General features: G+C 46.3%; 10 protein-coding genes, 1 long non-coding RNA gene and 1 pseudogene across 16 annotated transcripts in view; 7 read left to right on the forward strand and 5 right to left on the reverse strand.

Moving 5' to 3' along the window:
• Nucleotides 1–11,042: 11,042 nt before the first annotated feature.
• LOC121835758 lies at nucleotides 11,043–11,875 on the forward strand (annotated as a pseudogene).
• A 41,611-nt stretch (nucleotides 11,876–53,486) lies between these two features.
• Nucleotides 53,487–135,191, reverse strand: LOC120840200 (arylsulfatase B-like). Its single transcript, XM_040210607.2, has 9 exons — nucleotides 135,075–135,191; nucleotides 124,558–124,717; nucleotides 102,060–102,172; nucleotides 98,054–98,164; nucleotides 86,812–86,949; nucleotides 82,741–82,867; nucleotides 81,523–81,816; nucleotides 57,448–57,887; nucleotides 53,487–53,919 (listed from the first exon to the last, which is right to left on the reverse strand). Exons 1-9 carry the CDS (start codon nucleotides 135,189–135,191, stop codon nucleotides 53,671–53,673), a joined length of 1,749 nt encoding a protein of 582 aa, XP_040066541.2. The 3' UTR covers nucleotides 53,487–53,670.
• Nucleotides 135,192–148,834: 13,643 nt separating this feature from the next.
• On the forward strand, nucleotides 148,835–151,184 carry LOC115325367. The gene has a single exon (XM_042290536.1). The coding sequence runs from the start codon at nucleotides 148,902–148,904 to the stop codon at nucleotides 151,182–151,184; it is 2,283 nt and encodes a 760-aa protein (XP_042146470.1). The 5' UTR covers nucleotides 148,835–148,901.
• A 12,139-nt stretch (nucleotides 151,185–163,323) lies between these two features.
• On the forward strand, nucleotides 163,324–165,782 carry LOC121836089. The gene is made up of 2 exons (XR_006077776.1): nucleotides 163,324–163,390; nucleotides 163,750–165,782. It is a non-coding gene; the product is annotated as an uncharacterized LOC121836089 (long non-coding RNA).
• Nucleotides 165,783–168,436: 2,654 nt separating this feature from the next.
• On the reverse strand, nucleotides 168,437–179,465 carry LOC115327174. 4 transcript variants are annotated; one of them, XM_040210588.3, is made up of 3 exons: nucleotides 179,208–179,448; nucleotides 171,570–172,257; nucleotides 168,437–169,174 (listed from the first exon to the last, which is right to left on the reverse strand). In XM_040210588.3, the coding sequence occupies exons 1-2, from the start codon at nucleotides 179,393–179,395 to the stop codon at nucleotides 171,582–171,584; spliced, it is 864 nt and encodes a 287-aa protein (XP_040066522.1). In that variant the 5' UTR covers nucleotides 179,396–179,448; the 3' UTR covers nucleotides 168,437–169,174; nucleotides 171,570–171,581. The 4 variants fall into 4 exon arrangements, with proteins under 4 accessions (XP_040066522.1, XP_040356906.1, XP_029843993.2 ...); XM_040500972.2 differs by having other exon boundaries at nucleotides 168,437–169,183; XM_029988133.4 differs by lacking the exon at nucleotides 168,437–169,174 and adding an exon at nucleotides 169,212–171,252 and having other exon boundaries at nucleotides 179,208–179,460.
• Nucleotides 179,466–183,359: 3,894 nt separating this feature from the next.
• Nucleotides 183,360–210,181, reverse strand: LOC8043863 (tubulin alpha chain). Its single transcript, XM_029988130.4, has 5 exons — nucleotides 209,962–210,181; nucleotides 205,371–205,649; nucleotides 198,057–198,333; nucleotides 191,103–191,630; nucleotides 183,360–185,094 (listed from the first exon to the last, which is right to left on the reverse strand). The coding sequence occupies exons 2-5, from the start codon at nucleotides 205,619–205,621 to the stop codon at nucleotides 184,795–184,797; spliced, it is 1,356 nt and encodes a 451-aa protein (XP_029843990.1). The 5' UTR covers nucleotides 205,622–205,649; nucleotides 209,962–210,181; the 3' UTR covers nucleotides 183,360–184,794.
• A 152-nt stretch (nucleotides 210,182–210,333) lies between these two features.
• Nucleotides 210,334–227,163, forward strand: LOC8044134 (mitochondrial fission process protein 1). The gene is made up of 3 exons (XM_002416614.5): nucleotides 210,334–210,513; nucleotides 210,861–210,988; nucleotides 226,394–227,163. Exons 1-3 carry the CDS (start codon nucleotides 210,390–210,392, stop codon nucleotides 226,694–226,696), a joined length of 555 nt encoding a protein of 184 aa, XP_002416659.4. The 5' UTR covers nucleotides 210,334–210,389; the 3' UTR covers nucleotides 226,697–227,163.
• A 6,792-nt stretch (nucleotides 227,164–233,955) lies between these two features.
• Nucleotides 233,956–242,782, reverse strand: LOC8044135 (tubulin alpha chain). Of its 2 annotated transcripts, none has more exons than XM_029988129.4 (5): nucleotides 242,628–242,782; nucleotides 238,731–239,016; nucleotides 236,628–236,904; nucleotides 234,580–235,107; nucleotides 233,956–234,331 (listed from the first exon to the last, which is right to left on the reverse strand). In XM_029988129.4, exons 2-5 carry the CDS (start codon nucleotides 238,979–238,981, stop codon nucleotides 234,032–234,034), a joined length of 1,356 nt encoding a protein of 451 aa, XP_029843989.3. In that variant the 5' UTR covers nucleotides 238,982–239,016; nucleotides 242,628–242,782; the 3' UTR covers nucleotides 233,956–234,031. The 2 variants fall into 2 exon arrangements, with proteins under 2 accessions (XP_029843989.3, XP_040356907.2); XM_040500973.2 differs by having other exon boundaries at nucleotides 238,731–239,019; nucleotides 242,628–242,720.
• Nucleotides 242,783–256,339: 13,557 nt separating this feature from the next.
• LOC120840186 (tubulin alpha chain) lies at nucleotides 256,340–261,778 on the forward strand. The gene is made up of 5 exons (XM_040210589.2): nucleotides 256,340–256,690; nucleotides 258,806–259,089; nucleotides 259,939–260,215; nucleotides 260,646–261,173; nucleotides 261,412–261,778. The coding sequence occupies exons 2-5, from the start codon at nucleotides 258,839–258,841 to the stop codon at nucleotides 261,709–261,711; spliced, it is 1,356 nt and encodes a 451-aa protein (XP_040066523.1). The 5' UTR covers nucleotides 256,340–256,690; nucleotides 258,806–258,838; the 3' UTR covers nucleotides 261,712–261,778.
• A 2,259-nt stretch (nucleotides 261,779–264,037) lies between these two features.
• The window catches only part of LOC8044131, a 93,197-nt gene continuing 68,876 nt past the window's right edge, over nucleotides 264,038–288,358 (reverse strand). Inside the window, exons 2-5 of one of the 2 annotated variants that reach the window (XM_042290794.1) lie at nucleotides 281,641–282,120; nucleotides 281,348–281,552; nucleotides 275,366–275,645; nucleotides 264,038–267,349 (exon numbers count right to left, since the gene is read on the reverse strand). In XM_042290794.1, the coding sequence (XP_042146728.1) occupies nucleotides 267,340–267,349; nucleotides 275,366–275,645; nucleotides 281,348–281,552; nucleotides 281,641–282,000 (855 nt within the window). In that variant the 5' untranslated portion in view covers nucleotides 282,001–282,120 and the 3' untranslated portion in view covers nucleotides 264,038–267,339. Of the gene's footprint in view, nucleotides 267,350–275,365; nucleotides 275,646–281,347; nucleotides 281,553–281,640; nucleotides 282,408–288,358 lie in introns of those variants that run through there. The other variant, XM_029988128.3, reaches the window with a different exon arrangement.
• LOC120840207 (glutathione S-transferase C-terminal domain-containing protein) lies at nucleotides 282,405–284,403 on the forward strand. Its single transcript, XM_040210619.2, has one exon. It carries the CDS (start codon nucleotides 282,571–282,573, stop codon nucleotides 284,344–284,346), a length of 1,776 nt encoding a protein of 591 aa, XP_040066553.1. The 5' UTR covers nucleotides 282,405–282,570; the 3' UTR covers nucleotides 284,347–284,403.
• The window catches only part of LOC120840187 (E3 ubiquitin-protein ligase RNF185-like), a 31,477-nt gene continuing 29,932 nt past the window's right edge, over nucleotides 286,814–288,358 (forward strand). Inside the window, exon 1 of the mRNA XM_042290795.1 lies at nucleotides 286,814–287,057. The gene's annotated coding sequence lies outside the window, so the exon portion shown is untranslated. The remainder of the gene's footprint in view (nucleotides 287,058–288,358) is intronic.

Below are 288,358 nucleotides of genomic sequence, written 5' to 3' on the forward strand. Positions count from 1 at the left end.
GCCCTTTACAGTAGAGTATCAAGTGCTCAGCCGTCTCGTCCTCCTCTCCACAAGCAGTGCACACTGTATCCATTTCCTGGTACTTCACTCTGTATGTTCTGGTTCGCAGAACACCCGTCCTCGCCTCAAACAACAATGAGCTTCCCCTAGAATTGTCATAAATGCTTTCTTTGGCAATAACTGTTTTGTTTAATCTAAAGCTTTCCAGAACCGTCTTTGTCTGCATTCCCTCTAGCCACCGATCTCTTTTCGTGGCCTTAACTTTCTTCTTAACTGAGACTAGCTCTTCCGTATCTTCGCTATAACCCAAAAATTTCCTCTTAATTTCCTAGTGCACTGTCTTCACTCTGTGTCTACACTCCTCATGTATAAATAGCTGAAAACCTTTCGTGTCCATTCCTCCCCATCCATTTGCCTCAACCTATCCTCAAATTCTATCTTGCTCACCGCTTCCCTGCTTTCAAATGACGCCCATCCCATGTCTCCTTGTACTCCCTGGTTTGGCGTTTTGCAATGTGCCCCCAAAGCCAGTCTACCTACTCCGCGCTGTTTTATTTCTAGTCTCGCATGCACTTCGGATTTCATGCATAGCACTGCGTTTCCAAAAGTCAAGCCAGGCACCATGACCCCTTTCCAAATCTCTCTCACCACCTCGTACCTGTTGTAATTCCAAAGTGCTCTATTTTTCATTACAGCTGCATTTCTGTTGCCGTTACCTATTATATACTTTTCATGCTTACTGAGATATTCTGCACCATCACATATCCATACTCCTAGATACTTGTATTTACTAGCTCTCTCAACTCGTAAATCGTCGACGCGCCACCAAGTGGCAACGCTCGTAACCACAACATCCACGCCGTAGCCTTTCCCGTCTGGCACAAGTGACGTCACGAATGCGCCCAATATCCCAAGACGCATTGCGCTCTCCGGTGGCTGATATTTGAGCGCGCGCCCAATCGGGCCCCTCGGGGTGAAAGATATAGCCATCCGTTCGAAATACAAACGCGCGATTATGATTTACGGATATCATTGATCATATTAAACCTATTTCTGACCATAATCGGTGTATTTCAAGTTTCGCTTCAGTATCCTTTTAAGGGCGCGCGAAAATTTCGGTCCTTAAGATTTTCATTGCAGGCGTCTGGAATTCGCGAAATTTAGTGGTCGCGATTATGTCATCTTTGACCGATTTGCGAAAAATAGGGGCCGCGAAAATAAAGGGTTTTACAGTAGTAGCCACTACAACTTCGTGTACACCACGGACGGTAGGGCTTCAACCTCCCCTCCCTTTTACTTTTTTTTTTTTTTTTTTTTTTGCTTGCGTTTTGTGCGGGGAGGAGTCGGAGTCGCTGTGAGTTCCGAATACGTGGCTTTACGGGACAAAAGGCCAGATGCCGCGTCCCGTTCTAAGAACAATTTCCAGAGCTCCAGTGCCTTCTGACATTTTTACGTGACATTTTTCTTATATCTACTTGTTACACGGTAAAGAAAGTATGTCGTTTCCTTCCCGTGATGAAGACTCGAGGTTTCCAGCTTTCTGGTCAAAGACGAACAAACCGACAAAAACGAACGAACACAAACGAAGACAAAGACGCTTGTAGGCTGAGCCCTAGCTCAGCCTACAAGCGAGCCTAGTGTCGTCTTGGAGAACGATACTCACAGTAGTCACCATACACCCCTGATGGGTTTTCCCCGAATTTTTTTCCGTTTCTCTTGCTAAGCTCTGTTTTTTTTTTTTTTTTTTTTTTTTTTTTTTTGCAAGAACCTCATGTTTTTGTCGTCTTAGACGAGAACATGAGGTTCTCAAATCCTGTCTTTCTCTTAACTCTCTTTTTCTCCACGTACTTATGTAGGAATGTTTTATCTATATGAACTGTTTTTTTTTTTTCTCTTTTTTTTTTTTTTTTTGCTGTTAAATGTTTTCTACTGAGGTCCCGCCTCTAGCTCGCTGATCCACGGCTACAAAATACGCGAGGTCCCACGCCAGCAGTGAGCATTCAGCATGACTCTTCCGCTGTCACCATGGCCCTCCTTGGATCCGATGTTCAAACTGAAAGGCACCAAGGGAACTGCGAATTTAGAGTTTCATTGCCTACTCTGCCTTCCCGAAGGAAAGCTTCTTTCATCTGCGAAGCCCACGAATTCGAACCTACGAAAACACGTAAAGGTAAGCGCTTTTAATTTTTTTTTTTTTTTTTTGTAAAAACCAGTGATTCAAAAAGATTTTAAATTTTTGTGGAATTCATAATTTGGCGATTATATCACAATTTTACAGTCGCAACATTGCCTTTGGTTATTTTTTTCAGTCCTAGTGTATCCGCTGACCTACGGCGTAAAGTACGCTTCGGACAGTTGATAAAGATATTGATATTTATTTGAGCTCAGGAGAGCCGCGGCGAGTTGCTGAGGGAGTTTACGCAAATTGTATTTTCGGATATCGGCAGCTCATAATGCTGCTTCCAAGCATACCATTGTGACATGAGCGATATGGGTGTGCGATTCGGTAAAATGTTTGATCTTCTAAATCTAAAACGTACCACACTCCGTTTGCACTGTGTGAGGTCAGGTCAGGTCAGGTCAGACAACGTTTATTAAGAATGAAATTCAACTGGCGGTTTACACTATGGTAGGACCATAGTGTAGCGCTTGTAGCATCGGCTGCACCTGGACTTAACCTGAAACGAAGTATAGTGCTTGTAATTAAAAACGATTGTGGGCTTAGAAATATACTGTGTGTAAATTAATTTATCGAAGAAACTATGAAAGAGATTTTGGTTTCCAATATCACTAACTGAATACTGCTTAGTGGGTAAAAACAACCTAGCACACGGAGAGCTATAAACACAATGAGTAAGAGCAGTATATTTCATTCTAGAACCCAGGGATCCTGGGTTCGAGCCCCACCCCTGCCCGTTTCGATCTGGATGAGCATCGTACCGGCGTGCGGTCGTGTATCACTACTGCGTGGTGCACGTTAAAGACCCCAGGCTAGCGGTTGTACCGCACTGGCTAAATTTCTCATCTACAGCTGGGAGACTCGTCGCCCCTGTGAGGCAGACCAAGTTCTAGGCTGTATAAACCTACACACAACCCAATTTTATATTTCATTCTATACTTCTTGAAGCTTTTCCCTTATAAAGCGAGGATCCACGTTGTTTACGCACTTAAGTCAAAATCAACTCTGGAACTCCAAACAACTATGAGTCGCACAGCCAGCGCTGGGTAGCGATCAATTCATCACTGAATATTTGGGTTCGCGTTCGAAGTCAAATACCGCTGTGAAGGAGATCAATTAAAAAATTTTCGCGGACAGATCAAACTGTCACGCCACTGTAGTGAAAAGAAACATAACTAGTTGAAAGATTCTGACTCGTTCTCCCAGTGAGGCGTCTGTTGAATTAGTACAGCACCGATTTATTTCTAGTTCACTCTAACCTAACATCGCACTCATGTTCAATCAATGAAGCACCAATTTAATACTAGTTCCAACCTAACGTTAGCACAGTATTCGCGTCTAATATGTGACCCGCACTCTATCGAGATAAATGACGGAACAAATACAACGCATGTGGCCTTGTGCTAAACAAACACGGAGTTTTGTAGAAAAACAAACAAAAACAAAAAAAAAACAAGTTAGAGTGTTTCCTGTCGTTCGATATCCCCGCTAATAAGCATTGTCAACCAAAGCGCGTGACTCTGAAAAACGTCGGCAGCACGAGTCTGTGAAAGAATGCTTGTTCTAGCTCATGGCCAGCTTTCTGGAACACGCTGTTTTAGTTCCCGATTCTCACGACACGTGGCGTATCAACCTTGAGCAAGATAAACGGAGAAATCAAAGCGCGTGACCGCATCAAATTCGAAGCGCGCGACCGCTTCGCGTGTATGTGTATTGCTCAATGTATATGTTTCACCTTATGTTGTACTAGTACACTGTAGTTGTACCGCAGCAAAGGCTAGAAGCGCGAGCTCATGGCGTCGGTAGCTGCTCTTAATGCACGAGAGCTTGTGCCGCCGAGATCTGCCCCAGAGTACCCAGAGCAAGGAGCTCGCGCTTGCAGCCGTATATGTAGAGAGTTTGGCCATTCGTTGGGAAGTATAGGAGACAAATGACGAGGCGCCATTGGCCGAAAGCGGGCTGGGCGTGTTCCTGGGCGTCTTCAGAAATTCGAATGTGACCAACCAGAATCCGGAAATAATACCCTGGCGGTGGTCGCGAAAAACAAACCTGATAACTTTTGATAACCATTGGAGTAACTCTCGATGGCTGAAAATATAGTACAGGTGATGTCTCAATCACGCTCATCCAAAATGATGGTGGAAGAGTGCGACTAGCGGAACGATCGACATAATCCGTACGCCAAGCGCCGAGGGCCGGGAATCTGCCGTCCGAGCGGTCACACTCTGTCCGCGCAAAACAGAGCTGAGCGGCGCATTCGTTTCTTACATCTTTCTGCATGATCATGATAAAAACAACACGTGCACCCTATTTTCCGCCGCGAAGAGTTACTACACTTCACTCTTACGCGCTTATTAAAACCATATACGAACATAGACCTTTGATCAGAACTGTTTCTCGCTACCACCGCTAGGGGATTCTTTTCGGCTTCTGGTTGGCCAAGAGAGCATGCCAAGCCCTTTTTCCGAGTCTGCCGCACGCCCTGGCTCTGCCCGCGCCTCCCATTGACCAAACTCTTTACATATACGGCTCTGGGCGTGAGCAAATAGAAATAGTTTTGTAGCATGAATTGGGCGGTACCCAGCGCCACCTAGCCTAGCTTAAACTGATATGCGACATATGAGGCTGATATGAAATAATAAGTTCTGATATAAAAAAGGTGTCCAATAAACACATATGAATCCTACAAGATATATAAGAACATATAAGAACCATATAAGAACTATATAACATATATATGAACGCATAAGAACCTTATAAAAAAACTTGTGAGAAGTTTCTTATAAATTTCTTTTATGGTTGTTATATATCTTATGTTGTTCTTATGTGTTCTCATATATCTTGTATGATTCATAGGTGTTAATTGGACACAAGAAATTCCTCATAAAAATGGCTTTTTCACTAGGGCAAGCGCAGCAATCAAGGAGCTACGGGCATTGTTCGCCGCTTTTCGAGTGCCGAAGAAGGTTTGTTCCGACAACGAAGCTGCTTTCATTTGAGAAGAAATTACGACGTTTTATCGCCTGAAAAATATCATGGTAAAGCCCCTCTATCCTGGGAGAAGCGGCGCCACTCATTGTTGTGGAAATGCTCTAGACACGTGCCGCGCGCCACTTTTCGGAAGAACATGGCGTCTGAAATGTAGCTCAGTACTGCGCTGTGCCGCTATGATATTCCCAAGGGCTACACGTTCCTCGTGCATTGACGCACCTTGCGTTACTTTTAAAACATGAAGGGCTTTATATCATGGCAATCACCAACGCCTCCTACCACCCGGCCACCAATGTGCAGGCTGGGCGGATGGTGCAGGAGCTCAAGCAAGCTCTAACTAGAGTGCCTCAATGTCCTTCTGTTTAGGGTGATGCCATCATTTTGTGGGAGACAACGAGCCACGCTGAACGTGGATGGACGGCCCCGTGAGCGGCGAGGAAGAGGAGAAAGGGACGCTCGTGGGAGGTGCGCGTGGACAGAGTTCGAAGGGCCGTGACGAACGAAAGAGGCGGTGCTGAACGAGCCCAGGCAAGACCCGGACCCCAGGGCAACCGTGGCCTTCCACAGCATCGACGGCACAATTTGAGTATTTATAAAGTGTTTCTATGATAGCGCTCTTTGTGTGACTTCCTCGGAGCGAGTAGAACTAGGCCTGATCGGGAATTGACAGGCGACCCACATAACTGGCGCTTCCAACGTGGGGCCCGATCAGTCTGCCGTTGTTTTTTTTCGCTCCCGGGGAGTCCCACGAATCGCGATTTCTAAGTTTAGGTTTGTTTTGTTTCCCCATTTGAATTTTTTTGTTACTCCGCTGGACATCAGTGTTTAACGTTCTGCCGCCATGTCCAGGTTACGGAATAAGGCCGCCCATCCCGAGGCCTCAACCCAGTCAGTGGCGGATATTGACTCAGACGTGGGAGAAGGCACGAGTGGGGAAGCGAGCGTTGCGGCAGCGCTAGAACCCCCAATTCCGGCGGTGAACACGGGAGACGTCAGCGAACTAATGCACGCCATGACGGCGATGTTCGCGACGTTTTCTAGACAGATGGGTTTGGCCCCAGGGGTGGTGAATCCCGCGCCTACGCCCGTGCCTCGCCCGCGGTTGAGCGTGCCGACGCCGACCTATTCGGGCTACTCCGACGCAGCATCGGTTCACGATTTCTTGCAGGACCTAGACGCGTACATTGCCGCGTTGGGCGCGTCGGATGAAACGGCCCTGATACAGATCGTCCCAATCGCGTTGACGGATGACGCAGCGCGTTGGAGACGAATGCAGAGGCCGTTCCTTTCGATAGCAGATTTCCGGACACGATTCAGAGAGGAATTTCTGCCTCCCGACTATGAGATGCGGATCAGAGATGAGCTAGCCAGCCGTACTCAGCATCCGGACGAGAGCCTCGTAGAATACATCCGCGCTCTCCAGGAGCTCTACTCCAGAGCCGACCCTACAGCGTCAGACGCGGAGAAGGTAGCTAGGGCGATCCGCCAGTGTCACCCTAGATTTAAACCCTACTTGCGCGGACGTGATTTCGCTGATCTGGAAGCACTTGCCAGAGAGGCGCGCATCGTTCAGGCGAGCTTGCTGGCCGAGTTGACGTATCGCCCCCCTCCACGCGCAGAGGAATCTCTGGAGCCGGGTTGCGCCTGGACAGGACGAGGCGCGGGAGCTTGCGACGACTCACGTACGCCGTACGTGGCCGTTACCGGACATAGGAGTGGCGAAACTGCTGTGCCCCGCGCCTTAGATCCCTTCGCTTTTGAACAGAGGCGCAGACCAGCTAACGCCGGCTCTTCCAGGGCGCATCCCCGTAGGGAAGGCGGCGCAGCCGACCACCGCGGAGTCGCGAATCATTACGAGGGTCGCAGGAACTACAATGACCCCCGGCGCGACACTGCATCGCGTGATGGTAGCGGCGGGCGCTCAGCACACAATGGCAGGAGACAGGTCAGGTGCTATAAATGCAATCAGCTTGGGCATATCAAGCGTCAGTGCACATGGACGGCAGCTCCCCCCCATGGGTCTCAGGGAAACGGGAGAGGCCGGCGCCACTAATTGGACTTCCCGACTCGCGGTTGCCGGCCGCTGCCGAGGCCCCTCATCAGTCTGCCAACGGGGCTGGAGTTGCGGTGAGCGACAGGTCGGTGTTTGCCCCGTCGGCATGTCGAACTCAGGGTTTGACATCTGAGAAGGGGCCGTACGTGCGCGTCAAGATCGGTGGTAACATTTACTACGCACTAATTGACACCGGTTCGACTCTTTCCCTAATCGGCGACAGAGTCTACGAAGACTGTCGCCGACGAGCACTTCACGTGCGGGAAGTTTCCACCGCGCTGCGTTTAGCAGCAGGATCGGCTAGGGCACAAAGCGCTATACGCCTTCACCTTAGCCTCGACGGCAGTCGAAGGAGGCAGCGTTTTCTGTATCTGCCAGGCATGCAAATCCCTGTGATCTTAGGACAGGACTTCGTCTGCCGGGAGGGGATTATCATAGACTTGAAGAATAACGGGTACCACTATAATCCGTTGACTCCCCTTATCCCCTTTGCCGTCCCACCGAGTTTCGGTCAGGACACAGAAAGCTCACTCGTCGGATCACGAGAGGAGCAAACATTAGCTGCGCGAGTCGTATCGGGAAACGTTGAAGCGATTGTCGCTTCTTACAACGGGCCGGTAGAACAACGGCGTAGGTTAGCAGACGCCTTGCATCGACACGCAGCTATGTTTACCGAGAGGCCAGGACTTACAAACATTTTACAACACAGAATCGACACAGGAGATGCTAGACCATGGGGTTGTAATCCCAGACCGCTGAGTGCGCACAAGCGAGCTCTCCTAGATAAGGCTCTCGATGAGATGATAGACACAGGGGCCGTGAGGCCGTCACAGAGCCCCTGGGCTTTTCCGGTAGTCTTAGCGCCAAAAAAAGACGGTACCGCTCGTCTCTGCGTTGACTACCGCCGACTTAACGAGATGACACGAAGGGATTCATATCCCTTCCCATCTATTGAGTCCATCATGTACTCGTTGGGTAGCGCGAGGGTTTTCACTACCTTGGATTGTAGCAGAGGTTTTTTGCAGATCCAGGTAGCACCACACGATGTCCAGAAGACGGCGTTCACCTGTCACAGGGGTCTGTTTGAGTTTATCCGCCTTCCGTTTGGATTGTCTAACTCGCCATCGAGTTTCCAACGGCTTATGGACATCGTGCTGGGGGACGCGAAGTTCAACTTTGCCATGGCATACATGGATGATGTCGTCGTATTTTCAAGGTCATTCGAGGAGCACCTAGCACACCTTGAGATTATCTTAAGCAGAATGAGCAAAGCGGGATTAACGATTAATCCAAAGAAGGTCCAGCTCGCAGCCTCAAGGGTCAACCTCTTGGGTTTCGTCGTAGATGACGGTACCTTGAGGCCGAACGAGGATAAGTTGAGGGCCATTCTTGATTACCCACCACCGCGCGACGCGAAGAGCCTTCAAAGGTTCCTTGGAATGGTCGGTTTTTATCGGCAGTTCATTCCAGGGTGCGCTGGACTCACACGGCCACTGAACCTGCTGCTCCACAAAGGTTCAAGATGGGCCTGGGGCGGAGAACAAGAGGTAGCTTTCTCTTCCCTCACGAAGGCGATAGCAGCCACGGCCAGCCTGTGCCTGCCAGACCTTAACCGTCCGTTCGTGGTACAGACCGACGCGAGCGACTACGGGGTCGGTGCGGTGTTATTGCAAGAACATGACGGACAGCTGCGCCCGGTGGCATTCGCCAGCCGAACCCTTACACCGCCAGAACGCAATTACAGCGTGACGGAGAAGGAGGGGCTGGCCGTCATGTTTGCTCTAAAGAAATTCGACCTGTATTTAGACGGGACCACCTTCGTCATTCAGACAGACCACGCCGCTCTCACCTGGATTCAAAGGTTGAAAGAGCCGGCGGGGAGGTTAGCTCGGTGGGCACTCACTTTGCAGCGATACTCCTATACTGTCGAGTACCGAAAGGGCTCCACCAACAAGGTTGCAGACGCACTTTCTCGGGCGCCCCATGATAGTGGTTGGAAGGAGGAGACGCAGCCAGGGGATTGCGAGAGACGAGCTTCCTGCGCGGCCGCTCATAAGCGAGACAGCGGGAAGGGATCGATGCAACAGGAGCTCGTCGCAGTGTTAGGAGGCCGCACGAGGGAACAGAGGATCGTGGCTTGGGGTGAAGTGGTGAGCAAGGAAGAGCTTGTCGAGGCCCAAAAGGCAGATGGTTTTTGTCAGCGGGTGTTGGGGAAAATTGCGGAAATAGCAAGCAACACCGGGAACGCTGGCGGTCAATTTAACGAACATATTGATTCATACTTGCTGGGTCAAGACGGCTTATTGCTCCGCTACATTCCAACAATCGACGACGAGGAGGGGAACGACTCTCCGTTCAGGGTGGTGATTCCTAGGAGGCTACGGAGGCGGTTTATCGGATACTTCCACGACTCGGCTTTGGCTGGTCATGGCAGCGGCAGCAAGACTTTTCAAAAGTTATGTCGCGTCGCGACCTGGCCGGGGATGAGACAGGACACACTCCGATACGCCCGTAGCTGCCCAGCCTGCCAGAAAGCGAAGCCGCGAGGGGGAAAGCCCCCAGGCCTGATGCAGCCTGTAGTGAGTCACTACCCGTGGGAGATGGTTGCTTGCGACATCATCGGCCCACTTCCAAAAAGTCCCCGTGGGAACCAGTATTTATTGGTAATAACCGATCATTTCTCGAAATGGGTGGAGTTACACCCGCTGAGGAAGCTGGTCTCGGAGCGCATCTGGGAGAAGTTGTTGGAAACTTTCATGCGCTTCGGTACACCCACGTGTCTCATCAGCGATAATGCTAGCTATTTTACCAGCAGAGTGTTCACTGACTCCTGCTTGGCGCTAAACATAAAGCACAAAAGGACGACACCATACCATCCTCAGGCTAATATCACTGAGAGAGTGAACCGAAACTTGAAGAGCATGCTGATCACACTAACGGAGAGACACAGGGACTGGGACGAACACATTGTCGAGATGGGTTTTGCAATCCGGACGACCGTGAACAGATCTACTGGGTTAACGCCTGCGCTTCTAAACTTGGGTAAGGAGCTATCGTCTCCGCTGGAGAACGGGTTACGAAATAACCAAGGTTCGACAGAACGCCCACTCTCTAAATACGCGGCGGAGTTGAAAGTTCGCCTTTCGAATGCGTTGCACGACGCCAGAGAGAACCTCGTTGCAGCAAGGATCGAACAGGCGACCCAGTACGATAAGACTCATCGTCACCTGGAGTACAAGGTGGGTGACTTGGTCCTCAGGAGAACCCATCCTTTGAGCAACGCAGCGAGCGGATTCGCAGCCTCACTTGCTCCGAAGTGGGAAGGGCCCTACGTGGTAAAGGCACGACTGTCACGTCTTACCTACAGGCTCGCTCAGGAAAATGCGAGCGAGGAGTCTGGCCCGGTCCACATCACAGACCTAAAAAAGTACCATCTTCGTGATCGGGATGACGATGAACGAGAAGAAAACGAGGAATCCTCCGTTCCGCGTGACTCTCGCGCGCGACTGGCAACGCTGCCTAAGCGCGGTAGCCGAACAATGCGCGAACCCGTCGGTGAGAGATCCGATAGGTGCTCTGCGCGGCGCTATAATCTGCGGCCTAGAACTTGATCTAATCTTTGCAAGATGTTAATAGAACTCGTTCTGTCCAGAAATGCCCCCCGGAGGGACCAGAATGGGCGGCGCCATCCGGGAAGGCGACCTTCCACTTCCCGGGATACCGGCGGAGCCAGCTGGCCCAACTCCCAGGGTGGTCAACCCTTCCGGCAGAAGACCAGCCAGACCAACGCACCGGGTGGCCAACCCGTTCGGCAAGAGAATGGCCAGACAAGCCGACAGGGTGGTCAACCCCGTTGGAAGGGGGAACGGCCAGACCAACCAACAGGGTGGTCAACCCGGTTAGCAAGGAGCAAGACGGACCAACCGTCAGGGTGGTCAACCTGGTTGGCAGAGACGGGGTGAGCAATCCCGACGTCGACCACGTCAACGAAGGCAGGGCGGCGGAGACGCGGAGGACCGGAGAGTCCCAGGGACACGCTGAAGGACGAGGTGCTGAAGATTATGCCGGTGCAGAAGCAGACGCGTGCCGGCCAGCGCACCCGCCTCAAGGCCTTTGCGGCCATGGGGGACTTCAACGGCCAGTGCTCCAAGAGCTCCAAAGAGGTGCCAGTCCTGCCAAGTGCTCCAAAGAGGTGGCCACGGCCATCCTTCAAGCCATCATCCTGGCCTAGCTGTGCGTCATCCCCGTCCGTAACGGCTATTGGGGAAACAAGAGTGGAAAGCGCCACACCGTGCCCTGCAAGTGCCCAAGAAGCTGCTGCACATGGCGGGCATCGAGGTCTGCTACACCTCGGCCCGCGTCTCGACGGCCACGCTGGGCAACTTTGCCGAGACCACCTACCTGGCCATCCAGCAGACGTACAGCTACCTGACCCCGGACCTGTTGCGGGAGCGAGAGCTCATCAAGCTCCCCCACCAGGAGTTCATCTTGGAGTCCAGTGACTCGGTCCAGGGACTCCGGATACTCCGGACCCCCCCGGAGTTTGAGGCTTGAGGGGAGGGGAGTGTGGGAGACAACGAGCCACGCTGAACGTGGATGGACGGCCCCGTGAGCGGCGAGGAAGAGGAGAAAGGGACGCTCGTGGGAGGTGCGCGTGGACAGAGTTCGAAGGGCCGTGACGAACGAAAGAGGCGGTGCTGAACGAGCCCAGGCAAGACCCGGACCCCAGGGCAACCGTGGCCTTCCACAGCATTGACGGCACAATTTGAGTATTTATAAAGTGTTTCTATGATAGCGCTCTTTGTGTGACTTCCTCGGAGCGAGTAGAACTAGGCCTGATCGGGAATTGACAGGCGACCCACAATTTGTAGTACCCGATGCCGACAGCACGCGCTCACAGGGAAAATACAAAGAAATAGCAGGAAACAAAATATCACTGTAGCACAGTCAGCGCCACGAGCGCGTGCAGGGACACGCTCTTACGCGCACTTCAGAACAAAAAATAAAAATAACCGTTCGAAACAAAATGGCCAGATGTCATCACCCCAAGCAAAGCGCACATGAAGGCACCCTAGCTCTAACTAAAAAAGGAAAGGAAGACCTGCCATGCGTATTGTCACGTTTTCTACTCAAACAACACACTACAGTGCACGTGCATGTCAACCGGCAAGACCCCTGCGTGGATGATGAACGGGCGGGAATCGCCTTCGGCCCTAAATCGACTGAAGTCATCACTTTTCAAGCAGTTCCCAAAATAAAATGTATATATCCACTACTACATTCATGGACAGCAGTTTGGATCCGACAGTTCCCAAACGAGCGCAAGTGGATGCCGGGCATCAGAGCACGCCGCGCGGGACCGCCATCTTGGGTTGTCGACACCGAGCGCGGTCAAATCAGGCAGAATTTGAATCATAATCGACATCGCGCTTCGAATACGAGCAGTTTGAAGATTTAACCGCCACAACAAGTTTTGAACAGGTACCAAGATGATCGCCATGGCATGCATTCGGGTGTCATCGGTCCAGACCAAGCACCAACTAGACCGCACTAAACAGACGCCGACATTCACCCTGTGTGCCCTTCACCGACAGTGGGATCCTCCGCGTCACCTGCGACGCGGCTGAGCTCCCGGGCGTGTCGGCCACCAGTCAGATACGGTGACTTCGTCTAAGGAGGATGGGGTGTGATGTATATGCCGGGACACAGCCGGCGGGCGAGCCTGCGAGCGCTGCGAGCGCTGCGAGCGAGCGTGTGCTTTTGGTTTTGAAGCTGGGAGCGCTCTCGTGACCATATAAACCGACCGAGTCACAGGCTACACAGGTTTTCAACTGGCTGTCTCGTTATCTGCCTAGCTAAGGCTGCAAAACTAGCTACGGCTATATAAAACCTTGAATGTCTCTAAAATTTTACTGAAGAAACAGAGGCACGCCTATTTTACATTACAGGGCCCTAAAACATTTTTTGTGAAGTTTACCAACTGGAGAGTGTGCAGTGAAGCCGAGAGGGACTGTAGGGACAATAATGGGGAGCACTAGAAGGGGAGGTGGGGAATCGGTGGCCGAGTGGTCTAGAGCACATCAGCTCGGAGAACGTAGAGCGAAAGCTCGAGCTGCGGAACCCAGGATTTGCATGCAGATAATGGTTTCTGCTCTGAGCTAACGTTGTAGCGTGGGTGTGAAATTTAGTTTAGTACAAGTGAACAATCATAAAAAAGGCATGCTCATTTTGTCTCCTTCAGCAAAGCCATTCGACAAACTTATCTGGGAGACGTCATTCGAGAAATGTGATGCTTTGTGGTGAACAGCTAGTGAACAAATACACTAATGAAGCAACACATCAAAGATTGCCTAAATGTGTGTCAAATGTAAAATGTAGAAGGTGTCTACATAGATCAGGGAGGGTGTTCAACAGCTCGATGACCAAGTCTGTTCTAAACAGTCATTTGACAATGTTAAGATGACTTGAGAGGTTGAAACGCCTGGCAGCACCAATCTGTAGGAAGCATTATTGATTTTCCATATTTATTTTGCATAAACAACCAGACAAGTACACATCGTACACTTTCAACAAAAACGAGTAATTCAGCACAGACAAGACAAAACTGGGAAAAACTGTTGGTATCCAAACAGGAAGCTTACTTTACATATACGGGGTCAAGAGCTTGCATCAGTAAACGTGCGTGTACAGCAGAGATGCTTGCTCAAGGTTTTCAAGTCAGAAGCTCTGGAACAGCTAGGCTTGTTTATTTTCGGTAAACAGGGAAACCTACCTGACAGTTTATGCAGTAAACTGCTTTGACGTTCTGATAAAAGTCTGCATAATCGCCCCCCGGTTCTTGATGCGCACGAGCATGAACCCTGTTACTTGAAGGAGGCGGATGATTTCGGGAGCGCCATGGAAGTCGACGGGTGCAAGCCGTCGAAGCGACAGATGTCTTGCGGTGAGACGCATCACTCTCCCGATTGCACGGCACGCCGTCAGTTGTAAAATGTCGACAGATAGAAATATTCTCCCAGCGAAAATGGCAGCGTGACGAGTAATTGTAGCTTTGGTATCGGCGGGAGCCGCCTGTTGTCGTCGTCCGGATCACACGGTCAAGCCGCGGCCGAACAGACACCGCGCCGTTGTCGTTCCTTATCACACATCCGGGTGGGATGCATTCGATCACATAGGGATTACCGCTTCTCTTGACAAAAACAAATTGCAGTGACTTAGCTCGGCTATGCCAGGATATACGTAGCGCAAGCTTAGGTTCAGCTGGTTATTCTTAGCTTTCCTGGTTGTCTAGGATTAGCTTGATTATCATGCTTACTGCTGCTTCAATGACACACACACGGTATACGCATTATGTGACTACTTCGGGATCCGATGAGTTAAGCTTCTCCGCTCTTTTATTGCGGAGGAGGCGCCGTGTAACCGAGCTATGTTGCATGTCAATAGATCCCCAGGTGGTCCAAATTAATCCTCAGTCCTCCGCTGGGGCGTGCCAGATGCCCGTCGTTGGTTAGGCCAGCTGTGCGCCGTGTTGTTATATATCAAGCAACCGAATTGCCGACCAGAACAACCGGACAGCGCGAGCCATGATCTCGAGCGGGTGCATGAGCGCGGCGCGTGCATCGGGGACTGACCTAGGCAGCATACCAGTCCTGCCCCTCCCGTCACTGCTCCTCGCGCAAGCGCAGCACGGCTCTCCAGGAGCCACGAGAAACTGCTCACCCTCGGCCAGTGTGGCTTACGCTACAAAAATGCCCATCACCGAAGGCAACGCCGCAAATGCAGGAGACAAATATTGAACGCGGCAATACCATGTGCGAAATCACATCGTCAAGCCGCCAAGTTGAAATGAATACGAAGTCGCGTTCAAGGCAGGTCAAACCCAGTCTTGAAATTTTGGCACTTCAAGTTCGCTTCAAGCTCGGTTCAATATCGTCTCAAGTTAAGGTGGATTTATGAAGCGCGCTTGTGTGTCTCAAGACAGACTTGAGCAAGTCGATGTTCGGCTTCAGAGAAAGTCACATCTATGAATTCGAGGGTAAGTTAAGGTTGTATAAACATACACACACCGATATATATAAGAAAAAGAAAAAAAAGGCAGGAGTAAGAAGCGCGGTCCTTTCCCGTAAGGCAGTGTGGTCCCTCTGCGCGTTGACGCCACTAGGAGTAAATTTGGCTCTGTACATAAGGGCGCCGTACGCGGTCAAGTTGCTCCGTGGCAGGGTGTACTAGAACATTGTATTAACAATTTTAAAACACCTTATCCGGGGCTCCTAAACCGGTGGGGCTTGCGGTCGCATCGGTGTTTACTTGGCGTTCTTGTGGTGGTGTGCCATGTCTTCCACGAAGAAGAAAAATTATAGGAGGACGCTTAATTTTCGCCTTTAAGAGAGGAACGCGATGGCGAAATTTAAACCCCTGCTCGTTGTCAAGCCGTGCAAGCGTGTCTTCATGGCCATTTCATTTTCGAACGTCGTCGAAATCGAACGCTGAATCATGGGCGCTGTTGGTGCTAAGCAAGCGGCCATGCTTGGCCGCGGAGATAGGGTTTTGGAACTTCCTGCTGATTATCGGTTTATCTTGCCGACACTATCGGCGAGTGACTCTTCAATATGTACGGCCTTTCTACAGGCTGACATCGGAAGGGGGATCGGTGGCCGAGTGGGCCAGCGCACACCAGCTCGGAGCACGTGGAGCGAAAGCTCGCGCTCCAAAACCCAGGGACCCTGGGCTCAATCCCCACCACTGCCCGTTTCGAGTGATGGCCACATGGTTACATGGCTATGATCCGTGAGAGAACGTGCCCATTGTTAATCGGTGGTCACGTGACCATTTTCCATGGGTTGTCACGCGACCATTGACCTTGTCAAAACCTGGAAATAGCGGAATACCGGTCACATGGTCAATTTGTGCGGTCACGTCCCTTATAACCATTGCTTATATTCGAAATCCAGGGCACAAATTTTGATTGTAAGCATCTAATTATTATATTGTCATATTATTACCGCCACATTCTTTGTCAATATGCTGTCACAAACGCATTGTACAAATCTTTTTTTCGATAAGCCTATGTAAAGGTAGCTTGGCCGCAATCTTCTTGGTGCACGGCGGAGTGCTAACTTTACAGGGATGAAAAGCGAGCTGAATTTGAAGGTCTCGAGGAATAAAAACGTATTAACTAAAATACCGAAATTTTAACTGATGTGTGTGCTATGAGTCGGCAGCAATTATATTCTTCGGGAACTTTACGATTCTTCATTTCAGTGAGAATAAAATCAAAATTATGTCAAAGTGGCCCATAGGACCCAATGCAACAATTTTATATCGGGCCCAGGAATAAAAAGTATACAATCCTGAGGTTCAAGTAGGTATTAAATGAGAGTGTATTAGTGCCCTCTATAGATATATAGATATGCCGGGGAACTTGGGGATTTCTGCAGTAGTTTGGCTGAAATTATCGTTTTTCTGCGTTTTGCTGAGAATAGCCAAGAGAGGGCGCAAGGAGACCGTGTCAAGGAATGCTGGGGATGAGGGTAAAAAGAGCAGAATCCCCAGCGCTTCTGACGAACCAGCTGTCACAAGTGACCATTCATTTTGCTGCTGAGTCCAGAGGAAAATCTGAATTTGGTTTTCGTTATTTGTTTCTTCAAAAGATTAATGCATTCAAACAGAAAGTTGGGGTTCCGTTGACATTTGAGAATTATTAAAGTGACACTTTAGTAAAACCGGAAAAATAACTTCATTGTCCCTATAAATGTAATCATACCTTATATCAGCATATTTTTCTTCTACGTTCGCGTGTCTTAATGTATAACTAGGGCTGAAGAACATAGAATGGTTGAAGTGAGCTGTGCTCAGCCGTTCTTTTGGCAATGTGTTGACTGAGCGAAGATTAGAGTTCAATGCTATAAAGGGTATTTGTTTGAAACTGTATAGGACTTGTTATAATAAGTATGCACGTAACTAAATTCAAAGCTTATTTTATTCAATTTAATTTGCTGTTAAAAATTGTTCAGCTAACTTCGTCCTAAAATTACGTACCGTTGTTCAGAGACACCATTACTATACACGTTTTCACCTCAAGAACCGTAGTAAAAAAAAGACCGCCTCCCTCGCAGAACATTACTAAGTTGCCTCTTTATGCGGGGAATCGAGATATATGTTTGTAAGTCTATTGTATATTTTATATATGTTATGTTCTCAAGACGTACACGTTTCCAGCGCCAAAAGCATCACTTCTTCCTCCAACAACCAAATCTCGTAACAACAATGTGCAAAACTTGCATTTTTTGAAGTGACGAGTGTAGTAAATTCATTCAATGAAGCTACTGACACTGTGCACTAATTTTAGTTATTTAGTTGCCGCCATGCAGTTATCCTCCTACTGCGCGATACAGTGCGAACAAGACATTGGTGCTTTTTCGCGTTCAAGATTTTAACAGAAAAACCAGAAAAACCGGCAATCGCTTGTTCGCGTTACAGTGCCGTGCTATGTACGGTGTAAGGCTGTGAACCTGTATGAAGAAAAGTTTGGACAGGTTTTACACGCGCTTGAGAACTCAAGAATCATTGTAGGGTTTGACCCCCCACCACTGTCTGTTTCGACGGCGATGGGCAACGTGTACTGGTGTGTGGCAGAATACCAATTACACATTTGCATTTCATTGCATTATAATCAATTCTTCATTGACAGTGGAGGCCCCAAACGCTATTGGCAGTATTTTTCTCCGCCTCTTATACTTGAACCAAAGAAAATGCAAAAAAATTTTAAAAAGCGGATTACACGCACATTCTCTTCGAGACAGTGTGTGGATATACGTTTCTAATGCCCTGTCACGGGTTGATGTATACACGGCATTCACAAGCTTGCCTGCGTTTTTGCCTTTTCATATTGTTCGTCTTATTTTGCTCTATGCGCTCATAATTACAGAACATGAAAATATCGGCTCTTTTACAGACGAAGCACCCGAGCAAGCTGCAGTTTTGAAGCACGAATCAAGAATCGACGCACCGTCGCAGGAGTTGATCAGGTTAGAAAGACTCCGCCGTCCAAGCAGCTGCGACTTGATTTTCATGGTGGGACCGTCTCACGAGCTTCACTCGACAAGCTCGTTGTGAACTTCGTCATTGTCGGTATGCAGCGGTTTTCTATAGTTGAAAATCCCTCTTTTGTCGACCTCGTTAAAGCACTTGCCCACGAAAAGACTGTGCTGACGCGTAAAGCGCTGATGTCGCGCATACAAGAGGAGTACATGGAAATGAAGGATCGCTTAAAGCAGAAGCTATCCTATGTCGCCTACGTGTGCATCACTGCCGACTGCCGGACGACTTTCCGCAGGTAAGTCGTCCTTGTTTGTTTAGCTTAAAAAGAAATTTTAAACATGTATATTTTATTTTTATTTTTTTCACCAGGCATAACTGTTCTGTGGCTTTTGCCACGCACACTGGAGCGAAGGTCAGCAGCTCTGCCGTGCCGAAGGCTTGTGGAGCGAGCAACGTATGAGATTCTGGCCGCTACAATTTCTGAAGTGCTTGAGGAATACGACCTCCAAACCAAGATGACAAGGGTCATCACTGACAATGGATCAAATTTTCTCAAACCATTTCGGTGAGAATCGGGTTGTTGTGTGTTACAAATTCCCTGCCAGAGAGGTGTGAAATGGATATGATACGAGTGCAGCTATTATGATCTTGTTTACAGCATTTTCGGGGAGAATTCATCTTTTGGCGAGGTAGACGAGGATATTGGCGTCGAAGGCGTTGACCTAAGCAAGCTCATAGACAGCGCAGACGAGGGAATTTTTCTACCCCAGCATCACCGCTGCGCTGCCCACTGTCTCACCCTTGTGTCTACCGTAGATGCTTCACGCGCAAGTGAAGATGAAGCGTTTTCAAAGGCGTTCACAACCGTGATGAAAAAGTGCAGGTGTCTTTGAGCCAAGCAGGGGCAGTCCTCAGTCGCTGCGGAAACAGTGCACAAGGTGTGCGGTGGGTACCTGCCAACTCCAGTAACAACTCGTTGGAACTCGCTGTATGATTCATTATAATTTCTCCTGACTCTGAGGAGGAACGGAAAAGACCTGCCAGCACTCTGCCGCACACTCCATCTTCCGCCTCTGAATGACCCGATGGACTTGAATTTCATCGAATACTGCGAGGTCCGTTTCTAAAAATGTAACGTGATGGTAACTAAGAAGTAAGTATTATTTCCGAAGCCCTTGCCTTGTCTTATTTTGCATCATTGTTAACGACTGCATTTGTATATACCCAACCACCTGCTTTGCTATTTTTACACTAATTGTATTATGGTCTAATGCAACTCAAGTAGGTAGGGCGAGGGTAAGACGGGCAGGGGAGAAGGAAGCAGACGGAACGCTAAAGAGAGGAAGATTTCCCCTCCCTTCTTCCGCGTTCCGTTTGCTTCCTCCTCCCCGGCCCGTCTTACCCTCGCCCTACCTTCTTGAGTTACAACGGACTATAGTCATCCTGACGTCAATCATAAAAGAAATTAATCGGATGTTCAAAATGCATATGCGACTGCAAGGCCCCTACTTCACGTATCAAATTTATTAAGGTTATGAAACCTATCGCCTGTGCCCTGGACGTGCTGCAACGTGACGACCAAATGTTCATGGAATACCTTCTACCGACACTGTTTGTCCTCCAATGGCGCCTAGAATATGCCATCATGAAGGGCATGCGGATTTGCGCCCCACTCTGTCAGGCAGTCCTCGAGGGCCTGGGAAAAAGGTAATAGGTTACTATTTTATATAGAAATAGATAGCATATTTAGCCTTTACTGCCAACGACTAATCGCGCATTCTATATCAAGGTTCGACCAGCTTATGGAGAGTAGGGAGCTACTACTGGCGTCAGCTGTACTGTCCAAATTCCGGTTGAAATGGATCCAGAATGCCGAGAAGCGCCTCCTGGTACACAAGTTGTTGGAGGATGAAGCGTCTCTGCCATGCTACTCCCACCTGCACAACGGAGATCCAGACATCCCAAGCCCAAAACACGACGATTTTTTTTTTAACTTCGCAGCCCTGGCGAATGCGCACCCGACGAGGAGCACGGAAGTCTCCCGCTTCCTGGACGCCCCCAGCGATATGCCACTGGAGAAGCTAGTGGACTTCCCGAAGATCTATGGGATTTTTTTTAAGTACAACACATCCGTGCCGTCCAGTGCATCCGTGGAGCGGCTCTTGAGCAGCGCCGGTGACGTGTTCTCCCGAAAGCGAGGAAAGATGACCGACCTCAACTTCGAACACCCACTGCTCTTGGTGTGCAATAAAAACTAAGCACAAAACTTAAACGACTTTGTACATTATTTGCGGCTAGTTATATTTGTCTACATATAGCTAATAAGTTACTTTATTACCACATACAGAAATAATAAGTAAAAAATCGCGTTTTGCACGTATTTCTTAAAGTAATTTAAAAGTAATCGAGTAAAGTAACGAAGTAATTAATCGATTATATTTTAAAGCCAGTAATTTGTAACGGTAATCTGATACTTTGATGGCCATGTAATTGTAATTGTAATTAATTACTTCTTACAAGTAACGGGCACAAGTCTGGCTTTGAGTGAAGTTCGGTAAATAGGGAAGCGAGTCATCCGTTTCGGGTAAGATTTCTAGTAAAACCGGGTTGTCTGGTAAACGAAAGTGGCTGGCGGTGACATTCCAGCTAAATCAGGAAACCCGATGCCGGTGAAATTCAAGCGAAATCTGTTTGCCGGCAAATAATCTAGCAAAGACTGGTAAACTGGTTTCGGATGAAAACGGGTGAAACTATCCACCTTTTTGGATCGTCAAAACAGTTCACTGCACGCACTTCTTGAGGATTGCAACGTCGTCCCGAGGTAAAACTCGCACTCACGACAATGCCGCCCGAGTGGTCTCGTACCTGCTTTGGCCCAGACTTTTGCCTGTCGCAAAGAGCAAGTTGCCGGTGATCGCTGCCCACCTTTTTCGATTTTCAAAACAGTTCGCTGCACGCACTTCTTGCAGGATTGCAACGTCGTCTTGAGATAAAACAATCACTCACGAGAATGCCACTGCATCGGTGGCCACCATTACAAACTCAGTCCCCCTGCTCGTCGTGGCTTCCTTGCTTTTAGCCGTTCCCCTTGCGTCGGCTTCCAGTGAAGTTCGGTGTCTGGCAAACGAGAGTGGCTTCCAGTAGGATTCCAGCGACGGGTAATCGAAAGTGGTTCTGGTAAATCTTCCAGCGAAAGTGACTGCCGGTAACATTTCCACCAAAGACGGGTAAATTACGCTGGTTTTTGGTGAAAATGAATGGAAATTAACCCGTTTCCGCCGAATGTCACCAGAAGCTTTTGCCGGATTTTAACCGAAAGTGGCTCCTGTAAAACGTCCACCGAAACCTGGTAACTGAAAGTAGCGGCCGGTAATATTTCCACCAAAACAATTGTACACTACGCTGGTTTCTGGTGAAAATGAGTGGAAATTAACCCGTTTCCACCGAATGTCACTCAAAGTTATTGCCGGATTTTTCAATAGGAGTAGATTCTGACGTTTATTGACCCCCCATCCTTGACATTGTCTCTCTCCGTGGTAATGGCGCTAGAAGTTTCACGTCACCTAAGATGACCGAACCAACAGCTGGTACGGGCGAGTACGAGCCCTAAAAGACGTTTGCAAAACAAAACGAAAAATTTGGGCCAGCTTGATTATGCTGACAAAACCGAAAAGCACAAAATGTGTTGGACTCACTCAAGCCCATGAATACTGTGCGTGGTCAGGGATAATGGATAATGGTCATGTGAACCTATGAATCATGGTCACGTGACCATCTGGCCAACATTGGTTCCCTATTTCCAGTCTGGTCGCGAAGTTGTCGGAACCCTTGAACCATGGTCACGTGACCGCCATAGCCGATGGTGACGTGACCGCACAAATTATGGTCACTTGACCATCTGACTATCATTCGCCCGCCTTTTCCAGCTTTTGACAAGGTCACTGGTCGCGTAACAACCCATGGGTAATGGTCACGTGACCGATTAACAATGGTTGCATGCCCTTAGAGATCATAGTCATGTCACCATGTGGGCATCAATCATTTGTAGGGGTGTGCGAATAGTGAGTTTTGAAACCGAATCGAATACGAATCTTAATAATTGTGAAACCGAATCGAATACGAATACGAATCGAATAATTTTCGAATATTTTCCGAATAGTAAGTAAACGGCTACTAAAGAAGAGCAAAGAGATTATAAATCTATTTTTATTGTTCTAAGACGTTTCTTAAAATATTGTAAAATCGCTACTAGACGATAATAACGAGTTCAACTATATATATTTAAATAGAGACAAAAGCTCATAAAATATTAGAATGCTAAACATAATATCACGGTTCACGCGGATGCTCAACATAAAATCACAATTCACTTGAGCCTAGTACATCCTGAAGTATTGTACTTAGAAGGAACTCTACATTCTCCTTTTATTCCTTGTTGTATCAGATGTCCTTGAATTGAGGATCAAGGAAGGTGGCAAGGGCGTGATGTGCCTGTGTGCTTACGTCTAGGAATTTTATTTTCACTGATCTGAGAAGATTCTGGGAAAACGCATTGTCTTGTTCCACTCGCGCCCTCAAAAGTAACATCGTCATAAACTAAACAAGTGGAACAACCATGGAAAGTTTTGGGATAGACTCGACACAAGCAGCTCTTGTGGCTTGAATTGGTTGCATGGGAGCGGCCAAAAAACTTCCACACTCTACTGTGCTTTCTCTTCAAACAATTTCCTGCTTCTACCACTTCTACTTCGCTCACACAGAGCGGTGGTACAGCTGCAACCAGTTCTTAAACGTCCCCACGACACGCTTTCCGAAAGCGTGCACGAGCTGTCTCGTGCGAAAGCGGTCCCTAAATGCTGAACCGCATACTATGAGCGATTTAGCGAGCTACGAGACGAGCGACAGCGACGAGGGCCAGCAGCGAACGACGATGATTTCTCACTGTCGCTCGTCGCGTCGCTCGGTGTTTGGATTTCTAGAATACGCCCTCATCGCATTGGTCGCTTCCGCACGCGCACTTTCATGTGGCTTGCCTCATCGTGCGACTGACCGAGCTACAGCGAAGCGGGTCGACGTCGCCTGTCTCGTCTCACGGCAAATCGCTTACATGCGGGTTATGCTTAACATAGTGGCCCTTAATAGAGGCAACAACAACGCCTGTATAGAGAGGAACTATACTGCTGCCCATGATGACAATCATTGTTTAGGAGAAGGTACGTATTTCCATCTTGCGGGCACCTATGGCAGGCGTGCCGGCACGTTGTAGGACGCCTGTGAAGAATATCTCGCGGCACGACACCGTAACGACTATTCGGAAAATATTCGAAAAATACTCGAAACTTTTGAAAATTATTGTTCGATTCGATTAACGAATCAAATAGGGTAATTTCAACTCGTTATTCGAAAATGGCGAATATTCGCATACCCCTAATCATTTGCCGTTTCCTGTTTTTCTTACTATTGAATCCACCAGCGCGTGCTTTGGCATCGGGTCCCACAAAGAACGAACTTTGAAGCTTTCAGGCGTGGTCGTCCCACTGCAGTTGGTAGAGCATTGGGCTAAAGATCACAGAGCCTTAGGTTCGATAGCATGCCGACAGCGCGGTAATGTCTATTACATATACAAATAGAACCTTTTCATGTATAGCAAACGTGACAACCAAATTCAACGCTTTTCCCATGAAATTTGGTTGATAAGGCATTCCCTTTCTTTTGCGATAAGTCAATGCTGCCTATGAGTAATAAAATCAGTATCATCAGCACCCACCAGAGCTTCGCCCCAATCAACATCATTCACCACGTGGAGATGCGGTCTTTTTTTTTTTTTTTTTGCGCTGTCACGTAACTTTAGACTAACTCTACTCTTACCCGACATCATTAATCACGAAATTGATAACCGTCCATTCAAACTCATTTTTGTTTTATAACTCCGCGCCTACGACAACTTACTAATCAACCCTGCTCAACTTTGGCGAGTTCACAGACAGAATGAAAGTTAATGCAGCGTAAAGAGTATACTGCTTTTTAAAAGCGTTGGAATAGCTCAGAATTCAGTTTACAACGTTAAATTATCACTGTTTATATTGCTGAGAGTTTTCAGTCTTTGCGATTACCATTGCGACTGTCGTCGTTCAGCTGGCAACATTGGTTTCTTTCTCTTGTGTTCTGTCGCTCTCTTTCGTGATCTCGCACTCGGGACCCAGTATGTCGGCGCACGGGATTTGCCACTCCTCCTCACCCACCTTCACCCCCCTGTCGCAGCAGAGCGTTAGGCTTAGGACAGCGGGAAGCGATTTGCCATCCTGTTAGTCTGCTTCATTTGAGAGGTTGAACCAACTCCTTTCGAGGACTGCTCGCAATGCTAAGCGATCGTGAATACTGTAAACAGCGCATGCTAGTAAATTTTTGCGATCTGCGGGCAGACTAGCTGCCGTGGCGACCGCGAGCAGACGAAATTATTAGGTTGGACGGCACAAAACGTGCTATCGAACCAAATCCTACAAGATAGAGCAAAAAGTATCTGAACGACCATGAAGGTATGTGGTGTGTATCCGTCCAGATGACGGAGACACACAACATACATTTACGGTCGTTCAGATACTTTTTGCTCTATCTAGCTTCGCGGTTATTGAAATTCCCATCGGCAAATGCTACGTCGGTCGTCTTGTTTTCATCAGTCGGACGTCGGAAACACGAGCCGCCATGGATTTCCACTACAGTCACTGTATGGGTTCCCAGAGTAACGCATTCCTTTTCTTTTTGCGTTTTGCCGAAAACATACTCACTCTAGCCGATCATGTTTTGGCTTGGTGAGCATCATAGGATGGTAGCGATCACGTGACACAAACACCGCTAGACGTATACCTCCATCATCACTTCAAGCGTCTGTAATCGCCACCATCTTGGGTCCAGCAAACAGCTGCACACACGCACGCTCTGCTGCGCGCCGTCTTTTCGACGCGGTTGCCGACGTCAAAAGGAAGGAGGTTGTGTACTTAGTGGCACAATGCCTGCTTGTTGCACTTTTCGGATCAGCAGCAGGTCGGTGGATGGAGAGAGCCTCTCGGAGATTCCGTTTGGAAAGAACGCAACTGCAAGACGGAGGAAGAAGGCATGGTTGGCCATAGTAAAACAGAAAGATTTCGAGCCCACTGCAACAAGCAAGCTTTGTGAGAAGAGTGCCGATTACAGCTGGTTCATTCCGCGTATCGCTCGTTACCTCGCAGTCGAAGAAACGTCTACTGTGTTCGGTTCCGCACGAGCGACGCTCTTGCGATTTGGTAAGCGACGTGTTGGGTCAGGTCTCTCGCTGTCGCATATCGCGTCGCTCAATTTTAGATGTGTAGCAAACTTAGCTAATCGATCGAAGGTCGCGTGCATGCGGCTGCCTCTTGGAATGACGTTGCGGGGGTGCCCATTCCGCAACACTGGCCTAGAATAAGCAGAATTTTTGAACCCTCGCAAAGCCTAGCCCTCCGGGTGGATGCTTTACGAAACTGGAAGGCTGCGCCCTGGCAGTCACCCATTTGAGCTTACAAAGTTGTTTGGTTGTAGCCCCTGGCAAAGTAAACGCTTACTGGAAAGCTGCGATGCACATTGAACGTACTTTTCATACTTATTCTTGGTTTCTCCAATAAAAAGTGCAGCACGCATGCGCGCTATGTGGTGGTTTCAATATGTAAGGATGATTTACATGTTTCCAAAACATTCAGCGTCTTCGAAACGCCAGCCTATCACGCTCAAACCTGCCTCAAATGGGGAACGATGGAAAATATAAATGTGTACCAGGCGGGGACATCTTAGCGTATCCCTGTTTTCGAATAGAGTGCTCAAATTATTGTGTGCCTAACTCGCAGGATATGATGGCCAACAAAATGTGGATCGAATTTATATCTATACATCCCAACCACCACATGAGTTGAAAGGGCAGCAAGGGTGGGCGTTGATATTAGAAAGTTTTAGCGGATCGTCTTCAGCTCTCCGATAATGGTCGATTCACACGACGGTATGATCCGCGGACGGATTGATCACGTGACGAGGCTACAGAGCTTGCCACATTCGTGTATGCTGGCGTTTTTTTAGGTTTGTACAAAGTGTAACGCATAAGCGGCAGAAATACGGTCGTGAAGGGTCAAGAAAAAAATGTGTCAGTACTGTGTTAATCCACGGAACAGTGCTAACACAGCGACAGCTGCGGCAAGCCACGGCGAAGCCGTGGCTTGCCGCAGCTGTCGTTGTGTTAGCACTGTTCCGTGGATAAAAAAGTTTTAACGAATTTTACGGCAGGTGTGGAAACACCACTAACACAGCGACAGCTGCGGCAAGCCACGGCGAAGCCGTGGCTTGCCGCAGCTGTCGCTGTGTTAGTGGTGTTTCCACACCTGCCGTAAAATTCGTTAAAACTTTTTTTTTCAAAATGATCGATAATGGATAACCGATGAATAAATTGATCACCGACCGATGATCGATCATCGTCGATCACAGGCATTGCCCAATGCCTGTGACGTCATATCACGCGACATCCGCGAATGTTCATATTCCTCCGAAAGGTCGCTCTTGTCCCTCGGCTGGCGTCGAACCAGCGACCATTCGTTCAGTGGTCCGACGCGGTACCTCTCCGCCACGGATGCAACAATCCACTGTCGCCCGCGCAGAACATTCCCTTACCTGCATACGGTGCACACATGACTTGGATGTTCGACTGAAGTCAACGCAGCGCTCTCGGTGACTTTGTAAGAAGAGATGGAGCTGAACAGAACAATGAAGAACGGTCCTGAGCTGGGACGCCTCCTTCGAACGTTCGAATTCTGCGAAGAAAGACCGTTATGACCGGCGCGGAGCGTCGACGCCGACGGGAACGCGCACGATGCCGGGCGGGCGCTCGCCCACGCAAGCGCGAAGAATGACGTGTCATACGAGGAGGCCAATTAGAGCTCTCGTTTGCGGCTTTCCACAGCCAATCGCAACGCCCAAATAGGTACACCCCCTGGGAGGTAACATACCCCTCCTTGTTACTCCCTCGCGGCGAACTTCGCCTTATAGCAACGCATTAGTGTCTGCTGCGTCTGAGGAGGTAACCAGCGAAGCGCTTCCCTCCTGGCCGGGAGGAGGGCGGTAAAGGCGGTCTGTTACCTCCTTTTGGTACCCTTTTTTCTAAGAGTCTATACTCGGCCCAACCTTGTTTTCGTTGTATATAAATGATCTCACCCATTGCGACGACATATACAAACAGTCCAGTATGCGGACGATACCGCTCTACTTGCTCGAACACTCTATCACGCCAGCTGCTGCACCTTCCAGGCCTATTTCGCCAATGTCCAGCAGTGGTCTCAAATAAACTGTCTCGTCCTGAACGCATCCAAGTTCGCTGTCATGCGGATCAGCCAGTCGCTAACCGGGGTATTCGGCATCCCTCTTGCTTCGGTTACATCTATGCCGATTCTCCGTGTGACGTTCACACTTGACTTGTCATTTTCGGTGCATACGGGAAATGCAGTTGCCAAGGCCAGACGTTTCCCGGGATTGGTGACACGGATCTCGAAGATGTGTGGTTCAGCAACTTTTCGTGTTCTATACTACTGCACTCGTGCTCCCTCAACTCGAGTATTGTTGTGCTGTGTGGTGGCCATACCAGTGCCGTTTGTCCTTACCTGATTAACCTAGCCGACCGGTTGAAGAGCGTGCAGCAGCGCGCGACACGGACCTTCTTTGCCCGCCAAAACGAACCTTCATTGCAATGTGAAGGTCGTCTGAAGCGCCTCAGATGGCACTCCCGGCCTCACCGGAGGCGAGTCGCCAGAGTGAACCTGATCTGCGTACCTCGCCTCCCTTCCAAGGCTGAGCAAGAGGTCAGGGCTAACCAGGGCAGCCTCAACCCATCCGGGCGCGGACCCGCCACTACTGTCCCTCTCCCATCCTGGTGAGGATTGAGGACTTCCTTACGGTCCCATTCAGCGCACGTTCTCCCCTACCCCAAGACCGGATTGAATCCGCGGCGTTCTGCCGCCCCTTTGCTAGGAGTCTGGGACTGCAGCACGTTGGACTGCAGTAACAGCAACGACTAACATGCCGTTGTGGCGTCTGTGTCAGTGTGTGTTTTATTTTTTTATATTATGGGTGGTGGGCTGGCAGGCGCATTTGCGTACGGGTTTTCACCTTTCTGCACAGCCTTGCACGCCATCCAGGACGAAATTATTTGCAAATAAATATTATTGTTAATATTATTATTTAATAATAATATTTATTTGCGAATAATTTCATCCTGAGGGGCGCGCAAGGCTGTGCAGAAAGGTGAAAACCCGTACGCAAATGCACCTGCCAGCCTGCCAGCCTGCCATGTTGAACTTGAAGTACCGTTCTCTGAAAGGAGATACAGATTTACATGCTCGCTGTTTTCATATGACCATGCCAGGCATACAAGGTCAATCAAGCAATTCATTCAACTTTTTTCTAGGCTCCACACCTGTAACTGGACGGCGCAAGGCTTGTACGCCAAGAAGCTCGAAAAGGATCACGAACCTACAGCTAGGTCATGTAAAATTAGCAGTGTTAAGTAAAGTACATCGGAAAGGTACTTCAAGTTAACTACAAAGTAAATGAGACGTGATGTACTTCAAGTAAAGAAATAAGTATACTGGGCTCAATGTACTTGAAGTAAAGTACTATAAATACAATCTACTTTCAAAGTACAAGTATTTTTACATACTCTTTCATATGATGCTTTTTCATTCCCCTGTACAGTGATTTTTTAACTGGTATGCATTGCCCAGTGATAATCAGGGGTGCATGAGCTAGTTTCAAAAACAGAGGGGAATATTTGATAAAGTCAAGTTGCCCCAGAGTAGTAATTTCCAGGAATGAAGCCAAATTCAGAAGTTCCTCTTCTGAATTTGCCGTCGCTTGCACTGGATTGTGGCACCCAGGGGGGGTAAATGTACTAAAAGAGAGCATGACGTCCGCCCCGTACCTCCCGCAAGCAATCCTTTCGTAGAGTTGTGTCCTCTCCTTAATGAAGAAAACAGTGAGTGTGCAAACGAGCTGGTGATAGTTAATCATAATGTGACACCTGAGATTGGGGTGCAAAAAAAAATTAAGGAACTTTCAAGTAGAAGGAAAAGACAAAAGAGGATGTCTCAAAACAGTGTGATGTTTTGCTCTGTTCTTGAGTTTAATTTTTCCGCAACACAGTTTCAGGTGCTACATTATGATTAATTTTTCTCTCCTAATAATTTAAACCTCCTCGCTTGCGCTGACCGACCGGGAAGTAGCGAGAGTTCAAGAAACTACGGGAAAGCCGCCCCTAGAACAAACGGAGCGATCCGTCTTCTGCTTACGTTTCTGGTGAGAGTAGAATCCTTCCCAGTATTTTTTAGGAGTTGACAAAGCATCATTTTGTGATACAAGTTTAACAATACCAAATTTGGGGAATGTACTTTGAAGTCGGGAATCGTACTTCCCTCGGAAAGTACCAGCAAAAAATACTTTAAGTACAAGTACAGTCCTAATCACACTTGTCTATAACGCGCGAGCGAGCGGCTTTCTCCGGGGAGCGCTGGACTGGTGGCATTCGCGGAAACTAAGCTAGTCACGTGGCACAACATAGAACGGCCCGCTCGAGGGGTGTCCTGCCCACTCTATCAGCTTGATAAGCGATAAAAATAAAGTACTTTATGATATATTTTTGTTTTTTGATGACGACATCGTTGATACGCCTTCATGCTTTACTCTGTTCATTGTTCGAGCAATGATGTTTGTAAAAAGCGTGCGAGCAGCCTTATGCGTTCGCCGCCAGCTGATAGAGTGGGCAGGACGACACCCCTCGAGCGGGCCGTTCCATGTTGCGCCACGTGACTAGCTTAGTTACCGCGAATGGCACCAGTCTAGCGCTCCCCGGAGAAAGCCGCACGCTCGCGCGTTATAGACAAGTGTGATTAGCACTGTACATACTCAAAGAATGTACTTCAAGTAAGGTACAAGTTTCCTAAATCTACTTGAAGTAGTACTTTAAGTACAATGTACTTCCCAACACTGAAAATTGGTGGTGTTTCTGCAAGGACACATATGTCCATGCGTGTGAAGAGAGAGACGCAGCACTTCGGCGTGCCAAGAACGCTCTGATCGCGCCGTGAGACCAGCGGAACTTGCTTTCAATACGTTATGCCTTTTTCCTACGGAACTGCGCTTTTGTGAAATGTTTTACCTGCTCGAAACGGCAAGTCTCACGGCTTACACAGAGTTTTAAAATCTTCTCTGGCGAATGACGACAAATGAGAAGAAAATGTGTCTTCAGCACGCTCCCACCAGTCTCCGCAACGCTTCAAAAACGCGATTTTTCAACATGCAATATGGCCGCCCGGTTGCTTCACTCGCGGGAGTGGGAAGCGCGATCCAGCACTTTTCTAGATCCGCCATCTTGGTTAGGTCCGTTAGGTCGAAAGAAGCAGGAAGGCAGCCGGTTGAGTTGGTGCGCGCTAGGGGTGTCGCGAACCAGACGAGGTTCGACTTCGACCAGGTTCGACTTTTTCGAACCTTTAGTGGAAAATTCGACGACCTTGTATTGAGGTTGGACTCGTGTGCGCATGCGCGACAGGCTGGCCAGTTGGCTTTGGAATGGATGGTGATGGCTAAGGGGAGAAGTAAGGGCAGCGCTGATTGGATATTTCAGTTAATGCAGTACAAGAAGATTAAGTTATTAACTTTTTCAGTGATTAGAATTGATTTCTTTTATTTTTAACTGTTCATAAAATAAAATAACCCTTTACATAAAAAAAAATTCTCCAAACCTAGACATGCTTGTATCAAGGTCTGGCACAGTGGCCACAAAGTCGAAACGGTCGAATCTGGGAAAAAGGTCGAAGGTTCGTCGAACCGGTTCGACCCAGTCGAACCCCGAAAGTTCGACCTAAAAATCTGGATTGACAAAAGTTCGCGACACCCCTAGTGCGCGCTGGCGTGTGTTCCGCGATCTTCTTTTCCTACCGGCTATGCGGAGAGCAAGTCGTCTGCTTCTGGCGCGGGAGTTGCGCTGATGTCAGAACGAGGCCGAGCTCTGATTGGCTCTGATTGAAAGGACAGTGGGTAGACCTCAATGCTAGATGCCTTAAGGTCTACCTTAAGGCATCTAACTTAAGTGTTTTTTTTTTTTCTTTTCTTTTTTTTCCGACGGTTAAAAAGAGCTGGGCGTTCTGACATCATTGCAACGCCTGTGCGAGAGGCAGACGTACTTGCGCTCCGCGTTGATTTCACGCTCCTATCTTTACCCATAGCTTATGAAACGCGGGGGGGGGGGGGGGGGGGGGGGGGGGGGTTGGCGCGTTCTGAGCATCTAGTTATCACTGGGCAGCCATTGAGATCACAGCATTAGCCTATAAGAACGCTAAAGAACCAATCACGAAGCAAGAGGAACATTGGCCCCTGCGTGTCTTAAGTTGATGTTGACTATCGATCATGGGCCATCAGAGCACGAAGTTGTGCTGACAACAAGATCAATATCGTACATTGGAAGAAAAAAAAAGAGGGACCCGAGTACGTGCTATTCTTTAGAGCAGTGTTTCCCAAATTGGGGTCCGAGGACTCTTTGGGGTCCGCGAAGGCATACTAAGGGTGCGCGAAGCCCTGCCTCATCTGCCAAGCCCGGCAATACAAGTTGTATTTTTTCATATTGAGAAGAAACGTTCCAATTTTCGGATGAGTTTTCTCGTGTGTCTGTCAATGAGAGACGTCTACTTCACATTAGCCCTAACACATATCCATTTATTAATTCATTATCATAATTATCCTATACCTCCCCTTTTCCCTCACCACGAGCAGGGTCCTCTATCGTCTTCACCGATCCACAAGGGGTCCACGAAACATCGATGTTTAAGAACCATTGCCTTAGAGAAAGGGACGCAAAATCATAGTCGTCACCTAGGTAATATTTTCTTATTATGCCGACAGACAGCTTCAGAAACGCAGAACGTTTCTGAAGTTTCTTGCTTCGTGCTTCGTGATTCCTGCTACGGCATTCTTATCGGCTAAGTACGCTATCTCGTTAGCTGCCGAACTACAGAGTATTCCCAAGAAAATAGACGTATGGTTTTTCAGGTCGGGTAAGCAACGCATTCTATAAAGCTCAAACTCCATGAGTACGTGACTCCAGAGGTTGGGAGAGAACACGAAAGTTTGATAACAGGACATTACTTAACCTACATGACTGTAAGAAAAAAAAAACAGCAACAATATTTACTTTCTTGGTGACAAGTGTTTGCCGCAGATATAAATCCCATATGCGTCCGCAATGTCAGATCTTGTTTTGACGATATTAGGCTTACGTGGACGATGGCTAATAGAACATTTCGGCTTTCTAACTTATTTCCTTATCCAGGTAACGTCATGTTCTCAAACTTTCGCGTTCTATCCCAACCACTAGCCTTAAAGGACCCATGAAACGAATTTTGAGCTGGGATAAATCAATTCAGATTTGGATTCTACTAACAGCACATCGTTCAGTAGGCAAAAAGACAAAAAAAAGGTACAAGGTCAAAAACCGGACTTTTGGTACAAAAATTCGAAAACACAGCGGACTATTTCGTACCTCCTTCCCTTCGTAAGCTCGCTGCCTTTTCACAGTGATACATCCGCGGTCCCCAAAGCGCGTCACCGGGTTCAAACGCACGTCACACGACACCGGGCCTCACTTATTCCCTAAATCCCTAAGCTGACCTTGCGGTGGAAGCTACGCGTTTGCCGGACCAATCAGCCGCCTCCCTTTCATCACCTGACCTCATTCTCTGCGCGTGGGTATGCGCGGGAGAGCGTGATCACGTGGCAAAAGTGTGGCTGGCCCAACAAGCACGTAGCTTCCACAGCACTGTCAGCTTAGGGGTGAACGGGGTGGAAAAAAACACTTTTGTCTGAATTTTGAGCGACGGGCTAATCTTCTATAGCCGGTTACAAGTCAAGAAGGTAGAAGAAGCTTCTCCCCTAAGCGTGATGCGCCCGTTTTAAATCCATCCGCAGTCGACAGATTAGTTCCCTGGAAACGCCCCTTGTTCCGCTTCAATGAGCAGATAATGGCTACAAAGTGATGCCAACTTGTCTCCGACCCCTACTTTTTAAGAAAGCGACCTTTGTATACATCGGAGGGGGAACCGAGCCCCTGAAAGTGGCCTTTGTATCTATCGGAGGGGGAACCTAATCCCCTAAAGTCGTCTTTTGTTTCCATCGGAAGGGGAACATTCTAATATCCCTCTTGTGGCTTTGACAACGCTAAGTCAAAGTCCAAAGATAAAGCAAATATTCACAGGAAGGCAAAACCCTCTCCCACGTTTGCCACGACGTCACGGAAACGATGGAACGGTATTGGATGCGGAGGTGGCGGAGGGATATATGAATCCCTTTGAGGGGCATTTGAACCGCTACCTTCTTGACCTGTAACTTACTATAGACCTTTTCTGCAAGTGGGCCGCCATCTTGAATTGACGTCACTTCCAGTATGGGCGAAAACATTGTTTTGCCTTTGCCACGCCAATAGAAGGCATTTAGGATAAAAGCGTAAACGTCACACTTTGTCGTTTTGCCTCCCCTTTATTTTTTTACTATTTGCAGGTTGAAACGTTGGATTATTTTTTCGTCGCCCATACCGGATACGCCTACTAGGTGGCTGGAGAGGAGAGTACACAGAAAAGGTCTATAGGCAAATAATGGCTGTGTCCGGGTACACAACCAAGAGTCCGAGCAAGAGGGGACTCCGTCCTTTCCGTCTTCTTGGAGTGCTTGGTACAATGCGCGATTTATGAGTTGAGAAGGAAAGCTAAACAGGAAAAAGTTGAAAAATCGTTTCATGACTCCTCTAAACTCTCCCGGTATAGACTCACGGAGTGTGAGTTTACTGCGATGCACCGTACGCGAATAAAAAAAACAAATAAAAAAATTAAAAAAAAAGTTTCTTTTTTTTTTAGAACACCCGTTATTCCAATACGTCAACGTCATGTTGTACCACGTACAAGCCTGAAAGTCATCAAAGGAACGCTTCGGTTTCCCGCCTCTTTTCTTTCGACTCGCTCCCGTCTTCAGCGAGTTTTTCGGCCCCTAGATGGCGGCAGTGGGCGGAGCTCCGGCCGGCGTGGATCGTAGCACCGTTGCACCTCCATCTCCACCAGGTGTGAGGTCCGGGGGTGTTGCAGGTGTACTTAGGTCCTGTGCAAGGGCGCCGCAGAATTATTGATCAGGGTTAAATACGACCCCGTCGTCGGCACCGCCAACAACTCGAGTTCGGTTCGCTTGAGCCCGGAAGAATTAGCCCGTAAAGCGGCTTTGCCGCGTCTCTACGCGGGTAGACGCCATTGGATCAGGTTCCCAATACAATCTACTTTCATATACGCGATATAATGCTTGGAATGCTTCTGATGTAACTGATTGCTTGCATTCGACAAAAGTAAAATGCATAAACATCTATATACTTAAAAAAAGAAACCGAGACAAGGGAAATCGAAGGGACAAACACTACGAAGTCTCAAAACGCAGCTGCAAAATTTATTCACAGGAACAGCCTCTTATATACACGAAACTCTTATATAGAGTTGCGCCTAAAAAACGAGGCTTTTCCTGTAAAAATAATATTGAATATATTCGCAATTTTGGAATTGTGACGGTCGACGCCACGAAGCACCAATATGGAGGCGCTTACTAGCAGATCGGGGAACGGAGTGCCGATACTCTAAGCGTAGCTCATATAGTGGCTCTAAGTGCAACCATAAAGCCGTAGTCGTACTGCTCCCACATATATCATATGAAAGACACGGAGTTCTTTCCAGAAATGATGCGGACATGCAAAAAACTGCGAACGTTCCTCGAGCATCTTCGAATCACGTTTGTTTCATGCACATGCGTGCTTTGAACATGTACAGTGTTTGCATGACCAATGTGACAGAGCCATCGTGGAAGGAAGGAACATGCCTCAGACGGTGTCGTGTCGACTGTCTTTTGCATGATGTATCAGCCGTATACGTGTGACCGCGGCGAAAGTGTACGCCACTGAAACGTCTCGTCGTCAATGCGGGGCGCAAGTTCGTCTGCTTCTTGAACAGGGGTTGCGGTGATGTCAGAACGCCGAGCTCTTATTGGCTGATTAAAAAAAATCGTGGTTAGACCTCGAGGCATCTAGCGTTCAGGTCAACTCACTATCCTTCTTATCAAAGCCAATCAGAATTCATCATCCTTCTGACGTCACCGCAACTGCTCCGCAAGAAGCAGACGACTTGCTCTCCGTATAGCCCATGGCATATTTTTTTTTACTCGCTATGTTTACGTTTTCATGTAATAATGTTTACTGAAACATGGCTCACGGAAAGTGTTCACGCGCCATATTTTGAAGGCTACCAATTATTAATTCTTATGTTGAATGTTTGGTTTTGTGTGTAGGAAAGACAATGATTGTTCTTATATATAGACCAGCAACAGGAGATAAACGTGATTTTTTATATCTTTTGGAAAACATTCTTTTTTTTGCTACCTACTAACTACCGGTTATTTTCATGGGTGAGGTAAATATTGACATGAACTTAAAAAATACTGCCTCCGCAGAACTGTCTGATATTTTAACGTTCTTCGGATGTACAACTACGATAGCACTACCCAGCAGGATTTCTTTAGGTTGTGCATCTTTACTCGACTTATGTAAAAGTTGTATAACAAATGGCACTGACTCCAGTTCTGTTGTTGTTTTTTTTCAGTGATGTTAGTGACCACCTTCCTGTATTCCTTCTAACTTTCTTGTAAAAAAAAAAAGAGTGAACAAACAAAATATTTTTTCTTACCGCAAAATAAATTAATAAACTCTCTCCCACTTTTCTGCCTTGATTGACAGTGCCGACTGCAGCAGCGTTTATGAAGAAGCCAATCCTGATGTGGCATAGAATCGCTTCTCAAAGATCTTTAAAATATTTTATGACAATGCATTCCCTCTTATACAACCCAAAAATCAAAGCAGAAAGTGAGGAGGCCATGGATAACGGAATGTCTTTATAAAACAATAAAGGAAAACAACAACAATATGTACCATGACTTCGTCAAAGCACGTGACCAGCAACTTCTGAGTCGGTTTGAAAAAGAAAGAAATTAACAGCCGATATAAAAAAGCAAAACGTGAGTATAATCAGAATGTGTCCTACAATATAAGAAACGAGCCGAGAAAGATATGGAACGCAGTGAATAATATCACAAATAGGAAATCTTTCGCGTGTATAGATCAAATTATTTTCGATAATAGAAAGTTTAAAGGGAAAGATCTTGCAAATATTATTAGTGCACATTTTGTCAGTGGGAGTGAAAGTGAAGAAAATGACGGGGGCAATTTTGTCGTTGACGAAACAACGCCTCTGGTGAATTCTATCATGTTTAAGCCAACTACGCCAACCGAAATTGAAATTCTGATTAAAATATTAAAAAAATAACGTTGCCGACGGTATTGACGGTTTTAAATCGGTTCCAGTGAAACGTGTCTCACAATCACTCAGTCAGATTCTGTCATACATAACCAATAGGACGCTACAAACAGGAATATTTCCGAACGCGTTAAAAACTGCTAAAATTAGCCCAATATTTAAAGGCGTGAAAAAATAGTTTGTACAACTATCGACCGATTTCCATTCTGCCAATTTTTCCGAAATATTTGAAAATTTACTTTATACTAGATTAAAAGCATTTTTGTTAGTAAGTATAATGTAATAAATAGGGCACAATATGGATTTCAAAAGCAAAAATCTACAGAATTAACAAGCCCTACTTCGCATAAGAGACAAAATTATCAGGAATATTGAAGATGAATTTTATACTTTAGGTTTGTTTTTAGACTTTACAAAGGCTTTCGACAAAATACAGCACAATATCTTACTGATTAAGCTTCAATATTATGGAATACGTGGAGTGGCATTAAAACTAATTGAAAGTTATTTAAAGAATCGGTATCAATATGTTGAGTTGATTGAGTTGATTGGGTTTTAGTGGCGCAAAAGCATCTAAGGTTATGATGCGCCAAGTACATAAACTATTGCTGGGAGAGGGTTAAGGAGAAGAAAGAGCTTTAGCAGCAGATGATAGGATAAAACAATGGACATGACCTATGTATAAGTGTAAAAGGAATGGACGTGAGTTCAAAACAGTAAAATCACAGTCGGTGTAGAAAGCCGATTGCTTTGAGAAAGTTAAAAACACAAGAGTGTGGTATGAGGGGTTCATCGCCAAGTAAAATCTTCAGATGTAGGGGAGTATGCTCTTTGTAAAGCTGTGAAAAGTGGTTACGGCGTTCTAGGCCATACACATTGCACTCAATTAAAATATGAAGTATGGTCAAAGGACAATGGCAATGTTCGCACTGTGGGGCATCTTCACCTCGCAAAAGATGCCCATGTGTGAGCCGTGTATGGCCAATCCTTAGACGGCAGAGTACCACCTCGTAGAATCGTTCACGGTGCCGAGCACTCTCCCATTCCTTCAAGAGTTGTTTCACCATATGCAACTTATTGTTTATCTCAGTATCCCACTCATGTTGCCATCTCTGTAGTATGCAATGTCTAACCACCTTGTGATAATCCTTGTGGGGAATTTCTTTAAGGTGCACAATTTGTGTGGCCGCAGAGTGCGCAGCTTGATCTGCCTCCTCATTACCCGGGATGCCAACATGACTTGGCACCCAGCAGAACACAATATCACATTTGTTTTTGAGCGCACAGATTATTCTACTCTGCAGGTGTGAAACCAACGGGTTTGTGGGGATATTCAGGGAAACAAGGGCTTTCAATGAGCTTAAAGAGTCTGAGTATACTACGGAGCGACGTAGCCTCTTCTCAACGATATGTTCAACAGCAAGAAGTAGACCATGCAACTCTGCCGTTAAAATTGTGGCAAAGGGGTTCAGTCTTTTTACCTTGGAAACAGATGGTCCAATCATTGCACAGCCTACAAACGATTCAGTTTTAGTACCATCTGTATAAAAGCTTGTGTAGTGCTGATAGTGGCTCTGTAGTTCGAAGAACTCTTGCCTCAGCACTTCGTCCGGAGTGTCTTTCTTGCTGTGTTTTGTCAGTGTAAAGTCACAATGGACGAGGGAGTAATCCCAAGGAGCTACAGTGTTTCTGTGCTGTGTCACGCAGGGTTTGGGCTCCAGACCAAAGAGTTCTGCTGCCGTAGTATTTCTCAAGGCAAAAGGAGGAACAAAACTTGGCTTATTTTGGAAAGTCCTTTGAAACCTAATTTTTACGACAGAATCATGATCAGGATGGAGAGGAACAGACCTTACTCGGAGTGAATACATAAATCCTAGAGCAAAGCGTCTTTTCTCAAGAGAGACATCATTGGCCTCCGCATAAAGGCTGGGAACCGGGGAGGTGCGGAATGCTCCGATAGACAGCCGTAGCCCCTGATTATGAATAGGGTCTAACATCTTCAATACTGATGCCTTAGCTGAGCCATACACAAAGCTGCCATAATCTAGACGGGAGCGAACCACTGAACGATAAATGCGTAAAAGGCACAGTCTATCAGAACCCCAAGATTGATGAGACAATACTTTTAGGATATTAAGTGATTTTGTGCATTTCAACTTCAACTGCTTAATGTGAGAAACAAAAGATAATTTTGAATCAAACAGAAGACCTAAAAACTTATGTTCACTCTTCACAGCTATAGGCAGTCCATAAATGGTTAATGAAGGATCTTGAAAAATTCCTCGCCGGCGAGAAAAGCATACACACACAGTTTTTTCTGTAGAAAACCTGAAACCGTTGGTATCAGCCCAGTTCGTCAATTTGTTGATTGCCAGTTGAACTCTCCTTTCACATACGGAGCGGTTACATGATGATACTGAAACTTGGATGTCATCAACATAAATACAGTATTGAACTGAAGGAGGTATTACTCGGGCAATGGAGTTTATTTTTATAATGAAAAGAGTGACACTAAGTACACCACCCTGGGGAACACCATTTTCCTGTACAAAATCCCGAGAGAAAGTTGTTCCAAGTTTCACACGAAATGAGCGGCACTCTAAATAGCTTTTAATGATGCCGAACATGCTCCCGCAAATACCGATGTTGATGAGGTCTTGCAGGATTCCAAATCGCCAGGCAGTATCATAAGCGTTCTCCAGATCAAAGAACATAGAAAGGCAGTGCTGTTTGTTCACAAATGCCTCTCTCACGGCTGTCTCGAAGCGAACCAGGTGGTCCACTGTGGATCGTGCCGACCGAAAGCCGCATTGATACCCGTCTAGAATTTTGTGAGTTTCAAGATAATGCATAAGCCTTCTGTTAATTATTCGTTCCAGAGTTTTTGATAGACAGCTAGTCAATGCAATAGGCCTATAACTAGAAGCACTAGAAGGATCCTTTCCTGGTTTAAGCAAGGGCACTACAAAGGCCACCTTCCAAGAAGTTGGAAAGTGGCCTTCAGACCAAATTCTATTGAAAAGATATAAAATGAGTTGAACAGTTGAAGGATGAAGATGTTGAAGCATAATGTAATGAATTCCATCTGGGCCAGGTGCAGTCTGCTTAGGGGATTGAAGAACCATTTCAAGTTCATGCAACGTAAGTGGAGCATTATATGGGTCTTGATAGCCACTCAAACTATTTACTGACCTTTTTTCTACCTGTACTTTGTGTCGAAGGAAAGTAGGCGTGCAGTTCCTTGAGCTGGAAACGAACTCAAAGTGTTCGCCAAGAATGTCTGCCTGTTCTTCGAGGCTTTCAGGGCATATTCCATTTTTTGTCAAAAGAGGAATGGAAAAAGCACGGTAAGAGCCATTTATTTTGTGGACTCGATCCCATACCTCCTTTGGTGTCGCCTGACTATTTATAGATGAAGAATACTTCATCCAACAATGTCTTTTAGACAGCCTGCGAACAAATCGTGCAGAAGCCTTCATTTTCTTGAAAGTAACAAGGTTGCTCGGTGTAGGGTACCGCCTAAAAATGCCCCATGCTTTGTTTTGTTTCTTTTTAGCCTTTTGGCAATCTTCATTCCACCATGGCTTCGGTCGTTTCGGAAGGTGAGTGGATGCCATGGGTATTGCGATCATAGCAGCTTCCAATATGTGCTTTGTAATATGGTCTACTGCCTCTTCACTAGAAAGTTGATGGAGAGATGTAATAGCTAAAACAGAGGATTGTTTGAAAAGTGTCCAATTGGCTTTGTCAATCTTCCACCTAGGTGTCCGAGTTGGAAGTGTAATAGGGTGATTGTGAAAGTCTAAAATAATGGGAAAATGATCACTGCCATATAGATTACGAATGACTTTCCATGTTAAAAAAGGAAATAATGTGGGATGCACAATTGAAAGATCAATTGATGTAAATGTACGTGTTCCTGATGAAAAATGTGTAGATTCTTTCGAGTTGAGCAAACATAATCCTGATGACAGTAAAAAACGTTCAATAAGTGCTCCTCGTGTATCTTTTCGTCCACTTCCCCAGAGAGGATTATGAGCATTAAAATCACCCACAAGCACAAAAGGAGAAGGAAGCTGATCACAAAGTAATTCAAGTTCCTCATACTTAAGCTGGTAGTTTGGAGGTATATATACTGAACAAATAGTAATCAATCGGTTAGTCAGTATACGGGTAGCAACGGCCTCTGGCTCAGTGTTTAAGGGTACTTCCAAACATGGTACAGAGCGTTGCAAAACGACAGCAGAACCTCCAGATGGATGGCTTGAATGCTGCCGATCTTTCCGAAACACTTGGAAGTGCTTGAGGACATTTGTGTGACTCTCTTTTAGGTGAGTCTCTTGCAAACAGAGGGCAATGGGACTGTGTTCCCCTAGTATATCAGTACTATCATCATAGTTTGCAAGAAGACCTCGACAGTTCCATTGTAGAACAAGGGGAGGAATTATTTTGTAAAAGAGATGCAAGTATAAAAATACAATCAACTACCCTGGTCTTGGGATGACGTTCCCAGAGGAAACTACTTTGGAGGTATTACTGGTTTTTTCGTTTTTTTCTTTGTTTTAGAAATCTCCCATTCCATATCGTCCTGATCGGACGAAAGAGCGGAAGGCTCGGTGGCCTCGTCCCTCGCCTCCACCTCTTGAGACGAGGCTTGTTGTGTAGGTTTGGGCAAAGTCGAGATACGGGGCCGGACTCCCCGGCCACGACCGCCCTCACTCAAAGGGGCAGCAGTGGAGGTGCTGGGCTGAACGTCGCCCAACTCCATCCGTCCCCGCCCCTCAGCTGTTGAAGGAGCGGCGTGATGCCGCTCCTTGGACGAGGCCCTCTCCCGTGAGTTGGGGCGAGACTCTCGCTCCTTCTTCCTGGGGGGACACCTTGGAGCGGAGACAGCTAGGGGGGCTCCCTGCCTGTCCCGTGGTCGAGAGGCAGCTGGTGCGCTTCCTCCAGAAACCAGGGGAAGCTGCTGCCGCTGCTGGGGGGTTGGGGACTGAAGATCCACTGCCAGGACCTCAGGAGAGACCTGAGTGGCCTTCGACTCTGTTTGCGGTGCTGGTCCCCTTTGCACCGCCTGCGCAAACGTTCCTTTTGTGAAAAAGGAATACTGTTGCTTTGCCTCTTGGTAGGTAATATTCTTTTGTGCTTTAAGGGTTAGGATTTCTTTTTCCCGCTTCCATTGTGGGCATGTTCTAGCATAAGCAGCATGGTTGCCTTGGCAGTTAACACAGTTGAGAGTATTCTCACAAATGTCAGCAACATGGTCGTTGCTGCCACACTTTGCACAAGTTTCATGGCCCCGACAGTTTCGCGAGCCATGCCCGAAGCGCTGACACCGGAAACACCTTTGTGGGTTGGGGATAAAAGGCCGGACTTTGCAGTGTAGATAACCAGCTTTAACGGTCGTAGGAAGCGTATGCAGTTCAAAAGTCAGGATCAAATGCTTGGTTGGCTGCTCCTGCCCGTCTTTACGGATGGTGATCCGCTTGACGGCCACCACTGCCTGTTTCTGGAGTCCAGCCAGAATTTCATCCTCAGTGCAATCTATCAGATCAGGCTCAGAGATAGCACCCCGAACACTATTCAGTGTCCGATGTGGGCTTACTTTTATCTGGTGTTCGCCTAGACATGTCTGTTTTAGAAGCGCCCTGCTTTGAACTTCTGTTTCAACCTCGACAAGAAGGTTACCAGAAAGCTTTTTCGCCTTGAAAGCTTTGCCAATAATGGCATCAAGACATTTTGAAACTAGAAAAGGCGAGAGCTTAGCCAGTGGCTTTTCTTCATCTAGGGCTTGAATGACAAAAAATCTTGGAAACTTTGGCGGTTCGGATGCTTTTTCGAAAGTAAGTACGGAGCAACCCCTTTTAGGGGCACGCGCCGTGTTCGGTTTGGAGGAGGGGGGAGCCATAAGAGGCGGAGAGTCTTCAGAACCTGTGGTGTGCCGCCCACCACGGAGCCCAACACGGGAATAGGTAACGCACCATAACAAACAGGGCTTTGCTGGAGACGTTACGCTACTAGCACTGCCCAGGTACTATACCCAAGTGTGGTTCTGGACAAGGAGTCTGTCGCCACCCAAGGTTAGCCCTTGCCGCCAAAGGAGTTGAAAAAAGAAAGAAGAGAAATGAGAAGAGTGAAAAGAAGGAGAAGACAAGGGTGAAAGAGAGGAGGGGATAGTAGAAGTGGCGACTAGGCTGAATCATCCTGGCCGGGCCTTACCAGGACTCCCGTCTATGAGAAGCGGGGGCCGAAGCGGTGTATTGCCTCGCCCGGGGGGCCCCGAAGGGTCCAAACCTACCCCGGGCTCGGCTCAACCACCAGGATGCCCTTTTCCCCAGACACGGGAAAGCCACGCACAGCCATACGTGGGCGGGCGAACCCGCATGGCTCGGGGTCCGGGTATCAATATGTGCATTTAGACAAATCAAACTCTGATAAGTTAGACGTACGACACGGAGTACCGCAGGGATCCATTCTAGGCCCTCTGTTATTTATTATTTATATAAATGATATGGAAAACATGCAGGATTCCCCAGAACTAATAATGTACGCAGATGACACGAACGCATTCTTTAAAGCACGGTCCAAAGATACATTACAAATATTGGCCAACGAATATTTGGAGAAGCTGGATAACTGGCTTAAGCGTAACAAATTACCACTTAATGCTAAAAAAAAACTAAATACACAATATTTCGTCGAATTAACAAGCAAGACAAAACATCTATATTTATGAATTTTGATGGAATACCTTTAGAGGAGGTCAAAGATAAAAAAAATTCCTTGGCATATGGTTCCATGAAGATTTCAACTGGTCGACGCGTATACAAAAGCTTTGTTCTGAACTATCTAAATCAATGGGATGTATATATAAAATTCATAAACTACTACCTCCATGGTTAAAGAAGGAATTATATTATTCTTTATGTTACTCAAAAATATCAAGCGGTGCATTGGTATGGGATACCACAACTATGACGAACTATAATAAAATAATAGTCCTTCAAGAACGAGTACTTCGTATGCTCGACGATTTTAAGGGTAACTGGCAAGACTTGCGTACGGACCCACTGTTTGAAAAATTCACTGTGCTAAAGGCTAATAAAATATATTACTTTAAATTGCTTCAGCTTATCCAAAAAGAGAAACTATACCTAATCCCGAAGAATGTTAGCTCAGAAAATGCACTGAGAAAAAATATATGGAAAAAATCCGAAGTAAGAACCAATTACGGCAAGCACCAATTGGATTATCAAGTTTTCTTCTTGTTAAACAAAATTGAAGAAAAGGTAAACTTGCAGTGTTGTTTTCCGATTTTCAAAAGAAATATTAAAGAACTCCTGGTGGATAGTGATATCGTGAATGAGTGAGGAACGTAATGTGAAAATGTCCTTTTTGATGTAACTACTATTCTTTTTTCAATCGTGCTAAATCTGGTACAAGTGTTTATTATGAATTTGTTTGGTTCTGCATGTGCATTTGCAGATATCCTGTTTTGCGCTCTACTTTAAAGGAAGGTAGAGGCCTCGTCAAGTTGCAATGGCAGCTTTTTCTCTACCTCCCTTCCTTCCCTTGTTTGGAGAGAAATAAACAAGCTGAACAAGCTGAGCTGAAAACACCAACAATGGGCACCGACAACTTGAGAAACGCTTGGCGTGACTGGTCCCGAGCGTTTTACCATGCAGCCAATCAGAATGCTGCGTTATCCGATGAAAACGGCGGTGAACGATTCACGCCTTAACAATGAGCGTGAGCTTAATTGGTCACGCCATGGCCTTTCTTATGCGGTCAGCGACCATGACCCCAGCCACATGCTTTACTATACTCGTCTTCACCTGAAGAGACAAAAAAAAAGTCCGACTTTTTGCGTAGCATTGCTACACTTTCTCCATTTATGTGGAGAATTGAGATGCATGTGCGTGTATCTTAGATTATTTGTACGTTATCTTGTCGAGACGTACACATTTGAAACACTAAAAGCATCTCCTCCTCCTTCGACAACCGAATTTCGTGAGAACTATTTCGTGCGGCGCATGAACAACGCGCGAAACTTTTTTTTTCCCTTGAGGTTAAAACGAGATTGTTTGCTTTGGCGTGGTAGCTTTTGGATTTTTTTTTTCTTTCTTAGTCTTGACTTATAATCACCAACCTGCGCATCAAAAGCTAACAAAGTTGCGTTTCTGCGTTTTATTTCTTGGGTTTGCTTTCTACAGACACGTTGTCCAGCTTTCTTAGAAACCGGATAATTAAATCGACCGTGCTGTTTTCTGTGAAATCAATGTTGGAGTCAGAAACAGATCTGAGCAATCAGGTTTCCTCCGAAGTAAAAAAAAACTTCACTCGCCTCTAGTTTTTTTTTTCTTTTTCTTTCCCAAAGATGAAAGATTGCAAACAGTACGGACGTCCCTTCTACTGTATATATTGGCACTGATACGTGCTTCTCTATATTAGTCTGTCTACTGCTTATTTATATTAAAACAAAACTGCAAGGCCATAAACATCTTGTTAGAGATTTAACGATGAACCTACTCATGAAGGTGTTTTCACACTGGATTCCCGACGTTTATATTAATAGTATTTTTTTTTTCGTACAATACGGCATTTTTTATTCTGGAAAAAAAAAATTCGTCAGCTAGGTTTTAGATTTCTTGCGCGGCTAAGTGCTGTTTTGCACACCGAACCAATAGATAAATTTACGATAATCAAAAACAGAACCTTGTAAACGCATGGCATCAGTAAAATAGCAAGGCAAATATCTATGCGTGAGTTCGTATTCAACCGGCTAAATTCTTGTAAAAACTGCATTAAAAAAACAAAACAAAAACAAGGTGACAAGAGGGAAAAAAGTAAAGATTTGCGCATGTTAGTCTTGCATCAAATGTATAGTTAATGCAAACGCTGATTGCAGAACAGTTGTGCAGCTTTCTCGGTATAATTACGTTAGAAATATCTCTTTAGAGGTAAATAAGGTTGACTGCGTATGACCTATGCAAGGTGTTTCTTTTTTAGCTTAAAAGATTTGTTTTAAAAAACAGCCGCGAAAGCTACACAAACACGGTTTGTTCAGGTGAGTTATACGGCAAGGGGGACATAGTATAGTGGGTTAATTGTAACGAAGAGTCGGCGAATCAATCAGATATATAAAATAAACATTGTTCTATTTAAAAGCTTGTTGAGCGTCATCGAAATCCACTAAATCAGTCAATATTATGATGACTTAGAGCACGTGGGGAGCACGGAGCAGAAGCGCTAAAGCATAGCCTCCTATATACTGACAAAGCCTGGCAGATCGCCATGAGAAGCGGCCGCCGAAATGAAAAAGGTGGAGCGGCAGACAACGGATGAGAGGAGAGCCACGTGACTGGCGCCTCGCTGAGGCGAGAAGCCGTAACACACTTCTCCGGAGCGAACAAGTGTGTTTCGGGTCCTCGCCGCTGCAAAAACTGAGCGCTGACGTCCAGGCTCTGGGTTCCGCGAGAAATCCTCTTTGATACTTTGTGCCACCAGATCCTCTCGCTCCAAATCTGCGACCGGGCACACATCGCTTCGTCGTAGAACTGCCAGGCTTGGTTAGCATGGAGGAGGCTATGGCTAAAGTTACCACTCGTTCTCCAGGAGCAAGGCTATCGGCAACGTTACTAGAAACACTGAGTTGGGAAACTGCCATAGAGCCCGCCCTGAAAAAGTGGCACCGATCCGTCCACGAAAACCGAGCTAATGGCGATTGCAACGCCGCCATTTCTCCTGCAGCGGCCACTTGAGAAACTGCACGTGACTTCTATTTTGGCTTTAATCGGTCATTTTGGAGCCGAAACAAATACGGTGGAGGTGGTTTCAGGGGTGCCACCCCCGACTCCCAAGCGGACGCGCCGCGAGTTACTACCGAAGTTAGGATACGCCTATAGGTCGGGACGCGCTACCTGAAATCACCGCTGAGGCATGGTTGTATAAAAACAATATTAATTGTGCCGCAAAACCTTGCCAACTAAAGATTTTAGAAAACATCACGCGCCCTTCATTTTGCACTAATCTCCGATGAAAGTTACTACAAAAAGAGTATTTTTCCGTTGATTTTTACGCAAAAACATGCTTTCTAAAAGCTCAAGGTGACCACAGTACAGACAAATGATAAAGAGTGCCGCTGTTGTCGTATTTAGCTGGGTCTCGGTGGACGCCAGCGGCCCAGGTTTCACCGGTGAGCTTCCCAACTGAGTGTTCTAGTAACGTTGGCTACCGGTAAGATAAAGAGCTCGCGCTGTTTTTGCGTCTCTGATCATGATCCGCGTTTTTTCACCCTAGCCTTGTGCCTGTTGCACGAGTGGTAACTTTAGCATACTACTGGGTGTGTTCAGATAAGGACGGTCATGGTGGTGTCATGCCTATTTTTTGTTTTCAATCAAATTTTTATTTGAAGTAGCGAAACCATTTCACACAACGGAACAAACCTTGGTTTTGCACTATACTTCATAGTATTCGTGAGAAAAATCAAATTCGAGAGGAGGTTGAAAAAAACAATTTCCCCAACTGCGCGATGACGCAACTTTGAAGGCCGGAGGAATAAAGAATACAGCTTTCTACACCGTAAAAATTTTTACGTTTAATGCAACAATACTTTTCTGCCAGAATTAGTTAAAGTTAACTTATTTGAGCATATATTTCAAGCGTAATAAAATGTCAAACTTGGCTTCTGGAACAAATCTTACATAATGAGGCATTTTTCGGCGAATTTTTAAGTCGCTTTAAATTTATGTTCTAAAGCTGAAACTTTTTGTGTCGAGTGTTTCATGCTTTGTGAACTTTTAACAAATTAATTAGCGTTATACTGTTGAAAGTGTTTTCTGCATTGCGCCCGAAAATTTCGTCAAAACCGAAAAAGTCAAAATTTTGCGATTTTGAGCGCCAATTAAAAAAAATAATCATTCTCGATTTTCTTTAAATTTTACCCGATGGGACCTTGACGACCGGTAATTACAAATCTGCAAAGACATGTTGCATTATTTTGTTTTCAAACAATAAAATAAACGTGTAACCAGGTCGTGGTCGCATCAATTACAGCTGTGGCGTTTCCGTCTTAACGATTAGTGGTTCACGATCGACGCATGCCACAGTATTCGTACTTGGTCATATTAAAGCCCAGGTGCGATGAAGCACTCTAAAAATAACACGTGAACTTATTTTCATCGTTGATGTGGCTGGTATTGCCAATGAATACTGAGCTTTACGGCGAATTCGATCCTTATTAGTGTGTTCTACTTGGCTGGTTAGATGCTCATCTTGCTACATTTTCAAATTAGTCATTTAATATCAGTACTTGGCTGACAAAATAATTTGATTCGTCGTTCTAGGCACCGCTAGGTTTGAGCGATGTTACAGGAGCTTTTGGCCCGGCCGATGGAGGGTGTGGCGTGAACGGAAGGTTAAGCCGTTGGTAGATTGTGGCATTGTCACGTATGGCGTAACTGGACTCCAAGCCGGAGCATAATTAAAGACGGCGAAAGAGGAAAACAAGTGTTTCTTGAGGCAGACTTGCCAAAAAATAAGTAATAGCCCGAACCCTCCCCCCCCCCTTACGGCAGAAAAGGAGGCCGGAGGTTACACCCGCACGCGACGCGCAAAGGCGATCGCACCTCATCGACTCGTGGCGGTGATACGTGACACCGGCGCCGTCCCTGCGCGGTGTAACATAACCGGCCGGGCTTGTGGCTATAGTAAACAAATAACCAAAGTCATTCCTCGTTAGGTGCCACAACAACCCCTCCCCACGGAAGAACAAGCAAAGAGAATGGAAGAGGGGGGAGGGGGGAGGATTCCTGGAGAGTTTTGCCGGTGCTAGCAGACTGTACACGAATGTACGAAACATGTTTGATGCATGGGTCTGTTGTTGTGTCCGCTCCAGAGCACATTGAGGATTTTCCGCCTATGGTCCAACGCAGCATCTTTACGCGCGGAGCTATGCCGCTATTTGCGACAATCTAACTTATGACAAGGCGCATGCATGCTTAGCCTTGTCAAAAATTAAGGCACACCTCGGGGACAACGCATCAATCTACTTTCGCCTCACTTACGTTAACAATTGAGCGGTCGCTCATTTTAAGAACCGGTACCAATTCCACGAGTTGCAGTACAGTGAGCTCCAGACGACGAAGTGGATCTTTTCGGGAGCAGGAAAGGCAAGAATGCATGCAACGGGGAAGGGGGACTTGTAAAACACCAAGCCACCCTGCAAAATTTGCAGACGCCTGCCTGCCACTGACGCCATACAAGGTGCGAGTGGGTTTGTACGGGCACTGGAAGGGACGGGGGGGGGGGGGGGGGGGGGGGGGAATGAAAAACGTCTTTTTGCTCAAAAAGGCGGTAAGTTGGGCTAGTTGGTTTAACATCGTCAAACGTGAAAACAGCGCAAAAAATTTAACAAAGGACAAGTGAAAGAAGTGCACGGACTTTTTGCTCTACGTGGATGGCGAGCTTGAGGCATTTAGAGAGCGAAAAGAACTGGAGTAGAAGGACGCCAAGAGGGTGCCTAGAATCCAGTCGCTTCACATGTGAAAATATGAAAGATCAGGAGAATTTCTTGTACGTGGCACGCAGCGCGGACTTTGAGTAGAAGAAGTCCTGAGTCCCCTGAACGTGTTCTAGTAGGTTACTTATTTCACCAAATCTGGCTGCGCCCGGATATATTAGAGACTCCTCTCGTCAAATTTCCCGGAGACCGACCCAGGCGTACACCACAGTTTTTTCAAATTCCTATGCCCTTCAATATAAACAATACCCCGCGAGACAAACGGTTGGAAGGCTTCCCTGCAGCTGGTTTGATAGATCGCGCTTCCAATCACGCTCTTTTCGTCTCGTGCGAAATGCAACCTGTGTGAACACAAAGTCTGCTCTGGACTTGGAGTCATGAGATTCGATCTACGAAAAGCGGATCGAGCCCGAAAAAAGCGACGGTGGTTGGCCAGGTCTGTGCTGGGGAAGCCTTCGCAAGAAGTGTGTGTGTGTGTGAGAGTGTTTGGTTGGCTTCATCGAGCTGCCCACTAGCCCACCGTAGAATCCACCTGTACCACCCCCTCACACAATGCAAGGGAAGGTACCGATGCCGGTGCAGATTCGTCTGGCGTCATACAAGGCTCGAGGAGGAGGAGGAAAGAAGGAGGAAGAGGAGAAAAGAGGGAAGGAGAGAAGGAATAGAGAGAGAGAGAAGAGGAGGGGGTGAGGAGGAAGCTGGGAAAGAGCCCCCAAAAAGTCAGTTGTGAAAAAAAAGAAAAGGAAAGGGGGTATGCGGTTGGGCATGTTCCCCGCCGATTTTTTGTGGGTACTGTAACAGATAATTGGGCCTATTTTTCGGGTTTTCAAGAACCTACTAAATTAATGCCGACACTCCCGGACAATGACAGATTAGACACTCCCTTCACCCGCTAGCTCCTCAGTATTGCAATCTGGTTGGTAGTAATTCAGGATTTTAGGAGTTCAGCTTTCAATTGTTCAGTAATTGTTTTCCTTCTGTGTATTTGCTAGGTAAATTTGTATTTTTCCGCCCGCGTACCGGCTGGGTAAAGTGCTAATACTATTTATTTCCACGCTTCGATACTTGTGAACCCCATTATATTATTTATCTTTCTAATTAAATGATCGCTTTAATTGAACTCCCGTTGTTTAAAAACTTGTGTTACGTCCTCTTTATTGGCAAGGCCTCACCGCGGTGTAGGCCGGTCATCTCGTCAGCAGATTTTTCTTCCTTTTCTGTCTATAGTGAACCACGAACCTGTGCGCGTGTGACGGCTTACGGCACTTTGTGGCGGCTTACGGCACTTGGTAGCGGCTTACGGCACTTGGTGGCGGCGCTGGCTGATTCTCACAAAGAGTGTTCTAATTGAAAATAAACACCTGCAGGTTTTTGCACTATATGACTCTCTTGAAATTTTATAAAAATATTTCCCCAGATCGATAACCCTCTTGCCCCCCTCAACCCAGTCACAGATCATGACTTTTCTCATCGCGGATGAGGTGTCGCAGGAGATCCTGTTGGAGCGACTTGAATATCACCCGAGCGCACACTTGGCTGTTGCCTCGGACATTCAACCGCTTACGCTACCTAAATCTCCCCTAACTCAACCTTGATTTCCCATTCGCCTGTATTTTTCGAGACATACACTGTTTTCGTTCCGCCCTAACCATGCGCGCCATCGGTCGAGGAAGAAGTGTCCGCAATGTCGCTCGTTTAAGTGATGCCTAGAGAAATTAATTAAACTATTTTGTCAGGAAGCTTTCGAGTGGGGCCTATAAATACGCATCAAATTATTTTGTCGGTCAGGTACTAATCTTAAAGTACTAACTTTAAATGGTAGCACAGCGAACATCTAACCAGCCAAGTATAACACCCTAATAAGAATCGTATACGCGCCGCAACGTTCAGTTTTCATTGGCAATAGCAGCCATATCAGCAATGAAACCAAGTTCGCGTGCTATTTTTACAGTGCTTCATGACGCCTGGGCAGTGTAATATGACCAAGTACGGATACTGTGGCATGCGTCGCTCGTGTACCACTAGTCGTTAAGACGGAAACGCCACAGCTGTATTTGATGCGACCACGACCTGGTTACACGTTTATTTTATTGTTTTAAAACAAAATAATGCAACATGTCTTTGCATATTTGTAATTACCGGTCATCAAGGTCCCATGGGGTAAAATTTAAAGAAAATCGAGAATGATTATTTTTTTTAATTGCCGCTCAAAAATCGCAAAATTTTGACTTTTTCGGTTTTGACGAAATTTTCGGGCGCAATGCAGAAAATACTTTCAACAGTATAACGCTAATTAATTTGTTAAAAGTTCACAAAGCGTGAAACGCTCGACACAAAAAGTTTCAGCTTTAGAACATAAATGTAAAGCGACTTAAAAATTCGCCGAAAAATGCATCATTATGTAAGATTTGTTCTAGAAGCCAAGTTCGGCATTTTGTTTTGCTTGAAATATATGCTCATATAAGTTAACTTTAACTAATTCTGGCAGAAACGTTTGCTTGAATTAAACATGAACATTTTGACGGTGCAGAAAGCTGTATTCTTTATTTCTCCAGCTTTGAAAGTTGCGTCGTCGCGCAGTTAGAAAAATCGTTTTTTCAACCTTCTCTCGAAAGCGATTTTTCTCACGAATACAAGGAAGTATCTTGCAAAAGTAAGGTCTGTACCATTGTGTGGACAGGTTTTGCTACCTCATATAAAAATTTGATTGAAAACAAGAAATAGGCATGACACCACCATGACCGTCCTTATCTGAACACACCCTACTGCGCTTTTCAAGCGCTGAAAGTCTTTTTAAATCTTGTTGACTTGGGGTTTTTTCGATGACGCGCAGCAAGTTTCTAATTGCAATCCTATCTCTATTCTCACAACTTAAAAGAAAGTTACTTGACAAATTTTAGTTAAATATTCGACTTATCGTGACGATTAGCCCCTCCTGCTATGTCCCCCCGGGGGCCAAATAACTCACCTGTACAAACCGCGTTAATGCATCCTTCACTGCGTTTCTTTTTTTTTTTTCTTTTTTTGCAAAACAAATTTATAACGCCTAAAAGAGAACACACTGTATAGGCGCGTATGTATTCCACCGACCGGGATCTCGTAAGTGTCACTTTGATTTTAAGAAAAAAAAAGTGACAAGGAAAAAACACGATTCACACGCGTTAGTCCTGGATCGAATGTGTACTTAATGCAAACGCTGATGAAAAATGAGCTGTGCAGTTAGGTTAGTGTAACCACGTTAGAAATATCTATGTAGAAATCAGTAGAATTGACTGCATATCGCCTATATACTAAATATCCTAAAAAAACAGACTGAGGCGACAATACTAAAACGTTCTGTGCCCAAGAAACTATTTAAAAATAAAATTCATAGATTGTCTACAGTCACTGATGAAATTAAGAAACACAACTCGTAGTTAATTATGTTCACCAGACCGACAGCCAGACGGCACAAGGAGGCCCATACAACGAAAGATTTAAAAAAAACGCGAAAGACGCGTGGTTGTTTAGCAATTGGTCAAAAGTCAAAACGCAAAAAAAAAGAACGGGGAGGGAACGTTTTAATAGGTTCCCACTATCCCACCTGGTTCCCACATAGCTCGTAAAAAGTAGCCTGTCGTGTTAAGCGCACTGCTATCATCATCATCATCAGTGTCATCGTAATTCTTATCAACGTCATCCTCTTGTAACCGTCATGAGAGTGATCATTATTGACGTCGCAATCATTTCATGCTTTACTTGTATCCCGAGAAACGACCAATGCATTTTATTTTATCTTTCTTCTTTATCTCCACATTGTATATAGTAACTGAAAGCTTAAGAACCACATGGCGTGTGGAGTAGCGAGAACAATGCAGGAGGACACTACAGGCTGTGTGACCTTTCCTGCGTTTTGCCAAAACCATCGGTTCGCCGGCGCCTGGGGCATGTCTCAACAAAATAAAACCAAAGTATGGTGGCGACGGAACAGACCACACATCCCGTTGCCTTCGCTTGTTTAGACCCGTCGCCGATGAAAAGTCTCCATAGCAGAAACCCGATTCGCGTGAGATTAGGTATCTACGCATGCGCAGTTTGACAGCAACGTCCCTGCGGTGGCGAGTCCTGACGTTCTCATAAGGACTCCACAGCCAATCAGATTGCGGGATTAGCCGAGTCGAACGCCGAAGAACGAACCGACGAGCAAAGGAGCGCAATAACCCTCATGGGCAACGCCTTGCGTTTATTAAGCTGCAACATAAACTTCATTGGGTCCGGCTGGTTCGATGCAAGGCGGCGACGCGTCTGCGATACGAACAGAAAATAGATAGCTTCTTAAACTTACCAATATATTGAAATAAAAAAAGAAGGCTGAGCCGGAGCCTTGAGCGCGAAGGGACTAACTTAAATTACGTTTAATTAATTTTACCTTTTTATTTGGGCGCTTTAGGTGGATGCTGTTTAGCTCACGACTCGTAGCTACTTATTACCGTAAAGATCGGGACGAAGAAGCACCGGGTTTCGTCATACTTTCAGCCAGCTGGCCACTGCTGTTGGCACTGTTGGGAGCGTGGCAAGTGCACTGTGACGGGCGCGGCACGTGTTGTCGGTCTTGCCAAGACATCCAGATGCAGTCGTTGTTCCTTGGATATCCGGCGGAATCGAAAGTCTCGTCCATCGGTGGCACTGCTTGGTCAATGTACGCCTGCAGTTTCTTCATGAGTCGCCTGAGGACCTGTACCAGAATAGAGAATCTTTAACAAGCATGAAAACGTGTGACCCTTCACTTTTTTATACGTGCTGCTTTCCTCGCCTCCCATACAAGGCTAACCAAGAGGTCGGGGTAACCTCAGCCCGTCCGTGCACGGACCCGCCGCCACTGCTCCTCTCCAATTTTGTACCTACTAGCGGGTACAAACTGCTCTAAAGCAGGTAAAAGACTGGGAAGTCAGGAAGGTGCGGACTCTGTGTTTCGCAAGATGACTGGGGAAGTTCTTTTGCGAGGTATGCGGAATATGCAAACGATTTTGTTATGCCTGTCGTTTGCGTCTCTCCAGCAAAACGAATAAGATGATCTATAAAGGCGTAATCACAAGCCAAGATTTACTATAACAGTACATATTCAATTCAAACAACTTTATGTAAAACGGTTCGTAAGCCGAGAAAAAATGATATGTCGTCTAAAGCACAATTCGGACGTCCGAAGGCTTCGGCGGACAGATGTTACGTAATAACCTGGCTCTGCCAGGTTTTTTACGTAACAGCTGTGTCTCAGTCGCGGACGTTCGGTGCACCCGGTGCGAATCCCGAAGGCCTCCGGAGCGAAATGGCGAGGACAGACCTGGACACGTTGGTCGCTACAGGAACTCCCGATTGCTTGCAGCCAAATAGCATTCAGCTTGTGACCTTTCGGGGCGACATGGCTGCTGGAAGAATCGCTGTCGCGATCACTGATTTCGCAGCAATTAGCAACGGCAACACTTTACAGGAACTGACATCTCCAAAAAACAGGCATTTGCACGCGCAAAAAAAAAAAAAAAAAAATCACGCTAAGAAAGCAAAGAGGAGAACGAAAGTAACAAACCGCGCTATGAAAGCCAAATCCCCGCGTCGCTTCCTATCACTAACACTGGTGACAACTGCTAAACACACACTACTTCACTTCAGGAAGGCTCCCTCAAGCACCTGGGTCAACATGAAACACTGGTCACTTCCGCGAAACGACTAGTCGAGGTAGGCGAGACAGGCGGGAGCAGACACATCGGCGGCCATGAAAGAATGGCAAAGCTTTTGTTTGTTATGGTATAAATCCAAACGGAATTAGGTGTCCGTCTTGTAAACATTTTGTAAAAAATAATAACTCTCATTACATGGGTTATTTTTTAAACGTAAAAATATGCCGCTCAAAAGGAAATACCAACATATAACAAAGGTTTAACAACCAAGATCTAAGTTGTCAATCAAACTCTTAGCCGATGAGAAGTATAGCAGCCAACGGGTGCTAGACGTCACGGAACACCAACTTCGTGGCGCGCGATTTAAAACGGACGAAATAGCCGCAAACTAAAATCAGTCTCGCGCAATAAATATTACTGTAAATTTTTTTTTGCTCGCGGAAAAATTGTTTTTTTGACATCTTTGTCACAATTAAGCTGTTTAAAAAAAACTTTTTTTTTCTTTGCAGTTACTCTTTAACATAGATCCCAATATCCTCACTTGAATAAAATCATTCCTAACGATTCACTTCCAATTTGTTCGTTCTAATGGCACTAATTCTTCGCCCTTACTTGTCAACTCCGGTGTCTCTCAGGGCTCTGTGCTCGGACCACTCTTATTTCTTATTTATATCAATGACATTCCTTGATAAATCAATAAATCAATAAAACCTTGATTTAAAAATCTCAGCTTTTAACCAGATTCATGTTTGTGGTGAACGATTCAGACAAGCCAAATCTACTGTTACCCCACATTGCACGAGCGTTTTACAACAACCTCACACTGTTCAATCTAACAAAGTCCCTTGTTAGAACTTAACAGCAGTTGCTCCTCGATGTTGCTGTCCTCAAGACTAGCAAGTGAAGGAGACGGTATGCTTTTGGAAGGTCAGTCTTGAAAACTACAAGTAGTTCTTTGTGAAGGTTGGATTCGTTGTTCAGTTTGAAGGTAGGGGACAAAGGGAGAAGGAATAAATGTTAATTTCTGTATATCGTATAAGTGACCAATGTTCGGGATACAAAAGTGCGTTCGATGTCTAGTAACCTGTGATTTTGTTGTAACTGTAGGTCTCTTTATGAAAGTTCAGAAATGGCTGTAGTCGGCCTTAGATTTCTGGGTGTATGAGGATTCGTGGAAGAAAATAACGTAGCTTAGTTTGAAACGCCCCTTTTTGTGTCTTCGTGCGACTAAACGTTTTGCTTTTTGTACCGCAGTCTCGGGCACTCAAAAAAAAAAAGACAAAAACATTGATGTCTACTAACTTTCCAGCAACCGATTGCAACTAAGCGAGGACCACACAATATAAATCCTAAGATAAGGAACCAAAACGTGAACGAGTTAAAAACAATATTTTCGTAATGATGTAACTTTTATACTTTTAAATTTTCCCTCGTAAAAATAGAATAAAAATGACCCCACTAAACGAAATAAGGAACACCGTTACTCTTTCCGTTCCAGCAAAAATGTAACAAGTTCCCGTTCCAGTTCCACCGATTTAAAGCGGAACGACGGCGTTCCTTCGCTCCTCCTAAAAAGGAACGCGTTCCTGGAACGCCGTTCCTTGGAACGCCGTTCCGTACAACTCTGCCCTGAGGGAATAATAAATTAATTGAAATGAAATTAAGATTGCCAGATGAAATGGGACCTGCGAAGTATGCACGAAACTTTAGAAATATAAGGTTACTCTAGCTTTCTCAACTCCGAGACCGGTTACTGGAAGTTCCAAGGGACGTAATACGAGCCAGATACATCAGGTGCAAGACGAATGAGCACAAAAGTGGTCTGACTCAAAATTGAATGCTTCCTTTTAATTGCTGCGCCATTTATGAAGCCTTTTCTAGACTAATTAAATCCCCAAATGAAACTACAACGTCATTCTGCCTCTGTGACCTAAAGGCGTTTCTTAGCGGTTTTTGAAGATTAGCGACTGGGTTTTCATATTGTTGAGTTGGCAACACTGGTCTATATGCTCTGCGTCAAATTCGTTGGCTGCTGTCGAAACCGGCGTTGCTTCCGCAGTGTTAGTAGCCCTTCGCGGCTAAGAGATCACGTGGCTTAGTACTGTATCTTGTTCAAACACGCTCTCGTATGCAGGAGCTTCGAGAGCGCTGGAGCACCCCAGAAGCTACACTAGCCTTAACGATATACTAGCACAAAATAGTTGACGCAGAGTAAAATATTGTTTCGTTTTTTTGTTTTTTGTTTCTAGTTATTGTAGTTCTTTGGCTAGATCCAGTTTGCTGCACTGTGATTGCCTGATAGTAAAGCCGTAGTCAAACTGCTCATTCATCATACATAAGCCGCGGTGTTCGATGCAAACACGATGCCTGAATTACCTACAGACACACTTCACGCATATCCGAATCATGTTGGCTTCATGCAATGCTTCGAACATCACAAATGTTTGGTATGGTCAGTGTGACAATGTGTCTGCAGACAGTCTTTTGTTCGTTCTATAAGCAGTGTGACGAGGCTTAAGCGTTATAGCATCCGGAATCCAATGCGGCTTCATTCAACCCATCCGAAATATAAAATCACAACTCCATACCAGCGTTCGACAGCCAGCCAAGTTCTGAAGCTCGCAGGGATCCTTGACCACGTCAAACAGGTGTGGCGTGTCCTCCGTTCTGAATCTGTCTTTGCGGTCTCCGCAGTGAATTTTCGCCTTCCCGCGCCATGCCGTCGGCAGCGACCACCCCGTCCTGTTCGCGTAAAACGTCTTCAGTGCCTTCCCTGCGAGCGACTCGAGCATCAGCCTGTCCAGGTCGACGCGCGGAGGCAGGTTCCCGGGGGTGGGCAGGCGCTGGTCGTAAGTCCCGTTCTTGTAGCTGTTGACGACCAGCTTGAAGTCGCCGCTCAGGAGGGCCGCCGTTCCGTCGACCGAGTCGAAGTTTATCAGCATCTCGCGGCGGGGAGACGGAAGGTCTTGGGACAGTGCCTCCCACATGTCCAATCCGTCGATGACACCGAGGTCCGCAATATTTCCTCCTGCATGTGGATAGTCGGATGTAGATATGAATAATCTCTGGTAACCATCTACGTAAGTTAGTTTTTTTTTTTTTTTTTTTTTTTTTTTTTGTCAACTTCAGTTTACGATGACAACTAGTGCACTTTCAAAAGTTTTTACGTGTCTATGGTGCTCTAGGGCCGTGAGGTACTACCACTGGAGCACGGTATCATCGACCTATTAATTGCGGGGCAGTATCAACACCAGAGCTAAGGAGAGTGTGAGCGCGCGTGATGAACATTCTTGCACGCATGGAGCTCAAGGTAAAATCCCGTCGGGTGAGCAAATATGTCCCCCAGTTTACCCAAGTAATAAGAATGATCGAATTAAGAATGACAGCCAATCTCTCTGAAGGAAATTATTCCTCGCGAATAAAATGTACACGATGTGCACACCACCTCCCCCCCCCCCCCCCCCCCCCCAAAGCAAAAAACTAACAAACAAACAAAGTATATATATTTCGAGTGTTTCAAACCGATCTTCCGCTGTGAAACGAGCCGCGAAAATCGGCGAGTGCATATAAAAAATTTAAGCTTTCACCGAATGTGCACGGAATCTGTCATGCAGTTTTACCATGTGATTATTGAATGCGAAAGTTTTCTTCCTGTAAAATAATGAGAGCACAAAACTTTCCTACGTCAAGGGTGGGCGCGCTCGCAGATGTCTCAGTTAGCTACCCTATTTACTTGTGACGCAATCTTCCAATAGGCGCAGCGAGCAGACAACATATATCGTCTGCTCGCTACGCCGACCCGGAGATGCTGCCACAAGTTAAAAGCGTCGGTAACTCGGTTGTCTGCGAACGCGCTCAATCTTTACTTAGATTTTTGCTCTGATCTTCTGCAAAGAAGAACTGCGCCTACAAATTTTACAGGGGTGAAACTTTCCTCTTCAGTGCACATTCGGTTAAAGTTTGAGCTCTCTAAATGCAGGCTTCGATCTTTTCGGCTCGTGTTACAGCAGACGTTTCGCTTCCAAACATATATTCTGCGGTACAGTTGGCGCAACTACGTGAACACAACTGTCACTTTTTGGTTCGCCCAGGTCATTCAGCTCAGAGCAGTGATTGGAACCTCGGCCGGGCGCGCGACAACGCCGCATGACGATTTGTTCCAGTTGGGTTGCTATCGACAACCAAATCTTCTGCTTTAAAGGGGGACCTGCAGAAATATTCTTCCGCCTGGCGGAAAACCCTCCTCGCCCTCTATTTTGCCCTTTCCCTCTTGTCTAGCTGGACGGCGATGTGGGGGGGGGAGGTTCCCTTTTTGTACCGGCGTCTTCTGAGACGATAAGCCTAGCAAAGTCTATAGTGAGCAGCAAGCTTTTTGGCCCCTCGCAAAGCCTGGCCCTCCGGGCGAATGTTTTACGGAGCTGGAAGGCTGCGCCCTGGCAGTCACCCACCCGAGGTGACAGAGTAAAGGCCTACTGGTTAGCTGCGATGTATCCCCACACCCATTGAACGTACTTTTTATACTTATTCTTGGTTTCTCAAATAAAGAGTGCAGAACGCATGCGCGAGATGTGGTGGTTACAATATGCGAGCATGATTCACATGTTCACAAAACATTCAGCATCCTCAAAAAGACAACCCATCACGCTCAAACCTGCCTCAAATGGGGAACGACGTAAAAGATAAATGTGTACCAGGAGCGGGAATCTAGTAGCGGGTTTCTCTTTTCGTATAGAACGTACAAATTATTGTGTGCCTAACTTGCAGGATATCATGGCCAACAAGATATGAATGAAATTTATATTTACAGGTCCCAGCAACCACATGAGTTGTAAAGGCAGCGAAGGTGAGTGTCAATATCAGGAAGTTTTAGTGGATCGTTTTTAGCTCTCTGTTAGGGTACTTCACAACGCTAGCCTTGCTGTGAACATTCTTTATCAAGCACGGCTATCGGAGTGGAAAACACAATATAATACCAATATTGGGTAGTTTAGCTTGTCGTGTTATCGTTCAACGTCGCTTGTATTGGTGCTACAGCATGGGCTGCTACTTCAAATGATCCTTTGGAGTCTTTAAAAATATAGAGCAAGAACAGCTCATATTTTAATACGACACAGGATTTTAATACAACATTTTAAAAACGCAGATACACTGCGCCACGAATTTAGCACGAACAACCTATCGGCGATTTTTCTCGTTCTTTTTTCTTGTGAGACGTGAATGGTATTTAGACAACTGTTAATGCGAGTATCCAACCTAAGTGGTAGATGTTAGAACTAGCCAATACATAGCTGGGAAAGAAAGTAAAATTTGCTGATATCGAGTTCGTTCTAACAGTGTTGCGTAACGTTCGCATACCGCTGCAAGATCAGTAGAAGCAGCGTAAATCAGAAAAAAAATGAGGCAAAACAAGTTTTTGGTAGGGTTTTTTCTATAGCTGTAAATTTGTAATTTCTGTAAAAGCGGTTTGGCAAAAAGTGCTGCCATGGGAATCAACTTACATGGCTTCAATTTGTTGTTGTATACTAAATTCTGTGCGACCCTTGCATTAAAATGTCAATTTTATGTTTGGGCTAGCTGTGTCACGCAGAGCAAGAGACAATTCTATTTCTCTAACATTTAAACAAAACCTCCACAACGCCAAATAAAATTTCTGAGAGTACGCTCAATTTCTGCTGGTTTAGAATCGTATCTACGTCAGGCGATTTGACGTTTCTTGCCGAATTTCTTGTATGAGAATAAATTGCCCCCTATAAAACTGAAAAAAAAAAAGTTTCTTTGTACAATAGACTCATTGATTTACACTGATCATGTAGAGGTATATAAATCATGTAAATTATGCTCACAAATTCAAACCACCATATCTCGCACGTGCGTTCTGCACTCCTTATTTCAGAAATAAGTATGAAAAGTACGTTCAATCGGGGTGGGGTGCATCGCAGCTCTCAAAGTAAGCGTTTGCAACAGGCTCCAGCCGAAATCTTTGCCACAGGTTACAGCCGAAAACTTTGCCACAGGCTACAGCCAGAAAACTTCCACAGATCAAATGCGTGACTGCCAGGGTGCAGCCTTCCAGCTTCGTAAAACATTCACCCTGAGGGCTAGGCTTAGCGAGGGGACAAAAAGCCTGCTGCAAATTATGGGGTTTTCTAGGCTTATTCTCTAAGAAGAAGCGGATACAAAAGAGGACCTTCCTCCCCTCCTCGCCATGCAGCAAGACAACAGGAAAAGGGTAAAAGAAAAAGAGAGAGAGGAGGACTTTCTGCCAGGCAGAAGAGTATTTCTGCAGGTTCGCCTTTAAGCACGCCTGTAGAGCCACGGAATAAGCTACGCTGCAATACCCGACACTTCAGACATCTTGGTGCTCGAAATTATCGTTGTCAGGTATCTGAAGCATTATCTAAAATCGCGGGAAATCCGTTTTTTTTTTTTCCTCGTCCTCCAGAATTTCTAAAACAGTCCGCGACATAGCAGAGCTATATCGCTGAATCTTCCTGACGCCGTATCTAATGTAGGGTTGTCAATACTGTAGTCCCTATCAGGCTGAAAGGTGTACTGAAACAAACATTTTAGTATCCAAAATAGGTGTCGCCCGATCTTTCCACGAGACGGCAACCGCCGGTGTGCGCGAGCACACGCAACAAAATTGACATCATAGTCCTTCATTCATGCTTAAGATGACAGTGAAATGTTTGGGCTCCGGGCAAATGGAGAATAAAGACAGGATTTTCATCTCGACAGTGGGGTCTGGTGTAAAAGGTAGGCGATTCATTGGTCTAAGAAGCGCGTAGCTTTCACTTGTGGAGATGGGAAGCCTGTCTTTATTCTCCTTTGGCCCCAAGCCCATGCATTTCACTGCCCTCTTAAGCGTGAATGGAGGACTATAAGATCAATTTTATTGAGTTTGTTCGCGCACACCGACGGCTGCTTGCTCGCCGAAAGATCGCGCGCCACTTAATATGGACGCTAAAATGCTTGGTTCAGTACCCCTTTAAAATTAATGCATGGGGTCGGCCTCAGTGTGGGTAACCGAAAGGCCAGTGCCCCCCAGGAAATCGGTAAATGCAGTGCCGATATTCTGAGCGTACGCGCCGAGAAACGGGGGAGACGAAGAGACGAGAGAATGCGAGGATGTCAGAACGCCTAGCTCTGTTTTGAATGAGTTGTGGGTATGGGCACGAGCGCGTGGCTTTGAAAAGTGTTTCCTAAGTGCAATTTCTTGTACACACAAGAGCATTCGACTGAACTAAGTAGGCATGCCTGTGTCTTCAGTGCAAAAATTTGTGAGAGGGAGTAAAGCATTTAAATTCGGACGAATTCGACCGGTGCGGTAGAGAAAGAGTCGAACTGGAACCAAACCGTTATTTTTAGCCAAACTGGAACCGAACCGAACCGAAATCTTCGCCGCCATCTTCAAAATGAACCTGAGCGTAACCGAAAGCACAATATTGGTAACCGGATTATAACGGTTCAGCTCAATGTGTTTTTTGTTAATACCACTGACTGAATAATTGAGAAAAAACAAAACATTGACAGCTGTATTTCTATACATTGGTCATCACCATAAACAGAATTGCAATGTGTCAGAAAGGGTGGTATGTCCATGGCGGGTTTGCATAAGCACTCCGATTCATGACATAATGTCACGTGATGTTATGCGACGTGGTCGCGTGAAGCCATGATGTGTCATATTCTGGCATGAAGTGAAATGAGGTCACGTGACCTGACGTCATGTTGTCAAGACGTCGTATCGCGTGACGCCATGACAACACTTTACACCCAAGGTTACTGAGCCAATAGTATAGTTGACGCCGTGATGTCATGTGACACCACGACTTTGCGCCGTGTCTCAAGAGAAACCTACGTACTTGAACGCCATGCGCCTGATCTATTCAGGCTCATGGCAATCAAAGCATCAACAAAAGTTCGAGTACTGAGTAGTCTTGAATGAAGGGTGAGAATAGCCCAACTGTAAAAATGTCTGGAGCTTCACAGTTGAGTTTTACAGGATGTTCGTTCTCTTCTTCATCGTACCACTGTATTTCCTTTAAAAGTCGCAGTTTTTGGATGTAAACCGATAGTTGACACTCATTGTTTAATAAACATTGAAAGGTCAGACAAGAGGGGGGGAAGTTTAGTTTCAGAAACACAGTATTGCAAAGTTTCTTCGGCTCGGTATCTGCAACACAAACCAGAGAGCCGTACGTGGTCCGTAAAACTATAATATTTCAAAAGACACTCGTGCCAGAAGAAGCGTTTGTGTAGTGCGACACGCTCGCGCCGTTTCTTACGACGCGGCACCAAGAAAGAATAACTGGTTTCTGTCACATGCATGCCTTGCAATGACGTCACATCAGCTGGCAGCGCGGTGGCCTTGCTGATGAGCGCGCACCTTCGGCAGCCCACATTTCCCACCACCAAGTTTTTTCTCGGTAAGAACAAGCGCCAATGGCCACCAGCATGGTGTGATGACGTTACATGCAAGCCCCTTAAACGGTTCAGTTTTCTTGTAAAATTTGCAGCACAAGCCAAACAGATGGCATAAACCGTCCAAGTTCCGAAGTTGTTCAGTATGCATCACTCTAAGAAATGCCCTGCCGTCGACTCACCTGCAAAACCTTCAAATGGCCATTCTCTGCGATGTACGAATTAAACTCAGCGAATGAGAAGGCGGGACACCCATTTAGACCCAAAAATAAAGTCTGCGTTGTGGCATTACGCAATGCAAAGCGTCATGCTTGCATTGCGTATTGCCACAGCGCAGACTTAATTTTGACGTCTAAACAAATGTTCCTCCTCATATAGCTGATTTCGTAGATCGCAGAAATTGGATGTTTGAGTGCTTTGCGGGTAAGTAGAAGCGCAGGCATTTCTTAGAGTGTGGAGCAGTCTCACGATAATACGGCAGACTAATGAATGTTATGGGGCATCCGTGGTGAAGCACAGAGCTGTAAAGGGAGGACCCAGATAGCAGCGCAAGTAAAACCGAATAAAACTTGAGAAGCCTGAGACAGTATTTGGCGAAGTTTCTAGCTCATGCTCAGGCCCAAATGTGATCTATATTAGGAATATAAGTTCATCTCTATGTCTTTATTTTTGTGGTTATAGTCATCGTGTTTTGAACTATTTTGAAGACTTATAGATTTTGTGCATTTGCCTTCTGATTTATGATGTGAGCCCATAGTCCGTTTTTACCGAGCCCGTTACCCTGTGATTAAGAGGGCCAAACAGCGAACAATAAAACATGTTTCCGCAGGCCGGCGCTCAACAGCAGGCATATTCTTAAATAGCCTCCTCCCCTGCCTGTCGCAAGCAATGATGTGAAGTTCGTTCAGACAAATTGTGATAAGGATACACGTTTATTTACTTACGGAGCTGAGATTTGACAACTTAAAAAAAAGAAAGACGACCATCTTATTAGGAAGTGCATTTCTCGTAAGTGAATGCACACTATTGCTGAAAAATTTCTCAAAACTGTTTTCCTACATTTTATTTCGTACAGGCACAATTACCGGAGATTGACAGCGTTAAATAGATTTTTGAGTTGGAAGCCGATTTAAGCAAATATGTTTTCCTGACGTATCAATTACATTTCAAACAAAAAAAATGTTTTCTTATATGTAATGACCAGCAGATTTAAATGTCTGTGAGACGGACGAAAACAAGGACACAGGGGCTAGTGGTGAAATTAAAACAACCTCTTGGTCACACGCTCAGACCGGCAGAAAGCCAGAATCATCATCGATTCGCAAGAATGTTGGTTATTTTCAAAGTGAATTGGACGGTACTTTGTCACGGACAGAGGTCTTCATTAGACACATTGGTCAAATTTAACCCTGTACGAGAATGCTTTCCCTTGGTTCCGTGCTGTTTCATGCCAGCTTCTACCTGAGTATGAGGAACGTGTATACTAGGCTGAGCATTTTTATCACTTTCTTGCCATGATGCATCAAGGTTCTGAATGTAAACAAAGTACGTCAATAAAACAAGATTGTGGTTGTCTCTGAGTGTTTCTATAAAAAAAAAAGACTGGTCCTAAAATTTTCACGGGAATTAAAAAGTACAATAGTATCGCGTAAATATACATATCGTGAAATATATTCCCTGAAATATATTTTACAATATACGTGCCAATAAAATGCGCATTCGATGATTTTAGCTACCGCAATTAATACTTTATGGTAAGAGCATAGCCATGATTTAACTTTTATGACAGTGGCATATTATTCTTATTCATCTCAGGAACCACAATAAAAAAGACAAGCCCCTTGTGGGACCTTATTATTTTTTTCGCTTGAAGCCTTGAATTACGCTGGGACTCAAACTGAAAAACAGAACGTTTCGGTTATGGTTACGGTTATAGTTTCCTCTGAATATCGGTTTCCTTTTGGTTTTTTTTACGCTTTTAGTATTTAGCGTTTTGGTTACTGGTTACACGTTCCTAAAAAACGTGTTATGTTTTTGATTTATCCAGTAATTTGCTTTATTTGAATGCTAGCCAGCCGCTTTATAATAAACGGTCTAAAGTAGTCCCAGACATCCAACACGGGACATTCTCAATAACAAGAACTCAAAAATATCTTAGTACTTCTATTCGTCAAAAGTTTCACACGTTTCTAGCTCCAACACTTGTTCCCTACATCTTTTTGCATTATAGTTTGACACCCAAGCATACATATCACCCCCGCTACTCGGGGGTACCCCATCGCATTCTATATAGTAAAAATAAGAAGAAACATCGCTGCTTCGTTGTACGGCAGCGTTTGTACACAACCCTCAGGAAGTTTCCACTGGGTGCTGGAAGAGCCATTTGCACCTTCTTGTCGCTATAGTTTGTTGCAACCTAAGATATGCAAAAGAGGCTTGTTTCACACTGAAGGAAGAGCAGAACTATAGCCCTCCACAGGTAAAATACTTCTAAGTGGAATAAAGTAATAAAATTGTAAGCTGTGCTAGTTGGTAAAAGTCAAACATAATTTAAATACAATAGAGCAAAACAAGGAAGGCTTAGGAGAGGAACGAACAACACAGAGAGCTGTAAAAATGCGTCCTGTGGTGTTCGCTCCTTTCCCTAGTCTCCGCTGTTCTGCGCCGGTACACCTACATCATGTTTGCTATTTCCAAGCAAATGCATGTGGTTATTCGCGACTCCAATTCACAATAGGTGGCGCCACTCGTATTCCAATATGGCGGTTGCTGAGCCTGTCTAGTGTGCTCGCTTCATTGAGCGACACAAATCACTGCTTATACGAGGAAGCTTGGTGTTATGGGGAGCGCAGTTCACCCCTTTATCCTGAAAACAAAAACGGTGTTTAGGGTAACACGTACGTCAGGAGGCACGTTTTAATTCTGGAACGAAACCGAAACTAACCTTTATTGTTGATTTAATTTCACGGTGTAGGTTTTTTACTTTTTGATATCTCATGATACATCTCACAACATAATTATTGGGCTAACGAAGTTGTTCACGAAAACTTTATCTTGTGACATACGTATCCGATCCAGTCACTTCAAAATATTTTGAAGAGTTCAATGTCCCTTTAAAGAGAGGGTCTTTCATATACCTTAGAAGTAACATAGAACATTATGTTTGTTGAAAAATCAAGTGCTGATATTGGCGTGTTCTTGCGGCCTTTTCTCGCTCAGATAATTGTCATGCAAAAAATGGATAACTCAGGGCCTTTTACTGAGTTTTTATGTGTTCAGATGATTAATTGCTTTAAAGGAATACTGAACCAAAACTTCGCGCTCACAAACCAAGGTTGGACGGATAGGCGGGACGCTGCAAAAGCGAAAAACATCAATCATACAGCGATATTTCTAACGGATCGCCATATTTTTGGAAAAGAAGTGTGCGATTGAAGACGGTCAACGAGGCTGACGAAATCACGATTTTCATTCCCTCTCGTCTTTGCTACGTCCCGTCGAGCTGGTGAACCGAAAGAAGGCGAAGAGAAGCGAGGCCGCTTCCTTTCATTCTCAAATTGTCCAGGAAACAATGACGTCAAAGAACTCGCTGGATCGCGCCCTTCTTTTCCAAAAGTACGGCCATCCGTTTGAAATATCAATGTATGAGTGATGTTTTGGAGTTCGTAGCGCCCCGCTCAACACTTCTGCGGCCTTATTTCGCGAAATCCTCTTTTCGGTACAGTATCCATTTAAAATTATTCCTAGCACAAGAATAACAGAATCAATCTAAATTTACAAAAATATTATCACGGGTGAGGACTTCAGAATATGTTCACAAAACGTATAAAATAAGAAACGCGGTTATCACTACAAGAACCCAGAAACAAAATCCGAGTCATACATCAGAAGTGTGTATGCTTTTTAAAGCAATGCATATCGGACTATAGATTACACGCCGTGTTTGACTGATTGTCTCTCATGATTACGATGTCAGTTTTTTATATGCTAAAAAAAAGAAATTAAGACCTTTCTGGAAAAAGTATTGTGGCTAAATGGCGTCCTTTTGCGATCGTGGCGTTTATTGGGGACATACGTTGCCGAAATTTGTATTAATAATTATAATAATAATAAAATCAAGACATTCTAATACAGAGTTTTTCAGCTCTAATATCATTTGTTGCTTATGATCTAATTAGAAACGCTCGGACAAGTATGGCAATCAAAAGTGTGCAAATTATCATCACCGGTGACGATTGCAGCAATTTTAATTAACGCTTTATAAAAAAATAGTCTAAAATCATTGAAAACATTCTAACCAGTCTCAGAAATCCACGTAAAATTGCATTATTGTGGGTGCACCGTATAGTGCTATAAAATTCGCAACTTTTGACAATCGGCAGAACTTCCAAAGTCGCCGCCAAATCTTCTAAACCAAATGCCATTCCCCCTACCCCTCACAAAAAAAAAAAAATGTATTACAAATTTTTTTTACAACATTTAGCTCCTCTAATTTTTACGCGTCATCATTTTGCCAATTTCAGCCTACCCACTTGCACGTCTGTTCACTGCAGCACGTTTTTCGTTGACGTTAAAAACCGGTGAAACAGTAGGGGTTTTATACGAGCGAAACGCAAGCACTGTGCTCACGTTAGCGTTGCGTGTTCCACAGTGCGCGTGCGCGGAGCCCAAAAATGCAGTCATAGATTGGCGTATGGTGATGACGCGCATGCGCAACGTGAGGCACGCAACTCTAGCGCAAATTCACAGCGCTTGCGTTTGCTTCGATACGCAATACTAAAACTCTCGAGTAAGGTAGCTTCCATAGCAGCTGCAGCGCTACATTGGGGCAGTGAAGAAAGTTGTCTGCATTCGGAAATGACATTTCGGGAGCCATGATCGCGAGCAGTTCCGCCGTGCCGGCTGAACGGGAGAACCGGGGGACCCTCACTAGAGCGCTTCCCGTTTCCGCCGCGGAAGGGCGCTCAACCAGCTGGAGGCGCAAATAGAAGCGCACGTTTCTCGCTTTCCGATTCTGTGACGCTAGAAAGATTGTGCATTTATATATTAGCGCCATTTTTCAACCGGGTTTGGAGGCGGAGCGTCTCCTACAGATATTGTGCAACAAAGAGTGTCACGAACTTTCGTCGAATCAGATTTTTACGTCGAACCTCTAGGTTTGACTGGTTCGACAAACCTTCGACCTTTCAACCAGGTTCTACAAGGATCGACTTCGTGGACAGTGTGGTTAGGTTCTGATACAAGCATGTCTAGGTTTAGGGAAAATGTTTTACGGAATAGCTTGTTTTATTTTATAAATAGTTACAATCAACGGAACATATTTCTAATAATATAAAAATTAACATAATTCATTCTTGCCATATTACCGAAACAACCAATAAAGTTCTGCCATTAACAATGTTTGACTAGGTATATTTGGTCATCACCATCCAATCCAAAGCCAACTAAGACAGCCCTTCGCGCATGCGGATAACAGTCCAACCCTAGTCTAACTTTCTCGAACTTTCCAATAAAAGTTTGAATAAGTCAAATCTGGTCGAACTCAGACCTTGATCGCTTCGCGCACATATGGCATGAAATGGGAACTTTGCCGATTTTTTTATTGATAGTTTTCGATTTGGCTGGAAATTGGCAGACCGCATCACTAACTCTTTCTCAAATGATAGCCAAAATATATTATAAAATTCAATTTTTTCTTAAATTTATTATGGAATTTTTAAGTTACGCCGGCCGCGAGGGTTCAAGGAGGCTACTCTCTACTGGCAGCAATGAAAAATCCCTACTCTTCCCTACCCGCGTTCATCACCGGCGGGCAGGCGGACGAGCGACCCGGGCAGTCGTGAAGTGGCTCTCTAGGCGCCAGTGATCGAGGTTGTTTTTCCCACAGCTTCAGGGTTGAAAGAGTCTTTGCAATGGGTAGCAACCTGTGCTCCGCGGTAGATTGTAGGAACAGTGCCGGGAAAAGCTTTTTCTACACCCTTGTTTTCGTGGAAGAAAATTCGCTCCCCGGCAGCAATCGAGGCCACCTACGTCAAGGCGCTTTTGCGCGAACTCTGTGACGAGAGAACTAGTGCCACTTGAAACATGAACACTTATGCTCAGAATGCTTAAAAGTCGCATGCTGCGATTTGAGTATCCTTCTGCAGATGGAACAGCTTCAAGAGCGGCAAGCGCTGGCTCAAGCAAGCTGTGACCATACCTCGGCATTCTCGCTCATCACTGCGATCACTCACGATCACTCACGCTCACCGCCAGATTTGAGGTGATCGTGAGTGAGGCCGCGAGTCTCGAAAAATTGTGGGCGTGAGTGATCGTGCGTTCTGCAAAATCATGAGTGTGAGTGTGAGTTCTGCGAACTCATGAGCATGAGTTTGATCGTGAGCGTGATTGTGAGTTCTAAAAACTCTTGCGTGTGAGTTTCAGTCCTGAGTACTCATGAGTTTGAGTGTGAGTTCTGAAAACTGATGAGCGTGTGAGCGTGAGTTCAAAGGACTCACAAGTGTGAGTTTGAGCTAGAGCTCTAAGTGAAGTACTCATGAGCGTGAGTTCTGAGGACACATGAGTGAGTTTGAGCTAGAGCTTTAAGTGAAGTACTCATGAGCGTGAGTTCTGAGGACTCATGAGTGAGTTTGAGCTAGAGCTCTAAGTGAAGTACTCGTGAGTGTGAGTTTAAGCTAGAGCTCTAAGTGAAGTACTCATGAGTGTTAGTTCTGAGGACTCATGAGTCATGAGTGAGTTTGAGCTAGAGCTCTAAGTGAAGTACTCATGAGCGTGAGTTCTGAGGACTCATGAGTGTGAGTTTCAGCTAGAGCTCTTAGTGAAGTACTCATGAGCGTGAGTTCTGAGGACTCACGAGTGTGAGTTTGAGCTAGAGCTCTAAGTGAAGTACTCATGAGCGTGAGTACTGAGGACTCAGGAGTGTGAGTTTGAGCTAGAGCTCTAAGTGAAGTACTCATGAGCATGAGTTCTGAGGACTCATGAGTGAGTTTGAGCTAAAGCTCTAGGTGAAGTACTCATGAGCGTGAGTTCTGAGATCTCTTGAGTGTGATCGTGCGTTTTGAGACTCATGAGCATGAGCCTGAATAATGACGTGAGTCTTAGGGTGGATATGAGTCCGGTGATTACATTAGTCTGCGTGGTGACGTGAGTCTGAGGACCTTGGCCATGATGAGTCGCGGTGAGCGCTGGCATTATCTTGACTGGGTTGGTCACGTGAGCTCATGGGCCATCGTAGTGAGCGAGGAGATTCTCGCCTCGCAACTACTGCGCGGGGTTTAGGGTTGGTTTGGGTGTCGCTCGCCTGCTCCTCCATATCGACGCGCTGAGTTCTGTGTAGGGCGGAAGGAAGATGGCGGTTTGTTCTTGCAGACTCCTCCTTGCCAGCACCCTCCGCAATGTGGAGGGCAGAGGGGGTATGGGGGGACGAAAGTTCGCTTTCGTCTCGCCTCGGCGTTCACTCGTCGCTTCACCGCAGACGGCGAGACGCCGACGGACTGATGGCGCTTCGAGGCGGCGCGGTAACGTCGGACTGATGGAAGCGTTCCAAACGGTTAGCGCTTCTCTCCCTGTAGCATAGAAAGGCTCGTGTGGATTTCGGCTCCTGTTGCCAAGTTTGTGCCGGTGGGCATATAGACTTATAATTGCGTCAACTATAACGTTCGCACAGCTGCGATAAAATCAAGTGACTCATGATCCCCACCAGAACCCAGTCGCACAAGCAACTTTATCTTTCCATGTACACCACCGTACCTTTCGCAAATGAGTCATCACTCAGGGCAACAAAGGCGGTGTCAGGGTCAAAGGAAGCTTCTAGTGAGATATTTCATATTGTGCGATATCATGCTTTGAAGTTTCGCTCGCGGCAAGATGGTGCAAAAATGTTCCCCTCCCAAACTTTATGACGGCTTTCTGTAGCGCATCATTCAGCCGCCCAAAATACAATTTTAATTTTGAGCACTAATTACTGCCGTTATTAGTGCTAGTTCGCCGTTATACACTGCTAAAAATGAAAACTGCGCAAACACACGGACAAGAACGAGAAGGTAGACGAACACAGCGCTGTTTTCTCTTCCTCGTTCTTGTCCGTCTTTTCGTGTTTTTTTTTTCTTTATTTTTAACCATGAAATAACAACTAGCCTGAACTTCAACGTTATACACTTCTGCTTAACGTAATAATGCTGAAACGTTAGTGAAGGTGCGCAACACCCTAAAGACGACATATGCGTTACGAATTTGAATACTATGCGAAGAAAGAACTGTGCGAATACCTGGCTAAAGCGATTCCTTCGGTATACAGCAACACAATAATGTTTCACATTGAGAACAAAAAGCAAAAGGAAGCAGGGTACAATGTCCTGCACTGAACTCCCTTGAGTGTTCGCCTCCCGAAAATGTTGGGGTACTAGTTCATCATGTCAATATTTCCGTCCTTTTGGGTTCATTCGCCTGAAAAGTGTTTTACTGCATAAGCGATTATGTCATACTTTTCCGTCAATGCAATGAGCGTGTGCTTGCTTGACACGAGCGTTTTCCTGCTGCGTGAAAGATAACCCGTGACGATTAAAACGTCCGCGCGAAAGGCTTACTGAAATTAATTACTTTTCGTTGTCTTCACCTCCACGTTTTTTACTTTGGAATCCAACAACTGCAACAAGTATTATGACAAATTATATATGACTAATAATCTTTTGAATAAAATCAAAAGTTCAGCACTTTGGAAGATGTTCCGGTCCTTGCTGCAGTACACCCTGCGTCGACTAACCAATATTGCTGAAGCAATCAAAGCGTACGTTTTTTTTTAATAACTTCACCAGAAGTATTGCCTAATAAGACAACAGCCGTGCAATTATTTGACCAAAATGTGTGACATTCTTACATGCTTTTGCGTTATTTGAAACGTGGCTGTCACCAGACGAAGCTTAATATCAAGGTTCGAGATACTGAACTGCAAATGTATTACGTGTTTCAAAGCTGCGAAAGAACGATGCACAACGTAGTTGGGCTCGTCACCAATCTAAAGTATAGCTGAAACCACTGAGGGCAACCGAAGTCCTAAGATGCAGAACAAAAAAAATATAATTCAGAGCGCCGATGGACAAAGCGAAATTCTTGTTTTTGTGTGAGGGTTTTAAGCATCTTTCCGAACCTCCCACAAATTCGGCTAACCGAACACATTTTTGTGCGTATTTGTAACGATTCATTAACAATCATCTTGCATGTTTTCTTTACGACTTACAATGAATTGATCAATATTGTGAGGCAAGGAAAAAACCGGAAGTAACAGACACCATGCGAATATACATTGATAATTTTTTTTTTTTCAATTATATAAAAGACACGACATAGCAACCACAAAAAGTCTGCCCGGCACTGCGTTGTTGCTGCCCTTCATACCCCCGCCCTTTCTATTTTTTTTTTTTTTTTTTTTTTGCACGGCAGGTAAATTAGATTTTTGCTTTCCTTAACATAGTCTGCAACAGGAATTATCTTTTTTACAGTCTTCGGCAAAAGTGATGCTCGACGAGCCCTCATTAACGCCCCCGTCTCTCCACTGAGCCCGACGAAGCCGGCACGCTCAGGCTTATCGAAGCCAAGAGCGCAAACCTTGGGTACGTAGTGTTATTCTTCTTCCAGAAGGTTAGGCTGTTTTCAGTAGCGTAACCGGACCTGAGGTAGGAGTCCAGCTCGGATGCTAGCTTGACTCCACTTGGAGGGCTCATGAAATTCAAAATCTTGTACGGGTGTTTACAAATATTGCGTTTTCCTGTCGATATGTAGTGCCTGAAATATTCATTACTGTACACACGGATGAGCACTGTTGAATACTATATAAAAAGAGTAACGCTTCCAGCGAGAGCTCGTCATGTAGAATCGGTCAGCTGCATAATGGCAAAGAAGACGGCGTAGACGATAGATCTCCGCCAGCTCCGACTCTACAAACTACAACAATGTAAATACCTCGTTCATTGACTATTAAAGACTACCGACACCAACAAGTGAACCTCTACGTCACTACCTTTTTCGGAACACTTGCAAGTAGAGAATGTTAAACGTCAGATTTGGGATGTCTCGTGCATTATCGGGCTTACAATAAGCGTAAAATTACCACGAATGACAAGCGATGAGGCGACGAAAACTGAAGTAAACTAAACGTTTAATGGGGCGAACCCGCAGGTGTCGTTGCAGGCTTCTTATGCCGTTGGCACACGTGAAATGACCGTGTGTACAAATGAACAGTCGTCGGGAATTTCGGCCAGTAGTACTTGTCAAGAATCCGGGCAAGGGTCCTGCTGTAGACGAGATGTCTAGCCGTTGTGTCGTCGCGGCACGCTTGAAATATTGCATGCACGTTGTTACGCAAGCGGCGTAACCGCGCGTTGCATGCAACGGCGTAACTGCGCGTTGCATTATGGGTAGTTTCCCATAATTACGTCACGAGGTTTACCCTTGTGAGGGTTACGAGGGTTACTCTCACGAAGGTTACGAGGTTACTTTCACGAGAATCACGAGGGTTACCCTCACGAGGGTCACGAGCATTACCCTCACGAGGGGTGCGAGGCCACGCACGCGTTCGCTTAGCGACGCGCGTGGGAATATGTAGTAATCGTTTATTTATGTAAAATAAGCGGGGTATGCACACCGAGGCGATGTTCTAATCGCTGCGACGTTGTGTGTGTAACCTGTCTGAAGGCGCATTGGTGTTTTACCGCCACCCTTGTCAGCACGCGAAAGTTCAACACCCCACTTTCGTCAGCTTATATTTACAGTTTCTTCCGTAATTTTTCTCGGTTAACGAAATTTGATTAAATGTGCGGAGCATAAACATAAACATAATAAATTTCTTTGAAATTGGATAAGCGGTTCAGAAGTTCCCCGTTTCGGGGTAGTTTCCCCCAACCCGCCGTACGACTCACGCGAAGACAAACCAACGGCTTGGGGGAAACAAAGGACATTAGGAGCTGTGTGCGTGAGGAGCGTAATGACCTGTGAGTGTGAGGACCGTGAGGACCTGTCAGTGTAATGAGCATGATGACCTATAAGTGTGAGGACCGTGAGGCGCTGTAAGTGTGAGGACCGTGAGGACCTGTGAGTGTGAGGACCGTGATGGCCTGTGAGTGTGAGGACCATGAGTACCTGTGAATGTGATGAGCACGATGACCTGTGACTGTGAGTGTGATGAGCGGGATGACCCGTGAGTGTGAGGACCGTGAGGACCTGTGAGTGCGAGGTCATGTCTGTGAGCGTGAGGACCGTGAGGACCTTTGAGTGAGAGGAGCTGTGAGCGTGATGACCTGTGAGTCTGATGATCCGTGATGTCCTGTGAGGGTGATGACGTGTGAGCGTGATGAGCGTGACGACCTGTGAGTGTGATGAGCGTGATGACCTGTGAGTCTGATGATTCGGGATAACCTGTGAGCGTGATGTGTGAGCGTGACGACCGTGGTAATGTCGGCGAGTGAGTTTTGGTTTTATGATAAACCATGAGGGTGAGTCTGGGCGATGACCCTATTTTAAATAAAGCGTGATAGTGAGTGGGCGTGAGTTTTGATTGAGGAAAAACAGGTGATCGTGAGTTTGAGTGAGGACAGCTTAAAATGCCGACCTATGGCTGTGACTACTACGATATCCGTCCAAAGAGCAGCGCTAATAATATCGAGAAAACTAGTGCACATCCTAGCACTATAGTTGACATTTCTCGCAGTCACATTTGTTGCTCCCAATTGCTTCAGTGTTTTCTTTCTTTTTTGCTTTCTTTTTGTTTTCATAAACATCACATCCGTTTTGGACATAGAATCTATAGCTGGGGATACTCTCGGTGTTCCATTCACGTGGCCGATGTGTTGAAGACCAGAAGTCAAACGTCTAAACGAAGTTCAAATCTGAGTTTAGACATGACTTTCGATATAAGTATTGCTCTTTGTGTCAGGTATTACAAAGGTTTATAAAGGAGGTGTTGAGCTCCATTAATATACGACAGAGCCGTTGCTTGGTTTATCAAATGGTTAGCTTGCACTATTCTCCCGCAGAAGAGGCGGTGGAAACGTCATTATTTTATTCTATTACGGAGAAATGATATATGGAGTTGAAAAGTTTTTGAAACCGAAAATATTAATGTCGTTGAGGGGAGGCATGTAAGTTTAAAGCTGGTAGAAACAGTACAAAGCCAAAAATTAATTTATGAAATTTTATATAAAATTAACTCCTTCCCATGTTCACCCATGAATGAGTGGTTGAATACGTTGCAATTTACTCCGACAGTAAAAAAAAATAGAAGTATGTGTACACATTTTTTAGCTACTTTTGTTAATTTGTTTTGAATTAAAAAATGAAAGCCGCTTACCACTCCCTGTAACGCCGAATTAGAGCGCAGCTCTTGAGGAGGAGGAGGGAAAGGCACTGGAGGGGGGTTCAACTAACCAGGGGGGTCACGTGACCTTGGGGGTCACGTGACCCCCAAATACCGATGATGTCATCACTGACGTCACTGATGACGTCATCAGTGACGATGACGATGCGGATACCGATGACGTCATTAATGACGTCACTGATGACTTCACCAGTGATGATGACGATGCGAATGTCGGCTACGTCATCAGTGACGTCACTGATGACGTAATCAGTGATGATGACGATGACGATGCGGATGCCGGTGACGACATCAGTGACGTCATTGATGACGTCATCAGTGATGATGTCGATGGCGATGCGGATGTCGGTAACGTCATCAGTGATGATTACGATGACGATGCGGATGCCGGTGACGTCATCAGTGATGATGACGATGACGATGTGGATGCCGGTGACGACATCAGTGATGATGACGATGACGATGCGGATGCCAGTGACGTCATCAGTGATGATGACGATGACGATGCGGATGCCGGTGACGTCATCAGTGATGATGACGATGACGATGTGGATGCCGGTGACGTCATCAGTGATGATGACGATGCTGATGCCGGTGACGTCATCAGTGATGATGACGATGACGATGCGGATGCCGGTGACGTCATCAGTGATGATGACGATTACGATGTGGATGCCGGTGACGTCATCAGTGATGATGACGGTGACGATGCGGATGCCGGTGACGTCATCAGTGATGATGACGATGACGATGCGGATGCCCGTGACGACATCAGTGACGTCACTGATGACGTCATCAGTGATGATGACGATGACGATGCGGATGTCGGTAACGTCATCAGTGATGATGACGATGACGATGCGGATGTCGGTAACGTCATCAGTGATGATGACGATGACGATGCGGATGCCGGTGACGTCATCAGTGATGATGACAATGACGATGTGGATGCCGGTGACGTCATCAGTGATGATGACGATGACGATGCGGATGCCGGTGACGTCATCAGTGATGATGACGATGATGATGCGGATGCCGGTGACGACATCAGTGACGTCACTGATGACGTCATCAGTGATGATGACGATGTGGATGTCGGTAACGTCATCAGTGATGATGACGATGCGGATGCCGGTGACGTCATCAGTGATGATGACGATGACGATGTGGATGCCGGTGACGTCCTCAGTGACGATGACGATGACGATGTGGATGCCGGTGACGTCATAAGTGACGATGACGTCATCGGGGGTCACGCGACATCGGCGGGGGTCACGTGACCCCTCCCCGAGGTCACGTGACCTCGAGGAGGGGGTCACGTGACCTCAGGGGAGTCACGTGACCTCGGGGGGGGGGGGTCACGTGTCCCCCCACGAGGTCACGTGACCCCGGTGGGGGCTCGCGCGGTGCATTATGGGAAATTTCCCGTGATGCACCGCGCGGTTACGCCGACGGCGACGGCGACGCCGACGCCGCTCAAGCCGGAAACGGGCCCCTAAGAGCTGCGCTCTAAAAGTGTATGATGCGCTTCTGTACTTTATACACTATTGTATCTTCAAGCAAATATTCTTTTTTTAGAGCGCAGCCCTTAGGGGCCCGTTTCCGGCTCGAGCGGCATCGGTGTACGCCGTCGCCGACGGCGTCGCCGTCGGCGTAATTGCGCGGTGCATTAAGGGTAAATTTCCCCTCTAAATCTAGCGGAAAAATTTCCCCGCTAGATTTAGCGGAAAAATTTCTCCGCTAAATCTAGCGTAAAAAATTTCCCCGCTAGATTTAGCGGAAAAAATTCCCCGCTAAATCTAGCGGAAAACTTTCCCCGCTAAATCTAGCGGGAAAAATTCCCCGCTAAATGTAGCGGAAAAATTTCCCCACTAAATCTAGCGGAAAAATTTCTCCGCTAAATCTAGCGGAAAAATCTAGCGGGAAAAATTCCCCGCTAAATCTAGGGGAAAAATTTCCCTCTAAATCTAGCAGAAAATATTCCCCGCTAAATCTAGCGGAAAAATTTCCCCGCTAAATTTAGCGGAAAAATTTCCCCGCTAAATCTAGCGGAAAAACTTTCCCCGCTACATTTAGCGGAAAAAATTCCCCGCTAAATCTAGCGGAAAAATTTCCCGCTAAATAGCGGAAAATTTTCCCCGCTAAATCTAGCGGAAAAATTTCTCCGCTAAATCTAGCAGAAAAGTCTAGCGGGAAAAATTCCCCGCTAAATCTAGCGGAAAATATTCCCCGCCAAATCTAGCGAGAAAATTTTCCCGCTAAATCTAGCGGAAAAAGTTCTCCGCTAAATCTAGCGTAAAAATTTTCTCCGTTAGATTTAGCGGAAAAAATTCCCCGCTAAATCTAGAGGAAAGATTTCTCCGCTAAATGTTGCGGAAAAATTTCCCCTCTAAATCTAGCGGAAAAATGTCTCCGCTAAATTTAGCGGAAAAATCTAGCGGGAAAAATACCCCGCTAAATCTAACGGAAAAATTTCCCCGCTATATCTAGCGGAAAATATTCCCCACTAAATCTAGCGGAAAAATTAACCCGCTGAATCTAGCGGAAAATTTTTCCCAGCTAGATTTAGCGGAAAAAATTCCCCGCTAAATCTAGCAGAAAAATTTTCCCGCTAAACCTAGCGGAAAAATTTCTCCGCTAAATCTAGCGGAAAATTTCTCCGCTAAATTTAGCGGCAAAATTTCTCCGCTAAATCTAGCGGGAAAAATGCCCCGCTAAATATAGTGGAAAAATTTCCCCGCTAAATCTGGCGGAAAAAATTCCGCGCTAAATCTAGCGGAAAAATTCCCCGCTAGATTTAGCGGAAAAAATTTCCCGCTAAGTCTAGCGGAAAAAGTTTTCCGTTAAACCTAGCGGAAAAATTTCCCCGCTAAATCTAGCGGAAAAAATTCCCCGCTAAATCTAGCGGAAACATTTTTCTGGGGGTCACGTGAACCCCCAAGGTCACATGACCCCTCCCCCCTTGCCCCGAGAACAGGTAACCCTCAGTACCCTTCCCTCCTCCTCCTCAAGAGCTGCGCTCCAATTCGGTGTAACAGGGAGTTGTAAACGGCTTTCATTTTTTTAGATGAATAGTGTATTTTTGTATTTTATACGTCATTCATTGCACCTTTATATTTCGCTTGGTGGATATTTGGCCTACACGAATGCCGATCATTCCATTCTACACATGTCAATGTTTGCGAGAATCACAGTCTGCATGTGTTAGGTCACAGCCCAGAACGTGCATGTTCGCCGCTTTGGAAGGCGAGCAAAGTATACACCCTTTTTGACCGGGGAGCAGCCACCTTGAATGTCGTCACTTCTGGTGTGTGGAAAAACATCGTTATGATCCCTCCACGCCGCTGAAAATGGTTCACGAAAAATGTGCGATTGTCACACGCTCTTGCTTTGCCTCACCTATATTCTCTCCCATATTCCAAGTTGAAATTTCCTCGTACTTCATCGCCCCGCATTCCAGATACGGAACCCACGTGGCCGAGAATGATAGGAAACATAAAACGTCTATACGCGCCACACGCGCGAATGCTGAAAATGGCACCGACCAGAAGCACTTTTTTGGAATGGTCTATAGATATTTTGCTAAATTACTTAAGCACCAAGGAGCCTATAGACGCTACAAAAGTAGACACGCGCACTGGCGTCTGCAACGGTAATGTTTCTAAAGAGAATCTAAAGCAAATGGCATGTTCCTTCAGGTTACACGAGCGTGTGTGGCACCTGCACCCACATTCCGAGAATTCTCCGGGGTGCTTTGGTAATTTGTCAAGAAATGTATTGCGTGACTCTTTGACCTTTCTTCGGCCGCGTTACTGCCAGCTTTTGAAAGAAGGTAAACTGATTTGCTAGCGATTTCACGAAACTAGTGCGCGGCGGCTTGAGTGCACCGATTTGCAAAAATGGTTTTCTCAAAATGCCAATTGCTTTCATTTTTTTCACCCTTTCTCATACTTCAGCACGTAGGCCACGGTCATACTTCGCGCAGCTAGATATTATTATCACCTTCAGATAGCACGAACGCCCCTGTTTTCCCGCTGTTTGGTGCGTTTAAAAGGCGGGCGCGAGCGTACCCGATTGCCGGTTGCATGCCTCGCTGCCCGCCGGTGACGTCACGTTTGGATGTTGGGGAAAACTGGGGAGCAAACTGTTGAGAATTATGTTTTGGTTCTGGCAGCCAACAAAATATAACTTTTTTTTAAAAATTATCTATAGAGTGATTCTAAAGGAACGTGATAACATTTTGGAATCAGGAAGCCATTTACATTCAGATGATGTCTTTGGATTAGCTAGCTCAAAAAAATCGGGGTATTGTAGTACAACACTTCGCGCTCACAGATTTTGCTCAGGACGTCCTCTTTCATACCCTCTTCACCTTTCACTGCCTTGGTCGCATTATTCCCCCTCGCCGTTTATGAAACGACTGGACGACAATGAGGGAGGGTCTATGATGATTATGTTCTTTTTTCTTTTTCTTTTTTTGTAGAAATTTGAGACCATACGTTAATGGTGGAGTTTAGAGATACAAACCGACAAATACTATAAGGACGAACGACAGAATCCCAGACGAAATGTATAGCAGGTTTTTCTTTCCGCCAGCTCTGCGTGATAGTCAATTTACCTCGTTTCTTCATATTGGCTACTGCAGGTCAAAAACATCGGTGGTTTAGAAAGACCCGAGTTGGATGGACATCTCAGCATTCTAATTTTTTCGTTAATACCCTAAAAGGCACACTTGCTCAATACGTGTTGCGAGTTTAGGAGTGTGGCAGATTTAGAAATAGATACTTTTTATTTATAAGGTTCACCACTGATTCCATCTGACTATTCTTAATCCTAAATTTAGATTGAACAAAAATGTATTACAAGATTCACCGTTCGCTGACGGTACCTCTCTAAGATGGCCACGACATTTCAAGATCTCTCCTCGAGGTCACTCTTGAAAAAAAAATATTATTTTGATTTTTCGGTTACTATTGGCTCCCGGTGATTAATTGAAGATTACGGTTACGGTTACGGTTAAAAAAATAAATAACGGGTTCGTTTCGATGCTGGTTACTAAAAAAAATCTCGTTCCTAAGCGGTTTTCGGCTTCGGTTACGGTTACGGTTTGAGTCCCTGAAATTAAGGCCTATGTAGGCGTATCTCAGATTACATATTTGTGTCATTTTATGAAGGCGTGCAAGCCTCAAATGCCCAAAGCATCGTTTCTTCCTTCACGAACCAAATATTGTAAGAACTATACTTCACGCAGCCCATAAATATTGTGTAAAAAACAAACTTCTGTCTTTGATGTGGCAACGAGTATAAGTTGTAGCACGCACAGACATTTTATTCCTGATTAACATAACGTTGTGACAGTTCTTGGATTCAAATAAGACATGGGCTTGTAAGAAACACCAAATAATTGAGTTGTATAAGCACAACGTTTTAAAGTCTAACCTAATTTTTTTTATACTGCTTGATCTAATTAAAACAACGCAACTTTTTTTTGTTGTTGTAGTTGCATAAAGATAGAAGTGGATTCTACGTACAAACCAGAAGAACTAGCTAATTTACACAAAACTAACGCGGAAAATGTATTCAAGTTTTCGCGGTTCGAACCAGTTTGAACCGTTATTTTGCTCCTCGGAGCTGAACCGGAATTGAACCGATGGCCGTAAACCTGCGACCTGAACCGAACCGATTAACAGTTTCGGTTCGACACACCGGAGACAAAAACAGCTAGTCTACCCACTTATCATTTGAACCAAAGCTCGGCGTTCTGACTTCCCCACGCGCTATTGTCTCCTCCTCACCCCCAGTTTCCCGACGCATGCCTTTTGTTAAGTTTCTTGAGGCCCGTAGCTAAATAGGCGGGTCTTTGGCCCTGTACCTGCCAGGGAGTAGAGGGTGGGCACCCAGTCGCTGACGTGCATCAGCTGGTTCGACACGCGCTGTGGCTTCCGGAGCAGAGGACTCCAGACGAAGGCCGGGACGCGGACTCCGCCTTCCCACAGAGTGAACTTGGCACCTCGCAGGGGCCAGTTGGAACCAGCGTTGGACCACCCGCCCCACGGGATGGCCCCATTGTCGCTGAGGAACACCAACACGGTGTTTTGCAGCATGTCCTTCTTCTCCAGCGCTTGGAAGAGGATGCCCACGGATTGGTCGAGCGCGTCGACGGCACCTGCCACAGTAGGACATGTAACGAGTGTCCGGTCTAAAACAAACAGATACAGTGTGTTTTTTTCCCCGCAAATCAATCCGAAGAATCAATCTCTGCAGCCTGGGATAGAACTCGGCGAAGGACGATACTGAAAATAGAGAGTTTTACAATAGGAACCCCAACATGTTGGGTCTCCCGAACAAGCTGGGTGCGTCGCACTACGCTTCCACAGTACTATCCCCTAAGCCGCTCGCGGGACCCAAAACGTAGGATTATAAAATCTTCCAGTAGGCTAAGACTTAAAAAAGGTCTGCTCTATGGTATTAAGTAGGACGTTTCACGTGCTCACGTGATACACCATTCTACAGCGTGGACTCCTCGCGCCTAGCGAGAGCAACGCGAAGATTTCCGGGCGAGTTTCGGTATACTCACGTAACATTCAAAGCCTGCGAATCCAGACACAAAACACGGTCTGGGTTTCACGCATGCGCAGTGGAGACTATGCTATATCTTTGGATACGCAAAGCTTTTGGGTGTAAGCTATTCTAAAACTATATATTGTTCTACTACGTGGTCGCCCGCCGAAAAATAGCTGGCTCTTGAGACAGCAGGGGCTTAAAGGCTAGATCACGCTTGCAGTTTAGTGCTTCCATTGCGCAAAGGGAGCATCGTGTCGTAGCACTGAGAGAGCGTTGTACCTCATCCGTGAATAGAGCGTTCCAGAAGCGACTTCTATACTCTATAGTGGTTGGCTGTGCGCGAATGCTTCGTTTTGAAAAATGCCTTTGGCACTGAAAGGTAAAAACTAAATATTCAACAACAAAGAAACAAGCAAACTGTATTAAAGCTCAATATAACGAAATCGTTTCGGTATCTAAACCTGAAGATTTTCTGACCCCGTTCTTAGGATTAGAGGGAAACATACACTGAATTCACGAACCTTACCGGCGTAAAGGCTTCTGTTTTTTACCCCAATGTAATCGAACTTTCGCACGTTTTTTTCTGGGGCTTGGATTGGCCCGTGCTGAGTGCCTGCATGAACGGCCAGGTGGCTGAGGTACAGAAACAGCGGCTGCACAGAGACAACAAAAAACAGGCGTCAGTCCATGATGTGCGACACTCTAAAAAATTACCAGCGGCATTTATCCTCAAAATCCTACAACATACAAAACGCTGAACTTAAGAAGTGATAACTTAAATGTGTTTAGAAAACATCCTAATTAAGCGGTCGTTTTGCCAGATGAGGATTATGCTGTTTATTCATTTCCCCACACGATTTCCGGAGAAATTTAAGTGACGTCAAAGTGCCACGTCACATCCGTCTCGTGACTTGACGACACGCGACGTGGAAGCGTGACCTTACTTTACACGACGTGGCTACGTGGCCTGAGGTCACGTAAAGTCGATTTCCCCGCTGAATTCCACAGCGAAGTTCACGTCTAGTTTCCTGCCGTCACGGTGCGATCGTGGCGTCACGCGATGTCATAACGACACGTCATGCCATTTGCCGCTAGATTTAGCGAGGAAATGCATGGACAGACGAACTGAAGGACGGAGCGAAAAAGTCCTGGAAAAGTGGGTAGAGTTTTAAAAAGCATTTTCTATACTTCTAAAAAAAGTGCTTGCGTGTCGTGCATTTTAGTCCGTCATAACCCGCCCTCGAAGAAATGTGGCTATCTTGTCACGGTCCTTTCGCGTGGGCAGGTAATGATGGCGAAGTTCCGTCTATACCGCAGATTTAAAAGGAATCGATAAGAAAGACTCGCGTTCTTAATGCAGCCTAAGCATACACAACAGACGTGTAAACCACGCTCACACTGCTGAGACATCAAACAAAAGACAGTCTGCAGACCACGCGTGGGGCACGTCTCTTCCTTGTATGAAGTTCCTGACAGATTGGTCATACAAAAGCTGTCTGCAGATGTGTTCGAACACAGCCTCCTATATACTAACAAAGTCTGGCAGATCACCAAGAAAAGCGGTCGCTGAAATAGAAAAGGTGGAGCGGCGGGCAACGGATGAAAAGAGAGCCAAGTGACTGGCGCCCCGCTGCGGCGAGACCCCGCAACACACTTTTTCCGAGCGAACAAGTGTGTTTCTGGCCCTCGCCGCTGCAGAAGCTATGTGCTCACGTCAAGGTTCTCCGAGAAATAACTCCTTGACGTTCTGTGCTACCAGATTCTCGCAGGGCACTTAATGGCTCCATCGTCGAACTGCCAGGCTTTGTGAGTATAGAGAAGGCTATGCTTCGCCTTCGAAGAGATTTAAGGCGTATCCGCCGATATTTCTGTCTTTATGTTTGCAGAGAGCAACGTGTCTGGCGGGACGTATGAGCGGCTTGACAGCGGCGTCATACAAGTTTTACTTTGCACTTCGAGGGGTATTCGCACGGGGGAGATATCCCTCCCTCTGCTCCGCGGGATGCGCAACAACTGGGAGTGGGAACAACGAAACACCTTTACGCGGAGCCACGTAAAAATCCCAGGGGGGCTGGGGAGCTTCAGCTCCGGCCGCACAAATGCTCCCCGCCTCGTCGTGGGATCTTTTGACAAATGGCGGTATTTTGTTCGCGTGTCTGGCAACTTTTCAGAGTTAGCTCTATAGAATACCGACCGTGGCATCGTGATTGTCTGGCTTGTATTGGCTTGCGCCGTTGCGCATGCCGTCCGAGGCTGCCGAAGGAGTCTTGGATATTCGTCGATGACATTCTCAAGCCGCTCCTCATAAAACTGCTTTTGGATTCCAATCTTTCTGTAGCATTCACCCATTCAAGAAGTATCTTGATTTTTATTTAGTTTTTAGCAGGAAGCGGTTCGTCGAATTCTGCATCTAACGGCGCAGCTGCCATAATTGCGCATCGTCGTTTCACGTACGCCTCCATTTTTCTACCCTCGTTAGCGCGCGCCGAGACTTGGGCCCGTTTGCTCAAAGCGCTAACCGCGGCTAAAGTTAGACGCATGCCTAGGAGAGGAATTTTAAAATCACGTGACTGGCTCGGTAGGGATGCGGGGAAACATGGCGGTGTCCCGGTGAGAGCGCCGCTCGCTTTAAAACTAATATATCGTTGTAGCTGCAATATCGGGCGCGTTAGTCAGCAACGAATGAATGGTGCAGGAGGCTTTCGCTTTGCCTTACCTCACCTAAAACGCAAAGCATGAGGAATTACCACGCCGCATTTTTCACATAGTCTTTCGATTTTGGCCATTCCTAAGCCTAAATGAACGCGATAACTGTCGGCATGGCAACGTCTTTGGAAAGTGGATTGCCTTGACTCAGTTGGCCGGGTATCGATAGCACACAAAAGCAGACAGCGTCCCAATCTTGGTACCATTGGACCTTTTTCTAAATTTCCCAAGCACCGACGTGCATGCTGGGAGTGCAGTTACACGCGTTGCACGTGCTGGCGTCTGCAGTAGTAATTATTCTAAAGCAAAAAGTTTAAAACAAATTTTGCCTTGCACGCGCTTTCGTCAAAGCCTTATTTTGATTATTTATTTCGAATCTTTTATAAGAGAAAGGCCAGCGCGCGCGGACCGTAGAATTGCACCAAATACTTTACTAGGGGGAATACATTCCACTCCTCTCTCAAGCTTTGCTTGTTGAACGAATAAAAATAAAATTAAAAAAAACTCCTCTCAAATACAATAGCCTCGGCGCGGACAGGTTTTCTGGGCTTGGCGAGAGCCATCTATCGCCGTGGAGGTCTCGGCTATCGATGATTTTGATGTTCTACATGCCAAATTCATTGTTGTGGCAATGCGCGAGACACGTGCCGCGCGCCACTTCTAAGAATAACATGGCGTCAAAACTCTAGCTCAGTGGTGCGCTAAATACTTTGCTGCGCTGTGCCGCCATGATCTTCCCAAGGGTCGCACGGTCCACGCGCCTCGTGGATCGACGCACCTGGCGCTGCTTTTGAAACATGAAGGGGCTTTAGGTGGAATCGAAACGACACTGCCGCGGCCACCGCGAACATCCACGTGCACTTGCGCGTGGACTGACGCGGACCTCCATACCGTCAGGGCTGGATTCGGCGCTGTAGGCGTTCTGTCTAATGCAAATGAGCAGAGTGGAATGTATTCCCCCTAGTAAAGTATTTGATTGCACTTTCAGCGTTCTCCTCGATGCTTGAGTAATTTAGAAAAAGGTATATTGGGACGCTGTCTGCTTTTGTGTGCTATCAATACCCGGCCGATTGAGTCAAGGCAATCCGCTTTCCAAAAACGTTGCCATGCCGACAATTGTCGCGTTCCTTTAGGCTTAGGAATGGTCAGAATCGAAAGACTACCTAAAAAAATGCGGCAAGGTCATTGCTCATGCTTTACGATTTAAGTGAGGTAAGGCAAAGCGAAAGCCTCCTGCACCATTCGTTGCTGACTAACGTGCTCGATATCGCAGCTACAACGACATATTAGTTCCAAAGCGAGTGGCGCCCGCTCACCGGGGCACCGCCATGTTTCCCCGCATCCCTACCGAGCCCAGTCACGTGATTTCAAAATCCCTCTCCTAGGCACTGCGGCTAACTTTAGCCGCGGTTAGCGCTTCGAGCAAACGGGCCCTGATGTCGAGAAAATGACCGCTAAATGCGTCTGATAACACTAACGTCCCGCTTGGCTCCCCGCTTTTCCTGTGAATGCTGGAGTCGGAATGCTGGTTCCACCGATCACTGACGTAACGTACATTTCTCCCCGAAAAGTATCCCACATGTGAATGTGGGATACTCACTACAGGCAAGTCAGCGTTTGCCCACACCAGGTGTGGTCACTGCGAGTGCGCAGAAACAAAATTCCATTGTGCGAGCGCCATGCCAACAGCACTGCCACCGCAGTTGCGTAACATCAGGTCCGCGCGTTGGTGTCTGGTCCGAGGTAGCTTAAGAAACACAAGGCCTAGCTTAGTGGGATAACACTTCTTGCTTCGTGACTCTTTTTTCTGCATTCTTAAGTTGTACCCGACTATAATATATAGATGCTATGCAAAAGAATATCCGAGAAACAAAACAAATGGGCTTCTTACTGTAGACTGGTCGTGCTCCTCTATAAGGTTCACAGCTTTGTCGGTGAAGAGGTGCGTTGCGTAGACACCAGACTTGTCCTTAACGGGCTTTTTTCCGTTCCACAAATCCAAGCCGCAAAGGCTGTTTCCCGTGAGGAACTGGAAGAGCATGGCGGTGTGGGAAACTGATCCGGAGAGCAAGTTCGTCTGTTTCTTGGGCAGGGATTGCACTAACCCCGGAACGCCGAGCTCCGATTGGCCCTAATGGGGGGATAGTGGGTAGACCTCAAGGCTAGCTGCCTTGAGGTCTCCGCACTATCCTTCCAATCAGAACCAATCAAAGCTCGGCGTTCTGACGTCACCACAACACCTGCCCAAGAAACAGACGATCTTGCGCTCCCTGCAATGGGTCAGCTTAAACTTCTATGAAAAGCTTCCGCGTTCTTTTTTTTTAGCTGCCCAAAATTTTTTTTTTCGGATTGCTCTTTTTTTTTTTTTTTTTTTACTCCCAGAGTGTTGTATATGATTTCTAATTTCAATATACACATTGAAAAAATGACAAATACAGGTAATTCCAAAAAGTACCATCCAAAACTTTATGCACTCTCCTGCACATGTATAACTTGCAAGCCGAGCAAGAAATCTAAACACAGTCTTTTGTAGCCTTCTTTTTTTTACGTTTTGCCTGGCGTGAGTCTTTGCAACATTCACTTAACACCATAAAGCCTTTTGTAACCCGTCGTGAAAAGGATGTATTGCCCCATATTACAACATCTGACGTAACGTTTTCAGTGTTACCATAGAGACTCTCCCACAAAACTTTGTTTGCAAACAAAATATTGTGACTTGCAATTTGGGTTACTGTTCAGGTGTTTCTATTAATATACTGAACCAATTTTGGGGGATCTTGCGGTTGTAGTTGTGTCCTCGAGCTTGTCACTTTGCTGAAATTCTTCAGGGGTCTTCTTCAGGTTCTGCCCGTTACAACGGAACACTTGATTTGCTCTGTAAGTACCCAGTACGAACGTGGTGCTATGATTTCCTGTACCTGTGCTGGGATGCTTTGTTCGTTGCCGGTTCGCACCCCGTGTTCCCGCGGCAAAAAGAAGTGGTCACGGCAGAGCTTTCCATGATTTCGTACGTCTGAGAAAGCGGGCAAACTCTCTCCTGGAATTTGGAACCTCAGTGCCCATTCAAATAGAAGCTTCGATTAACATTTCCCGTGTTCCAGGGTGGTTGTTCGGCAGTCTAAAGGCCCGATCTAAAAGTTTCCTCTCGCGTTCTTTGGTTTCTCTAATTATCTCTTGTTGAGCTGCACCGCCTTTTACGCCAAACAATTCGACCACGGGAACCGGGGACTAAGAATGTCATGTGTAAAGTCATATACTCTGGCAAACGTGCAGAACTCATGTGACATAAACTGGGGGCCACCGCTTTTGTATTCCTCATCAGGAATACCATGCCTAGCAAACATACTAGACATATTTACGATAACTATTCTACTCGAAGTAGTTGAAAACAATTCTACGTCTGGGTAATTCGAGTACGCGTTGTACGCTACAATACTTTTGCCAACGCGTTTACAGAGATCTACACTCGCACGGTTACCACGTGTGCTCCTATTCAGCAAAGACACAGAGTTTTACCACGTGTGCTCCTATTCAGCAAACACACAGGGGAAGGTTTATATGCAAATGGGCGGCATGCTTCACTTTTCCTGATGATCGTTTCAATATCAGCCTTCATGCCAGGCCAGTATATTAACAGACTGACTTTTGCATTTCACTTATTTAACCCTAAATGTCATACGTGAAGGCTCTGTAGCATATTTCTTCTTAATGCTTTCGGGAGAACATCTTTGGGTTCGCGCATTGCTATGCCTCGTACTGAGGGCACTTCCGGTACAAAGAGAGCCATTGTACCTCCTTCTGAATCATTTGTCTTGCGTACTCTTTGACCTCTAAGCAACTCCTTGTCCTGTGAAGCTGTACAAACTAGCCCTGACATCATCGTTTCGCTTACAATGCTTGCTAACTCGCCGTTAACACGATTGGGCACACTAAAATTACAAATAGCACTAAGACAACAGCAGACAAAAAAGTGGACAGGACAGGCGCCATCCTGTCCACTTCGTCGTCTGTCCTTGTAGTGCCTGTCCTGTCCACTTTTTCGTCTTTCCTTGGCTTAGCACCATTTGCAATTTAGTATGTACAACCAACTAGCCCGACAAAATATCTTGATACGATTGGGCACGTCTTTGGCACATTTTGTTTGTACCACCGTCAGGGGGCATTCGTATGCGGGACAGTGTGCCAGCCAGTAGTAGTCGCTTTCGGGAACGAACTCAAGTTTGTAGTCGAACGGAGGCGTGTCTCCAACATTTTCTGCGCCAACAAGGGGCAATGATCAGTTTCGACAGTTATGGTGTGGCTATAGACAAACTCCTGAAAACACTGATAGCGGAATGGTATTCCCAGGGCTTTTTATTTTTTTATTTGTGTATATCTAATTTTGCTGTTGGAAAGTACTCGTGAGGTATATACGACGGGTCGCCAGTCTTTGCTGTGATACTGACACAGCACCGCCCCAACAGCGGAAGTTGATGCATCAGTTGAGATTTTAATTTTTTTTGTATCTCTAAATCGCCGCTTATAAAGCTCTATAATTAGCAAGTTCTGGAGGTTTCTAATTCAATATAATGCATGCTGTTTGAATAAAAACCTTCCCCTTCTTTTTTAGGCACGTAACATACGGGTTTTCTTAAACAAGCAGGGCATGCAACTTTCCAAAGTAGGTAGCCACACCCAACAAGCATTGAAAGTCATTTTTACATGTAGGGTGAAAAAGGTCTTTTGCGCACTGGATCAGAGTTGCATCTGGCTTTATGTCATTCCTGTAGACCAGGTCTCCCTTTTCTTCTCTTTTCACGTACTTGTTTAGCTCGGTCAAATGTACGCATATGCGCACGTCTCCATTGGATTTTGGGACTATAACCCTCCCACAGCACCACTCTGTTGGCTCTTCCACGGGTTCTATTACTTGCATCTTGACCATTTCCTCGAGCTTCTCCTTCGTCTTGCCTAGCAAAGGAATGGCTACTCTCCGAGGCGTCATCAGTGCAAAAGAAACTCCGTCGTCTCGTAGCTCAATTTTGTCAGCTTGTTTCACGTGTCCCAGCCCAGAGAAAAGCTTCAGAAACTCACTTTCCGGCTTGACGTCTGCAGTACGTAAAGTCGCAACGTCGCAGACCTTTCGGACGATTCTCAGCTTCTCAATGACATCTCTCGAAAGAAGAGCTTCATCCAAGTCGTTAACAACGTACAGGTCCGCTTTTGTCGACATTGTTCTGTAGGTCATGTCCTTCGTGATCATTCTCAGCAGGTCTAGTTAATGGCGACCGGTACCATCTAGGATCTTAGTGGGCCTCTGCAGGGATGTCGCTGAGAAAGACGCTTTGTACGTCTCCGTCAGATTTACTGTCACGTCGGCGCCAGTGTCGACCTTTAAGACGATTGGTACCTCGCCAACTTGCACTGTCGCCGTCCACCGCTGACTGTTTTTGTAGTATCTGGAGTAGCAGGCCGATGGGGTTCTTCGCTGGAACATCTATATTGCAGGACTGCCGGAGTACGACACATAGCCACGGGTGTGAGAGAGTGGCAGGGCAGCAGCCAGTGGCGCAAACGGTACGCTGGCTCAGATAGCTATGGCGCCCAGGAACAGTACCGCGAGACGCACGAGCGCGCGCTCGCTGTTGCCCGCTTATTGTATCCCCCATACATCACTCTCCCACACTTTGTTCAGCACAGTAATACTCTTCGAATGGAATTCCAGTACAATACTCACAAATTAACACAATATGGCAACTTAACAAAAAACGAGAATAATTCAAGCTCTTAAAAAGTACGAAGTACAAACAGGTGAAGTAATTACAGTCCTGAACAATTAAAGTCCTCGTTCTTTTTCTCTTCTTCCTTAAAATGCAAACCTATCGGGCGCACACCGTTGCCGTTCGGGGTACCGGCGCTGTGTTTCTTGCGGCTGGGCTGGGGGAGGACCGGAAACAGGTGTTGATCCCTTGTCTTGTCACTCAGCCACCGCTGTCCGAACTGGAGGCAGCTCGGTCACGAGTCCCCCTTGCACTGGGGTTGTCGATGATGGCAGGACACTCGGTATCAGCAAACCCCCTCCCTCCGCCTCTGGGGTAGAGATCTCCCTCAACCGCAGATGATCTTGGTGTCGCCGCCACACGAAGGTGCCTCGCGGTGTGGTCACGCGAAGCCTGCAGGAGACAGGTCCCGATCTAGCCATGACGACTCCGTGCAACCACCTCTCACCCGGCCGGAAGTTCTTGACGTACACCTTGTCACCAGACTCAAAGTGCCGCTGCCTGCCAGCGTTCTTCACCTGTAGCAGGTCCTGCTTGCGGTGAGCAGTTTCCTCTGGAGAGGGACGCAGTCTGTCCAGACGGGTGGTGAGCCGCCGCCCAAGCAGCAACTACGCATGACTTTGAAGAGTTGTGGCGTGCGGTGTGTTCCTGTAAGCTAACAAGAAACTTGCTAGTCGACGGGACAGAGGCCGGCCCGGCATCTCTTTTTGTAAGGCCCTCTTCAGGGTGCGAATGAAGCGCTCAGTCAGCCTATTACTTGACGGGTGGTAGGGGGCGGTCCTGACGAGCCTTATACAGTTCTCTCGCAAAAAAATCTTAAATTCTCGAGAACAAAATTGGGGGCCCATTGTCACTGACAATAACATCTGGCAGACCGAAATGACTAAACAGCTACCTCAGCTTTTCAATAGTTGCTTCGGCCAATTTGCTGTCCATCAGAAAAACGTCGGGCCACTTGGAGTGGGAGTCGACGCTCACCAGAAAATGACGGCCTTGGAAAGGTCCCGCAAAATCCAAGTGCAGCCTTTGCCACGGACGAGGTGGCCAGGACCAGGGATGTAGCGGGGCTAGACCTGGAAGACTCTGCTGCTGTTGGCAGGTGTCACACGACCTGACGCGATATTCGATATCCGTACCGACCTCAGGCCATCATACATAGCTGCGTGCCAGTTCTTTCATCTTTACGATTCCAGGATGCCCTTCATGCAGCTCTTCTAGTACGCGTTCGCGCGGTCCCCGCAGGATCGCCACCCTCACTCCCCACAAAAGGCCATTCTGGTGCCACGTCAGCTCGTTTCTTCTTGCAAAGTAACACTTTAAACAATCCTCTACCTTTGCGGGCCACGCACCGGCGAGGAACCTTGCCACTTGACAGAGCTCTTTATCTTTCGCTGTAAACTCTGCGATCTCTTGGCTGCGTACCGGGAAAGACTGCAGGCGAAGACTCAGGAACGCCGCGACGTCATCCTCGCAGTCTTTATCCTGGAACCCAGGAACTGGAAGTCGTGACAAGCAGTCCACCTACACTTTGAGTCGACCTGGTCGGTAAACCAATCGGTACTGATAGGCAGAAAGAGTAATAGACACCTCTGCGGACGTGCGGCAGCAATGCTCGGAATTCCCGTCTTTGGACCAAGAACGGTTTGCAGCGGTTCGTGATCAGTGACCAACACAAAGGATCATCTAAACAAGTAGACGTGAAATTTCTTCACGCCAAACACAATAGCCAGTGCATCCTTTTCCAGTTGGCTGTAGTTTTTTTTACTCGATGTCAAGGTTCTCGACGCAAACGCGATAGGCCGTGTGTCGCCGTACGGGACGGCTCCGAGATCGTATGCCGAGGCATCACACGACACCTGCAGGTATTCCTTGGTGTCGTAGTGTTCCAGGACAGGTGCGTCAATCAGAAGCCTCTTCACCGTGTCAAAAACGTCTTGACAGCGCTTGCTCCACGTCCAGACGACGTCCCTTTTCAGTAGCTCGTTCAGCGGCGCTATTGTGGTGGAGAGGTCAGAGGGAAACTTTCCGTAGAATGTCACCATTCCCAGAAACGACCGTAAAGGTTTTGAGTCTTGCGGTTGAGGAGCATCTAGGATCGCTTGCACGTTTTCCGCCAACACAGCTACCCCTTGCTTGCTGTCTTTGTGACCCAGGAACTTCAGACTTGCCTTCAAGAACTCGCACTTTTCTTTCTTGACTCGGACGCCCTTGTCACTCAGTCTCTTCAGGCCTTGCTCCAAATTCTTGAGTTGATCCCCGGCGGTCTTCCTTGTTACCAGGACATCGTCGAGATAGCATGGCACTCCTTCGATTTCCGCCAGCAAGCTGTCCATCATCTTTTGAAACAGTGCTGGAGCTGAAGCGATGACGAACTCCAAACGCTTGACACGGAAGAAAACCTTGTGCTGTTGATTGTCAGATAGGGTTGCGACTCAGGGTGGACAGGAACTTGCTGGTATGCACGATTTAAGTCTATTTTCAAGAAAACAGTCGCTCCAGCTACTGCTGCTAGAATGTCTTCCAACCTTGGCAACGGGTACTGTTCCACGTCCAGTTAAGGGTTTACCTTCGTTTTATGAACCCCGGAAAAGCGTGCACACCCATCCTTCTTCAAAACCGGAACAACGGAACAACTAGTGTAGCGTAGTCACTACGAGCCACCGCTTCAATGACGCCTGTCGCCTCCAGTCTCTTCAGCTCTTCTTCTACAGCTGGCTTCAGTGCGAACGGCATACTTCGAGCTTCCAGAAACTTTGACCTCGCACCTTCCCTTAAGCTTAGCCGAGCTTCTTCCCCTTGCATGCATCCGAGCTCGTCTTTAAACACATTCTGGTGGCGTATTAGAATGTCTTTGAGAGATGCTTTTACATCAACGCTGACCGAGTTTAGCGATCCCAAGTCAAACTTCAGCTTGTAGACCCCAGTCCCTGCCAATCAAAGTTTGTAGACCCAGTCCCCCAGTACGTGAAGCGAAAGTTTTCCTTTGAAATCTCGATACTCTACGTCCACCATCGCCGATGTACGTGCGCAGTATTAGTGACGCCGGAGACAGCTCTGCGCGAGGAAACAACAACTGGAACCGGCGTATCGAAATGATAGACACAGCAGCCCCCGTGTCTAGTTCCATCTGAAGAGGAGCGTTTCCGACTTTGAGCGTGTAGTAGAATGGCGTATTCATGTTTCTGTCTTGAAGCCCGTGTATCCCTTAACTCTTTTCTTCCTCAGCTGAGAAGTTTCCGACCTCTTTTGCTCTTCCTAGTGCATGGGCCGGTGATGCTTTACAGAAACGCTGAAAATGACCCTCACTGTTGCAGCGATAACAAATAGCGTTACGGTGCGAGCATGACGCGAGGCAATGTGCTTAGGGGAGCCACAACGGAAAGTTTGTCCTGAGCCACAACTAACGCTTTTGGTTTCACCGCCACCAGTTTCTGCAGTTCAAGCTGTTCGTTGTCCGGCTTATTATGACACGCCTGCACATTCATGGTGGCTCTTTCAATAGTTAACGCTTTTTCCACAGCTTTCTTGAATGTCAGGCTATTATCCTCGGCAAAGAAAACTCTCTAAATGTCAACCCGACTCAGTTCGCTGACGAACCTGTCTCTAAGAGTTTCTTCCAGGTTACTTCCAAAATTGCATGCCTGTGCCATTTTTTTTAGCTCGGCGACACATTTTCCTACCGATTCATCTTCCTGTTGTTCCCTCTTATGGACCGTTGCCCTTTCTGTGATGACCGAAGGCCGCGGCGACAAGTTGCTTCGCAAAACGGCAAGCAGATCTTCAAAACTTTTTAGTGTCGGGTCCTCAGGCGCTATAGAGTCTTGAGCAACTTATAGGTGTCAGGTCCCATGAGGCTTACGACCACGTCAACTCTGGTTGTGTCCGCTACCCCGTTCGCTCTCAAAAAGGCTCGCAACCTTTCCTCGTATCATAGCCAATCACACTTCGCGTCATCAAAAGGTTCGACTTGTCCAAATAACGCTATCCTGACTGCCTTCCGCTCCTCTGGTCCTTGATTCAAGATGCCAGATACTGGAACGTCAGTTGAAGGGCCCTTAGTTGCTGTGTCGTCCGACGGTTTTTGCATCCCGTTGTACAGCGAAATCCGTGTCTTCGTCGCCACTGTGTAGTATTTGGAGTAGCAGGCCGATGGGATTCTTCGCTGGAACATCTTTATTGTAGGACTGCTGGAGTACACCCGCCGGCGATATGAAGGTGAACGCCAGACCGTCGACCGGTCCGTGCTATCAGCGCCATGACACGGCTGCCGTGGCGGCTCGTTTTCTTATCGCGTGCTTTGCCGAGACTAAGCGCTTGGATCGAGCGCTGTTCTCAGCTCTGCTGCTACTCCGCGCAGAAAGCGTGGAAGTGGGTCTCGATATCGGCCTCGCTTTTTGTGGGCGCCGTGCCCACGTCATTGCCGGCAAATGATTTGCACATTGCAAGTCAACTAGAGCGGACGTTGTTCGGCATGGTCTATCAGTGACTCAACCGCTACATGGACGTTCCAGCGGAGCCCTAATTTCTAATAAATTATTTTGGCGTGCACTGCAAAGTGTTAAGCATTTCACAATAGGTTAATAATGATGCCCTCTTTGTAATATGGCTAATATAACATCGTCGCAAGTGTGACACGGCTGCTGACAGATCACACAAATGAAACAGTATCGTGTTCTTATTTTTAAGAAGCGGAAAGTATAAGTTACATTTTGGTTTGTTCCGCAGCCTTCGGGTTTAGCACATATCACAAAAAAACTACCAAATCATATTATCTCCCGATGGCGTCTGAAAGGCGCCTTCTTCAACCCTCGCGCTTTCTGCGGGGGGGGTAGCAGCAGAGCTGAGAACAGCGCTCGATCCAAGCGCTTAATCTCCGCGAAGCGCGCGATAAAAAAGCAAGTCGCCACAGCAGCCGCGTCATGGCGCTGATACCACGGAGCGGTCGACGGTCAGACGTTCACCTTCATATCGCCGGCGGGTGTACGACACATAGCCACGGGTGTGAGAGAGCGGCAGGGCAGCAGCGGGTGGTGCAAACGGTACGCTGGCTCAGATAGCTATGGCGCCCAGGAACAGTGCCGCGAGACGCACGAGCCCGCGCTCGCTGTTGCCCGCTTATTGTATCACCCATACAACAGTTTTCGCATCCGATGTCTTTAAGGAATGCAGTCTCTGTACTAGAAACTTGGTTCAGCGCTACGGAGTTTCGGCATTGGCGGGCGTAATGTCCAATTATGCGACATTTGTTGCACATCACCTTTCGTGCCGGACACTGTTTTCTTTTTTTCGAATGCTGACTCTTGCCACAGCGTGAGCAGTGTCCAGTCGATGCTTGAAACTGAGTAGAGTTGGGTACCGTCTTCTCGCCCACTCTTCCTCCACGAATGACTGTCTTCAAGGAGCCTTCTTTTATATGTAAAGGCGATCCACATTGGTGCCACTGGACGTGTGAAGTCTGGTCTGTTGGTCTTTCACAACCCCAGACAGTCGCTTCATGTTTGTTGCTTTTTTAAGCCTCAAGCCTGGATCAAGCTGCTGTCTTTCAAAAAGCTTGTGATCTTTAAGTCCCACCACTATCCTGCCTCGAATCATTTCGTCGTGGAGTGTGCCGAAGTACAGAACTTGGCAAGGGTGTGCAGGTCTGTTATGAACTCTTCGACGTTCTCTCCTTTTCTTTGACATCTCCGATGGAAAGTGCCTCGCTCATGAACAACGTTCCGTCTCACGACAAAGTGTTTCTCAAAGGATCGAAGCACAGCGCTGTAGTCTGTCATCTGCTCTTCAGGTAAACTGAGAGACAGCAGGATATCATCCGCTTTATCCCCATGAAGTAGATGAGAGCATTCACCTGTTCCTAGCTTCGCAGCGAGACCACTGACGACTCGAAATTGTTCGAAGCGATGTTTTTACGAGGTCCCTTCTTCTGGGTTTGCAAAGGTGTACGGCTCGGGGGGTCGACACAAGAAGCTGGACGTTTCCATTGCTTGCGTAGCCCCTCCTCCGGCGATATCGCCTTGGCGCCCTTCTGACACCATGTGTTGTCAGGGCCTAAGAACCTCAGGACTCAAACCAGCGTCCGTTGAGAATCAGCCATTTAATCATCTATCTCCAGCGCCTCTTCTTCATCGTCGTCTTTTCCGGCTAACGCCTCACGATGACTATAGCTCCTAGCACATCAACGTTTTCAGCTGCACATCCCGAAGAAACTGTTCAAAGGACTCGCCTTCCTGCTTATGTCGCAGTAGAAGGACGCTTAGCTGGTACGCCTCGTTTTGCTTCGGAGTGTAGTACCCTTCAAATTTCTGTAGCATCAGATTTTAGTCTTCTTTCTTAGTGACTGTGAGCTGACATATGTTCTAGACGTTGGTTGCTTTCTGCACAGCAACGTGCACGAATATTGCGGCCTTCTGTGTCTTCAAACATTTCGAGCATCTCAGGTAAGGTACGAAGGCAATTATACACACATACCTATTTATTATAGCAGGAGCATGCTCACCCTGTCGTGGCTTATTTGAGTGTGTGTGTGTGTGGGGGGGGGGGGGGGGGGGGGAGGCGACCGCCTTTCTAGGCCCTTAAGGTCCAGTTGTTTTAATAAACATTGTTGTAAAACAGCCAAATGGTTAGTTTTTGGTGACATAGCAAATATTTGTTTAACAAAATGAACCCGGGCATCGTTTTGCCCTCTACGTCATCTCTCTGCAAACCCCCAGCGCCTCCCTCCGCCAACTAAGTGCAAGCCGCCCCGCCCCGTCAAACCTGACCACAAGTCCGCCACTGCATTCCTGCACTGTACATGCTCAGAAGTCTTCTTTTAAGAAAGCAAGTATCTCAAGCACCTCAAGCGAAGGGATCAAGTATTTCCATAGACTTAAGTAACGTACGTAGGCAATTATATACATCAACTTATTTTTTATAAGCAAGCGTGTGATTAGGAGCTTGTTCTTTAAGAGATCAAGCAGCTCACTTGCGTGAAGGGATCAAGCATGTCAAGAAGCGTACTCGACAAATATATACACCAGCCTATATCTTACATCAGCAAGCGCGTTTTTACAGCGCGTGCACGAAAATAAAATAATAAAACTGGCTTCTGTGCATGCGCAAAAGCCTGCTTTTTTGTTTTGTTTTTTATAGGGAAACTTAAGTGCGTCTTAAAAGTAAAACACAACAAAAACGAGGACAAAGTGGAAAGTTACAACAAAACGCCATGTCCTAGTCGCAAACTTATACTTTCTTCTCCTTTTCTTTAATTTTACGGTTTACCCTTCAAATGCAATGAAACCCACAAGCAGGATTCGCGATTATCCTAACGTGATCTACGACGTATCGCAGTTGCTGTACCGGAATATATTTCCCCTATATATTATTTACACCTACCAGGTCCAGGGTGTGGTCGTAGTAGTCTTCACCGAAATTGTAGTAGCCGTAGAAGCTCTCAAAGCCTCGCTCCGTGGGCGTGTACGCTTCCTTGGAGTAGCCGAGGTGCCACTGCGCAAAATCATAGCCGGTACCGGCATTGGGGGTGGGAGAGTTGGGCGATCGCGCAGGGCGCCATCAATAAATGAAGCCGCAGCGCCTCTATTGAGTTTATGTTAGCTTTCAGTTTATTTGAACACAGCGCCCGACACGACGTCATATGCTTGATCGCCGTTCGTTTTTGAAATACGGTTCGCGGCTGAGAAATCGCTGATATCGGGCCGCTGCTTACGCCTACTAACCACTTGGGGGGGGAGCACGACCGAAGTTTTGCCAGGGAGCTTAATGGTGTAAGGTAGGCCCTGATGAAAGACGCTAGATCCTGGTCATGTAGCACCATGCCTCCCGTATGGTCGCCATCTTGGTTAATGGAATGAGCAGTTTGAAACTGAGTACGTACTGAACGCTGACGTGGCACTCATCTCCCATGCGACCTCGGAGACACTAAAGGGCTCAGAATTCTGAAAGGGGTCCACTGCGAGCCTGTCAGATTGCTGCCAGTGCTGGTCGGCCGTTGACTTTCCTTGGCCCGCTCGTCTGCGTTGCTTCAGACCCAGGATTCCTTTCAACGCCGCGGAGGGTGCTGTACGTTTTGCACAACCTCCAGGCGTGCCATTTGGTCATGTATTGGACACTTGCGCGGCGTCAGCATACGGCGTGGGCTCTGGTTTCATCAGACACTTCGCGCTGGATGGGATACCAAGACTTTACATTGTATCGGATTTAGGTAAATGGTCTATTCTAAGGAGCTACTCAAATCATCAAGATTGTAATTTAATGGCACACTCTAAGAACAAATGGAGGAAAAAGGTAGCAACGGCGCGTCTTCCTCCCTTCTACTGACGCGCCCCCAAGCAGAGACGAGAAGAAGGGAGGAACGAGACGTTTTCCTCCTTCTCCAGGCAGACGGGAGAAAGCTTTCGCCCTCCCGACTCATCTTTTTTCGGTTTCGTTGTTCGAGCACATCGCGCACGTTATTTAATAAATTAATTTTGAGTTGATTGAGCTTCAGCGGCAGCGAAGGCCGCCTGTAATTCCGTCTTCTAGTCTAAACGTGCAGAACATTTCGGTTGCATTGACGTTTTTACCACTAATTTTATCAAACGAGCAAACGAAGCCGCTAGAAACAGCGAAGTTGCGGAGCAGTGTCAGCAGCGCTACATATACTGGGTAAGACGGCCGTCTCTGAATTGCGGGCGCGGAACGACAGTAGCAAAACCACGAGGAACTGTGTCAATGTTTTCGACGTTATGGAAATCGCAGGAACTGCATCCAAGGCAGGCAGGTTTTCCTGCCGGCTGCCTGGGTGCCTTCCGTGCTGAGTTCGGTTCTGTTGTCCCGTGCCGAGCGCCAACCGGCGTTCAACGTGATTCTGTATTTCTGCGTGTCAGCAACATCGTCAACGCAATTCTGTATTTCAGCGTGTCAGCAACATCGTGATGGCATTGTTGTGGGTTGTGAACAGAAGACTGGAATTATCGCCGATGTGACCCTGTGTTCCCGTATCAGTGGTGTAACAACAAGATGAGATGACGTAAACTGTCGGGCATTGATGCCGCTGGTCGGGCCGTGATCGAAGGGGGCGGGGTGTCGCAGGATGACATTCCGCTTTACATTAAAGAGTTTAAGACCACTTGAGGGGATTAGGTGCAGTCGATCGACGTGTGGATAGTCATGTTGGAACGCTGGTCTGAACGGTAAGCTCCTATCGTACAGTGGCCAATGTGACTGTCGGTCCCCGAGAGCGATTGCGCTCTGGGGAAAAGACTGAACAGTACGAAATTATGACGGAAATTACGTATATTTACAATGAAAATTTAGCATTAAAAAAAAATAAAACAGGTAAAATCGAAAAAAACGCTATCCTTTATTTTACTGTTTAAATATACTACGGTTCCTGTAGAAACTGCCCTCCAAGTGGCGCTAGAAGTTTTCGAGCTCGCAACGGTGTAGCTCTGTACACTTAACACCTGCCGCAAGTCGCGGCTTTGGCTGCATTCAAGTTGATCGAAAAGCGAGTTCTCTGCCCGTGAAGCGTCACTTCCAGCTGAGTGAATATCCGCTCTACAAAGATTAATTCAAGAAGGCAATTGCAGCCGTGCGCGAACAGCACAAATAGAAAAACAAACACTACAATAGAAATATTGGCTACGAAGGGCCGTGCGGGAAAACAAACTGATGGCTTGGAACCACATAGGAGCGGCTCAATATATTGGCTTTCAAATAATTACGGCATGATCAAGCGTTTTCTTTTTAATAAGAGATTCATCCCCTGAGCCATTAAAAATAGTCTCAGATGTATGACATTGCTGGGACAACAATAATGAACATGCTCGGAATATTTTTTTATTGCTTAGGGAGTCACCGAAAAATTTCGTACGTTCAAAACGACCAGTATAAAAGGCGGAAACGCAGAACTCGTAAGTAGTGATCGGGTTAGTGTGCTGTTGTATTGATGGTTGTATGTGCAATGCATGTGATGCGCTCAATATATGTTCACCTGATAGTTGTAGTGTACGTAACGTGTCTACATGTGTTAGAGGTTCCCGAAGAAAAGGAAACGCAATTGTGGCGTAAGAAAATACAAATATTCTTTTGTAAAACATGAATTGGGCGGTACCCAGCGCCACCTAGCCTAGCTACTTGCGATTACTCTGCTTGACCCTGCCATCTGGTGGCAAGCGATTTAACACCCTTTTACGCTACGCGGCTACGCCATAATTTCATTTTACCGTGCTGAGGTAAGCCAAGAGGCTGCTTCGCATTTGCTTTTTTTTTTAGAGCGGCTTTTGGTTTTGCGGGCGAATGGTTTTCACTCCTCCGTGATGTGCGGTTGACGCAACGGTTGACGAAGGAATTGTGGCTCGAGGAATAGCAAAGGTAAGACATAAAGTGCGCGAACTGGGTGCCGGTTGTCTCCGTTGAACATCGCAGTGCTGACGATGAGAAGACTAAGTGGCTGCATGCTTTCGAAACGTAAGTTTCTTTATCTGCAGGGGGAAGCCGGCTTCGGAAATAAATACAGTTCGCGGAAAGCTCGTGTTACGTTTTTATTTGCTGCTCCTCTCGCTCCGTACAATGGACTTAGTGTTCTCGTTAAGCCTTATCAAGCTCGATTCGCTCGATTCGTGGCCGCCATAATGAGATGTAGTCGATTGAGGAACTTGTGCTCCCCTGCTTAAGGGACGAAAGTTTCTCCCTTTCTGAAGGAACATATCTATCAAGAGCGTTCCTCTTTTTAAGGAGGACTATACTGACCCTTTTTTCTAAGAGTCCAGGAACCTTTTGCACTTATTGGTTGCTCGTGTACATGCGTGAGTTGCCGCGTGGCAAGGAAGATAGCAGGCGGAGAGGCAAAGCAAAGCTTGGAGAGGATTGCGGACGAAATACTTTACTGAGGGAACGCATCTCAATCCGCGACAATTCAATGGCCTTGTTGCCGACAGGCTTTGCGTATAGTTGGAAGGTTGGTCGCACGCAGACTAGGGTTTTTCTCGTAATTTGGACAGGGTGGTTGCCTCCATCTATTAAAGCGGAGACCAATCGAGAGAGCGGAGACAACCGTCTCTGCTGTCTTGGCGAATACGGTATCTCGGTACGTCTTGGCAGCCCTCTCACTCCAGGCACCGCAGAAGCGCGTCTTCGTGGACAGCGCGCTATGCATGCGTCCTCTCGAACGTGGGGTGTGCCTACCGCTAGGGGAGGATATGGCGCTCTAAGCGTGCTATCGGATACAGATGAGCGAAGCAGAATGTCTTCTCCTTGTAAAGTATTTGTGCAAGCGATAGACGCGTTGGTCTCCTCCTCGCAGTTTGTATTCTGAACGCAGCCCATGAACCACGTGACTCAGATTGAGCAGTTAGAAGCAGTTCAAAACTGGGCACTCTAGTTAATTCGGTGAACTCACTTTTCCCACCATGTGCGTCCTGTAGCCGAGATTTTTGAGGTACTGGGGAAGAATCTGAAAGTTCACCGGCAACCCTCCCGGTTGGCCACACACGAGAACGCTGTGCTGTAACCCTGCGAAAGACATGTACGATGTTGAGCACAGCTAACGCAGCGTACCGCAGAACGTGCGCATTTCATTGGCCGTCGAGCAGAAACTCGATTTCTCTCACAAATCAGTGTATGTGTGCGCTGCACTATGCCGCGTTTGCTACACTCATCGTGGGAGTGTAGCAGGCGTTAGCGATCTGAGGCAGCTATTACCGTCACTCTTAAAAAAATAGATCTGCTCGTTCCTTTATATATTTTTTTTCTGCTTAGTGCATGATGCATAAGCCAAATGACTGCGATCCACAAAGCACGACGATCAAACGACAAGCTAAGAAATAAAAATAACTAGGAAATTTATCTTACGCTGGTAGAATGAAGCGCTTACCTAATGCGAGTTATGCCTACGGATATTCAATTTTTTTATGTACAGGGATTTTAAGGCAAACGTCTTACAATTGTCCCATTACGCGAAAAGCCGCCTGCGTTGTCCCCGAAAAATGGCCATAAAAACAGGTCATCACGCACGCGCCTCAGAAATAAAACAAAAAGAATAGCACAGCAACGCAGATGCTTCGTCACGCAAGCCGGCCGGGGGGGGGGGGGGGGGGGGGGGGGGGGCGTTTAAGGTCAAAGCGGACGCGAATCAAAAATAAAACACAAAGAAAAGCACACCAACGTAGGTGCTTTGTGACTGAAGCCGTGGTGTGCGAAAGCAAGACGTGGCGCGCTGCTTGAAGGAATGCGCTGCGTGTAAGAATGCTTTAGTATTCATACACGTGAGCAATCTTAAGTGTTTTCGGCGAGTTTCTTTTTTTTTCTTTTTTGGGGGAACTACTGCTGTTTTACAAAAAGGTTAATTGACACGTATGCAATTTTTTTTTCTCTTTACCGTGATAGTTTTGGTTTGCACGCTTTACAGCATTCTACTATTGTTAGAGTTAACCATGCGTATAAATCCATCCTAATAGTCACCGCAATATGCTCAGTTGTCGCGACATGTCTTTTTCGCCGGAGTTGAATGATTCGTGACTGGAGTTTGCCTCGACGCCTCCTCCCCCATGGGTGACAAAGACTACGCCCACGGGCTGTAGCCTGAAATACGGGCACTCTTCGCGTAACCTCTCGCATTATTTGGTAACCACGCATTCATCGATATACCGCGTCAGGAATGGCAGAATAGGTTGGTCTCCCATTCATCTCTCCCCCTTTTTAGTCCCGCTTCTGCCTTTTAAAGAGATAGCTTTATAGAGGAAAACCTTGTGGACTTCCTTCGCTCGTATTGGTCCATGACATCACAATGTCAAGTGGCATCACGGTGTCAGAGACATCACAGCGTTACTTGACGTCACGGTATTGCGCGGAGTCACAACGTCACGTGACGTTATAATGCCACGTAACACTGTCATATGGCGTCACAGTTTCACGTGACGTCATGGCGTAACGTGGCGCGAGGTCACTATGGACCCATACCAGAGGTGCGCACCCTCCAGTAACTACTTGGAGGCCACCATATTGTGGGCACCCACGTTGAACATGCATTTCGCACGAGTGCGTGCTGCGTCAGCGTTAAGCGGATTATCAGTTCCAATTCGATTCGACACGATCGCTGCGTCATCGCTCGGCGTGAACTCGGATCTGATCAAGCGCAGAAAGCGATGCCCAAAATATTTTGGCCGCCGGTGTTGCTTGATCGACCTCGAGGAAAGTTTATTTAAACGCTAAAGTTAGCGGGAAAAATATACCTGCTTAATTCAAAGAGAAATTGCCGCTCGTTTAAAAACCATATAAAGTGCTATCGCACCTTCGTCGCATTTTTCGGATTTCCGTAAGTCAGATAATATTTTGTTCTATCTCACTACCCTCATGGCTTTTCTCCGTTATGGTGTCTCCGAGGAAAAGTGCCGGCCTATGGGTCCCCTGCTGGCTGGTTAAGATTCTGGTCGAGGTGCCCTCAATCTCAGAGAAGGTTATTGCGGAGGAGAAGAAGTTGCCGTCTAAACTAGATTCCGGTTGCACGTCAAAAGATCACCAGGTGCTCCAAATTAGTCATCGGGCCTTCGATGGAGGTACAAGGTGCCCTTTGTTGGTTTGGCCAGTAAAATCCCCAAATTTGCCTTACCCTGGTGATTTCGTTTAGGGAGTGACTGATGGCGAATTCAGATGGTCAACCGCCGGCGAGCAAAAACGCGCCAGCGGAGCATTACCTGACCCTCCCCACCCGAACCAGGGTGAACTAGAACTGGGAGGTGTGCCGACCGCGTCGGTCACTCCATGGGAGCTGGGTGTCTTGGGGCCCAATTCTGCCACAGGCCCCTAGGGTGGCGCTGCCAGTCACAGCGGGGCAAGGAGGCCGGTCGGGCAGTGTTTAGGGAGGCTGGCTTGCGGCGTGTTGCTTAGACTATTTCATCTTGTTTTGCGTTGTGTGTGAAGCGACTCAATATGGTGTGGCTGCTGGCTGTTTCTAAGAGGCACGTGACTCACAACGATGTCATATAACGATGTCATATACTGCGAAAAAAAGAGAGAGCGGCGGTGTTTTGTGCCAGGGTGAAACATGAGTTACAACACATGCAAAAAGAAACACTCCTGGTTTCTGACGCAGAGCGACGCCTCTCTGTTTTAAAAAGGGGATGTTCTGATTCCAAGAAAAAATTATACTGCATCACGCGATTGCATTTCTTTCTCGCGAAAACAAGCAAAACGGGCACAAAGAAAAATAGAAGTCTAAAAAAATGTGCGGCCTGTGCGACACGTCACAAAAAACAAATTTCTTTAAGTGGGATCGCTCATCAATAAATGCAGTATTTGAAGTTGCTCCATTTATCTTGCCAGTACTGTTGTTTATTTTCATATGATGCATGCTCATTAGATGAAATCAATTAAGATATTCCCTGCTCTATAAGTTTTGACAGAGAAGGCAGCAAGAAAAGCTTGGTTTCGTTGAACTATTCTAAACAAAAACGTTGTGTTGACACCACAGCAAAAACTAGGTATTTAAAGGTCTTCAAACTGTACAGCTGCCGAAAAAATAACTAAAATAACTTTGACACTAAAGTGGCGAGGAATCATTGCATATCATATCACACTCAAAATTCGCTTTCTTGATATTCTCGCAAGGTTATATAAACAATTATTGATCTATAGCAACTAAACAGAAAAAAGAGAATCAGAGAAGCGGGATCATTCAGTAATTCAACGCTCCCAAACGGCATTCGCACTTTGAATATAAGCTTTTACCGCTAGCGCTATAGTCACGCTTTTTCGCAGAGGTGTGAAGTAGAATGGAACTTATTCTTTTTTCACAACCAAGCAGACAAAAAACAAACAAAAAATAAGACCATTTTCGCGCTGAATAAAGCATCTCTGCTCCGACCGCCAGGCCTCTGTCAGCCGTCGGGTGGCCGCGCTTTAAAGCCCCTTGTTAAAAGTGTTTTTTGCAACTACCGCCAACCATCGTCGTGGAAACGCGACAGACACCTGCCACGAGCCGGTGCTCCGCCGCCATCCGCTTCCAAGGAAAGCTCTAGAGCAACTAAGGAAGCTGCACTTAGAGAATCAGCACTTTGTTCCCCGTCATTGTAGTGGGCGCCGCCATTTTGGTTCTTGTGTAGGGCAGACGAAACTGTCGATCGTCATGATTAAAAAGTGCGACTTCCTCAGCATTACATTCGGTGTTAGGAAGCTCATGTAATATTGCTTTGCTCTGTTGCGAACTGTTTAAACATTTGTGGAGGTCGGAGAAGTGTTTGCAGTGATTTCAGATAAAGCTTCAGATAACTGGCAACCATGATTTTAAGCCACAATATGGGCAAGTGTCGTTTTATCTGAAGCATAGCTTACTTAGTGGCACGAGACCGCTCATTTCAGTGCTGTGCCGCCATTTGCTTCCAAGTTATACTTGACACACGATCTCGTGCACTGGCGCATTTAACGCTACTTGCAAGACGAACGCAAACAGATCGAGGCGCTCTCTGTCCCACTATACCCTTACCGGCGTGCTTGCACATCGCGACACACTCACGGCCGCGATACGGCACACCTCCCTATAATACAAGTCACTGGATCCTGGGAAAGTAGCGCGAAGCTCTCCATATGATCGCAAATTTTGATCCGTGAAATGACCAATTTCTCCTTGACCCCTCCGTTCTTTGTGAGCCAATCTAAATTTGCTGGTGACGGGTAGCTTTATGAAGACGTTTCCACACACCTGCGAAACAAGCGTACATCTTCGTAACACCACAGTATGCTGTGTCGGTGCTTGGGGGCACTGAAAAATGCGTTTACTGTTTTAAAATACGCAGGAAAAACAATATAATTGTAAGAGATCCGTGAAGATAGGCTTGGTTGATAAGTTGATTGCATACGCAGTGCCAAAGACGCTTATATTGGCGAGGAACGCTTCCAGTACGATGATGCTCCATGGTGATCTTGGCAGGACTGGTTTAGAACGACCCTCTGAAAGCTTCGAAGATTTGATTGGACCGAGATGGCAATTTCAAAGGCAACGTAGACAGATTCCATCTGTTCTCGGTTCTACGTTCTTTTCGTCTACAACCCGGACAGGTAATCTCTGGCCGGGGTTGCTTCAGGTGCGTCATGCACCCGGTGTCTCCCCCTCAGCCAACGAAGGCTCTGAACCTTCGGCGTCTCCTGCCCGCCGGGTGCGTCTGTGGATTCCATCTTGGACGCGGCCACGGGCATTGTCGGCACTGCCCAAATGTTTTCTGTATAACACCTGGGACCAAGCAACTTCCAATTGTCCGTCACCTCGTCGTCAGCCATGAGCCGCATCGTCAACGCCGGTGCCCTGAGCATCGGTGGAACCCTCGTTCCAATCGTCCCCGTCGAACCGCAAGTGACAGCCATAACATGCCTCTTCTTGTCGGTCTACGTCAAGAGCGAAGCACTCGCCGCTGCCCTCGCACCTTCCGGGAAGGTCCTGGACATCCGGTTTGGAGTGTACCAAGACCACCCTACCCTGCGGACAGGCACGCGCTACATACGCATGGAGATAAAAGGGTCGACTCCTGAGCCGAGTTTCCTCCGTATCTCCGGCCATCCGGCAACCTCTGACTACCGCGGCCTCCTACGCGTATGCCTACGGTGCCAGCGGGAGGGCCACATCAAGGCGGTATGCAATGTGCCCTACTGCACCCACTGCGCCGCTTTCGGCCACGACTCCGCCGGATGCGCGGCCGGTTGCGGACGTTGCGGGGCGGCCCACGCGATGGTGGACTGCACCCAACGTCGCACCTACTCGTCCGTGGCCTGCCAGAGCCTGGACGAGTTTCCGTCCATGGCATCGACCCCTCGGGATGGACCCCCTGCCACCCCTTCACCTACAGCGTCGAACGCACCCCCCCCCCCCCCCCCCCCACACCCGCCGTCGGCCCCACCGAGTTTACCGCGCCCTCCCCGTCCGAGTCCACCAAGACAACCTCGCCTGAGCTAGATGCGACGGCACCGCAGCCAACGCCGGCGACCGCCATGGCCACAGGTGAAGAGTCGACCGTGCCAGCAGCCATGCTTTCGAACGCGCCGGCAACCACATTTTTGAACGACGCCAAGAGCAGCGTTCCACTCCGCTCAAGCTCCCGCTCCGATAAAGCGCCGATACAACTTGAGTCCTCGACTGCGCCGGAATCTTAGTCCAGCCCGAGCCTCAACTGGAGCGACCTCGCGGAGGGCTGGAAACCCGCTCAAGACCGCTTTACCAAGAACGACGCCGCAACGCAAGCCTGGAACCGCGGAGACTTCGCACTCGCAGTCGCAGCCGACACGGTGGCGCTGAGGAGGGGAAGCGTGTCCTTTCCAGCAGCGACGAGTTCGCGACCCCGCAAGGCATCCCACCCGCCGCAGCTCGCCTCAGGCGTTTGCGGAACGACTTCTCTTCGCCCACTGAAAGCCCCACCAGCCAGCCATCGTACGAAACACCCTCGGATTAACGAAGAGCCGGTGACTCCTTTTCCTCCTCTTCGCACGGCTACGGGTCCTCACCCTGAATGACAAACAGGTTGAGGTCCTCCAGCTTGCCCGAACCGTCGGTTGCGACCTCTTCTTTCTCCAGGAGACAAATTTCGTTAGGCAACGCGACGTCACCCTCTTCAAGCAACGTTATGCAGTGGATTGTTTTTTCTCCTTTGCTACTACCCAGTTCTCGGGGGTATAGGAATTATTATTTTTAATCGCGCGCTCATGCAGCAAAGCTCGTGTTGCTTTGACCCCGATGGCCGATTTATCACATTCGATTTTTTCCTGGACGCCGCCCGTTTTCAACCCGTGTGTGTCTACGCCCCGGCACAACCCTCGCACTCCGCGGTATTCTACAAGAACCTGGATGTTCACCTACTCGACGCGCGCCACTGCCTGGTACTCGGCGATTTCAACTGCGTCGTCGACTCCCGGCGCGACATCAGGGGTCCAGGGAACGGCCGCAGTACATGGAACGCCCGCAAATTGAGACGGCTGATTGGACATTTCGACTTGGTGGACCGCTAGACCCTTCTCCACGGCGGAACTTTCGAGCACACCTGGCAACGTGGTAGGTCAAGCGGCCGTCTGGACAGGGTCTACGTTACCGAGACCCTGGCCTCAGCCGTTCAAGCTTGTGCGACTGTGGACTTCCCGCCCGCCATCGGCCACGTCTCAGACCACCGGCCAGTGCTCGCGGAGCTCTGTCTGGCTCGCTCGACCGGGCACCAACGCTTCTAGCTTTTGGACTCCTGCGTCCTGCGGGACCCGACGAGCCGCGACCGCCTGAAGGAAGTTTTGCGCCGGTCTCTCCTTCGAGTGACGCCAGATCCAGCGAACTGGGACCACCTTCTGGAAACCTGGCGGGTGGCGTGCGTGACAGAGGGTTGTGCCCTGCGCCAGCGGCAAGTTGAAGAGCTTCGCGAAACATCGCTGCGAATCCGCATCGTACGTCACGGGGGCGCTGGGACTCCCCTTATGAGGGGCTACCTGTCGCAGCTCCTTGACCGGTACCAACGCCTACTACGGGCGTCGACGACCGCAGCGACAGTTCTTCAGGGGAGGGGCGGACCCTCCTTCCCCCCCGAAGTGCTTCGCTACACACATCGCACACTGGTGAAGAAGCGGCAAGTCCCGCCCTTTCCAGTTCCTCCATCGACGCCTCCGCCTGACCAACCTTCTGTCCCAAGCTTCAGCTCCCACTTCGAGGCCCTGGCGACGATAGACGATAGACCGCGTGACCCTGGCCGCGCACCCTTTCTTGCACGACCTCCCCAAATTTCCACCCACCACTGGCGATCAGCTATTCAAGCCTCCCAATGCAGAGGAGGTTCACAACGCTCTCCTGAAAATGAAGACTGGATCTGCGCCGGCCCGGATTGATTCCCGACCGAGTTTTACCGCACATTCTGGGATGTGCTGGTCGAGCATGTCTGTGCAGTCCGCACCTTCTTAACGGAGCTCCGCCCGCCGGAGTCTTTCCGGCAGGGCAGGATAATCCTGTTGCCCAAGGAGGGAGGAGACCCCAGCGACACAGGGGCGTGGTTACCCATCACTTTGCTCAACGCAAGTTACAAGCTGCTCGCTTCGGTGCTTGCACAACGGCTGCACGACATCCTCCCGGACATTTTAACAACGCGCCAGACGTGTTCGGTCGTGGGCCGCAGCGTCCACACACTGTCATCACTCACAAGAGACGTGCTTCACTACACGAACTCCCGCTGCGCCAGCGGTTTGATCGCCTCCCTGGACCAGGCGAAAGCGTTCGATCGGGTTGAGCACCCTTTCCTTTTCGCCACGCTCGACGCCTTCGGTTTCCCCCCGGAGGGTGTCCGCCTCTTCGAGGTCCTGTACGCTGGCATGAAGAGTGATCTGTGCGTCTACGGCAGCTTGGTGACCAGCTTCCCCGTCACTCGAGGCGTACGCCAGGGCTGCCCAGTCTCGCCGCTCCTCTTCGTCCTGTCGCTCGAGCCGTTCCTCACCAACATCGACCGGTGCTCCCTGGTGCGCGGTCTCCCTCTTCCCGGCAGCGGCGAGGTGAAGGCTACTGTACGCCGACGACATCACACTGTACCTACGCGACGCTGACGACCTTGGCGCGGCGCTTCAGGTCTTCGCGACGTACGGCTCGCTCTCGGGCGCACGCCTCAACGAGCAAAAGAGCAGAGCGCTGTGGGTCAACCGCCCACCAGACCCAGCCTCCCCGCTCCCGGCGGCTGCCGTGGTGATGATCCGAGGCGTAACGTACAACGCTATGGGAATCTCGCCCGAGATATGGACCCGCCTTGCGCGCGACATCACGGCAAGTGTGGATCGTGCACGCGACTACGCTCTCCCTATGGCCGATCGCCGGTACTTGGTCCACTCGGTGTTCTGCGGGCGTCTCTGGTACCTAGCGCAGGTGGTAGTACCACCGTGAAGCTTCATCAGACAAGTGCGAATTTTTCTGTTCAGATTCTTCTGGATGGAGAAAAAGGAGCGCGTCACGCGTCAAGTGCTCTCCCTCTCGCGCGAAAAGCGAGGATGGGGCTTCTCCTGCGTGGATGGCATGCTCCGCTACTCCAGCTCAAGACCATGCTCATGATCCTACACAAAGCTGAGAACCCGGCCAGATCTCTCGCGCTCTCTACTTCGTGGGGCACTCCCGCCGAGACCTGGGTGTCGATCTCACAGGCACGTCGGGTGCCTGTGCTGAGACACCGCCCCCGGCTTACTGGAAAGCGCTTCAATTGCATCGCAACCTCGTGGAGCATGCGCCACAATTGTACAACACGACAACACCAGCGTCACGCCTCCCTAGCCCAAACCCTGTTGGAACCACAGCTCACTCCTGTGCAGATCGGACTCTCGGATTCGTTCCCATGGGTCCGCCTCACCTCCTCCAACCTTCCAGGACACCTTCGAGACTTCGAGTGGCAGCGCGGCTGGGGAGTGCTTCCCACACGAGACCGGCTACTTCGGTGGGGCGCGTGTCGCACTGATCAGTGCCCGAACTGCGACGACCGAGAGACGAACGTGCACGTTGTGTCAGAGTGTGTGGTGACGCGCCCGTTCTGGCGGGTGGTTCTAGCTTCCGGGGGCTGGGCGTGGCACTGTACCTCCTGCGCGGACGCTGTCCTTCGGGGCTCTTCGCGTGCCTTCTGCTCGCCGCGAGCGAGTACGTCCTGTGGCGAAACCGGTGCTGCGCCGTGGGAGAGGGACGGAGGTTGCGCGCGGTCTGGCCGCTTTTGTTCATGCTACGGCGGGAGCTCGTGCCGCACCTCGAGGAGCAACTGTTCCTTCTCGCAGAGCAAGAGTTCCTACGACGCTGGTCCTGCGGCCAGGGGCGGATGCAGGAATTTCCTGAGGGGGCGGTCAGGTGTTGGTCAGTGTACCATATGTTTAGGAACCCCCTCCCCCTCTCCCTCGTTTCGCGCCCTAAATTTTACACATGCGGAAATCAAGAGGGGGGTCAGGACATCCGGACCCCCCCTCTAAATCCGCCCCTCCTGCCGATACCTCCACGTGCACAACTCTCGTACAGAACTGCGATTTCAATATGTCAATGATATCTAGATCGCGTTAGGCGGAGAAAGGGGGAATGGGACGCGATGCGGCCCTCTCTTCGTGGCGTCACAGGGGCGGCACTTGAGAGCGCGGTACCGGTCGGTGTCTCTTTGCGCGAGTGATCACGCGGACGGGCGCTCTGCCGAGCAGCGGGCGCGCGCCCGCGCCTTGGGCGCGGGGTTGGCTAACTTGGCTTGTGGATTGTAGAGCCTATATATACTGTACATAACGCCTTTTCGGTTTTTGGTTTTGTTCTAGTCATGATACCACTGTTGTAAAGGAAATTTTCTGACCAGATTAGTCAATCGACTAGCGAGGTTTCGGTCGTCTCGATGTCAGTATCTGTTTGTGTCCGGCTAGCAGGCAATGGCGCTAGTTTCCCCGCACACCCTACCCGAACACAAAGCGCCGGTAAAAGACGTTTTTCTTTGCTTGGGTCGCGCGTGAGCTTTGATAACTTCTTCCTCGATTAATCTATGGTACAATGGACATGCTGTATACGCATCAACAACATAAATTCCGACTCTCTGAGATGTATCAAAACGCAAGTGTCTTCACATGGGTAAATTACTTCCAAAATGTAATTTAATTAGAATTACAATTACTTTGCTTCAGAAGTAGTTTAACTACAATTACAAATACTACTATGTGGAAAGTAATTAATTACAATTACAAATTACTTTTAAAAAGTAATGAAATTACTTTACAATTACTTATTTCTGAGAGCGACCCAACTTGGGCCATATGACTTTAATCGAGTTGTATAAAATGCAACGTATTTGTTCATACCTTACTCCAATGTTCACGTATTGTACTTTCTTTTCATGAATTTTGTTAAATTCGTGATGGAACTTGACAGTGTGGGGAAATGAAGTACTACTTTCTTATATTTTTAATAAATAATAAATTAGTTGATGTGCTCAAGATGCCAGATCGCTAAAGAACAAATTGGGTTGACAGACTTTAGTTTGCCAGGCAAATAAAAATGGGTGACAATTAGTCATAGGAATATTTTACAAGTGTTAATATATAGAAGTAACATCAACACGCGCTAATACAACCACATTCACATACAAACATCATGGTATACTGTAAATTATTTGCATTGAGTTGAACTCATAATGGCTCAGAAATATATAAGTACCGAATCGGGGCCCCCGAATCATTGATGAGCATATTCACAGGTGCGAGGTCAGTCTCCAAAGTGCTCATGCAAATAATATTCGAAGTAAAACCGATATGAAATAAACTTGAAAATAATACAAAGATACACATCTGTGACAGTACTAGAAGAGGGACGTAAAAAAACTGGCAAAAAAGAAAGAAAAATAACTTCAGAGACAATTAAATTTCCCAACCTCGGCTAAAAGCTGAAGCTCAATTTTTTTTTTTAATATGTTGGTACGTTTACGCTAATATCTTCTGCTCGCACTGCACTGCAGAAGGAACTACACGGCACCGTTGAGGTAGGCTCCAAAGAGGATTGTCTCTCACCCCGCAGTGTAAGCAACAAAACAACAAACAATGCGACGCTACTGAAGTTGCGCGTGTCTGTGAGTTTCTGTTTGTGTGTGAGTGTTTCACCGAGAGCTAGGCGGCTTGCGCGAGCGCTGAGGCTTTCAGAGAGGTTCCGTCGGCGCCGCAATGTCTTGCGAAAGCAATTGTAATTCTAGATGACATTTTGAAATTACTGACCATAGAAAGTAATTAAATTACAATTACAATTCCTTTTAGTCAAAAGTAATTAATTACAATTACAAGTTACCCAAGAAAGTAATTAAATTACAGTAATTCAATTACAGTAATTGAATTACTACCCAAATACTCTTCACAATTGTTTTCGAAATATTAACATTACCAGATTCCGCACAGCTCACAGGATATAAAATAAAATTAATGGGAGGGCAAATTAATAAATTGGTGAGGTGCTGCCCGCACACGCGTTAAATTTCATTCATTCACTGATTCTTTCATTCATTCATTCATTCATTCATTCATTCATTCATTCATACTTTATTTATTCTTCAGGCCATGGCCGGCAGGGCGGAAGAGGAAAAATGGCATTACTGCCGGACGAGCACTCTCTGCCCATTACAGTCCGACAGCATTGAATAAAAAAAACAAGAATAAACACCATATGATAAAAATGAACACATTAAATAAAGAAAAGTACTATACTGATAGCTGGACACACTTAGGCTATCAGAAAAAGAATTAGTTGACTCCTGATTCAATGCATCAGCAAACATCACAAAAAGCACGCACATACCAGAAGGATTACGCCATCAAAATTTTAGAAGTTTACATAAGAAAAATAGAAGCCCTATCTATGTTACAAACAATACAGGCATTAATCATTTACATGTATTCACAGCAGCACGTGCGGCAACGTAACGAGAGTATTCACAGGTTGTATGCCATTACTCGGTATAATGCCTGATTCCGTACCTATTAATTTTTAAAAGCTATGTTTTCACTTATGAGAACATGTTTGACATCTGTTTTATATTTGAGAAAACAGTCTGAATAATTAAATTCTCCTTCCAATATATCAAGAATACCGGTTATTTAGTAGTTAAGTTTTTGCATGCCATAATTCGTTCGAATCTCGGGCACTGGTCTTTTCGTATGCCGAAAAAAGTAGGCCTTATCGTCCCGAGTTTTACTGAACTCTACGTAGAGCTTCGTTTTATGAATGAATTTTGCTAACGTAAAATACTAAACCTTGTCCCCTTTCAGTATATTGTGTATTACATAATGCGGCTCACAGTGAACATCCTGTAGGTTTCCATGATGGTCAGCATACATACGTAGGAATTTATTTTGTAACACTGATAGTTGATGATAGTTTCCCTGTGTTGTGGTGCCCCAGACCAAAATGCCATATGAAAGGTGGGAACAGAACAAGGAATGGATAGAAGCATTTTTATAGAAAGAGCGCAATAAAGTTTGCGATTCTGTACTTCCACCCTAGAGCTCTGGATAGTTGCTTTTTCATGTGACCGACATGTGCATTCCACGTGAGCTTTTTGTGAAACCAAACTCTAAGAATTCTTTTGTTATTTTACTTGTTCTACTGTTGAATTTATAAAAAGAAAAAAAAAACAGCGTCATTATTCCGCTTGTTTATGGGCCTCAATATTACATACTTGGTTTTGGATTCGTTAAGCTGCAACTTATTTGTTGTTAACCACTCGAACAAATTCACCAAGCACCTCTTGGTTATTTATTCGAGCTGCTCTTTATTCATAACAGTGAAAAAAAACGTTCGTGTCGTCTACATACATATACGCAGACGACACGACAATATATTTTGTTTGAATTACCGAAGAACTGTTTCCATTTTACAAGGATGAGAAGTAGGCTTGCTATCGTCGTTTTTCATATTCTATTTTATTGTTATTGACTTTCTTTGGAATCCTCAGTGGTTTGCGCCTAACCCCCTTGCAATTGCAATACGTGTTCAAGTGTCGAACTGCATCACTACCCGTGCTTTTTTTTTTTTTTTTTTTTTAATACCGGTGCAGTAACACAATGTGTTTTAGAGCAAACTGCTTGCGCAAACTAGACAAACTCTTCCTCTTTATTTTCGTTGATTTTTTTTAGATATTTTTTTCGGAGCAGAAGAGGGTGTCTGATTCGGTGGCCGCGTTTGTGACACGAACCCGCGTCATTCCACGCCAAAAAGGACGCCCCAATTTTTTCATGTTTGGATATGTACGAAAAATTAATTCAGACAAAAGAAACCTCTAAAGTAAGAAATATATATATATTTTTGCGAAAAAATAAATTTTATATGAGATGTTTAATACTTTAAATTTCAGACATATACATAAAACACGCGTAGTTCCGAAATACATTATAAAACAACGATTGCGTAATGTACAAATTTAGGTGTGCGCCTAATTGCTTAATACCCCCCCCCCCCCCCCCAGGCCCTATCTTACACTAAACTACAAACACTGAAAGACGCCGCTTTTAGTCCAAATAGGAGCTCCCAAAGGATGCGGCATTAGGAGAATTCTTTATTTTTTCTCGGTAAACTTGGACTTTGGCGTTAGCTACGATACTTTTTTCCTCTATTTTCTTAAAACAAATAATTCAATTGCTTGTATAAAATTTGCAAAGCCTCGTTTTGTTGCGTTTTAATTGAATGACAAAGTCTCCAGCTTTTGCAGAAAAGACCATAGTGAGAGCCAGAAAACGCAATCTGGGCAGCGGTGCCCGGAACTTTCAAAATAACCTAAAGTTAAATACACCTCATCTGTTAAACTTATCAAAAAAATTTTAAATTACTTTTTGTTGTTGCTGAAAATGTATGTTTTTAAAGATGAGCATCTCTGACCATGCCTCGAGGCGCCCCCTTCGTAGGCGATGCATGCCGTCGTTCACCAGCTAGGCGTCAACGGTGTGAGACGCCGCCGCAAGGCCTTCAACGCTCTCCTAAAAGCACGCTTTATTCACTTGATGTGGGCGCTATCCTGACGTCCATGCACTCTTATCCTCTTTATGTTACGTAATATTACTGGCGTCTTAATTTTGCTCGACTTCTGTCGAGATGACTGCGGATGAAAGCTTGCCTGCATCGTCTGCTTCCCGAGTTTTTGGGAGGCATACTGCGCGTCGGTCTCGTCATGATAACAGGGACGTCTCTTCCCTATTGAACTTAAATGTATTTTAGAACTAAGATGTATAGAAGTTCGTTGGAGCATCCCCAAAAGCGAGCTGCCGAGATAGTATAGAAACGACTACGTCACTCTTCTAACCGTCATTGCGGGCAGGCTTTAGGGCAATCTTTTTGCGTGCAATATTAAAATTCGGAGTAAAAACACGAAAAGTGATTAATGAATACCTAAGAAACAATTACATTTTCATAAATTCTGTTAATTGATCGAGCCTCTGATAGTAGTTGGTGTCAATACTGCAATAGCAACATGAGCCATGAAACCAATAATTAAAAAGCTAATCAACAATTTGTTTAATAAGCCGACTTGCCATGTCGGTTATTACCTCAATTTGTACTTCACAGCGCATAAACGTCTCACATTAGCAAGCACTCACTCAATCACAGACGCAAAAACATACACACAGCCCTCCATTAGATGAGGTTATTACCTCATCTAATGTCCCCCGAGCCTGACACTCAAGAGGCGAAGACGGCACCCGTGTAACTCCCACCTCTTATCAAACACACTTCGTCTAAAAGTACTAGCGAGTTCAGAATTCGAGACATGTTCTGTTGGCCTCTAGTGTATTCCGGAGCTTAAAATACTGCACATGTACGTGACCTCAGGGGTGTGAGGCATCCACCGCAAAGAGTGGAGGGCTTGTTTCATTATTACACTGCTTTTGGTAGCACTATACATGTTCTCTCAAAACACATTTAAGTCCAACGGAGCAGCGACATCACCGTTATCATTTCGCATCGGTGAAAAGCTGTCCGGACTGAATTATTTTTTGTTTGTTTTTTTATATCCAGACATACGACACACGAGGTCGACGCGCAGTACGCATTCCCAATCTCGGGAAGCAGACAATGCAGGATACAGGATACAGATGCATGGAAGTCAGGATAAAGTCCACCCCAACTGACTAAAATGTCTTTTCCAAAGAGCGTTGAAAACCTCGCGCAGGTGTCTCACACCGATGACGCGCAGCAAGCGAACGCCGTAATGCACGGCCTACCGTTGCGGGACCCTGGTGGCATGGTCGGAGAGGAACACCTTTAAAAACTCATTTCTCAGCAACAAAATAAAGCACTTTTATAACCTTTTGATATGTTTAAAAAACGAGGTGGTTTTAACTTTTAGCTATTTTGTAAGTTCCAGGCGCCGCCGACCACATTGCTTTTTCTGGCTCTCAATATAGCCTTTTCGGTATAAGCTGGATAATTTGCCATTTAATTAAAACGCAACAAAACAAGCATTCGAACATTTTATGCAAGCAATAATTATTAATTTTACGTGAACTGAGAAAAAAGTATTGTGCCTAACACCCAAATTCAAGGTGACTAAAACAAACAAAGAAACCTCAAAAAGACTCGTTTTTTTTAGCTTCTATTGGAACACAGAAGGGCGTCTTTCAATGTTCCTATCTTAGTGTAAGGTCGGGCATTTTATTAAGTAATTAGGCGCCCATCGGAATTTGTAGGGTACACAATTGTTTGTTTACAATATCTTTTATATACATATTTTTTTCACCACATGTGTTTTCTGCAAATTCCAGAAATTGAGAGCAAGATAGAGAAGCAAAAATCAATTTTATTTTTCACAAAAAAAGTAATTTTGTTCGACTTTGGTGGTTTCTTTATCTAAAATATTTTTTTTTCACATATCCCAGACAGGAAAATTTGCCGCGTCTCCCTTCGCATGCAATGACCCACCCGCTATTTGGCGCTGCCGGCGTGCAATGTTTCGTTTGGTTCCCTTCCTGATTTGGATGTGACGATACCGGATACAGCCTGGCAGACAAGCTGCCCGACCTTTTGGAGCTCGGGAAAAAATAGACCCTTCTCGAAATTCAGTGAAATCATGGTGCCTCAAATAGCAGTTTGCTATTTACCGTACCAATGGCGGTAATCAACCAGCAGTCAGTAGTATTTTGCCGGGCACCAATACTTTCGTTTGCCAACAGTCGAGAATGTTTGTTTTTACCTTACCATCGTTTGTGGATAGTTTCGATAGTGACAAATATAATATCGTTAATATCGAGGCACCGATCCACATTGAAGCCGTGATAAACTTTTATACATTAGGTATGTAAAGCCGATTATGTGCCGCTAACAGATTGACGGGACAGGATTTATAAAGGACCGCCTACGCCGCTCTTGTATTCAATTCCCGCGTCGCATCATGCTAACGTCTCGAATGTATAGGCCTTGCATCATCCGCATCGGAGCATCTCCAACTTCTTCCGTCATCAGTAACCTCAAGGTCGGCATTATTACGAAAACTATGCCACTTGTCAACTGATATTTATCAATGCTGCAAGACTGAATTTCGGAAAGGGTCTGGGTAGGGCCACTAAATGAGTTACGCTTAGAGTATCGGCACTCTGTTCCTTGATATCGTTTTGGGGACCGCCAACTCGGTGCTTGTGCAGAGCAGACGCAACTGCCGGTCGTCATGATTCAAAGTGCGACTTCCTGAGCATTAGATTCAGTGTTAGTACGCTCATGTGATTGTATTTTGCTCTCTCACGAACTGTTTGAACATTTATGAAGGACGGAAAACCATGTTCTGTAGTTCTAGATAAAGCTCCAGAAAACTTTCAGCCATGACTTAAAGCCACAAGATGGCTAAGTGTCGTTTTCTGGCGCGTACGTTATTTAGTGGCGCTAGGTCCGGGAAACCTGAAGGGAAATTGCCGGCTCGCACCTGAAAAGCGCCACCCGAACGGCTTGGACTCGCCAGCTTTCGACGACGGGAAGGTTTTGCCGATTATATGGCAGAATATTTTGCAGGAAAATGACCACCTGAATTTGCCATAAGAGGAGTTTTCGCTTTGCAGAAAGTCAAGACTACCTTTCCAACAGCGTCGCCAAGTGACCAGGATTCGTTGTTATTTTTTTATCTCAAGCCTTCGCTGAAGACGTCCGAAACCAGCCGCCTTTTTATCATCTGGGTGGAAGTATGGCTCAGTTATCGCTGCCCGGTTCGTTCCACATACAGGTCCGGCTGTCACGCAGGTGAAGCTTACAAGGGCCTGCTTGTTTTTCCGAGAGCCAGGGACAAACTATCTGCGGCATTTCCAGAAGACAGGAAGGAGGAGTGCTCGTGTTCACTTTTAAGTGGGAAACTCAATCACGCGCTCACGAACCTTTGGCTGCATCCTCACAGAAGGTCGTCTCCGAGTGCGGAGTACATTGCAGCAGTATTTGTGCCGCGAGGGGTCAAGCCGACGAGCTCATTGATTCGTTTTCTCCAAGCGACCAAACTTGATAAAACACTGTAGGACACGCTCCAAAAGTAAATGACAGCCATCCTCAAAGATTTCTTTCTTTCTTTTTCTTTCTTTGTATATTTTGCCTCTTTCTCCCTTTCCCATGTATGAAGTAGTAATCCTGCAAATTCCCACGGAATAACCTCTTCATCTTTCCAATAAACATGTTTTTTTCTCTATTTGTGCCGTTTAGTTTCTTTCTGTTTATCTGATCTTTCTCCCCGATCGCCACTTTTATAAGGCAGAAGACCAGCACAACAACGCAAGCTAGTTTCCTTGTGTGTGTGCGTGTTCTTTGTTTTTACAAATAGAAAAACAAATTAAATAAAATACACGTACAAACGAACGACGTCAGTGACTAAAATGCTGAATAAGTGTGGTCTTTTGTTATTATAGATACTAGACTGAGACCTGCCCGGTTAGGATTGTTACCCAATTTATCATGCAAAATTAAATATCGACGAAACATTATATCGAAAAGAGCTGTGTATGCAATCATGTACGACTAAATCATCATAAAATGATTCAACCCCATCTGAATACATTCAGCTTCAAATGTTGTTGTTTTTTTTGTTTTTTGTTTTTTTTTGAAGCGACTGATGAGTGGTATAAGCTTCCAGAGTGCGTTGTTAACTCCTCTAACATGTGCCACGTTGAACCTTCATTAAAAGATCAGTTTTCGTAATAAACAAAACCGTATCTCTAAAAAGTGGGTGTATATCACAGTGCTAACATTTCGCATATTAGGTTCTTATACGTGTAATTTTGAGCTGAAGTTGTCTTTTGTTGAGTTCCCGTGCTTTTTAGAGGTGCCAATTTTGTGCAATTTTCTAGTTGCATTTTGTTTCTTGCAAGTTTAGTGCAATTTGGGAAGTCTTTATCAACCCCTCCCGTACTCTCCATCGAGAGAATTCCGACAATATTGATAAATAAATGCGATAAAAAAAGAAATCTAAAAAATCACGCTACTACTCCAGCGGGCTAACTGTACTCCGTTCCCAGCGGACGGAACGAATCTTCTTCGCCAATCCAGCGCTGTGAACCCCTCACGTGACCACTACGCATCCCGCACGTATAGACCTTTTCCGTGTACTCTCGTCCCCAGCCCCCTAATAGGCGTATCCGGTATGGGCGACGAAAAAAATGATACAACGTTTCAACCTGCAAATAGCAAAAAAATAGAGGGGAGGCAAAACGAGAATGTCTGACGGTGACGTTTATATCGGAAATGCCTTCTATTGACGTGGCGATGGCAAAACAATGTTTTCGCCCATACTGGAAGTGACGACAATTCAAGATGGCGGCGCCCTTGCGGCCCTGACGTCACGTAGCTGTGGTGGCGCTGTCGACGGCACGGCGCATGAGCAGGCGTTTCACTTTACGCGAATTCGGTTTCTGCGCACGCGCACTGCCCACACCTGGTGTGGGCCAACGCGGGCTTGTTTGTAAATAGCGTGTATGTCTATAGCTGCGTCCCTAGCGAATGTCACGTGATACTTCCTCGGTATGGGATTGGCTTCAGTGCCACGTAGCGCCCTTCGCGGTCCATCGTATACTGAAAGAGTATCGGCTACCGGGCAATGCTGCTTGGTTTGACCCTATCTATAGCGACTGAAGCAAGAAATGCTGGGTAAGCCAGGAAGCCGTGGGTGTACAGCATGCCAGTATGGCGGAAGCTACGTCCCCTGCGGGCCAATCGGAACGACGAAGTGAGGCACGTGACTGTGCGTATCGACGGAGTGCGCTTTTACCGCGAAGAAGTATCAGGCTTTTTGCTGCGTCATGCTCCAATGTTTGCGCGCGGCGCTCGTACACGTAGCGCATATCGAAGCCGTGGGACGGCAATGTAGGGCGCAGCGTTCACCTACGTTGCCACCTGCGGCCATAAAGGGAGGAATTTTGAGGCCTCGCCTGTTTTCGCGACTGGGGCCAGGGCCATATCTGATGATATCAATCCTTGTAACGCGGTTACGAAAGCATCCAGGCTTCTGCGCGTCGCAATTACGTTTTATCATTTCGGTACAGCTGCTCTTGTTTCATGCTCCGCTCGCCGCTGACGCGTGTTGAAAAGGAAGGCCCAGATCCAGTCAAGCTATACCTTTTGCGGTACGCTTTCCTTGCTGTGCCCAAACTACCAAAATGTGGATAAAAAAAGTGAAAGCCGTTTACAACTTCCTGTAACGCCGAATTGGAGCGCAGCTCTTGAGGAGGAGGAGTGGAGGGTATATTCCTCCTCCTCCCTCGTGATCATGCCTGCTAGTCCTCCTCCCCTCCTGCTCCCCCTCCCTCTCCTTTACCACCTCCTCGTCCTTCAAGCTCCTCCCCTCCCCTCGCCTCCGCCTCCTCGTCTCTCCTCCCCCCCTCCTCCACCTTCGTACTGCTTTCCTCCTTGCCGCTCAAGCCGGACAATGAGGGGAGGAGGAGGAGAAGGAGGGGGAGGAGGAGGAGGGGGAGGAGGAAGAGGGGGGAGGAGGGGAGGAGGAGAAGGGGGAGGAGGAGGAGGGGGAGAAGGAGAGGGAGGAGGAGGAGAGGGAGGGGCGCGGTTACGCCGACGCCGACGCCGACGCCGACGCCGTGCTGACGCCAACGGCGACGCCGCTCAGGCTGGAAACGGGCCCCTAAGAGCTGCGCTCTAAAAAGAAAATACTTTCAGCGGCTATGCAACCAAGTGTGTGCGGGGCGCATGCTCTCAGTCATCGATGAAAAGCTGTGCACGCAAAATCCTCCAGAAATGTCACAGAAAGGTTGTTTTTTTTTTTTCGAAGTATACGATCAGTGGAGGGCCTAAGAGACGTAGGGAGAGGCCTAATTAATATATATCCTCGTTTCTAACTTCGTGATTGGTTATTTGGCGTTTATAGCGGCTGATTAACGCAACCTTTTTATTGGCTGCAGAAAGGTAATATAAGATGCTAGGGACCTTGACTGCCCCTGCGTCTCTTATGTTGACACTGACTATACTTGCTGTATTATACGGGGCTATTAAAAAAAAGCAAATTTTAAACTTTTATTTAAAAAAAATTGTTAAAAGAAAAGACAGGTTTCGCGCATCGCTGGAAAGAGGAAGGTTCCAAGTTTTTCGATGTCTCCCTCTACCGAGCGAAATTTCGTCTGCCTCTAGCGCAGGGGTTGCGGGGACGTCAGCAAGACGATCTCTTATTGTCTCGGTTGGAGGGACAGTGGGTATGCTTCGAAGCTGCTAGCGTCGAGGTCTACCCTCTATCTTTCCGATCGCGCCAATCAGAGCTCGGCGTTCTGACGTCCCCGTAACCCCTGCGCTAGAGGCAGACGAAATTTCGCGCTTCGCATAGAAGTTTCGTTCAATATGCCGCACGGAGGCGCTGTTTATTGTTGACGGGAAAAATGGCGACAACAGTCGTCTTGTGGGGATGCGGCTTGCAATGTAGATATTGTTAACGTGGCAGCTTGGGCGAGTTGGTTGCACATGATTACACACACCACAGCGCACTATAGCAAGCAACACTCACACCTTACACACGAAAAATAAAGCAAAATTCAAACAAACCGCGCTGACTGACAACATTTTTTATATAACTTTGTCTTCTTCAACCTCTAGCACCACCGAATTTCCCAAATCACGCGCACCGATCTCCTAGATGCCTAAAAATGTTTTCTCTTTTTCTGTCAGGTGTAAAGATGGTGTACTTATACAGTTGTTATAGTTCCTGGCGATATGTTCTGCTTCGATAATTTCTCGAGTTAATTGGTTTCTGTTCCTACAATTAACTTTACACCTGACAGAAAAAGAGAAAACATTTTTAGGCATCTAGGAGATCGGTGCGCGTGATTTGGGAAATTCGGTGGTGCTAGAGGTTGAAGAAGACAAAGTTATATAAAAAGAGTTGTCAGTCAGCGCGGTTTGTTTGAACTTTGCTTTATTTTTCGTGTGTAAGGTGTGAGTGTTGCTTGCTATAGTGCGCTGTGGTGTGTGTAATAATGTAGATATATTGGCACATTAAAGAAGGGTGTTTGTCTCGTACTCAAAACGAGCACCATGCATTACTCGACAAACTCAAAAACTGTCGTCCATCTCTTGTCAAACGCGAGTACTACCGTGACTTCGAACTTTCCTCCATCTGGTGATGTGCGGAGTGTGTTCCTGGCTATTTATAGCTTGTTTACCCTACCGCATTCTCAAGGACAGGAAAAAAGTAAATATTATTATTAAAAAAATTCATCTAGATAAGTATTCAAACGCAGAATTTAAATTGTACTAAACATTTTAAAAAGTGTTCAGAGGTGGGCAAACACACACTTTATTTTAAAGGTCAACATTCGAAGAAATATGGCAAACCATAATTATTGTTAAGAGGAAAAACTCACCCGGCATAAATTGAAACGCATGGGAACTCTGAGATATTCACACAGAACAAAATAAAAATGAGAATGGTACTGATGACGACAACATGCCAGACTTACGACCCACAGGACACTATTTTAGTACGATATACAATATGATTTAAATTAATTATAACGTAGTTACGCGGACATTAAACAGGGGACTAAGGATTGTGATACTCGTAATGGCAATGTGCAATACGTATGACGAGAGAACCCGCATAACGTTGTAGTTCTATTTCGTTCATTCTGGTTTCTTATTTTGCGCGTCGTGGCGTCGTTTCTTTACGCGCGACAATTTTGGCGCCTGGCCTGCTCAGAACGGATCGCGGATTGTGGCTTGGAGACCCCTGGCACCAAATGAAGTTTAAAATTTTATCGTTCCTTTTCAAAAAGCCCTGTAGAGGCGGACCAGACATATTTAATTTATTTTCTTAATCACTGTTCACACGCGTGGAAAAATACAGTTTCCGAAATAGCGAAGCATATGGATAGCGTCTTTCCCTTGCTGTTCCACCGTCAGCGCCATCGCCCTAGCGTGACGTCACAAATCGGTTGACTGATGCACTGCCAGGTGATTTTCAGAGGCTTACCGGTTCGTATTGGGTAGAGTCCGGTGAGCAGCGCAGCCCTGGAGGGGGTGCACAGATGCTGAGCGTAGTAGCTGTTCAAGATGACTCCGTCTGCCGCCAGGGCGTCCAGATTGGGCGTGGGGATCTGCGACGATCCGTGGAAGCTCACGTCGTTCCAGCCCTGCGTGTAGTTGTGTCTTAATTCATAGCAAGTATCAACCAACATTCGACTGTTGCAGGTTAAGAAAAGCAGGACAAGCCTCTCCCAAAAAGTTCCACGCTAGCTATGACTACTGGCTTCCTCCTCAAAACCTCCTCCTCTCCAGGCGTTTGCCCTGCCAAAGTGGAAATAATGGAGGGCTTTAAGGAAGAAGCTCGTCCTTCTTTTCTTAACCTGTAGCAGTCTATAGAAATTCCTTTGTCTCAGGTCTGAAATAAAGGATCAGGTGAATGCGAATTCCTTCTTGAATGGCGTAACGCAAGAACGCCATTGTCAATGATGAAAATCGTTGTATGGAAAAGTTTGGTACCGCATAATCTCTTAATTTCTTAACCTGTAGCAGTCTATAGAAATTCATTTGTCTCAGGTCTGAAATAAAGGATCAAGTGAATGCGAATTCCTTCTTCATTGCCGTAACGCAAGAACGCCATTGTCAATGATGAAAATCGTTGTATGGAAAAGTTTGGTACCGCATAATCTCTTAATTTCTTAACCTGTACCAGTCTATAGAAATTCATTTGTCTCAGGTCTGAAATAAAGGATCACGTGAATGCGAATTCCTTCTTCATTGGCGTAACGCAAGAACACCATTGTCAATGATGAAAATCGTTGTATGGAAACGTTTGGTGCCGCATAATCTCTTAATTTCTTAACCTGTAGCAGTCTATAGAAATTCATTTGTCTCAGGTCTGAAATAAAGGATCACGTGAATGCGAATTCCTTCTTCATTGGCGTAACGCAAGAACGCCATTGTCAATGATGAAAATCGTTGTATGGAAAAGGTTGGTGCCGCATAATCTCTTAATTTCTTAACCTGTAGCAGTCTATAGAAATTCATTTGTCTCAGGTCTGAGATAAAGGATCACGTGAATGCGAATTCCTTCTTCAATGGCGTAACGCAAGAACACCATTGTCAATGATGAAAATCGTTGTATGGAAAAGTTTGGTACCGCATAATCTCTTAATTTCTTAACCTGTAGCAGTCTATAGAAATTCATTTGTCTCAGGTCTGAAATAAAGGATCACGTGAATGCGAATGCCTTCTTCATTGGCGTAACGCAAGACCGCCATTGTCAATGATGAAAATCGTTGTATGGAAAAGTTTGGTACCGCATTATCTCTTAATTTCTTAACCTGTAGCAGTCTATAGAAATTCATTTGTCTCAGGTCTGAAATAAATGATCAAGTGAATGCGAATTCCTTCTTCAATGGCGTAACGCAAGAACGCCATTGTCAATGATGAAAATCGTTGTATGGAAAAGTTTGGTGCCGCATAATCTCTTAATTTCTTAACCTGTAGCAGTCTATAGAAATTCATTTGTCTCAGGTCTGAAATAAAGGATCAAGTGAATGCGAATTCCTTCTTCAATGGCGTAACGCAAGAACGCCATTGTCAATGATGAAAATCGTTGTATGGAAAAGTTTGGTACCGCATAATCTCTTAATTTCTTAACCTGTAGCAGTCTATAGAAATTCATTTGTCTCAGATCTGAAATAAATGATCACGTGAATGTGAATTCCTTCTTCAATGGCGTAACGCAAGAACGCCATTGTCAATGATGAAAATCGTTGTATGGAAAAGTTTGGTACCGCATAATCTCTTAATTTCTTAACCTGTAGCAGTCTATAGGAATTCATTTGTCTCAGGTCTGAAATAAAGGATCACGTGAATGCGAATTCCTTCTTCATTGGCGTAACACAAGAACGCCATTGTCAATGATGAAAATCGTTGTATGGAAAAGTTTGGTGCCGCATAATCTCTTAATTTCTTAACCTGTAGCAGTCTATAGAAATTCATTTGTCTCAGGTCTGAAATAAAGGACCAAGTGAATGCGAATTCCATCTTCAATGGCGTAACGCAAGAACGCCATTGTCAATGATGAAAATCGTTGTATGGAAAAGTTTGGTACCGCATAATCTCTTAATTTCTTCACCTGTAGCAGTCTATAGAAATTCATTTGTCTCAGGTCTGAAATAAAGGATCACGTGAATGCGAATTCCTTCTTCATTGGCGTAACGCAAGAACGCCATTGTGAATGATGAAAATCGTTGTATGGAAAAGTTTGGTACCGCATAATCTCTTAATTTCTTAACCTGTAGCAGTCTATAAAAATTCATTTGTCTCAGGTCTGAAATAAAGGATCACGTGAATGCGAATTCCTTCTTCAATGGCGTAACGCAAGAACGCCATTGTCAATGATGAAAATCGTTGTATGGAAAAGTTTGGTACCGAATAATCTCTTAATTTTTTAACCTGTAGCAGTCTATAGAAATTCATTTGTCTCAGGTCTGAAATAAAGGATCACGTGAATGCGAATTCCTTCTTCAATGGCGTAACGCAAGAACGCCATTGTCAATGATGAAAATCGTTGTATGGAAAAGTTTGGTACCGCATAATCTCTTAATTTCTTAACCTGTAGCAGTCTATAGAAATTCATTTGTCTCAGGTATGAAATAAAGGATCAAGTGAATGCGAATTCCTTCTTCAATGGCGTAACGCAAGAACGCCATTGTCAATGATGAAAGTCGTTGTATGGAAAAGTTTGGTACCGCATAATCTCTTAATTTCTTAACCTGTAGCAGTCTATAGAAATTCATTTGTCTCAGGTCTGAAATAAAGGATCACGTGAATGCGAATTCCTTCTTCAATGGCGTAACGCAAGAACGCCATTGTCAATGATGAAAATCATTGTATGGAAAAGTTTGGTGCCGCATAATCTCTTAATTTCTTAACCTGTAGCAGTCTATAGAAATTCATTTGTCTCAGGTCTGAAATAAAGGATCACGTGAATGCGATTTCCTTCTTCAATGGCGTAACGCAAGAACGCCATTGTCAATGATGAAAATCATTGTATGGAAAAGTTTAGTGCCGCATAATCTCTTAATTTCTTAACCTGTAGCAGTCTATAGAAATTCATTTGTCTCAGGTCTGAAATAAAGGATCACGTGAATGCGAATTCCTTCTTCATTGGCGTAACGCAAGAACGCCATTGTCAATGATGAAAATCATTGTATGGAAAAGTTTGGTGCCGCATAATCTCTTAATTTCTTAACCTGTAGCAGTCTACAGAAATTCATTTGTCTCAGGTCTGAAATAAAGGATCAAGTGAATGCGAATTCCTTCTTCAATGGCGTAACGCAAGAACGCCATTGTCAATGGTGAAAATTGTTGTATGGAAAAGTTTGGTACCGCATAATCTCTTAATTTCTTAACCTGTACCAGTCTATAGAAATTCATTTGTCTCAGGTCTGAAATAAAGGATCAAGTGAATGCGAATTCCTTCTTCATTGCCGTAACGCAAGAGCGCCATTGTCAATTATGAAAATCGTTGTATGGAAAAGTTTGGTACCGCATAATCTCTTAATTTCTTAACCTGTAGCAGTCTATAGAAATTCATTTGTCTCAGGTCTGAAATAAAGGATCAAGTGAATGCGAATGCCTTCTTCAATGGCGTAACGCTAGAACGCCATTGTCAATGATGAAAATCGTTGTATGGAAAAGTTTGGTACCGCATAATCTCTTAATTTCTTAACCTGTAGCAGTCTATAGAAATTCATTTGTCTCAGGTCTGAAATAAAGGATCAAGTGAATGCGAATTCCTTCTTCAATGGCGTAACGCAAGAACGCCATTGTCAATGATGAAAATCGTTGTATGGAAAAGTTTGGTGCCGCATAATCTCTTAATTTCTTAACCTGTAGCAGTCTATAGAAATTCATTTGTCTCAGGTCTGAAATAAAGGATCAAGTGAATGCGAATTCCTTCTTCAATGGCGTAACGCAAGAACGCCATTGTCAATGATGAAAATCGTTGTATGGAAAAGTTTGGTACCGCATAATCTCTTAATTTCTTAACCTGTAGCAGTCTATAGAAATTCATTTGTCTCAGGTCTGAAATAAAGGATCACGTGAATGCGAATTCCTTCTTCATTGGCGTAACGCAAGAACGCCATTGTCAATGATGAAAATCGTTGTATGGAAAAGTTTGGTGCCGCATAATCTCTTAATTTCTTAACCTGTAGCAGTCTATAGAAATTCATTTGTCTCAGGTCTGAGATAAAGGATCACGTGAATGCGAATTCCTTCTTCAATGGCGTAACGCAAGAACGCCATTGTCAATGATGAAAATCGTTGTATGGAAAAGTTTGGTACCGCATAATCTCTTAATTTCTTAACCTGTAGCAGTCTATAGAATTTCATTTGTCTCAGGTCTGAAATAAAGGATCACGTGAATGCGAATTCCTTCTTCATTGGCGTAACGCAAGAACGCCATTGTCAATGATGAAAATCGTGGTATGGAAAAGTTTGGTGCCGCATAATCTCTTAATTTCTAAACCTGTAGCAGTCTATAGAAATTCATTTGTCTCAGGTCTGAAATAAAGGATCAAGTGAATGCGAATTCCTTCTTCAATGGCGTAACGCAAGAACGCCATTGTCAATGATGAAAATCGTTGTATGGAAAAGTTTGGTACCGCATTATCTCTTAATTTCTTAACCTGTAGCAGTCTATAGAAATTCATTTGTCTCAGGTCTGAAATAAAGGATCAAGTGAATGCGAATTCCTTCTTCAATGGCGTAACGCAAGAACGCCATTGTCAATGATGAAAATCGTTGTATGGAAAAGTTTGGTGCCGCATAATCTCTTAATTTCTTAACCTGTAGCAGTCTATAGAAATTCATTTGTCTCAGGTCTGAAATAAAGGATCAAGTGAATGCGAATTCCTTCTTCAATGGCGTAACGCAAGAACGCCATTGTCAATGATGAAAATCGTTGTATGGAAAAGTTTGGTACCGCATAATGTCTTAATTTCTTAACCTGTAGCAGTCTATAGAAATTCATTTGTCTCAGGTGTGAAATAAAGGATCACGTGAATGTGAATTCCTTCTTCAATGGCGTAACGCAAGAACGCCATTGTCAATGATGAAAATCGTTGTATGGAAAAGTTTGGTACCGCATAATCTCTTAATTTCTTAACCTGTAGCAGTCTATAGGAATTCATTTGTCTCAGGTCTGAAATAAAGGATCACGTGAATGCGAATTCCTTCTTCATTGGCGTAACGCAAAAACGCCATTGTCAATTATGAAAATCGTTGTATGGAAAAGTTTGGTGCCGCATAATCTCTTAATTTCTTAACCTGTAGCAGTCTATAGAAATTCATTTGTCTCAGGTCTGAAATAAAGGACCAAGTGAATGCGAATTCCATCTTCAATGGCGTAACGCAAGAACGCCATTGTCAATGATAAAAATCGTTGTATGGAAAAGTTTGGTACCGCATAATCTCTTAATTTCTTAACCTGTAGCAGTCTATAGAAATTCATTTGTCTCAGGTCTGAAATAAAGGATCACGTGAATGCGAATTCCTTCTTCAATGGCGTAACGCAAGAACGCCATTGTCAATGATGAAAATCGTTGTATGGAAAAGTTTGGTACCGCATAATCTCTTAATTTCTTAACATGTAGCAGTCTATAGAAATGCATTTCTCTCAGGTCTGAAATAAAGGATCACGTGAATGCGAATTCCTTCTTCAATGGCGTAACGCAAGAACGCCATTGTCAATGATGAAAATCGTTGTATGGAAAAGTTTGGTACCGCATTATCTCTTAATTTCTTAACCTGTAGCAGTCTATAGAAATTCATTTGTCTCAGGTCTGAAATAAAGGACCACGTGAATGCGAATTCCTTCTTCATTGGCGTAACGCAAGAACGCCATTGTGAATGATGAAAATCGTTGTATGGAAAAGTTTGGTACCGCATAATCTCTTAATTTCTTAACCTGTAGCAGTCTATAGAAATTCATTTGTCTCAGGTCTGAAATAAAGGATCACGTGAATGCGAATTCCTTCTTCAATGGCGTAACGCAAGAACGCCATTGTCAATGATGAAAATCGTTGTATGGAAAAGTTTGGTACCGCATAATCTCTTAATTTCTTAACCTGTAGCAGTCTATAGAAATGCATTTGTCTCAGGTCTGAAATAAAGGATCACGTGAATGCGAATTCCTTCTTCAATGGCGTAACGCAAGAACGCCATTGTCAATGATGAAAATCGTTGTATGGAAAAGTTTGGTACCGCATAATCTCTTAATTTCTTAACCTGTAGCAGTCTATAGAAATTCATTTGTCTCAGGTCTGAAATAAAGGATCACGTGAATGCGAATTCCTTCTTCATTGGCGTAACGCAAGAACGCCATTGTCAATGATGAAAATCATTGTATGGAAAAGTTTGGTGCCGCATAATCTCTTAATTTCTTAACCTGTAGCAGTCTACAGAAATTCATTTGTCTCAGGTCTGAAATAAAGGATCAAGTGAATGCGAATTCCTTCTTCAATGGCGTAACGCAAGAACGCCATTGTCAATGGTGAAAATCGTTGTATGGAAAAGTTTGGTACCGCATAATCTCTTAATTTCTTAACCTGTACCAGTCTATAGAAATTCATTTGTCTCAGGTCTGAAATAAAGGATCAAGTGAATGCGAATTCCTTCTTCAATGGCGTAACGCAAGAACGCCATTGTCAATGATGAAAATCGTTGTATGGAAAAGTTTGGTGCCGCATAATCTCTTAATTTCTTAACCTGTAGCAGTCTATAGAAATTCATTTGTCTCAGGTCTGAAATAAAGGATCACGTGAATGCGAATTCCTTCTTCAATGGCGTAACGCAAGAACGCCATTGTCAATAATGAAAATCGTTGTATGGAAAAGTTTGGTGCCGCATAATCTCTTAATTTCTTAACCTGTAGCAGTCTATAGAAATCCATTTGTCTCAGGTCTGAAATAAAGGATCAAGTGAATGCGAATTCCTTCTTCAATGGCGTAACGCAAGAACGCCATTGTCAATGATGAAAATCGTTGTATGGAAAAGTTTGGTGCCGCATAACCTCTTAATTTCTTAACCTGTAGCAGTCTATAGAAATTCATTTGTCTCAGGCCTGAAATAAAGGATCAGGTGAATGCGAATACCTTCAATAGCGTAACGCAAGAACGCCATTGTCAATTATGAAAATCGTTGTATGGACACGTTTGGTGCCGCATAATCTCTTAATTTCTTAACCTGTAGCAGTCTATAGAAATTCATTTGTCTCAGGTCTGAAATAAAGGATCAAGTGAATGCGAGTTCCTTCTTCAGTGGCGTAACGCAAGAACGCCATTGTCAATGATGAAACTCGTTGTATGGAAACGTTTGGTGCCGCATAATCTCTTAATTTCTTAACCTGTAGCAGTCTATAGAAATTCATTTGTCTCAGGTCTGAAATAAAGGATCAAGTGAATGCGAATTCCTTCTTCAATGGCGTAACTCAAGAACGCCATTGTCAATGATGAAAATCGTTGTATGGAAAAGTTTTGGTACCGCATAATAAACGAAGAAACGCTTAGTACTTTTTGGCTACCTAATAGAGCGGGAAAGTTGGGTCGACGTCTTTAGAGAATGCAATCCTACAGTTGCGTATAAAAGCTTCTTGACGAAATTTAAACACTGTTATGATGCTGCTATTCCTCTCCGGGATAGTAAGCAAGGGCCTAGAAAAATTAGAAAACCGTGGATAACTGGCAAACTGTATAAAAGAATACGAAAAAAAACTGCATGTATCATGCTTTTATAAAAAATCGTGATCCCGCTCTATTAAACGACTTCAAAAAGTTTAGAAACAAATTGAACTCCGACCTCAAAGAAGCAAAGTGTGAATATTATCAAAATAAATTTCTGCATATTCACAATGACCACAAGAAAGTGTGGGAGACGATTAACTATCTAACGAGCAGGAAGCAAACACGCAGCAGCGTGAAGGAAATGTTGATAAATAACAAGACTGTTGTCGGTACAGAACTTGTTGACGAAATGAATCGGCCCTTTACTAGCACAGGCACGTGCGCGGGAATATATGCAAGCTCAGATTACTACATGCTGGCAGGGAATCAAATGGAATCTATCATGCTCTTTCCAAAGACATCAACTGAGATTGATAAGATAATAGGTAGTCTAAAATATGATGTTGCAGCTGGGGACGATGAAATAAAAGTGCTACCAATTAATTACACCGCGAACATAATAGGTCCTATATTATCCCACATAATAAATATGATGCTTGAATGCGGTAATTTTCCTGATGAATTAAAAATCGCGAAAGTAACTCCTGTCTACAAGGGTGGCGGGTAGACCTCAATTAATAATTATAGGCCCATTTCAGTACTCCCGGTTTTCTCCAAGATTTTCGAGCGTGTAATCAACGACAGGATAACAGTTTTTTTTTTAAATATCATATGATAACTCCTGCTCAGTATGGTTTCCAGAAGGAAAAGTCTGCAGAATCAGCGCCAATCGACATAAAAGATAAAGGTGCGGAAAACATTGAAAACAGATTGGTCACACTGAGATTGTTTTTGGATTTAAAAAAGGCGTTCGACACTGTGCAACACGATATTTTACCTCAAAAACTTAATATGTATGGTATACGAGGAATAGCGCTAAAATTAATTAAAAGCTATCTAAATGAACGCTACCAATATGTATGCTTAAATAATGGGTCATCGAGCAAAATGAAAATAAAACATGGCGTTCCCCAAGGCTCTATTCTAGGGCCTCTGCTATTCCTTGTCCATATAAACGATATAACGGAAATACCTGGCTCCCCTCAGTTAATAATGTACGCAGACGACACAAATGTATGTTTTGCTGGTGAGACAAAACAGATCGTAGAAAAATTAGCCAATGATTATCTTTTAAAACTCTCAAAATGGTTAGAAACAAATCGCTTAGGTCTAAATACCAGTAAAACAATATATGTTATTTTTAAGCCGATAAACAAACGCGATCACAGTATTATCAACATAACATTTGAAGGTACGTTGCTGGAGCAAGCTACAGATCAAATATTTTGGGGTGTGGTTTACTGAGGACCTCTCTTGGTCAACTCATGTTAATATGCTCAAGGCTGAACTGTCCCGAGTTACTGGTAGCATATACAAAGTGCACAGTTTACTACCGACCTGGCTTAAACAAACATCATACAACTCTCTATTTTACTCAAAAATGAGATGTGGCATCTTGGTGTGGGGAACTACGACAGAAACTTATTACAACAAACTATAATTATCTTGCAGAAAAAAATCTTGCGTATGTATGAAAATTATAAAGGAGACAGAAGAAATTTAAGCACGCAACCACTTTTTGATAAATACAATATGCTAAAAGCAGATCAAGTATTTTATTTTAAATTATTACAATTGATACACAGAAGCAAGCTCCACACTACACCAACATACAATCTGAGCACGTACAATATTCGAAACCCAATAAGATGCCGGCAATAAGAACAAACTATGGCCGACAAAGGCTAAATTTCCAGATAAATAAAACTCTGAATAGAAAAGATATGCCCCTAGATTTACATCAACCTTTTAATAGCTTTAAATCTGCTTGTGGAAGGATGCTCGTGGCAAGTGAAATTGCTTTTTCATCTTTGTTAGTGCCGTAAACTTCATGAGTGTTATAAATATGTCTTTGATTTTTGTGCATATTTTCATTCCTTGTTTCTTGATGTTTAAGTGTGAGAAAAAAACCTTTTATTGATTTTTTATTAATACCACTGTGTGGTGGCAAATTTTAATGTGATGTATTGTATACTTGTATTTTTTGCAGTCTACAACGGAAGCCTGTCTTTGTTCCTGGTCGTTTTCGATGATCAGTGTCTTTTTATTTATTTTTGTTTTTATTTTATTTCTCATGGTATATGAAACTCTAATTTTGTTTGTATATTTTTAGAATGTTGCACAAATGCTTCGGTCTATTTACTACTAACAGATCGGTTTGGCAATTGGCGCATTTTGTTTCTCTGATGTATTTTCCACTGTGTTTTTGTACTGCACTGCTGAACTGTACGGGGGGGGGGGGGGGGGGGGGGGGCAGAGGCCCTGTCAGGCACCAAGCCTTTATCTCTGCCCCCCACACAAAACTTCCCGCGAAACAAATAAAAAAAAATGCTCGGGAGCTAGAATAGCCCTCACCATAAACTTCAAGGACGGAAAAAGTAAGACTAAAATATAATCTGGTATTATGAGATGTAATTGTATTTGTTTCACCAGTTAGAACTTTCATAAATGATATTCTCACGTGAAAGTGAAATGAAGTATGGGGATAGTTTTACATGCTAGTCTACTACTGAATTCCAGTACATAAGTTTTCAAGATAGCGTCAGCAATATAGGTAGAGCCTTATAAGAACGGCGGCAATTTACATGCGCCGCATGTTGCCACATGACCCGGATATGAATTATGGCACCCGCTCTTTGGTAGAAAAAATGACGAAGGGTTGTATGCATACCAGGTCGTCTCCTAGAATCATCACGATATGTGGAGACTTCACTTTGGCAGCCTGCGATGAAAGCGGCAGCGCTGTCGCTAAAATCAGCAACGCTGCTCCATATGCTTGGGTACCCATCACTGGAGGCAAGAGCAAGTGATCGGTGTGTATTTCAGCACATATCTTGTGTGTGCGCAATGTTTGACACTGTTTGCGTATCTCGTCTGCTCCGTTAGTGTTTTTTGCGTTTCTACATTACGATCAACGAATGCAAACGACCCCAACTCGCAACGTATCTCTAGTATTACGCTTCTGTATGATTAGAAACTCAAACATTAAGCATAACCCAAGGCTGAACACAGATACTCCAAAAAGCAGTCGGGATTACAAATACTGAGATGAATTTATTTTTAGGCACAAAACGCAGATGCTGAGATACATTTGTCTTTCATGCAACGGGATATCCGTGAGATACTTCCGCAAAAACAGCGAAAACGTATTCCGGAATATAGATGCAGATACTTATAGATATATATATGTTCCCGAACGGTATCACGTGGAGAGGGTATGGTGAATGCAAATGGTAATTTAGGCTTGCGCTCCTTCTTTTCTGTCATTTTATGCACTTACCCTTATCTCGAACTTTTTATTTATCAAAAATACCGCTAAATCTTATGTCACCCCGGTGAACCACGTAGTTTCTGAACGGTACAGACTGCGTACCATGCTTGACGAAAGGCGTCTACAGGGTTCCACGAAAGGAACCCTGTATCGGCGAGAGGGCGCCCCTCAAGCTGTCGTCTTATATGCTTCTGAGTCGTCCATACTCTAGGGACATTGGACAACAAAGCCTTTTCTCCACTCAACTCATTTACAGCATAGTTGTAACCCGAGACTGGGGATACGGACAAGGGACAAAACACAGAACGACAGGGACGAAGTCTGTCGTTCTGTGAGACTTTTGAGACTTCGTCCCTGTCGTTCTGTGTTTTGTCCCTTGTCCGTATCCCCACTCTCGGGTTACAACTATGCTCAGTTTACACCAGCTAGCCTGCACCCTCACCATTGCTTCATTTACAGCGTTTGCTCTGCTGAATTGGAAAGAGTGCAGGGCTTTGTTGGAAGAGCTTATTCTGTTATTCTTGCAAGTAACCTTTTTTAAAACACAGGTCTCTTGTTATTTTAACGTTGGTGACTGTGAGGGATCAAAGGTCAGGTTCATGTTATATATTCTCAAGCACCTTGCACCAAGCAGATATTTCTGTCTTTTAAATTCATCGTAAAAAAGGTAAAAAACGGAACGAGACACCTAAGTCTGACAAAGTATCGCGATGCAAGTGATACACTGTAAATGTATTTCACTATCGAAATACGAATACATTTTTCAACTGTATCTCGACACAGCGTTACAGATACTCGAAAGTATCGCTATGATACTATCGCGATACATTTGTATCGCGATACTCCTTAACCCTGGCACAATCGCTAGCCCGTCGACCTGGGTGGTACCGCTGAAATATCTACATTTTAAAAAAATCTGGAGTGTCGGCTTTTCACAAAAGCACTCGGAAGGGCCAATCACTTTAAACTACAAAGGAAGCTTTGCGAATATGACGGAGCTGATACTATGATTAGACCTAAACTTCTGTGCTGCGTGGCACGGAACGTGACGCTTTCACCGTGCTTTATGATCCAACGAAAACATCTTTTTTTTTAGGTTTAAACGTATTTTTAGCCTCATCATTCACCAAGCTACCCTTTATGTACAGCAGCGATTGGCTTTCCCAACCGCTCTGCGGAAAAGCAGACGGTCCAGATTTCTTAGAGTGTACTTCGTTGGGACGTACAGTGCTTCGGGATTGGCTGCCCTCAAATAGACGGTCGAGGTTTGCCAATATCGCTGGCTTCCTAATTATGGACCACGAATCAATTTTCAAACTTCCTATATACAGTTATGAAGGAATCATTGCCATTCTTGAGGAACAAACCGCACACTAGCGTTTTTTTTTTTTCCTTCATGGCAGGGTTCAGCAAAGGCGAGAAAAAAAAATAAACAAAATGTTTCTTTTTTTTATATAGCTGGTTTGTTACGACTGGTCCTTTATGCTTTATGATTATCAATGGACATATTGCCCATTGATAACGAACGTTTTCAAGTAAAAAAAGTTTCGTCGGATTCGCCTTACCTGTCGAAAAAGTGCTCGGAGAATGGCAGGTGTATTTTGTCTACTGACGTTTCTATTTTTATCAGTTTAACCGACGCACGTGGAGAGCTTCCTCCTCTCTTTCGGCATCATGAGGAGAGTGCAGTGAGACTACGGTGTGCCCAAGTTCTCCTCGCCATTTATGAAACCTTACTGCGTCCTTCCATGACGTCCTACCAATGAGGTACACTGATTCGACCCAAATGCTTTTACGTCATTCATCCACATGATGACGTGCGATCAGATGAATCAAAAACAGACAGACAGATACGGCTGTAATTCTGTTTCTGTTCTCTCCCTAAAAGGAAATACACCTAAACGTCGATATAATTCACTTAACCTTATGATTAGGAGTTCGGTGAAAAAATAATAAAGTAATGACTTAATTAAAATCACGCTGAACTGGAAAAAAAACTAATGTGCCTAAATGAGACACGCAGTTTAAAAAAAAAAATCGCGTTATATTTAGGTCGTTAGACGCAATTTAGGCGGAGCTCACGGCCCGCTCTAAGCCACATCCACAGATCAGTAAACTCGCCTCTTACTACTGCATTAAAACTTGGGTTTTGGCTAGTTGGCTGATACTAATTAAAAGGTTTGAAAAGAACGAACAAAATGAGGACGAAGACACAAGGACAACAGGACAGGCGCTAAATATCAACTGATTTTATTAGAAGTCATTATCAGACATATATACGCACACCCCTTTGCCCACCATGTATCACAACCAATCACCACTTCTACAAATAGGCATTCAAAAACGTCACTTGTTTTTGAAGTAAATAAATGGATGGTGCCCTAAATCAATTGTCAATTGTCTTTTTACATAAAACTCAATAACCTCTTTATCGGTTTTATCTTTTGCTTTTTTTTTCTCTCTAAACAATGTCGATTCAAAGTTAGGCTTAAAGTCACATTACCTACGGCGGTGAGCAAGATTCCTCCCGCATGGTTGCCCACACAAAAGTCATGTTCTCGTGCTCTATCATTAAAACAGCGCCGGGTTCTCCCTATCTCTACTTTCCCGCATGCAGCTGACCGGTATCTGATATTCGACATTCCTGACACTTTCGGTTGGCTACAGTGCGTGTTTTCTGGAACAAAGTGTTTCTTTTTTTCCTTTTTTTTTTCTGGTTTTTTTTAGAAACGGACAGATTTGGAGCGAGCAGATGAACCGAAGCGAGAAGGAGAGAAGCGAGGCCACTTCCCCTCATTCTAACCGTTCGAGGAGGATCGTGACGTCGTTGTCCTTGCTTGATAGCGCCTTTCTTTTCCAAAAAATGCGGCCATCAGTTTGAGATGCCGATGTACGAGTGATGTGTTCGAGTCAGTAGTAACCCGTTCAACGCTTCTGTGGCCTTAATTTTCGAAACCAGGATTTCGGTTCAGTATCCCTTTAACCAGTTATGAATGAATAATACAATACCTTTTTAAGAACTCCGACATCATTTCCAACATTCCTGGTCGTCAAAAAACATTATCATAAGGACCTACATACGAATGCAGTTGTCCACACGCATTCCCCATGTAAACGTAACTCCACCTGACTAGTCCTTGAACAACAATCCTTCTAACAACATTTTTCAAACATGAATTTGTGTATAAAATTAAAAGATAGTCGCCTGCATTTCCGAACGACTATACTATTTGCGAGTCAGCAAGGCCTTGCGTAATTCGAATGTCCAAAAACGCTAAAAATTATTACATAAACCAGGGGCAACAGACGACCCAACACAGACGCCAGATGTCTGTAAAAAATAAAAATAAAAAATCACTGCAACAAACAATAAACAACAAAAAAAAAAGATTTTTTTAACATTTTTGTTGCTAGCTCTTGAAGAACATCGAAACGTGACCTATCCTGACTTGTCGATCTCATGGGTGCAGTCTAAAATATTCCCGGGGGTATTGCGGCATTTGTTGTTCAGTTGAAATTCTTATTTTATCGCATTTAGTGTGCAAGGCGCTCATGTCCAAGAATTTTAGGGATGTGTATCACTGATCTCTATGACAATTTGCTGGATCGCGCTTTCCCTCTCAGCGAATCGAGCCAGCGAAATTTACGAATCGGCCATCTTTGGCCTGCCCATATATGCCGGGAAAAGCATCGCAGAAGTTGGGAAAGACATATTTTCTGCTCGTTCGCCGCCATTCACCGAAAACATTATTTGAAAACCCTCTGTAAATGGCGGCCCAAACCAATCCGCAAAACGTCTCTCGGAGAAATCCGGGAAAGACAAGGGACGTCAACGGTGACGACAACGGAGACGTTCTCCGGGTCCCGCATTCCGGCTCCAAAGTTGAATATATTGATCTTTCAGCCGCACACGGAGACACGGACGAGGCCGGACAGCCCCTCCAAAGGGAAGGTGGTCCACTCTCCTCGCACTCCTCACAAACCGTGTGCACGTGGTCTTTGAATGCGAGATCACGGCCACCGCAAGAAGTGACCACCTGGCACCCGTCCCGCCCTCTTTCCTTTGGCGGTTGGTTGTGACATCACACATATTTCGATTGGCCGGTTACCGCCATGCCGTGACTTCACCGGTAGCTCCGGCAGCTTTGGCTGCCACAGCTCGTCCAAACACTTCCGCACACTTCCGGGCTGAAACGGCAGCCGGAAGTATAAAAACACTTGAGGGTCTTAAGCCTAAGTCACCATTAAGAGTGGAACGGGTAGCGATATCGGACCCCGTTCTAAAAGCTTTCTCATATAAACCCGCGCTCGTTTCTAAGCCGTGCAAGCGTATGTGCCTGGCCTAGTCGCTAGTGTAAGGTGTCACATGACGTCACACGTGGCTGGGGTGTCATGCCTAAAAGCCCAATCATGCCCTTGACATCGCAATACCAACCAGCCCAGCATTCTGCATTGATAAATTTAGAGGAAAAAGAAAAGCTCGGAGCACGTGTAGCGAAAGCTCGCGCTGCAGAACCCAGGAATCCTGGGTTCGATCCCCACCCCTGCCCGTTTCGATCTGGGCCCGTTTGCTCAAAGCGCTAACCGCGGCTGAAGTTAGCCGCAGTACCTAGGAAAGGGATTTCGAAATCACGTGACTGGCTCGGTAGGGATGCGGGGAAACATGGCGGTGCCCCGGTGAGCGCGCGCCGCTTGCTTTGGAACAGACTTAGATACTGTATCTTAAATACTTCTTGAAGTATCTTAGTATCTTGCAAATACCTTTGATCGAGAGCATTTTATACTCTATCTTAAATACAATTCCGAGTATCTTGTACTCATTATCTTAAATATGTTTTTGGCATTCCGCCATTTTCCGAGTTTTCCGTTATGAAGTGGCGTGGGCGTGGCAAGAGCAAACGTGAACATTCTTTCGAGCAACCAAATCCTGGTGCTAGCTCCAATTAGCTACGGTGACTTTGACTGAGCTCGTGAAGACTTCGCTTTTTTGCCGATTGTGACTCATATTTCAGCCCGAAGTTCGTACAATAAAGGTTCTCCCCTCGCCTTCCCAAAGGCGCCTTTTGTTTCTATAGAGTTTCCCCCAAAAAATCCTCAAACAAAAGCTGTGGTCTTACGGAAGTAAAGATGCCACCCTGATGTGCAACACAGACCAGGAAACGACCAACGACAACAACGCAGATTTGAGTGTCAAGAAAATAACAAATAGAAGAAAATGAGAAGTGAACACGCACACACAAAATAGACATTTTTTTATTTTGCTTTTTGTATTTTTGACACGGCTAAGACAAAACGTCGAGGTTTCTTTTTTTTTGTGTGTGTGTGTGTGTTGTCAGTCCGGCACTTACTGCTGTCGCGAACACTGTCTGTAAGCGAACATTGATAAGCAGAGAACAGGACAGCAAACGAACTTCGAGCGAGATGACACGCCAACAAAGTGTCCCCCAGTTGAGTGCCTTTCTGAACGTAACCTACTTGAAGAAGGTGCGACCACTGCCGTGGCTATTATGTGGGTTCTCTTTGTTATCCCTTTACTCATATCCGTGTCCGAAGTTCGTTAATAGTGAACTCCGCATATAGGGAATATGGATTTTAGTTAAACGATGCGTCTGAGGTGCGCCGCAGGACGCGATATTCAGCGATGTCACTATTGGTGAAGCGCTCTGACCCGTTTCTCACCCCTACACCTCGGTGTTTACCAAACACAAGGACTGTTCACATGACCATAGGCCTTGTGGGCATGTTCATGTCATCTTTCTTAATAGAGCGCGGGGCACAGAGCAGAGCCTTTTATACTGGGAGAGTTCGGCGGTTCTTTGATCCAGCCGCCAGTCTGGCAGCACTGATCAAACAGTCTGGCAATCTGCGCGCATCCGCCATGATGTGCCTTGCCGTCTAGCTTGATTGCACCTTTGCATTTAATTGCATTATAATTATAACCTTAAATTGCAAGCTTCACCCTTGTTTGGTGTAAGGCTGGTGGCGGCTGATAAAACCCGTTTGCCCTACTGACTCGAGCCGGCAGTCGGCCCGCTAGAGTCCATGGAGCGAGAGACGACGATGAAAATGATCGTTCTGCGCTGCGCTCTGCCAGACGTTAGATGAAAAAGAAATGGGGGGCTGCAGTGCCGTTGGGTGCTCGAACAACGCGAAGAAGGGGTTCAGGATGTACCGGTTCCCGCAAGGAAAAGAAAATCGCGCAAGGCACAAGATCTGGGAAACCAAGAAGGGCTGACTGGAAGCCGAGTTCTCGATTGTGCGAGGTACGTTTAGGATTAATGTATGATTAACGTAACAAAATGCTTGATTTTTCGACTTTCTCCTTACGCCAACAGAAGCGCAAACGGCAAAACCTACACGCGTATACATCGCATGTCAATGGGGACCCACTCGCCGGGAGGCACATCATGGCGGAAGCGGCGCCCGCTGAGTCCGCTAGACCTAGCGGGCCGTAAGCCCCTCCCACCCGCCGAACTCTCCCAGTATAAAAGGCTCTGGCACAGAGTAATGAAAAAATACCAACAATTAGTTAAGTGACGTTAAGTGCCGGATCTCTCCCAGAAGCAGTCGTCAGAGGATGCGAGCTTGACCCACTTGGGCTTTTGTGCTGAGCTGGGCACCGAGCATGCTGCATTCTTCATGCAGGCCGGAGTGGTAACAAAAGGGCCCCTCCTCCCCCTCTCTGGAGAACACGAACTCCAGCCGAGCGCTGACGCCGCGTTCGGTTAAGGCAGCCGAGCGCTGAGCCATTGTATCTTTTGTCCCCATCCATCTTGTTCTAAAGTTAACCGATTGGGGCGCCACGGTCTGATCTCCTTCCAAAGCGACCTCTTTCTTGTTGTCCCAGAAATGTTTTGTAACATCTACCAGTGATATTGCCACGCGCGTTGCCCAGCGAGCGCGTGGCCGAATGGTTCCCGCTCTTGGCTCTCGCGCGGAGTCTCCGGGTTCGATACCAGAAAGAGGACTTCTCTTTTATTTATTTTTTTTAACTTGACATTCTCGTAAGTTCGAGAGCCTTGTCATCTGATCGAGTTACGAATGCTCTACGCACCAAACTTTCTACGCCGAATGTTCCAGAAACACTCGCGGGTACAAAAGGTGCTCCGAGTGGCGGTCCGGAGTCAGTCTCGCCCCAGTCCTCGATCCTGCTGTTTTGCCGACATCGACGCCTGCGACGCTAGCCTTTCTCTATTTTGTTTTGGGCACAAGTTCGCCCCGTTGAACTTTTAGTTTGTTCAGTTATTCGCCGCCTCATCATTTGCCATTCGTGACAATATTCTGCTCCTTATAGTCGGACTGCATGAAATAGCCTTACGATAATTTTTCTTCTTTTTTTTCCGTTTTGTGATGTTGCGAGCAAATAAACCATTCTGGTAACCCAGATTTGCGCAGCTGTATAATAACCCAGATTTGCGCCGCTGTATACTTCAATTACTTCAGAAGTAATTGAAGTACATTTCTAAGTATTTGTACTCTACTCAAGATACTTTACATTGAAAGTAACTTAAGTAGTATTTTAAATACTTTATGAAGCAGGTGTTTAGTAACTTAACTTAAATACTTTTATCGAGTATTTTGTCCAACACTGACTGCTTTGGAAGTAATATATCGTTGTAGCTGCAATATCGGGCGCGTTAGTCAGCAACGAATCGTGCAGGAGGTCTTCGCTTTGCCTTACCTCACTTAAATCGCAAAGCATGAGCAATGACCTCGCCGCATTTTTTAGATAGTCTTTCGATTCTGGCCATTCCTAAGCCTAAATGAAAGCGACAATTGTCGGCATGGCAACGTCATTTGCGGGGAAGATGAGGGCTGGGAGCAAACTCGTTTCTGGCCCGCGATTGCCACAAGTTACAAATGCAGTCGGCCAAGTAACGTAAAGCGCTGCCCCAGAGAAACATACGCCTTCACACGCGAAGTTTTCCCAATTAAAGCGGCATGGATTCTTGATCCTAGCTTGAGAAGGCACAGCGACGCAACGCTACATCTTGCCAAGGCATGTCTGTTTATCATGAAAGCCTGACCGAGAGACCCGCGTTCGACAAGTTGTGCCTTTTTCCCGTGGTGCTGCGCTTTCGCAAAGCTTACCGCGGGTCCTCAAAGGCAACTACGTCCGTGTACGTACGGTTTGCAATAACGTCTTCAGCGAATGACGGTGAACGGGCAAAAAACGTGTCTCTCAGCACGCAGACGCCCAGCCTCTGCAACGCTTCACCCGGCGGATTTACACGGGCCGAAGATGAGCGATCTTGAACTTCGGTGGCCGCAAATGGGAGGTGTGCCGAACAGAAAATCGATAGCATGCCACTTGTTGACGCCGGCGGCACCGTAAGGTGACCACCCGTCCCGCAACTCGCGGGACTGTCCCGCATCGAGGGCTCGTGTCCGGCGTCTCGCAAGAAATGCCCAAATCTTCAAAATGTCCCGTATTTAACATTGTCGTAACATTTACTGCGCAAATTATGGCGCTTCCGAACAACGGGCAACGGGGAAGCGCGGAGGTCGCTGATAAACTTGTGAATCTCGATGATATGTCATTTTCAAGCCAAGCACTGCGGGGAGCAATCGTCGTTCTGACGCGCATGCGCCGTTGTGCCTCTCCCCTTGATGGTAAAGTATTGCAAGCGAAAATTGCTCCCCAAAATTTGAAAAATGAACTATTGTAATTATTTGCACATCATACTGTATCATGCGAAAGGGTTGTTGTGGAAAGTTTTTTTTTTTTTTAGTGAGGACGGCCACACAAGGTAAAAAACTTGCAACTCACAACGTTAAAAACACAACAACATAAGGTTAAATTTTTGTGTACCAGCATTTTAGTATAAGAGTAAGCATCGACAGGAAACAGTAAGCCGAAAAATATTTACTATTTCCTAATTCCTTTTGAGGCATTGGGGTCTGGTGCAGTAGATTTTTATATTTTCATCTTTGAAACTTCTAATAAAATATTTACCATTACAATTAAACAAAAATATATCACTGTGGGTGAAACTTACCTTAGTTTAATTGCCGCGTACAATTTTGTACAATTTTTAGGTGTATAATACGCTTTGGGACAGGACAGGATTTCGAGGTGTGCGCATTGGTGAATTCCTCCTCTCACTCCCCGCCCCGCCCGCCCGGCCCCCCGGCCCCCCGGCCCCCCCCCCCCCCCCCCCCCCCCCCCCGGTCAAGGTGTCCCGCATTTCGCCGGCAGGAAGGTGGTCACCCTACGGCACCGGTACCTAACGGGTTTCCACTTTGATTGGTGCACGGTGTGGATTGGTGCCATGGGGCGGCGCATTATGGCACCACGCATGCGTAGAAGTGCGTCCTGCTTGAGCACGCGTAGTACGAGACGCTGTCGTGCCCCGCGCGCTCACGCACAACACTTGAGACGCTTCACGCCACGTCCCTTCGAGCAGAAATGCACCGGTATCTACCGGCATCCTGGCTACAGAGCCCCTTTTTCGTCATAAGGGCGGCAGCACGTTCGACTACCCAAGAATGCGGAGCGCTCGGTGCACCTTATACCTCTGCTGCAGCGACCAAGCAGGGATGTGCGTTTGTATTCCTTTATTTCGCTGCCTCGTTCCTCTTTATTCAATAAATATATATATATATATATATATATATATATATATATATATATATTTCAGTTGTGGGTCAGCGCGTGTTTGTCTTGTGTTCGATCCTTTTGTCCTGTACCTTTGAACGCTGTTCATCTTCATGTTAAACGCTATCGCTACAGCTGGCGAAAACTGAAAGTTCTAGTTTTTTTGTTTTTTTTTTTTTCATTTTAGTGGGGAAAAAAATAAAACAAACTCTCTAAACGCTTTCCGAAGCCACCGCTAGATAGGATGGCATATGCCCTAAGAACCGGCTTACAACAACAACAAAAAAAAAAAAAGGAGGGTGGGGGGGGGGGGGGGGGGGGGGGGGGGGGGTTGCCTTTAATTTTTTGTTTACTCGCCACCATTTTTTTGCAGTTATTCCTCGCTTGCCACGTGGTGTGCATAAAAGCCCGTTTGTCCCAGCGACTTCGTCCTTGCCGTTGCTTCAGTTGAAGTGGGTGCAGCCGACGCAGGTGTTTGAACGAGGCCGCCAAGAGGTCGTGACACGAAAATTAAACACGGCTGTCGTCGTTGCCGTTTCCGTTCCCGTCAACGGAATTCTACGTAGATGAACCCACCCGGCACCAAAAGGTTAACGACACAAAAATTAAGCATTTCCTGTTGATGTCGCTTCAAGGGAAACTGAAGCGGTTCTGTATTTGAGGAAGAACACCTAAATCGTCTTCATCTGGCCTCCAGGATTACGAATATCGAAATTATTTTCCAATTTGGTGCACGGGGGCAGCAGAAATTAGTTTTCAAGGTACCGATGAAGCCCCCCCTTCTTCCCGGGGCGTGATGTCATATCAGGAGTTTTCGGAATCTCCGCTCTCGCGCATCTTCAGCGCCTATCAACGCTGTGCACGCGAACTCGTGCTCTTTTCAAAAGGGTGAGAAAGGGGCGTCACGACGTGTCAGTGCGGGGGAATATTGGCGACGTGTGCAATCGAAAGCGTCGCTGTGGTCGGCCTACCACGATTGGCCGAACGCTGACTACGACGTCAGAAAAGGATTTCTCATCGACGGAAATAAGAGGAATGTATAAACTTCAATTTTGACGGTGTTGGCAAAGTTGGTTTCAGAGCGCTATGATATCAAGCTTCCAACATCTCATTACAAACGCCACCGAACTTGTTGTTCGCAAGGTCATGACGTCACGAGAGGAAACCAAGCGAGGACGCCACCGTAACATCTCGCCGCTAATTGCACGCGCTGCCCACACGAAGGACACGCGCTTGGCGGCCCAAAGATCCCAGTATGACATCAGGACTGGTCGGATGCTTTTCGTGTTTTCTCGCGTTTGGTTTCATCTTCGGGGAAAACGAACGTGATATTCAGATTCGCGGGATAAATATATACGCCAAAATTCAGATTTACCTCGTTTTTTTGTTTTTTTGTTTTTTTAAGAAGTGTTTTAGTTTTTGTTTCAGTTGTATTGAAAGAAACGCATGTGTATAGCCGAGGCTCTAAAAGTGTCATGACATGAAAATTCAAGAAGGTAGATTGTTTCTGATTGAAACCATACAAAGAATATTTAGAGACGCAGTAACACTTATCATATACATGATACAGAACGCGTGGAGTTTGTAGCGGACATGATGAGAGAATTATCCACGCACCGTCCTCAAGCATGTTGGAAGCACGTATATATACACTTGGAACATGTCTTTGGGCAGTTCGTGTATGACCAATAAAACACGGACATCATATGAGGAAGTCTCAAACCGTGTCTGCAGGCTGCCATTGGTATGGTGTCACCGTGACCACGCTGCTCTCATGAGTGTTAAAAAGTTAAAAAAATTTTTACCTGCCAAAAGAAGATATTATTTGGGCACAGTCTCCGTTTCCGTCTACGTGTGCTACGAATACAGCAACTTTGTTCGTAGAAGAAGTAATGAGGAAATGGCGTGCCCTTGATGATACGATTGTGATTATAAAATACAATTTTTAATGAACCAATAATGGCGACCTCTCCGGTCGCCTGGAACCCCGACAACTACTATCGTTCTCTGGAAAGTTCATTAGCTAAACCTACACCACTTCCCGAATCCAACAACAGTTTTGCAACGTTGGAAAGCATCAGAATGATTCAGAATCACTGCGGAGTTGATACTCGGGAAGATAAGACTGGTATTTGGGGAGAAACAGACCGTGGCATTTGAGACAGGGGAACTGCCGCGGGGACAAACGTGCTACAATCGCATACCCTTCCAAGGTCGTCGCTTAACCGCGTGCGCCCAAGAAACCTTTCTTTTCTTCTTTTTAGTGTGTGTGTGTGTGGGGGGGGGGGGGAGGGGGGGGAGGGGAGGTGGTGTAGGCGCTGATAATCTTCCTCCTTTGTGGCTTTTGACAGACGCACAACGAGACTGGCAGAACAAGCGCATGATTCATTTCTCTCGATGGGGGCGTTCTGTCTGTGTATGCGAACATGATTTTTTCCCCTTTTAGTAGTTACTTGTTCTTGCCTTGACTCGGGTCCCAGTGGGTGCGTTGTCATTGTATGCCCACTATTTTTTTTTTTTTTTTTTTAGTTTATGGTAGTTTTTGTGCTGAGGGGTATCAAGGTAGACGAAAAGAAAAAAAAAATTATGTTTGTCCTTTGTCCCTCTTGTTCCCCTTCTCCAGGGATTACTTTCGTCATTCTTGTCCAGCTCGTTTGCACCTTTGCATTTAATTGCATTATGAGTATAACCTTAAATTGCAAGCTTCACCCTTGTTGGTGTTCGACTGGTGGCGGCTGATAAAACCCGTTTGCTCTACTGTCGTCTAACCCCTAGTTAGCTCAGTTGGTAGAGCGCTCCACTTGTAATGGAGAGGTCCCGGGTTCGATACCCGGACCAGGCGGATTTTTTCGGTCGCTCACCAGTCACCTAGCTGTGTTTGGAGATTTATGTTTGTCCTTTGTCCCTCTTGTTCCCCTTCTCCAGGGATTACTTTCGTCATTCTTGTCCAGCTCGCTTGCACCTTTGCATTTAATTGCATTATAAGTATAACCTTAAATTGCAAGCTTCACCCTTGTTGGTGTTCAACTGGTGGCGGCTGATAAAATCCGTTTGCTCTACTGTCGTCTAACTCCTAGTTAGCTCAGTTGGTATAGCGCTCCACTTGTAATGGAGAGGTCCCGGGTTCGATACCCGTACCAGGCGGATGAAAAGAGGCCACAAGGAGGCGACGTCTCAAACACAGCTAAGGATTTTATTCCATCGTATGCACTTTTATACACACCACGTCCACACACCAACAACCAAGTCGACCAATGACAACATAACACCCGGAATACACTAAGCCAAACATAGGCCCAAAGCATTACAAGAGAAACATCTTTCAGCCAGACAAAAGGACAAGATAAGCCTCCGACTACACAAAGCTGTGTTTGAGACGTCGCCTCCTTGTGGCCTTTTTTCTTCTCGTCCCTTTTCCGAAATACCCCAGTCTCGGGTTAAACAAAACTATGGTTAACTTCCACCAGCTCGCTTGCACCCTTACAATTTTTTCACTATCAATCCCAGAAGCAGGCTTATTCCATTTTTCGTATGGACCCACGTTTTCCCCACCACCGACTACGCTACTGGTACAAGCGTACACGATTTTGGACATTTTGGGACGCCGCCTTGCCGTCCTACAGGCAGACATGGCGTTCTTCGGGATCTCTCTGAGAAAGCGTCACGTGGACCCTGGGCTCTTCGGGCATCTTTCGGCGACCCGGATTCCCTGGAGCTGCAAAAAGAAGATCATCAAGGCGTACAGGGATGCCACAAGTGCCAGGGTGCTTGAGCTGAACAGGGCATCGGTTCGGCTTTGGACGATTCTACTCGGAGAGGGTTACAGGAACCACCAGAGGTTTCAACTGTGGGACACAGGAAGAAGACAGCATTTTGAACGAAACTGGTATGTGCGACGAAGATTAGTGTTGGACGCTGTAAAAAGGTCGAATGTTGGGTTTGGAAATAGTTGTAGTTTTGTGAATGGTGACCAATCCGCTGGGGCTCGGAGGTGCGGTATTGTGAATCCTTGTAAAGTCGCATTTACAGAGAGGACGGAGGAATTGTTGAGAGGAGGACCGAAGTTTTGTGTAAATGTAAAACCGTCGAGAGTAGATGTTTTTTCCGCGATCCAGACAATTGCTAGAAAAGTAGGGTTAGACGAAAGGGTTGCTTTTGTGGACTACGCGGTCAGTAGAATGGAAAGAGTTGTGGATGATTCGTATAAAAAAGACAGGAGGAATTTTCAGGCTATCACGGAAGTAAGAAAGGACTTTAAATCTAGATCACTGGAATTGTTACAGACCGATAAGAGCGGTATGTTTGCCGTCCTTCCATTGGCGGTTTTTGAAAAAAAGTCAACAGAGGCATTGGACTCGGTATTCATGGCATGGCAAGGCAAGTTGGGAAAATTAAGGAAGGACATCTCAGCTACACTTAAAGACGAGGGTTTAGAGACCTTAGCCAGGAAAGTCCTGAATCAGCCGAGAAGCACTTTAAGTTTAAAATTCTTCTTAAAGGACCACAAGCCGGAAATGCCGTTCCGCACGGTTATTAATGAGAACGGAACGTGGCAAAGCATGGTTTCGAAGTTTCTTCAAAAAGGTTTAGACTTCCCTAGATTGGAAAACAGTCTTTCGTTAAGAAACTCAGACGATTTTGTTCAGATTTTAGATGCTCACCATGGGAGGCAATGCTCGTTGATCTCGATGGACATTAAAGATCTGTACTATTCTCTTGAAAAACAGCTGTTGATGAGTAGGGTTAGAGAGGCTTTGGAGCGTAATTTGGTAAAATTTCAATCAGGTACGGGGATTCCGGTAGATAGTTTTTTAGCGATCCTGGATCTTTATCTTAAAGCCACGGTAGTGGAGTTCAAGGAACGCATGTGGATTCAAAAGAAGGGTGTGTGTATTGGGTCTGCGGTGGCACCTATTTTGGCAGAAATTTATTTAAACTCTTTGGATAACGCGATCTCGGAAAGGCTGGCAGTTTGGGGGTCGGGTGAAGTTTTAGTAAGAAGGTATGTTGATGACATTGTGGTCATGAGCTTTCATGGGAAGGATACGGGAGCAATAGAGAGTCTGGTGAGAGCCTCAGCACCGGAACTTACCTTTACTGTTGAAGGGCCAGACAGAGGAGTTTTGCAGTTTTCAGATGTACGTATTCACGTGCAAGAAGGAGTGTGCTGGGAGTACGGAAAAGAATCGGCAAAGCCAGTTTTAAGTAGAAGAAGCTGCCATTCAAAGACTGTGAAGGCTGGGGTGGTCAAATCAATAATCGGAAACGCTCTAAAGAAGTCATGTCTTCATTATGTAGGCCAAGCCCTCAAAAGGCAGTGGGTGAGGTTAGAGGATGCGGGTTATGATAAAGTTTTCATCACGAGGCAGCTCTCCCCAAGTTTCGGCAAGAGAAATGGAACAACGAGAGAAAGAAGTAAAAAGGTTGCCGTAGTCCCGTACTACCACAGTGTTTCGCACAACCTTAAAGCGAGTGCTCACAGATTTGGAGTTGACGTAGTGTTTTCAGCTGATTACAAATTAAACAGGATGACTCTGTTCTTTGCACCTCCAAAGGAATGCAGAAGGCAACATCAGGACAGGTCAGTGGCTTGCAAAGGAGGTGTAGTCTATGAGATACCCTTAGCATGTGGTTTTAGATATGTGGGGCAAACTTCGCGGTGCGTGAATGACAGACTGACCGAGCATAAAAGAAATGTAAAAAACGGGGCACCGAACTCGGAGATCGCCAAGCACGTGTCTGAGTGCAACAATTGTAAGGTGTTTTGGTCGGAAACGGAGGTAATACATCGAGAGGAAAATGAGATAAAAAGGGTAGTGAAGGAAACAGTCCGAATTAAGTCGATGGGAAATTGTATTAGCCAGCCATCAATGCATCTAGGAGAAAGCTCAAGAAAATTCCTCAAGATGTAAACCCCCCGTTTTTTGTTTTTTGTTTTTTTGTTTTGTTTTGTTTTTTTTTTGTTTTTTTTTAGCTATCCAGCACTTTGTGCGCTGCCTACAAAGATGCAGTACAGGTGCAGGACATATTGTTTGTTCTGGTATTCCTTGTTACTTCTTTCAAGTGTGTAGTTGAGGCTGGAACTTTTGCATTCTCCCCTTTGTGTATTTTGGTTCATGGTCACCCTCTTCCGCTTTCCTTTAATGTGTAGCGCGGGTTAAAATGACCGGTTGCCGTTTTTTTTTTTTTTTTTTTTTTTTTTTTTTACGGTGACTATGTATTGGCTAGTTTAATGGTTTGTTGCTTGGCTTTGTGTAATTAGGTCTTGTATGCCCTCTTTCCCTTTGGTTCCGTGTGTTTGCGGGTTTGAAAAAACCTTTTAACGGTTCTTTGTTGACTTTGTGTAGTCGGAGGCTTATCTTGTCCTTTTGTCTGGCTGAAAGATGTTTCTTTTGTAATGCTTTGGGCCTATGTTTGGCTTAGTGTATTCCGGGTGTTATGTTGTCATTGGTCGACTTGGTTGGTGGTGTGTGGACGTGGTGTGTATAAAAGTGCATACGATAGAATAAAATCCTTAGCTGTGTTTGAGACGTCGCCTCCTTGTGGCCTCTTTTCTTCTCGTCCCTTTTCCGAAATACCCCAGTCTCGGGTTAAACAAAACTATGGTTAACTTCCACCAGCTCGCTTGCACCCTTACAGTTTTTTCATTACCAAAGGTGCAGGATTGAAAGCGTAACCCAAGCACTTGAAGAGAAGGGGAAGACGGAGCTCTCTTTTTATCGGGACTCTCTTTTATGGGTCTCCACGTCGCGAGTGTCTTACATTATCAACTTTCATTTATTTCTCGCTCGTGGCTTCCAAGTACTGCGCGCAACTATTGAGATTGGGTATAGTCATAGCTGATTAACACGGTGCATATTCTAACACACAATAGTTTTGCGAAATCAAGGTTTCGCTGAAATGGATAACTCACACGTACAGTTCGACGCGCAATACCTTTCACGTATTGACTCGCGAGAGATGCTCCCAACACGGCTGAGTCTGGTGGTGTTCCAGACCTAACGTCTACATTTTGTTGCCTTACCTGTTACTATTTCGCGCGCAATTTCGAAATGAAAGCGCATGATGAAAGTGAAGCTTGTTTTCCAAAATTTCACGCCAGCTCGTTGTCTTCGCTGGTACTTTGAGCGTTTCCCAGCGATGCAGACCGTTCAACAAGAAGAAAGCGTACGATGGCATCATTCGATCGTACACTCATTACTTCTATAACACCGAGCCGTCTCGTACCCTTTTGTTTTTCTTTCATGGTACTAATTTCTTTTGCGCATTACGGCTGTTACGACGCTAAGTCTGGCTGCACCCTCGAATTTGAACTTAGCTTAGATCAGGGAAGGACCAGTTTAAATCAGGAAAATATAATTAACACTGTAGCAGAGTAAATCCATCGGTAACCGGACAAAAGCTCACCGGACAAAAGCTCACCGGACAGAAGCTCACCGGACAAAAGCTCACCCGTTTTTTGACAGACCCGGACAAAAGCTCACCCGCTTTTTAACAGACCCGGACAAAAGCTCACCTCGATTTCTTTATTTTTTTTTTTTTACTATCCGGGCGAAACACGGGCTGAAATAAAGTGCGGACGCAATGGACATTGGACCATTTTTAGGAGAACTTGTACCTCATCCACCATTGAGTTGAGAATTTTTTTTAAATACTTTGAAAGAACTGGAGTTCGGCGTTTTGAAAAAGTTCAAGACAGATGACCAATTTAAAAAAATTGTGCGGGATTTTAGATAGGCTCGGGGTCCTTCCACCACAGCTTGTTCCAGAAGAACTGACCACCAGGGAAAAGTCTACCGGTGACATCGCTACCTACTGGACTATTTTGATTGCACGTATTTACACGGCCGCTTACGTTATGCTTCTGTTCCATCTGTGGCGGCACCCAGAGCAAATTCTTCCCTTCGCCTGACTCTGCGCCGACGGCGACCGGAGTTTCCCCCGGTACGGTGGAATATGTACGACACCACTCTTCAAGATAAAGATCGGATGAGCAACACCTGCGAAAGATAGAGTACCAGGTTCCAGAAGCTCGTCGGCCACGCCCATCCAAGCTTCTTGAGGCTGATTGAATGCCTACAGCAAAATCAGGCGCTCGTTGCCACGGCATTGACAAAAGCCCGGAGAGGTGAGCCCACCGTAAAGCGGGTGCGAAAAATTACTCTGCACCTGCAGAATCGTCTTAGAAATATTGGCGAGGGCTTGCATGTGCATCGAGATCTACCAAGACTGCTGGAGCTAGTGGGGCACTGCATTCGCTTCTAACCAATCGATAAATAAACTTGTTTCTACTCAAATCAACAAACCATGCGCCTGTCAGATTTAATTTATCGTTGCCTTTTTGTGTCGCACGCATGCACCTAAGTTGTCCGCACTCGTGTTAAGACCAACATGAAATTTTCTCGTGGTGAGCTTTTGTCCGGGTCTGCGAAAATATGGGTGAGCTTTTGTCCGGGTCTGTGAAAAAATGGGTGAGCTTTTGTCCGGTGAGCTTTTGTCCGGTGAGCTTCTGTCCGGTGAGCTTTTGTCCGGTGAGCTTTTGTCCGGGATTCAATCCATCATATCGATCGGAAATACGATTTGACACATTCCATCTGAACACATACTGTGCACAGCGATGGCAGTAGAAAGTCAGCGTGCAAAACGCAGCCCACACTAGGCTACCATAACATCTAAGCGATTTTTGCATAGCACCGAGCACGGAAAAGAGAAAACAAATATTCATTCACATAAACGAAGCAAATTTTTTTAAAGCCCGGACACTCCGTACGTCCAACCTAGCTAAGGGTTATCAATAGACTCGACCATGTCATTTGTCGAAACAGATAAAAGACGTTCTCTGTGTCTGTTCCTTCTACTGAAAGTTCTTCCGATTTCTTCCACCGCAGTCTCAGGTGTAATACGACATGATTAGATAAAAGACGTTGGCAAATATGACTAGACTGAATAATAATAATACTTTATTTGCATATATTTTAGGTGATCCAGGCCTGCAAGGGCCGCAGAAGGCAGAGTGCCCATACCAAAAGGCCTGCGAGCCCTAACGCACGTATTTTACCAACCGGGCCCTAACGCACGTATTTTACCAACCGACGGTCGCGCGCCTTCAATACCTTGGACACACTTTGGGAAGCAATACATATTCACATCGCCGCCCGAGGTCTTCATTGAACGTGTAGTGCTGACCAAAATAAAATGCTAACCTGACTCTCAATCGCTCGCCGCAAAGGACGATTTCGAAGAGGCGGTACTCTAAATCACTTGAGATAAAAAAAAAAAAAAAAAAAAACAAGCTATAGAAACGAGCGTCGTAGAAGGAGGACCGACATTTTTATTCCTACCTCCGAACAGAAACGAGCGCCACCCACTGCATCACACAGAGTAGAGGCCGGACTCGGCCACCGCGCGTATTATCACTGACGTTCGATGCTACGTCACTTGGCAGCAGCGACGGCAGTCGACACTTCTTCTAAAGAACACGCTCCTTCGCAGATTTCCTGGATCGCCTGCTTCGGGTTGATAATTCTACCCGTGTTTCAACGACAGTCCGGTGAGCGGCCGGACCCGTCTTGCAAGTCACCCAAGCCCCCAAGCCTGCGCTTGATCGGATACGTTCTCTTCAACGCGGCTGACTTCGCACCGGACATCTGCGTGTCTACGATTGGCTGCTCTACGTTCGTCAGCAGTATAAAAGAAGGAACTTTTTGCATCTTCCGTCACTTGGCAGCTGCGACGGCAGTCGACACTTCTTCTAAAGAACACGCTCCTTCGCAGGTTAGTTCTTTTTCATTTTTCAATACCCTAGTGTCTGACGAAGTTGCCGTCGCTGCTGCCACTAGTATTATTGGTTGTGTCAAAGTGTGATCCGCCGCAATGGCAAAGGATCTGACGCGGCTTTTTTCCGAACTCCGTGATGAATTGAAATCGGAATGGAAAGCAATGAGAGAAACGCTGGAGAGGGATTTCCGCACTGAGATCCGTGAGCTTCGTTCAGAGATACGGGAAATGAAGTCAAGCATGGACTTCATAAATGCCGAATTCGAAGGCATCAAGAATAAGCTTACTAGCGGAGCCGCGGTAGACAACGCCTTAAAAACCGAAAATGAAGAGCTGCGGCAAAGATGTATGGCGCTTGAGAGGGAAGTTAAAGAAAACCGTAGGACCATTGTGCAATGTGAACAACACTCTCGAGCATACAATCTCGAAATTAAGGGAATAATGTTGAATGAAAACGAGAACCTCTACGAGACACTACGTAGGCTCGGCGATGAAATTAGCGAGCCGATCGACAATTCAGACGTCGAGATCTGTCATAGAGTTCGCACACGAGAATTGAGCAATCAAAACATAATAGTACAGTTCGTACGTCGTGAAAAAACGTGATAAGGTTCTTGCAAAGGCCCGACCAAAGCGACTTAAGAACACAGACCTGGGATTCTCCACTAACGACCCTGTTTTTATTAATGAGCACCTGTGTCCGACCCTAAAAAGACTGCTTGGTAAGGCCACTGCAAAAAAGCGCATCGCCGGGTGGAAGTATGTGTGGGTACGTAACGGCAAGATTATGGCCCGTAAATCTGAAAACACAGATATTGTCTCTATCGAACATGAGGACGATCTCGTTAAGATCTGCTAAGACAAGAAATCTGAGTAAAGACTTGTGTACGCTTTTTATTTTCCTGAAATGGCAGTTAATCTGTTTCTGCCCCAGGGATATCGGCAGTGATAGTGATAAATCAACACGCAAGCTTTTGAAATTGTTTCATTTAAATGTTAGATCAGCCAGATCTAAGCTGGACGAGCTTACGTTTCTTTTTCAATCTTTTGAATGCTCATTTGACGTGATAATGTTCACTGAAACTTGGTATCGAGATGACTCCGATTTTTTTGTTCTTTCCCAATATACTCACTTTTATCAAAACCGCGTTTGTGGACGTGGTGGTGGTATTTCGATACTGACTGCTAGTGATGACTATGAAGTTGTTCCAGAATATACATGCCTAACAGATGACTATAAAATATTGTCTCTTAAACAAAACAAATTCATATTTTCTGTTGTTTATCGTCCACCCAGCGGAAATGTAAACCTTTTTCTTGCTTTTTTCGACAAACTGTTGTGTCACGCCAATGAATGCAAGTACTATCTTTTTGTTGGCGGTGACTTAAATATAAATTTGCTGCACGATACTCCAAGTGCGTCTGAGTTACTGCTACTACTAGCGGCAAATAACTTCTATAATGTTATAAACCACCCCACGCGCACTACATTGTCTACATCTACGTTAATTGATCTATTTATTACAAATTTTGATAAGGAAAAGGTCAGGGCTGGTGTAGTAAGTTCTAATATTAGCTATCATCTGCCCATATTTATGCTAGCCGATACAGCAAGAGAAGTATGTAAACGTAATTCAGATACTGTGACTGTTCAAAACATTACCCAAGCTACTCTAGATACATTTAGGCAGAAATTAATGACTACAGATTGGGACGATGTATTCCATTCTGATGACGTAGATAGCGCATACAACACGTTTATTAAAAAGTTTAAGCAGCTTTATTTTGACTGTTTCCCAGATAAAACCATTAAACTTGCCAGAAAGGGACGAAAGCCATGGATGACCCCTACACTTTTTAAAAAGACACGTAGAAAATATCAACTTTATCAAATATTTCTTGCTACCCGTGAAAAAACGGCACTTGAACAATTCAAAAAATATAGAAATCAATTAACTAGGGAAATTAGAAAGTCGAAAAAACTCTATTACTCTAATCTATTTGATGTGGAGTGCCTAAAGAAAGCAGATTTATTGTGGAAACGTATAAACAGTGTTCTTAATATGTCCTGTAAATCAAGCAAAATCGAAAACATAAACCATAACGGCGAAACATTGAGTGGTTTGAATTTGGCAAATGCATTTAACAGCTATTTCGTGAATATAGCAAATAGCTTTTACAATCCTAAAGCGTCAGATCACATTTCGTCAATTTCGGATTCACTATTTATCTACCCTACTGATGAAATTGAGGTTTGTTCTTCTATTTTGTCTCTTAATAATAATCACAGTCTTTATGCCGATGACTTGCAAATTAAACCTATCAAGTATGTGATAGATATTATTGCTCCCTGTCTAACATACATATTCAACCTCGCAATATCATCTGGCACTTTTCCCAAAAAAATGCAAACTGCAAAAGTTTTAGCGTTGTTTAAAGCAGGTAACAAAAATGAACTAGGGAACTACCGTCCTATATCTATACTTCCTGTGTTCTCAAAAAGTCTAGAAAAAATAATTCACTCTCGTGTTGTTAACTTTTGTGATAAGCACTCTATAATTACTGATTGTCAATTTGGATTTAGAAAGAATAGGTCAACCGAAACAGCGTTATTGGTTCAAAAAGAAGAAATACTTAAGAATTTCGAAGAAAAAACCTTAACGCTTGGGATATTTTTAGACTTCAGCAAAGAGTTTGACTGTATAAATCATTCCATCTTGTTAGATAAACTATATGCTTACGGCATTCGTGATCTTCCTCATGCTCTAATCAAATCTTATTTAGAATATCGTACCCAGTTTGTGCAAATTAATAATGAAAAATCAATTCCATTAACCATATCAGCTGGAGTGCCCCAAGGAAGTATTCTAGGACCACTTCTTTTTTTGTTGTATATTAATGATATTGTGAACATTGATTCAGACTGTAAATATATAATCTATGCGGATGACACGAGTATCGTTTTTTTCTGATATATCCGAAGAGGCCCTCATAAATAAAGCTAACGCATTTCTTTCAAAGTTAAAAGTATGGTATCAGTCCAATTGCTTGACTATAAATACTTCGAAAACAAAAGCAATGATGTTTCGCCCACGCGGCTCAAGTAACCGAGTTTACACTCCTCTTCATTTCGGGTCTTCATACATTGAATTTGTAAATAGCATAAAAACTCTCGGAGTCATTTTTTCCGAAGACATGCTCTGGACAAATCACGTAAAACATCTCTGCTCTAAATTAGGCAAAGTTGCAGGAATTATGAACAAGCATAGGCACGTTCTTCCATCCAGCGTAAAAAAGGTTTTCGACAATTCCTTATTTTATTCTCATTTATGTTACTGCGCCCTTATCTGGGGTAACACCTCTTACTCAAACTTGCATATAATACACTTATTGCAAAAAAAAGTGCTAAGAATAATAGGTAACGTTCCCTACATACATCATACGGATTCACTGTTCAAGTCATACAAGATTATTAATATTCACCAAATCTATAACTATCGTTTAACGATGGCGTATAAATATGCGGCATTAGGACGCTCAAATGTAATTCTTCAACTGTCTGATTTAAAAGAAAAAAGTGACTATTATTCATCGAGGAATCACCAGCCCTGGCAAATTCCGAAATGTAGAACAAAGTATGGAAAACAAAAAGTAAGTTATGCTTTACCGTCTATTCTGAACGAATATTTTGTTAAAAACATAGATATTGTGCAATTGTCCAACAGCCAAATATTCAATTTGTTCATTTGATTTTTTTCTTTTTTGACCAGTGTACTGTATGTACTCCGTCGTAGCTGCTGAATGGGGGGTCCGGAGCCTCGTCAAGCTGCATTTATGCAGCTTTTTCTTCGGCCTCCCATTCACCACTTGTATTTGTGGTGAAAAATAAAGTTCGTATCGTATCGTATCGTACCTCCGCCGGGAGAACACGACACATTTTGGGGATCTATTTCCCGCAGCGGATAACGCGGGCCTTTTCACACTTCGATACTGGCGCCATCTAGAAGTTGCTCGTTCAACCTGGATGGATGGATGAATACGGCTGAGCCCTTTGGATCGGGCGGTAGCTTACGCCACCTAGCCATTTTGTTTTACCATTTAAGCTTAGAATATTTAAATGTGAAATCTATATTCACTCCGCAGTGCAAAGAAAGTGAGGCTATGAAACCCCCTTGCCATCAGTGAATAAGAAAATACCTAGTTTTCTCTCGATTTCTGCCACCATTCACTTAATCTTTGCTTGGTAATCTCTACAGTCTTGAAATCCACCCTCCCTTCGCTGTCTCTAAAACCCAACGACTTTATTAAATCTATGTTGTCTTCGGTAGGCATAGGGTAGCAATACATATTCACATCGCCGCCCATCGCCTTTACAGTAGAGTATCAAGTGCTCAGCCGTCTCGTCGTCCTCTCCACAAGCAGTGCACACTGTATCAATTTCCTGGTACTTCACTCTGTATCATGATGGAACTTAACCCGAGACTGGGGTAGAAACAGAAACTTAAAAGTAGAAGGGACAGAGACAAGTGAAGAAGAGAACGTCTCTTCTTCACTCTTCTCTTCACTTGTCTCTGTCCCTTCTACTTTTAAGTTTCTGTTTCTACCCCAGTCTCGGGTTAAGTTCCATCATGGTAAATATCCACCAGCTCGCCTGCACTTTAACCGTTTTTTCACTCTGTATGTTCTGGTTCGCAGAACACCCGTCCTCGCCTCAAACAGCAATGAGCTTCCCCTAGAATTGCCATAAATGCTTTCTTTGGCAATAACACTTTTGTTTAATCTATAGCTTTCCAGAGCCGTCTTTGTCTGCATTCCCTCTAGCCACCGATCTCTTTCTGTGGCCTTAACTTTCTTCTTAACTGAGACTTGCTCTTCAGTATCTTCGCTATAGCCCAAAAACTTTCCTCTTAATTTCCTAGTGCGCTGTCTCCACTTTGTGTCTACACTTCTCATGTACAAATAGCTGAAAACCTTTCGTGCCCATTGCTCCCCATCCATTTGCATCAACCTATCCTCAAATTCTATCTTGCTTTACCACGTTACGATCCGCGCGCCATCTGGTGGCTGAAACGGACGAATAAATAGAGGTACCTACCTCTCTGCAAGCAACGTGGTGTCACCGACAGCAATGGGAACAAGGTATGTGTTAAAAGCAGGTAGGAAATCAGGTGTATCAAAATGGGTGGTGAAACGTTCCATTCTTCGATTTTTGGTTCGAAGATAACGCGAAAAAGCGCCGATGTCACGTTCGCACAAACAGCCTCGTGATGTGTACACTTGGCAGCGTGATCATAAGGATGCAATCTATGGAGCTATAGGGGGCGCTTTGAAAAACGCGCGCAGCGCCGCTAGCGGAGGAGCTGGCGTTCGACAGTGAGGCGCGTTCAGCAGCCTGCGGCGCCTTTTCGCATGCCAAGCTGTGGCGGCGGAAGCGCGCACGGACGAAGCTTCTGCTTTATGAGCCGGTACGCTGAGGGTGAGGTTGCATGAACGCTGGGGCAGAAGGGCATTTAGCTGTCCTCCACTTCTCTTATATTGAGTTTGAGTCGTTATTGTGGGTAATTTCTCTAGTTGCGGCCGAAAAAGGGGTTGGAGCAATTTTCCGAAAAGCAAGACGGCCGCCACCATAATTGCTCTGAGTGGGAAATTTATTTCGCTCGTCGCTGTAAACGTAGGACCGCTGGAACGGTGATATTGGTGGCGAGTGAGATGTTCACTAAGTTTGTGAACGAAGTGTGCCAAGTTTCATTAAGACAGCAGGTGTGAAAGTTATGTTTCTAACGAATAAAGAAATAAAGCTGCACGGGATATCCAATATTGGACCCAAAATGTCGTGTTATAGCGGGCTGTGCAAATTGCGGATTTGGGCACACAGGTGCTTGGACTGGACAGTAATATGACACAGCACTTATTATACAAAAAATGGTGGCATAGAAAAACCTGGTGGAAATTTGGTTTCGGCGGCGTAAATGAATGGGAAACGGTTTTGACCGTGAAAGGGCTGTCAAGAGAATACCACTCGTCGTGGGAGATGGAGACTTTACAGTTAGGAAGGGACTAGTGCACTGTACTTCCGATTGAAAAAACTTTACGAAAGCTGGTCCCAAAGCCGAGAAAACAAAGTTTTCAGCCAACACACGGTTTGGCCGCCAAGGGCTTTTGCGGTCAGCTGTTGTGTAATGACCTGTTGTGCGAGGTGCTGATTTTCGGCGCACAGGTACTTTGACATGACCGTAGCTTGGCACAACACTTATTATAACAAAAATAGTTGGCGTAGCGAAACCAGGTAGACATTTAGTTTGGGCGGCGTAACTAAATGGGAAATGGCTTTGACCGTCAAAGGCTGTCAGATAATACTACTCATCGTGGGAGGTGTACACTTTACACGTAGGAAGGCACAAGTGGGACGGTATTTCCAGTTCGAACCACTTTGCGATAGGTGGCTCTAAAGCAGAGAAAAAAAATTGTTGTCTACAGAACTTGGGGTGTCAGCGTTTCCACATCCAAATGAAGGCTGATCAAGAAAGAAAGCACACCACATAAACTTCCATAATCAAACGTCGATTCCCCAGTGATTCCGAGTTTCATTGTTGTTTTCTTTATATTTATATTTGTCACTTTTTTTACCGTTTGAATCTTTTTTCATGAGGTACAGATTGCGTGCCACTTGTCCGGAAATATCATCGACACGTACGATGGGGACGAAACTTCTTTTAAGGGCATTCCTCTAACGAAATTGGCACTGCATACCCGCGAGTGTGGAGATGGCATTTCAGTTCGTCACATCGACGCTGACACATGTAGGCGTTACTGGTACGAAAACAAACGCAGAGCGCAAAGCGGGAGTTTAGAATATGTCCGCCGTGTCGACACAGTGGCAGACATGATCGGGAGACCAAATTTCTCGCGCCGTACGGCACGGGTTCATCGTTGTCGCTGTCCCACACAACATCGGCGAGGTGAAAAACTGAAACTTTGTCCCCACGAGATACGACGCATGACTATTGAAGCACTTAATGACCCAGCACAGGCAGCACTTCATGCTGTGAACCCAGCGCAACCGCACCGCTCCGACTTCAGTGCGCACCAACGTACGCGGCGTGGTTTCGGTTTCGTTTTCTCTGGGGTTCTCACTGCCTACCTTCGGTGCCGGCCGCGCGGCGGCGCGCCAGTCGCGTCGCACGGATAGGGAGGCTGTAGTGAGGGTGGGCGCAACTCAAAACCTGGAGAGCGTTTGCAATTTAATGGCGGCGCCTGAGGGAGAGGATTCAGGAAAGGATATGCCCCAGTGTTACCTGCACGAGAGCAGGCGCCCGCTCTGTTGCAACTCTGTTGCTCCATGCGCCTTTCCTCCTCTCGCCTCCCATTGCAAGCAACGAGCGCCTTGGCGCAGCCTCTCTCGCTTCCTTCTCGCTCCGAGAATTGCAAACGTCGAGCGGAGAAAGCAAAGTTGCCACACAAGCAGCAACGTCCAAGATGGCGAAATTTACCATTTTTCGCGTTAAAAAAATACTTAACCTATCGCAACAAAACTGGTGGCTATGGAAAAGTAATCATTTATACCTTGCGTAAATTATTCACGCACCTTAATGGGCTTTTATGAACCGAGTTAGGAAAGAAAACGACCCTTTGCCCCATAGACTCCCAGCAAAATTTAGCAATTAAATGGCGTCCATGTCCCGTGATCGCCGATCTAGCAGGTGCACCCACCCTCACTTGAGCCTCCCTACGCCATCTAGCCACTGAAACGAGAACTATTGGGTACCCTGGGAGTGGCGGCTGCATTGTTCAAACGTGAGCTTTTACTCTGGTGGCGCCGCTTAGCCTAGTGCACGTGGCCTAGTGTCTGAAGCAAGAAATGCTGGGTATCCCAGGAAGCCGTGATCGCGTAACGTGCCAGTAGAGCGGAAGCTACGGCCCTGGCGGGCCAATCGGAACGTGACTGCGTATCAGCGGAGCGCGCCTCAACTCCGAAGAAGTATCAGGCTTTTCGCTGCGTCATGCTCCAATATCCGTGCGTTGCGCTCGTATACGTCGCGCATTTCGAAGCCGCCGGCACGCAATGTGGGGCTTATCGTTTACCCTTTGCCAAGTTACAACGAGACAGGGCATAACCGTGCGCTCTCACCCTGCTGGCGCCGCCTGGCCGTTGCCGGTTGGCAGTGTACATACATACTGCAGGAGAGCACAGCTGCTTTCAACGTGCAAGCGTGCAGGTGTTATGTGCCTCGGGAGCTGCAACCTTGCAGGATGTGACTGTGATGCTGCCAATCTGTTGACCTTCTTCTCTACCTCGCGACGCATTCGCGATGGGTGCCGCGATGAGCGCCTTTCTGATAAAGTTGAGTAGCGGAGGATTGATACCTTCTGCACTATTGACATGGTTATTTGTCTTGTACTCTGAAAATCTCGAATCGTGCTAGATACTCGAGCCAGGAGCACATTCCCAGTGTACATTTCGAGTACTCCAAGCCACACTCCTGTTTTTGCTTCCTGATGAAACGGGAGTCAGTGTTCAAAGCTCCCATATCTTAGTTATTCCCAGCACAGAGTAGCTGTGAAGAAGTCAGTTTATAGTCACCTGTAGCATAGCGTTGGATCTGCTCCCCTTCCCATGTTAGTGAACGTGTAGCAGCATGTCCTTTTGCACATAAAAGTGTTGAGATCATCTCTTAACTTTTTCTGTTGCATCTCCTTTAGGTATCCTTTCATGGTTTCCCCAAGAATGAAAAGCTCCGCAAGAACTGGGGTATTTCCGTTAAGAGAGGTGAAGATGCTCATTTCCGAGTGACGAAGTACACCAAGGTATGCTCCAAACATTTTTGAGAGTGTGACTTTGTACCTGGTGTAGCGAGCGGCCATAATCTCCTCCGAGACTCAGCAGAGCCGTCAGTATCTAGCTTCAGCAAGCAGCACAATGTTCGTAAGCTGCCGAAGTAGCACACACAACCACCACTCAGAAAAGCTGTCGAACCACCGGATCAGGAACTACAAACGCCAGAACCAGCTGACAGTTGCAACGACACTGTAGAGGAGGATGCAGTTTCCTTTATTACCACTGACATGGAAGCTCCAAGGGAAAGCTCATTGGAACCTGCTGGACTGGACTTCTCAGGTGCAGCTTTGGGACGTCTTGTGACCACTTTCAAAGATCAAGAGAAAGAAATCACTAAACTTTGCGACGACTGCAGTAGTCTCAGAGAACAGCTGGGATCAGCGATGGCTACAGTGCGTGAGCTTCAAGCAGCAAGTGAGTCTGGCGTTTCAAGTTGCCGAAGAAAAAGAAAGGACATGTAGTTTTTTCATCAACAAAGACATCATGCTCCACACTGGGTTGCCAAAATATGAAGGCTCAGTGACCTTGCTTTTCTTTTTAAACCCAGGAGACAATGGATGCAACGTTTTGCACACTGGAGGTGGTAGTGCAGCCGGATCTGATAAGGGCCGCAAGAGAGAACTAATCTGCAAGAATGGGCTGTTCTTGGTTGTGGTGGTGAGGTTGTGCCTTGGCTTGTTTGAGGTTGACCTAGATCACAGTCTGCATTGCACAGTCGACGGTCTCAAGAATGTGCATGTCATGGATAGAAAGAAGAGACACAGGGGATGACACAGACGGGACAATCTTTCAACTTCAACTACACTTAATTTCGACTTCAAGCACGGTACCCAACCGCTTTGTGGGAAGGGGAAACGCTTGGGGGAAAAGGGGGGAAGGCAAGAGGATTGCGAGGAAACTTCCAAGAGGAAGGCGGTGTGGACGGGATGAAGGGGGTCTCTGTAGCCGCCTTTGCTGGTGACTTCGTCATATCGACGTGTTCGTCGGAGCACAGTATCCATCGTCGGCCTCGGAAAAGCCAACTTTTTTTGTGATGGAGAGATTGACGGAATGTATCTCTTCTGCGGGCTTGTCGCCATCCAAAAGGTCTCAAGTATTTCTCGCCCGACGTGCTCGTGGTGGTCAGCCAGGGTTGCGGCGGCGAAATTAGGTGCGCTGCCAGGGCATTTTCTCCCATGAATGGCAATCGGGTGGTTGGAATCTTCGCCCCACAGCATTGGGAGATCGCATACACAGTTTGTGCCTTGCAGATGGTGAACTTGCATGTTTTTTGGTGCAGCTAGGTGAAGGGGAGGAGGGGTGTCCCTCTGATCACGGTCTTGCATATGTCGCCGAGCCTAGATTTGCACGTAAAAACGACTTTTTGTGTCGAATTTGAAGGCAAGCGCTTTCAGTGGCGGTATGTCACATGAATGTACGAAATGCGAGCCGGTCTTCTTGTGGTGGGCAACGTCTCGGTGGCCGGCTTATGCCAGGGTTGTCTTGCCAATTTTCTTAAGGTGGCAAGGATTGGATTGTTAGAATAGCCCGCCCTATGAAGCTGTGCGCACCATCGGTTTATGCTGGCCTCACGTTGGCGAGCGCAAGATTTGGTGCCTGCAGAGGGGAGCAGGCACCCAACGATGCCGGTTTTTACTTTTTTTCGAGCGTGCGCCTGGAATTGGCACAAAATTGGCTTAGTTTACATTTTTTGAATTTAGCTCATTTTGAAAAGAAAAACATTACCCCAAGTATAGTCCACAGTTTGGTTGTTGCATGCATTTTTTTTCTTCGTTCTGCAATATATTTTATGTCGTCCTCTGCTCGTTTCACATTGCTTTGCACCACCCATATGTAATGCCCTTTGCAGCCTAAAAGTATCAAAAAAGCTTGTAATAAAGAGACAAGTGTTGCTGTAGTCTGCATTTTTTACTCTTGAAACAGTCACATACAAGACTAATTACAATCAAACACATCCACCTTCCTCCTGGAATTACCTTTTCACATTAAAAAAAAATGACTGAATGCTGCACAAAAGACTGTATTCAGGCACTACCAATAAAAAAAAAAATAAAAAAAAATTTGCTGAAAGGTTTTAAACAGTAGAGAGAATCAAAATGCAAGAGCAACCCAGCAGACTCTCAAGACATCAGGCTTGAAACTTCCGACGTTTTCCACCCTACCATAAATTCTCGAGCAAGCGCCCACTCAAAATTTAGATCACAAAAAACTGCCAGATGGGCACTTGCTAGGCCATCATATGCCTTTAGCAGACTTCCTAAATGTTGCTAAATTGATCAGGGCGCTTACTATGAAATGGATGGATGCTCAATATTATGCGGTAGTAATTTTTTGTGCCAAAAAAAAACGGTAATCTCAATGGGAGAAAAAAAGTTGCAACAAAAAAACAGGTGGAGACCATTTTGGACGAGTGTAGCTTGTCTGTGCCGCTTCGCTCACCCCTTGACTGTTTTGGACGACCCAGGCTTGTTCAGAGCTTAGTTTGCAAAGCTGGCGAGAGATGGCAGCACGTGCTTTCTTCTTTTTATTGTAAATTTAAATATAGCGACCAGTGGTGGAGATGTGCAATAATAGTTCTTAAAAGTAGGGATGTCGCAAACCACCCCAGGTTCGATTTCGAAAAGTTTCGATATTTGCAAAGCGAACCGAGGTTCGATTTCGAAAAATTTCGATATTTTCGTACCGACCGAGGTTCGAATTCGAAAAATTCGCAACTTTCAATCACAGTGGAGTTTCGAATTCGAAAAGTTCGAAGCTTTCACGGTTTCTAAAATTTCGGATTCGAATATTTCGAATATTTTTTTACTTCAGGTTCGATCAATTCGAAGACTTCGAAATTCTTTGGAAATAAAATTCGAAAACTTCGAACGCTTCAAATTTTTATAGACATGAAGTTCGAACAATTCGAAGATTTTGAATTTCTTTCTGCATAAAGTTAGAAAAGTTCGAAGGTTTCGATTCTCTTTTAACGCTAAATTCAAAAAAAAAAAAAAAAAAATCTTAGAAGATTTTGAATTTCTTTTTAGTCCAAGTTTTCAAAGTTCGAAGTCCGGTTTTCAAGTTCCTCCACAGTTTGTTTCAAATAACGTTTTCACGACTCACTAGTTTTCACAAAATCAAGTTTAGAAAAGTTAGGGTGGTGATATTTAGATTCTGCGAAGTTGGTCAGGCAATTAAATGAGACGACGAGTGTCCCGGATGTGCTGGAATATTTGCCAGTGCAGAGTGACGTGTGACCATAGATCAGTAATTGTGACCGCCAGCCCGGGGGGGGAAGGGGGGGGGGGTCTTTAACCTGCATCACGCAGTAGTGATCACACGAAAACACACTGTTTTACGAGACTCATCCAGTTCGAAACGGCCAAGGGCGAGCAGTAGGTTGAGGCTCAGAAAAACCTCGAAACGACCTGGCAAACTACCTCGCCACCCCTTGCACGCTGGTAGTAATCCGATCGAACGCCGCCCGAGTGACGCTGGCATATAGCAAGTTAAGTTTGTAATTGTCCTGGGGGTTTATTTATTTTCTGGGACGGGGGAATCGCCTCGCAAAAAGCCGACACAACTCGAGGTCGAGGAGCGTTCTACCATACATGTGGCGTCAGAAGAGAAAAAACGGGTGGAAAGAGGGTAGCAGGGGGGGGGGGGAGGGGGAGGGCTTCAGTTCCCTTCCAGATGTTTCAGACTGTTAAAGAAAACAATACGGGGAGAGACGGGGATGTTATACTTCTTAAAAAAGTATAACATCTCTACCATAAATAGCTTCGGCTACAGCGCGCTTCAAATCTGGCACAAACGATAATCGTCAAAAACCCGTCGTCCTTCCTCGCCCCTTCGGGAATTTATTTCTTTAAAACTAAGCATGTCAGAACATTGAAGCAAACGGCATTGTCTTTCGTAAGGAACGCAGCACCGCATGTAAAAGTTCGAGAAAAGAAATTACGAATGTACCTCACTACTTGAATTCAAATGAAACCGTCCGCCGGACTTTCGAAGTTTGACGAACGTCGAACTTTTACCCTAAAAGTTCGAATTTCGTCGAACTTCTGACTTTTCAAGATTCGAAAGTTCGAAACTTTTAGAATTATCTTGATAAATAAGTTCGAAATTCATCGAATTGTTTGGTCAGTCAAGTTCGGAAGTTCGACAAGCATCGAACTTTGCAGCGCAATAAGTTCGAAAGTTCGAAAAAAGATCGATTTTATTAGCGTAATAAGTTCGACGGTTCGAAAAGCGTCGAACTTCTTAGCTTAACAAGTGTAGACAATTCGAAAAATCGAAATCTTTTGAACCGCTTGATTCGATCATCGAAACTTCGATTCGAAAAAAGTTCGCGGCATCCCTACTTAAAAGTCAACCAAATGAAAAAAACTGCAAAAAAAAATGATTAAGGGGTTAAAACATCTTTGCAGCAGTTCGGATACAGATACATGCTGCTCAGACTTCAATGCGTACCAACGTACGCGGCGTGATTTCGGTTTCGTTTTCTCTGGGGTTCTCACTGCCTACCTTCGGTACCGTCCGCGCGGCGGCGCGCCAGTCGCGTTGCACGGAGTGTATAACCTTTGCTTTTGCACGCAGGACTAAGCAGTGATCTTCTTAAAATCGTAAGGCAACATATGCTTAAAAAAAAAAAAAAAAATTATGTCCAGCTTTGACTTTACACAAACTCGTGGAGGAGGTAGATCGACTTGGCCATCTCATCGAGGTGGAAAGAGTATGACCATTCTGTGATGTCATGATTTTTGCGCGCAGAACTTAAACTACATCTTACGCCGTCAGTATTGCTTCAAAAGAAAATTTATGTTTGCATAAAGTTCATTTTTTGACATACGTGTCTCAACTGTTTTAAAAAAATTTCTTTTTAGTGCTTTTTTAAGGAGTAGGGACACTTAACTTCAAGGGCCCCATATGCAGTGGCATTTAACTTCAAGGCCCCCATATCTTAACTCCTCAAGGTCATATACCAGCCTGTGGGGCCTGGCACCTAGCCATGAGCAACTGGGATGCGCCGTCGGCCCAAGGTGCTAAAGCAAAATACTGTGTTGGCTGCAACTTCTTGTGTAGATACTGCAGCGCTCGCATGCCGCACTTAAATGTTTTAGTTTGGACTGTACTGCTCGAATGTGAGAAAATTTTTGGATCAAACAAGTAGCACAAGCCTCTCTCAATGCACTTGTCTCCTGACCACCTCGTCGAAGCACGACACAGTCAACCGGTTCAGCCGAACTTCTTGCCAGCGTGTGCTCTGTGCCTGGAGTTCACTTCCAGCTCTCGGGCTTCTCGGGACTCCTGGATTTCCCGCAAGAGATAAAAGCAAACAACACAAAACTTGAACAGTTTGTTCTTTGATTGTTAGTTTAATGGAGAATTTGTCTGAGGGCTGGAGTTGCTCCCTACACGCTTTCCATTGCCCACTTGTACTGCCTATGTTACAGTCATGCGATGCACATGTTAACAAATGACAAAATTGCCTCAGTCTATACATCCAAAGCTGAGCAGGGGCATTGCCAACTAAAGAAATCTGAATGTGAACATTCGGCGTTCGGCATGGAATGAAGCATGCCAGGAAAGCAGATGCCACCTTCGCACTGAAACATTCTAAAAACCCACTGTTTCTCATAAAATACAGTTGCAAATCTTTTCCCCATCTTGCCGTGAAACAGTTTAATAAGTATTCTGCACTTGTGCATTCCTTGTCCATCTACCTTTTGCATGCATCGCAGCTGCTTTTACATTTGAGCTTTATGTCAGTTTTTTTTCATTGCAAAAGAAGGCTCAACAGCTGTATACTGAATCAATGCGAGTTCACAACAGCACGCAAAAGGCCACAACAAAGGAAAACACATCACGCTGGTGGGACACGCAGCTCTCAACCAGCACTGTTTTCGCTCTAACCACTTCTGTCTCATCTTCACCCGGGGGCCGGTCGTCACACGCCCTGCCAGCAGCTGTCTTTTATTGGGGCAACGTTGCACGTTACATATTCCTCCCCTTTTAGCTAAGAGGTCCCATTCTCAGTATAAACTCTCTGACTTGTACCAAAAGTTTTACACATGCACAATATTCAATGGATTAAACTTTTATATCAAAATACGAAGACTTGGAAACACTCAGTCGTAACCCACACACAGTTCAAAATGCATCATCTCAACTAATTCCACACTTACAATTTGCACATACAAGCAAGAATTTACAACCACAATCATTAGGATATTTACAGTCAAAATTTGCAATATCAATGTATACTCAAAACTTGCAATGTCTGCACTGAAAACCTCTACACAAGACATGTCGTAACAATTAACTCAGGGGGGATGAACATTGTCCAGTTACAACTATTAACACCTTAGTTTGAGCACACCGACGCTGCCTGTACGAATACAGGGAACCAAATAATTAACGCAATCTACAACACAATAAACCTAAAAACAAAATGTCTGAGCCTTTCAGACGGCTCTCGTTGATTCACACGACACTTCTCTGCCACTACAACCCACCTCACCAAGGATTGCTCGTGCCAGTTGGCTTTATTCAATGAACCGTGCCAGTTGGCTTTATTCAATGAACACACAGTGGTGGCAGATTCTGCAGGCACTCGTTTCCCACAGACATGCCACCCCAACTGTCAATGGTCCAATCTGCACTCGGTTCTCCGTTAATTCCTCGCATGCGCTCCTGGAGTTCATGGTAAGATGTTTTTCACCTTAAATTCATGGCTGAACCATTTCTCTACAAAAGTAATTTGAGAGGGTGAGATTTATAGGCAGTGCCCATCGCGGGTTATACTGAAGATTCGGGCCGTAAATTTCCACCATGACTTTGATCATCGGACTCCCGAGCAGCATGCCTATATCCATTCGCCCAGAACTTCTGAGATTGTTTCGTCATGTCCGTAGCCAAGGTCCTTTTTTACTGGCATGGGTCAGAACAGAGGGCAATAGGGCTTGCCGCCACCTTTGAAACAGGCCTGGGGTTTGACGGCATACCGCACGCAGCGCTGTTGCGGAACGACGTTGCGTTGCTTGTGCAGTCAGCGACCGCTCTTGCTACGTCCAGACGTCACCGTCAAGCACCGTGCCGATGATGGCCGCCCGCCACATGATGACAAGGAGACATCGCTCACCCATCACAAAGCCGTGGTGCCCATGGCCAGCACTGTCTTATGTCAGACGCAGCTGTTGATTAAGAGCGTCACTCGACGATGCTGCCATCGACGCCGCATCGTTGTTGTCTCCGCCCCAGCAGCAAACCGCTGTTCGCCTCTCGCGATGGCATTTTCGTTGTCGCTTTGTGATTGGGGTGTCCTTACGGGTTGGGTTGCTACCCAGCACCTCCACAACTTGTAACGAATCAAAGTGAGTTCACGACTGCACGCAAAAAACCACAATAAAGGAAAACACTCCATGCTGGCAGGACGCTTAGCTCTTAACCAGCCACTCTAACTAACTCTGCCTCTTCTTCCCACGGGGACCGGTCATTGCGTGCCCTTCCAGCAGCTGTCTTTTATTGACTCAACGTTGCACGTTACAATACATATTATAGCTACTCTAAGAGTTGCACACTTATTTAAGGCTGCAATGTCACGAAGCTACGATCAACAAACAGTGTTAAAATGAATGCCTGTTAGTGTGGCCAAAAATTAAAGGAAAGAATGTTGAAATGTTATGCTTAAGTCAACACTTACCTTCAACCCACTTCATTCACCGACGTTGGAAGTGTCTGCAAAAGCATGTGGCGAAGCTGCATCAGAAAGGAGCGCCTCTGGGACTGGGCTGAGGGTGCTGCTTCCCATAGAAATGTTGGGCGAGACTTGTCTCTGGAAACTCGACGGCAGTTTTGCCTGCTGGTACGACAGTGGCGAACCAACATGAGCGAGGCCGAGTTTTGTTTCAACAAAGGGCCCCTTGGCAGCTAGCAGGACAGCGGCGAAGGTGTGATTCCCCAGCCTCTTGAGACTTTCTCCAAGCTTGTGAAAGGAGTCGAGTTGCCGCTGCTCTTCCTCTCTCCTGGCACGAGCATCAAGAAACCGAACTGGTACGGGAACAGGCACGCCGCTTTCACAAGGGCTTCCCCACTCTGTATCTTGGACACTCGGCCGAGCGCCTTCACCTCGGGGGCGCTTCCCCTGCCGAGGGAGCTCCGTGCGGGAGAGCTCCGGTGGTGCCTCCTCGAAGCCCTTCCGTTTCAAAAGGACCAACAGGCGTAGCGTAGCCAGAATATGGTTGCATGTGCCACTTGTCCCAGTGGGGCAGGCACAGGCTGCACCGGCAACTGCGCCACTGTCCAGCTCAAATGCCATGAGGACCTTGTGGGGGGGGCCAGTCTTCTTTTGGTTCCCGTAGCAAGTGGCTCGTGCATACACGATGCCGAGGCTGTGGAAATAAAAAGAAAAGAGAACAGAATTTGCAAACTGCACAGAACAAATTCGGTACAATCATCAACGAACCCCTTAAAGGGATGTGAACCGAAATTTGAATTTCGCAAAATGAGGCCACGGAAGCGTTGAACAGGACTCTACGAACTCCAAAACATCATCATTTATTTTCCTTGAGGGCCTGTGGGGCATTATACAAAGGGTGGCAATAGAACAAAAACAGAACAGTAAACACAATTATAACCACTGTGTAAACACAATTATAACACTACCTAGGTGGGTTAGGTAAAGAAAGGGTAATGGCTTCAACAAATTTAGTAGCATCATTAATAGAAACAACTTATAAGGTAGTGAATTCCAATCCTCGATGGCCAATGGTAGTGTGGAAGTCTGGTGAGATACAGTTGATGATCGAATTGGGCGTAATTTACATAGGTAATCTAGACGTACAAAAATACAATGGGGAGGTGAGAGCAGTGATTCTTTGAGGTGGCTACTGTGATAACAAATTCAATGGAGGAGAGAAAGGCGTGATACTCAGCGGCGAAGGGACCGACTCGTACATCAATATTTCCAACGAATGGCCGTATTTTTGGGAAAGAAGGGCGCGATCAAGCAAGCAATCTGACATCCCGATTCTCTTCTAAAAATTGAGAATGAGGGGAAGTGGGGCCTCTACTCCCCACCTCGCTTCAGCTCCCCTGCTCCAAGGGACGAAACCACGAGGAGAGGGAATGAGAATTGAGACGTCACACGTCTCGCCGGCCTCCTTGGCAGTGTTCAGGCACGCATTTCTTTATCAAAAATATGGCAATCCATAAGAGATATCGCTGTACAAGTGATGCTCTTGGGCTTTGCGGTGTCCCACCTATTGCTCCAGCCTTGTTTAGTGAGCTCCAAATTTTGGTTCAACATCCCTTTGAACGTATGCACTACATACACAGGCACATGTTAAAATAGTGAAAAAATGGGCATGGTGGAAACCATGCCACCAATGCATGCTAAGAAGAGATTTTTTTTTTTGGGATAATTTATTTGAAGTACACGCTTTGCTTTCAAAAAGAAGCATTAAACTGAAATCAGCATGATAATGTCTCCTTTTGCTATATTGTGCTTCTAAATTAGAGAAAACAGGCAAAGTGAGTTAAGGTGAAGTGCTTTGTTGCTTGTAAGCTTCTTCGCTGGCCTTCGGTGGCATTAAGCGCTGGTAATTCACGCCGCCAAGGTATAGCTCCAACCTACAGCAAGCCTCACTCCAGGCACGTAGCCAGAGGGGGGGCCCATGGTGCCCGGGCCCCTCCCGAAATCGTCCATTTTGCTGGGACCTCCTCTCCCCCCTCCCCCTCATACAGCATTTTGTCATGGGCAAGCCCCCCCCCCCCCCCCAAAGCAAAATCCTGGCTACGTGCCTGCCTCACTCACAGGAAAGTGGGAGCCCGTTGATGCGTCCTAAAGATTTTACCACTTTGTGTCTTTGCAACATGTCAGTGCACTGACATGCCACTATGCATAGCCTCCTCCATATTCAAAAAGCTTGGCAGTTCAACGACGGAGCCATAGAGCGCCCGTTCGCAGATTTGGAGCGCGAGGACCTGGGAGCAGAGAGGATTTCCAGAATTCAGCGCACAGCTTTTGCAGCAGCGAGGACCCGAAACCAGGGTGTAAGATAGACAGGTGGGGAAACAGCCCATAGAAGCCTACCGCAGCGCCGTGACCGGATTGTGTACTCGTCTGCTTGCGGGTACCCCCAATTTGCGACAGATGGCGCTGCGGCGAGAGGAAAAAAAGTTGGAATCCGATTTGCGTAGAACTCTATACACTCCGTGCGGGAACTATAGGGGGCGCTTTCAAAAACGCGCGCAGCGTTGCTAGCGGAGGAGCTGGCGTTCGACCGTGAGGCGCGTTCAGCAGCCTGTGGCGCCTTTTCGCATGCCAAGCTGTGGCGGCGGAAGTGCGCACGGACGAAACTTTTGCTTTTTGAGCCGGTACGTTGAGGGTGACATTGCATGAGTGCTGGGGCGCACCTAAGAAAAACATTTAGCTGTTCTCCACTTCTTATATACCGAGTTTTAGTCGTTATTAGGGGAAATTTCTCTAGTTGCAGCCAAAAAAGGAGTTGGAGCAATTTTCCGAAAAGCAAGACGGCCGCCACCATAATTGCTTTGAGTGGGAAATTTATTTCGCTCGTCGCTGTAAACGTAGGACTGCTGGAACGATGATATTGGAGGCGAGTGAGATGTTCACTAAGTTTCTGCACGAAGTGTGCCAAGTTTCATTACAGGTGTGAAAGTTGTTTCTAACGAATAAAGAAATAAAGCTGTACGGTATATCCAATATTGGACCCAAAATGTTGTGTTATAGCGGGCTGTGCAAAGTGCAGGTTTGGGCACACAGGTGACTTGACAGGGGACTTGACAGTAACATGACACAGCACTTATTATACAAAAAAAGGTGGCATAGGGAAACCAGGTGAAAATTTGGTTTGGGCGGCGTAACTCGATGGCAACCGGTTTTGACCATGAAAAGGCTGTCAAGAGAATACCACTGGTCGGGGGAGGTGAAGACTTTAGAGGTAGGAAGGAACTAGTGGACTGTACTTCCAATTGAAACAACTTTACGAAAGGTGGTTCCAAAGCCGAGAAAACAAAGTTGTCGGCCCACACACGGTTTAGCCGCCAAGTGCTTTTGCGGTCAGCCGTTGTGTAATAACCTGTTGTGCGAGGTGCTGATTTTCGGCCCACAGGTACTTTGACATGACCGTCACTTGGCACAACACTTATTATAACAAAAATAGTTGGCATAGCGAAACCAGGTGGAAATTTAGTTTGGGCGGCGTAACTAAATGGGAACTGGCTTTGACCGTCAAAGGCTGTCAGAAAATACCACTCATCGTGGGAGGTGCACACTTTACAGGCAGGAAGGGACCAGTTGTCGGTACTTCCAGTTCGAACCACTTTGCGATAGGTGGCTCTAAAGCCGAGAAAAAAAATTGTTGTCTACAGAACTCGGGGTGTCAGTGTTTCCACATCCAAAAGGAGGCTGATCAAGAAAGAAAGCACACCACATAAACTTCCATACTCAAACGCCGATTCTCCAGTGATTCCGAGTTTCATGGTTGTTTTTTTTAGATTTATATTTGTCACTTTTTTTTACCGTTCGAATCTTTCTTCATGAAGAACAGATTGCGTGCCATATTTGTCCGGAAATATCATCGACATGTACGATGGGGGCGAAACTTGTTTGGAGGGCATTCCTTTAACGAAATTGGCGCTGCATACCCGCGAGTGTGGGATGGCATTTCAGTTCGTCCCATCGGCGCTGACACATGTAGGCGTTACTGGTACGAAAACAAACGCAGAGCGCAAAGCGGCAGTGTAGAATATGTCAGCCGTGCCGACACAGTGGCAGACATGATCGGGACACCAAATTTCTCGCGTCGTACGGTACGGCTCTGTGAAACTTTAAAGTTTCACAGTTTTTTGTGGGACAGCGACAACGATGGAGCCGTACCGTACGACGCGAGAAATTTGGTGTCCCGATCATGTCTGCCACTGTGTCGGCACGGCTGACATATTCTACACTGCCGCTTTGCGCTCTGCGTTTGTTTTCATACCAGTAACGCCTACATTTTGTCTCCACGAGGTACGACGCATAACTATTGAAGCACTTCATGACGCAGCACAGGCAGCACTTCATGCTGTGAACCCAGCACAACAGCACCACTCCGACTTCAATGCGTACCAACATACGCGGCGTGGTTTCGGTTTCTCTGGGGTTCTCACTGCCTACCTTCAGTACCGGCCGCGCGGCGGCGCGCCAGTTGCGTCGCACGGAGTGTATAGGAGAGTGCAGAAAATAAACCGAGAGCACGACAGTCCTCCATTGAAAATCCACGAAAAACCGTGTCCGTCAGTTTAGCCGGTCGCCACCAGTCGCCCACCCGGAGTGAGAGTTCGCGGTGCTCCACATAGGTGGCGCCACAGAAAAAGAGAAACCCGAGGGGGACACAATCCGGTCGCTCATTTGGCTCTCGTTTCCCCAGCTGTCTATCTTACACCCTGCCAAAAACATGGTTTTCAAACCCGACGAGAAAAGAAGCGGTAGCGCGAGTAACGCGAGGAGCACGAGCGTACATTCCATCGCTCGGGAGCATGGCCTCCGAGATCCCGAAGCGCGCGCGCGAAGGCTTCTCCGGCCGTCTCATTCGTCTCGCTCCCCAGCAGAAGAGTGTAATTGCGTTAACTCCGTCACTCGCCGCGAGGCGGCGCTCCCAACCCAGTCATGGACAGCATGGCGCGAGGCTGAAGAGTTCAAGAAAAAGTCTTGTTACGTCGAGTTACTGCAACTTATACTTACACATTTTTTGTGTATTGTGGTAGAACGGTGAACAACTGCTCTGGGGACGCAGATAAAAAATTTGTCATGCTTATTTAATTATTTAATTTGAGATATTCATCTGGACATGTTGCGGCTAGCGCTACAAACGCGCCTTTTGGTATATTTGATTGCAATCTGTAGGAACTGGGCCGGGTACGGGCCTTGTATTCACATCTACAGGGGGGGCAAAAGCAAGCCAAACCGACCATTACTTTTTTTTTTTTTTTTTTTTTTAACGGCTTGTTTTTTGGAATTATTTTTGGGGGTTGGGAGAGGAACCACAATGGTGGATAAACAGATGCTGAAGCATGTGTGTGTGGGTATATGTTTTTGTATGGTTCGGTGTGTGCAGCGAATGCTCTTCCAGAGGACTAGCGGCACGGCGTGTCTTTTTGTCCCCGGCGGCGCCGCCGCCATCATACAATCGCTTCTCACCACAAACACGCACATACACACGCCTAAACAACGTGTGCACCTTCGCCGGCGTAAACCATCTGTACGCACGAGTGCTTGCATCCCCAATAGGGGTAAAGAGGTTCCCCGGAGGGGTACTTTTCCTTAACGAATTCTCGCAGACAACCGCAAGCGACGACGACATTGCTGTTTTCTTTTCTTTTTACGTTTGTGCGCAGCGAAAGTGGCTAATTTAGAACTTTGCCCGTCTTTTGTCCAAACCAGTCGCAATGTGTCCCTTCCTTTCCAACTGTGACACGTGGTTTTGTTTACTTCTACTTGTCATTTTTGTTTTTCCGTTCTTTCCGCGCGTGTTTGGTCGCAGAACAGGAAGATCGGGCGATTTTTCTTAACAAGCTGCCCACGCCTGCAGATTGGTCGAATAATAATATCAGCAAAAATAATATGCTTACAGTATTTACTATTGGGTATTGTAATCAACCTTGTGTTGCAGTTGTAAGCGAGCTGCCATGCCGCACAATTTGTGAACTATTCATACTGGGCTAAAATAAAGCGCAGCGTGCTGTTGAAAGTTAGCTTCGGGTCGGGCTGCGCCGGCTGTCGGAAATGGATAGCGGATAAACCAGAGTTCTTTTTCTTGAGATCCCATTGTTTGTTTGCATATCTATTAAGTTATATCAAAAGTGCATTACGGGATACGGTGGTCTGTGCTACATGTGCCAAAAACTAGATGTTTACAAGATAACGCTCCACCTTTTCAATGAGTACCTACAATTATCACGAAGTTCATAAAAAAATGGCCAAATCACTGCGAGGTGGTTGTACCTCACCGCCAAAGGTTTTTCCCAAACCTGGGGTCACGCTGCTTGTACATCATACAAAAGACAGTCTGCGAACAGATTCAAACGCGAGTCACCACGAGATCTGAGCTTCGAATGCCGCAAGGCAACAAGTTCAATTAGACAGTTAGCACGCAGCATTTGAACCACGGATATTGTGGCGACTGATATCTGCAGACTGTCTTTTGTATAACGTATAAGCAGTGTGACCTTGGCTTAAAGGTACTTCTAGTAGAAGCAAACACCGCAATACGACCCGCAAAAATTGTGGAATAAATATTAAATATATTAAAGGAAGGGCAACGCAGACTTAGCTATACAGTATCAAACCTCGTGAGGCTCAAAAAGCTACGCCAAACAACGTGGGAAGGTAAAACATATATATATATATATATATATTGCAGCATGAATATTTTTATTTAGGGAAGTACTAATTTTTTTTTATATACGAAGCTTTTCTTTTTCTAGGTTTATACGTGCCACAGATTGCAATCAAATATATCAAAAGGCGCGCTTGTAGCGCTAGTCGTAACATTTCCAGATGAATATCTCAAATTAAATAATTAAATAAGCATCACAAATTTTCTATCTACGTCCCCGGAGCAGCTGTTCATCGTTCTACCACAATACACAAACATTTTTAAGTATAAGTTGCAGTAACTCGACGTGACAAGATTTTTTCTTGAACTCTTCAGCCTCGCGCCATGCTGTTGATGACTGGGTTGGGGGCGCCTCCCCGCGGAGAAACGCCGCCTCCTTCTCTTTTTTTCAATTACGCCCTCTCCGCACGAATGGGACGGCCGGAGAAGCGTTCGCGCGCTTCGGGGGCCATGTCGGGAGAAGTGTGTTTCGGCGTCTCGCCACAGCGAGGCGACCGTTACATGCCTCTCCTAGGAGGAACCCTAGCCTCTCCTCTCATCCGTTGTCTGCCACTCTACCTTCTCACTTTCGGCGGCCGCGTCTCGTAGCGACCGCGATCTGGCAGACGTTGTCAGTATAGAGGTGGTTACGCACTATGATGTTCGAAGTGCAAATAAACCGCAAAGGCGTCTTCAGTGCCGGCGCAGCTGCGAGCGCGAAGCTCTTTTGACAGCGTTTTTCCTACGCGAGTTCTCATGCAAACAGAGTTTTCTGCTGAGCCACGCTCCCCAACACAACTCGTACGTAGATGGCGGCGTGCCTACAAAGTAAATGTGGCGACTCAATCTGAAATAAAGTGCTCCCGAGTTCGAAGGAGCACGCATACAAGCGATCTGTTTCTACATCGTGCTTTGTTTCTAATATAACCTTTTTAGTAAGTGGTACAGTATTCACGTACCTTGAGTCGCAGACGTTCGTCGACACCGATGAGGGCAGCGTGTGCACTTCGTTACTCTGCTGGCGAGACGATGTCGCCGTCGACGCGTACAAGTTTGCGAACGTGTCATAAGAAAGCACAGGTAAAGCTTCTAAGTTGTTTCGCCACATGTTATGATCTGACGTCGGAAAATGCCATCGTAGCGCCATTTCTCCAGCGAGCTAAACGCTTGAACAACGCGCTGGCGCAAACCAAAGATGGCCGAAGGATGGACGGTATGGACGATAACCAGAGACGATAACGGCTGTACCCTTTGTAACGGGCGGTAGCTTGCGCCACCTAACCTAAATAACTAACAAAAAACTGATTTTTTTGTTTCTTAAGTTAAGTCTCGGGTTTTCTACATCATAATCAACATCCATCAGCTCGCCTGCGCACTCATTGTCTTTATCATTGTTTTTCTTTCACCGGGGCATGAAGATTATCGCCGGGAGGTCCCTTGGGGAATCTGGCAAACAACCCCGTCCACCTCCTCCCCCCGGCGAGGGAGTCGCCAATTTTCCTCTGGTCGAACTAGTCAAACCTTGTCGGCGCGACCAGAGCTGTAAAAGTACTTCAAAAAGTATCAAAGATTACAGTTACTCATAAGGGCGTCGCGAACCGGTCGAAGTTCGAGGTCGAACAGTTTCGACCTTTCGAACTTCTTGTGAAAAGTTCGACAAAGGTTCGACTCAGGTTCGACTGCTATGCGCATACGCCACTGGCTGGCCTGTTGGCTTCGGATTGGATGGCGATGGCTAAGGGATGAATTAAGGGCAGCACTGATTGGTTATTTCAGTTCGGTTATGTCGAAGACTGCTCGGCGTTTTTGATTTCCTCAGTATGTCTTGAGCGTGCTCCCCAGAGATGGCACAGCAGAACAGCGAGTGCACATCCCTCGGGGCCAATTAGCCCCGAGAGCGAACACAAGCGTCGCTGCGGTCGCCGCGCCCGGATTGGGTGAGGTGTACCGTGACGTCAGGGGGAGTACTCCGCTCCGCGATCTCGCATTGGCTCGCTTCCCAGCACAGGTTTCCTGGTTTGGCGTTGTGTGCCGCAAGCTATTCGAGGAGCTGGACTTCGTTTACCCGGTGTACAAGACGTTGAGTTAGGCCGATATTGACGTGCTTTCGTACATCTTATAAGCCTGCTTGTCCGTTTTACCTCTAAAATTGGGTTACAAATCCCGAAAGCTATTTCCCAGTCCGTCCACACGACACAAGGCAATCTTGCGAGGGGTTGGTGAAGCGGTGGCGCAAGTGTTTCAGACGCTGGAATTCTGTTCCTTGCACGTTTATGATTTAAGACGATATTACATCCCGCTTTCAAGGCATTTGAAGTGGCATTTATATCATGGGCCTTTGGGTGGTCGGCAAATTAGCTCGCGAAGAAGCTACAATAAATGTAGCTTCTTCGTGAATTAATTATATAGTTTACACACGCATGCAGGCATATTTGTTAGAAGCTGCACAATTACTGGAAATTAGTTTGTATGGTAGCAGCAAAAACGGCCGAATTGCCCCCAGTTGTCTGTATGATATGTATTGAACTGCCAAACTATGCACCGCAATAGTGCCGTAATATGCAATGTTTACACTTTCTCCTGACATTCTTTATTCCAGACTTGGATATTCCGAAAATACACCGTTTAGTCTGAATTGTCACTTCCAATTAAAAGGGACACTGCTGCAGGTCCCCAAAAGCTTCCTCAGCATCCAAACTCCCTAGAGCTGGACTCTGACATCAGAGGCAAACAGGAGTAAAAGCAAGCCTTCGAACGTCTGTCCAGTGGTAGATGCAGCACTAGCAGCAGAAAATGTGGAACCTGTAAAGGGCGACAGCCTGCGTGAGAAAAGCTTCTGGTATTTTAGCTTCAGGACAATTCGATTTAAGTAAAATTTCAATTTTAGGGCTTAAGGGGCTAATAACGAGCTAGACACCTTCGCTTACGTTTGTTATACATTACTTGAGGGTTGTTATAAACAAGTTCACAGATACCACCCGTGTAGTCCATTGAAATACTATCCGAATCCAGCAAAGGTCACATGCAAGCAATGTATATAATAAATGTTCCTTGTTTTTTTACTTTGCCCCAGCACTTGGGATGTCTTACTTGTGATTCTCTCCCCATGGCCCAGACTGTATTTAGCATGTTGCCCGAGCAGCATGCAGCTTTTCTGCTTCGGCGATATTGTTTAAAAACAGATACAAAAAAAAAATAATATACATAACCTGCCAATTCATTCATACCATCAGCAGCATTTATTGTGCAAAATGTAAATCTATAGTGATGCTCCTGCAATTGTGGCCATATTTCTTTATTTTCATATACCAGCTGCGATTCATGCGTTGCCTGCCCTGTCAACCAAGTCTAAAATGTTGGTTGAAGTTTCGCCTGTAGCTACAGGCCATACCTCAATAAAGGCTCATATATAAAAATTTACACTTCCTACGAAAAACACGGCAAAAAAAAATTAAATAGAAACGAGCGTGCTGACAGATAACGTCACCACAGCCTCCACAGGACGAGCGGGCCGAGTCGGGGAAAAATTCTCTCCTCGCCGTGACGTCACCCCGGTTCGCCGTAAGGGGGCGCCACGCGAACTTCTCGGGGCTAATAGGATGTTTTCCAGCATGACTGGTATGAAGTAGTTCTTTTTGTCTTGCACGAAATATTTGGAGAGTGCTGCAGGCGAGAGATACAGACCTACAACGAGCAAGCCGTTGTCGACCTTGGCGGCACACTATTTACCAACTTCATCTGACGTGTCACAGAGATCGATGGGTACAACACAGCCTCGTACCCATGTAGATGGCCACTTCGATAACGAGTACACCACGTTTTCATACGTGCCTCCCTGCGATTTATGAATGGCGATATCACTTGCCTGGACAACAGGTAGCTGGCATCTCTCCTCCTCCTCTTCTCGTGACGTCACTCGTAGCCCTCGTGACGTCATTATTAGAAACGTCCCATAAAGTAATGTGCAGTTACACCGACTTTGTTGCTGCTTAAGCCGGAAACGGGCACCTAAGAGCTGCGCTCTAAAACCTCGGCGAGCATAACTACTGTCGGTGTCCCTTTAAGCTGGCTCGTTTTTGTGTTTTGTGAAAGTTGTATGTTCCAAAGTAAGCATTCCATTCTACTCTATTGAACACTACAGCCGGTTTTCTAGTACCTTTCGGTGCCAGTGAAGGATGTCAGTTTTTTGCAAAAGGTAAACGCGATCCCCCATTTTCAGAAACTAAAAATATGCTACGGCATATTACTCAAGTTCTCCAGAGATCAATCTGCTGGCAAGAGACTCAATTGGCCGCACCCCACTGCAAAAAAATTGGTCGGTGCACAGGTTTAGCATGCTGTATAAATTTCCATAAAACTACGGCCACAGCTGAAAAAACGTCCAAGGCCTCTTGCCGCACGGCGATGTTGGGTGCGCAGAAAGTGAATGCCCGTGGCCCCGAGTCCGGTAGACGCAAATGTGTAGCCCCGCACCACCATCTTTGAGGTGCATATGCGGAACATTGTGCGATTGTCTTTAAAGGTGTACTCCGACATTGGAAAAATCCCGGGGATTTCGGCACGCGCACCCCGCGACGAAAACATCAGGCTTTTGCAATGAGCAAAAGCCTGGCGTTTTCGTCTCGGGATGCGCACGCCGGGGAGAAATTTCCGTGATTTCTCCCTCTAGTGAATACCCCTTTCGGCTTCTCCGAGTGGCAGGAGAGAGTCGCATGAACTGCCCATGCCGCAGAGCACGCAAGCTCGGCCACTTATCCAGAGCAATGGGCAAAGATAGTGGAATCACAGCTGCCGGAGCAGCGTCTATTGTCTTTTCAATCAGACAGGAGCGCATTGCGTTGAAGCAACCGAATGAGCAAGTCAGCATATAAGAAAGGACGCGCACACGCACTGTGCAATTCTCGGCAGCAGGCACGCTGTCGAAGAGTGCTTCGGTGTTATCTGTGCGACGTCACTTCCGTGACCAGGTTTTCGTGACATTCAAACTCTCAAGTTTGCACCCCCTTCCAAGCACAAAAAGAAACATAATTCAATGCTAAAAAAAAAAGAAAAAAGCACAGACTTGCAGCGTCCTTAATCGCTTTTGAAGAGTTCAACAAAAGGGCCACTTGTAAAAGCAGCTAACAGAGACTCTTTATTTGCAGATAAATGAAGTCATTTGTCTCTCACGAGACCAACACTGAACACTTTGAACCTCTAAACGGGATGACAGCTCATGTTGATACAGTACAGCCCGCTTATAACGAACCCGGAAATAGCGAAATAATAGATATAGCAAATGAATTTAAATTTCCCGTTACCGTTTGTATACCTGCAATGAGATACAAGCCCGCTTTTAACGAAAAACCACGGGTGGCTTGCCACAGATGTAGCGAAAAAAAGCTGCAAAAACACTCAAATTATGTGCAAAAAAAGCTATTCACGGTATAATTCTAGAAAATAACCGCAAAAAGAAACAAGTCCGTACCGATAAAGCAACTAAGGCGACCGCCACCTTTCGTCCGAGCGAGGGAAGATTTCACGCTGTTCCGCAAGTTGTCTTCTCTGCAGTACGTGTGACGTGCATCGTTGCACATGTCGTGCGGGAAATTTCGGATTTTCGGCCGTTCCCGTCCGCTCCGCGTTTTGTCTCCTCCGTTTTGACATCTGGCCAACCTGGCTACGGAACTACACGAAAGTCAGCAATGCTTCGTTGCGAAATACACGGATTTCACTAAACCCTACCTGACTGAGCCTACCGCTGCCGACCGTGACCGACTTCACCAACGATATGGCGGGCAAGGAACGGAAAGTTCAGCTTCTGCTTGATAACTGTAGCGCGAATCACATCAATCCACTGCTTAACGTCGTGGAAGTCCTCTTCCTGCCGCCAAACACCACTGCCAAGCTTCAGCCGATGGACCAGGACGTTATTGCCAACTTAAAGGTCCATTACAGTCGCTGGGTTGTGGAGCGTCTCCTCTGATGAAGCCCTCGTGAACTCTGATCCCGTCAATGCGGAAGTAGGCAGAGAAAGTGACAAGAGTGGCGACGACTCTGCAAAGAAGTCGGTGTCTGCCGGAACAACTCTCACCGCGGCGGAGACCCTCTGAGACTACTTCGCTGGTGCCGAGCGGGTCGGACTTGGACAAAACCTTTTCCCGGACTTGACAAAATAGAGCAGGCGATCGTGAAGACGTCCCTTACGCGGTACGTACAGTCGCGAATCGACAGCTATTTTGGAAAGCATTAAAATCGCGTGCTGAAACAACCAATTCCTATTTCTTCTTTTTTTTTTTTTTTTTAAATCTACATTTGGCGAAAAATGGATATAGCGAACTGATTTTAGATTCTCGCGGCGTTAGTTATAAGCGGGCTGTACGGTCTAAGAAAAAAAAAAAAAAACACTGTCTCCCTTCACACTTCCATCCACCCTGCCCTTAGACAAGGCAGCTGAAGAAAAAAAAAAAAAAAGATTGTCTGTGAAGCTGCCAGTTTAAGAGAAGTCCCAAGAGGTCAACTTGGATGCAACAATGTTAACCCCGTTCAACAAGTTGGTGTGGGATCCTAGTACTCGTCTCCCCCGTTTTCGTCGGTCCCTTCTGCATAGTCGAGTCCCACTTCTTCGTAGTCCTTTTCCAGGGCAGCCAAGTCCTCCCTGGCCTCCGAAAATTCGCCCTCTTCCATGCCTTCGCCCACGTACCAGTGCACAAAGGCCCTCTTGGCATACATCAGGTCGAACTTGTGGTTGAGACGTGCCCAGGCTTCCACAATGGCCGTCGTATTGGACAGCATGCACACCGCACGCTGCACCTTCGCCAGGTCGCCCCCGGGAACCACAGTCGGCGGCTGGTAGTTGATGCCAACCTGAGAACAGCATTTAAAACAGTGTTGCACGACGTCTCCACAAATACACGAGCCCTTGTCTGTAAAGAACAAAGCGGCGATCTGGGGCACCTTGGATAAGAGGACACTTTAAAACCCACTTCTCACCATAGAACCTCACATCGTTCTTCGTAATTGCTGTCCAGGGATAAAGATGCTGTACCAGTGGCAGTACCGTTCCCACCAAAAACTCCCTACAAATATACAAGGTGTATTCTAAAAACCCAACCCATATCGAAAGGCAAATGCAAGTGTATTACTGAACCTTAACCAGCAGCAAATGACCACAGATTTTCAACTCTCACACAAGTTTGCATAGAGGATTTCATTCCCCGAAACGAAGTTACAGCTTTGCGATGAAGGAAAACGACGCCATGCAGTATTTCCAATAAACAACGAAGTTTATCATCTACAAGGGCTTGCTTGGATCACCATAAAGTGGCAACTGGCGATGCCATCAGTCCCATTTTTCGTCTGCTTCTACAAGTGTCCCTTGAAAATACATAGTAAAGGTCCTGCTTGCAATGTAGCAATACCTTTGTTTCAAATTAAAACTTGCAACAAATGAAACTAGCAATAGATCTTTGTATTTGGTCAGTTAGAGCTGAAACAATCAGTATTCAACATTGAAAATGGGTCTGGACAATAGCATAAATTCTATGGAATGAGATTTCCAATGTCTAGACAGTCCGTGCTGCTGGCTCCAACTCTGCTTTGGCTATTATAAAAATAGGATAGATTTCAAGAAGATTCTGTTTTCACAGCCTGTGTCCATCAAGAGGGTCACACGGTGAACGTTGAATGACACTCTTGAAGTATATACAGGGTGACTCAAGGAGGCGCCAGGCTCTTCAAATCGACCGCAAAATTCGGTTTCTTAACCTATCACGCTACGACTTTGTGCAGCATTGCCCACAGATGGTGCATTTTCTTTGTAAAATTTGCGAAGAGCAAACTAACCTGAGGAAAAAGCAAAGAAAGAAAAAGGCTTAGCTCCTATGAAAACGCAGCAAAGCCACCGGTCTTCAAACAACACGGCGCCGTTTCGCACAGGAGACAAGAGATGGCGCAAGCGGTCGCGACGCCAACTGCCGCCAACGAACGACGCTGAGAGCCGGTGTCTTTAGCACACAAGGAACTGCACTTCCATGTTGTTACCGCGCCTGTTTTTGTTCCTGCGACGATTGCCGCCTGCGGAACGCGCGCCGCTTTTGAGTCGAAAAGATTGTCTGCTAAAAACGCCAGCCCTCGGCGGCATATGCTCGTTCGTTGCGCCATCTCTTGTCTCCCGTGCGAAACGGCGCCGTCTTGTTTGAAGACCGGTGGCGTCGCTGCATTTCCATAGGAGCTAAGCCTTTTTCTCTCTTTACTTCTTCCCCAGGAAGTTTGCTCTTTGCAAATTTTACAACAAAAACGCACCATCCGTGGGCAACGCTGCACAAAGTCGTAGCACGATAGGTTAAGAAACCGAATTTTGCAGTCGATTTAAAGAGCCTGACATCTCCTTGAATCACCCTGTAGTTCTGTACTATAAATAGAATGTACTTTTAGAGTGAACTACATGTACTATTTAGGACAACCTTTTATGATGCCCTTTTATTCACCTATATATACTACAGTGATTTTATAACTGGCATTGGGTGGCAGTGAATATTGAAAGAAGTCAAGTGGTCAGTGTTACCTTCAGGAATGGCACCAAATTCAGAAGTCCCTTAGACTTCTGAATTCGGCACCGATCGCACTGGCTTGTTGCACCTAGGGGGGATAAACATACTAGGAGAGAGCATGACGTCAGCCACGTAGCTTTTTCAAGCAATCTTCTCGTAGAGGAATGTCCTTTCCTTAAAGGGACACTGACAGAATATTTATGTTCGCCAAGGTTTTCATTTGTACGTGACAAACGAGAGCCCAACTTACCCAGAACACAATTTGCGGCTCGAAATTAATTTTCTTTCCACCTGAAATCCGCTAATCGAGAACTGGCCGGTTTGGATCACGCTCATTCTTCACCGTGGTCATGTGCCATTTTCTATGGTTTAGACATAACCACCAAAGATAATCAAAGTCGTGGGCCATCGAAGGCACACTCAATACTAGAAATGGACAAAAAATATGATACCCATTTGTTGTGGCTTCCAAAAGCTGTAATACGTTGATTGAAAAAATTAAAAAAAAAAAAAAAAGTTGCTATATTTCTTCTTCCTCCCCAGTTCAGTTTCGTTTTCGAGCAGTAGCGTTTTTTTACTTCACTGAAAATGTATGTGACACCGTAGCAAAATATTAATTGGGTAGACCTCTAAAACAATAATAAATCGCATGTCAAAAAAAGAAAAAAAATCTTTTTTGGGGGGGTGCGAGTCAGGGTGTTCAGCAAATTATTCTTTTGAAATTCCCTGATCACTCTAGAGGCGGTTAAATATATAAGACCATTAAAACACAAGGCATTGAGCATCGAGCACAATGAGGATCATTTTGCACGGGCCTAATCTAACTCGCATATTCCGAAATATTTGGGTTCGTCCAGTCCGGATTAAACGAGCACTTTCCTGCCGCTGACATCGTCAGTGAAATGCCACTTGCGGAAACACGATGAAAACACGACGCTCAACCACACGTCAATAACCGAATGGCAACATGGCCGCCAGATGCACTTTCAGATACTTTCAGCTTAGGGCTTAGATTGGATTGGGGTCTGCGGCTTTCCCAATTGTTACTAAATCTAGTAGCTCTAACTGGATCCAGCCTAATGTCGTGCTCTCAATCCAATCCAATCCAAGGCTTGGACTGGATTTGTCGGTTGTTCTCTTTGGATCGGGTAGCACACTCTACATCGGGTGAGCAGAGCCCGCGCCTCGCTTTAAGCAGAATTTATCGCCTATATTCCTGCCCCCAAAGTCCTCAAGTCTTTGCTCACGGGCACTCTATGGCGTTTCCAGCTCATTTTCCCTGACTGGAAACGTTTTTTGACAATTTCCCAGACAATTCCCTGACTTTTCCTGGTAATTAAAATTTCCCTGACAATTTCCGGTCGCTAGACACCCTGGTTAGCGTTCCTTTAAAGGGATGCTGAACCGAAATTTGAATTTCACAAAATAAGGTAGCAGGAGTGTTCAACCGCCGTCGTCGTCTCATCGTTTGTGAATATTATCTCTCAGAGTTTTGTTCACACTATGTGCACACACTGATGCCACAGTTGTGTAGACGTCATCGGATATCGTAGACACCTAAACGTGGCAAAGACTGCAGTGCAGACGGCACTTGCACCTCTGCACCTGGCACATGCCCGCCTGGCCCAACAATGGCCTATCCCTTATCCCGCCAGTTGTCGTAGAAAATCACGTGACATCTTGTACCACGTAAAAGCCACGCTTTTGGCGGAAAGGGGACCAATGTTGCCCGACGGAAACGAAGCTTCGGTTTCGATTTTTGCTGATGATTAAATTCAGATTTAACAAAATGTGTCCCATTTCTCGCGAAGCGAAAAAAATTAGATAGTGCCTTTTAATAGGAGATCACTCATTACCCCGAATTTTCTGGAATTGAGTGGAGTTGCCCTTCAAACATGTTTTGTAAAGTGTTTAATATACACAGGTTGTGCACAGCACTTGCAGATGATGCATTCCTTTGATAGAGCAAGTTGTGTGCATTGCAGCAATGCAGAATGCTTTGTTAACACAAGCTCTTAAAAAAAAGCCATCTCTGAAGCTACACGCTCGCACCCATGCCCCTCACAAGACTGCTAAGCTGTTAAGGTGGAATATGGTCTCATTCACATCATTGGTGGCCAATCACATTCAAGCTTCTTGACTTTCCTTTAGAACCTCAGTTGCACAAGGCACTGGCATATGATTGTGTACTTGCCAGTGGAATCCATCTTCGTGGATCCTGGTGGCATTGGTAGCATAATTGAAAAATTTAATGTAATATCATAGGCCAGAATTTAGCAACATAAAGTAAGCCAGTCAAGTTAAATTTCCCTCTCTGATCAAAGGAAAACCCCAAGGCTGGGTGTGTTGACAAGTGACCAACATGCAACATATAAAAAGTAAAAGGCGATCCTCGAGGAAAAGTAAAGGGGTCAATGCACCCTTTGTAATCCATGGATTCTTTAACCTTACAAAGGACCTGTAGAGCATTCCATGACAAACTGCATAGTGCTCACAGGCAAACAGCATGTTTAGCTTACATTGAAATGGTATTCAAGCAGTGCAAAAAAAGGTGAAGGACCAGTGGAAGGAGAGCACAGACCCAGCACCGACTTACAACTGAAGAATTTACTTGTGCAGGCTACAGCAAGTAAACACAAAAAGAACCGGGTACTGTCGAGACCGTTTATAACGAAATAGCGGCTACCGCGAAGCGATCACGATTTCCCATTCCTTTTTGCACTTCGTAATCCGAAGTCTGTTATAACGAAATAGCAGATATAGTGAAGTGATTTCCGATTCTTGTTGACTTCGTTATAGCCGGTCTCGACAGTAGACACAAAAGAGTCGAGGTACACCTAAGCACTTCTTACGAGTTGTGAATGAGAAAACATGTACATCAATCTTGCTCTACGCGTGTTGGCGCGCCCATTAGTTCCTGTACAGGCTCCCTACGGGAGCCAGAGTTCTTTGTAGCACCGTCTTTCCTGCACAACATGTTGATCCCCCGCTCATCCTGTGACTGAATTCGGCGAATAGCGGCGCTGCGCGTTCGAGGCGCACTCAAAAGCAAGAGAAAGTGTGCGGGACAAGTGCAACGTCTGCTTTCCTGCACGGCACTTGATCCGGCTCCTCATGTGATTGGATCTCGGCAAATAGCGGCGCAGCGGCACGTGGAAAACAGACGCGCAACTTTGGCTCCCTTAGGGAGCCTATACAGGAACTCTAGCGCTGACGGACACGCAGTGCCATGAGGTGGCCGGTCGTTGAAACTGACGCTGTGCATCAGTTTCAACGACCGGCCACTCTATGGCGTTGTGTGTCCGATGATTGGGAGCCTGGTCGACGCGTGCTAGCCAAGGAGATTGCAGCGGTGTAAAAGGTGCCGTTGGCTGTGGACACACGCCAGCCAATGGGATCGAAGCGGTGTAAAAGAGCCGTTTGGCGTGGTGTCAAAGCTGATGACGTCGGCTCGCTCTATGAGACAGTTAATGCATTCGCTTTAAAACAATCAACCCTATAACACACCCTTCCCCCATCATGCCAACACACGTCTACACATACTTGCCCGATTTCCTAATAAAAACAACCTTGTCACTCGCTAGGGCTATGAACAAAGTGCTAACACACAAATACTAAGATCCTAATGTCATCAAATATCAGACATTGGGATATTAGCGCGGTACAGAAGCAAGTTTGCCAGGGAAATTGACTAGGCCTTTTTTATTGCTAGCTATGACGCGGGCATGTGCGTAAGCACTCCGTCCATAGCCCTAGCGAGTGAGGAGGTTGATTGTGTTAGGAAGTTGGTAAGTATGTGTAGGCATGTGTCGGCATAATGGGGGAGGGGTGTGTTATTGGTTTGATTGTTTTTGTGTCTAGCCGGTTCTTTTCATGTTTACTTGCTGTACCCTGCACAAGCAAACTTTTTAGTTGTAAGTCCGTGCTCCATCTGTGTTCTCCTTTTACTGGTCCTTAGTCTTTTTGCGTTGCTTTAATACCATTTCAACAGGAACAACCAACTAGCCCAACAACACACCTTGTTGTTTAGCTTACCTTGCTAATATTGCAACATGGCTGCAGAATCTATCCATTAGAGATGACAAAGTGAGGGTGCATAAGTTTGTTGCAGGAGTGCCTGTCAGGCCAGGCGCCATACAACATTGCATAATTAAATAGGCATCGCTCGTTTTAGTAGTTACGTTTTCCTGCCGAACCCAAGACGGAGTCCGACACCGAGAACAACAACCGAGCCAGAAACCAATTGAATAGGCTTGTGGTAGCATTAACCCGTAAAGCCCCAAAGCAGGGAAATTCCATGGTAAGAACTGAAAAGATGCCCACCTTGAAGCCAGTGGGGCACCAGTCCACAAACTGGATGCTCCTCTTGGTCTTGATGGCCGCAATGGCTGCGTTCACGTCCTTGGGCACCACGTCTCCCCGGTACAGGAGACAGCAGGCCATGTACTTGCCGTGGCGGGGGTCACACTTCACCATCTGGTTGGCCGGCTCGAAGCACGAGTTGGTGATTTCGCCCACCGTCAGCTGCTCGTGATAGGCCTTCTCAGGCGACACTACAGGGGCGTAAGTAACCAGCGGGAAATGGATGCGCGGGTATGGCACCAAGTTGGTCTGGAACTCAGTCAGGTCAACGTTAAGGGCTCCGTCAAAACGCAGCGAGGCCGTGATAGACGAGACCACTTGACCGATGAGGCGGTTCAGGTTGCGGTAGCTGGGAAACTCCAGGTTGAGGTTGCGGCGGCAGATCTCGAAGATGGCCTCGTTGTCCACCATGAAGGCACAGTCTGAGTGCTCCAGGGTTGTGTGCGTCGTGAGGATGGAGTTGTAGGGCTCCACGACCGCTGTGGACACCTGGCCAAAGGAAAAAGGGGGGCAATGCATAAACGACTATGACAGTAAACAAGAGTCACCGGATTGTTTTCGGTGGCGTGGCACTCCATACTGTGGCTTGTCACTCCATCAAACAATCATTCTGTAGCATTCAGGTCCTATGGTGGTACATTCTCCCGTAATTAACAATGAACAGGCTACTGGCTTTATTGCAGCAAGTGCCAATGTTTTGGTTTCAGTCTAAACAAACAATAAGGAAGAGTTTTACTAGCTTGAAGTGTTTCAACAGGCCCAACATGGTAGACCTCTAAACTTCCTTGCTAGGTAGACAACATTTTCAGGCAGGCAGCTTGTTGTTAATCGACGTACTAAAACCTGAGATGGAGGCAAAAAGGAAGGACAAATACAACATCTCAAACTCAACAACGCCATATCTCAAACACCGACTATGTGTATCCCCTTTTTCTGCCTCCGTTTCAACTTTTAGTATGTCGATTTCCTCGCTAGCCACAAAGCACTTTAAAGGGCAACTCCGGCCAAAACTCGAAATGAATTAAATTACTGGTATCGCTTTAGATACCAGTTAGAACAACCCCAGCCAAAATATTACGTCCGGGAGACGCCGCATTCTCAACTAATGCCGATAATAAAAATACGACCCGCCGCGAGCCGCTGCTCCTTAGCGGGCGGGCAGCGGGTTGCCGATCGCTCAAGCAACATTGGACCGTGACGTCATAGTCGTTCTCTTTTTTTTTTTTTTTTTCTCCGTTCCGGACGGGCGCACGGCGCACACGTTGCGCGCGCTTCTTTGTGCCGCTACCACCGCTACTTTGGCTTGTGATTACGTTGCTTTTATCTGTAGCCCGTGTAGCTTCGGTATAGCATTTTGTTTATTTGCTTGTGAGGACTCCAAGACTCGTTTTAGCGAGCAACTCGGTGCGCCCAAGACTGCCCGGCTGTTCCTCGATATTTGCCGAGTACAACTTGTAGCGCTGTGGGCTGCTCAAACAACCCGCTGCGCAACAACTGCGCTGATCCGTTGGAAACTTTCACAAGTTTCCAACGGATCAGAAATCGGAGAAGGTGTGGATGAACGCTGTTGGACGAGTGGACTTTGGAAAGCCTTGGACACCGACCCCCAGATCGAAGCTCTGCTCCGATCATTTTTCGCCGGAGAGTTACGAACGAAACCTACGGGTGTTGGTTGCTGGTGGCTTATAATGAAAAGGAAAACAGAATGTTCTGCTTTGTGCCACTGCTTGTTTACTACGCTATCTCGTGAGTAATACAAAGGTCCGTAACGACTACTAGCGAACAGCCGGCGCGTGAAGCTTATGCGGTATAAACATTCGCATCCCAATCGTTCGAACCCGTTACGCAGCAGTATTAATTACCACTGGGCTTGTGGATACCACAAAGGACTTTCAAAAAATCGCGAAAGTTCGGATTTGTAAGTTACAACTCTAATTTACCCGAGTCCGGCTGGAGGTAAATATATTTAAAAATGCAAAAAAAAACAAAAAAAAAAACACTTGCCTAAGTCAAAAAGTTACGAAGTGAAACTTTTAAGATCCTACGTATTTCAATAAAAAAAATTGTTATTGTGGGGGGGGGGGGGGGGGGGATGTGGAAGGGAAAGAAAGTGTTCTCACCTTGCTAACGTTCTCTGTTTTCCTCTATCACCCACAAAAACTTTAGCTAGCTTTGAGAAGAAAATGACTGCCCAAAGAACTTCCTTTTCTTTCTTTCCTTTTTTTTCAGTGCGGCAAGTTATTTTATTTTTACAAATTAGATTCACTATCTAGCACTGGCGTCACGAGGGTCAGCGGCACCCGGGGCGGTAGCCCGCCGCGACCAACACCCCCCCTTGTGAGGCCACTGTTACCTAGACGAACTTACGTGGTGAATTAGTGTCATAGCTTCAAAATTCGGCTTTTACGCGCCTGAGGAAAAAAGAACGAAAAAACAGACGTCTACAGCTTAGCACACGTCTGTTCAAGTGTCGCGGCCCGCGCCAGAGAGCGTCAAACCTTTGTGTCTGGGACTGACCCGCAGCGCGAAAGCAAGAGGGCCCCCAGTACTGTACGTCACTGGCAGCGCGGCGTAGATCAACGCCGCTCCTTCCACGGACTCCCGATGACAATTTAGGCCTAGCGACGAATACGTGAGACCGCACGCACGCCGACAGCTGCCGAGTACGCACCGAACGAGTTCACTCGTTTTCCAGTCGCTAGCTTTTGGGTATACAAGCGACGAGTACGGCACGGCATAGCGCACGCACGGCGGCAGCCGCTGAGCACGGCACCGAACGAGTTGACGGGTGTTCCAGTCCCTAGCTTTTGGGTATACTCACTAACTCTTGCTACATGTGCTGGATAACTACCACGTATGCAGAATTAAAACAAAACCAGCTTACCTTCTATTTTTAGACGGCTAGCGCAACAGACGTAGCCGTAGGTGCCGCTCGGCCTGCGTGCTCGTTGAACGAGAACGACCATGACGTCACGTCCACATAGCGGCTGATTTCCAATGTTGCCGGAACCTCGAGCGGCTAGTTTCGGTTTTGTCGGCCGCGCCCCAAACACAACTTTGAGACGTCGATATCTTTAAAACTATGCACAATAACGAGAAAAAAATTACACCTTTCAATTCAGGGACGCTGACTGCACTAAAAACAGTCATAATCCCAAAATCGAAAGTATGGACCGGAGTCCATACTTTCGACTTTCTTTAATCTTCAATTTCTCCCACAGTATACCAACTGTAACAATTGCTAGAGGTGATGTAATAAGGATCACTCTGTTACGAATTCCCAAGATTACCAAACGTTTCCGAAGGTGTTGTGCTTGTAGAGGGAGGCAGCGTGCTTATGGGTGCGATTATTAATGCACCTGCCCGTCTGGCCCACCTATGTCTTCGCCTTCAGGGCATCTTGCAGTTCATTGTAAGTGATGCTCGAGCACCCCGGCCTTCAATGACACCAAGATTTGGCTAGATATAAAGATAAAGTGTCGCGAGAATTACACGAGGCATTTGAAATTAGGACCAGGGAGAAGAAATGTATAAGTGACAGGTACCTATCTTTATCTACAGATGAGTTTGAATTTTTGAAATGTGGGCTGAATAGATAAGGATAACAAGGTTTTTGCGGCTATATTAACTTGTCATTTTCAATAAACTTCAGTTAAGAGTGCACCTTGTCCTGTTTCTCTTTGTGTCCCTGCGTTTTTTCGAAGTTGTTTTTCGTTAACAATATGATGCATGCTTAAGGGCGTCGGCAAAGTATCGGGTATTGTTATCGGAAACATGGGAATAATCTACTAAAACTTCTTAATCAAAAAGACGACCCTAAAAATATTTATACACCTTTTCTACGTGGGCGTCGCCATCTTCAATTCAGGAACTTTTGGTATGCGTGGAAACATAGCTTTCCTCTCGCCTCACCACCAGAGCATGTTAACATTTTAATTGCAACCATCATTCCTTCTTGTTATGTCCTTTCCATACTTTTCTTTCTTTTTCAGGGTTGAAATCGTTTGCTTTTTTTCGGAACGCATACAGGATATGGGGACAACGTGGCTGGGTATGAGGCTAAACGAAAAAAGTGTATACAAGTTATTTCTGCTGGCACACATTGCTAGCGAAAAATGTGCTTCGTCATTGGTGAACAGTTTCATAATTTCGCCGACCGTTCTTTGCTGGCAGACAACCCGGAAGCGCAAAGTGGTGCGGCGATCGCTAGAGACAATATGTCTCGACCGCAAGGTGCACTTATACTTCAAAGAGCAATCGCCAGGGGGCACTGATAGTACCGCAGCCTACGCGGAGCAGTGTTCGCACCCATATTGATCGTGATAATATGACGGGCACCATGTACTTGAAGTGAAGTACTACAAATACATCGTACTTTCGAAGTAAAGTACGAGTATTTTTAACAAAATATTTCACGGTTTCTTTTTTCTTTCTATCTGGCATGCATTGCTTTAGGGCTAAACAACTTATAAGGCACTTATTTGTATCGGTCTTATAGCCACCATTACTTCACTCGGAGAAACGGCCAGACAACGTCTCTAAAGACGATAGCATGTTTTCACATGACGATACGCCATTTTTGTTCTAAAATTTAGGGGTATGTACTTTGAAGTCTGTAGCTGTACTCTCCCCGGAAAGTGCCAGAAAAAATTCTGCAAGTGAAGTGCAAGTACACACTCGGAGAACGTACCTCATGCAAAGTACAAGTTTTCTAAACCTACTGGAAGTAGTACCTTAAAGGGACCATGAAATGACCTTTTCACTTTTGCCCAAATAACTTTTACATTAATCCTTCAATATTCACTGAATTCCGAACAGGCATTTGTTTTCGTTTCGGTTTATTAACCTCTACACAAAAAATTAATGAAATATTGACTTTTTCTTCCTCTCCAACTCACCGCAAAACAAGCTGCCGCGTAATTTTGACGGTCGTGATGTCCGCCGACATCGGAACCAGAAGTTCTCTCGGCAGTAGGAGAATGGGAGCATTAGCGGCAGCGAGTTGGTGGTGTGCCGGTAGGTTTTACTGCGCCAATGGCGCAGATGACACCGACATATTTTCTGAATCAATGCCTCCCATCGCCGCGATAGCCATGGACACATCGCAGCTAAGTGAAATTTAATTAGATATGTTGCTATTCCAAACAGGCATACGCCGGTATGCCTGTTGAGAAGTGCGGCGAGTTTTCTGACGAAGACTCCAGTTCTTCATTGTAATCAGCGGATTGGTTTTGGAACCTGCCCACATTCACGGAGAACACTGGGAATGTGGCTGTATTCGCGCTCGGTGTCAAAACAATCCGAGCATACACGGATGACCTTAAACCTGGGGTCCCTCAAACTGATGGGCCTGCACCAAGTGCTTCGATGTGGTTCATCAAGTGGCAAGCAATGAAACTGCAACTGTTTGTTTTTGACCACCGGACTGCAGAAACTGTAATTCGGGCACTTCGGTATACTGCAGGCTTTCGGCATAGCAACCGAGCGATCAATCACAAACAATGTAAACACAACTCGAGCAGCCAGGAAACGAAAGTCTGCTCTGCGAAGAAAGCGCGACCAAGAGCAAACCCGTTCAGCAGACGACGCTCGTGGGTTGATTGCGCAGGTGCAGTCGGGTCTTTCTCTTGCTTCGTTTACCACACGATACCGCAATTACCTGATTCTAACGCGCACATTTTTTCAAGAAAAATACAGCTAGAAATGGCATGCGCGTTACGATCGGATACGAAACCGAAACAAAAACCGAAATCATGCTACCGGCAGTCTCACTGTCATCACTAATACAAGATGGCTGCGCAGCCAGCCTCTGCGCTCTCTGCGCGACAGCGCAACACACGTGGTCTCGTGGTTCGTGGTCGCAATCTCGTCTTGGATTTCGCAACCTGAGGAGCTGCTCTAGCGATTTGCTTTGTTGTCAGTCGTCAGCGTTTGCGGAGCTGAAACGACCGCCGCACCAGCTAAGGCGCGGTGTTTTCATTACGAGGCCGAGACGAACGGCAACAGAGCCGCTTCGCGCACTTTCGGTGTGCCCGAAACTTGTGTTCGTGACTGGCGAAGGCAAAGAGAAAATATCTTCGCAAGCAAGTCGACCCAGAAAGGATTCAACGGGCCACGGACAGGGCGGCCACGGACAGGTGCTTGTTTAAGAAGTGCGGAATTTTGAACGCGCTGGACGGCACCGAGGACGACATGCTGTTGCACGTGGAGAGCGACAAAGAGCTGTCCAAAAGTGAGGACGGGTGATATGCTTACGAGCACAGTGCTTACATGTAAATAAACTTCGCTTGTTCTTTGTGCACAAGCACCGATTTTTTTTTGCGCATGAAAACCGGGTGCGCGTTAGAATCGTAGGCATGTTAGAATCCTGAATTTTGGGTATGAAAACGGGGTGCGCGTTAGAATCGGGGGCGCGTTAGAATCGGGTAATTACGGTAGATGGCACTTGGCTCTGAGCATTATCGAATTCGTCAATTTTCGTCGCATCTCTAATTATGCTAAAAAATGTAGATAGGAATATTATTCAACAAAACTTTTAGAAAACATTTGCCGGCTATTTATTGTTTATGATTGCTGTGCTGGTGAGGTAGGCTCTTACCCAATAGACGACGTGGATTTGGCTGACGTGCTGCGGTTCCACGGATGCATTGCAGTGAAGAGGGAGATAGCTTTCGAAGGAAAGAAGGTGTAAAAGGGTTCGGTTTTCTTTCAAAAGTTCCATAGCGAAGAATGTTTTATGGCTCTATTTTTGTGTTTCTTTTCACACCATTTACGACGTGCGGCGGATGAAGTTTGATTCCAAAGTTGTTCCATGGTCCCTTTAAGAACAAACTAACTTCCCAACACTGGCCTCGACATTGTAACACCAATGAGTTGACGTTGAGCCTCGCCTCTCGACAGGTCTAAACTTCATACCAGGGGTGCTGGGTAGATGGCGAACTCCAGCTTAGACTTCTTGCCGTAGTCCACGGACAGTCGCTCCATGAGGAGCGAGGCGAAGCCCGACCCCGTGCCGCCCCCGAAGCTCCGGAAGACAAGGAAGCCCTGAAGGCCCGTGCAGCGCTCTGCCAGCAGGCGGACACGGTCCAACACAATCTCCACGATCTCCTTGCCGATCGTGTAGTGGCCACGTGCGTAGTTGTTGGCCGCATCCTCCTTCCCAGTGATCATCTGTTCCGGGTGGAACAGCTGTCTGCGGGGACAAGGCAAACATGTTCAGAGATGAGAGAGCTGCGGGGCCTGGGACGTGTCTTTGGCCGGCTCGTTTAATGTCTTATCTAACACACACATAAAAAGTGGTCTCGAATTTACAACAAAATACTGTGGCAGATGGAAAAGGATTGACAAACGTGAAACTAAATTATTTGAAAAACACGAAAGATAGAACATGTGGAGACAAAGACAGACAGTACAGTTCTTTTAACTAGCAACCGACAATTAACGACACCACCCTCAATGTGTCAGCCCCCTCGCCGCCCCCCCCCTCCCAAATCACTCAGAAAGGGGAAGGGCTGAAGCATTGGAGGTGGCATCGTTAAGTGTCAGTTGCTAGTTGAAAGAACTGCACTGTAAATCTTCATCCCTACATGTTTCACCCTTTTCTGTTTTTCAAATCCTCCCTACCAACCCGCTCCAAGTTTATTTTCGTTAAACTAAAAATAAAGGTTTAATCAGGGAACTTGTGCCGGAAACAAGAAAGAAAATGGGTGTCAAAAAAGTAGAAGCGAACGTTGCGGCGTCTGCACGACCGCTGGCCAGAACAAGACCAAATCAGCAAGGCCCGTGTGGGTCTTCTTATCCATTACACTATCTTGTACATTCGGACTAGAACATTCGAGCATCAGACATTTGGGGTAAGAGTAAGTTCTGGAAGTACAGAATGGTGTTTCCTTTTGGCCATGCACGCACCAATATGTAACAGAAGCCAATGTGTCGCGTTGGAAAATGGCGCGCTCCTTCCAGTCGGCGAAAAGAATTCGGGCAAACAACACGACACTTCTACGACATCATCAGGTGGAAGTCGAGAGACCACTTTTTAGGATGCGGCAAACACACCAGCCCAAGATGTGCTCCAAGCACCGCTGCGCTACGGAGCTCAAAACACATCTCCAACCGAGAGTTTAACCCCCCCTCATTACTGCTACTCAATTTTCGTCATTGCACCCACGAGTGCAAGAGAAATCGCCAAACTTCGGCAATGAACGGAGTACAGAACACGCTCCGAACATTGCCTGTCCGGGCGGGCGGGCGGCTGTGCTGTTTGCTGCTGGCCCAAAACGCTGATTGAACGGGCAAGTTAGTTCTGGCCTCAAGCCAATATTAACGCTGCCTTTTCTTCGATGTGCTTCGCGAGAGTGCACAGACCGAAAAACCAATGCCCATCTTACGTGTTATAAACACCGGGGTTTAAATCTAAAGCATACTTAGCATGTTAGGCACAAAGATTTTATGGTTACTTTCGAGATTTATTTATTTCTTTAGTCGCATTGTACCTACACTGCCTAATAGGCATTATTGTAGGAGGGTTATTCTGTACAAGCGGGTAAAAGAAAATGTCATTGTCTTCAATGCGCACGATCTGTTCAGAAGGTTGTCTACTCTCTGGAGTCTTCAGAAAAAATGAATTTGCAAAACAGTGTTCTATAGCTACATACACCACACTTCTTGGGACATTTACGAGAAGCGGCGTAGGAAGGCTCCAAAAGATACTCTCTATTATCTATTCCAGTATTCATGTAAAATGTATGATTAAAAACTAGAGTCTCAGATATTTTCTTTCAGATTTTATGCCTCCTCCATTCTAGCACGGCTTTCAATGCTGATTTGCTAGCATAAGGGTCGTAGTTATTAAGAACAAAGCATGTGGCCTAATTCTGAAGTTGTTTTAGTTTATACTTAAAGGGATGCTGAATAGAAAATTGAATTTCAGAAAACAACGCAGAGTCGATAGGCGGGACGCTATAAATCCCAAAACGTCACTAACAGAGCAGTCCCTCCAACGTACCGTTGTATTTATTTTTTTTTTTTTAAAGAAGAGCGCGCTTGCCCAAGGTTGTAAAGACGCGTAACCTTGCGATTCTCAGTTCCTCCTCTTTTTGCTTTGACTCCGCAAGGACGCGGAGAGGAAAGGGAGTGAGGCCATTTCTCCTCCTTCTCAACTCTTCTGCGATAAGAGAACGTCAACATTCTCCCTCATTCGCTCCCTTATTTTCCAGAAGTACGGCCATCCGCTCGAGATATGAGATATGAGTGATGTTTGGTGGTTTATGGCGCTTTGTTGAGCACTTCTGCAAGCTTATTCTGTGAAATCCAAATATCGGTTCAGCATCCCTTTAAGATAGGCATGATGCGAATCACATATGACACAAGCTTAGTTAAAAATTGATCTCACCAAAGAAAAATATGAATGTATGCTGCACAAAATGAAATACCATGGGCTCATTTTAAATAGGAAATACTATGGGCTCGCACGTTTTGCCACTTCGAGAAAATGCATTGTGCAGCACACGTCTAGTGCAGCAAATATGTGTGGACTCCAGCTTGTTTCTACATTTAATTTGCAGAAAGACACATTTTCATGTGCATTTTTGTAGGTGCCCTTCACGAAATTCATCAGATTTTGTTTCCTTGTAGAGTGAAAGCGATCTTGACACTTTATCAATCACTGTCCTACCTTTCGCCGCAGACAAAGACCCCATTGAGAGAAAAACGCCTCGGCAGTTATGAAAGCCGTGAACCCAACAGCAGTCCATATTTCCTTGACGGCACGTGTACCAGGTGCTTACCCATATTTGCATTTCTAAACTCTCCTATCTTCCTAGCCTCTCCCCCAACTATTTTACCTAAATTTCTCAACTAGAAAGGACAATAAAAAAGGTCTAAAACATTTGCTAATGACAACAACTGCGACAGGGCGCTACTGCAAGTTGTGGCATCCTGGGAGCTCAAAACAAAAACATGCAAGTTATTAGCACTTTTATTTATATCAATATAATGGTAAACCTGTTATTGACAGTACTACCGATAGAGCAAAAGGTTATGACAACATTTTAGTTACTTATCTATTAGTTGTTTGTTTGAATAAAGCGTGGTAACGAACAATTACTGACCAAATCCCCAAACTCCTCTGTTTTGCCAAATTAGTCTGATAATTCCAAGTCTTCCTTAGGGGTATGCGCCCTTGTGAATATCAAAAGTATGGTTACATAGACAAGATAAGCTAACTTATGACAAACCTTCAATTGCTCATTCTTATCTCTTTTTTAATGTGACCGAGGCTTGATTCTGAGAAAAATGAGGTCACCCAGGCCCTCGGCCAAAAGGGCGTTCGCAAAGGAGCAGTACGACCTCGTTCCATTTGAAGTAGGTGTCAACTATACGTGGAAAAACAGGCGCACCCTGTCTGGGAGGGATGTGGCCACGTAGGCCACCCACATGCGACACGGTCCCAACGGGTCCAGCAAAAGGACCCTCAAATGAAATGGCAGGCTTCGCAACCTATGCCTTAAAGACGCCAGAAAGATAGTGACACGTGGCTTTTATTCCTTAATGACGACCACCACATTTTCCTACTTTTCTGGCCAGAGAAGAAATCTATTTTACGCCACAAGAAAAACAGTCTGGCTTTAAGGACTCACGAATTCGCTTGTTTTTCAAATCATAATTTTTACTTTTTTTTTTTTCTCTTTCCTCGAGCTTAGTACTGCACTTGTAGATAGGCTCTAAAAGCGGTTCGGAATATGGTTGAAGCCAGATCGAAGACCCAAGTTTCATTGCAAGCTGGAAATTATCTTGAGATTACGAGTTATTGCAAGCTGAGGTCTTGTGACAAGTCTCGAGGAGATGCCTCGAGACTTGTCTCATAAGGTTTCTTGGTCTACTTCGTCGTTCCTCTTCAGACACGTTCCGAAACGTCACCCCACCGGAGAGTCGTCCAAAGGTCTGCCTTGAGCCACTGATTAAGTTACACTCAGGGTACCGACTTTCTATTCCTTGATTTTTTTGTGTGATCTGCAATCATAGCACTTGGTGCAGAGCTGGTGCAGTCGGCGATCGTTGCAAATAGAAAATGGGCACATTCAGTAGCGGCTCCAGGAGCCAAGGAGCCAACACTCCTTCCACTAGCCGGCAAAAAACAGACTTCCGGCGCACGTAACTCTGAGTTCTCTTAGTCAAGCTCCCAGGCACCGGGTCCGGAGACTGTGCACAAGGAGTTGAGAGAGAGCAAGGTATGACGTATTTCCAGATTGCGAACAGAGTTCTGGTGCCAAGAAAGAAAAAAACAAAATGGCAGTAGAGGCTGCATCGGCTGTTTTGTGCACCAGGTCGCGCTCCTTTCGTAAATTGTTGTTTTGGATATGCTAATAAACTGTGTAAACATTAATTTGGCACCATGTTTTGACCGCCATTGGCCAAAAACGAGGAGCTTATCTACACTAGCCCTGTCCGTACTGAATAGAGCAAGGCAGGGTGTCGTGCTAAAAAAGAGAAATGGAGCAGAAGAGGAAAACGTCGAGGAAGCAGGTCCGAGGAGAAGTGGGCGGAAAGGAGGAAGAAGGTTTCTCGTTCGGCGGTAACCCGTCCAGGTGGAAGCACACCCGGCGACATCCAGAGGGTACTACTGTTGGGTGAAACATCAGCTTGGCGGTGTGCAACCAAAGCGTCAACATCCTGCATGAATGCAGGCATTCGGCAGCGACCCGAAGTAGCCGCTGGTAAGAACGATTAACGACTTCGGCGGTGTCCCGGAGCAGAGCATCCCAGGCCAGCATCAAGGAACACCCAAGGAACATCACTGGGAACGACTTCGGCGGTGTCTCGGAGCAGACCATCCCAGACCATCAACAAGGACCACAAGGAACATCATTTATCAACAACCAAGCTCTACTGGAAACCAGACAGCACCAAGACCCTCAGACACACGAGGACGGACTGAAAGTGAGACAGCTTTTGACTTGTACATTTGTGTATAACTAGAATGTTTCTTATTTTTCTTTTATTAATATATATATATATATATTGATAAAAGCTCACGGTGTAACTGAATTCCTCCTTCGGCGGTTTGACCTGAACCTATAACATCACACAGGGTATGAAACTGACTTTGGTGCACAGTTGGACACTCTCACAGAAGATGATCCCGATTAATGTTTTGTTTGTTTAGATAAATTGGAGCGTATGCGAGTACAAGACGTCTGCTGGCTATCGCATTGGCCGACAAAACCTTGATCGTCAAGCGTGGTCGACTTTCCGTGTGTACGAATACATTTTATAAGAAGTTTGTAAGAAAGTGAAGAACAAACGTATAGCCATATACATTTGTTCCGCCACCGGTATTGCAACCGGCGGCATAGATACACCAAACGGCCCTTGCACCACTTTGCGGAAGGCTCGATAGCTTTGGATCGCTTCGAACAGCAGCGCAGATGTCTACAGTCACTCGCTTTTTCTCTCACGGCCGTGTCAAAACTCTTTCAACACCAGCGTCAAATAAAAGCTATTGAGTTCGGCGTCGTCTGCTTCCATTTTATTTGGGGTCAGTCTGCCACATGAAAGGAAACGGAAACTTTACAGGAGCAGCTGAAGAGCCGCGCTTTTTTGCCGTTCATTAGACGAGAGAACTTCGACTCCAGTTACTCCGTTCGGAGCTGAGGCAGAGCCGCTGCTGAATGCACCCAATGCTACTTCCGTAATTTTATATCCGTGTGGGGAGGCACAGGCGATATTTTGTTCTGTCGCAGACCGTTTTAACGGTTCCGGAGAATAAAAAATTATAGCCGGAGCTTTACCCCTGCTATTATTTACCATTTTTGAAATAACTGGCATTACCTGGCAGAAAACAGGGTTTGAGGATTCTTAGGGTGAAACAATGTGTACAATAGGAAGGAGAGGGAGGAATCGTGTCTTAGAACAAACTTGAAGACACAAAGACGAGTCACAATCAGGGGCGGATGCAGGAATTTCCTAGGGGGGGGTCAGGTGTCGGTCAGTGTACCATGTTTAGGAACCCCCTCCCCCTCTCCCTCGTTTCGCGCCCTAAATTTTACATATGCAGAAATCAAGAGGGGGGTCAGGACATCCGGACCCCCCCTCTAAATCTGCCCCTGGTCACAATAGGCATTTAGGAAAAGCCCACTCTAGGTCACTAAAGCTAAACGGAGCCAGCAGGAACTGGCATACCTGCCGACCTAGCAACATAAAAATGAGGGAGACCATCACGCAGGGGGAATCAAAAAACCTTTTTTAGTTTGACAAGGATTTTTGTGAAGCACTCTGTGCGAATCCCACCGTATTTGAAGTTGTTTGGAGGAAACTGATGTGGTGCCCCGCCCTCCTGTGGCACACAGTTTTGATGCTTTTGTGAAGCGATTTATATTGCAAAACGCTCACACCACAGGCACACATGGTACAGAATCCCTGCTTGTCACCTTTAAGCAAAGTGACTAAGCATGGAAACTCAGTTGCGTATGATCTCAGAAATACTTGCAAGTACTTCTCCGACTTTTGAAAGCGCCATCGATCATTCCAACTAAACTCGGGAAACGCAGGGTAGTTTGGTGTGCCGTACTTCACTTGACGGCCTGACAAAGCCAACTGAAGCCCAGCGCACCCACGATCATATAAGCCGTGTTCCAAAATGCGTTCAAACTTACTCCAGAGTGGAGGTTTCATACCTCTTAGTTTGAAAATCTACCCTCGTTTTACCCTGCTGCTCCGACTTGTTTACGTGGTAACCCACCGGAGTAACCTAAACCTGCTCTCAAGTAACTCGCACTGACACGCGCATATTAACTACAATACAACATCAAAAAATTGAGAAAAAAAAACTGCGGCGGTTGTTTGTTTTTTTTTTGGGGGGGGGGGGGGGAGATTTGAGGTTGCGTCCGTGCAATCGGGAGATGTGATTAAAATTCGGGAGGCTCCCGGACGGCAGGTATGAACTGGCGTCCTTGGTTGAGGAAGTGCCCATGCTTGCTCGGGCACGAGCTCGCATTTTTTCACACCAGAACCTCCCGAAACCGGCGGTTTCCGAAAAACTGTGCATTTCAAATAAACCTCCAGACAGGTGGCAATAATCGTTTTAAGCGCTGGGACAACTGAAATGGTGTTATTCTGAAGTGTAGGTTATTTAGTGGCCCTGGCCAAAGAGCAGTCTAAAGAGCATGCAACACCTTTTCTTTTTTTGAATCTCTACCCCATAATAACAAACGTGGGTAGACCCCTACGCACCTGTAGGGTCCGTTGCGCACCTCGTCCACCACCGTGGGTTCCAGGTCGACGAAGACAGCCCGGGGCACATACTTGCCCGACCCGGTGGCCATGAAGAAGGTGTTGAAGGAGTCCTCCCCGCTGCCCACCAACCTGTCGTCTGGCATCTGCCCGTCGGGCTGGATGCCATGCTCGAGGCAGTAAAGCTCCCAGCAGGCATTGCCGATCTGCACACCCGCCTGGCCCACGTGCACTGAGATGCACTCGCGCATGTCCCTGTTGGAGGTGCTGTCGAACGAGCTGCCAGAAGCGAGGCAGAAAAAAAGCCAGTTGTTCAGACCGGGAGCGAAGGATGTCATGCGAGCAACGCCCAAAGGCGGGGAATAGAGGCAGGGACACAGGACAGTGCACTCAAAACACAGCCTTTATTGGACACACGGAATAGAATTGTAAAAGGGTTGTGGCACACCAAACTTGATGGTTACCATTATAGGAGTATTACATACACTTCACCCACCATTCTGCCCAGCAGGAAGCCAGAGCGCAAAACCGTTCGCTCGCGGCATTGGCTCCTAGCCTTTGCGCAGGACTGGAACGGTACACTCCGATTCTATGCCTATATACTTGTTTCATTGTTACTTGGCGAAAAGAAAAAAGCTATGGCCCCTTTGATCCAATCAGAGCAGCGGAGGCAGAGCATGTAATGGCCCTCACCAAAGGCACAGGGAAAAGAGTGCAACCCCAGAAGTTGGAGGAGAGAGGAACTTCCCTCCTACCCAGACCATCTTTCACACATCTGTCCCTCTCGGAGACTAGCCAGACACTGGAAGTTTGTACAAAAGAGACTGTACAAAAGCCGCACCACATCTAGCTAGTGAGAAAGTGGTTGCACGTCTTTCACCAATACACCAATGGTCCACTACTGCCATAGTCGTCGCCGTTTGCAAAGTTACAGGGAGACGGAGTATTGCAATCTCCATGATTACTCTCTTCTGAACAGATCAGGTTTTCAGTGAACCAATCATACAGCACCCTACAAGCACTAGATTGGCCCAAACAGCGTGAGGCTTAGGACTCCAGTTAGGAAGAAGGGCGAATGGAGCAAAACAACCGACATGTTAGAAACAACATGCTGGTGCTTCGATTGGTAGCCCCACCTAGAGTACAATGGCACAGGTTACGCATGCAAGAGCACATAAGCACTGTTTAGCACTGCATGCGTACGAAAGGTAGGTCAATAGAAGGGGACAGTCAATTACCCCTGCCAAACAAAAAAATTTAATGCAATTTCCATCGAATGACACAGAGCAATCGGCGAAACGGCTCACGATCCCAACTACGAGCGCTGCACGCGCACTGCACCGGGCAAGGAGTGGTGGGCGCCGATTGGCTGATCGGACGACATCACTCGACGGAAGTTATGTTTAATTTTACCGTGTGCCAGGGGCCCGAGTTCCTTCACCGTTGATTGCATATGTGAAATCTATCTCTAGGCTCTAAATGAGAAACACCCTTTAGCTGATTTTCTCCCAAACTTGCACAGGCAGTTTTGATAGCACATCTTGAACACATGGGTACAGCTTGGGTACTCGATTACACTGTGGGTGCGCTATGTTTAGGCTGCATCGCGAGGGAGTTGTAATGTCATGACAACAGCAATATGCAATTTTGGGGACAATTGGTTTGTGGTGCTGAAACCTGATTACTTCCTAACGAATGGAGAGCAAAAAATTAAAGTTTTACCACTTCCATGTTAAGCTGACGAAGAGCATTTGGCACACACCACCGAAGGACAGAACTTTAGGCTGCCTCAAACCTTCAATTTATTACGCACAACTAAGATCTAAACTGCATGTCGTCTCCATTGGGGCCACCACATTTTGGCCATCCCAAGGCAGCAATGAAAAGTTTGTAAAATACCGTAATACTGTCCCCAGAGATGCCCCACCCCCAAAGATAACCCGCCCCCCATTTTTGGTAAGATTTGCTTTTTTTCTAAAAACACCGAAAGATAGCCCAGCTAGTAATTGCAGGCCCTTGTCCAATGGTGACCTTGGCAGAAATGGTGTTACTTGGCCACGACGGGATATGACCCAACATATATTGGTGACTGGGAAGGGCAGTCGTCTTTGGATCATCGCAATCACAAAATCTAAAATTATTTTTATTTTTTGTTGCACACTAAAAGTTAGTTTACTCCTTATTTTAACCCAATTTGCTTTCTATTTTAGCTGGGCTATATCTCAAAATATTATGGTAATCCTATTCCAATATTAAATACACTACTCCGCATTTAGTCAAGAGCGAGTCAATTAAGATGTGCCAATAGCACATGAGAACAGACACCATACTCAGTGTCCACTGCTGTGATATGGAGGTATCGTTTCTGAATCAGCAACCTTTCCCACTTGCGCTGTTCTATCAACCGTGACATAGTTGCAGCTTTGAAAGAATCGCCCATAATATCAGCAGTGACTGCTTTGTGCTTTGCCTTAAAATTTGTGTAGGTGCCATATACAGCATATACACTAACGCTTCGAACCCCACCTTAGACGGTCCACAAAATTCTGGTCCTCAACATATTGTGCAGCGATTTATTACAGAGGTGTAGCAGGTGTGGGGGAAGCCTGGAGTAAAAATATCAACTGTTGAACTTGCTTTGTTCAAAAAGGAAAAAGGAAAGACCTGCTTCGGGCAATCTACGGAGGTAGCATTCGCACACTGCCATGACCATGCTCGCCTAGTTGCGTGTGCTTCTGACAGATGTCAGAAGCGTCAAGCGCGCCGGCACCGAGCTTAGCAAACAATCTTCGCCATGCTGGCACAGATCTCTCTAATGTAGAATTCCGAAAGTGCTGCAATTTATTCACTTTTAAGAAACAAACTGAATAGAAAAACGGGGATTTAAATCCCTCATGGCTCCCCATGTTTGGTACAAAGATCAGTCAAGGCACTGCATACCCTCATGTCTCGCACTGAGCCATCTGTCGGAAGCACATACAACTAGGCAAGTACGGTCATGACACTATCTGCAAATGCTGCCGTAGGTAGCCCAAAACAGGTTTTCCTTTTATCGAATGAGGCAAGTTCATTTGTGTGTACTTTCCCTCCCAGCGCCGTACGCTAAAAAAACAATTTTCTGAGATTGTCTAAAGTAGGCTCGAAGTGAAGACTAGTACACCTGTCCATAGTGCAGGAGCGCGTGGCTTTCTCCAGCGAGCGCTAGACTGGTGGCATTTGCGGAAACTTATCTGGTCACGTGGGCAACATGGAACGGTCTGCTCGAGGGGTGTCCTAACCTATCCATCGGGTGCCGCCAAACGCGGGAGGATGCTCGCACGCTTTGCGCCTGCTTTGGTTCACACATCGGCTGTGCGCTACTGTGCACATATCAACAGCTAGCCTTTCTCTGCAGGTTGTTGATAATCCCTCATGCTTTATTTTTGTTTTCTCTTGCTACAGCTATCTTGCGTTAAAGAAGAACACGCGAGCAGCTTTCCACACATTCAGTGATAGCCCACATCAAGTTGGCAGGAAACCCCTCATGCGGACCGTTCCCCATGTTGCCCATACGACTAGATTAGTTGCCGCGAATGCCACCAGGCTAGTGCTCACCGGAAAAAGAAAGCTGCACGCTCCCGCATTATAGACAAGTGTGATTAGTACTGTACATGCTGTAGGGCAGCACTTCACTGGGAGTACTAGTCATGCTTAAATCTTGGTCACATACACAGTTTCTTTCAATAAGCTTTTGTCTGGGATTCCAAAGAAAAAATGCCCAAAATTAGCAACTTATTTGACACCTAACTACAATCCCGGTTTGATGCAATTGTATTCATAAAAAATGTTAGTTACAGCGTGTGGCCTTATCCTGATCACTTAGTCAAACAAAGGTGCGCCGAGTTAAAAACCCCAGAAACGATTTCCTCGAGTAGCTGATTATTAGGACAGGACGAAGAAAACAGGCTCCCAGTGAGACAACAGACGCAGTTCTCGAAGCGAAGAGCAGTTTGTGGCCATATCCACCTGCTGCTCCGCCAAAACAGCAGATGTCTATAAAAAAAATAGTTCAAATCGGCAAGACCGGCAGAGCCGCACAAGCAACGCCAGATCAAGAAAATATGCAAAAATATGCAAAAAGAAAAAAGGTAACGGTACATTTGCGTATCTCTGCTCTTATCCATGACGACCAGCGTATGAATGGAAAGCTCATCATTTATGAGTGGGAGACACCCTTGCGCAAGACAGTGGGCCGGCAGCCAGTGTCTGACGCTAGCGGAAACCGTGACATGTACTACGTTCATTTGAATGCAAATGACACCGGTCGCCGTAACAACTTAGGTGCCCAGCCTCCCAAATCTCAACATATGGGCATCGTCGGAGCACTCCTTTGTGGAGAGATTTGGTCCCTGCGACACAGCAAAGCGCTCGGCACGTGGGCGGGAAGAAATTGAATATTGCTGGCCGTTGTCGGCTCCAGACACCGAAGAAGGCGTAGCATTCAAGGCGTAATAACCGCATCGCCGGTGACTGTACAACGTTAGCATTCTCTTCAGCGACGTTACGAAGCATTAACGACCAACGACAAACACTTTCTCATCCCCAAACTCACGTAAGGCAAACACTCCGGTCGCTTCAATTCCTCAAAGACGGATCCAACGAAGGAGAGAACCAGTACGCTTTGCCCGACGTCAGTGGCACTGTGGGCGCTGTGGGTGCAGTGGTGGGAGGAGCTTCAAGGACACGAAAAAGTACGCATGCGCAGAAGAGAACTAGTGACCGTTGTACGAAAGCAAAACCGAAACCAGTGCAAGTATGTGTTTTCAGGTTCTGTCGATTACTACCAGCGCTACCAACGGCCATTACGCATATTGAATGTTTTCTTGTAATCTTAAGGCATATCTTTGTTCACAATAATGTTTTTTGCGTAATACCTGCGTAATACAGCCAAAACAGCCTCAAAGTCCAAGGAAAAGCCAACGTTATGGACAAGAAGTGTTCGATCCAAGCCAAGCCGGTCAAGCCAATGTTTACGGAAGCATGGCGGTTCCTGGCGGGTCGGAGGTCGGAAAGACCTTGGGAAACACTCGGCAGGAACCACCCGTTCACGCGGATCAACAAAAGGAGGTCGACATTTACAGAGACACGCCAGTCCGATTATTAGGTAAAATCTACCAATCATTTCTGATCTGCACAGATGGCCGGCAAGGAATCTGTTCGAAAACCTCGAGCTCGAAGACCCTAGTTGTGGAGCACGTTGCGGCGTTGCGATCGTAAACAGTAAACAAGCCCGTGCTGTGTTTGTCATTTTGGCTCCAGGTCGCCTGAGTAGTCAAGTGCAGGGATAATTAACCTCATGTCTGTTTTCATTAATTTCTTAATGTAGCATATTTGTTTTGTCTAAAAGCGCCAAGTGGCCAAACGTTCGAGCAGGAAAGAAGCAACTGTGTATAGCTTCGCAGTTAGTTGGAGCAAGATGTACTCAACGTAAATGTTATTTTTCTCTTTTAGGTTACGCGAACGAATTAGGTGAAGCTTTTAGGTCTTTGGTCCACGTGAATGTGGTGCGGCTCACGTATGCCGTCGCAAGTGCATACGTCCTTGCGGATACTGCCGACAAGGTCGCCAAAGCAGACAAGGTATCGTATATTCTTTTATTTGTTCTTTAGTGTGGCTGCCTGAGAAAGCGTTGTACCTTCTTTTTCTCTCTCTCTCTCTCTCTCTCTCTCTCTCTCTCTCTCTCTCTCTTTCTTTGTGTTTTGCTTTTTAATGGATGTGGGGAGGACAGAAGGTACAGCACAAAACTTATTTTATTGGACGTAGATATTTTGCCGGCAGTCGGCGCAGGAACCCGGGTAAAAAAATGACTATGCAATTACATGACGACTGCCGGCATCTTTTGCAGGTGTAATTGTGCCGACAGCCGCAGCATAGACCTGAAAAAAGGAATGCCAGCTGCTTAAAGGGATACTACAAAGAAATTTCGGCGCTTATTTTTTGGTCTATATGTGTTCAAAGGAGCAGTATCACATTGGACACACCAATATCTTGTTAAAAAAAGTCTCGAAAAGGAATTTTAAAATGAATTAAACCATTAGCAAAGAGCACCTGGTGGATGTCACTAACACCTCATTTGTAATGCCCGTCTAGGAACCTTGACAGCTAGTGACGGTAACTGTCTTGCCTCCGGCTACCACGAGAGAAGAGGGGAAGGAGGAACTCTCCTCTTCCCGAGAATCTCTTTGTGTGACCCCGGAGTCGCTATTATCCCTCTACAAAATTATAGAAGATTAACCCGTCACTCAAAATTCGTACAAAAGCAGCCGCTGCGGTGGCTGGAACGACTAGGACTTCCTCTCGACGTCAGCCTCGCTGCAGCTTTGCTCGTCCCGAGACGAACTACGTCACGATTGCAGCCGATGTCACATACTCTCCGCTGGCTGCTGTCCGAGCGCTTGCCAGAGTGGGCCGTTTATAACAAAAAATACAGCCACCAGGCTCAAAATACAAACATGTGATTGTTATTTACGGATATTGTGGATCATATTCCACTCATTTTTGAACACGACGGGTATATTTGAGATTTCGTTGAAGTATTCCTTTAAGGTGGTGATGAGGGCTAGTTGGTGCATATCTTCAAAAATTATAACGCAGCGTGCAAAAGACGAGAACACTGTGTTCTCGCCTTTTGCACGCTGTGTCACAATTTTTGAAGTATTCAAGAGCTCTGTTGGCCACCATTTCCCATTGACATTTTCAGAAAATAATTTATAACTTTTGAATAAAGTACCGGTTTGCGCTGAAACTTTGGCATCTGGTTCGGACTTCTAACACTACCTTTGGGCGGAGAATGAGCGTCCGACGATGCATAGTTTATTTTTGCTGTGAAAAGAACCTTGTAAGTTGTAAACAAAACTCGTTGGGCAATTTTTTTTAGGAGTAAATTTGTAGTCTTTGAAATTCTGATCAAAGAGGAACCAAATCTGTGGGCCCTAAAGGCGGTGTATGTGGCATTTGCTGGCACTCTGTAAAAGCTAAGTGGGTATAAACACAGGAGACAGCAGCACCAGCAGCCAAAGCAAATTTGAGAATGCCTAAATCCCGTAACGTTCAACACTGGGCAACATTACCTAAGCCCCGCACTCTCCTCCTCCTGCCCCGTAAAGCAGATGTGGCGGCAGCATTTCTGGGGCAATCCGATCAAAGGTACGGTAGCATGCGTGCTCGCCGTTGATTGAAGATTTGGATAGACTCTCTCTCTTTGGAAATGCCACGCGAGTGTCTAGAAAGTATTGGCAGAGCTGGACGTACCTTGATGGGAGCTAGCCGGCAATATCTTTCCCTAGCTGTTATGCCGGCTGCCTGCAAAATATCCACTTCTTATTTTATGCCACACCAAGTAATGCCCCATATAGTTTCCTCTCCAATTAAGTTGCACTATGATTGCTTCTTTGATCGCCTAATTTGCACTAAAATTTGAAAAATCCCATTCGAAGATACACTTGTGTAAACGACCAGAATATATGTGGTTTGATCAAGGAAGGTAAATCCATCTTTTTCGCCCACAGAAATAAATTACGCTTTGCAGAAAGAGGAAAGTTCGCCAGGATTTGATGCAATAAATTTAATCCAGAATGAAGAAGTTTGAGAACATGAACTTACGTGGATCAAAAGTTAAAAGAAAATAAGACTGATCTCTATGAGCAGACGTTGACCCCGCAGAAACGTGGAATAATCAGGTATGCTTTGCGTCGCATTGCATAGATGGCTCCACCTGCCGGTGCCATCTATGCTGCCGTTAGTGGTAGAGCCAGTAGTTTTGGGTCTGGTTTTAGTGGCAAAACGGAATCATTGTTCAATACTTTCTGGTGTTTTACTTACGCACAACATTTTATTTCAACGAAAATAAAGAAACTGTGTTGCAAATTGCCCTGCAATAGACCCTTTCCGGAATTCAGTGCCATCTGGTGACTCAAATGGCAGTTTATCGTTTACTATTCTAATGGCGGCTATGAACCTGTGGTCTGCAGTATTTAATGGGGTTCCGTCACTTAAAGGCCGACGGTAAACGAGAATGTGCACTTCGCTACAATTATTTTTCAATCTCCTTCAGTGTCAATGGCGAAACAAATGCAGCCAGTCGGAACAAAGCGCCAACCCACATAGATGCCTTAATAGAGTTCTATACATCAAGGGACTTTGAAGCCGAGTGAGTCCTACTAACAGATTGACTGGGACCGAGTTAGAAATGAACGTTTACGCAGCTCTTGCGTCCAATTCCTGCTTCACGCCGCACTAACATCTAGAATGTATAGGCCTCGAATCATCTGCTTAGGAGCATCTTCAAATTTGACGGTGACAGTGCAGGGAAAACCACTCTCACACCAGACACTCAGGAAGACAAGCACATGCGCTGAGTGTCTGGTGTGAGAGTGGTTTTCCCTGCGCTGTCACCGTCAAGTATGGTTCACCAACTCGCCCAAGCATCCATCCTATCAAGCATCTTCAACTTCTTCCTTCATCAGTAAACAGAAGGATCAAAGTGGCCAGACTGAATTCCGGAAAAGGTCTATTGTGTTGCTATGTGAAACATTCTCGGTTCAGCGCTAGTGGTGCTAAACCACAAGCGCTAAACCAAGTGTATGGTGGAGTTATTGGTGGGTTGGAGTTGAAATTAGTTGAGTTTTTGGGGTTAGCAGGGACCGCGGAACCAGGGGAGCAACGATGCTTGAGCACCCGCTGACATTTTCCTGGGTTTGCTGGGCAGTATGCTGGGCCCACGTGCATTTGGTTCAAGGCCTATTGAACAATGCCTGCACTGTTCCCCCTCCCCTCTGTGTTCCCATTGGTATGTGGTTTGCCCTTAGCCACATACTTGGCTAAGGGGAAGGACGTGACTGTTTTTCTTACAGCTGGTTACCCACCAAATCACGGCAGAATCTTCGCCCACGAAATTCAAGAAAAAATTACGAAGTATAGCAAAGTGTCAGTAAACTGCGGATGACGCAACACCTCCAAAAAAAATGAGAATGAAAAAAAAAGTTGGCACCTGCGGCTTGCATAGCACCAGTCAGGGAGGTCTCCTCTCTTCCCCTGCTTGGTCGTCTTCCTGGGGCCCTCCCATACTGCACTCGCGGGTTGGCCATGCGGGGGAACGCATGGCCAACCCGCACTGGTTTTGTACACCCAGCCAGCCGGTTTTTTCGTTTTGCTTCTAATTTGAACAGTGACATTTCCCAAAGAACTCGAGGATTTCTTCTAGCTTATTTTTTCTTGCAGCTGCGCTTTTATTGTTGCTGTTGTTGTTGTGGCGGTCTGAGCAATTACGAGGGTCATGTAATTGTTTCCTTGGGGAGAGCCGAAGCGCGAGGCGGGGAGATGGTCTGCGCGAGACGAAAGGCCTTCTTGAATGAAAGACTACCTATGAATGTAGCAAGCTGAGGGAATTAAGTACCCCAACTTCCAAGGCAAGAGGAGGCCTTAGCAAGCAACAATTTGTCAAGGGAGAGATCGCACTGCAGTCTGTGTTGAAGCGCCGCTATCATGTCTGTCGTCGGAGACATAGAAGAATTGCAGCATTCTTGCCTGTATTTCTGTGTCTGGTTTTTGAGACACCATTTGGGGGTACTTGGCGAGCCAGCCTGCTATGTTCAGGTGGGCACCCTATTATACATTCAGACGGTTTTACCCTCTTTTTCATAGACAACCATGAAAACAGGAAACATGCTGAAATAAAAAAGGGCATTGCCAGTGAAGGTTTAGCACCGAAGGATGACCGCGTCCATCGGTGGTAAACTTTTTTGAAAATTTCTAAAATGCATTGTTGTAACTTTCCTCAGGAACGAAGCTGCGCTGAGAATTTTCACAGGAATGCGTCCGCGATTACAATGCACCTTTTTTTTAAAATCTCAGCTTTTTACGTGCAGGCGCCCGATTTCACATTCACTCCGTAGATAGATGACGCCGTATAGCTACTTTTATTGAATGGGGTAGGTAGGTACAAATTTGATTGAGCTACTTTAGGAAAGCGCAAAGGTCAGGGTGGAGCCCTCAGTCTAGTGCTCCAGTGCTTTCCGCTGCAGCTCTTGCCCGCCGGATCAGGACGAGCTGGTCGTTGGGGAAGGAGCTGCGCAACGAAACTTCCCAGGCCTCGCGTTCAAAGGGAGGGGTGGGGGGGAAAGGGTGTGTCAACATCTCATTGCTTCGTGACAGGAATTTTGGATGAATGAATGGACATTCGGTATAGATAGTGATCATAAACCTTCCATAAACAGTAGAATCTTGGTGATGGTTGTATTTTCAATTTTAATTTTTTTACTCCCCCCCCCCCCCCCCCCCCCACCCCCTTCATTTTGACCTTCAGCCCGCCCACGTAAAATACGTTGGGAGCTAGTGGTGCTGAATCCACTTTTCATGTCTCAATTTTCCCACTAAGCGTAGCAGGTAAGCTGAATTTATGTGTAGGTCAGATGCAGGGATGGCACCAGGCTTTTCACAGTGAAGGGCAGAGGGGAGGTGCTCCAAAATTTTCGGGGAGGCATGGGCTTTTGATTTGTTGACTGTCACAAGTAAGACTAAAAGACTAAAATTCAGAGACGATAGCTTAGTAGAGCCCTAGTCACTTCCGGCAATATCAACTGCAGGCACCAAGCCGCTTGGGGCGTTTTTAATGAATATCATCAGTTCCGTTTATTTCGATATTTTACAACTCTGCTTATTGTAGCATTTCATATGTAAAATATTCACACATATTTACATTCCGCATTACTAAATAAACATGTTCATCCTTGTGACCCAAAGTTCAGTGAATGCGAAGTCGTCTGTTATGATAGGAAGCTTCAAAAGTGTGACGTCATTAACGCGTCATTCTACATCTGCTCAGGTAGTTCCCCGCACTGGAATACCAAAGCACGTTGGCGATCACGGAGATGTAGTGGCTCTTCTCCCTTACCCCTTCTGAATATGCCTGGCTGCTATATAGACTGTCCAATATACTGCTTACCACACGTGGTAAGCAGTATATTGGACAGTCTGGGCAGACAGTCCACACATGGGGTAAGCAGTATATGGTACAGTCTCGTAGATGCGTCAACGATAGACTAAGGGAGCACGCATTATCTGCGAGATCGTCTCCTGCCGTTCAGGTTCATTGCGACGGGGGTGGGTGCACCCCTAGGTTTGAAGAGAACAATAATGATGCGACACAACAGCAAAAGGATGAGGGAGATAATGGAGGCATTTTATATATCACGACGTAGGGAGGGCACGTATGTCTATGCCCCCTCTGTGGCCCTGTATCAGAAAGAGATAGAATATTTCAGCCAACTTCAGCCGTGGTGTGTGGTGATGTGGGTGTGGTGGATTGTTCAGGTTTTTTTGCGGCCTTCATGTTTTTTTGTTTTTTTTAAATAAATTTCAGTTGTAACTCAGCGCCTTGTCTCTGTGTATACCCTTCTACTGGTTCGTCATATTTTTGCGCTGTATTCTCGTTTTAGTTAAAAAGCAAGGGTTCTCGCGTAATCCGATGTCGTCGCTAAGAACTTTTGGACAGAAGTGTCTTTTCGATCGCGCGAGAGAAATACGCCAAAGCTCTGTTCGGACATTTAAACTAACCACATCCCATGGCGTACATTACACTTATTTCAGTTGCTGATGTGACCTAACGTAACCATAAAAAATAAAAGGCAATGGAAAACACTGTTTAGAAGGAAAACAAAATAGCTAATCTAGCCTGAGTTTTCATGCGAAGAGTTGAAAAGAGCGACGCCAGTGCAGCTCTTTGCCGGCCGCACTTGCTCTGCGCTTTTGGGGTCGTTCTCGATGCTTCTGCGTACCAATTCCTACTTAACATATCTGCAGAAGTAACTTCAGATGCTCAGAAAGTTATATGTAACTTGGCATCACAGGGAGGTGACTCAAATTGATCGAGTTCTGCACCCGCACACACTGCCATAACCGTCATGGTGCTAAGTCGGCTGCTAGTTACGAATTAGAAGTGAATAATACCCAAAGTGCTTTGCGGCTGCTGCCAAATGCCGGTCACCTATTGCTCTCTCGGCCGTTGGGCTACTCTTGTTCGACACCCTCCCGTGTCTCTTAACCAATGTTGCGGAATGGGCACCCACATTCCATTTCAACTCCATTCCAGGGAATTGGAGTTTCTGACAATTCCATTCCTTTCAACTCCTTGAAATGGAGACGCTGGGTCCATTTTGACTCCTGGAGTGGCTGAGCTCCACCATTCCTTTCCTCTAAATCCTAAACCTGAAAAAGTCGCCATTGACATGTGCTACTGGAAAAAAATCAGCATGCAGTTGTTGACATTATCAAACGCAGAGAAAACTGCAGAAGTATGCGAAAGCTATTTTAAAGCACTCGTTCTACTAAGCCGAAGGGCGGTCGCACAAAGCACTTCGTGGCACTTTGTGTCACTGCAGACATCAATTGCGTGATCAAGCGTAACACGCTTGCGAGTTGCAACCAATGGCAGAAATTAAAACCACCCATTTTCTTCGCAAACAGACTGTACAGCTTCTACAGATACATAGTATGTGTGTTGTTTGTATGTTAAGGCCTTAAAAATGTCTATTTTGTGTGAGGTACATGGTTAGCATGATGTTTGTTTGATAAGGCCTTAAAAATGTCTAGTTTGTATGTGGCACAAGATGATATCTTGCTCTCTGCTTTGAACGCTTCCACAACAGCACCGCTAGTGCACTAATAGAAGTGATGCCGCATATACCTCTTAAATCTTCATGCACTGCAGCAAGAACAACAGAAAACCGCTGACGAAGTGCAATTGGTATACGATGCCAGCTCGAGGGTCTGTGGCCCTATATTACAAAACCTGCCTTAAAACGTAAACTTTTATGTTTACTGTGCGATTCTTGCGATTTCTTAACACATTCAATCGAATTTCGGATCTTTATTTATATGCAAACACTACAAGATTGGCTGGGTTAAAAGCAGGGAGTCTAACTGGTCATTATTCCGGTTTGGTTCGGTTTTTGGTTCAGTAGTTTTGCATTTTGTTCCGGTTGGGTACTGGTTCAGTGATGCTTTTTGAATTAACGGTTCAGTTACCGGTTCCACCTATTCGCGACTCCAGCGACCTATAGGGGGCGCCACCACCAAACAAACATGGCGGCTGAGTCCAGGTCGCGTCGGCTCGGCCGGGCTGCTTGAATGGGTGGCGCATTCAATTTAACAAATTTTCTTTTGTTGAATGCCCAATTTTATGGGTATTTGAACTGAGACAGTTAAGTGTAGCCGGTGCGCATAAACTTGCCGAGCATAGCTTTGTTTTTCCGGTGTTTTTTTGTTTTGTTTTTTATGTCAAACTTTCGTTTCGGAGACTTCAATCCAAAACCGAAACTATGGGCTCCGGAGAAACGGTAATAGACTCTAATTAGTTTTGATCATCTAAGGAAAGCGGCGAGGGCTACAAAATTGTTCCATCGAGAGTAATTTTTAGCTAACTCGCATGCCTCGACCATGCGACTTATCTGTCCGCAAATTGAGCTTTTGTGCCTGTCCGCGTTTCAAGAAACAGCTCCAGTCGTGTGCTCGGTCAAGAACACATGCTGCAGGAAAATTACAAAAATTAAGCAAGCGCTTCTTGAGCCAAGGAGCATGTCAACTCCCTGGCGCTTCACTAAGCAGCTGATACTCGTATTTCAATTCAGGTTTTAGTAGCAATCGACAAGTCATTTTAACGAATATGCGGATTATGTATCATATTACGTACTATGGTCCCACTAAAGCGATATTAGTATATTCTTCCGGTTGAAATATGAACTTAGTTAACTAACTATTATGTGAACTGCTGAATAAAAGTATATTTGACAGAGAGATACTAATTAAACTTGGCCACACGGGTCTAGCCGGTAGAACGGAGACGAATGCGAACAAACTGAGGAGAGTCTTCATCGGAGATTCAGTGGACCTCTCTGCATTGAACTTGACTTCGAATCCTGAACGAATAAAATTAGTATTTTTTGTGGCCGGTCAACCTGAGCAATGTAGACGTGTATTGCTGCTGGCTTCGACAGGGGTTAAAATATAAATATTGGAGGCGCGATAGATCTTAATGACGTGACAGCTTCTAACTTTGCGAGACGCGTCCCCCACCTTTTGAAAGCAGATAATTTCCCTCATTAATCATACGCAGCGAGCAGGTTTTCTGAATCAAGTAATTGCGAAATTAGCCCAACTCCCTTAACGTGGTCTTTTTCGGCGAAAAGCCGCCAAGAACACACCGGCCAGCGTTACTGGCTCAAATTAACTTGAAGCTAATCGAGCACAACCAAACTCAAGGAAAGCAGCTATCGAACCTTCCCATTCACTTGACTGCAACATTGGTGTTCCTTCCAGTGAAACACTTTGTCCGTCGACCTCAGTCCACTGTTCTACATCCTTATAAAGAAACCACCTATCAGTTACCAAGCAGTCGTCCCTTTGAATGTGATTAGAGACAGACGAGAAATCAAAACGTTTTTCCGTGATTCCTCCTCATCCAAAAAATTGAAAGCACGCGACCGTGTGTTGTGGAGTAAACGGGCTTTCAAACACGTGATGGAAAGAAACAATCTATTGAGGCTTCACCACACTAATGAACACTCAGGCAAACTTAAGAAATTTTCGGACCTTCGTCAAATTACATTGCTCGCCCCCGCACCGACAGCACGTGTCCGCGAAAGCCATCAGAGACGCGGCGGGGCGCGGAGCGACCTGGACCGACTGGTTCCCGGTTTTTCCGCTTGGCGGCGACCGTTTTGCTGGAGTCGCGAATAGTGCGAACCAGTTAAATCCAGTTCTTCAAAATTAAGCTCACAGCTCTCAGTTGAGCAGAAGAAAATGTGAATTCAACACGGCGTCATCTGCATTAGAAAAGAAAATAAGGTCATCAGAAGTCGTGCTGTGGAAACAAGACCAGCAAAACAAATAAATGCTTAATTTCTTTTTGTGATGTTCAATTTTTAGTGCAAGAACCGTCCTATGAAAGTTATGTTGTTATACAGGCACTTGGAAACAGCACCAAAGTACAGTACTGACATGTGAAGTCAATCAGCCAGCACGCACAGTGACCCCGTGATGGTGACACACATTGTTCTTGCAAACTACCCACAAAAACAAATTAGTCATTTGTTGTCTGGACACATGAGTTTAGTCTGTCACTGTATGGCAACATTGTTGCCCACTGTAGATAAAATTTAGCCTGAGCAGTATGACTACTAACCTGGGGTCTTTAACAGGCATCACGCATTACCGATACACGACCGCACGCCGGTACAATCCTCATCCAGATCGAAACGGTCAACTACCCACACCAGATGCCAAAACGACTTGCTCAAACTATTGAGTTAGAAGAGGAGAAAGACAATTAAAACAAAAAAGGATTAAGAAAGACAACGGGCGACTTGCTGTTTCTAGAAAAATTAAACACAAGAAAATGTTCTTGGAGCAGCGTCCAGGGCTCTGGGCGATTGGCATCCCAGCACCCGGCGCCGCAGTGACGCGCTTATCGCTTCTTGGCGCCTCCACATTTCGCCACTATGGAACAAGTGTACCGACAGCACTAAACTTTTTGTGTTTATTTTGATATCTATGTTTGCTTCCTCCATCCTTGAGGAATATTGCTTAGCAGAAAGAAAAGGAAATACACATGTACAAACAAAGGGTAGCTTTTTAGCCTCTCGGCATAGATGGATATACTCGGTTTCACCTTACGATGCAGAGCGATGCACGCTACAAGCTACACGAGTCAATTCATGGTTTGTAGCCTGTCTCGTGACTTTGTGCTCCCCGCGTCGCTCCACACTACCGGAAGGGTATGTGACACCTTTCGAGCTATGGATTGGCTTCAATGGCTTGTAGCATCCTTTGTGGTCCATCTATATAGTAAGGTGAAACAAAGTATAGAAGTGTACGTCTCCAAGCTGACACCAATTCGTGCTGCAGATAGACGTGAAATATACTTTGTTGTTTCATTATTATTGAGTTGTCTCTATGTTGTCGCTGCCGTTTGTTTAGTCAAAAACTGGGCTGCTGACGCCACCGTTGCGAATGTTTAATTTGCTTCGCGCCGCCACCTTCAAGAAGGCGCAGCTCACATTTTTCTTACCCCAAATAGTTTCGAACCGCCACATGAGATTACGGTTCCATTTCGGTTTCGGTTCAATTTTAAATGTTTGAGTTCGCTTACAGTTTTGTTTTGCTTCAGTTAAAGATAACAGTTTTGCTCTGGTTTTCGGTTCAACAGCCTGGTTAAAAGCTACACGCTAGTCGCACATACAACAGGAATGACACCTTGTCCATCTAGAAGTATTCAGTTTTGGTTGCTTCACGGAAGTGTGCCATTTTCATCCTTAAAGGGCATAAGCCAGTGAGACAATTAAGCCATCAGTCACCTCTAGTGCAATAAGGCTGCTTCAAGAGCCACTTACCATGCATTAGCGGATTGTGCCATCAGTTTGTAGGCCTTAGATTCATCTTAGATTAAAATCAGCTCAGCTTGCATAAGAACCAAGCCCGTTCCATTCCCACCCCATTTCGGGCAAAAGGCATCTAATTCCATTCCCATTCGATTCCCCCCAGCGCTGCCGCCATTCCGTTCCCATTCCAATCCGGAATCACAAAAGTATGGAATGATTCTGGAGTCATTTCCAACTCTGGAGTGGCAACTCCGCAGCACTGCTCTCAACTGGTGTCTTGGTGACAACTGGTACTTGTCACCAATAAAAAAAAGAAGAAAATACATATATTTATAAAAAAAAGTTTAGAAAGACAAAATAATATTGGCCCTCCTGGATCATAGTCTGCAGAAAAGAGGTGGTTCGGTTTTACGCCGTCCCCATGCATCCCAACTTTTTTTTTGTTGTTGATGATATAACATGTTTATTTGAAACAATCGGACGCCGCCGACTTGGCTGTTACGGGAAGTTGCCGCGTTTAAACAGCACTTTTCGATTGTCCAGTGCGGGTTACTGCTGTTCCAGTGATGCCAGTTCTGCGAGTTGACCTCTCCATCAAGGTAAAACACTTCCTCGTCTGTCGAGAGAGGGAAGTCCAGAATGGTGGGGGGGGGTTGAATCAGATCCTCGGTATTTCTTTGCGACAGAAGTATAGCTGTCACTCCTAGTAGTGAGGCGTCAACTCATGCAGAATGTGCACTTTGTAGCCTCTCACATTGTTCTGGTGGAGGATCCAACGCACAGCAAAAGTTGGAGACGCCAAACAAATGTGCCACTGTCTTCATCATTAGATGCGGATCCGCTTTGAATGCTCCTAGGAACCCGTAAAAAAGCTGTTCCTTTTCCGGCGTGCTGGCGAACACATTCTTTTCGTTAGCGATGCTGCCCACCTCCCCAAAACATTTCCAGATGGTTCTTTTTAACGGTAACTTGCGACGGTGATCGCGTCGGTATCGACTGCAAACCTTCTTAAAGCTTTTCTCCTCCTAGTTGCTTTTGAGTTATTTGCCTCATAAGGCATGAAAGTCTAGCGAAACACGACAGAAGATAAATGCGATCAACAGGAGGCCCTCCCGTTGATTACTTTTATCTTGGTGTCTCGGTTTCTCAAGAGCAAGCAAAATAGACGGCATCTCCTAGATTCATGATTTTGAGATATGTTTTGCGGAGAGCAAGTCGTCTGCTTCTTGCACAGTGGTTGCGGTGACGTCAGAGTTCTGATTGGCATTGATAGGAAGGATAGTAGGTAGGCCTCAATGCTAGGTGCCTTGAAGTCTACCCACCATTTTTTTTTATCAGCCAATAAGAGTTTGGCATTCTGACATCATCTCAGCCCCTGTCAACATTATTTGATTAGCTCAGTTATGGAACTGCTCATAGACGCTGCTTGCACGAGCAGTACCACCCCCCTCACTCACCACGACTCTCCTCCCGTCGTTCGACGTGCCGGACGGCTGCTATGATAACTGCAGTGTACTCTATGGAATACATATGTTTCGAAACACAGCGTCTAGATGGTGTTCCATCGTGTTCTGTCGGACACAGTTGTAAAACAAAAATCTAGAGGGCGATTCAAATGACGAGAAGGAGACTGAGGTGAGTGAAGGAAGGTAACCCCTTCTGCGGGAGTTCCACAACTTAGGTAATCTTGTAACATTGACCCCTGTGCAAGTAGTAGACGAACTTGCACCCCATCGACATATCTGAGCAAATGCACCCAAGTATCGCAGTGTACATTTTATTTTCTTTATTTTCGTTGAAATAAAAAACAGTGTGTAAGTAAAACAGCACAAAGTATTGAACAGCGATTCCGTTTTGCTGCTAAAACCAAAACCAGTGGCTCTGACACTAACACCAGCAGAGATGGCACCAGCAGGTGGCGCCATCTATGCGATGCGACGCAAAGCTGACGTGATTGTTCCACTTTTCTCCGGGGTCGATGTCTGCTCGTAGAGATCAGTCCTTATTTTCTTTTAATCTTCGATTCATATAAGTTCATGCTCTCAAACATTCTCCATTCTGGATTAAATTTCTTGCGTCACATTCTGGAAAACTTCCAGCTTTCCGCGAAGTGTGGTTTATTTGCGCGGGCTAAAAAGCCTGGTTTACCTTTCTCAATCAGACCCCATAGTAAGTTCAAATGAAAGCATTGCTAAGTGCAGCTTTTTTCCTTGTTTTATGGTTTACTTGTCACCCAGACAAGGGTATGGTCACCCAACCTTATGACAGCTTTCGACTATCGGTGTTGAAAGGAAGAGCTATAGATATATAAACCAGTGGTTTGCAAACACCATGGCAGACTACAAAGATGGTTGCAGAAGGAACCCAGAAAATCTGTCTGGCCCTCAGAAATTTTACGTAAACTATACTTCGTCTCATCCAACGGAGTAAACGCAAAGCTACAAGCACAAGCTCCTTCTGTTGGATCGCAGCATAACTGCTGCACGGAGCTAGTTCAAGTTTCTAGCTCCGTGCAGCGGTCGAAGCTAGATACTCAAACTTGTAGCCTTTGTGGTCAGTCCACGTTAAAGGGGCCCTGCAATCATATTTAAAACTCTACCTTTTTTGCGGTTTCCCCATCTCTTGGGTTTCAGGCAAGCGAACCGGCACGGAGAGAGTAACTAAATATCAGTGTGTCATATTTTAACCAAATGACGCGGAAACCTCCTCCAACTACAGGTGCAACCCGCGGTGCCAAAAGCGCGCGATATGTGAAGTCTTTGGTTTTGCGCTTACTACTGGTCAGAGTCGGTAAAAGCTTCTTTTTAGTCGAAATACAAAATATAGGGTGGCCCAAGTCACCAGGCTCGGTCTAAAATGGACTGTAAAAATCGACGCCTGCATGTAGTAATCTGAACTTTTTGTCAAAGGTGTATTTTACACGTCGGTTTTTTCTTGCAAAATTAGAAAGCGTAGCTCCCTTTCTGTAAAAAATAGGGCCAAGAAACGTGCCTGGGTCAACGGCAAGCGGCGACGCGGACGACCAAGTCGAATTGCAAGCGCGTTTGGCACGCGTATTGATAGATGGCGTCGTGAGCAGCGTCGGAAGGTGCAACCGACCAGCGAAAAAAAGCAGACTACACACAGACGAAATCCGTTGGCAGCAAAAATGTTGTGGTTATGCAGCCTCTTTTTTTTTTCTTTTTAAGCTTTGCTTTTATTGTTCGCATTTATTTTTTAACCAGAGGTACATTACAAAAAGATTGTTTTCATTATAATAAACCACGGTGGATGCTAACCGTCTCGATAAGGAGGTAGCGCCATCTATCAATATGCGCGCCAAAGGCGCCCCGCAACTCGACTTTGTCGTCTGCCTCACCGCCCGCCGTTGACCTAGGCAAGTTTCTTGGCCCTATTTTTCTTACACAAAGGGAGCTACGCTTTCTAATTTTACAAAAAAAAAAAAAAACAAAGTTTAGATAGCTACGTGCAGGCGTCGATTTTTACGGTTCATTTTAGACCGAGCCTTGTGACTTCGGTCACCCTATATAAGTGGCACAAACCGTTTCAAATATTTATGAAAGTAGTTTTTGTTCAGTATTATAGATCAAAAAAGAAACAAATGCAGTTTATAAAGTATGAAAACAAGAAATGACCCATCGACATACCCGCCATCAAGCTGTGGAAAAGACAACACATACTAAAAAGGGGTAGTGGGATCAGGCACCGACAAGCTGCGAGTGTAGAAAGGTCCTGGATGTATGCGGCAGCGCTGCAGTTGTATACGGGCTCGAGGATCCGGCCGGTTCCGAGCGTTCCGAGCAGGTTAGGCCGTTTGGCGGTATGGCAGCGCAAAGTGGCTCCCGTTCTGAACTGATTTTCCCCTCGTGTTTGCTGTCGTTTGTGGCCAATGAAGTGTCATGCCGGATTAGTGTTTAATCACGCAGCAAATGCAATGCGAGCCGCCCTGGCCGCCCGCTTCATACAGCCTATCCAGAACATGCCATGCTTAAGTGGCGCCCTCTCAAGCCGTTGACACGGACTGTGGCAGCCGTGACCGCTCGCTGAGCTCACTATTCGTCCTCTAGTTCACGGCCACTCAAGCGACCAAGAACGTCATGAAGGAGGTTATTTATGCTTGTTTTTTGTAATTTTAATTTGCCTATAACTTTTAAAATAAAGCGAAATTTAAGAAAAGTTTCATTAAGTTACTACGTTCGGCGCACTCAGGTTCGGTGCAAATTAAAAACCAGTGAAAAAGTCCTTGCAGGGTGTGTCTCAAGCGAATCTTCCCTGGAAAACGAGCCGGAAAAATCAGTGCCTGCACGTTGAAAGCTCAAACTATCACAAATTGTATACCAAGCAAGTCAGTTGTACCCTGCGAAATTTAGAGGTGCAGTGCTCTTCCCGTAAACAACCAGAGCAAAAAACCTTGCCAAGGTCGAGCGCGTTCGCAGACAACTAAGTTGGCGACGCTATTTACTTGTGGCACCATCTCCCGACAGGTGCGGCGAGTAGACGACACACTTTGTTGTCTGCTCGCTCCATCTATCACGACCTTGTTGGACTCAGTCCAGGGGTGTTGGGGGTTCGTATAAATGACTGCAGAATCCGCTCTCACATTTACCGCAGACAAAGTGCACGGACGAGGCAACGCACCGGAGAAAGCTCCTGGCCACGGCCGCAGACACCCTGGTGTGGCAAGCGCTGGCGTCCGTCATAGTCCCTGGCTTCACCATCAACAGGGTGTGTGCCCTCTCTCTGCATTTGCTCAAACGCCACTCGGGACTGACGCTCAATGCTTGCAAGTGGACTACCACCGGCATCGGCCTCAGCTGCGTACCCTTCATCGTGTCGCCCATCGACCACGGAATCCACGCGCTGATGGACAGGACGGTTCGCCGCTGGGTGCCACCGCCGCCTCCTCCGGAGTGACATCTTCATTTAATTTACTTGCACCTCCTGCACCGGTGCAGGAGAGTTTGCGACAGTGTACTTCCAGTATGTGTTTTGAGATACGACCGGAAATACACCACCCTACCCGCCCTTATACTTTTCTGCACCAGTGCAAGAGGTGCAGGTAAATGGAACGATGCTTATGTCAACCTGCATAAGTTCAAACGTCTTGCCACCGTAGTATTTTTTAGATGCTTGTGATCAGCCCTGTTCAAAAACTGGTCTGGCCATCCTGTGCGCGAAAATGCATTGCTGTGGGGCACCAGTCCGGTGAGTCCGGCAACCTTATGTATGCCTTAGCAAGGCATCGTAATCGGACTAGCTTGGTGCCCCAGCAGCAAGATGCCATACTTGCAAACGTGTATGGGTACAGTGCAAACCCAGATGCCCACACCAGGAATTCGCTAGAGCAATAATAAACAGAGCAGTCATTTATTTTGTCATAACTTTGGGTGTCAGACTCAAATTGGTTGTATAGCACATAAGCTTTGTTTTATGTGGAGCGCAAGTTCATCTGCCTCTTTTTGTTGGGGTTGTTGCGACTAAAACCCCTTGATAACGGCATTTACGAGTAGTGCCAGCCATTGTTGAGGAAACGCATAGGACACGTGCCACGAGCGGGTGCTCAGCCACCATTCACTTCCAGGGGCCGCTCATTTCAGTGCTACGCTGCCATTTGCTTCGAAGGGTCGCTCAAGACACAGACCTCATGCACTGGCGCATTTGACGCTACTTGCAAGACAAACGCAAACACATTGAGGGGCTTTACTGGCGACATCGAAACGCCGAACTCTGGTCGGCTCTGATTGAAGTGGAGTGGGTAGACCTCAAAGCATGCTGCCTTGAAAAACATGAAAGACGTTTACAATCCCCTGTAACGCCGAATTAGAGTGCAGCTTGGAGGAGGAAGGGAAGGTACGGATAAGAGGCCATGTCCTTCCTCTCCCGCTCACCTACCATTTAGGGGAATATTTTCCGCTAAATTTAGCGGGGAAACTTTTGCGCTAAATATGGCGGGTAATTTTTTCCGCTAAATTTACCGGGGAATTTTTCCCGCTAAAGTTGGCAGGGAAATTTTTTCCGCTAAATTTAGCAGGGAAGTTTTTTCCACTAAATTTAGCGGAGAAATATTTTCTGCTAAATTTAGCGGAGTGAGGGCAGTCCACCTTGTGGACAAAGGATATCAGGCAATTGTCAAAACAAAAAATATTGCTCAAAGCAAGGTCTGATTTCTTGGGGTGGATGTGCTTGTGGAAAATATTATAATATGCATAGCCTGCCAGGCCACAACACCTGAGCACCATTGTGATTTCTTGCCTGTCCTGGAACTGCCTGAAGCTTCCTGGACCGAGGTGTCAATGGGCTTCGCCGGACCGTTCCCCGATGGCAAGTGTACCACAGTCGTCATGGACGACTATTCAAAGTACTCAATGGTAAACATCACTCACAACTACAGAGGTCATTCGCAAGCTCCGTGCTATCTTCACCCAGTTCAGCCTCCCTGCTGTCCTAAAAACTTTCAGCCTTTCCACCCTGGTAAAGAAAGAAGAGCAGCGGAGCTGTAGCTTCTGTTCTCGGCAGTAGCTTTCCAGGCGAGCGATCTGCTCTTCTTTTGAGGGGGAATTCAAGCGCTCATTGCAGTGGAACTTCAGGCGATAGCAACCTCGCGGCAATTCCGGAACCATTCGCACTGCTGCACACATTGGCCGCTCATTTCGTTCCCGATCTTCTTCCTCCAAAGAAATGTTGCCTCCATCTATGAGCAACGGCAGCAACCAGTTATCTGGTTGCCGAAGCTAGAAAGGTTGCCGCCATATATTAGCAACGGCGCCAGGCAGACAACCGGCAAACATAACACCCTGGACAGCCACTGCAATCCAAGAGCGACGGCGGCAACCAGAGTGTTGTGTCAACATTTGTTTGGTACCGGTCAGGGTCCTGGGGAAACTAGCCGGTCCTCCATTTCAGAGCAGAGACTTCAACATTTGCCAAGGAACTCAGGTTTAGGCACCACCGCATTATACCAAAATGACCTGAAGCGAATGGAGGTCGAGAAATATACGAGGATTCTCACGAAACTCATCGTCATAAGCAGCGAAGACTGGACAAGGGATCTCTACGCATTGTTCGTATTGTATCGTTCGACCCCAGGTGGGTCTACAAATGCATCATCGTTTGAGCTCCTGTTCAATTACCTCGGTGTGCACAGAACCTCGTTGTCGGGAGTGAGATCCCTAAATTTGTCTGCTAACACCGACATTCCTCTAGGTACCCCGCCGTCCGTGCGAATGCTGCAGCTGGGGAGGGAGTCCTGGTTCTGTTGACGGCACGCGCCTCCCTTTCCTACGGGCCACCGCCGTATCGTTCACAAGGACTGTGAACTTCTGCGCCGCTTGTGCAGGTCAATGCCTGGGCCAGAAAAGGTTTTTCGGTTGCCATTTAAGGCAAATAGGGATTCCCCGAGACTAGGACGTTTCAGAATCCCTGATATGGCCTGAAACATGCAAGTGATTTTGGTCGACGAGACATTTGGTCACTGCGGTGAGACTGCTCAACGGGGGGTCGTTCATGTGTGTGGCACAGCAATGGATATGTATGTGCACGCCAGTACTGGCAGGAATAGGAACTGAATTTGTAATATCCGACTCGGCAGTACGAGCTTCTGCTTTACGTGATGTAGGAAACGCAAAGCAAGATTGTGGAAGGTTGCTCGGGTCTCCAAAAAACCGATTTTGTTTGTTGGTAGACAAAATTCGGCTTTCGCGGCACTGTCTAGGCTGCCTTCATGTGGAAGCACCCTAAGCTAGGCCATAAAAGTGCACACGAAGGCAAGACATTGGAATCTATTTTTCTAATCTGAAGGCTGGAGGCTACATGTGCAGTGCAGTGACATTAGATTCGAAATACTAGTATTTTTACGCATAAGCAACAAGTGGAAGATGACAGTTGTATGGCTCTACAGTCAGCGACGGGTTAAGAGTAAAGTGGAAGCTCCCTCCTCCCCCCTCTTTTCACTTTAGCGGAGCAAACGCTTGAGAGGAGGTTGCCTGCCCTCTAGCATTCACTCTGCTAAGGTGGAAAGAGGTGGGAGGGGCCTCCACTTTTTTCTTAACCTCTCACCGACTATAGACATCCTTTAGACACAGCCAAGAACTTTGGGGTGCAAGGTTGTGAAAAACAAAGATTTTTGTTAGAAACATATATACTGTAAACAACTTAATTTCTATGGGCTCGAATTTTCGCGAACTGGGCCAAAGCTGGAAATATTGAATTATTTGCGGGTTCCCATTTTCACAAACTGAAAATTAGAACCCATGCAGTGACCATGAATTCAGGTGACCATAAATTCTGGCTTGTTGCATTATTTTATGTTAAATGGTTTCCATTCTTCTGTTATTAATAATAGGGCTGGGCATTTGATCAATTAACCTACCGATTAATCGACTAATGCTTTAATCGCGACTGATGTTTTGAACCCATTAATCGGTTAAATTTTGAAAAACAACAATAATTTTAGTAAAAATTCAACACTTTCACCATGCAGGTGTGGACGAGCACACCTGTATGAAGGCAAACCTCTGGAGAAGTTTTGACCACCTAAAGTGAACTGCAGGAACGATATTTGTAACTCCAAACAAGTGGAGAAGGTTGCACGTGTCCCAGCCACTTGAACGCTGTTTGAGTGTCCGTTTAGCGCAACAGAGACGATTGTGACAAATCAAAGGATTTCGCTATTGCCGTGGAACCTCAACCACACATCAAGGTTGATTTAAAATTGGAAATTGTACTGCATAGTTTGTTAAACGTTCAGCAAAGGCAAAACATTTAATTTTGGCTTTTTTAAAACTGTTACGCGTGGAAATGAACGAAAATGATTAACAGATTAATCAGGTTAAACTTTTTAATCGACGCCCAGCCCTAGTCATTAATAGAACATATGTCACGCAAGAACCTTTGTGTGCATTTTCCCGTTAGATTGTTGCTCAAGGAGGCACATCTCAATGTTGTGCTAATTTGTGGACTTTTTGCTCACATTTGACTTTTGTCATGAAGGAGTGTTCTCTGGGGACCGTAAGCTGCTCTGGGTGACCAAGGGACTGGAACATCGGCACAGGAGGTCGGTCAGTGGAGCGACACTGACTGACCGCAGCAGGCGGGAATGCCCCAGTCCCTTGCTCCCGTTGTATAGCTTAGGGCCCCAGGACTACATCAACATTGATGCAATAAAGAAGCTCATGGGTCAGCAATGTTGCACGCGAGGGATACCTGGGTGCCATTGTGCTTGTGTAAAGTGAAAAACATTCTGGAATGGTGTTTCATCTGAAGCAAGCAGTACCACTGCTTTCTTTACCGGGATGTTTCGTGTGCATACCTAGATGAAGTTCAAGCATGCAATGACAGGTACAGTGATGTGATTGGCCTGAGCCATTTTGGAGCACCTTTCGGAGCAGCCAAAAGAGTGTTTTGGAGCAGAAAATGTGGCCTTTGGAGCAACCAAGAGTGTTTTGGAGCAGCAAAAATGGCTAATGGAGCAGCCAAGACGTTTCAGAGCTGCAGAAGTGGCTTTTGTAACAAATATTTTTGGATTTTTTTTTTTTAAGTACTTTACAAACGAAGGGCAATTTGTGTTGTGTTCTGATATAACGTGTTTTGTCGGAACTTGCTGCTGGTGTTTTTACTGCTGAGACATCCCACAAGTGTATAGTGCTGTAGGCAATGCCGTGCAATTCCGAAAAACCGCTTGTTACCGTTTTACTGGTTCCCGACGTGCCAGATTTTCATCGAAAGTAAGCAATTGTAAAACAATTAATTGCAAGCATCCCGGCTGGTGCCCCTGTCGTGTAATCATGTTCGCATGCACGTGAGAGCAACTTCGGCAGGCTTTCAGTTGCGCATGCTTCGTCGCGCGGACAGAGCCAAGGTCCGTTCGATCGAAACCGAAACTATGCCACTCCGCTTCGTCGCTAACTGGTTCCCAAAATTGAACGCAAAATGTAACTGCCAAGCATACGACAACAAAAAAAAAAAAAAAAACAGTCCAGCGGCGTTTGCTCCTCAGGCCGGCAAACAAGGTACAAGCTAAACACAGACAAAAAAAAAAAAGAATGTGAGCGCATCGATGCAAGACATCGCGAGCCAGGGTCAAAAAGTTCTTGGAGCGCTTTGTGCAACGACTGAAGTCGAGACAAACAAGCGAGCTGTGCGGGTTCAACATGCAGACATTAGCTTCTTTGCTTTAGCTCACTTCTCTTCACCAACTTTCTTTCGCAGCAGATTTTTCACTTACCAGGGTCCCTCTCGAAAGAAGGCCCACCGAGAGAAACCTAGGCTCACAAAGTAACCCCCGACGCGCAAAAACGTGGATTCGTTTCACAGGTTTCACAGCGTGACGGCATGGCTGGTACCCGGCACGCTGGTGTCAGATCGTCCGTACACACCCTCGTCTATCATTGAAAATACGCGAGACGAAACCCACGAGATGACCAGAGCGCGAAACGGCGGGAAAACCATGCAAGACCGGATGGACAATTGATGTAGAAGTACTTTGTGTCGGGCAGCCACTTGCATCACATAACACTAATTTCTAGCTACTTAACACACGCAAGTTTAGTTTCCGTTTTGAAAGGCGACCGAAATTGTTTTGGCCCAGGCTTGGCGCAGATTACCCATATTTTGGCAAAATGTAGCAGGGTGGCAGGGTTCGCCCCTTGGCAGAGTTTGGCGCAACTGGCACAGCAATGACATCACTGCAGGTACTTTATTAGTGTTTCAAGGTTAAAGCTGTGGGAGTCTTCCAATTGGTAGTCTTCCGAGCAGGTGTTTCGAAGTATGTGGGAGAACTCAAATCACAAATACCATAATACATGCAAGGTTATTGGACCAGCTATAGGAAAACCTCAAATCGCCTTATTGGGCTCAAATGTTTTGAGAGCGACCATTCAAATCCAAGTATGGGACCCAGCCATTCTCACCAATGTTAGCCGTCTAACAGGACAGACATGCAACAAAAGGACCTACTGTAAAATACCGCAGTAGCACTCACTTCATTCAAGCGCCCACAATTAACATTTCCCAAACCTAGGAATTCTGCAAAATATACGTTGACCGTCCGATTTGACCGGAGAAGCGCCTATGTCTAGATTAAGTTTTCAGCAAAAGCGAGATGGGTGCTCCCCTGGTGTTTTACGGTACTTGTTTCGGATAAAACTATATCTCAAGTAAGGAAATTCAAGCAGTTAGTTTAACTGAACATTAATCCAAAAAGGGAGTTGGGAGAATTCAAAGTGGCTTATTGGCATTGGACCGATGTCACAATCCAGTTGCGCTACGCCGTCGTTGCTGCAATGCATCGAGGGAACCTCGCTGGAACTCTGCACACGCAGAGCACTGAACAGCACAAACAGTCTCGGGCACTGTCGCCCATTTCTGTGAATCAGTTATGGCAGCCTCATGCACGAAAGCTTCGCAAAATCAGTCTATCCGCAGGACCAAACTGCATGGCTGCAGTCAACCATCCTTGACATGAGAAGAGCTCACTACAGCATCTTTAGTAGCATCTGTTGATAAGGGGGCGTCCTTGCAGTTCGCATTCATTAGCAGATACTAGACTCCAAGCTGGAAGTAGGTCACGTGTCACCACCCTACAAAGTCAAAGCTACAAACACTAGCATGTTGTAACAATGTTTGCACTACACTAACAGGCTTACCAGACATGTAAAAAGCCCAGAGCTCCCTTATGTAGCTTCTGCTACATGACATATTGCTCCATCCAGTGCCAGTTCCAGATACTATACACTTTTACCCTAGTTTCAAGTAGTTCTTGCCAAAAGCTGCGAACTCCGTCCTTTTCTATGCAAAGCCTCCAGGCTCAACATTCCTCACCCTCCCAGAGACTTAGTCCACAGGTCTTCAAGGTGCTTATTAGACGCCTGGATAAACTGGGTTTGCGGAGGTCCTCGTGTTTTGGGAAACAAAGGGAATGAGCCAACAAATATTGTGAAGCAGACCGGGCGCAACCCCATCAAGTTCCGTGGAGAGACTGACAACATACTCAGACAAGGAGATAAACTGCAGCAAGTCAAGTGTAGTAAAACATTTTGTTGGATACCATCTATCGTGCGATTTTCTGGGCAGTAAGCGAGTTCGCCGACCGAGTGGACGTCGATTAAGATGGTCGAACCACAAAGCTCACGCTAAAATATTTTCTCAACGTGGTCTCTAAAGAAATTGGCACAGCATTGACTCTGAACTGCCTTTTTTATTCCAGCCCCAAGGCAGGAGGGCAAACATGCTTCTTTTCTCAAGAAACGACTCTTAGAATTCCTCCCCACCGTCGTCCTCGGCCCCCTCGGCAGAGTCGATGCCCACTTCCTCATAGTCCTTCTCCAGGGCAGCCAGGTCCTCCCTGGCCTCCGAGAATTCGCCTTCCTCCATGCCTTCGCCCACATACCAGTGCACAAAGGCCCTCTTGGCGTACATCAGGTCAAACTTGTGGTCCAGGCGGGCCCAGGCCTCCGCAATGGCAGTCGTGTTGGAGAGCATACACACCGCACGCTGCACCTTGGCCAAGTCGCCCCCGGGAACCACCGTCGGCGGCTGGTAGTTGATACCAACCTGGACACAGCATGAAAACATTGGAGTCGCCTCAAAATGGCCAAGAAAAAGAGGCTAAACAACAAACTATTACAAAGTAGTCACAGGTGAAAGCTATGTTGAACACATGATGCTTTTAAACTGTTACGAAAATGCTGGTATATTAGCTTCCAAGGGACAGGACAGCAGGACAAAACAGAATTTACGAAGCTGCTTTCCCACTAATGAAAGTAATACTTTGCAAGGGAGTGCAAGCCAAGTGCACATACCTTGAAGCCAGTGGGGCACCAGTCCACAAACTGGATGCTCCTCTTGGTCTTGATGGCAGCAATGGCTGCATTCACGTCCTTGGGCACCACATCTCCGCGGTACAGGAGGCAGCAGGCCATGTACTTGCCGTGGCGGGGGTCGCACTTCACCATCTGGTTGGCCGGCTCAAAGCACGAGTTGGTGATCTCTGAGACAGTGAGCTGCTCGTGGTATGCCTTCTCCGCAGAGATGACCGGAGCGTATGTCACCAGAGGGAAGTGGATGCGGGGGTACGGCACCAGGTTGGTCTGGAACTCTGTCAGATCGACGTTGAGGGCGCCGTCGAAGCGCAGGGAAGCCGTGATGGAAGAGACGATCTGGCCGATAAGGCGGTTCAGGTTCGTGTAGGTGGGGCGCTCTATGTCCAAGTTGCGTCGGCAGATGTCGTAGATTGCTTCGTTGTCAACCATGAATGCGCAGTCGGAATGCTCCAGTGTGGTGTGGGTGGTGAGGATGGAATTGTAGGGCTCCACGACCGCCGTGGACACCTGAAAGGGAGCACCAGAACACCGTAGATGTAACCGAAGCCAAAGAAACTGGTGTCACAGTAGCTTGATATAGGACTCGAGAGTCAGAGTATCAAACTCTTTGTGGCCGACAGCAGAGCACCAGAAAGCAACGATACGGCCGGGAAAAGTACAAACCAGAAGGGGAGGTAACAGCAGCACAGGCTCGCTCGTGTGTCGGAGGCACGAAACTTTAAAGGGCCTGTGCAAAAGTTTCAGTGCTTTGCATAAATAATTAGGGAGTTTCTGTCTTGATTTTTCTGAAGTGAAGAACAAAAAACCGTGTGAATACCTGCTCGATAAAAGTTACCTTTTATCGAGCAGGTATTCACACAGCTTGCTATCTTTCTACAAGACCCCCATTGACATCACGCCACATGTTTCTCATGGCTGGGGAATATTCTAATTTTTTGCCTCGCGATTGTGCGGCGGAATTGCAACATTTCGGAGAAAGGAGGTGTGTTTTCTGTCCTTTATGACAAGGTGAACAATGTCAAACGTATAAGATGCCAATTCTTTCAACGTTAAAATCATTGTTCAGCTCCTTTGAACAAATGATCTCGCGAAAAACCTGTCAACAGTTATTTCCTCAATTTTGCTGCTCAGCCTCGAGTGAAGAAAGTACACTATAACCAAAAAACTTAAAATTATCCCACTAGTTTCGAAGACAAGCTTTCAAAAGGTGTATAAACTTTACTATATATTATTATTAAAAAAAGAAAAAGTAAAAAGAAAAAAAAAAAAAGCCCAGGTTAGGATTAATAAACATTTGGCCCTATGACACTACACAGATATCAACCAGACAATGAGAATACCTAAAAGGAGAGTTGTCCCCCGCATGGGGGACAAATCACCGCACACAGCTGGCCCCCCTTCCCCTCGGGTGGAGGAACGGATCGGGACACGGTTTCCATCAGACACAGTAACAGGGGACGGCTGCCTGCTGGGTAAGCTTCTCTGTCACCAAGAAAACTGGAGACCTTGCCGAAGCGGGACTGCCCTGTATCACCCATAGCATCGACATGTACCGCCATCTTTTAGTAGGACTGGACATTGACCAGGTATTGGTGCCTAATGCGTTTGTAGAGTCCTCAAAAGCAGTCCCTCAATTCGCACCCAACGACATCGCAGGAGCGTCGTGCTTGCTGCGATGCTGGCAGGCAGCGGAACTGCGTACAACAGGCGCTTGTTCCACTGCAGGTCGCTCCGCAGCCAGACAGCCAACGAAGGCCAAAGGTGGCACGAGACTAGGACGCCACAACGACGGTAAACCTCACGTTCGCGAGCCTTTTTTTGCCGGCATTTCTATGATTAACCGCCACAATTGCATCATCCGACAGCGCAACACGCCGGCTCCTGCGCTGCCACTTCGGGACCATTTTTGATCCACGGGTGGGAAGGATTGTAGGTGCGTCGATCAGAGACACGTTCCGGGCACTGTGTCGCAAGGTACTCAGAAAAGCAGTCGGTCGCCAAGAAGTGAGGAACAAGCAAAGGCACACCTGGGGGGCGGGGTAGATGGCAAACTCCAGCTTGGACTTCTTGCCGTAGTCCACGGACAGGCGCTCCATGAGAAGGGAAGTGAAGCCCGAGCCAGTGCCGCCCCCGAAGCTGTGGAAGATGAGGAAACCCTGCAGGCCCGTGCACTGGTCTGCCAGCTTCCTGATCCGGTCCAGCACCAGGTCCACAATCTCCTTGCCGATCGTGTAGTGGCCCCGGGCATAGTTGTTGGCCGCGTCCTCCTTGCCCGTGATCAGCTGCTCCGGGTGGAACAGCTGCCTGCAGGCACAGAAGGCACACGTGTAGGCAATCCAGTCTGTGCCGAAACAGATGAACTAGGTCCCCTCGAAGTGCCGAGTTAACACTAAAATGGAAACTTCCAAGGTGCATCCTTTGCTGTTGCAAATATGAGACCATACAAAAAGCTACACAAAGCCACAACACCAGAGTTTATATTGTCATTAAAAGCAGGCTTTGAGGCGTAAACCTAATGCATTCTCTCGCAGCGTCCAGAAGCAACACTCGACCGATTTGGGAGGCACGCAAATCTTGCCCGACGACTGAACTAAAAAGAAACCTGAACACTGCATTGCATTAAAGGTGCCCATAGATCCCACCTCTAAAAAATATCACAGCCTAAACAGAATCGCCGGAAACGTCCCGGAACAAGCGTGTTAGTAATGCTACCATCTGCACCTAGGGAGCCATTCGCCACAAACATCTCGCGGCTTGTGCAACAAAGGTGCAACAGCACCAATACACAGTACTCACCCTACTATGCAGCCCCCTTTCCTATGCATTGCTAGAAGGTGTTGGCGCACCGCTTGCACCACTCGCTGTGGCACAACACCATTTGTTTCAAGCGTTAAAGGGACAATGAAGACGATTTTATTTAATTTTTTTAAATGGTGTTTTAATGCTTCTTGGGAACATTGCATGCTGCCCAATTTTTGGTAGCCATTTTTGATGCGTGTTTCTGTGCCTACGAAAGAAGTAAAGAAACCGAAACTGAACAATCTCCATTTTCGTTTCTGGGCCTCCAAAAACGGAGGTGACGCAGGAGTGACGTCAAGTGTGAATAGTCGGTATCGGTAGTATCTAGGAGATCGAGATTCTGGTTACCGCGGTGGGTTATAGCGGCGCGGTCGTTTCGTCGAATCTGTCAACATGGAAGGCAATGCCGCTCTCGCGAGCGAGTTCGAGCTTCCGTTCAGTAACCCAACACACACGGAACGGGAGTACGTGTGTGGCGGCCTCCGCCGTCACCCGAGGGAGACCGCCCAGCCGGTAACGATGGTAACGAGCGGCCCGCATGCCGAAGTGTCCATAGTTGCTCGTTGGCCGTTTCGCGTGCAGCGTAGCAAAGAAAAAAAAACAATTATGCTGCTTTATTTACGGGTTAGTAATTCTTTTTGGTCCGATTTATGCTTTTCATGGTTATTCAAGCGGAAATTAGAACAGTATTCCTAAAAACCGAGAACCAAAACGTGACCGAGGGCGCGTCTCTCGTTTCGACCAATCGCTGAGGAGTCGCTTCTTGGCCCCGCATCGGTCACGTGAGCTCCGCTTCTCCTGGCTTCTCCCACAACTCTCGGGGCGTCGCCCCAGTCGATTCCGGTACGATTATTACCGCGACTGTTTAATTGATATGCGCGGCACACAAGCGCCGGTTTTGGCTGAAATTTGGGCAACGTGGCCTGAGACGTGCCTGGAACTCAGTTCAATCGCCAAAAAGATGTCCGAAATTGCCTTCATTGTCCCTTTAAACGACGTCGAACCGACAGCTGCGCTCCATCGCCAACACCTTCTCCCAAAGTTTTGCTACGGAGCAACCAACACGTTCCCATGCAGCATGCAAATCCATCTGCTCCCGGTGCATCTCGTGAGTTTCTTTACCATCTAAATGCACCCACATGCCTTTGTTTCCCCCGATCTCGATAGACAACGGCACAAACTCTGCTGCCTTGTCGTCGTACGCTCTTTGCACGCTCCTTATATCGCCCATCGATCGGTACATTCCAATCTGCCAAAGACATGTTTTACAACACTTGGCCTCCATACCCATCACTTTAAAAAACGAGGCATGCGTCCCCAGCTCTCCTCACCTGTAGGTACCGGTGCGCACTTCATCTACCACGGTGGGCTCCAGGTCCACGTAGACAGCCCGGGGCACGTGCTTGCCGGCCCCGGTCTCACTGAAGAAGGTGTTGAAGGAGTCGTCACCCCCACCAATGGTCTTGTCGCTCGGCATCTGCCCGTCCGGCTGGATGCCATGCTCCAGGCAGTAAAGCTCCCAGCAGGCATTGCCGATCTGCACGCCCGCCTGACCCACGTGGACAGAGATGCACTCGCGCATGGTACTTGGGGTTCTCGAGACTTCTCAAGCCACAACTGCTGGAAGGAAGGAAAGAACTGCTCGAATGGTCGCACATCCACACAGCTAGTGAGGAATCAATAAGAATTTTTTCTGAAATTTATTGGGTCACACACACTCCCCTCACCACTTTCTTTCTTCACCCAATATGGTATCCATAAAAAAAAAAAAAAAGTTTTGATAGTCAATATTGTGGTGTACCGGTTGGGTTGATCACGCATCTGATTAACAATTATTAGTCCATATTAATTGAAAAGGAAGCTCCTGGAGGCGTCAGAGGTTCAGCCAATGTTCTCGGACACTTCTTCCGGCCGCCCTAAAGAAGCTGTTAAAGGAACGACAGCTGCCACTTTGAGGCTTTCAGGGAGCTCTTTTCGAGGCTTTTCCTACCAGCTTCGCCTTCCTTCGTGTTTTGCTTGCTCAGTGTAGGCATACAAGCCAACAAGAGGAAAACAAAAATTCAAACAAAATACAATTTTTTTGTTTTTGGAGCTCTTTCCACTCAAAACTTCAGAGTTCTGGGGCAATGTAGGCAATGTAAAGGTCTATTCACATGATGCAGCTTGTTGGCAAATATTGCCGCAAAACTAGGTTTCGGGAAACAGATTTCACATGTGAATGCGACCGAAAAAGTGGCCTCCGAAAGTGGTGCGTGCTCCTATCTGGAGCAGTCTTTTGCTGAAACCTCACCGAGGTCTGTCAATCACCTTAAGGAGAAACACGGACACTGCTAATGGCCGCTCGACTTTGCTACGACGTCTGACCACTGATCTTTACTATAGGGGGCTGGCTGGCGGATAGCCACTCACCGAGCAGGGCGCAAGTGAAGCCACCGGAAGTTTGATACATGTCCCAGAAATCAAGCATCTGCTGGGCTTCCTAGTGCATTCAGTCTACATTCTTCGTCCATACTTTCCGGTGCCTTTGAGGGGGTTTTAATAATCATGCTCAGAGTTAAATCCCGAGAATGAGGCATTTGAACTTGGGACATATGCACACCTTATCGTCTAGAATCTCAAAATGTTTACATTGAATGGCTCCCATGATACTTCTCGGGTCTGCATGCACTCTTGCGCAACAAGCAGGCTCTCTTGAGATGACAAGCGAAAATCCAGCACCCTCAACGCTTTTCAAACCAGCACTCGGAATGGTTACAAAGCCTGCAAGTGCTCACTTCCCGGACAAGCCGCTTACTTGTGAATGGGGCCAGCTGAACATGGAAAACACACAGAGAAAAAATATAACATTCGCACCGCTGGACTAGCAACATTTAATGATTCCTCTTTTTCCTTTTCTGCTAATCCTTGATTCCGGTTTCCTTTTTCTTTACACTTAGATTTTTTTAATTCTTTACACTTGATTTACGTTTTCTTTTTCTTTCACTTAATTCGGAATTTCTCTTCCTTAAACGCATTGTCCTTTCTGCCTTCGGAATGTTCTCATCCCTTTTCTTCTGTCTCCCTTAAACGGTCTTCCTCTTCTTCTACTTTTGCCTGGTCCTCATGTCACTCCGCAGGAAAATCTTCTCGGAGACCAACGTAGGCACCAAGAGGAATGTAATATCGCACACAAAACAAAGTACGCCCAATGTCAAAAAGAGGTCATTTATAACATTCCATTAACATGTGGAAGGTGTTATATTGGGCAGACAGGGCGCTGTATCAACGATAGAACCAGAGAACATGCCACATCTCTACGAAACGTGACAGCAGCGGGACACCTTGCAGCCCATTGTCGCGCATGCCAATGCGGGGCAACCTTGTGCAACGTAAGCATTGTGGGGCGACATAAAAATCAACTCGCCCGTGAACTCCTGGAAGCCCTAGCCATCGAAGAAAAAGGCGAGGACTGTGTTAGTGCCCCTTCCGTCGCACTACACAACTCCGAGAAGATTTTCCTGCGGAGTGACATGAGGACCAGGCAAAAGTAGAAGAGGAAGACCGTTTAAGGGAGACAGAAGAAAAGGGATGAGAACATTACGAAGGCAGAAAGGACAATGCGTTTAAGGAAGAGAAATTCCGAATTAAGCGTAAAGAAAAAGAAAACGTAAATCAAGTGTAAAGAATTAAAAAAATCTAAGTGTAAAGAAAAAGGAAACCGGAATCAAGGATTAGCAGAAAAGGAAAAAGAGGAATCATTAAATGTTGCTAGTCCAGCGGTGCGAATGTTATATTTTTTCTCTGTGTGTTTTCCATGTTCAGCTGGCCCCATTCACAAGCAATGAACCAACATGCTCAGCTTCAGCCAATAACAAGCCGCTTACTTCTGGCGACTTCGGTCCAGCGCGCCCTACGCATCATCCAGCCCCCTATAGTAGAGATCAGTGCATCTGACCTTCGAGGCAGAGCGAGCTTTTAGAAAAGTGATTTTTGGCCTATACCGTATCCGAGCCAAAGCCGAAAAAAGAAAAGCAAACATGGTGGCGAGTGACAAGCAGAGAAGCAGCGCGTACGGGCGATACAAGTCTTGGTCCTACTTGGTTGCAAGTGTGTGAACAGCAGTCCACGTTGATGGCATGGTGGAGATTCGTCAACAGTCGCGACGAGTGCAAGCACCGCATATAAACATGACTGGGGATAACTTTCTCTTAGCGGTGAAAAAATGTCCGAAATGCTTCGAGATCATCCACCCGTTCTTTGAAGTTCGCGGTCTTTCCCATGTTTGGCAGGGCTAGTAAACCCCGCGAGCCGAATCTGACGAAGTTTACCGAGTGGTATTAATAAAGCAGACCGTCTCTTCACACTGAGTGTACTTCACATCATTTTGATGCGAAACGCTTGATATTCCCAGTGCAGATGACAAGATTTGGCGAAATTCTCTTAAGTCAATATGCCACAGGTTTCGCGCGTCAAATACCACGTGTGAACAGGCCAATTTCGCGAAATTTCGGTTTCGCTAAACTGTGGCGCGTCGAAAAGATGCATCGTGTGAATCGGCGCCAGGCATCTAGGTTCGCGACAGCACTAAAAAAAAAAAGTGATTCGTAAGAGGCATTGCGGCGGCACCTTCGCACGCAAAACACATTCCTTCCATAGAAGCCCTGCGCTCTCCAGTACAGTACAAACACATTGGCGCGGTTCCAAGGCCACGATGCGAGTAGAGCGAGCTCAATCTTTGGCCATTTGGCGCGCAAACAGGAAGAGCGCGAACTGGGATGAGGAGGAGCCGCCATTTTGGCAGTTAGGCGGCATGTCGCGTGCAGGAAATTCACGTCAAGATAATTCCACGCATCGCGCATAAAACGTCGAAGGCCTGAAAAGAGGACGCAGGATAACGTTTTCTTAACAAACTTCCTGCCGAAGACACGGAAGGAAGACTGCTCATTCACACAGCTCATTTACGAACCACTCGCACTGCTGACGACCGTTTAGCAACATTTGAAATCTAGCTACGAGGCTAACGTTCAAATGCTCTAAAGAACATAGCTGAAACGGGCCTGCCCTGCGAAGCTTCCCGAAAGATCACAGGCCGAGCCGAGCTAGACGGGCTAGGCTTAGGAGCGGATACCGGTCGCCCGGCTGCGCGGTTTTGATTTCTTTTTACTCCCAGCGAAGAATTTATGGGAACGTTCTCACGCAACGTTGGCCATTCCAAGACCAGAACGCGCTGTACAAAGAAATATACTCACAGCAAAATTTCAAAATTAAGGAGGTTTTTCTCCGTTTACACCGCGCGTACCAAGAGCGACACAGTAAACAGGTTTGAAAACAAGTAGTCCCTCCGTTCTGTTTTATGACCTCTTCGCGGGTCCTACGCATGCGCGTAAGTTTACGCTTGAAATAAGATGTACACACAAACAACATATGACTGGCTAGAAAGGCAATAGTTTATTGTAAGAATTCGTTTCTTCGTAAGCGGTAACATGGTACGCGGAAAAAAAAAAATGTCTTGCAAAATATTTGATGTACAATACTAGACTATTTTGTGTCGCGGAACAAACGTTACAGTCCGCATCGCGAAAATAATCCTCCGTGTCCTTTGAATGGGAGCGAAGGGAGTAGCCCCGAGGGTGGCCTTGGAGTTGCTTGGAGTAGCCGGAGTAGCGGCTTTGGTTGGCTTTGGAGCTGCGGTCTGCGGTCGGCTTCGGCAGTTTCGGTATGGCACCGTGGTTTCGGTGTTCCGCGTTCCGGTGGCCTCGTCGCTTCCTCAGCTCGGGTGGCTTTGGCTGCAGTGACCTAGAAACTTCGACGCTATGAAACTTTGGCTATTTAGCGCTAATTCGCGGGCAACGCCCAACGGATTAATCAAGTACACAGCGGGCAACTGTTCTAAATTGCGTCTTTCGCGCATCGGAACGCAAGGAGGAGCATTCAATTTCAGACTACGTTTGAGAGAGAGAGAGAGAGAGAGATCGTCCTGTAGACCTGTAGACTGACTCGAAAGGGTAGCCGTGCTAACTATCTTTGGGGGAGAGGGATGGGAGTGTTTCCGTTTGAGCGCGACAAAGGCCTTTTTCCCTTCTTTTTCCTTTCTTTTTTTTTTTTTTTTTTTTTTTTGGGGGGGGGGGGGGGGGGGAGGAGGGCGAAGCTCCTTGAGGGGTATTCACACGAGGGAGAAATCCCGGGGATTTCCCCGGCACGCGCGCATCACGAGATGAAAACGCGAGTCTTTTGCACATCGCAAAGCCTGACGTTTTCGTCGTGGGATGCGCGTGCCGGGAGAAATCCCCAACACGCGCATCCCACGACGAAAACGTCAGGCTTTGCGATGTGCAAAAGACTCGCGTTTTCATCTCGTGATGCGCGCGTGCCGGTGAATAAACTTCAGTTGCAAGTAGCGCTCTGTGTTGATCGTTTCTTTTACTCGTCCGTTGTTTTTAGCGCTTTTACCCTCACAAAAACGGGGAGAAATCCTCGGGATTTCACCCTCGTGTAAATAAGCCATGTCCGTATGTCCGTCCGCCGTAGGGTGCACGTGCTCCCGCTCGTGAGCTCACGTGCTCACGAGCACGTAAGCACGTGCTCCCGTGCTGGTGTAGGGCAAAAAAAAAACAAAAAAAAACCGCATCTCCACGTGGTGAACGATGTTGATTGGGGCGAAGCTCTGGTGGTTTCATCCATGTCAGAAAGAGAATGTGTGATATGGAACGTGGTTATATACGCATTCGAGCATTTGACCGCAGCGTGACATGAATGAAAACGAACGAAAGGCTCGGCATGCTGCGGCTCAGCGTCTACGCAGACAAGCACCACCAGAGCTTCGCCCCAATAACATCATTCACCACGTGGAGATGCGGCTGTTCTTTCGTTCTCGAGTTACGAAGCGTAGAAGCCGCAGTGGCAGAAACTAGTATTTTTGCTTGCCGTCGCAGGTCACGTGCTTGACACCCTCTGCTGGCGCTAGTGTTTTTTTTCTCCTCCCTTTTAAGTTTTCCTCCTCGTTTAATGGGTACTATAAAGATACCTTGATGTATTCAAATAGTTTTAGGAACTTTATTGTTTTCTAAAAAAAAAAAAAAAAAATGTCAAACTCGTCACTTAGGTTGATTTTCGGTCAACTTTGCAGAGGTCATTACATTTTCTGTACTTAAGGTACATTTCCTTTCTTTAGCTCTATAGAAAGCCCTAAACAAGCCCACTGTAGATATATTAATATCATTATGATCAGTCAACTAGCCGCTCTGCTACCTTCACGTAAACGTTGTAAAAAATAACAAATGTTGAAAGTTTGAAGTCAATTTTCTCAAAAAAACCACTTTTGTAGTTTTTTTTTTTATTTTTTTACAATCTTTTAGATATAATAGTCTACTACAGTGGTTCTCAACCATCGATGCTTCGCGGACCCCTTGTCGATCGGCGGAGATGATGGAGGACCCCGTTCGTGGTGAGAGGAGAAGTTATTGACATACACACGAGAAATCTGTCCCGAAAACTGAAACATTTCTTCTCGATCTGAAAAAAATGAAACTTTTATTGCCTGGCTTTTGACCGATGAGGCAGGGCTTCGCGGACCTCTAGAATGCCTGCGCGGACCCCCAAGGGTCCGCGGACCCCCATTTGAGAACCACTGGACTACTACAAGAAAAAAAAAAAAAAAAACAATCTAGAAATGTGATATTTTGGTTGTATGTCCTCTATTTGAGCCGCAATCCCACGAAATGTGTGCTCATTTGACAGCAACCTTACCGGCATTTTGCGCCTCTACGATTCGGAAAATACGTTTTTATTTTTGTTCACGTTTTCAAAAAGGAACGTAAAGAAAGCGAGTTTGTGATATTCATTGTAATTTCAAACTTAAAATAAGAAAGAAACTACATAAGCACACTACAAAACAATAAGTAACAAGTACAGGATGTCACAAAAAAAAAAAAGCCTTACAAATTTTTTTTTTTTTTTTTTTTTTTTTTTTTTTTTTTTTACCGCAAAAATGAACTAGGCATCGCCGAACGCTCATTCTCCGCCCAAAGGTAGCAGCACTACAGGGTGATACAAGGAGACGCCAGGCTCTTTAAATCAACCGGAAAATTCGGTTTCTTAACCTATCGCTCTACGACTTTGTGCAGCGTTGCCCACAGATGGTGCATTTCTTTTTTTTCTTTTTTTAAATTTGCAAAGAGCGAACTTACCTGAGGAAAAAGTAAAGAAAGAAAAAGGCTTAGCTCCTATCAGTCTTTGAAATGTTCTGAAAATTTCAATGGGAAAATGGAGCCCATTTTTGCCCGTTTTCGGTTTCCGGCGCCATAGAGCCCCATGTATTCGAAAACTCCGTCGGCCGCCATTCTCCCATTGAAATGTTCAGAAAATCACTTATAACTTTTGAATTAGGTATCGGATCGGGCTGAAACTTTGGCATCGTGTGACCTCTAGCACTACCTTTGGGCGGAGAATGAGCGTTCGGTGTTGCCTAGTTTATTTTTGCGATGAAGAAATCCCTGTAAATCTTTCCTTTTGTGCAAATCAAAAGGCCTCGCAACATGTCAAAGATTTCAAAGTAAACGAGATTATGATTGTTGACATGGCGTCGGCGAACCCGGCGGGCAACCGCCCTCGCTAGTAGCCGTCGGCCGCGAGGTGGGCACCGGTCTCTGGTGTAATCCTCCCCAAATGTTGAACAAAACGATCGCTCTCGATCCCCGCTCGCAGGAAAGGGTACCAAGGGACCGTGCCTTGAGACGACGGCGGGAGGCCCTTTGTACGCACACCAGTCGTGCTAACTCTCCGCCTTCGCGCACACAAAACGTATTATTTTTTTGTGCGACGCTGTTTGTTTCTTTCTTTGGACTTTTTCACCACTTTCTTGTGGTCAGAGAGATATTTCTCATGTTTCCCACCATTTTCTAATGTTTCGGGGATTCCGAATTTTACGCGTAATTCGAGAAACTTCGGTCACAAAAATATACTCGCAAATACGTCTTTTTTTTCTTTTTTTTTAATTGTTTTGCAGGTCGGTGTTTTGGCTGAACCGCAACTGATTGGCTGGACAGCCAATGAAAGTGGTCTGAGCGAGGCACGTGACAACATGCCGTAGGAGTGCACACATCCTGTAGGGAGCTGTCGCGCTTTCGCCCTATGCCTGAAACGGATGTGTGTTGAATGGCTCCGATGAGATGCAACTCCTGCAACTGCTGACAGAGACTGACGAGAGTGAGAGGGGGACTGAGAGAGACAAAGAGATGGAGGGTCATCCCACAAAAGCTGCGGCTGTGGTGCAATCCGACCGGTATTACATCTGACACAACGCCGGTGGCTTTGTTAGAGAAAACGCGGTCTACTGTCGATGTATCTCCACCGAGCCGATGGCCCGTTCAAGGTGACACATGATCTGCTTGGCTCCGGAATATTCTCGCTCGCGCTTGTGAGGACCGACGTCAGAGCGAATGGCATCAAGACGACCTCCAGATTCCTGCTTTAACCGTAACCAGAACCGCACTGTTCATTCTATATCATTATCCAAGGACAGGAACGTTTTCAAAGGGTGGTTATCATCAGGTCATCGCTCTCATAAAGCCACTGTGTTAAAACTTATTTTATATTTGCAGCTCCGATGGACCCAGATCTGTCAAACCTCGATGTGAAACGCGAAATATTCTGTCTGACACAACGCCGGTGGCTTTGTTAGAGAAAACGCGGTCTACTGTCGATGTATCTCCACCGAGCCGATGGCCCGTTCAAGGTGACACATGATCTGCTTGGCTCCGGAATATTCTCGCTCGCGCTTGTGAGGACCGACGTCAGAGCGAATGGCATCAAGACGACCTCCAGATTCCTGCTTTAACCGTAACCAGAACCGCACTGTTCATTCTATATCATTATCCAAGGACAGGAACGTTTTCAAAGGGTGTGTGATGTCCAGCGCGGCGCCCCTCGCGCATAAAGGACGAAGATCGGCATTGCCCTGTGCGCGGGATCCCTGAGCGCGCACTCTGGAACTGCGAGCTACCGATGGCGCAAGCTAGGCACTGACGCTCTTCTGGGTCATATTAAACTCATAAGTATTCGGGCTGTAGTTGTCATCACCACACGGACACGACACTGGCGACGAGTAATCAAGGACCTACGACGCCTGGAACCTCAGACCTCGAGCCATGTCTAAGTCAGGCAAAATGGAAGCCTTCTCAGGCAAGTCATGGGCATCCTGGATTGAGCGCCTCGGATTCTACTTCGTGGCGAATAACATCAGCGCCGTGGACAGGAAGCGAGCTGTCCTACTTACGCTGTGCGGTCCAGAAACATATGACATCGTACGAGCGTTGGTAGCACCCAGAGGACCCGGGGATGTCGAGTTCGAAGAACTCGTGACGATCCTCGGCGCGCACTTCGATCCAAAACCTTCGGAGCTCTATAGCCGGTACAACTTCCAGAGGCGAGACCAACTACCGGACGAGGCCATAAACAGCTACGTTGCGGCACTCAAAATGCTGGCTGGAGACTGCAATTTCGGCATATTAGCTTCCGCAACTACGCTTGTGGCATCGACAACGGCACGGCAACCGGCGTCGCAGCAACCGGCGTCACAAGCAGCACCCGATGCAGTGGCTACGGCTGCACAACCGGCAACTCCACAATGGGACACTAAACTGCCACTGGACGTGATGCTGCGCGACAGGTTTGTCTGCGGCATCCGTGACGAACTTCTGCAACAACGTCTGTTCGCAGAAAAGAACTTAACGTTCGCAAGCGCCTTAGACATCGCCGTCCGTGCTGAGAGTGCCTCGAAACAACAACAGAGTATAAAAAACAAGGAGGATCTCCAGGTCAACAAGACAACGGATGCATGCAACAAGTCCGCTTCATACAAGGGACGTCCGTGTTATCGTTGCACAGGTCAACACGACCCACAGGCCTGCCGATTCAAGACTACCGAGTGTCACTACTGCAAAAAGGAAGGACACATTGAAAAGGCATGCATTGCAAAGAAAAAACAACAAGGTAAAACAGGCTACAAGAAAGCTAACTACAACGTTGAAGCAGCGACTGAAGTGGTGAGCCAGCCAGCGTGTTCTTCTAGATGTACATGTCATGAGCTGAACCAGCTGACCACGCGAAGGTGCTTCCCGAAATTTTATGTTTCCCTTCGGATTGAAGGTAAACCACTTCAGTTCGAGGTCGATTCTGGAGCCGCTTGTTCGTTGATAAGCGAAGACACATTTCGCTCAACCTGGCCCAAGAACCCTCCAAAGCTCACGAAGAACGACTTGGAGCTCTACACTTGGAGTGGCGAAGGCCTGAAACTTCTGGGATCGCTTCAAGTTCGAGTACGCTTCAAGTCCAAGGATTACCTACTGCCGCTTCTGGTAATGAAAGGGGCCGGCTGCAGCCTTTTGGGTAGAGATTGGTTCGACGCGCTCAACATCCGAGTTCAAGGAATCAATCAGATGCAGCAGCAGACCACGCCACCGGAGGTGGAGGCAGTGCTACAACGACATTGGTATTCCAAGACGACATCGCTGGATACACGGGACCTCCAGTGCACTTGGAGCTGGAGGAAGGAGCCCCGCCAAAGTTTTGCAAGGCTCGCCCTGTTCCTCTCGCGCTACGATCAGCGGTGACAGACGAGCTTCAACAGCTGCAGAACCAAGGGATAATTGAGCCAGTTCAACACTCTGAGTGGGCTACGCCGCTTGTACTCGTTCGCAAGAAGAGCGGAGCTATCCGACTCTGTGGCGACTACAGGAGTACGGTAAACGCCGCATCGAAAAAGGCCAGTTATCCGCTACCAACAACAGGAGAAGTGCTCTCGAACCTCAGAGGCGGAACTACTTTCTCCACGCTAGACTTGTGCCAAGCATACCAGCAACTAAAGGTAACTGAAGAGACGGCAGCTGTACTTACAATCAATACGATGAAAGGATTGTACCGAGTGACACGACTTCCGTTCGGAATTTCAGCAGCACCAGCGATCTTCCAGCGAATGATGGAAACAACACTCGCCGGCATAGACGGAATAAGTGTCTATTTAGATGACATCATCATCAGTGGAGCGAGCAAGAAAGAACATGCTGAGCGTTTGGAACAAGTACTGTCCAGATTAGACAGCACCGGTCTGAGACTAAAAAAAGAAAAATGCAAGTTTGCAGTCAGCGAAGCTACCTTCCTGGGACACAAAATTGATGCTTCAGGGGTTCACACAACCGCTGACAAAGTGCAAGCGATTCTAGACGCTCCAGAGCCAACCGGGAAACCTGAGCTGCAAGCCTTTCTGGGGTTGTTGGCATTTTATGACCGCTTCCTCAAGAACAGAGCTACAGTCGCAACAGACCTGTACAAGCTTCTCCAGAAAAATGTTCCTTGGCTCTGGAAGGACAGTCCCAAGGAAGCGTTCCGAAAGCTCAAGCAACTAGTCAAGGAATCCACGGTCCTTGCCCACTATGACGAAAACAAGCCCCTGCTTCTTTCCTGCGACGCGTCCCCTTACGGCGTAGGAGCAGTGCTTGCTCAGGGAGACGCCTTGGGACGTGAGGCTCCGATTGCTTTTGCGTCGAGGACGCTAGGAGCAGCAGAGAAAAACTATTCCCAGCTGGATAAAGAAGGGTTGGCCATTGTCTATGCAGTATGTCACTTCCATGAATACATCGCTGGACGACAGGTAACCATCTACACGGACCACCAACCACTTCTGGGAATACTTGGAGGCTCGAAAACAATACCTCAAGTGCTATCCCCGCGTATGACACGATGGTGCATCAAACTAGGTGCATACGACTACGAGTTGAAGTACAGACGGGGACGATTACATCAAAACGCAGACGCTCTGAGCAGGCTACCGCTACCTGCTTGTGTCGACGAGCCCTGCCAACCTGGAGATGTACTGATGTTGGCCGGCTCGCCTATTCCTCAACTTTGCCCAGAACGCATTGCAGCGCTCACAGCGCAAGACAAAACTTTGGCACTCGTCTACAAGGCCATACATCACGGCAATCTGGGAGAGTTGAGCAAGGACGAGTGCGGGCTGTACAAAATTATCGCCACTGAACTGTCGACACTTAACGGTTGCTTGACGCGAGGCACGAGGGTAGTCATTCCCACTGCAGCCAGAGCTCACGTCCTCGAGCTACTCCACGCAGGTCATCGAGGCATGGTGGCCATGAAGGCAGCTGCACGAGGTTACGTTTGGTGGCCTGGTGTAGACAGAGACATCGAAGCCAAGGCAAGAACGTGCAGCAATTGCCAACAGCATCAACGGGCACCACCCAAAGCACCTTCTCCGGAATGGCAACGACCGACGACGCCATGGGATACATTACATATCGACTTCGCCGGACCCGTTGAAGGCAAGATGTTGCTGATAATAGTTGACGCCTTCAGCAAATGGCTGGAAGTTCGTCAAATGAACACCATCACTTCCAGCTCACTCATCCAGGAACTCCGTAATGTATTCGCAACATTCGGAGTACCACGCAAGATCGTCAGCGACAACGGTACGTCACTGGTATCAGCCGAAACCGAACAGTTCTTTAAGAATAACGGTATTCGACACGTCACGAGTGCACCGTACCATCCGGCGACCAACGGACAAGCTGAAAGGATGGTTTACGAGACCAAACAAGCGGTGTCGAAGGATAAGACGGGGTGCTTATCGTGCCGAATCGCTCGGTTTCTTTTTAAGCAACACACCACCATCAGTTGAGCGACGAGACAGACTCCAGCCATGCTGATGTTGGGTCGCGAGTTGTCAACGGCGATCACTCGCCTCCAACCGCAAGCAAGGGGAAGAGATGAGGATACACCAGGAACAACCAAGTCTCCCAGAAATCTTTCTGTTAACCGAGAGGTGTTCGTTAAGAACTTTACAGGCAAACCGTCGTGGATCCAAGGAACAATCATAAGAAGACTTGGATCTCGTTCTTGGATCATCAGAACAGACCAAGGCACAGTACGACGACACGAAGATCACATAAGGAACCCGGTAACAGACCACCCGAGACATTTTGTCACAGAAGCATCTTCGACAGCGAAGACCAGTAATGGCCCACAAGGTTTACCAGCGCAGTGGACCATTCCGACGACTGGGGAACCGTCACCAGCAGAACAGCAATGTGCCCCAGAGGCTCAAGCAGAAGTGCAGCCCAATGCCGACTTGGTTCCATCAAACAGTTCCGCTAGACCTCAACGTCAAAGGCGACCTCCTCAAAGATATGGCGACGGCATCTAGAGGGGGAAGGAGTGTGATGTCCAGCGCGGCGCCCCTCGCGCATAAAGGACGAAGATCGGCATTGCCCTGTGCGCGCGATCCCTGAGCGCGCACTCTGGAACTGCGAGCTACCGATGGCGCAAGCTAGGCACTGAGGCTCTTCTGGGTCATATTAAACTCATAAGTATTCGGGCTGTAGTTGTCATCACCACACGGACACGACAGGGTGGTTATCATCAGGTCATCGCTCTCATAAAACCACTGTGTTAAAACTTATTTTATATTTGCAGCTCCGATGGACCCAGATCTGTCAAACCTCGATGTGAAACGCGAAATATTCTGAGACGCGAAATTGGATTTGGGTGAATGCATTATTATTATGCGGTGTGAAATTAATGATTGCTGCGGGTGTATTCCTATTTTTACACACGTGCTCAGAGGTACGTTCAGTGGCGGATCCAAGAGGGGGGGGGGGGGGGGGGGGGCGAGGGCGATGGGGGCGGCCGCCTCCCCTCCCCCCCTCCCCCCCCCCCCCCCAAACAAAGTCGACCCCCTCCCTCCCCCCTTCTCGGAGGGCAATTTGACATGGGTGGACCCCCCTTGCACAAGAAAGAATGGAAACGCAGCGACGCCACCGGTCTTCAAACAACACGGCGCCGTTTCGCATGGGAGGCAAGAGATGGCGCAACGAACGTTCCGCAGGCGGCGACAGTCGCAGAAACAGAAACAGGCCCGGTAACAACAAGGAACTGCAGTTCCTTGTCTGCTAAAGACGCCGGCTCTCGGCCGTCTCGGCGTCGTATGCTCCTTCGTTGGCGGCAGTTGGCGTCGCGACCGCTTGCGCCTTCTCTTGTCTCCCGTGCGAAACGGCGCCGTGTTGTTTGAAGACCGGTGGCTTTGCTGCGTTTCCATAGGAGCTAACCCTTTTTCTTTCTTTACTTTTTCCTCAGGTAAATTGCCTCTTTGCAAATTTTACAAAAAAAAAAAAAAAGCACCATCTGTGGGCAACGCTGCACAAAGTCGTGGCGCGATAGGTTAAAAAATCGAATTTTGCGGTCGATTTAAAGAGCCTGGCATCTCCTTGAATCACCCTGTATTGATGCTGACAATGCACGCTGTCTAAAATCCGGCCGTACAAAAAAAAAAAAAAAAAAAAAATCTTGAGAATTTGAGATGTTCTTTGCTCTCATTTTTGAAACCGCAGCGGCCCTCGATCAGCCAAGTTCGGGGAGAAGATTCACGGCCCCAAAAAGCACGGAGCGAACTCGTACAGCCAGTTGAGCTTCCTCGTTTCTGCCTTGTGTGTTTCGAAGGGCGCGACTTCACGCACGACTGCGTCTTTGAAGCGGCTTTGCCGCCGCGCGATGGCCTTCATTGGGTCTCCCTCTCCCGCCACCACCCAGATTAGCTTCTCTCGTCCTTCCCTCCACTTCAGACTGGGCGAAGGCTCGGCGTTCACCCCGACAGTGCGGTGGAGGCTCCCTGCTCGTTAGGCAAGCGTACGTCTACTTTTCGCCAGGTGACCAGGGTAGCGCCCATAACCGCACGCAGAGAGTGGGGTCAGGTGACGAAAGGGAGACAGCTGATTGGTCCGGCGAACGTGTAGCTTCCACCGCACTGTCAGCTTAGGGGTGAACGAAGCGAAGGCCACACCGGTTCCTCTACATGCACGTTTCCAAATTTTGACAGCAGGAAGCACAAACAAACGAAGCAGCGTCGAGACAACGGTGCTATTCGTCGTTTTTTTTTTTCTTTTTTTTTTTTCGTTTTCTTTTTTTTAATTGGAGTTTTAATTGCACCGAGTGCTGTGGTACGAAGGCTGTCCACGATATTCTGCCGAGCAGACCATGAATTCGGTTGCACGGCGCCGCGGAATGGTCGCTCCGGAGTAGGGGACGAAATTACACGACCGGTGCACTGCGACTGCTGCTGACCCGGGGTTTACAAAACCTGCATCACGTACGCAAGAGTGATGACGGGAATGCATACCGACAAGGCCGGCGCGAGGCAACATTTATCCATTTTTAACGACCTCCCCCCCCCCCCCCCCCACACACACACACACACACACACACACACACCCCTCAGAAATATGTCCGTGCGTCCGTCCGCCCGTGCGCGTGTCTCTGCTCTTTTCTACTGCAACATTTAGGTACATTTGTTAGTTTGAGAGAACTCCCATTCACGTGGTTCGCCTAAGGGCGTACAGCTCTTTTGAAATACGACGTCGTCAATGCAAACGCCGTTGTTGAGATGACGGTTGAGCCCCGCTCAAGATTCTCGATCGCTGCCTAGCGGCAGAGGCCGGTTGACCACGCACTTGTCGTGAGGATTGCACTCAATGACGATTCAAGCTAAACCTGAACCCCCAAAACTCGAGTTCTGAATAATTATCAGAAAGGAACGCGTCCAGCTGCGTGATTAAAATCATGAAGCTTTAATCAAGAATTCATTTAGCGCGAACAAACTTCTTGATCAGTCTCTTCCTCCTTCTGTGGTGAGTTTGTAGTCATTTTATTTTGAAACTTGCAGTCCGTGCAAGGTAAAAAATCGGAAACATCAATATTTTTCAATATTTTTGTTCCCCTATTGTTTGAGGCTTCAATTCATACCGCTTCCTTCGCCACTCCATAACAGACTCAATATTCTAATAAAAAATAAATAAAGAAAAGATATAATGTTATCTAATCTTTGTTTTGCGACACCTTTGAAGTCGAGAATTCCGAATTTGAAGCTGCCCCTTACGCGACCTCCGTCACATACCAACTACCTGCCGTTCGCTCGTACTCGATATGGTAAAACTATGTGAGCATATATTATGTAAAACACATATTCTCTCTACTACAGTCTACAGCCCATGCTTTAGAGTTTTACTTTGCCACGAAAACTTCAAAACAAAATGCTAAGATATTATACATCCGATGACAGTGCCTTCGGATCGTCGACGTGTTTGAACATTTTCCGTACGTGAATTATTATTAGACACACTCAGCATGGTGCTTGCTTTTTGAACACTGAGTAGATAAAAAAGAACCCAGAAATAATAAACACAAAGACGACAAGAACACAGACGAGTACGTACTGGCCTGTGTTCTTGTCCTCTTGTTCGTTCTTTGTGTGTTTTTTTTAAATCTCTACTAACACGCTCCTTACGTTTTAATTGAGTAGTAAACCTTACATTTTTAGTTGAAGTGCTCCGTGTACTTCTTATATGAAGCTTTTTTTTTTTTTTTTGACTCAGTGCATGTTCGTGTTTTGCGTAATAGGGTAGATTTTCACTTCCTGCTCGCTTTGTTGTGTCACAGTATTTATATTGCTATTTGTTCTGTAAATTCAAACATTATGTTCGTGTATTTGGGTATGCCTGGCCTCCCGATTGGAGTGTGGCACCATCCCACAATTCTCTTTCTGTCATTGATGCGCCCGCTTTGTAACAATTGAAATTATTATCATTATTATTATTATCGTTCTTTTTCCTTTCTTTTCGAGCATTCGGTGCCATATTTTTGTACCACCTGTGCTTTCTCCGCGGTGAACAGTAATGCGCTCAACAAGTGACGCATCGAGTGGTAAGGGCACCACGTCCACCTCTGAAATACCAAAGGCCAAGTTGGCAACTTCGGAGATTCGAGAGGTCGTGACCCCGGAATCCCAACACTGTGTCGCGATCTCGTGCACCCTGGATACCCTAAATACGGGCACCCCCTGCACTAGATAGCCACGAAGTGTTCATGTGCGTCGCTCAATTCGTCTGAACGTTTAGTATGAGAGCATACAAGGTTAATCTGTTTTCCGACAAGCGTCCTGTCAGCTGTTGCTCCTAAAACACTTCGCTTCGAAAAAAAAAAAAAAACAGTTTCGGGAACTTTTTTTTTGTGTCAACCCTTTAACAACTGTTAGTGACTGCATCTTGTGAAACGCTTATCGAAATATTACACTGTACTTTGTGCACATCCACATCGCACACCGAGACCTCCACAGCTTCCCAGTGTTATTTTTCGTCCAATAATTTCTCTTTTATTGTTTAAATGTTAAAATATTAATATTAAAAAAAAAAGAAGAAAAACAGCAATCCACGTTAGCACGCCATCCACGTTGGATGCGTGGCAGCATAGGGTCACAAAGTGCAACAGCCAGGGACAGCCAGCATATATTTAGCCGTAGCCAGCAGAGCACGACCGAGCGACGCGCTCTGCTCTGGTGCCCCTTCAAAGCAGACGAATTTCCATGGCAACAGAGCCGATGGAGCCTCCCAGACCCTCCGTCTCAGCTTAGGAAAAAAAAAAAAAAAAAAATGCTGTCTGTGTTTTTTTTTTTTTTTTTTTTGTGCGCCGTCATCATGTCAAAGAACTCTGCGTGTTTCAGTTGTTGGGCGCGGTACGAATCAAATGTTGAAGATCCCGAGTTCCTACTGATCGCGCCTGCTTGCCGGTACAAAAACAAAAACACTCGAGCGCACATACCGTGCACGACGTGCACGCAATTCCAGCCCCAATAATTAAAAAAAAAACAAAAAAAACAAAAAAAAAAAAACGATTTTTGGCGTTTGACCGTCAGAGCAGTGAGAAAGACTGCGGCAATTTAAATTTAAGTTTTTTTTTTTTTTTTTTTTTTTTTTTTTTGGTTATTCGAGGCACGATGATGCAGAGCATTTGCCTGGCTTGCTCGCTCGGCAAGTTAGGCGGCTCCTGTTTTTGTTTCGTTTTTGCTTCCCCTTTTGCCTGGCGAACGTCCGCCGTTGCGCCGTTGCTGCCGTTGCCACCGCCCGCCACAAACGCACAAGCACAAAAGCGTAATCTGGCCCTCGAGGGAACTCCCGCTACTAAAAAGAGTTCTCAACAATCTGGAATTAAAAGTTTAGTAAAACATTTAAATCGTCTTACACGCACCTCTATTTAACTGAATTGTTTGTATAAAGGTTGAATATAAAGAATTGTTAATAAAAAATTAGTCATAACAGCAGATAAGGAAAACTAGCAGCGCATGCGCAGATAAAGCTTTGCTGGCGTCCCGGCGCTATATAAGTGGAAGGTCGGAACTACTTGATTCATTTCTGTTCGTCTCGGGATTCCTTGCGTACCTGAAACGAACAGTTGCGGCTTTGACGCCGAAGTATTTTATGTAAGTATGTTTTAATCATTTCTTTCGGGCCTGGGCGTACTCGCCAGTCTCGCGGATCTTGCTTTGACAAGACGCGAGTCTGCAATGTTTGAAATGTAGCCCTGAAAGCTGTATGCCGGTTCGCATTGCTAGGCCTTGCGTCAACGTGGCTGAATCGTTTTACGGTAAAAGTAAATTAGAGCGGGGGATGGGACGACGAGTTTTGCGGTAAATGTATATTAAAGTGGGAGATGGGACGAGGAGTAGGCGTAATATTTCACTACCTCTGGCACTTTGTTTTCCTTATTTTAATTTCGAGAAGAGGTTGACTCGCCCTCGTGGTATCTATTATAATAGTGTATTCGTGACCCAGCGTTGGAACACTTTTCCCCCTAACGTAGCGTATATAGATATAAACTATTTGTTTAAGTTCCTTTTATCAGACGATCGCATCGCATCGCCAGCGGTGACAAACTTCAAAATCGACGAGTAGACCTTGTTTGGGATTTGAGATTCAAGATGGCAGCCATAAGATGCCGGCGCCGCCAACGTTACGGCGCCGCGGCGACTTCCTCAGTGCAACAATGAACGATTTTTTTGTTTTTTGTCTTAGTTTTTTTCGTTTTAGTTCATACACTCCGGTGCGGTGGCAGTACAGCTGATTACACGTTGACGTTTGCGTCACGCCCTGTGGAAGTTCAAAATATATAAAAAGAACAAGTTTAAAATTGGGATAGAAAGTTGCGGATGCTGTTGGGGCTAACTCTTGCGTCATTTTATTTATTTTTTTCTTAAGTGCTTTGTTGCCGAAGTGCCCACATTTTGTCAACATGAAATGGCTCGCGAAACTTTGCTAATAGATATCATTTATACCGTTTTTTCGATAAAGCATTCAAGGTAAGATGATGTTGCTTACCAGACTGCTATTTTCCAAGGAACTACCCTGCAAGATTACCGGAGCTGCAAGGTTTCTTGAAGGTTCACGCTCGGCCCTGGATTAAGGGCAGGGGCTAGGGTGGCTGGAGCCTAGGGCCATGCGTAAAAAAGGGGGGGGTTCTGCTTTTGGACCTAACAAGTGCCCATCCCCGTTTGTCATCTCAACTTTTGGGTACGCACTTGCTCAGTGTTTTACCCAAGTTGTCTTATCTGCTGATCCTTTGTACTCCCGCTTGCACACTTTTGTTAATGCCTGCAACGACGCTTTGGGGGGCACGGGCCGGCCTTGCTTTGGCGAGGCCGCCAGTCCTCCCGGTGGCCCAGGAGCTGCACCTCACGCAGCCATCCCCTGCCACAGTGTCTGACAGAAAGGGGCGTCCCCGGCCACTCCTCCATTTGTGGGGAGGGGGGCTGGTGTGGGCGCAACCCCCGCATATTCCTGATCTTCGCCTAGTCCCTTTGGACCGTGATGCTGGGGAAAGACCATGCGGGGCACAGATGTGGCACACTGCTTTAGACAAGTGGAACTTTGCTCCATGTATGGCACGCGTCTTTGACCATGAGGTGGTCCAATAGAGCAGCCGCATGCAGGTGAACTGCTGGACAAGCAGACAGCATGCACCGTTGCATGCGTCGTTGCACCGTTCACGAGGTGAAATAAGATTTTGGACATTTTCACTTTTTCTTCTTCCAGTCCAGGTGCTTTGATGCCCAATGGCCCGCATTTTATCAACCACACATACTGCAAATGCGGAAACTTGCCGAACATGCCTGTGAGGTTAAGTTTAGTGAAGTACTCTTGCCCTTTTTAACGAACTGGCGCGGTTGTAGCCATAAGCACGGGTGCTTGTCTCGGGAGTTTGATGTCTGCTATCACAAGCTTGCGTGCTTGGCTGGGATGCTGAAAGCCTGGAGCCAAGATTGATGTCTTGGCTCCACTCTTGTACCTGCTACCCAACAGCAATCCTTTTCTCTTTTCTTGCGGCTGTAATTTTGATATAACTTAATGAAGACTGAAGCAAGACACGCATGAAAGGAAGGGAAATCGCTATTTTCGATTGTAGCTGCGAATGTTAGTCATGTTACGCATCCTTCCATTGAATATCTGTGGGACCTTTTATCGTTGCTTAGCTTGCCATTTTGTCTAGCTGATTGTAGTGCAGTTTCTCATACGCTTGTTTTGCCTTTTTTTTCATGCAGTTGTTGTTGTGAGCCAGAAGCAAATCTATCGTCATGAGGGAATGCATCTCTGTCCACGTGGGCCAGGCAGGCGTGCAAATTGGCAATGCCTGCTGGGAGCTCTACTGCCTGGAGCATGGCATTCAGCCGGACGGGCAGATGCCCAGCGACAAGACCATCGGCGGGGGCGACGACTCCTTTAACACCTTCTTCAGTGAGACTGGGGCTGGCAAGCATGTGCCTCGGGCTGTCTACGTGGACCTGGAGCCCACTGTGGTCGACGAAGTGCGCACCGGCACTTACAGGTGAGGAGAGCTGGTGACACACTCCTCCTTTTTGTGGCAGAAGACTTGCTGCAAAGGGGTGCACTTGTAATGCACTTCTTCCAGGATAATTTCAATCGTCCTGCTTAATACATTTTTTTTTCTTTTTCTGGGAGGCACATTTATTAAAGGGGCATTGAAGTCTATTTTGAGATTCTTTTTTTTTGTGGGGACAACTCAATCTAGACGCTCTAAGCATCCCAACAAACCTGAAATCACAATCGTGCATAGCTTATTTCTTTGTTAAAAGCGGGTTCAAAGATTGCGACACACCCTTTTTGGGAAGAATTTTCTTCAGAGTGAAGTGGTCACCGAAGGGCGCTTGTCGGGGAGTTGCAGGTGATGTCCTTACCTGCGGAGAAAAAAAGGAGTCTTATTTGAATGTGTACCTATTAGACTTTCTACGAAACGAATTATAATAAAATCATTCGGAATCTGAGCGTATTCTAGGCCTTTCATTGGTCCACACAATGTGGTTTGCGAGAAGAGTCCTCATGTTTTTCTATTGCCCTGAGGTAAATAAACGGTTCTGTAATATAGGACTTGATGTATGTGGGAATCGACACCTTTTAAACAATACAAGATAAAAAAAAAGGGAAATCTTTCAACAATGCCTTTAGTGTCCCTTTAAGACAGTTGCTATGCACACCTTTTTGTGGAACTCTTCCCTCGTCCAGTCTGTGACCGTAGCTTAATTTCATCTTGCGTCTAATGCCACATGGGACAACGAAAGCTTGGAAAGTCTCCATTTTAGATTTAAGTGAATGGGTTTAAATACCTGTCCCGCTGTGAACTGGATTGCTCATCAGTGTCCCCCCCCTGCACCTGCAGGCAGCTGTTCCACCCAGAGCAGCTGATCACGGGCAAGGAGGATGCGGCCAACAACTATGCCCGGGGCCACTACACGATCGGCAAGGAGATTGTGGACCTGGTGCTGGACCGGATCAGGAAGCTGGCAGACCAGTGCACGGGCCTGCAGGGTTTCCTAATCTTCCACAGCTTCGGGGGCGGCACTGGCTCGGGCTTCACCTCCCTTCTCATGGAGCGCCTGTCCGTGGACTACGGCAAGAAGTCCAAGCTGGAGTTTGCCATCTACCCCGCCCCCCAGGTGTGCCTTTCTGTGCCCCTCGCTTCTTGGCAAGATTGCTTTGCTGGCACCTTATGGGTAGCCAATTCTGCCAATAGGTGGTAGCACGTAACGACACTAAGAGATACGGGCTGGCCTCGCTTCGGCGAGGCCGCCAGTCCTCTCTGTGGCCAAGGAGCTGACCTTGCACGCAGCCATCCCCTGCCACAGTGTCGGACAGAAACAGTGTCCCCGGCCACTCCTCCATCTGTGGGGAGGGGGGTCGGCGTGGGCACAGCCCCCGCATATTCCTGATCTTCGCGTAGTCCCTCGTGGACTGTGACGCTGGGGAAAGACCATGCAGGGGACAGGCTTACCATGAAAGTTATTGGCTGCCATTTATGTTTTGCTTAGTGTTCTGTATTGCAACATTGTCAGTTTATTAATCTTAGTGTTTTTCTTTCTGGCTCAGGTTTCTACTGCTGTTGTTGAGCCCTACAACTCTATCCTCACAACCCACACCACACTGGAGCACTCGGACTGCGCATTCATGGTCGACAACGAGGCAATCTTCGACATCTGCCGCCGTAACCTCGACATTGAGCGCCCTACTTACACAAACCTCAACCGCTTGATCAGTCAGGTTGTCTCTTCCATCACCGCTTCCCTGCGCTTCGACGGCGCCCTCAACGTCGACCTGACAGAGTTCCAGACCAACCTGGTGCCGTACCCCCGCATCCACTTCCCACTGGTGACGTATGCCCCGGTCATCTCGGCTGAGAAGGCCTACCACGAGCAGCTCACGGTCTCGGAGATTACCAACTCGTGCTTCGAGCCGGCCAACCAGATGGTGAAGTGTGACCCCCGCCACGGCAAGTACATGGCCTGCTGCCTCCTGTACCGGGGAGACGTGGTGCCCAAGGACGTGAACGCGGCCATTGCGGCCATCAAGACCAAGAGGAGCATCCAGTTTGTGGACTGGTGCCCCACTGGCTTCAAGGTGTGTACACTTGTCTTGTCCTTCCTTGCAGCAGTACTCTTCATGTTTTCATTAGTGGGGAACCCTCCTCTCCTGTCTTTAAGAATGTATCGGCACTTTCGTGACATCTTCATAACTCCAAGCACCATGGGTTCAACATAGATTTCAGCTGTGGCTCTTTCTTTGTAGTGGTTTGTTGCATAGTCTCTTTCTCTTCGCCATTTGAAGGCGACTTCAATGCTTTTTGTGCCGTGTCCAGGTTGGGATCAATTATCAGCCGCCGACAGTGGTTCCCGGGGGCGACCTGGCCAAGGTACAACGTGCGGTGTGCATGCTCTCCAACACAACTGCCATTGCGGAGGCCTGGGCCCGCCTGGACCACAAGTTTGACCTGATGTACGCCAAGAGGGCCTTTGTACACTGGTACGTGGGCGAAGGCATGGAGGAAGGAGAATTCTCAGAGGCCAGGGAGGACTTGGCTGCCCTGGAGAAGGACTACGAGGAAGTGGGCATCGACTCTGCTGAGGGGGCCGAGGACGATGGTGGGGAAGAGTTCTAGAGTCATGTCTAGAGGAAGATGCTTGCCCCCTGCCCTGGGCTTGGAATAAATGAGGCAGTTCAGAGTTTCTGCTGTGGTGATTACTCATGAACGACCACCTATACTTCCTTTACCCCTAAGCTGGACTGTAGTGGAGGCTATGTCCTTGGACCAGTCGTGTGCCTCTTGTCACAGTCTCTCGGTCCTGGCCATACACATGTACAAGGAACCGGAGCAGTTAATAAGCAAGAGGTGGCGGATTGGTCTGGCGGGCATGTAGCTCCCACCATAGTCTATGCTGCTTAAAGGAGCTTTGCAACAATTTCAGGGATTTACTTAAATGATGGTGGAAGTTCATGCCTGAGACTCCTGAAGTAGACAGATTTTGCCTGTATATCCTAGTTTATATGAAAAATTGAAAAAGATCCAGGTTCTTGGCACCTTTCAACCCTTGCACCATTGGTGAGCAACAAGAACTCTCACGACCACTTGCCTGCATTGCCACATCCAACACGTGATCAACATGGCAACCTACTGCTGGAGAGGCAGTTTGTATGAGGTGGAGTTCCAGATGCTGGAGTAAAGTCACTGGGACTTGTACCGTATGAATCTGGGTCCGACACCGGACCCAGATTCGTGGTTGCTGACCATGCTGGCATGGTAATAATTTGCAAGCCTTGTTTAGTGCTGTTCGTAAGTAGATTTTGTCTGACACTGATAGCCGTTTTGTTCTGATCTCTGGTACTCGTGCAAAAGGTGCAGTATACTCTCGCCTAAAGAGTGCACCTGCTGCGGGGAGCGTCCTCCCGCGGTCGCGACTTGCCTGGAAAGGCATTACGAACCATGCTAACTTTGCACCAATCTGACTGTGGCCTGGTGTGCTGGAAGTCTTCGGGCTCTGCAGGAGGCAGGTCGTCGCCCAGCAAACAGAAGTGCATAATTTGTTTGAAATTTCCTTGTAGAGAACTGTTACTTGATAGCCATGCTTTCTGTGCTCGAACGTTGCAGGGATTGCACAACGCGACCCTGCTTCTGCAATCGCAGATTTTCCCTTATAACTAGGGTTCAGTGTTCTCAGTTTATTTTTTCAAAATTTGGTGCACTTTTTTCGGTGTATATTCTAAAATTCAATTTTCGTTTTTTCTTTGGTGTTTATTCTAAATATTAATTTTCGGTGTATATTTATTCCCTAAAGTTTTGCCGTTCTTTTCTCTTTTTTTTGTGGTGAATATGAAAGAAACAATCGGACACCGGATCAGACGATTCTTGTAGCTGTGATACTTGTGGACAACAGATATACATGCGTCGTCTCCGCTACAACTTCTCTCGGGACACACCTCAAATTCGTGAGCATAATCTTTCAGCGCGCTCTTTTTCCTTCCCATTCTGAGGACGTGACCGTTCGAGGTGATAACTGTACAATGACCAGTAGAATGGCAAAAAAAAAAAAAAATTGTATTTGTTTTCAATTACAGGCAAGTTTGAGAGAGGGTGTTAAGAAAGGTATTAACGGCTTTCCACGGTGACCTCTGAAATGCATGAAGCGAAAAACCTTATACCAGCTCACATCCAAACTTTTTTTTTTTAGGACCGGAAACATGACACATTAAGCCCGATTACAGATAAGACTGATGTCCTGCGAAGGCCAATCCAAGACCTCTTTTGTTGCATGTTGAACCTTGGAAGAGGCCAATTACGAAATCATTGCGCAATGTCGAACCTTGCAAAGCCCTCCCTCTCTCTCCCCCCTCCCCCACCATACTTTTATCGGTTTAACCCGAAAAAGCCAAACCTACAAACTGACCTTTTTCGGTTAAAACCGAATTTCCGAAAATGAATTCGGCATACTTTAATCGGTTTAAACCGAAAACTCCAAACCCTACTTATAACCAGGAGAATGTTGGACTAAAATGCAATAGAACGCCAGTGTGATGCATACGGCGATTCTTTTGCGCACCAATACAGACTCCACTTCTCCAAATATGCATACAATGTCCATGCAGAGGGGCTGTCCCCAGAATGCTCACTGGAGTGGAATGAAATGGTTGTAGTCAACTCTGCAGACCACTCCCTCTGGGGTCCTTTGGAATGTGTTTGCCAACTAAAAAAGCTTGAGCAGTCGGTGGTTACGGAGCCTCTCCTTTGTCCAGCTTTTACTTCCAGACCTTGCTTCATACTAATCCCAAGCCAAGGGGAAGCTACAGAAGCGACCGCAACACCTTGGGCTTGCTAAGCACGTGCGCTTGTGAAGGCAATTTCATTCGTACAAAAAGGAAAAAGACTGCATAGTTGATCAAACAGTCTCCGCCACAAAATACAAACAATCGGTAAAACAAAACATTCAAGCTCCACACATAATCCCGTTTTTTTTTATTACATGTGGTCAAGTCCCTTACGTGCACAAGTAACATGGGCAGGCATTCATTGCATCTTATTCCACCGTCCAGCCTTTGAAAACACCACATCTCTGTAGTCCTGCATTTCACTTGTTTAAATACTCCAAACAAAAATCTTGATCTATTTCCCTTTGTCGCATGCACCTCATATTCATAAACCTGCCCTATACTTCAAAGTCACAACTTGTGTGCAGTGCAGGCACAGGTGTGAGCGCGTGGCTTCTGAACACACCTCCTGTGTGCAAGTGCAAACAAAAACATTGTGCAAAGCTGTGCTTGCATTGCACACAGCTTGAAAGTATAATATCATTGAGATGTGTAACGAGTCCTGGCTGCCACCTCAAACATTTGTATCCCAGTGGTAAGTTGCCAACTTTGGCCTTATAAATTTTCCAGGCTTCGTTTTGTGCCATATCGGCAATTTGTATGCTGAAAGTGGCGAAAGCTGGGACACCGCAGTCGACGTGTGCTGCCCGCCTGTGTCGTCGAAAGAATCCGCGATGAATTCCAGTCGGGAGCATATACACAAACTCAACTCTGTGACGTCACGGTGCGGTGATGGCGCGTCGGTCGCACTTCCGGTCTGGGGCTGTGGGCAGATGTCCCCATGCCAGACGTATAGTATTCCTGCGTTGTTTTAAAAGGAACCAGAAAACAACCTGCCTTCTCGTCAAAACGCCCCGACTGGGGCCGTGCCAAAAATGTCGAGAAAGGTTTGAAGGTCAGTTTTCACGTGCTCGGTTCGTCAGAGAATCTGGATATATGCCGTGAAAAGGGAAAAGCAGACGCCGTCGGACAACGATTGCTTGGGTGGGAAGCACTTTGGGTTGAATTCACGGATATTTGTGGTCATTAGATTCATCTGTTTTGTTCGAACATGAACGCCAGAGAACCGTCAAGTTGTGCGGACCACCTGCGAACTACGTTCAGTGCGTCTTCAAGTTCAGACGGCCGCGTGATTGTTCGAACTGTCGTCTGCTCTTTCAAACGTTTCCGCTTGTCGTCTGCTCTTAGACGACGCCGGCCCGTAGACCAAATGTTGGCCCGGTACTTGCGATAAGAAGCAAGTGCAGGCCTCAAAAGACTTAAATTTAAAGGTTGGTAAGCAGCATAGAGTTATTATAATAAATGCTAGAGGCTCAGCTGGCGCTAGTGTCTACGGGACTTCCAGTTGCAAATTGAAGCAGACAGCATGCAGTCTACTTTTCCAGTCTTCCTGTGTATTCCTATGGGAAAACGCGCGTGAATTTTGTCTCGTCGCCGGAAAATAACATTAACAACTTTTATTATTTCGGTTGTACCGGATAGTATGTACCTTTATTAATATTGTGAACGTGTAATTGCTTTAGTTACAGCGTTTTTCCTTGACCGCTGAACGATGTTAAACTTCGCTATATTTCAGGCCCAAACCTCTGTTTCATGGCAGGTATGTAGAAACGAGCGACAATTCCAAGCAAAATAACAATCGAAAGGAATGTAGAGTGTGTTCAAAGTTGTACTGTTTTACCATTGGTTGTACTGTTTTACATTGTTGACATGGTAATCAAAGGGACAGAGCTACAAGCTCGCTTTGAAACTTGCCTAAACCTTTACCACGACTAGATGTCTTCTTGGTTCAACCGCTTAACGGTAAATTCCCAGAGTTGTAATTGCCAGACCGTTTCACAGCAGAGAACCTCGCTTGGCAGCTCAGTGAATTGGAGCCTTGCCCTCACACCGGCCACCTTTTGTACCTGGTATTTTAGTGTAGCATAAGTGCTTGGTCATGTAAAAGTTTGACGGCGCACGGTCCGGGTTTGGGACGTCACCGTTTACTACTTAAAACATAAAACCCTTGGCGGTGGTCCAGAATTGACACCAAATAAAACATAACATTGCAACTAAACAGCACAACCCGACAAATAAGCCTGGAAAGGCTAATGCTTTTGTCCATTCTCACGCGTAGCAAGCAAACTCCCCGTGTCCAAGAAAGGACTAATTGTGCGAGGGACATGCATCGTCACACCAGCGAGTCTGCAACGCACGTCAGTTGACCTCGCACACAAAGGACATCAGGGCATTGTCAAGACAAAAAGGTTGCTACAAAGCAGGGTCTGGTTTCCTGGGGTGACACTCTTGAGGACAAAACCGTCATGAAAAGCATAGCTTGCCAGGCTGCGGCACCCAAACATAACAGACATCCCCTGCCTGTACTTGAACTGCTTGAGACTCTCTGGACCGAGATGTCACTAGACTTTGCCGGACTATTTCCAGACTGCAAGTACGCCACAGTCGTCATTGGTGACAACTCCAAGTACCTAGTAATAAACATCCTACAAACACTTCCATCAATTGAGGTTGTCCACAAGCTGCGTGCAATCTTTGCCCAGTTCAGCATCCCAGCTGTTCTAAAAACCGGCAATGGTCCCCCATTTCAAAGCAGAGACTTTTCAAGGTTTGCCAATGAACTCGGATTCAGACACCACCGCATTACAACAAGATAGACTGAAGTGAACGGAGAGGTCGGGAGGTTCATGAGGATGCTCAAGAAGCTCATCGTCGCAAACAAGAAAAAAAATAAGTACTGGACGAATGACCTTCACTACTTTCTCCTAGCATATTGTTCACTTCCGCATGGACCCACAAACATATCTCCGTTCGAGCTCCTGTTCAACTGGAAAGTGCGCAACTTTACCAGCACTTCCTGACTCTGGCGACAAAGGCTACACCCACGCCCAGGCACAACAAAGAGATGCAGCGAGAAAAAGATACAACCGGGCATACATCAACAAGTGACATTACACACAAAAGCACAACTTCGTTTCAGGTCAACTCATGCTCTGCAGACAACAGCAGCACAACAAATTCAACTCGTTCTATGACCCCAGGCCCTTCATTGCTATCTCAATCCGAGGATCCTGCATTTAGGCATCTCGAAACGGAAAATTCGTCAGGCAAAATGCAAGTTTCCTCGAATACATAATGCAAGCGACCAGAGCCCCACTCCATCTCATGTTACAACAGCCCCAAATGCAACAAGAACTCAACCAGCAAGTAGAGTACACTGGTATTGCACCTGCAAAGCAAACCATTACTCCGTTGCATTGGGCGCCTTCTTTCCAAAACGGCTGATCCTGGCAGCAACCAGGCCCTCCTCGGGTGCCCTGTCGCAGCTCTGGTTTAGATTCGGTAGACGCGGCGTCCTCGCATCAAGAAGACCTCCCTCAGAGGTTCGATGTCCTCGCAGATTGCCACAACCCGAGCCACGGGCTTTTCAACGTAATCTGAAAAATGAATTTATCATATCTTTGGTCAACTGTAATTTAGATCAAAACTTTTGGCTTCGTTATTTCAGTTTCAATGCAAAGCCGGCAGCACCGTGATACAACATATGCGCCTTGAGTAATTGCTGCTCAAAATAGTATACTCTACACGTTCATACTTTTTGCATAAAACAGCTGTCGGCATTTAAATGTCTACTTCAGATATCCTACTTCCATCGGAGATAGGCAGATATCTTGGCGGTGATATAAATGGCACAGAAAAGTATTTTCATCTAAACGTACGTTCTTCAAAAAACAAATTTTTGGAGCTGGAACTGCAATTTAAACAGTTTGGTTTCTTATTTGATGTTATTATCCTTTCTGAGACATGGTACACTAATGAAACTGATATTTTTAAGCTACCAACTTATAGCAGTCATGTTTTAAACCGAAACAGCAGCAGAGGTGGCGGGATCTTGCCCTTAATAAAGAAAAACTAACTCTGAGCCACTGACCGACTACTGTATCGCTAATAAGGATTATGAAGTGTTTTCCTTTGTAACAAACAATATGATTATTGCGGTGTTCTACTGTTCTCCAAAAGGAAATATCGCAACTTTTAAAAACTTTCTGGAAGTGTTTCTTGAATATGCTTCTAGTAATAGATATGACATCGTTTGGGGAGGGGATTTCAACATAAACCTGCTTGCAGATTCAGTTCACAAATGCGACATGGAAAGTTTACGTAAACTTTCCATGTCGCATTTGTGAACTGAATCTGCAAGCAGCTGTCTATGGTGCGACATGGAAAGTTTACTAGCTGTCTATGGTTGTACAAATCAAATAGGAACACCAGTGCGGGTAACTGAAACTTCGGAAACATTTCTAGATCTTTTTATAACAAATTCCGCAACGTCATCCACAAAAGCAGGAGTGATGAGTTGCACGATTAGTGATCACCTCACATGCCAGTATACTTGTTTACTGCAAGAACAAAAAGCATCAAAATGAAACAGCCATCTAAATTTGTTTACACTCGGCCAATTATGCCAATCCAATTAGAAATATTTAGGGAAAACATTGCATGCATGGGCTGGGGCATGGGCTGGACATTCAAATTACACCAGTTAAATACGTTATAGACTTGATCTCCTCGCATCTGGTTCACATCTTTAATTTATGCATTCTTAGTGCATCATTCCCTAAAAATATGCAACTCGCAAAAGTATAAATAATTCACAAAAAAAGAGATAAAAATAATATGACCAACTATAGGCCTGTGTCAATTTCACCGGTATTCTCAAAAAGGTTAGAAAAAATATGTGCACGACTGACGACATTTTGTAATAAACATAATGTGCTTACCGATGCACAGTTTGGATTTAGGAAAAATCGCTCCACCGAACTAGCGTTATTTGAGGCAAAAGAATTTATTTTGAGAAACTTTGAACAAACATGAATGGTATTTGGGGTCTTTATAGATTTCACAAAAGCTTTTGATTATCTAGACCAGGGGTGGCCGAGCTGCGGCTCGCGAGCCGGATGCGGCTCTTTGCGTGTTAAAGTGTGGCTCGCAGTTCCCTCCCTCCCTCCCCCTTCCCTTCCCTTCCCCTTCCCCTTCCCTTCCCTTCCTTCCCTCCCCCCCCCCCCCCCAAACACACACACTCCCCCGCTTCCCTCCCCGTCACACGAGCACTTCCTCAAAAAGATAAATGAAACGTGTTTTGATTTGAAAAATAGGTTGCAGTTAGGTAGTCTTGTGCTACTGCTACCTTAGGTACAGTTGGACTGCTTTTGACTCGGATATATTGAAAGTAGTTCGAGTTTCGTGGTTTTGTTTGCAGCTCTTAGGCCGGGTCAGCCTGGCCACCCCTGATCTAGACCATAGCTTACTCATAAAAAAACTTGATTTTTATGGAATCCGTGGCAGAGCATTAGCGCTCATGCAATCATACTTATCTCACTGCAGGCAGTATGTTAACATCAATAGTTCCTGCTCAACTATACAACCAATAAGTACTAGGGTACCTCAAGGCAGCATTTTAGGACCGCTTTTATTTAATCTATATGTTAAAGACATAGTGAACATCGGCGCGACAGCTAAACTCGTGATATACGCAGACGCCACAACAATGTTGCTTGCAGGAAGTGGTTTCAGTGAGATCATTGATACTGCAAACGACACTGTAAGTTGACGACTGGACAGAAAGTAGCTATGTACAGTAAAACCTCGTTATAACAAAGTTGAAGGAGCGGTCGTAATTATTTCGTTATAACCATTAGTTTGTTATAGCCAATGTCCATTTCTTCCCACTATTAGCAAGCAAGGGGAATTATGATTGCTTTGTTATATCCATTAGTTTGTTATATCCCGTTTTGTTATAACGAGGTTTTACTGTATCTAAAAATCAACACAAACAAAACAAGATATATCTTGTTCCGCCCTACAAATAGAAACGTTAGCCTGCCTGCCAATCTTTTGATAAAAAGCTCACCGATTGAAATGGTTAAAGGTTTTAAAACCTTAGGTGTGATCTTCAATGAGCATATGACCTGGGACTTGCACATCAGAAGTATAGCTTCGAAATTAGTTGGTGTCATTGGATTAACACATAGGAACTGCTTCGTGCTTCTGCTCTTCGTTAAGAAGGTTATATACAGATCATTATTTTGCTCGTACTTTAAAAGGGCCCTGCAACAACTTTTTTACTTGTTTTTAATTTGCACCAAACCTGAGCGCACTGAACGCAGTAACTAAGTGAAACTTTTCTTCCCTGAAATTTTGCTTTATTTTAAAAGTTATAGGCAAGGTAAAATTACAAACACAAGCAAAAAATAAGCTCCTTCATGACGTCTTTGGTCCTGGCTTGGGTGGCTGTCAACTAGAGGAGGGGTAGTGAGCTCAGCGAGCGCTCACGGCTGCCGCACTCCGTGTCGACGGCTCGAGAGGGCGCCACTAAAGCATGTTCTGGATAGGCAGGATGAAGCGGGCAGCCAGGACGGCTCGCATTGCATTTGCTGCGCAGCTAAATACTAATTCGGCATGACACTTCATTGCCCACTAACGACAGCAAACACGAGGTAAAGATCAGTTCAGAACAGGAGCCACTTCGCGCTGCCAAACCGCCAAACAGCCAAACTGCAAGCCAAACCTGCTCGCCGAAGGCCTTGGGAACGCTCGGAACCGGCCGGATCCTCGAGCCCATACAACTGCAGCGCCGCCGCGTATATCCGGGACCTTTCCGCATCGACGCCTGATCTCACTACCCCCTTTCTAGTATGCGCCGCTTTTTCTACCGCTTGGTGGCGAGTATGTCAATGGGTCATTCCTTGTTTCCATACATTATAAACTGCATTTGTTTCTTTTCTGATCTAAAATACTGAACAAAAAACTACTTTCATATATAATTGAAACAGTTCGTGCCACTTATATTTTGTATTTCGACTAAAAAAAAGCTTTTAGCGGCTCTGACCAGTAGTAAGGCCAGGACCAAAAACGTAACGATGTTGTCACGTATTGCGCGCTTTCAAAACCGCGGGTCGTCCTCGTAGGTGGAGAAGGTTTCCGCGTCATCCGGTTAAAATATGATGCACTGATATTTAGTGACTCTCTCTGTGCCCACTGGCTTGCCCGAACCTTTAGAGGTATGGAAACCGCAAAAAAGGTAGACGCTTAAATATGATTGCAGAGCCTCTAACTACTCACATCTCGTCTGGGGCACGACCACAATGACTAACCTAAACAAAATTTACCTACTTCAGAAAAGAATGGCGCGTATAATCCACAATGCCCCTTACGACTCGCATACGGAAGAATTGCTTAGAAGTTTAGACGCACTGATGGCTCAGAATATGTATAGCTATAGGCTCATTTGTACGCACAAAAATCAAACATATAACTGCATTGAAACTATTTCTAAATTATCACACTTGACGAAAAACATCCGCGGGTACAAAACATGAAGGCGGGAATGCTGGCAGGCGACCACTAACAGAACTGCATACGGAAATCAAATGTTAAGGCACAGCTTGCCGAAATTGTTAAATAGTAAGTAATGAGCTAGATATACATAATGCATCATTTAAACAATTACGGAAGTTTTTACAACCACGAAAAAAGACAGAAGACAAAAGTGTGCGCTGCGCTGGCCGCATTCAATTTGTATTACGTATGTATTTTAGTTTACCTTGTAGTGTATTGCATTACATACCATATTCCCATTGCGTTTCTCGGATGTTGGCTGTTTCTATGTATATTATTGTAGATCACTCGTACGGTATTCTGAAGCACTGCACGGGCCTGGGCCAGTCCAAAGGCCCGAGCCCGGCTTGGCCCGCAGGCCGGGCTCGGGCTGGGTAGCACACATTTTCTCGGGCCCAGGCCAGGCTCAGGCTTGAACAAAAACTTTTCGGATCGTGCTGGCCCGGGCCGTGGCTGGGAGTCGTGTGGCGCAAATTCGAAATCGTTGATAACAAAAAGGTGTGCTCATTGATATTTTAAGTCGAATGAAAACAAACATGAGAAATGCAAAATCACTTCGGCGCCATTAAAAAAAATGGATAAAAGGAAACGCATGGATTCCTCCAGCATAGTGGGAAAGTGCGGTCAAGAAAACGAGGGCAGTCCAGTCGCAGGGTACAACATGAGTCTTTTTCCTGTTTTTCAAAATAAAAAAAAGAAGCAGAAAAAATGTGAGCTTAACTTTGCTCTTTGTGCAGGGAGCCTTACTATGACACAAAAGATAAGCTAACTATAGATAATTTTATGCTTGTACAACCTTTTGAAGATGTGCTAGCATGATTGTTTCTTCACAAAAACATGCAGAGAGGAAAGTTCTCGGTGATACGAATTGAACAACGAAAAGTCTAAAATCTCTTCAAGAAATGCATTACATAAAAAAAATATTGGCCACTTTTTTTTTTTTTTTTAAATCACTTCTGAGCTGCAGATTTCGCCATATTCTCGAAAACACATCGCCTAAGTTGGGATATTTATCATGTAAAAAAAACACGGTCCAAGTTTAAAAGAAATTTAAAAAAAAAGGATGGACAGTTGGGCTAGTTGGTAAACGTTCATGATGAAAAACAGCGTGAAACAAAAGGACACAGAGAAGAGAAATACATACAGGAGCAGCGCCTTGTCCTGTATGTATTTCTCTCCTCTGTGTCCTTGTGTTTCGCACTGTTTTTCATCATGAGAAAAGTTAAATAAAATATGCTCGCTTTATGCTTAAACAGTTTTTAGGTTAAAGCCTGGAAACTTCTTCGGGCTCATGTATATGATCTGTTGAGATCGGGCCGGGCTCCAGGCTTATATTTAAACAACCTTGTTGGGCTCGGGCCGGGCTCAAGCTACTGACCAAAAATTCTGCCGGGCCCGGGCTGGGTCCTGGAAATTCAATATTCTGTTGGGCTTGGGCCGGGCCGTGCCGTGTCTAGACATTTTGGCCCATGCAGTGGTCTACTGTGTTCATTTTTTTATACATATTTCTGCAATTTGAATAGGCAATGAGGATCTATGCTGTAAACAACCTTTCTTTTTTTTCTTTTAGTTTGTTCACTTTTATTTTGGGTCGACTTTTTTCTTTTGGAAGTTCAGGCTTTTTAAAGGAATACTACAACGAAATTTCGGCGCTCATTTTTGGTCTATATGTGTTCAAAAGAGCAGTATCACATGGAACATACCAATATCTTGTTAAAAAAGTCACGAAAAGGAATTTTAAAACGAATTAAACGATCAACAAAGAGCACCTGGTGGACATGTCGCTAACGCCTCGTTTGTAACACCCGTCTAGGAACCTTGAGAGGTAGTGACGGTAATTGTCTCGCTTCCGGCCACGACGAGAGAAGAGGGGAAGGAGGAACTCCCCTCTTCCCGAGAATGCTTTTTGTGTGTCGCAGAAGTCGCTATTGTCCCCCTACAAGATTACAGAAGATTAACCCGTCACTCAAAATTCGTACAAAAGCAGCCGCTTCGGTGGCTGAAACGACTAAGCCATCCTCTCGACGTCAGCCTCGCCGTAGCTTTGCTCATCCCGAGATAAACTACGTCACGATTGTGTTAGATGTCACGTGGTCTCCGCTGGCTGTTCTCGGAATGCTTGCAAGAGTGGGTCGTTTATAACGAAAAATACAGCCACCAGGCTCAAAATACAAACGTGCAATTGTCGTTTACGGATATTGTGCATCATATTCAACCCATTTTTGAACACGACGGGTATATTTCAAATTTCGTTGAAGAATCCCTTTAAAGGGGCTGTGCAACGACATTGGGTAGGAATATTTCTTACTTTACACCAGCTTCCTGGCACTAGTGGGACCCAAGAATACTCGAACGCAACACCACTGACCAAGAAGCGTTTTCGTCGCGGCGGAATTCAAAGGATGAAAGCGGAGCTTTTCTTTCAATCTCTCCTTCCAAAGCTGCCTTTTGCTCCTTCGCAAAATTTGATGACGGAGCTGTGGGGACAATGGCTGCAGTACGATCCCCGGGAATGCGTCATCGAGCTTTGCGGTGACTATATTCAAATGCTGCTCACACAGTGGACGTGAAGACTGCGTACGCATTCGATCTGGGCTCGTGACAATCGATGCCTCGACATGCATTCGGGTACTGGCCCGTGTCCAATCGTTGCAACAACGACAATAGCCGAGCCATAACAATGTCTGGAACTCAGCGCGTACATGTTTTATGCCTTGCCAGCCCAGCGCATGGCTATGATCAACATTGGCGGCATATAATCGGCTCCAGATCACGTGGCCGCTTGTTCTGGCTGCGAGTTGAGGGGGGAACACTGCTCGCTTTTCTTTAATTTTTTTTTTCTTCTGGAACTTCTATTGCGCGGGGTGAAAAACAAACGGATGTTTCATAGGTCATTAACGTCAGGGATCTGTTTTAAGCAGTATTCGCGCAAAGTACAAAAATTAGTGCATCGCCCCTTTAAGGAAAGTCAAGCTTTAAATAACGATAGGGAAAGCGCTAGTCACTTTCTGAATGTTCTCTAATACTTCTACCCATGGCTCCTGACATGCCCTTTTGTATTTTCACTAACTATTTTACTTCCCAACTTTCAGTGTATATTTTTCCATTGCTGCTGCCACTGCCTCTGTAGGGTGGCCAAGGATCATGTCAAGCTGATTTTTCAGCTTTCTTTCTTTGGCCTCCCCCAGTTTTTTTTTTTAATGTAAAAATAAACCATTTGATTTAATTTGAGATTCTGGCAGATTGCAAACAACTGCCGCAGGCATCTCTCAAACACGAGGAACTTTCGTTCCCTGCAGTCTGGCTCTCCGCGCACAGTGGCGGCACTTCTGGAAAAGTTTCGAGTGTTCACTGATAAACAGTCGCTTCTGTGTTTGGCTTGCAAGAACAAAAGGAGCAATATTGCCTCGTTCATTTTCTGAACCGTTTACTATAGTACAATTTCAGAAACATCCTGTCCAAGGTCAACCTTACATATCACAAACTTCCAAAAAGATTTTGGAAAAAGGTTTAGTTATTTGTTTATTTAGTTACGTATGGTGTGTTAAAATTCGGACTAATACTTACATAGGATAAGTCGTGGTCACAATTTGATGGCGTCTTTTCGTATGTTTGTTATCATGTAAAACCATTGCAAAGTGCTGGTAACTATTCCTACCTGTTCTTGAAGAGAAAAACAAATTCTGTGCTGTGAAACGTATGACCCAAAAGATTTGCGATCAATTGCCAATCCACCACAGTCGTGTGGCACACTTTTCATTTTTCTTGCTATGGCCTGCTTTTGATCTGCAATATTTGCAAATTGAGCAGTTGTACAAGCTGGAACAAGGGCGTTCAAGCCGGAGAGGCAACGCTGGGAGTGCTGGGTGTAAACTGCCACATTCCTTACTGCTGCATTGTGGCATTTGGTTCTGTAACCCAGCATGCCAGAAACAGCCCATGGGGCACTTTGTTCAATTCGGATAGCACAAGACATGCGCCAGCGCATATTGGTGCCAGCTGTACATGTTCGTTCATATTTAGCCTGTCTCATCCCAAGAGAAAACCATTCTTACTTGACAAAGCCTCTTTTGGTGGGTGGCTCCCACAGAGGGTCGTCGTTGTCATCCTCGTCTTCCTCCTCCTCATCCGAATCACTTAGGACAGGGTTCATGGCACATGCCAGGCCCGGCTTTTGCAGTGGCACTGCAGAGGTAGTGGTGGTAGAGGCAAAGGTGGCAGCAGTGGTTGTGCTATTGCTGCCGACGGTGGTGCTGCTACTGTCAGGTGTCTCCGAGTCCTCGGTCTGGACGCACCGGGTGGCGAGAACTTTCACGAGGGAATTCGCCTGCGTGCCTAAAGGGCCAGAAAGAGGTTTACTTATTCGACTCTTCATCCTGTTTGACTAGTACAAGCCTCCAGAAAATGGCAGTCTGGCAGAAACATTTTTTTCTTGTTCTATAATGAAATGAATGACAACCTAGACCTGAAGGGTGAAATACAATGGAAAGTCAAAGAAGGTGAAGGTCAACCAGGGCTGTGCATGCACACTGACTTTCCCGTTAGCTTTCAAGGTAACATACGCCTTCCACAACGCTGCCTGGATACAGGGCCCTGGACTCCGGCCCCCCGTGTCAGCTGGAGTTGGGTGGTGTGTAGTGCGGGCCTGGTGAGGGTATTTTCCCGGTGCTTGGCTGGAAGTGTTTCAGTCGCGCGCTGGCATGGTAATCGATCCAGAAATAAAATTCCGCTTTCCCGTCCTGAGCGGTGCTGGGGTCCGGCACTGGGACTTTGTGTCTAGGCAGTGTTACCTGCCTCTCCGTTGTTTTGACTTTCATTCTATTGCTCTGGCTGGCGGGCTAGCAGACGCTCATAAGTACAGGCTCTGTCTAGCTTTGTGAGCCACCTAGTGTACCCCAACCTTTGCTAATAAAGATTATTATTATTTTCTAATACCTACAACAAAAAGCAGCATGTTTATACGATTTATCTGGCCTAATGACAAGAAGGAATAAGATTAAAACCCTCATGGCCCAATTGAATTAAGAAATAGTATAGTACTAAATTTGTGTGGAATTTATGCTGCTGCTAGAGTGCCGTCAAGAGTGTTCAAGTGTCATCCGAAGGCACTTCATGTGCTGTTCGAACTCCGTCCAAAGGTTCGGGGGGCAGCAGACATTGTGGCGTGGACTAGTGTTACGTTCTGCATAGCAAGAAGGAAATCAAAATTTTCTGAGCTAGAAGCATAAGAATATTCAATGGCAACAAAACAAAGACACATCAAAAAGCAAAAACACCATGCAAACGCAAAAAAAAAAAAAAAGAAGCACATTTGCAAGATATTGTCAATATTCGCGTGGAGTGCCGTTGGACGACACCTGAGCGCCGTGCAGGAGCGCTGAAAACCAGAGTGTCGAACCGAAATTTTTATCGGCTTGGTTTCGGTTCAGTTCCGGGGAGCAAAAAATAACGGTTCGAACTGGTTCAGCAGCTAGATTGAGAATATATTTTTTACATTGTTCTGGCAATAGACACTATGCCATGAGACGATTAACTATATTGTTTCTTCCATTGTCCGTGCAATTCACTTTTGTTTTCAGGTACAAAAGATATGAAAATCAGTTACTTAATTTTGATAAAACACTATACTCGTTTTCACCTCAAGAAAAAAGGATGTTTTGCGCATTGCTCCTACGCCGTGCGAAGTAGTTCTTACAAGATTTGGTTGTCGGAGGAAGAAGCGATCCCTTTGGCGTTTGAAACGTATACGTCTTGATTAGATAACATATATCTAATCTAAAATGCACCTACATATATATTAATTCTCCTCGTAAAAGGGAAAATTAGTAATGCTCTGCCAGGAGCCGGACTTTTTTTACTTCGGTTTTTGAGGTGAAAACGGGTATAGAAGAAAATTTACATGAACGTACATAACGTCGTGTTCATACGACTCAACATCCCTTTGTTTACCAGTGACATATATTTTACCTGAATCAAAATATTTAAGTACAACAGTAAAGAGTTGAGCTTGTTGTTACATACCCGTAAATAGATCAGCTTGAAATTTAGAACTATATATACCGTCGTTTCCTGTCCTTTCTTTGTGTTAAAGTAAAATTCTAAAGTTCAAGCTAATCTATTTACACGGTATAAAATGTTGTCGCAAAGGGTGGTAGGTCGCATAAAATACCCGTGATTCAGTGGCGTAGCCAGAAAATATTTTCGTGGGGTGTTTCAAGGTGCTGGTGCAAACGCACACACCATTAAAAAAAAAAGAAATATATATATATATAATACATAAATCAAAATTTCGAGGGGTGCTCTGACACCTGAACACCCCCCAGGCTACGCGCCTGCCATGATTGGTACAACTTCGTGTCGCAGTATAAAAAGTTAAATTGTCGTGGTCGGCCCTTAATTTACGTTGTCAAAGCTTCAGATAATAAGTAAATATACTTTTATAGTGATCAATAAATTTTACTTTATAAAGTTCACATTACCGCTTAAGACGACACAAAAGGACGATACTCGAAACTACGCGAGCTGTTGAGTCTGCGTAAACATGTTTTTTGTTCGCTGATTGGCGGTGTGAAACATTGGGTTGCAGGGTATGCCAAAAAGGACTCTGTGCTCATATGATAGATCGGAAGGCAAATACACGAAATGTGCAAAAAGAAAGAGATAATTAATGGTATTTTTCTAAATAATCCCTTACAGAACGCCTCACTGCAAAAAGAGATGCATAAAGATTCATGCAATGAAATTCCTAATTTTACATAAATAGCGCGAGAGACAGACAAATAGTTTTAAAATCTGAATATAAATCACATTTCATCAACTTGCATGAGCTTGAAACATCGCGAAATACTGCCTCGGGAGGCTAATGTTATATTTGGTTTTACCTGCACTTGTTTTGGGCCCTCAATTTACAACGCTATGCTTCAATAATCATGCGCTCTAACATTTCTCTAGGCTGCCGTATATCACCGCGAGACTGCTATAAATACTGCACAACTTTACAATTAGGACATCTATTGCTGGTGTTGCCAACATCGAATTTCACCAGAAAGCTGAAATGTTTAACATGGTATGCATGTGACGTCATCACATTATATGCTGGTGGTGATTGTGATTTCTTCTTCCTGAGAAAATGAAATCCAATGGTGCAAAATGCAAGCTGCACGAGGTTCAAGCTCAGTGAAAGCCAAGTATTTAAAAGGCACATATTATTATTATTAGTGCATTGTCCTGAGGAACTGCGCGAGCTCTGGCACGACAAAAACATGCTTTTTGGCAAGAGTGTTTTTGCAAACAAAGTAGTTTCTAGGACTACACGTTTCGGTCTGTGCCGAAGATACGGGGAAGAGGAACCTGTACAACACAGTATATTTTTAAAACCCCTTGAAGTTTAAAGGGGTCATAAAACGATATGGGGTTATGTTCATGAATTTTCAGAGGCGTACTGGTCCTAGTCTGGCCCAAGTACTATACTCGCACAGGCCGCCACTGATTCATAAGCTTCTATGTCGCGGTAAAATTGCGAGGATAAAATGAGGCTATTTCTTTTAGTCTTGCCTTCGCAAGGATTGATGTTGTAATTGTGGGATCAAAACTACCTGCGTGACTACAGTCGAGCGCGGCTCATGTATTGGACACGAGAACTGCGTGAGCCACTGCACATCGGCTCGTAACAATCAATGCCTCAGCAGACACTTGGGTGGTGGCTCGCGTCCAACCACTGCGGTGACGAGAATTGCCGAACTCTAACCGCTCATTCACACTGGAAGCAGATCCGCGTTCGCAACCGCTTTGCGAACGCGATTGTATAAAGATCCACTACAATTGCATGCACACTTGATGTCATCGAGTGTGCGCGCGATTGTACTGGATCCTTATACAACCGCGTTCGCAACCGCTTTGCGAACGCGGATCCGCTTTCAGTGTGAATGAGCGGTAATAATGCCCGGAGCTCAGCACACGTTTTCTTCATTTCCAACCCCAGCGCGGGAGTATAATTAACGTTGGCGGCATAGGTGTCAGGCCACGTGGCCGTTTCTGAATCTGAGTTGAGGGGATGAACGACGCTCATATTTCTCTAATTTTTTGGTGACTGCCATTGCCTAGAAAGAAGAGCAAAGCCAAGTTTATTCAGTTATTAACGTTAAGGAGTGATTCTAAGTAGTATTTAGTGAATGTATAAAACTCTTTTTATGGTTCCTTTAAAAGGGCTGTGCAACGACATTCAGTAGGAATATTTCTTACTTTACGACAGCTTCCTGGCACTAGTGGGACACAAGAATACTCGAACGGAACATTGCTGGCCAAGAAGTGTTTTCGTTGCGGCAGAATTAAAAGGATGAAAGCGGAGCTTTCCTTTCACTCTCTCCTTCCAAAGCCACCTTTTGCTTTTTCGTGAAATTTGATGACGGAGCTGTGGGGACAATGGCAACAGTACGATCCCCGGGAATGTGTCATCGAGCTTTGCGATCCCAGTTTTGACGATATTCAAATGCTGCTCACACAGTGGACGCAGACTGGGTTCGTGACAATCGATGCCTCGACATGCATTCGGGTAGTGGCCCGTGTCCAATCGCTGCAACGACAATAGCCCAAGCCATAACAATGCCTGGAACTCAGCGCGTGTTCTGCGCTTTGCCATGATCAACATTGGCGGCATATAATCAGCTCCAGGTCACGTGGCCGCTTGTTCTGGCTGCGAGTTAAGGGGGTGAATGGTGCTCGTTTTTCTTTAATTTTTTTCTGGAACTTCTATTGCATGGGGTGAAAAACAAAAGCGTGTTTCATAGGTCGCTAACGTCAGAGATCTGTTTTAAGCAGTATTTGTGCAAAGTACAAAAATTGTTGCATCGCCCTGTGGTCGAAACTTGGGCAATAACTTGAGAACGACTGCCAACGTTCGGCTGTCCCTCTAAAGCCACTAGGATCTTTTTTTTTTTTTTTTTCTTCAAGTATTTCTTTTGTACACACATGTAGTTCTATGCAACGTCATATTAACAAGTCACATTTAGTCATTTCAATACTTCTATTCTCGGGGACTTCTTTCGGATGCAGTGAAGCAACAACTAAAAAATGTTTGGGTGCCTCAATGAAGCAAAATAGGTCGTGCAACATTTTTTTTGTACTTTCAGTAAATACTTTTAGGAAGTAACCGCTGACTTTGATAGGTTGCGAAAACATCCATTAGATTTCCCCTCTGCACAATAGCAAATGCAGAAAAAATAAAGGAAAGAGAGAGCTGTCAATCCCCTCCTCAACTCGCAATTTGAACAAGCGGCCACGTGATCTGACGCTAATTATATACCGTCAGTGTCCATCATAGTCATGCGCTGGAGTTAAAAAGCATAGAGCATGGGCTGAGCTTGAGATATTGTTGGTGTGGGGCTAATATCATCTTTAATTGAACAAGAGCCGTTACCCGAATGTTTGATGATGCTGATTGTCATGAACCCGAGCACTCGACTCGATGGAAATCGCTTACGTCACGGTGTCATGTGACTCTCGGTGCAAAATCGTGATGTCATGTTAGGTCACGCTGTCAACAAGGTTAACTCATCTAGTGACTTTCTCAAACTAAATCGATTTGATGCAGTGAGTCACATGACAGCACGGGGTCACGTGACATTACTTGACAGCATGTATTTACACCACGACGTCACGTGACAATGTGACACATGTTTAATCATAGTGCCAATACAAAAGCACCACGAAAACCCACAATTTATCATACATTCCAATTCTGTATATGACGATTTGATCAATATAGAAATACAGCTGCCAGTTTTTTTATTCCCATATATTCCTTTTATTATCTTGAACCGTTTTGAATCGGTTACCGTTATTTTTTTTTTTTTGCGGTTCGGTTCCGGTTCAGTTCCAAGATGGCGGCAAATATTTCGGTTCGGCTAAAAATAACGGTACGGTTCCGGTTTTCGGTTCGGTTCCGGTTCGACACCCTACTGAAGACACTTCCTACAGTTTATCCTGCGATATCACGTCAAGCACGCGAATACAGGCGGCTAGCTCTTTTTCATGCCTACCGACAGACTGCTTTCCCAGCCACGGGTCCGTTCCCACAGAACTGTCCTTCATGCCAGACGGTCTCCGAGTCCGTGCGGGTGCCGGATTTTCGTGCGGGTCGGCCTGAATCGCCGTGTCGCGTGTCGCCGGTCGGTGACGGCAATGGCAGCTGTACACGCAAGGTGTACTCTCCTCGAAGCAACCCATCTCAACCGGCTCATCGTTCTGCAAAGAAAAAAGAAAAAAAGGAAAAGTTTGTAAATTTTGAAAGGTTCACGCGGCCAAGTACCGTTCACGAACGTGCGACACTTACCGCAGTTCTTCGGCTCTTCGACGTTGGGACGGTTGGGTCCTTGGCAGGGGAGAGGCGCTTCGCAGTGGGGGGCAGTCGGAGCCAAGGAACTGCGTCTGGCTTCAGGTGCACTTTCTTCCTGGACTGCCCGGCATCGCGAAGAACACCTAGCAGACGACGGTAGTCGCGGTCACCGTCGAAGTGGTCAGAGCACACACGCAGCTCTCCCTGTCCGGGGTCCTCTCTACTAATCCTTCGACACCACTCACTCCTGAGAGGTTCCTCGCGCGGTAAGCGATGGAACAGGAGGTTTTTAGCACGGACAAGAGGACTGTTTGGACTCCGGTTAGGACACAGGAGAACAGAGCACCCGGTCGGCATTGCCGATATCCGCGGCGGCGTTCGAAGTCGAGATCGACACAACAGAAAACAAAAGGACGAAAGCGGCAAAGCGCTCGTGCTGGTCCGACCACAGGCTGCACAGGCTGCCACAGATCCGACCTGTGGACACTGTGGACAACTGTGGATGCTGTGGACCCTGTGGACCACTACAGCCTCCCTACTGTGGACCTGTGGATCCGACGACCGACAACGGCGCGGTTGAGGAATACGAAACCGCGCAACCACCAATTTCCAAAATGACTATATTGCTTTTTTATAAGCGTTAGAATAGCTCAGAATTTGGTTTACAACGTTAAATTATCACTGTTATATTGCTGAGAGTTTTCAGTCTTCGCGTTTACCACCTTTACCCCCTCTGCTCTGTGTCCGGAACGTCCGGAAGGTCCGGAACGAGGTAGGTCCGGAGCGGAGGTTGACGTGACTCCTCTGGCCACACTGCAAACAAGATGTCCGCGCCCCTGCGCATGGTGCGCCTGCGTGTCCTGCGTTGTCAAATTCCTCACGAAAAAGCGCGTTTCTGCCGTTGATGTAAGCTCAACAGCGTTCATCATGAAGAGAAACCAGCTCCTCGTGCTCAGTGCTTCGGACAGTGACGCGGACTTTCTCGAAGTGCCATTATGCACGTTAATTGTCTTATACTCGTTTTCGATCTGCGGCATCGACGACATCCAAGTGGTTCTTGTCGACGCGGCTCAATCTCAACACGACAAGCAGCGTTCGTTCACGGTGCCATACGACATCCTGCAAAAACTTAACTGCACCGTAATGGACAAAGAAGTCATTCCTAAGCCCCTTTCAGATTGTAAGCCGCCCGCCGTGTACTTAGCAGATAAGATAACTTGCATCGGAGGGCTCGCCGGCGTACTGCGGTGGGCACTGTCCCACCGCGTCACTCGCACTGCGGATCCTTTCTGCAAAGCTCTGCTAGGATTTAGAGGCGGCTCCTTGGCCGCCTGCTCGGAGTCATCTCTCTGGACGAACTTCTGCGAGATCGATATATACACAGCCGTGTTCAAACTTCGGGATTTGAAAGTACTGGAGGAGCCCCGTGTTCAGCTCCCCGAGGAATTGCTGCTTCTCGAAGCCCATCTGCGACAGCCCGTAAAGACTCACAACATCCGTCGAAGACAACAGCAAGTGCTCAAGGATGCACGCAGGGCGGCTTTGTCACCGGACTCCAACAAGTGTCCAAACCCGAAGACTCTTCCGGAATTGGAACATCGATACGTCGAGGGATTTGACCGCACGCTGGCAGACGTGATCCTCTTTCCCTGCGTTCACATTTGCCTGACGGAACTCCGATCCAGAGTTAGCCACGACGAACTCGTCTCCGCACTTCCGCTTACGGTGAAATGGTACGAGCGCGTCGCGGCGGACGAGCGCTCTAAGCGAGCTTTGGACGCTTTGGGCCTGGCGCCGCTAAGCTCGGTTCAGCAGAAGCAGCGGATGGCGATCGAAGAGGCAGAACTGCCTCGCGACAGTCTCTACTCGACGCACCCGGACCGCACCAGACCCCGGATTCGTCACAAGGATCCGGCTCACATCGTGCAGCGTCTTGAAAAGGCCGGGGTCGTTCCGAACCTGCAGCCCAACCCTGGGTCGGACTCTTTGCCGCTGCCCTGGCACACCTACCCGAGCCTGGTACATCCGTCGGGTGGTGGGCTTCCCAGCGACAGGGCGAGCCGCAAGTGTCAGCAGATCGAAAACCTAGTGGTGCTCGCGTTGCGGCGGACTTTCGACGGCTGCACAGTCGTAGACTTCTGCTCGGGTGGCGGGCACGTAGGAATCGTGATCGCCTACCTGCGACCCGACTGCAGGGTGGTGATGATCGAAAACAAGGAAGAATCCATGCGACGCGCTCGGGACAGGATCTTGGCGTTGGGTTTGTGCAACGTCACCTTGTACCAGTGTAACATGGACTACTACGTCGGGGACTTCGACGTTGGAGTCTCGCTCCACGCCTGTGGTGTGGCGACTGACCTGGTTTTGCGCAAGTGTATCCAGAGGAGAGCAGCATTCGTTTCCTGTCCTTGTTGCTACGGGGCTATGAAAGGAATGGCCGAGGTCAGCTATCCCCTGAGTAGGGTCTTCAGGGAGGCTGGAATGAGCGAGGAGGACTACGTTTTGCTATGTCACTATGCGGACAGGACGGAGCGGGACACTCCGACCTGTCAGCAGGGTCACCATTGCATGGGACTTGTGGACAGGGACAGAGCTTCAAGTGCGGAGGAGTTTGGGTACAGTGTCGTTTTGACTCGAATGTGCCCCGCAGACTGCTCGCCCAAGGGCCTAGTGCTTTTGGGAACGTGGGATAAGGCAAAATAAATTATTATGCACATTAGCTTTTAAAATAAAACCCCCAAACAAGAAAGAAAAAAAAAATATATATACTAAATGGAGGACGACACAATGCACAATGTTTCAACCACAGCTGAATTTATTTTACAGAAGGCTGAGGTTTATATAAGGTTCAACGCAGGCACGTAGCCAGGGGGGATTCCCATGGGGCCCGGGCCCCCCCCCCCCCGAAATCTTCCGTTTTATTGGGACCTCCTCTCCCTCCTCCCCCTCATACAGCATTTTGTCATTGGCGCCCCCCCCCCCCCCCCCCCCGAAACAAAATTCTGGCTACCGTGCCTGGTTCAACGCTTCCCCCCTAAACCAAAATAAAAAAAGAAACAACAGAGATCTCTCCACAAATGCATAACAAACAAAATATGAGGGCGCAAGTGAGCTGGTGTAAGTTCACCTTTGTAGGATTTTCTGAGACTGCAGTAACGACAGAAAAAATGACAGGAAGAAGGAAAGAGGCCTGAAACAGCCGAATTTAACTACCACAGAATCCACTCATATTGAGTGTGAACTAAAAATAATTCAAACCAACTAAAAAAAAAAGGTGTGGGGTTAATTTTAATTACGGATGAAAGGAAAGATTGTATCTGTTTTTCCTTCTCCTTTCTTTTAGATTGTTGGGTGCAGGGATGGGCAGTATTTCAAATACTTCGTGTATTTTGCATTTGTATTTCATTACAAATTGGGTAATGTATTTGACATGTGTATTTAAATGCTAAAACGTGGGTATTTCAAATGCAATTGTAATAAATAAAATTTTGTGGGCGAAAATACATCCCTCAAATTTAGTGTCACTGTCCAGAGCAGGAAGAAAACTATGTTCTGCACCGAATACAGTGTCTCTCAATCAAGTACAAGCGTTTAGTGACTTTGTGATTACGGTGCTAGTCCAGAGCAAGAATAGTGACGAAATTGACGTTCACAGGCAGACTGGCTAAATAACTGCCTGTGACAACTTGTGACGCTTTGCAGCCTGATTTCCATCCATATTTTTGCCTGGAACATTCTAAATGCGCGGTCATCCAGATTTTCGTAACTGGTGTGAGTTGCAACGATAAAAAAATTCTCTAGTTAGTGCTGCACGTCTTGGTCGTCTCGGTACTTTGTTGGTCTATACCAAAATGTAATCGACAAAAAAAGCTGCTTGAAGCTCTGTACTTTTTTCACCTATTACGTCCAAGCTGATTACATTTTTTTGTGATTATATTTCTATTATGTTACTAGAGCCTCGCACACTGACTCCCAAGTGTGCGATGCAAAATTAAAATGAAATACCCAGAAACCTGTTGCAGGTACCCTGAAGTCGCTGACGCAAATTTCGAGGAATGTATTTGGAAAAGTATTTGGAGGAGACCAAATACATTTGGTTGTATTTGTATCTTGTACTTAAATGCTTTTTTTGGAAATGTAATTAGATTTGTAATTAAATACATTTTTGGCGAAGTATTTTGTATTTGTATTTCGATACATATTTGCATGTATATTTTGGCCATCCCTGATTAGGTGGTACTTAAAACCTATTAAACCTCAACCTTCTGTCGAATAAATTCAGCAGTGGTTGAGACCTTGTGTGTTGTGCCATCCTTCGAGACCGGCAGGTTTGCACCCAACCTTTTTGTTTGTTACTGTTTTGCTTCGTAACAACATCGAGCCCAACATGACCACATCACGTGACCGTATCTAGCCTTCGGTCTGATAAAAACCTACCGACGGAGCGCAGGCAAGCCTGCAAGGAATCCTACAATAAACCATCCATCTCGCTTGTGACATGTCACGCGCACCAATCGCCAGAAAGATCTGCGGTCACGTTGGGCACAATATCGTTTAAATTTTTGATGACTAGGCTTCACCAATATTGCAACGTGTCCCCTCCTTCTAACCTCCTTGCGACACCCCCACCCCCATCCCTATCCCCCTGCACCAACCCTTTTTGGGGCTCGCGGCGACTGGCCGCGACTGGCCGCGACACCCCGACACCCCCCTGAGCGTTGCACTTGTAATAAATTGTGAAACGGTTTGTGGGTCAGCAATCGAAATTCCGTACAACCCGTGGTTTGAAGGACCTGCACAGAACAACACAATGAAAATGTGTGTGTGTGTGTAGGCGTTGTATGACATGAAAATGCAAATGAAGCAGTGGTCATGTCCATAGTCAAGCGGTTATTCGATTAATCGTTACGTAACCCAGACCAGAGTAGGTCGTGGTGCAGACGACGCTTGTCGGCTGCTACAAGAACCATAATAAGTACACGTCGTGTTGCGTCGTATAATTCCTGAAATATAACTTAATCTATCTTACGTTTTTATAATGATAATTCAAACCATACGGCCAATGCATGCGGCTTACGTCTCAATATTATAATCTATTAATCGAGGACGTTTCCCTGGTTTCCCTGGGTTTGCTCACGTTTCGGGTTTTCCCGGAAGTTACGATAGTGAGAGCGACGTTGGCGACGTCACTTGCCTCTCCGATGGTTTGTTGACGAAGATCGCGAAGCAAATCTCTCCAATTTTAATTTTGTCCCCAAACGGTTGCCGAAGTGACACGTAGTCCGACGCCAGGCAACATGACGACATCTCGGCGTTGCCCCCCTTCACCCCAAGTCAAGTGAAGCGCAAGCCCTGTGTGAAATTCGAACCGCCGGCACCATTGCTACCGAAGTGAAAGCAGTCCAACAAATCAGGTGAGCGAGCCAGCGCTGCTGGTCACACGTAGGCTGCCGTCGATTTCCCAAGCGCGCTAAGCTCTGTGGCGGCGCCGTAGGGTCAAGCACCTCGATAAAAGTTGTCGCTCTGTTAAAGTTCGGACTCTTCGTCCGAAGCACGGTTCAGCGGTGCCAGCCTCCCCGCCGTGCTGCGATCGGCAGCAAAAAATATGCCGTAGTGAACGACCTTGAACACCGACGGCTAGCGAACGAGTTGAACTTTCGACGCCGCCTACTTTTCACTTTTTTTTGGTAGCTTATAAACAGCTTTGATCGTGGGTCCCTGGGAGCGAGCAAGAAAGCAGAAGGGAACAAATAGCGTCTTCATCGAGTATTGATTAAACGCATCTTGCAGCAATCTCGATTTGACCACTATTCCCTTCAGGTTTCGACTGTTTTACAGCGGAGATTGTCGACTGGCGGAGGTCGCGTTTGTCAGTGTTAGATTTGATTAGCTGATTGGAAGTGCTGGGTTTGTGTCGAGTGACGCATCTGCGAGATGATTATTTTCTTGGTTGCGCTGGAAATGGCTAACGTGTTACAGCTGGAGACGGCGTTAATATTTTCGGGGCGTATTCTCTTAGTTCGTGAACGTATCTCGGCTTTTGAGTTGGCTGGAGGCTCTTGCATGACATTTTTGTATGGTAGGATTTTTTTTATCCTTTTTTTATCTGAAGCAGCACACATGCCACCAAATGTCAAATGTCTTTAAAACAATAACAAAAGGAACAGAAAAAAACAACGAAAGATACCGTTTTGCCAACGGAACGTGCAGTGTGAATTACATTTGCCTCTTGGATATCTAATCTCGCTCACTTACATGGATACTCCACTACACTATCTGTGAGTGTAAGGTCAGCTGAAGATATATCGGCACCTCAGCAAGCCCAGTGGCCACTTGCATTGTGTTGAACAGTGCAGCTATGAAAACTTTCAGGGCGCCGAAAATACATAAGGACAAGATACAAGAAAGGAGACGTGAACAAGGCGCACTCGCAACTAGCGTTTATGAAAAAACCACTCTCTTATATACTCATGGCAAACAACACAGTCATACTACGTCCGGTGTAGCCCCCTTCGTAAAAAAGTGTGCTCTTTTGCCGATAGTGACACAGACGTGTCACTAATGCAGTCCTTGCCTTTTTCTTTTATTTCGAAGGCCTCGTGCAGCTCCCTCGATATCCGATCGGCGTATCTGGCCAAAAACCTTGTGTCACTAAATGACGGTGTGCAGGAGCAACGGCTGCAGTGCGTGGCGAGGTGTCCCGACGGGGTAGCCC

The sequence above is a fragment of the Ixodes scapularis genome, unplaced genomic scaffold (assembly GCF_016920785.2).
Source record: "Ixodes scapularis isolate PalLabHiFi unplaced genomic scaffold, ASM1692078v2 PGA_scaffold1__304_contigs__length_218370807, whole genome shotgun sequence".
NCBI classification, from domain to species: domain Eukaryota; kingdom Metazoa; phylum Arthropoda; class Arachnida; order Ixodida; family Ixodidae; genus Ixodes; species Ixodes scapularis.

Excerpts from the sequence above, each read along its gene's own strand:
- LOC120840200 (XM_040210607.2), bottom strand. The coding sequence starts at position 135,191 with ATGGGTACCCAAGCATATGGAGCAGCGTTGCTGATTTTAGCGACAGCG. Across the intron at positions 98,165-102,059 it reads GGACGCACATGGTGGGAAAA|TGGCACCTCGGCTACTCCAA; the intron begins GTGAGTTCACCG and ends GATTTTGCGCAG. Across the intron at positions 57,888-81,522 it reads CACCCTCTACTCCCTGGCAG|GAGGAAATATTGCGGACCTC; the intron begins GTACAGGGCCAA and ends ATCCACATGCAG.
- LOC115325367 (XM_042290536.1), top strand. The coding sequence starts at position 148,902 with ATGGCGTTCTTCGGGATCTCTCTGAGAAAGCGTCACGTGGACCCTGGG.
- LOC115327174 (XM_040210588.3), bottom strand. The coding sequence starts at position 179,395 with ATGGCGCTACGATGGCATTTTCCGACGTCAGATCATAACATGTGGCGA. Across the intron at positions 172,258-179,207 it reads ACGAACGTCTGCGACTCAAG|CCTCGGCATCGTGTATGCAC; the intron begins GTACGTGAATAC and ends TTATTTCCACAG.
- LOC8043863 (XM_029988130.4), bottom strand. The coding sequence starts at position 205,621 with ATGCGCGAGTGCATCTCAGTGCACGTGGGCCAGGCGGGTGTGCAGATC. Across the intron at positions 191,631-198,056 it reads CCATCTACCCAGCACCCCTG|GTGTCCACAGCGGTCGTGGA; the intron begins GTATGAAGTTTA and ends TCCTTTGGCCAG. Across the intron at positions 185,095-191,102 it reads GGTGCCCCACTGGCTTCAAG|GTTGGCATCAACTACCAGCC; the intron begins GTGGGCATCTTT and ends TGCTGTTCTCAG.
- LOC8044134 (XM_002416614.5), top strand. The coding sequence starts at position 210,390 with ATGGCGGTTCCTGGCGGGTCGGAGGTCGGAAAGACCTTGGGAAACACT. Across the intron at positions 210,514-210,860 it reads CACGCCAGTCCGATTATTAG|GTTACGCGAACGAATTAGGT; the intron begins GTAAAATCTACC and ends TTTCTCTTTTAG. Across the intron at positions 210,989-226,393 it reads AGGTCGCCAAAGCAGACAAG|ACAAAGTGCACGGACGAGGC; the intron begins GTATCGTATATT and ends CATTTACCGCAG.
- LOC8044135 (XM_029988129.4), bottom strand. The coding sequence starts at position 238,981 with ATGCGCGAGTGCATCTCTGTCCACGTGGGTCAGGCGGGCGTGCAGATC. Across the intron at positions 236,905-238,730 it reads GTGCGCACCGGTACCTACAG|GCAGCTGTTCCACCCGGAGC; the intron begins GTGAGGAGAGCT and ends CTGTGCCTGCAG. Across the intron at positions 234,332-234,579 it reads GGTGCCCCACTGGCTTCAAG|GTTGGTATCAACTACCAGCC; the intron begins GTATGTGCACTT and ends TGCTGTGTCCAG.
- LOC120840186 (XM_040210589.2), top strand. The coding sequence starts at position 258,839 with ATGAGGGAATGCATCTCTGTCCACGTGGGCCAGGCAGGCGTGCAAATT. Across the intron at positions 259,090-259,938 it reads GTGCGCACCGGCACTTACAG|GCAGCTGTTCCACCCAGAGC; the intron begins GTGAGGAGAGCT and ends CTGCACCTGCAG. Across the intron at positions 260,216-260,645 it reads CCATCTACCCCGCCCCCCAG|GTTTCTACTGCTGTTGTTGA; the intron begins GTGTGCCTTTCT and ends TTTCTGGCTCAG.
- LOC120840207 (XM_040210619.2), top strand. The coding sequence starts at position 282,571 with ATGAAGAGAAACCAGCTCCTCGTGCTCAGTGCTTCGGACAGTGACGCG.